Raw genomic sequence first — 288,358 nt, 5'->3', positions numbered from 1 at the left:
TTTTTCTCCACAGTTTCCTCATCCCACTATGGGATAGATATCAGTGGAAGATATATAAAATGGTAGTATGTACTTTAAAGGGAACTTGTCAGGTCCAATATGCACCCAGAACCACGAGCAGTTCTGCATATTTCTAATCACTGCCTAACTGTCCCTGTATTTCTAAAGATCTTTTATCGTATGCTAATGAGCAAAGGGACTAGTCCCCTGGGCACTACTTCCCCTGGCTAGTTGGCCCTATTAGCATGTTAGTACACCCCTGTGGGCATGGTATCTGTCGCGGGCGGGGAAGAGGGTGTCAGCACCACGCTCACCCCTCTGCTCGGGTCCGGCTGCTGCTGCTCAGTGGTGGCTCGAGCGGTGGGCCGGATCCCGGGGGTTCTCGAGCGGCACTCCTCGCCCGTGAGTGAAAGGGGATTTTGGGTGTAGGGATTGGTTATTGTCCGTGACGCCACCCACGGTTGTGGTGATTTGTTAGCACCACCGCTGCTCGGTGTGGGGATCCTGGGAGTGATGGTGTGAAGCAGCAAGTTGTTGTGTTGCCCCTCCGTGGGTAGGGGTTGGTGATCCCGGGGCCCAGTCGTGAGGTGGGAGATGCAGGGCTTGGTGGGCACAGGGACGCGGGGGCAGCGCTGTGCCTTGCGGCACTGTGGTACTCACTCAGCCTGAGACGTTGACACAGTTCTCGGTAAAACACACGGCTGGAAAGACGGTTCCCACGGACGGCTGCACTTGCTTTCCCCAGTAGGTGACGGTGATGTCCCTTTTCCTGCACCTGATGTTGTTTATGGTCTCGATGGGTTCCCACCAGTAACCCGCTCCCCGGCTTCAAGCTGGACCGGAGGAGCTCTACTCTTTGCCCGCAGGCGCTGGCCCTTAGAAACTGGTGCCCTGGCGGTGGCGGTGTCTCTACTGTAATGGTTGGGCTGTTGCCTTCAATCGGGACTTGGTTGTTGGGGGATCTACGTCCCCTTCACTGACGGATTTGGCAAATTATGGCGACTCCTAGCCTTGCCGGGGTCCGAGAGGCCCCTGCCCTGGTGCTGACTGTCCTTTGTACACTGCTCCAGACCGCCGGGCCACTACCCGTCTGCGGTCCTTCCAGGAACTTCCAAACGGTCACCCCTCTGGACAATCACCGCCGTTGCTGACCTTGCTGACTCTGTCCTGCACACAGCTGGACCACTTCAGGCTTTCTTACTGTCACCGCTCTCACTTTCCTCCTTTTCTCCAGTTTTCTTTCTTTTCTCCTCTACCACTTCCCTTCCTTCTACTTCCACTTGTCTACTTGTTTACTCCTCACTCAAGCCCTGCCTGGGCTAAACTTTCCCTCCTTCCACTTCCTCCTTGAAACTCTATCTTTGCTGTTTACTCAAGCTCTCCCTGAGCTAATCTGCCTGGTTCTTCCCGCCTCCAGAGCTGTGAACTCCTCGGTGGGCGGAGCCAACCACCTGGCCCACCCCCTGGTGTGAACATCAGCCTCTGGAGGAAGGCAACAAGGATTTTGGGTTAGCTTTGGTGTTCCTAACTGGGGTGTAGGGTGTGGTGGTGTGATGTTCTGTGACCCCTGGCTTGCCCAGGGCGTCACATATCATGCAAATGAATGTGCAGCATCACAGGATGATAGTGTGCATGACCGAAACTCCGGGGTCATGCGCACTGAGCCAAAATCCAGCTTCGGACGCAATGGAAGCGGAGAGGTGAGTGAGATCATTTTGTGACACTGCACATTCCGATCGCTCAGTGTGTGTTGTTTTCTACAGACAGTTTGTACAAACAGGCTATTAAATGACTACAAATCAGTGAAAGTCTTATTGTGCCACCAGTCGGTCCATATAAACAGACCAGAATATTAACAAATCAAACAAGAGGAACTTACAATTTATAAGCAAGTGTAGCATATTTCAGTTGTCGCCTTGACAACTCCTTTCTACATATTTTTCAAGACTAGTAGGCAACTGACGGTCAAGAACTTGTAGACACTTTATTAGATCTTTACATTATATGCTACTTTTGGAATAAAAAAGTAGCATTAGACCTTATTTCTGTGAATCTGCTGCTCTTAAAGTGAACCTGTCAGGTGCAACATGCACCCAGAATCACCAGCAGTTCTGGGTCCATATTACTAATCCCTGCCTAGCAGTCCCAGCCTATAGTAGCATAGCTAAAGAGATCTTTAGAGTATTTCTAAAGATCTTTTATGAAATGCTAATGAGCGCAGGGATTCGTTGCAAGGGCGTTCGTTCCTGCGCTCATTCCGCCCTCTTAGCATGTTATCACAACCACAGGGGCGTGCCAACATATTGTTTAATTCAGCATCACCAGTGGTGACCGCGTACCTGTGTCCGGTGTCAGCGCTGATCAGATGTCCTGACACTTACGGTCATGCGCAGTATGAAGTGTATGCGTATCGGCTTCAGAGAGGTCTAGTGCACATGACTGGAAGTACCAGGACTTCTGATTAGTGCTGACAGCGGACAGAGGTACGCATGTCACAGCTGGTGATGCTGAATTGAATAGCATGTTAGCACGCCCCTGTGGGAGTGCTAATATGCTAAGAGGGCGGAATGTAGAACTAAAAAGACACAAAGAGCGCAAAATAGGGTTTTACCAGATAGACGGTGAGTAGGATAAATGAAACGTACTCACCTGGTAAGGTTGTGGAAGGCACAATTCCTCTTAGCAGCGTATAATAAAGAAAGAGGTGGTTGCTGCAGCTCCACAGATTAGATCAATCAATCGCTGGAGGGAAAATGGAATTATAGCCACGCTACCACCAATGCAGAATAATGTTGATTAATTTTTGTACTTTATTTTAACAGGTCTATTCGTTTCTGGGAACAAAGACCTCCTCAGGACCAAATAAATCAACAAGAGGGCAGAATGAGCGCAGGAACTAACGCCATTGCGACTAGTCCCTAAGCTCATTAGCATATCATAAAAATACTTTTTCTAAAGATCTCATTATGTATGATACTAGATACAGGGACAGTTAGGCAAGAATCACTAATATGCACCCAGAACTGCTCGTGGTTCTGGGTGCATATTGCACCTGATAGGTGGCCTTTAAGGCCGCTTTCCTGGATCCGTCAGACTCCAGTACAGTGCAATACACAACAATAGTATCGCAGCAAGCTCCGGTCACATGCTTTGGTCACATAACAGCATGTATAAGGTAAAGATGGTTGACCTCGGGGAGATCAACATCAAACACCGCGGAGACACCATCACGTGTTTCTCAACGCAGTGACACTAGAACAAGGCCCCCTGGGAAAATATGCAAAACAAGAATGCCGCGGAGACAACATCACATGTTTCTCAACGGTAATTAAAGAATGTACGTCTGGAACACCATGGTGTGAACAAGGTGCAAGACTCAAAAATATTCAACTAAACAATAGGATAAAGAGTTGCACACCAGTCACAAATGTATAAGGGAATAATGAAAAGCAGAACTGCTATGGGAATACTAGACTGAAAAATACAATGGACTATCTGAAAAAAGTGAAAAACATGAAAATGGTATGTGCATAACTGCTATGAATAATAGTAATGAGAGATGTTTAGCCATTGTATTGATCAATGCAAAGGAGCCCCAAAACAAAACGCCAAGGTAATCTCTATTTTTGAGGTCCCTAACTTATGTGTAACCTCACCTGCACTTAAAAAACTTGCTCTGTATGGGAAGCAAAGGACCAAGCTATATATGTGAAATAAGACACATGGCTATGGGTGGGGCAGGGTTCTCAGACAGCATATGCACACTAATTAAAAAATGTACATCTGGAACACCAAGGTGCAAGACTCAAAAATATACAACTAAACAATAGGTATCCATCCACAGACAGCTGTTTCAGGGGTTGTTCCACAGGGGGCCTTGTTCTAGTGTCACTGTGTTGAGAAACACATGATGGTGTCTCCGCGGTGTTGGATGTTGATCTCCCCGAGGTCAACCCTCTTTACCTACATAGTCTTCTACTAGGCATTGCTCCCATTAGCCAGTTTCCTACTCCACACTGATGAGGGGCAAATACCCCAAAACAGCTGTCTGTGGATGGATACCATGTTTTTGTATAAGCGGTTTCCTTGACCGGAGACTGCCCTTCCTGTGGTTGTTCCTTCTCAGTGAAAGACCTGGCTAGTTTTCCTGCCAGCGTTGAGAAACATGTGATGGTGTATCCGCGGCATTCTTGTTTTACATAACAGCATGTGACCGGAGCTTACCACAATGCCTTTGTAATGTATTGCACTGTACTGGAGCGTGACGGATCCGGCAAAGCGGTGAAATGCTGGATGTGTGAAACCGGCCTAAATTGGCAATAGGAAAGTAAATGAAAATTCTTATAAAGAAAAAAAATATTCCCCCATAGCATTGCACCTCCCAAACACTGGCTGTCAGTCAGGTCCCAATTATTTTTCTGTATTATTCTTACAGATGACTGCGGTTCTCTGACCAAAATCTTGACTATGAGCAAACCGCTCCTGAATGTTCCCAGACATTCCAGACAACTGCACAACAAAGAGAGAGGCAGCCTTGGTACTCATGAGGGTGCAGACATAATACACAACCCTTATAAACAGGAGAGCCCTGCTTAGATGCAATGTAGCCTGCGTATCACATTATGGCTTCTGAATGTGATAGGAGATACAGTTTAGCAATCCAGGAATGCAGATAACAGATTAAGGAAGTATAACTTAAATCCTATTTATAACAGTTGTTGTCGCTTTGGTTAAACATCTGGACATAGTTTATCCTGAAATGAAAACATAGACTTTAGGTGAATCTGCAATAAATGCTGTTATTAGCTTTCCGCACGCAAGGCAAGCTCCAGAATGTAGAAAACATTAGTAACCTAACACACAAGGCCTTGAACAGAAAATCAAGTGCAATTTTTTTTTCCCGAGGAAACCTGAGGCCATGTGGCACTCTCCGGCACAATGGCTGCAACTTTATGTTTATAAGGGAAATATGTATTGAACACCTCGCCAATTTTATAAGCAAATATATTTCTAAAGGTGCTATAGACATAAATTATCCACCACATATAGGTAACAACCCATCCACTCCACAAAGGCAAAGTAATCAAACCATGAATGTCCTAAAGTTAAATTATGTGTAGTAATGGGAAATAACACATGGAAAAAAGTATTAAACACACTTTCTAAAATGTAAGTACCGTATTTTTCGGACTATAAGACGCACCTGACCATAAGACGCACCCTGGTTTTAGAGGAGGAAAATAGGAAAATAAAATTTTAACCAAAAAATATGGTCATGACACACTGTTATGGGGCGAGGATCTGCTGCTGACACTGTTATGGGGGTAATGTCCCCAAATTCTCTACTAAGGTACCCCATTCTGATAAGGATCCTCCTGCCTTGTATATGATCCTGCTCATATACCCCCCATCCTGCTAATAATATACCCCCCATCCATCCTGCTAATAATATACCTTCCATCCATGCTGCTCATGATATGCCCCCATCCATCCTGCTCATGATATGCCCCCATCCATCCTGCTCATGATATGCCCCCATCCATCCTGCTCAAGATATGCCCCCATCCATCCTGCTCATGAAATGCCCCCATCCATCCTGCTCATGAAATGCCCCCATCCATCCTGCTCATGAAATGCCCCCATCCATCCTGCTCATGAAATGCCCCATCCATCCTGCTCATGATATGCCCCCATCCATCCTGCTCATGAAATGCCCCATCCATCCTGCTCATGAAATGCCCCATCCATCCTGCTCATGATATGCCCCCATCCATCCTGCTCATGATATGCCCCCATCCATCCTGCTCATGAAATGCCCCCATCCATCCTGCTCATGAAATGCCCCCATCCATCCTGCTCATGAAATGCCCCCATCCATCCTGCTCATGAAATGCCCCCATCCATCCTGCTCATGAAATGCCCCCATCCATCCTGCTCATGAAATTCCCCATCCATCCTGCTCATGATATGCCCCCATCCATCCTGCTCATGAAATGCCCCCATCCATCCTGCTCATGAAATGCCCCATCCATCCTACTCATGATATGCCCCCATCCATCCTGCTCATGATATGCCCCCATCCATCCTGCTCATGATATGCCCCCATCCATCCTGCTCATGAAATGCCCCCATCCATCCTGCTCATGATATGCCCCCATCCATCCTGCTCATGAAATGCCCCCATCCATCCTGCTCATGATATGCCCCCATCCTGGTAAATGGCGTGTATCCTGTGGCACAGGAAAAAAAAAATAAACGTTTATACTTACCCTTCCTCACTCCCTGAAGTACCGATCTCTGTCTCAGCTGCAGTGCCGCTGTATGGAGCCGTCACCGTTGTCTGCAGCATCGCGTCTTCTTGTCTGTGCTGGCGGTAAGCTGATCGATTCTGGTGGATACTAGCGGCGCGCATAGTGATGACGTTATCGCGGTGCGCGCCGCTAGTCTCCAGATCAGCTGACCGCCGGCACAGACAGGAAGACGCGATGCTGCAGGGGGGCGGCTGCACACACGGTGACGGGTGAGTACACTGATTCACTGCACCCCACGCTGATAATGATGCACGGGGGGCAGTGAATACAGCCGCACATGATCACTCCAGGCTGTAGTTGCCAGGGGTGATCACGGCCGGCTGCTAATTATACACGCACCCCCGCCCATCACCCCGCCCACCTGTCAGCGCCGGTTTCGCTGAGAGATGATGGGCGGGAGGATGGGCGTGCATATGTAATGAGCGGGCCCAAGTGGTCATGGCAGGCTGTTACAGCCTGCTCGTGCCGCCGATGACCCGCTGCACCGCGGCACCCTCATTCCCCGCACCCGCAACCTTATAGTCAGACCATAAGACGCACCCCCCACTTTCCCCCAACATTTGGGGGGAAAAAAGTGCGTCTTATGGTCCAAAAAATACGGTAATACTTTCTAGAAAAGCTTTTGTTGGTGATGACCGCTTCAGGACGCCTTCTGTATGGAGAAACTAGTCGCATGCATTGCTCAGGTATGATTTTGTACCATTCATTCTCACAAACACTCTTCACTCATCTACCATATAAACGCTCAGCTTTAATTCCTTCCATAAATTTCCTATTGGATTCAGGTCAGGTAATTGGTTGGGCCATTGTAGCGGTTTTATTTTCTTTCTTTAAAACCAGTTGAGAGTTTCCTGGCTGTGTGTTTGGGATCATTGTCCTGCTGAAATGTACACCCTCGTTTCAACTTCACCATCCTGGTAGATGGCAGCAGATTTCTATTAAGAATGTTGTGCTACATTTGTCCATTCAACTTAGCCTCAATTATATGAAGTTTGCCAGAGCCGTATGCTGAACAACAATCGAACACCATGATGTTCCCACCTACAAACTTTACTTTTGGTATGGTGTTAAAGGCCTGCAAACATGTTGCGTATTATGGCACCTAAAGCGTTCAATGTTGGTCTCATCTGACCAGACTATATGCTCCCAGTATTTCAGGATTGCCTAAATTTGGTGGAGCAAACTTTAAACTCACTTGCTCATGCACACACACCCATTGTGTTAGATGGAAAGTACTGTACGTTCCAGCCACTCTAACCTTAGTGGATGGACAGAGCTTGCACTGTTCAGAGCTTTTGGTTCTGAAATCCCCTTCATTACCAGTGATGCCCACAGAGTCATTCTGGCAATGCCTGATGACAGAAGCGGATTCTGATGGAGATGTGACAGAAATCTTGCGAGGATCACCTGATAATGGCCGGTTTATGGTGAAATTATATTCTTTCCATTTCCGGTATATGGCCCCAATAATTCGCCATAGTTTAGAAATTCTGTAACCAATGCAATCATTATGTTTTGAAACAATTTGGTTGTGAAGGTCTTGAGACAGCTCACTAGTTTTACCCATCATAACATATTTCTTGTGTGACACCTTGGTAATGAGTTACCTTTTTACAGGCGATCAGTTAAACCAGCTGATATTTTTCTGTGATTGCTTTCTAATTGCTGATAGATTTCACCTGGTGTCATGACTTTCCATGGCTTTTTGCACCTTTTTTTCATGTGTTCAATACTTTTTCCCTGTGTCATTTCTCATTATCATACATTACTAAATTTATCGACATATATGGTTTGATTTCTTTCCCTATGTGGATTGGATGAGTTGCTACTGAAATCAGGTGAGAAATTCATGTCGATAGCACTTTTAGAAATATTTTACTCATCTGTTTTTTTCACACTGAAGTAGGTAGACTGTCTAACCATTTAATATCCATTGACTCCTAATCCTTTCACAACATCAGCCATAGATGTGCATTCTACAAAACGGTGGCGGTATGATCGCGTTGGCTCACATGCAGTGCCGGCGAAATCATAAGCGGGTGTCAGCTATGGTATGGTATGTGTTATAGCTGACACCTTGCTGTAATGCCCACGATCTGTTCTGATCTGTACCGATTGTGGGTGTTTGACCTTTGTGATGCTGTAGTCAATAGCGACCGTGGCATCGATCTGCTTGTAAAGGGAGGGGGCTCCCTCTCCGCTCCAATCAGCACAACATGATTGCGATGCATTGTACCGATGGTCTCTATGATGAACCATGCCGAATAATGGCCGCGGAGTCACCCGGGACCTGCCATGCCTCCTGCCCGTGTATCAAACATAGATCTATTGCCTTGCAATGTAAAGGCATTGCAGAGCAATAGCTCAGTGATCAGACCAGGGAAAGTTGATGTCCACTCCTTGTACTACAGTATGTAAAAAAGTAAACAAAAAAGTAAAAAAAAAAAAATCACAAAATAAAGAACAAAAAAAAAGGAAAAAAATATACCAATAAATACATATATTTATTTAAAAACAAAAATAAACAAAACAACAAAAAAGTGAAAAAATATGCAATCAAATGTTGCATGTAAATAAAAATGGTATACGAATTCTAAGCCCCCAGAGCTCCATCCACAGAAAAATAAAAAAGCTATAGCTCCTACAATATAGCGATAAAAAAAAACAATTTATTTTTTTCTAAGATTGTTTTTATTGTGTAAAAGCAAAACAACAACATAAATGTGGTATTGCTGGAATCGTACTGACCCAAAAAATAAAGCTGTCTTATTAATTTTACCATACAGTGAGCTGCATAAACAATAAAACAACGAAACAAAACACAACATTTGCTGAATTGCTGTTTTATGTTTATTCTGCCTCCCAAAAACCCATAACAGAAAGCAATTAAAATACATTATGTGCCCAAAAATGAGACCAATAAAAAAGTCAGCATTCACACAATAAATAAACCTTCACATGACTACAGGCAGAAATAAAGAATAATTATAGCTCTCAAAATATAGCAATGCAAAAACTTTATTATTGCAATCGCACCGGCTTGAAGAAGAAATCTGCCAAATCACTTATACAGCACAGTGAATGTCACACAAAATAAATAACAACAATTCTTGACCTGCTGTCCATTTGTTCATTCTGCCTCCCAAAGATTGCAGTAAGGCTCGGCTAAAGGGTGCTTTACACGCTGCGACATCGCTAGCGACAGCTAGCGATGTCGTGCGCGATAGCACCCGCCCCCGTCGTTCGTGCCTCATTTGGTGATTGCTGCCGTAGCGAACATTATCGCTAAGGCAGCGTCACACGCACATACTTCTTCAGCGACGTTGCTGTGACCGCCGAACAATCCCTCCTTCAAGGGGGAGGTGCGTTCGGCGTCATAGCGACGTCACTGCGGCGTCACTAAGCAGCAGCCCAATAGCAGAGGAGGGGCGGAGATGAGCGGTCGGAATATCCCACCCACCCCCTTCCTTCCGCATTGCTAGTGGACGCAGGTAAGGAGATGTTCGTCGTTCCTGCGGCGTCACACATAGCGATGTGTGACGCCGCAGGAACGACGAGCAACCAGCGGCATGCACCACCAACGATATTATGAAAAGGAGCGACGTGTCAGCTATCAACGATTTTTGATGTTTTTGCGATCGTTGATCGTCGCTCCTTGGTGTCACACGCTGTGATGTCGCTAACGGCGCCGGATGTGCGTCACTAACGACGTGACCCAGATGATATATCGTTAGCTATGTCGCAGCGTGTAAAGCACCCTTAAGATTTTTCTGCGCTCTACACTGAGTGCTTATATTTGGCTTTGTGTAAATCTGGGAAATTCGCTATACTGAAGCAAATGGAGTCCCCTTGGTCTGTGCGTGTGTCCGTCTTTTCAGTAGTGTATAAAAGTGCAGTCGATCACAGTTTTGTCCACTTCTGAAAAGGACAATGCTGAACAGAGGCCAGACGGAGTCCAGAGTGACTCTGGTGCCTCATTATTGTGAACATATCCCTCGGGGCTGTTATATGAAGGCCATCATTCGGAAATTTAGGTAAAAATGTAAGTGCTCAGCATAGAGCACGGGATAAATGTGATCTAAAATGTTATGTAAAATGTGCCCAGTAAAAGTTTCAACTCAAGCCACAAAAAAAAAACAAGTGTACACTCTGGTCTGGCATCTGTAAATGGAAGTATAGGAGGCACGCACGTTACTGGTATCACAAAGGCTTTGACTTCCTCCCCAAAAAGAAATCCAGATGAATCTGTGCTCCTGAATCCAAATGCCCCTCTCCCTTCTTAGCCCTAAAGTGTACCTAAAGCACATATAGTGTCTACATTTTTGGCATTTCTGAAGAGAGGGAGCCCGCTTAATTTACAGAGGGCATGTCTCTAGAATCAAGAGCAAGACACTACAACGTACTGGGCTCTAGAACATACTGAGCACTACAATGGCAAATTTGCGATTTTTACTTAGCAACATCCATTGCTGCTTGTTTCTGGAAAACCCCCATGGAGATAAAATTGTTGCTACACCTGTAGATAAATTCCTAGAAAAGTGTAATTTCCAAAATAGAGTAATTTGATGGGGAATTCTGCTCTTCTGGCAGTTAGGGGATCTGTATATGGAGTTAGCAAACTATTGTACAAAAATTTGTACTCCAAGAGTCAAATAGTTTACCTTCCTCTGAGTTTCACTAAGCCATGTATGGGGTATTGCCATGTTCAACATAAATCATGTGACAGATTTTTTGTGCAATTGTTATTCATTTTCTGGTGTGAAAATGTAAAATCTGGGGCTAAAACAACATTTTTTGTGTTAAAGGGAACCTGTCAGGTGCAATGTGCACCCAGAACCACGAGCAGTTCTGGGTGCATATTGCTAATCCCTGCCTAACCGTCCCTGTATACACTAGCATAGATAAAGAGATATTTAGAAAATGTATTTCTAAAGATCCTTTTATGATATGCTAATTGAGGCCAGGGACTAGTTACAAGGGCATTAGTTCCCTTGACTAATCGGCCCCCTTAGCATGTAAGCATCCCCTGTGGGCATGCTAATGAATGTGTAGCGTCAGAGGCATGGTTGATCTCACCTCCACTGGTTTTCGGCTCAGTGCACAAGATCAGAACGTCCCCGGCACATCCGGTCATGCACACTACACCAGTTTGAAGCAGGGACGCGTACACCCGGCTTCATAGTGCGCATGACTGGAATTCCGGGACTTGTAATCATGCACACTGAGCCAAAAACCACCTCTCTTTATGTATGCTACTAGATACAGGGCCGGTTAGGCAGGGATTAACAATATGCACCCAGAACTGCTCGTGGTTCTGGGTGCATATTGCCCCTGACAGGTTCACTTTAAAAATATAATTATTTTTTCTTCATTGCCCAATGGAATAAAATTCTGTGACTCACCTGTGATGTCAATATAATCACTGTACCCCTAGATTAATTAATTGAGGCATGTAGTTTGTAAGATAGGGACTCTTATGGGGTGGGTCTGCTGTTCTGGTACCTCAGGACTTTGTCAATGTGACATGGCACTCACAAACCATTCCAGCAAATTCTGAAGTCCAACATGGAGCTTTGTATTGTGCCCCAAAAGTAGTTTTCAACCACATATGGGGTATTGGCGTACTCAGGAAAAATTGCACAACAAATTGTAATATTCATTTTCTCCCATTACCACTTTTGAAAGTTAAAAACTTGCAGCCAAAACAATATTTTAGTGGAAAAATTAGTGTTAATTTTCATTTACTCAGCTCAATGTTATTCAATTCTGTGAATCGTCTAAGGGTTAAAAATGCTCACTTCACCCCTAAGCGAATTCCTCAATAGGTGTAGTTTACAAAATGGGTTCACTTTTGGGGAGGTTTATGCTCCTTTGGCATGTTAGGGGGCTCTTCAAATGTGACATGTAGTTCGCAATTGATTCCTGCCAAAATGGCACCTTCAGTACCAAGCCGTGCACCCAAACAGTAGTTTTCCAATGCATATGGGGTATCACTGTACTTGGGAGAAATTGCACAACACATATTTATGGTGCATTTTTTCCTGTTACCTTGTGAAAATAAAATAAAAATGGGGGTAAAGAAACCTTTTTGTAGGAAAAATATTTTTTTTCTTTACAGGGCTCAATGTTAGAAAATTCTGTGAAGAATCTGGGGGTTTAAGGTGCTTACCACCCTTCTAGATAAATTCCTTCTTTGAAAATGGGGTCAATTTTTGTCAAATTTCCAATAATGTCACAAATAAATGCAAAAAATATCGTCTTAAGTTTAGCCCTAACATGAAGTACAATATCTCCTGTAAAAATAGTCTTAGAATCACTCGGATGCATTAAAGCGTTCCAGCGTTTTTACTGCATGAAGTCACACTGGTCAGAATTGGAAAAAATGGCCTGGTCAGGAAGGTGAAAACAGAATTTGGGGCGAAGGTGTTAACAATGTATCAGTTAAAAATGGATAAAACTGGAATGGAGCTCTGAAATATACAGTATGCTGCTAGGTTTCATCTGTGTCTCACAGATTCCCATAGAGTTTAATGGCCAGGTCTTATTCGCACTATTAGAGTATGTGTAACGCCTGCCTGGATCCGCAGACTCACACGGGCTGTAATGGACAGGCTAGAGGGAAGCCACTCACCAAGCAGGACCCCTAGAACCCTGAAACCCTTTAACCTCTATACAGGGATTTCGTATTACAAAGGGCCCAAGGTGATCACTACCTGTGGAGGGCTGCAGTCCGGAGAGCAGTCGTCAGGCAGGGTCAAACTAGGAATTGCAGAACAGGGACAGAATCGGCAGGCAAGGACGTAATCAGAAAACAAAGCAGAGGTCAAATCCGGATTGGGCAGCGAGGTACATAAACGACAGGCAGAAGGGTAGTCAGAACACAAGCAAGGTCAGCGCACAGGAATCAAAATACAAACAGCACAAGAACCAGGAATACAAACTATTTCTGGCAGTGGTCACATGACAGGAGGGGGAATAAGAAGGGTGTGGTGTCTTCCCATTGGCTTCAGGTGAATGATGGCAACTTCAGCTGGAAGACACACGCCACCTACAGTCAGCCAGTGGTACTGCAGGTTCAAGGTAAACCCAGCCTAGCGGATGAGCGGAGCCTGTGCTCAGCAGAGCCACGGGCACCGGCTCCTCTCCCATCACCAGCACTAGACATGGCGGGAACACGGCGTCGCCTGGCGATAAGAGCAGAAGTCGCAGGAGCGGACTCAGGTGGGGACATGACAGTATGTCTACACAGGTCGATTACATAGTGGATTATAGGTGTCTTTTTATAAAGCCTCATTCAAGTACTGTGGAAAAAAGGCAGCATAAAAAGAGCATACATTAGGCCATAACTTGGTTTTGATATGTCAATTTCCCTTCATACAAAGGGTTTAATCTTCAATAAATTGGCAGAATTTCCACAGCAAAATCTACACGTTTTTAATTGGGTTTTGCTGTTGTGAATTAGCTGCTGATTTCTCTGGCAGAAATGTCCATGCAGACTTAACCCCAACCTTTGGTTTTAGGCAGAAAAGACACTCTGAACGCATGAATAAAAAACCCCCCAAGGATGTAATCTGCAGGACCTAAGACTAAATGGGGCTTTACACGCAACGACGTATCTAACGATATGTCGCCGGGGTCATGGAATTCGTGACGCACATCCGGCCTCGTTAGCGATGTCGTTGCGTGTAACACCTACGAGCGAGTGTTAACAATCAGAATTACTCACCTAATCGTTGATCGTTGACACGTCGTTCATTTTCAAAAGATCGTTGCTCGTTCAGGACGCAGGTTGTTTGTCTTTCCTGAGTCAGCACATATCGCTACGTGTGACACCCCAGGAACAACGAACAACACCGTACCTGCGTCCTCCGGCAACGAGGTGAGCGTGACTTCCATGCGGCTGCTCTCCGCCCCTCCGCTTCTATTGGACGCCTGCCGTGTGACGTCGCTGTGATGTCGCACGAACCGCCCCCTTAGAAAAGAGACTGTTCGCCGCCCACAGCGACATCGCTAGGAAGGTTCGTGTGATGGGGCCTAGCGATATTGTGCGCCACGGGCAGCGATTTGCCCGTGACACACAAACGACGGGGGCGGGTGCTTTCACGAGCGACATCTCTAGCGATATCACTGCGTGTAAAGCAGCCTTTAGTTAGAACACACAAACATCCTGACAGGTTTCCATTATATTTATAAATATTTAAATTTAAGTAAAATGGTCACTGTTATTTCAACAAACTTTGCATAAATGAATGGTACAAGCAAATATAAGGACTTTTTTTAAATATATGTTTTCAGAGAAAATGTTTTTTCTCCACTTATGAGACATTTCTTTTCTCCCACCTTTCCTGAACTCCTGTGTTGCTACTTTATAGCATGTTTATCTCTCCCTACTGCAAGAATCATAGCTACAGTGCTCAGTACTGCTGTATAACTTCCTTCATGATGCTGCTGCTTCTGAACATGTGCTACACATAGACAGGAGACCAGAAATTCCTCCTGTGTCATTGTTCTGTGGATAGACAAAGTCAGATACGAAAAAAAATACATTAATAACGTTTTTTGCAAAGTTTACTAACTTCCCATGCTGGACAAAACTATTAGGCTGAGACCGCACTTTGCATTCTGTTCTGCAGCGTGTAAGTCACTGCGCGTGCGTCTCAGAACGCAGCTGAAAAAGCTGCGTTCTGAGACGCATTCAGTAGAACGCAAAGTGCGGACATTCCTGGTGAGAATTCATGCGTTCTGGATGCTTTCTCTGCCACAGACAGAATGGGAAAAGCATCCAAAACGCACATTTTTCACAGAACGCACCCACTCGGCTCTGCAGCATCCCCATAGACTTGCAGCAGACCCGAGTGGGATCGCACTGTCACTGTCATGGCTGGCTGCGGACAGTGCCGCGCGATCAGAATGAACTCGTTTGAACTTCACCCGACTTCATTGTGATTGCGCGGCTCTGTGCGTGTGCCGCGGCTTGATTTGCGGTCACACGTGAAGGACTCACCTGTGGTCGCAAATCCCCTGAGTGACTGCAGTGAGCCGCGCGATAAGCTGTGCTTTCACTCAGGTTACTCGCGGCCACAGCTACAGTCCTCCACTGGAGAGCGGTGGCCGCGAGTAACCTCAGTGAAAGCACAGCTGATCGCACGACTCACCTCAGTTGCTGCATGGAGCTCACAGGAGCGGCGGTGTTCTACTGCCGCTCCTGTTAGCTTCCGATGTAGCAGAGCTCGAAGTGTCGGGGGACCTTGTGTGGATTACGTCGGACCTGGAGGTGTTTTTGAGGGGTTAATAAAGTGGTGAAAGAGGGTGTTTTTTTGTATTTCATTACAAATAAATGATTTTTTGGATGTGTGTGTTTATTTACTTAAACTTACAGGTTCATCATGGAAGGTATCTCGGGGAGACGCCTGCCATGATTAACCTAGGACTTAGTAGCAGCTATGGGCTACTGCCATGAACTCCTTATTACCCCATTTGTCACCGCACCAGGGCAATTCAGGATGAGCCGGTAAAGTCCCGGGACTGTCGCATCTAATGCATGCGGCAATTCCGGGCGGCTGCTGGCTGATATTGTTAGGCTGGGGAGCTCCCCATAACGTGAAGCTTCCCATCCTGAGAATACCAGCCTTCAGCCGTGTGGCTTTACCCTGGCTGGTATCCAAATGGGGGAGGACTGCACGTCGTTTTTTTTCATTTATTTATTTTTTTTACTGCTCGATATAGAAACGCCCACCGGAGGCTGTGATTGGTTGCAGTGAGACAGCTGTCACTCAGCGTGGGGGCGTGTCTGACTGCAACCAATCATAGGCGCCGGTGGGCGGGGAAAGCAGGGAATACGTGATGGATTAATGAGCGGCCAGCATTTTCAAAAGAGAAGAAGCCGCCACAGTGAGAACGCCGTGCAGCGCCGCGCCGGAGATCGTGAGTATGAGAGAGGGGGTGGGAGGGAGAGACAGACATGGACAGAGAGAGAGATGGAGACATAGAGAGAGAGAGACCGACCGATAGACCGACTGACAGAGAGAGAAAGACAAAAGAAGTGCCTTTGTTATGTTAAAAAAAACATGTGGATCGCAATAATAATGCAATGCAAGCGCACTGCTTCATATTTTGGCAGCGATTTTCTACAACTCATTGATTTCAATGGGTGTAGAACGCAGCCAAAATGGCAAAAACAATTGACATGCTGCTATATACACTAGCATATACAAAGAGATCTTTAGAAAAAGTATTTATAAAGAACTTATATCCTATGCTAATGAGCGAGGGCACTCGTCCCCTGGGCGTTAGTTCCCCTGGCCAGTCGCCCCCATTAGCAAGTTAGTATGTCCCTGTGGGTGTGCTAACATGCTAATGAATGCGCAACGTCAGAGGACGATCTCTCTCACCTCTCCCCCGACGCTGGGATGTCGGCTCAATGCGCATGACCCCGGAATTTCGGTCATGCTCACTATGAAGCCAGGTATACACGTCATAGCTTCAAACTTATGTAGCGCGCATAACCGGAAGTCCGGGATCATGCGCAATGAGCTGAAATCCAGGAGTCAGACTCGATGACAGCGGAGAGGTGAGTGAGATCATCCTCTGAAGTTGCGCATTCATTAGCATGTTAGCACACCCACAGGGGCCAACAGGGGCGTACTAACATGCTAATGGAGCAGACTAGTCAGGGGAATTAATGCCCAGGGGACTAGTCACTTCACCCATTAGCATAAGATAAAATATCTTTAGAAATACTTTTTCTATTGATCTCTTTATCTATGCTAGGGTATACAGGGACTGTGAGGCAGGAATTAGCAATATACACCCAGAACTGCTTGTGGTTCTGGGTGCATATTGGACCTGACAGGTTCCCTTTAATAATAATAAATACACAGAGTAAAGGTTCTAGGTTGTTTCTTAATACATTGTGATTGGCAGCACTAAATTTAGGTTGGGTTCAGTTGGCCGTATTGGAAATCAGGCCGGTTGTGACTTGCTCCATGTGACGCTACATGTGCTTATCTGCATTGCGGACAGGTGCCGGAGCTGCCTTTATATTATGAGTATTATCTGATTCAAAAAGCAAACCAAATAGTTATTGCTGTGATTATTTTTTTCATGCAGACCATTGGTGCGCATGGAAAATTGGCCAGATGCTATAATGGGTGTTGTGCTCTTTGTGTGAGGTCCATGGAACACGCGGATAGAACTCAGACTGATTATACGCTCGTCTGAACAAGCACTTACCGTCACACAAGAACCTGCAGGAACAATGTACTGTTCAGTCATAGTGGTGACCATGAATATACAGCAGATAAAGGGCCAGCACTCAAAGGATAATTAAACTTTACCAGGGAGTCTTGTGCAGTATAACTATTCTTTATGACGATGGTGTTTTATAACATAATGTAACTAAATCGCATTCTTCGTTTTATGGGGTCCCAACTTGGTTTCTTAGATTTCTATTGAATCTTTAAATAAAAGTCATTCCTTGAAGAAAACTAATCATTCAGGTAGAGCAACCAGTAATGGAGATATCAGGAACGCATCTGACTTCATTACTGTATTTCCTGTGTTTAGGGATGGCAAACACAAAAGTTGCACGCCAAACACATAACCTATGAGATTTTTTTTTTCCGAATGTCCACGTAAAAACAATAAATTGCATTAGATTGCAGAATAAACGTTGTTATGATGTAAATCCAATGACCATGATAACAGGCAACTATTGTAAGTCATTTTTATTTGATTTAGCTATAGTGATTATGGAATCACAATTTATATGAGTTAGATCAACAGTAAGAGCAACAGACCCCAAGTTACTTGTAATACTAGTGACTGCCAAAGACCCTCAATAAGAGTAATAGCGGCCTTTAACCCCCTGTAGTGATAGCAGGAGCCACATCACCCTTTCATCCAGTAGTACGGACAACAGTGTCTCCCCTCCCACCTTACTGCCTAGTAAAAGTAGCAGTAGAGACTTTTCCTGCTTTCCCCTGTATTAGGCTGCAGTCACACTTGTGAGAGACTCGCGCGAGTCTCGCATCGCATCACCCGGCACGGCCTGATGCTCTCCGGACAGGAGCTTCTCAGCTGCATAGAAATACATGCTGCCATCCCGCTCCTGTCTGGGAGTGTGCGGCCATGCCGGGTGATGCGATGCGAGACTAGCGCGAGTCTCTCACAAGTGTGATTCTGGCCTTAGCTGCAGTATCTCTATGGTCCATCAATGCTTAAAGAGAACATGTCATCAGGTCAAAAGTGAGCAGTTTTGACTTCTATTTTATTCCCACTTCTTTCATGAATAGTCCATTTATTCTCTCTTAAATCCACCATACGGTTCCAGAGATATGAGTGTTTTTATTTAGTGAGCTTAGGAGGTTAATTTCTGTGGGCTTCTCCAAGAGGACTTTTTTTATTCTGCTTTGAATGTTTACTCTGTAAGCAACGCCTCCATAGAAAGAGCCATAGAAATTAGTGGATCAGTGAATTTTCTAGGAAGCAATCAAAATAAAATAAGAGTTAAAAGATGGCCACTTGGAACCTGGTGACTGGTCCTCTCTTTAACCCCTTCACCCCCAAGCGATTTTCCTTTTTGTTTTTATTTTTTGCTCCCCTTCTCTGAGAGCCGTAACTTTTTTTTATTTTTCCATCAATATTGCCATATGAGGGCTTTTTTTTTGCGGTACGATTTGTACTTTTAAACGAAACCATAAGTTTTACCATATAGTGTACTGGAAAACAGAAAAAAAAAATTCAAGTATGGAAAAACTGCAAAAAAAGTGCGATTGCACAATAGTTTTTGGGATATTTTATTCACCGTGTTCACTATATGCTAAACTGATGTGTCGGTGTGATACCTCCACTAAGTACGAGTTCGTAGACACCAAACATGTATAGCTTTACGTTTATCTAAGGGGTTAAAAAAAAATCACAAGTTTGTCCACACAAAGTTTGTCCAAGTTTGTCCAAGTTTGGCACACTTTTTGCACCATTTTCCGAAACCCGTAGCGTTCTCATTTTTCGGGACTTATGGCTCAATGATGGCTTAGTTTTTGTATCTCATGCTGATGATTTTAACGGTACCGTTTTTGAGCAGATGCTACATTTTGATCAACTGTTATTGCATTTTGCGCATAATTTTCAGCGACCAAAAAACGTAATTGTGGCATTTGGAATTTTTTTACCACTACGCCGTTTACCAATCAGATTAATTGATTTTACATTTTGATAGATTGGGCGTTTCTGAACGCTTTGATACCGAATGTGTGTATATTTTTTATTTTTTTTAACCCTTGGGGCAAATGGGAGGTGATTTGAACTTTTAGGTTTTTTTTATTTTTTAAAACTTTTTTTTATTTTACTACGTCGCCTAGGGGACTATAACGATCAGGAGTTGCTTGTTCCTTTCTGTAGATCAGAGAAGCATTGTTCTGATCTGCACAAAAGCTGCTCTCCTCTCACACACGGCCCTCTGCCAGCAGTGAGAGAAAATTACTCATGATAGCTACAGGAGTCACTACATGATCCTGTGCTACCATGGCAACCATCGGAAGTCACGTGATCATGTCATGTGACGTCCGCTGGTGCCAGGTAAGGGAATACTTATCACGGCGCACTGTTATATCTTGCTGTCAGATTTTGAAAGCAAGATGTAAGGGATTAATAGGCGCGGGTGGAACGCGCATCCACTCGTGCCTGGTAGGCACACATGTCAGCTTTTCAAATCAGGGCAGTGACACGATCCATGATGTACACAATACGTCATGTGTCATGAAGAGGTTAAAGAGGTTGTTACCTTTCAGATAATGATCAGGCCCGGCTTCAGTATGCTAAAAAAAATAACATCGTGCTATAGTCACCTTTTCCAGGACCACCGGCGAGTCTCCAATGCTGCTTCCGGTGTCTGGCGCTGATGTCACGTCGACAGCAAGGCAGCAAATTAGTGAACTCACTGGCTTTAAAGGGCGCGTTCCGCCTACACAGACAAAGACACTGAGCGCACTGATTAGCTGCCGCACTGTTAATGTGACGTCAGCCAATGCCAGGCATCGTGAGCAGTGGCAGAATCTCACCGGTGGTCGTGGGAAAGGTAAGTACAACACAGCATGTCATTTTGTTTTAACTAACTATGGCAAAAGTCGAACATTATCTGAAAAGGAACAGCCACTCTATGGACATGTGTCATGATCCATGTCTGTATCTGCCACTGTGGTTTGATTATTTCACCAGCTCCGGCCTGGTCATGTCAGGGGTTAACTCCTTCCTGCCTCACTCCGGTTTCTGGGACACTATATCCTGGTGTTGCACCTTTGGTTCAGTGCCAGTATTAGTTTATGCTCTGTACATTGTATTACTGGCTCTGGTGAGCTATCTGATCTGTCCTGCCTCTCAGCTACCTTGTTCTGACCCATACTCTCCTCTGTTCGTCCGTCTGTCGTGGTCCCTGACTACCCACTCCTGTCTATTGTGTACCCTTCCCTGTCTGTCTTATCCCGGTCCCGACCGGTTTGTCCTCCTCCCTTGTTTATACTTGGACTCCCGGCATCTGACCTGTATTCTTGTTCCTAACTTCGGCTCCGTCACTCCCCTCTGTTGCATACCTGACTTCCCAGCTTCTGACCCTCGGCTATCACCTGACCACAATTTGATTATGCCTGTGCTTTTGACGAGACCTTTGACTGCCGACCCGTTTTACTGACTACTCTACTGCCCTCTTTTGGTTTGCCTGTTAACTGCACTCTGAAGCTACTGTCTTGTACAGTCATATGAAAACGTTTGGGCACCCCTATTAATGTTAACCTTTTTTCTTTATAACAATTTGGGTTTTTGCAACAGCTATTTCAGTTTCATATATCTAGTAACTGATGGACTCAGTAATATTTCTGGATTGAAATGAGGTTTATTGTATTAACAGAAAATGTGCAATCCACATTTAAACAAAATTTGACCGGTGCAAAAGTATGGGCACCTCAACATAAAAGTGACATTAATATTTTGTAGATCCTCCTTTTGCAAAAATAACAGCCTCTAATCGCTTCCTGTAGCTTTTAATGAGTTCCTGGATTCTGGATGAAGGTATATTTGACCATTCCTGTTTACAAAACAATTCCAGTTCAGTTAAGTTTGATGGTCACCGAGCATGGACAGCACGCTTCAAATCATGCCACAGATTTTCAATGATATTCAGGTCTGGGGACTCGGATGGCCATTCCAGAACATTGTAATTGTTCCTTTGCATGAATGCCTGAGTAGATTTGGAGCAGTGTTTTGGATCATTGTCTTGCTGAAATATCCATCCCCTGCGTAACTTCAACTTCGTCACTGATTCTTGCACATTATTGTCAAGAATCTGCTGATAATGAGTTGAATCCATGCGACCCTCAACTTTAACAAGATTCCCAGTGCCGGCATTGGCCACACAGCCCCAAAGCATGATGGAACCTCGACCACATTTTACTGTGGGTAGCAAGTGCTTTTCTTGGAATGCCGTGTTTTTTTGCCTCCATGCATAACGCCTTTTTGTATGACCAAACAACTCAATCTTTGTTTCATCAGTCCACAGGACCTTCTTTCAAAATGTAATTGGCTTGTCCAAATGTGCTTTTGCATACCTCAGGCGACTCTGTTTGTGGCGTGCTTGCAGAAACGGCTTCTTTCACATCACTCTCCCATACAGCTTCTCCTTGTGCAAAGTGTGCTGTATTGTTGACCGATGCACATTGACACCATCTGCAGCAAGATGATGCTGCAGGTCTTTGGAGGTGGTCTGTGGATTGTCCTTGACTGTTCTCACCATTCTTCTTCTCTGCCTTTCTGATATTTTTCTTGGCCTGCCACTTCTGGTCTTAACAATAACTGTACCTGTGTTCTTCCATTTCCTTACTATGTTCCTCACAGTGGAAACTGACAGTTTAAATCTCTGAGACAATGTTTTGTATCCTTCCCCTGAACAACTATGTTGAATAATCTTTGTTTTCAGATCATTTGAGAGTTGTTTTGAGGAGCCCATGATGCCACTCTTCATAGGAGATTCAAATAGGAGAACAACTTGCAAGTGGCCACCTTAAATACCTTTTCTCATGATTGGATACACCTGCCTATGAAGTTCAAAGCTCAATGAGGTTACAAAACCAATTTAGTGCTTCAGTAAGTCAGTAAAAAGTAGTTAGGAGTGTTCAAATCAAGAAATTGATAAGGGTGCCCATACTTTTGCACCGGTCAAATTTTGTTTAAATGCGGATTGCACATTTTCTGTTAGTACAATAAACCTCATTTCAATCCAGAAATATTACTCAGTCCATCAGTTATTAGATATATGAAACTGAAATAGCTGTTGCAAAAACCCAAATTGTTATAAAGAAAAAAGGTTAACATTAATAGGGGTGCCCAAAATTTTTCATATGACTGTAGCTTCACCGTCTCCCTTAGTGCAGCGTAACATTATGTTAAAAACCACCTGTTGCTTTTCATAAGCCATAACGTATTACAAATGTATAATTTTTATCCCCTGAAACTAATATGATTCTAGTATATTTGTTGCAGAACAGATCCGCAGCACAAAGTCAATGTTGTATATGAAAAATGCACCGCTATCCGTGTCTGGCACTGGCGTGTAGTAGACGCTCAGTGAATAACTACTGTGTACTATTCTGTAAATTATCCCTTATGTCTGCATTCAGAAAACTTTTTCCACTTCTCTAAATATCGTTCCCAAGCAGCATTTTTCTTTCATTTAGCTACTGGAATCCATTATCTTTGAAAGCTAATTTCCCACAGTTCTGAGAGAAATAAAAACATTAGCGATAGATTCTTCTAGATTAAGAGGAACACTGGATGGACTTAATGGACTTAGTTAATTACAAAATTAAGTAGTTTCCTGATTTCTCTTGACATAAATGAATATTAGCTAAACCTAAAATAAACATATTTGAAAATTGTAGTCATTTTCTTTTTCAGCAATATATCGTGGACTTTTGCACAAGCACTGGGAGATGATCCATATCATGTTTGTCCTGATGTAAGATGCACTTCAGGTTTTTAGTAATTTTAAAGGAGTTGTCTTGTCAGAATCTATTGATGACCTTTTTATTAGATCGTCAATACCAGATTTTTGGGGTCAGATACCAACACATAAACACATGGAATGGAGCTGCTCTTTATCTGACATTTTTTCTTCCTCGGGCTTGAGCATTCTAAAGTTTGACTGCTTTACCTTTCTTTTTCGGTCTAGATGCCTAAAACCTTTTTATTTTTCCCCCATATAAGACTAACCACACAAATACTTATACACTGGAGATCAAAATTAGAAAACAATGTATGATCACTTGCTTTTTTCAGAAATAATGTAATCTACATTGATGAACATTTGAAGGTTTTTTGTAAGGGGTGAACCATGCCACTAGAAGTGTTTTACAAAAGATCTAAAGTTTATTAACCTAAAACCTTTATTTTGGCCAAAACGTGATGATAATTGGAGAACAACAATGACTGTCACACAGAGAAAGATTATAACTAAATTTTCTGAAAGTAACAACAGTCAACAATTATTTGGAAGTGTACAGGCCCTTTCTTTGGATCACTTTAGCACATCTGAAGCCACAGGGCCTCATTAGTCTGTCACACTGCTCTGGTGTGATTTTCGCCCACTCTTCTTCCAGTCTCTTTTACAGTTCTTTGACTGTTGTGTGTTTCTGTTATGCTTGCCGGGCAAGGGGATATAGTGGACCCACTGGGCCGCACCACACAGAAAACCCAGAGGGGCTTGACTAGAGACCCGAACCTTGTTTCCACCAGAGCTCCTGATGGTGGAGGTGTTATGCTGCAGGACTGGTCCGGGTGCCACTCGAGAAGACTGATGTTGCATCAGCTGGCCCCAGGGGTATGGGAACGACAGTCTCTGGTATAGGATAGGATTGTGGCAGCAGCTACTAAAGAGGTTCCGTCCGGCATGAGTGGATGGATGGCAGCAGCTGGTGTAATGGTTCCGTCCTTAATGGATGGATGAACGGATGGCTGGATGGCAGCAGCTGGTTGAGTGGTTCCGTCCGGGATGGATGAATGGATGGACAGATGGCTCGCAGCAGCAGATAGTGTGAATAGCAGCGAAACTCTGCAATACAGACAGATATGAGCAATATGACTGGCAACAGAGAACAGCAGCAGAAGCAGCAGCAGCTCAGTGCTATAGGACCTGACAACTAGCAATGATTAAACTCATTTCCCAGGCACCAAGCATACGGCTAGGGTGCCTTAAATACCTACAGCCTCCCAGCTGACCTGGGAAGCATTTCCGGTTAACAGGGTACTGGCTCTTAAAGAAAGGGGGCTTGGCCGAGGGTGCCCCCAAAGGACAGAAACTGGAACTCTGAATGGTGTACAGACAGTCCGGGAGGCAGAAGCATGAGACAGAGATGGAACCCCTGCAGCAGGACGCCCAGACAGGTGAGAACGCTGGTGTCCACGCCAGGGGAGGGAAGCAGGAGACTGAGAGGATGCAGGCCTGGGCCTTACAGTTTCTTAGCCATAACTTTGTCATCAAAGATTTTCCAGAGTTTTTCTATTGGGTTTAGATCAGGACTCTGGGCTGGCCATTTAATTGTTTCAATGTTTTCTGTTTCAAGGAACTGCTTTACCTGTTTTGATGTGTGATGGGGGCATTGTCCTGCATGAAAATTGCTGGCTGATTGAGTGATGAACACAAGTAAGAAACCATGTGTTGTTTAAGAAGGTTATGATATACACTTATACTCACTCTGCCATGTAGCTGTGTAAGATGTCCAACTCCTGCTGCAGAAAACAGTCCCCAAACCATAACACTTCCTCCATCACCTTACACTTCTCAACACACTTTGAGATCAGTCTTTCCCCAGTTTGTCAACAAAGATAATGTTTCCCATCAAACCCAAATAAATTAAACTTGCTTTTATTACTGAAATGAACTGTGGACCAATTCTCCTCTGTCCACACAACATGCTCCTCACGAAAGGTGAGTCTAGCCTTTTGATTCTTTTTGCTAATGAGAGCTTTCAGTTCAAATGCTCTTAAACACCGTGACACTGTATCTCGAGACATATCATTACCCTGTTCAGTGATGAATTGGCGAGCAATTCCAGCTGCAGTGTTGAAACAATTACTCATGGAGATTCTTCTCATTATCCTGTCCCCTCTTGCATTTGTCTTTCGAGGGTGACCAGCCTTCTTGGGAGACTTGAAAGAGTTTGTAATGTTGTAAAGATGCAATATTCTCGAAATCACAGACTTGGAACGACCAACCTCTCCTGTTATAACTGATAGGGTCACCCTTTTGGCCTTCATCTGGACAACCTGCTGCCAGAGGGTTTCAGTCCCTTTGGAACAGCACACAATTTTTGCAAAGTCAGTGGAAACTGGAAAGTTAGGCTGCCAGTTACATAGGATTGGACAGATAATTAAGGAAATTAGCACCAGGTGCCAGATTAACACCAATAACTTGCAGGTATTTGAAAGTGTTCTCTAATTTTGATCAGTGTTCGTTTTCATTTATCTCATTGACATTTTTATTATGTGCTTTACAATAAATTCAAATATGAAATAAGCTTAAAATACTGCTAGTTTAGTCATGTTAGGATATAATCACATAGGACTACACCATGACCTTAACATTTAGGATATTGTGTGTTGTGCGCTAATTTTGATCTCCAGTGTACATGATAATAAGATAACATTTTCCAAGCAGAACAAGTATTATTTTTCCAACCTCTCTGTTATGGAAAATGTAATTGAATTGTAAGGAATAGTGTCCATTGGTAAAGATTTCTGTTTGGACAAGTTATTTTTCATATTTGGTCTAGGGAGTGCATTAATTTAAAGTAATACATTACAAGTCAGAGTTGGGGGAGAACATCAACAACAGTCATAAAATGCAATTTCCCTGACGCAAGCCTTGAAATGACATCATAGGATGAGGAGATGAGCATCAAAGTCTTAAAGATATGTGTAAGATTTTAGATGTGGATATTTCTAGGGGGTGAATCAAATTGAAGAATTGTCCTGATATCTGCTTCTTCCCGTTATTGGATGCTAAACATAATTGTGAGCATTAGCTTTCTGGTTTATTTCCTTTTATTTAAAAAAAACATGTTTGACTGTATATCATTTGTTATTTTCTGTATTTTATTCATTAAGCATAGTGACTGTCATAATAAACTACATTTAATAAGATCTATCTTGTATTCTTAAATAAATCCATATGTTAAGTTTCATTGTGTATCAAGTTAAGAACTGAGAGAGAATGTGAAGGTTTCTTGACGAGTGCTAGCTCTTAAACCAAGAGTGACAGTTTGGGGTGATTTTTTTGTGAGTGGGAGATGAATACTGTGGCGTTGTAATCATTTAGACAGACTAGATGGTCTTGTATTAGTGATCAAAGTCACACCCAAATCTCAAACCAACTCCAAAGAAGTTGCACATGATACTGCCAATGTAAGTTGAACCTTCTGTCCCATTTAATAGTTTAATTACTTATAGACAAACTTGGCTATCTCCTACATAAATTTGACTTGCAACTATTTAGCATATGATTAGTTATACAGATTCTTGTCATGTCTTTGCATTGCTCTTTGTCTTTGCTCCTAAAAATCTACATTTTCATTTTTATTATTTTATAAATCCACTGTTGTTTTTCTACACTGCCTGAATCCTTATGTTATACTATCATTATTATTCTTGGTACCCTCAAATTAGACACTGTCTTTAAAAGGCTTGGCCTATCTTAATGTCCGGGGCAGCACGGTGGCTCAGTGGTTAGCACTACAGTCTTGCAGCGCTGGGGTCCTAGGTTCAAATCCCACCAAGGGCACCATCTGCAAGGAGTTTGTATGTTCTCCCGGTGTTTGCATGGGTTTCCTCCGGGTACTCCGGTTTCCTCCCACACTCCAAAGACATACAGATAGGGACTCTAGATTGTGAGCCCCAATGGGGACAGTGTTGCCAATGTATGTAAAGCGCTGTGGAATTAACAGCACTATATAAATGAATAAATATTATTATTATATTATCCTATTCTTTCCAAAATATTACCGGAAAGACCCTTAATTTCAGTCCGTAGATCAAAAAATCTACGTAATTTGTTGGTATCTAGCCACTATGATGTGGGTGATAGGATACCTTCATTTCTTAATGATAGTACTCCGAGGATGGGATCCAGACCTTGTGGTCAATTGATAAGGCCGTAATTTAGGTTGATGCAATCTAATCATGCATCCCTCTTAAACTGTCTGCAGTCCAAATTATGAGTCACTCGTGGTAGCATGCATAACCACTATCTTTCACACACATCAGAGACGTGCTCAGATATGAATAGAAAGTAAGACTGATTTATTTCCGGAAGTTGTACAAATATATATAACCTTATTGGCTAGGTGCCAAGAATACGTAACACGTCTCCTATTGGATAAAGTAGAACAGCTTATTCTGTGATATACAATTTACTGTAATGTGCTTGGTTCCTCATTTATATTAAGCAATGTCAGCATGATTCACTGGCCACAAGAATAGCCCAGACTGTCTGTCTGAGTCTTATGCCAAGATATATGTGTGGTACAGTTCAAACACCATCTTAAATCCTGTTCTTTATGGATATCTCCATGTAACTCTTATATACTCATAATAATTCATAATCTTGTCCATAACAGTCCCCCCTTTGGAGATAGCCAAAAAGTCTTTCCTTACTTTTCCAGGTCTATTGATCTGTCCTAATGCTGATGGTTACCTCACTCACATACGAGATACCCCATCCCTTGTGGATGAATCTCCCCACCCAACAGACTATGCATAGGAAGCCAGATCCTGATCGTATTCTCTAGACTGTCCTCATGGCTATGTTCCGCTGGCCCACGTTATTCAGGAAGGGGGAACGTGGCAGTAGTCCTTTAATTGGCTAATATTTATCAGGGTTGGGTTCACTCAGAGTCTCATGCTCCTCAGTCCTCAGGCGGTAATGGTGGGACATCAAAGGTGGGATGTAGAGTCGTCTTCCAGTCCACATGCTTAGATATCATCATCCTGGCACAAAGTATCGGGTAGAAGAGGGAAGACAGCCATCTCCTGGTCTCAGGCAGGTCCGACATCTCTTTGTAGTGGAATGCATGGATCTTCGTCCGAAAGAAAAAGAGTGAGAGAAGAGAGAGAGAAAGAGAGAGAGAAAGATTGAGAAGAGAGGGAGAGAGAGAAAAAGAGAGAGAAAAAGAGGAGTGAGAGAAAGAGAAAAGAAAAGAAATCTAGCTCTGGCTGGATCTGGAGGAGAAAACTCAAAAACGTATATTAGGCAAATGTTTAAACAAACAACAGGCTTAGTTGAAGTATCTGGGGGTACTTCTAAACAGGATTTCATAGGGTCTCAACCTAGTGATCCCTGCTGGGGTGTGTCTGACACTGAACAATGCAAGCGAAGACTCTCATGCCCTTGCCTTCTACACTGCCCCATCTTCCCAACCTTCCCTCTATTCTGTGGCTGGTATGGGGTGTGTAGAGTCAGTTCTGTGTCTAAGGCCTGCCATATCTCTTTGGCTGGCAGTGAAAACAGGTCACTAGCCACTTTCTATGGTCTCCGGGAGCCCACAGCTGCACCCTATCTCAGTCCTCTTCTTCTTCTTCTTCTGGGACTTGCTCTTGTAGGGTCAGGACAACGTTTTCTCAAGCTCAGATTGACTGACTGTTTCTTTGGTAAGTGGTCTTGGGGCTTCTTTGGATGTTCTGTCAGTGAGGGCACTTCTTACTGCTTCCCTTGACTCCTCCAATGTAGGCCTCAACCCTGCTCACCGCGACTCTGTCTGGCAATAGCAAAGCTTCCATCCGTTCTTCTATGGCCTCATGGCGGCGTACAGTTCCATTGGCAGTGATCAAGTCTCTTGTCTTCCATACAGAGTAGATGCTGGCTGCCATCTTGCAGGCTTCAGCGAGAGCACATACATCTGCTTCTTTACAGACAGGCATGCGGGTAGCGACTGCTCTATCAGCACAGCATCTTCTGCTACCAGCACCATACCCATGTGGAACCGTCTTCTTGATGCACATCTTGATCCATCCGCAAAGGTGTTAAGTCAGGGTATCGAATCCAGAGTTTCTTCAGCTATGCCAGAGTCGACTACCTCTTCCACCAAGGTGTCAGAGGTGGGACACTCCCCCCTTGGAAGAGGGAGAAGTTCAGCAGGATTAAGGACCCCACACCGAGAGATGGTGACTTTGTCAGGGAGCAGTGATGTCATACGGGCACTGATCTTCCACTGGTGCTTTAGGTAGGTGTTCAATCTGGCTGAGTAGTGTTCAAAGGGCTGCTGTCTTCCTTCATGGCAAACGGGTAGAATTACTTCTGGGCTGGAGATGACGTGATGATACTCTTCAGGTGACTGTAACTGTAACTCAGATGACTGTGACTGTAGCTCATCTGTATGTGGGGTGATCTTGTAAGCTGCTAGATTCATCTCCATACGTCTTGCCATTTGAAGGAGGGTGTCTTGGTCTTTACCAGCTGTAGTTTACATGTGGGCTCTCGGAGACCTGATACAAAGGACCATACCCAGGTTTGTAAGAAAGAGCAATGAGTGTAACTTTGGGTTTAGGAGAACACTGAAATTCTAAAAAAACTAAGATCCCCTAAAACCCCGGAGAAAGAAAAGAAAGCACAAGAGGGTTTGGAAACTACCAAGCAGCACCCCCTGACTACATATACACAACTAGGAAAAAGCAGTGGAGCGTATCTACTCTACCTCTCCTGTGCTGACCCTGTAACTGGGGGCCCTGCACTCTCCCTCATCCCGACGGTAGACCTGATGGTGGTCAGGGTCGGGCCTCCAGCGTATCCCTATCTCCTGTCAGACCTGCAAACTAAGACACAAAGGATTACTGGGTGCTGCCAACGAAAACCCTAATATATACCAACTCCTGAAGATCAATGTCCCCTTGGGACCACATGAACCTCCACCCTCTCTATCAGGGAACTCTTGTGCAAGCTACCGGCAGGATAACATACAAGTGAAAATATCTCAAAACCAGGCTAAGCAGCAACTGCCATAGGCAGAAAAATATTCACTGTCCATCAGGACTAATAGTGAGCAGTCTATATGGTCTAGACTGTATACTAGACCATATACTGGAGAAAAAAACTGCATATATGACCAAAAACGGAGTGTGTGTGTTTCAGGTCCCTATATGCCCCCTCTGCAGTCCCTGCTTCATCAGCAATAAACAGAGCAGTGGCTGTAGCTGCTAAAACAAAAATAGGGAACTGGGTGTCGGCTGGACTAAAATGGCGTCTAAAGATGAACTATGTAGTGTCTGAGTTAAAACGTCCACTAAAGATAATTACCGATAAGAAACAGCCGCTAAAAGAGGAAGTAGGTGTTGGCCAAAAATGGCATCTGAAGAGTCCTGGGAGGGAGTGACATGTATTGTGACATCTACATTCAGGAGATATTCAATCTGTCACCGGGAATATGGATTATATAGGGACCCCTGGGCTGACCCTGTAACTAGGGACCCTGTACTCGCCCTCATCTCGACGGTAGACCTGATGGTGGTCAGGGCCGAGCCTCCAGCGTATCCCTATCTCCTGTCAGCCCCTGACAACTATCCCCATACCATACCCCACCCAGGGCTGAGTAAAACACTGAGTGACAGAAAGAAATCTACATTCAGAACAGAAAATAATGGGGTGGGCTTACGTGGACACAGTGCTCCACAGACAGGTAAAATACACATAGTGTATTCAGTGTCATCTAACCTCCCCCCCTTTTTGGGAGAATTCTCCATTTCAACATACGTACATTCACAGGACACTGAAATAGAAACTAACACTTCCCTTTTTTTTTTTTTTTTTTCCTTCTTTTCAACTCTCCTACGGTGTTTCACACCAAAAACTGCGTACATTATACATAAAACATCTTCCAGTGTCACTTGGGTGATAAGGTACACGCACCCTCACTGTAAACCTGGCTCCATTACTGGCCAGAAAGAATCCCCAGCTTTAATCTGGGTGAAAACATCTTTCAGGGAAAACTATATATGAGATATTATGTCAGAGAGAGAATTCACGATATACATACACCTCCATGAGAACGGTCTATCGAATACTCAATAATTCCGATTAAGACCAAAGTTTAGGGGTCTTCCCCAATGTATTCAATTCTAGGTAAGAATACATTGACATCCACTAAAACAAGACCAGTGAGTACACATACAACGTTCAACTCACTGCTTAGCAGGAAAACCGTACCAGGTAACAGTCTAACAGTCAGGGCTCTTTCACCCACTTTTTCCTTAACACTGCACCTGTACATAGACAACCCCCCCCTTTCAAATCTTCTATCCCCGAAGATCAGGTCCAAGGTATCAAACATCAATTATTGATGACACGTCACTCATAGGTGTATATATCTCAGTGTTCCTTCACAAGGACTGCAGCCTCTTGAGGCTTCCATGTCACATATTTAGGGCGTTCTTGTCTGGGACTATCGGAATAATGGTGCGATGCCATGTGTGGCCTGACGTCCTCAAATAAGGACAGCACCTGTGGTTTACCTCTACTAGGGACAGTGTTGGTGGTGGGGTGGATCATTGTTAAATCATTGTCATCTTCCTGCCCCCCCTCGGTGTCTTCTGTTGCTCCAGCAACAAATAGGCCAGTGGCCTTGGGACTGAAGATGGCTGGAAAAGGGAACTAGGTGCGGCCCAACCTGAAATGACGTCTGGGCAGGCTAGGGAGGGCGTTTGGTGGGCAGGGGGACAAACTACACAAGTCCAACCCTCTGAGGATGACATATAGGGTGGTGGGCATTGCTTTCTAATGGGCTTGGCCACTTCCTGAGGAGCCATTTTCTGAGCTGGTGCAATATAGAAATATCTTTTAACGTCCTTTGACGTTCTATACCATGCTTCAGCATCCATAAGGAGATCTTTATCTTTCAAGATCCCTCGCTTGTTTAACAAAACATCTTTCCATTCCTTCTCGTTCGCTTACTAATTCTTCTGCCGTTAACTTGACAGGTGTGGACTGATTAGACCCCATGCTTCAAGGGTATACGACCCAAAACTAACACGTCAATCTGGATGTCTGCTATGCCGTAATCCACTTCCTCTTCTGGACCATAGACTATACACATCCACAGAATACACAGAATTTCTACCTCAGTCCACAAACCATAAACACAAACGGGCTGTCCTACCAGGAAGTGTCACGTGGGTGATAGATACTAAATTCACCCTCACTATCTCTTACTTCATGTACCAGTAACCTCTGTTCACACTATTTACACCTTATTCTAACGGTCCGTCCAGAACATCAATAATACTGTTTAAAACCAAAGTCACGGGATTCTGCCAATGTTCCTCCTACCTAGGATCGTAGAGAACATCAAATTCCACCGGATACAGTCAGGGTCTCACCATGACGCTGTACCGGCCAAAACCAATCCCCCTATCGTCTCCTCTCTGTGGAAGACGCACCAGGATTCTGCCAATGTTCCTCCTACCTAGGATCGCGGAGAGAACATCAAATTCCACCAAATACAGTCAGGATCTCACCATGACGCTGTATTAGACAAAACCAATCCCCCTATCGTCTCCTCTTTGTGGAAGACCACCAGGATACAGTCAGGACTCTTACCATGACACCTGTACCTGCCCTTTAGATTTATCAATTACTGACTATCAACCGTGTATACACTATATACTCAGACAGCATACTTCAAAGTACATCTTCAGAGTTTTTTGTTTTTTTTCTTCACTCAAAGACAGCTCTCACTACATTACGTGACACTTCCTCTTTTTCCCGTAAACCAGCAAGTACTCCACCTGCTGCAAATAGACAGACATTTCAACAGGTAGACACAGGTCAACACAATGACATAAAAATAAGGACACTATATACACCATCCAGGTGGCTGATCTCACCTGCAGATATAACCATATATATTCATATATGCAGCGTATATAACAACTTCCTCATTTTCCCTTGCAGTTAAGTCAGAGAAAAATAAAACACAGAACTTCTGCTTTTCTCCTAGAGCAGACAAAAACCACATTACATTTCATGTGATTTACAATTTATACAGACAGCTTAAGGTGAACCTGACCACCTTGGTGTGGGATCTCTTAGGACGGCTTATCTCATGCGAGATGGCGGTCATTAGGTGTCTAGACTGGGACAGCCCAACCCCCCTTTCGAAATGCAAGTACACGCATGAGGTTTGCAAGGTGAGATTATACAAATTTTCTCACCTGCGTTTGGAGTGTGCACCTCCACCTCTCGCGTAGTTGCCTTTCGACTGAAGGTGTCAGCACGGCTGTCCGCCATCCAGAGCTCCGTCCTAAGGTTCGTTGGGCGCCAAATGATAAGGCCGTAATTTAGGTTGATGCAATCTAATCATGCATCCCTCTTAAACTGTCTGCAGTCCAAATTATGAGTCACTCGTGGTAGCATGCATAACCACTATCTTTCACACACATCAGAGACGTGCTCAGATATGAATAGAAAGTAAGACTGATTTATTTCCGGAAGTTGTACAAATATATATAACCTTATTGGCTAGGTGCCAAGAATACGTAACACGTCTCCTATTGGATAAAGTAGAACAGCTTATTCTGTGATATACAATTTACTGTAATGTGCTTGGTTCCTCATTTATATTAAGCAATGTCAGCATGATTCACTGGCCACAAGAATAGCCCAGACTGTCTGTCTGAGTCTTATGCCAAGATATATGTGTGGTACAGTTCAAACACCATCTTAAATCCTGTTCTTTATGGATATCTCCATGTAACTCTTATATACTCATAATAATTCATAATCTTGTCCATAACACAATGTGTTGCATGTCCGAACATGGAACGCATTGATTGGTTTTCCAATTCATGTGGGACAAAAACATTTCAATTAAAAAAATCTATAACATGCACAACTTGTGCAGTCATTTATTACGCAGTATGCCCCTGCGCCAAAATTTATGTAGGGCTGACGACTCGCCCACTGAAAGTTCGGGTCAGGGAACATATTAATGGTATTAATGCGGCCTCAGAGAAAACAGATATCTTGTCTCTAAAAACATTACCAAAGCACTTTAATTTATTCCACAAATCGAATGGGGCTTTATTGAAGATCCGTGGTATTGATACTATTGAGGCTAATATTTGTGGGAATAGGCTTAGTGTAAATTTAGCACATCTAGAGCCTAGGTGGATTTCGACTCTTAGGCTATGTGCCCACGCTGCGGAAAATTCGCGGAATTTGCCACGATTTTTTTCTTGGAAATTCCGCAGATTTTTCAAAAATCCACAGTACAGCGAGTCCCCAGCCATTTCTATGGCATTTGGGGAGTGCTGTGCCCATGCTGCATTTTTTTCCGCAGCGGAAATAATGCGAATTTCCCTGCGGAAAAATCTGCAGCATGTCAATTATTCCTGCGGATTTCTCCGCAGGGTCCCATACTTACCTGCCTTGATAGCAGCCACCGGTGCAGAGGACGGCAGTGGAGCCCGGAGCAGGAAGGAGGAGGTGGGCGGGGCCTGCATGAGCTGCGGTCATGTGACAGCCAAAGCTTGTTCAGGCCCGCCTACCTTTTCCGGCAATGTGCAGACAGACACGGCCGGAGAGTGAAGTGCTGCGTGATGGAGGTAAGTATGAACTCACCGATCACTCCAGCACTTGTTCTGCATTGAGGATGCAGTGCCGAAGCCATGGTACTGTATCCTCAATACAGAATGCCCGCACCATATCCACAGGGCATTCCACAGCAATTCCGCAACATGTAAACAGACAAAAGTTGTGCTGTGGTTTTCTGGGAGCTCCTGCGGAATGTCCTGTGGATATAACCGCAGGACACTTTCCCTTTGGTTCATAGCCTTAAAACAACTCAGCCGTGGGGACTGAATGATAACATCAGCTTTGCTCCATTTTTATTGTAAAATTTGTAATTTTAGTATTTTTATATATTTTATAGTTTTCCTCAACCCCGCTGCAACCAATACCATTGAACAATGTGTTGATGTTATCTTCTATCAATCTTCTGCACCTATTGAACCATTATACGTATCCATGATTTGCGCGCAAAAATGTGAATCTGATTTTAGCTATTTGAGTATTATTGGAATATATAATGAGATGTGTTCTTGAATACATAGGAAACCTCTATGGCTTATTGTTATATAAATAGGTGTAAATACATGTATTATACTATAATATCTGTATAATTATATACTAAATTTGTGTACACATTGTGGATAATTGTCATACCATGTAAACATCTCTATGGAATTGTTTTTTATTATATATACTCATTGTAGTGGCGATCTATATATGTATAGAAATTAAGGGAATTGACCTATGAGAATATATTTACTTTATCGTAACTATAGGGCTAACCATGGATTAGCGTATTGGAACAACTAAATTCTGTTTCATATTGGTGCAAGTACGCATGCGCATCTGCAGCGTCATATCCCTCTATCTGTCCGCTATATTTTTAGGCGCTGTGTCATCTGCGATGATGTGACTGTCACATGATATGCTGGGGATGACGTGGCGTTTGACGCGGCGACCGACGGGCGGATCTGTCTCCATGGACGCTCATGCATCACACATTGCAACCATCAATACTTGGCTCCGGGGCGTTTTTAAACCACCTACTTCCTCTGCATGACGCAACCCCTGACGCAGGCGGTAGCCGAAACGAACGTCCGTCGAGTGGGCGCCATTCCCCGGTGTGTGCGGTGTGCCTGCCATCGGTAAGTTATAATCATTATGGACAGAATTATGCATGTGCAGGAAGATTTAATTGCAGTATAGGAGGTGGCTATTATAGTATACAAGTGGATTGAGGGATGACAGTCTTTTTTCCAGCAAGTATAGTATCACCATTGATGGGATATTATAATCTATAGGATGGTAAGCTTGGTGGAACTAATAGTAGATTTATGATATAGTAAGATGACTGTATATCCCTTCTTTAATACTACCTCCTGAATTGTGATTTCACCGGGGTCTTGTGCACCCTTTTGTATGTTTCTCCTTCTCTACCTTACACTTGTTTAAAAATTTAAATAAATATGCAGTATATAAGCAAGATATCTGATCGCGGTTCTTCTTTGTTGGTTGTTACCTATCAGAGCCTAGTCTATTGACTTTTATCTCATAGCTTTAAATCACCCGTTTCCACTTTTCTTACTGTTTTGAAAACTCAAGTCAACACTTCTTATGACAATATTGAAATCGAGGCTTCTTCACCTTTTTTCGGGCCACCATTCCAGATTTGTATAGTGTGCATTGCAGGGTGCCTGTATGCAGGGCCGTATTTACCATTAGGCACCCGTGGTCCGGTGCCTAGGGCGGCAGATTGTGAGGGGCGGCACCTTCTGGCAGCAAAAAAAAAAAAAAAATTTTTTTTTTTTTTTTTACATTTTTTTTGTGGCCGCCGAGCACAGGGAGCTGATTGACCCCGGAACTGCCGGCGCCTGCACTTCCGGGGTCACAGGCGCGCGCCAATCAGCTCCTTCCTCTGTGCTGCGTCCACTGCTGTGTGGACGTCACATGCAGAGCTCACAGCAGGACGCCGCGGAGGACGCCGTGATGGAATCCGGTGTCAGAAGAGGATACTCACGTGAGCCAGGAAGATGGCGGCGGGCACTGGAGCAGGTAAGTGGATTCATAAGGAGCGTGGGAGTGTCTCTAATGCAGACCGGAGATCTGCGCATGCGGGGGGGGAGGCGGCAAAGGCAGATACTGGAGGGAGGCAGAGGCTGAGACTGGGGGGAGGCTGGAGGGAGGCAGAAGCTGAGACTGGGGGGAGGCTGGAGGGAGGCAGAGGCTGAGACTGGGGGGAGGCTGGAGGGAGGCAGAGGCTGAGACTGGAGGGAGGCAGAGGCTGAGACTGGAGGGAGGCTGGAGGGAGGCAGAGGCTGAGACTGGAGAGAGGCAGAGGCTGAGACTGGGGGGAGGCTGGAGGGAGGCAGAGGCTGAGACTGGAGGGAGGCAGAGGCTGAGACTGTGGGGAGGCTGGAGGGAGGCAGAGGCTGAGACTGGGGGAGGCTGGAGGGAGGCAGAGGCAGAGACTGGGGGGAGGCTGGAGGGAGGCAGAGGCAGAGACTGGGGGGAGGCTGGAGGGAGGCAGAGGCTGAGACTGGGGGGAGGCTGGAGAGAGGCAGAGGCTGAGACTGGGGGGAGGCTGGAGGGAGGCAGAGGCTGAGACTGGGGGGAGGCTGGAGGGAGGCAGAGGCTGAGACTGTGGGGAGGCTGGAGGGAGGCAGAGACTGTGGGGAGGCTGGAGGGAGGCAGAGGCAGAGACTGGGGGGAGGCTGGAGGGAGGCAGAGGCAGAGACTGGGGGGAGGCTGGAGGGAGGCAGAGGCTGAGACTGGGGGGAGGCTGGAGGGAGACAGAGGCAGAGACTGGGGGAGGCTGGAGGGTGGCAGAGGCAGAGACTGGGGAGAGGCTGGAGGGAGGCAGAGGCAGAGACTGGGGGGAGGCTGGAAGGAGGCAGAGGCAGAGACTGGGGGGAGGCTGGAGAGAGGCAGAGGCTGAGACTGGGGGGAGGCTGGAGGGAGGCAGAGGCAGAGACTGGGGGGTGGCTGGAGGGAGGCAGAGGCAGAGACTGGGGGGAGGCTGGAGGGAGGCAGAGGCTGAGACTGGGGGGAGGCTGGAGGGAGGCAGAGGCTGAGACTGTGGGGAGGCTGGAGGGAGGCAGAGACTGTGGGGAGGCTGGAGGGAGGCAGAGGCTGAGACTGGGGGGAGGCTGGAGGGAGGCAGAGGCAGAGACTGGGGGGAGGCTTGAGGGAGGCAGAGGCTGAGACTGGGGGGAGGCTGGAGGGAGACAGAGGCAGAGACTGGGGGAGGCTGGAGGGTGGCAGAGGCAGAGACTGGGGAGAGGCTGGAGGGAGGCAGAGGCAGAGACTGGGGGGAGGCTGGAGGGAGGCAGAGGCAGAGACTGGGGGGAGGCTGGAGAGAGGCAGAGGCTGAGACTGGGGGGAGGCTGGAGGGAGGCAGAGGCAGAGACTGGGGGGTGGCTGGAGGGAGGCAGAGGCAGAGACTGTGGGGAGGCTGGAGGGAGGCAGAGGCAGAGACTGGGGGGAGGCTGGAGGGAGGCAGAGGCAGAGACTGGGGGGAGGCTGGAGAGAGGCAGAGGCTGAGACTGGGGGGAGGCTGGAGGGAGGCAGAGGCAGAGACTGGGGGGAGGCTGGAGGGAGGCAGAGGCAGAGACTGGGGGGAGGCTGGAGGGAGGCAGAGGCAGAGACTGGGGGGAGGCTGGAGTGAGGCAGAGACTGGGGGGAGGCTGGAGGGAGGCAGAGGCAGAGACTGGGGGGAGGCTGGAGGGAGGCAGAGGCAGAGACTGGGGGGAGGCTGGAGGGAGGCAGAGGCAGAGACTGGGGGGAGTCTGGAGGGAGGCAGAGGCTGAGACTTGGGGGAGGCTGGAGGGAGGCAGAGGCTGGGACTGGGGGGAGGCTGGAAGGAGGCTGAGACTGGGGTGAGGCTGGAGGGAGGCTGAGACTGGGGTGAGGCTGGAGGGAGGCTGAGACTGGGGTGAGGCTGGAGGGAGGCTGAGACTGGAGGGAGGCTGGAGGGAGGCTGAGACTGGGGGGAGGCTGGAGGGAGGCTGAGACTGGGGGGAGGCTGGAGGGAGGCTGAGACTGGGGGGAGGCTGGAGGGAGGCAGAAGCTGAGACTGGAGGGAGGCTGAGACTGGGGGGAGGTTGGAGGGAGACTGAGGCTGAGACTGGGGGGAGGCTGGAGGGAGGCTGAGGCTGAGACTGGAGGGAGGCTGAGGCTGAGACTGGGGGGAGGCTGGAGGGAGGCTGAGGCTGAGACTGGAGGGAGGCTGAGACTTGAGGGAGGCTGAGGCTGAGACTGGAGGGAGGTTGGAGGGAGGCTGAGGCGGAGACTGGGGCAGGCTGAGGCTGGAGGGAGGCAAAGGCTGAGACTGGGGGAGAGAGGCTGATGCTGAGGGAAGATAGAGGCTGATGCTGGGGGAGAGAGGCTGATGCTGGGGGAGTGGGAGAGAGGGGCTAATGCTAGAGACAGAGGACAAGGGATGAGGGATAGGGCAATGACAAAATCGATTGGGTGGGGGGAGTGTAAGGACTCAGAATAAGAGGGGGCAGCATTGGGAGCTCATTGTGAAGAAGGGGCAGCATGTGTGGGATCAGTATGGAGTGGAGCAATGTAGGGGAGTCAATATCAAGAGTGGGGTAGTGTGTGTGTGTGGGGGTCTCAGCATAAGCGTTAGTGTGGTGGTCTTAGCATGAGTGGGGCAACATGAAGGTCTCATTATGGAAAAGAGGAAGGCAGCATTAGGAGCTCATGGAGAGGGACAGCATGCATGGGACATTGTGAGAAGGGGGCAGCATGCATGGGACACTGAGGAGGGGGCAGCATGCATGAGACATTGTGAGGAGGGGGCAGCATGCATGGGACATTGTGAGAAGGGGGCAGCATGCATGGGACACTGAGGAGGGGGCAGCATGCATGAGACATTGTGAGGAGGGGGCAGCATGCATGGGACATTGTGAGGAGGGAGCAGCATGCATGGGACACTGTGAGGAGGGAGCATCAAGCATGAGACATTGTGCTGAGGGAGCAGCATGCATGGGACATTGTGAGGCGGGAGCAGCATACATGAGACATTGTGAGGAGGGAGCAGCATGCATGGGATATTGTGAGGAGGGAGCAGCATGCATGGGACATTGTGAGGAGGGGCAGCATGCATGGGACATTGTGAAGAGGGGGCAGCATGCATGGGACATTGTGAGAAGAGAGCAGCATGCATGGGACATTGTGAGGAGGGGGCAGCATGCATGGGACATTGTGAGGAGGGGGCAGCATGCATGGGACATTGTGAGGAGGGAGCAGCATGCATGGGACATTGTGAAGAGGGCGCAGCATGCATGGGACATTGTGAGAAGGGAGCAGCATGCATGGGACATTGTGAGAAGAGAGCAGCATGCATGGGACACTGAGGAGGGAGCATCAAGCATGAGACATTGTGCTGAGGGAGCAGCATGCATGGGACATTGTGAGGCGGGAGCAGCATACATGAGACATTGTGAGGAGGGAGCAGCATGCATGAGACATTGTGAGGAGGGAGCAGCATTCATGGGATATTGTGAGGAGGGAGCAGCATGCATGGGACATTGTGAGGAGGGGCAGCATGCATGGGACATTGTGAGGAGGGAGCAGCATGCATGGGACATTGTGAAGAGGGGGCAGCATGCATGGGACATTGTGAGGAGGGGGCAGCATGCATGGGACATTGTGAGGAGGGGGCAGCATGCATGGGACACTGTGAGGAGGGGCAGCATGCATGGGACATTGTGAGGAGGGGGCAGCATGCATGGGACATTGTGAGGAGGGGGCAGCATGCATGGGACATTGTGAGGAGGGAGCAGCATGCATGGGACATTGTGAAGAGGGCGCAGCATGCATGGGACATTGTGAAGAGAGAGCAGCATGCATGGGACATTGTGAGGAGGGGGCAGCATGCATGGGACATTGTGAGGAGGGAGCAGCATGCATGGGACATTGTGAAGAGGGCGCAGCATGCATGGGACATTGTGAAGAGAGAGCAGCATGCATGGGACATTGTGAGGAGGGGGCAGCATGCATGGGACATTGTGAGGAGGGGGCAGCATGCATGGGACATTGTCCTCACATCATGCTGCTCCCTCCTCACAGTGTACAGATCATATTTCATAATCGAGGAAGGTGTGGTGCATATACAGTAGTTTATAAGGGAGGGCAGTGTGGTGTTTTAGTTTATTAGGGGCAGTGTCACAGTCACAGTATATAAGTGAGGACGGTGTGGTGGGAATATTTTATACTCATGCTATGTTTTGATGTGCCTGTGGTGATCCCCATTGGGGGGGGGTTCGTTTCTCATTGATACTTTTTAAAGTGTGCTACAGAGTAGATCTGCCTTAAACAGATGTCGTGTGCGAAAACTCAGTTTTACGTTGTCACTAAGGGGCGCGACCACTTAAAGTGCCTAGGGCAGCACGAAGGCAAAATACAGCCCTGCCTGTATGGGTGTCTGATATCACTATTTTGAAGCATATGAGCCACCTCCACTGCAGTGATTGTCACGCCAGAACTGATAGAGCCTATGATGAGCCGAATTGTTGATTCCAATATTTTGCCTGGACGTCCACCTCTTGGGTTTTCAGTGGATGGATAGACTTAATTTCGTATTCTTCCATCTGTCATGGCACTCACATGATGCAGTGCGGCAATTTTCTTGGCAGAGAGACGGCTATCGATGAGCTGGATGATGCCATTTCTCTTTTCTTGGGAAATTTTCTTCATGGCTGCTCCTTGATTAAAATCAGTGACCTTTTGCTTAGGAATCAACCTAATAACACAAGGAGCTATGAGGGAATGTGAAAACAGGTTGAAATTTGTAGTATACAGGAAGATAAAGATATTTCCACCACCAGGAGCAAAACAGTAACAACGCAGTGACATTACAAGAATCTGCATAACTAATCATATGCTAAATAGTTGCAAGTCAAATTTATATATGAGATAGCCAAGATGATGGTCTATAAAATGAAGGTAGTCTCACATTTGAAGCTCTAGTTGATAGTAAGATATGGAGCCTGAAACTAAAAAGTTCAAACAATTTTTACTCTTTGGTCGTCGGTGTATATGGGATCTGTGGGTCAACAAAATCAGATCAGCCAATGTGTTTCCAGTCTTTTATAGTTAGGAATATACAGTAATTGTTTTATACAAATTATGATGTATTGTGGTTTATAGGTCTCCTTAACCTCTCCTTAGCTCATTCATTAATTATGCTTTTTACAACTAAACGTGAACTGTATAACAAAAAAGTTTTGCCATCTAAAAGTGAAATGAATACATTTTGGTGCCTACTATTGTGATAGATATACAGTGTGTCCACCCATATCCTGTCCAACACCATTAACCTGAGAACGGCGGCAGCTATAGGCATAGAAGTGGTGTCTAGGTATAGTAAAGTAGCCATGCGCTACGCAATGAAACCACCTATAGCGCCACCTGGTGGAAAACAATGGAGTTAGCATTTTTATCTCGAAAACGGAATGAGATAGAGAAAAAAAAGTGAATTACAAAGCTGTAGGGCATCATCAATTCAATACGAATCGACACCTTGAATACAGAAATGGAAATTTGTGTACATGCTCCAAAAAACACCAAAATTCCAATAAAATATATTTGTTAGTCGCAGGAATTTCCACAATGAGTCTGCAGCATGTGAATTTACCCTTAACTAACCCAGCTCTATCCATTCTTCACACATTATATATCTACACAAGAGCAAATTACTCCATGAGCTACTGAGTGGCTTCTATTTACACAGAAAAACAGTATTCCTAATAAAGTGGAAAGTGAGTATGTATTACCCAGATGATACTGACGTTATCCAAGATTACATTCATGCAGAGTTATTGCAGAGGATTACCGCTTGATTTATGTCAGTATATTTAAATATTTACGTATAAACTCTAGGTGCAATATTTAAGTGACATTTCGTCTTTAACAAGTCTCGTACCGCATCATAAGCGTCTTGACTTAAGTTTCATAAAGAGCTGGGATGTACAATCAATTGTGAATAAATCACGATGGCTTACTTTGGCTTCTTGCTTGTTTTCTTAGCAAGATAAATTTGAGAACTGAGCACATTTTTCGGCTCGGTTCAGTCAAGTCCCTTCTCACTCCGCTTATAAATATTTGTGAAACATTTGAGTTGTGACTACAATTAAAGCAGAGGCTGTTATATGAGGGAGAGTTCTGTAAATGAGAAGCTTAGGGTTGTAAGAACGGTACTCTGCTCATCATCACACGACCATCCAGAATAACATATCATCAACAATTCACCAAGACACTACTTTTATCTTAAGGAGGCTATCCACATCTAAACGTCTTATTAAAGGTAATTAGCAGGTTTTACTAAATGATCTAAGATGTAGGCAAAGAGATCCTGAATCCAATGATGTATCACTTAGATTACTGGCTATAGCCGATCTGACTCAATCAGAACTTTTAGATTTAGCCATGTAGCAGAGCTGGGAGATCTGTTCTGCCGACACCAGGCTCTCAATAAAGATTGTACATTGAGAGTGAGGTGTCACTCAGGGGAGGGGTGTGCCGGACTGCCATGTGCATGCCTTTGTAGTCTAAGCAATGATAAGGGTGCTGTTGTTAAAACAAACATAACAAATAAACAACAGATTGGACCTTGACAAGACAGGCATCCCTGAATTCTCTGTGTTAACCCTTGCAGCATGCTGGCTTCAGCTTAGATAGCAAAAACCTGCTGACAGATTCCCTTTAACGAACCCAAGGAGGTGGCAAAAAAAAAACCCCATACTGTCTGGTCTGGCGCCACTGTCCTATTCTCAGTGCTGCATCAAACTTAGGGCCGTGACATCCACATCAAGTGGAGACATCATGTCAGCGCTGCAGCCAAAGTCCACTGGTCAGCTGCAGCATTCAAATTTTGTCAGAACCAAAAGGAACAGTGTGTTGGTGTGTTGTCCAGTAAGATCAGGTCTTCTTCCAGCCACCAGAATCCAGTATGGATCATCACAGTGATGTCACTTTCCTTGGCTCTGTGAAGGGCTCTTATAAAGGGCTGTAATCTACTAAATCTGCATGATGCACACAGTCCCCGACTGGAATAAGATTTGTGGCGAGGAGCATGTTATTCGGCAGAAACAAGGCCAATATTTCTACTGCGCGCATGCTTATTATAAGCCAACTAATGTATCTCTACATAGATATCCAATTAGGAGTATAAAGATGTGTTATTAGACTGACAGGGTCGAAAATAGGTAGCAAAACCTAACCCACATATTAGCTATTCAGCAGCTGCTGCCAATCAAAAAAACGCTACATTTCTGTAAATATACTTGCCTGTATTTCAAAAACTATACATCCAATCTGACAAATAAAGGTATATATAGAATCAGCATAATAGTGCAAGTATAGCACTGGCTCTAGTTTATATAGGAAAATCCTGGTTGGTTCACCTAAATGAGACTCACCAGCTGCACATGCTGAACCCATTTCCCGATTCTTTAGCAAAACACTGCAGGTGCCCTCCTAATAAAGATCTGCAGAGCTGGTACTAATATATATCTAATATATAAAGCTGAATGTGTGTATGTGTGTGGGTCCGGGATTGGCATCCATACCGTCGCAGCTACAGCCACAAAATTTTGCACACTCACACTTCTGGACCCCGAGAGCGTCATAGGCTATGTTTTGAAGGGAAATTTTAACCCCGCTCTTTACAATTATTCAACAAAAAACCTGCCTCCATTAAAGCAAATGGAGCTTGGAGCCACAGTGCAGCCAGAACTTCAGAAGAATGCGCGGCCACGCCCTTATGTGGAATGTTGGCGTGTCACAATGCAGCTAGGGAAAGAGACAGACAGAGCCACGCCCTTATATGGAATGTTGGCGTGTCACAATGCAGCCAGGGAAAGAGACAGACACAGACAGGGAAAGAGGCAGACACAGACAGGGAAAGAGTCAGACACAGACAGGGAAAGAAACAGACATAGACAGGGTAAGAGACAGACACAAAGAGACAGACACAGACAAAGAAACAGACTGACAGGGAAAGAGACAGACCGGGAAAGAGAAGGAAAGAGTCAGACAGGGAAAGAGACAGACAGGGAAAGTGACAGAGATAGATAGACAGACAGGGAAAGAGAAAGATAGACAGACAGGGAAAGAGATTGAGACAGACGGAGAAAGAGACAGACGGAGAAAGAGACAGAGACAGTCAGGGAAAGAGACAGACAAAGAGAGAGAGAGAGACACAGAGAGATATATACAGAGGGGGAGACAGAGAATGGGAGAGAAACAGAGAGACTGTTACTGTCCCGGGCAGTGCCGGGTGCTATGTTGTGAGGCGAAATTTTAACCCCGCGCGTTCCAATTTACCAATCAATTTTGCCCCTATCTACATAATGGGGAAAAAGTGAAACGAAAAGTGTTGGGGACAAATTGACAGCTGCCAGATGTGAACAAGGGGGACTTAAATAATGAGAGCGATGGCGCCAAAGAGTATATACCGTACAGTTGCTGAGGTGGGGCCCCGACATGGGATACTCACCACACTCGGGGATATGAACACACACACAAAATGCACCACACACTACCACGCACTTGAACACATATACCACCCTCAGCACACATCTCACCACACACACACCAACCTCGCCACATAATCGCCCTAAAACACACACAAGTCTGGTATTATCTTTCAAAAATAAAAAATCTGATTAATAAGCAGCCAAACTACAAGAACAACAAATGTACCACATAGGAAATGCGGCAGCTGTCAGTCACATGACCTGTCTATATGTGTATGTGTGAGCTAATATATACTGTCAGGGGGAGGGCTTTCTGTTGCCTGGAGATTTATCAGGCTGCCAATAGCAACCAATCACAGCTTAGCTTCTATTTTGCTACAGTCAATTAATCTGAGCTCTGATTGGTTAATATAGGCAACAATTTAATAATTACATTTCTATCTATTTCGTTTGTGGTGTTTGTGTGCAGAATACATTTTTGTTAATACATTCTATTTTGTTAACAGCAGTTATTAACCCGGGCGAAGCCGGGTAGTAGAGTACAGTAGAGTACAGACCAAAAGTTTGGACACACCTTCTCATTCAAAGAATTTTCTTTATTTTCATGACTCTGAAAATTGTAGATTCACATTGAAGGCATCAAAACTATGAATTAACACATGTGGAATGCAATACTTAACAAAACAGTGTGAAACTGAAAATATGTCTTATATTCTAGGTTCTTCAAAGTAGCTACCTTTTGCTTTGATTACTGCTTTGCACACTCTTGTGTGTTTGGGGTAATTGTCCTGTTGAAAAAGAAATGATGGTCCATCTTAACGCAAATAGGATGGAATAGCATGCCGCTGTAAGATGCTGTGGTAGCCATGCTGGTTCAGTATGCCTTCAATTTTGAATAAATCCCCAACACTGTCACCAGCAAAGCACCCCCACACCATCACACCTCTTCCTCTATGCTTCACGGTGGGAACAAGGCATGTAGAGTCCATCCGTTCACCTTTTCTGCGTCGCACAAAGACATGGTGGTTGGATTTAAAGATCTCAAATTTGGACTCATCAGACCAAAGCACAGATTTCTACTGATCTAATGTCCATTCCTTGTGTTCTTTAGCCCAAACAAGTCTCTTCTGCTTGTTGCCTGTCCATAGCAGTGGTTTCCTAGCAGCTATTTTACCATGAAGGCCTGCTGCACAAAGTCTCCTCTTAACAGTTGTTCTAGAGAGGAGTCTGCTGCTAGAACTTTGTGTGGCATTGACCTGGTCTCTATTCTGAGCTGCTGTTAACCTGTGATTTCTGAGGCTGGTGACTCGGATAAACTTATCCTCTGCAGCAGAGGTGATTCTTGGTCTTCCTTTCCTGGGGTGGTCCTCATGTGAGCCAGTTTCTTGTAGTGTTTGATGGTTTTTGCCATAGCACTTGTGGACACTTTCAAAGTTTTCCCAATTTTTTGGACTGACTGACCTTCATTTCTTAAAGTAATGATGGCCACTCATTTTTCTTTACTTAGAATTTGTATTATGGCAAGATAAAAGCAACTAACAGTCTATTCAGTAGGACTATCAGCTGTGTATCCACCAGACTGCTGCACAACACAACTGATGGTCCCAACCCCATTTATAAGGCAAGAAATTCCACTTATTAAACCTGACAGGGCACACTTGTGAAGTGAAAACCATTTCCGGTGACTACCTCTTGAGGCTCATCAATAGAATACCAAGAGTGTGCAAAGCAGTAATTAAAGCAAAAGGTGGCTACTTTGAAGAACCTAGAATATAAGTCATATTTTCAGTTGTTTCACACTTTTTTGTTAAGTATTTCATTCCACATGTGTTAATTCATATTTTTGATGCCTTCAATGTGAATCTACAATTTTCAGTTATGAAAATAAAGAAAACTCTTTGAATGAGAAGGTGTGTCCAAACTTTTTGGTCTGTACTGTATATTCACACTGTAAATATATGCTACAAAACTACACATTTTGATGCAATTTGCTGCTTGGGAGGCCACAAATAATATTTTGTATAACTTAATAATTTTATTCTATTACAAGCAAAATGCTGTTTGCTATGGTCTTTGGAGCAGACTCAGACTTGGAGATTGCATGTATTGTGATGATGTCCTTAGATATGAATTGAGAAGCATACAGTAAATGTGTATTTATCATTTTAATTGTTGCTTTGTATATTAGAAAATTAAATTAGAAATTTCCTGTTCCTTTGCTGATTAGGTAGGGTGCTGATTGTTAAGAATAAACAACTGTAGTAAAAAGTAGAGGAATAAAAAAAATGTACAGAGTTCACCCAGAACTGGACATATGGTAGTTCAGATGAAAGACAACATCACAAGACATATCCATGTCTGTCCATCTAGTGTTCATCCTGTGCTATCCGGCACAGTGCCTGAGCGTGCCATCACTGTACTGCATTCTTCAAAAAGTTCAGTGAACCCTATATTCCTTGCTACTTGACCTGCATTTACCTCTGCTGAGCTTCCGAGGCTCTTGGTCTCAGCTCTTCTAAAACTCTAATTTTATGTTACAAAATTTGACATCAATGACATTTTTCTTTACAAACTCTCTGATTTGTCAGTTTTATACTATATTATACTGAGAGACACGTTAAAGTTCCTGGAGCGACAACCTGTACAATAGACATCAGACAGCTATAACAGCTTCCTTTAGACTTATGATGGAACCGTAATCCATTGTCATGAAATATAATATTCCCCACTTGCCTGCAAGCTTTTTACTGGAAAACATATGCTATTCAAGTCATAAGACTGTAAAAGGAATGATATTTTCCTGTTATTTTTACATACACTATATCACTCAAGTGAGCACACTTCTCACATTTTTGTAACTATATTTTTATGTCTTGTTATGGGACAACACTGAAGAAAAGACATTTTGATACAATGTAAAGTAGTCAATGTGCAGCTTGTATAATTGTGTAATTTTGGTGTCCTCTAAATAACATGAAACAAAGCCCTTATTGTCAAAACCGCTGGCAAAAAAGGGAGTACACCCCTAAGAGAAAATGGTCAAATCGTGTTCAAAGTGTCAATTTCAATTTCTGTGGCCACCATTATTTTCAAGCACTGCCTTAAAGGGGTGGTTCACCCATATTTTTTATTGTCTAGTTCGATATTATATTGAGAAACAATGTTTCTCTCAAATACCTTGTGTTGGCAATAGTGCCTGTGAGAGGCGCTATTACAGACCGCTGTTCCCGCTCCAGTGACGTCACTGTCAAGTGCTGCACACGTCACATCCGTGCAGCCGGCTGCATTCTTCCAGACTCACTGAGCTGTGGGCGGTGTTTCACCGTTGTCACAGCCCATCTGCTCCCCCCTCCCTCACAGCAGAACGCTGAAAGCAAGAGACGCGACGCTCTGTGCTGTGAGACTGTGGACAAAAAGAGCAAATAGAGTCTTAGGCTATGTGCGCACTAGAAAAGTGATTTTTCTCAAGAAAATTTCTTGAGAAACTTCTGGGAGTTGAAGATTACCGCACCTACGGTAAAAAAACGCACCAAAACTGCGGGAAAAACGCATGCATTTTTGCCACGGTTTTTCCGCAGGTTGGTCCCTGCGGTTTTTTTATGCTGAACTGTAATAAATAATATAGATAATAGATAGATAATAATCGATAGACAGATAATGGATAGAGGGAAAGATGGATAGATGAATAGATAGATGAGAAAGACCTATATAATGTCCCACCCCCCTGCATATTCTAAGCTGGCACCCTTTAGTGGCTTTCATGTGGCACTAAAGGGTGCCTAGCCTTGTAATTAGCCAAAAAATAAATAAATAATTAAAAAAAAATGACGTGAGGTCCCCCCTTCTTTTGTAGCCAGCTAGGGTAAAGCAGATGGCTGCAGCCTGCAGACCACAGCTGGCAGCTTCACCTTGGCTGGTAATCCAAAACAGAGGGCACCCCACGCTGTTATCTTACATTAAATAAATAATTTAAAACAAAAAACGTGGGGTCCCCCCAAATTGGATCACCAGCCAAGGTAAAGCGGACAGCTGGGGTCTGATATTCTCAGACTAGGGAGGTCCACTGTTATTGGACACTCCCCAGCCTAAAAATAGCAGGCTGCAGCCGCCCCAGAAGTGGCACATCCATTAGATGTGCCAATCCTGGCGCTTCGCCCCAACTCATCCCGTTGCCCTGGTGCGGTGGCAAACGGGGTAATATATGGGGTTGATGCCAGATATGTAATGTCACCTGGCATCAAGCCCTGGGGTTAGTGATGTCACGGCATCTATCAGATACCCGACATCACCAACCCAGTCAGTAAGAAATAAAAAATAGACAACAAAAAAAGTTTTATTTGAAAAAACACTCCCCAAAACATTCCCTCTTTCACCAATTTATTGACAAGAACAATCAAATCCGGGTCCGGTTTAATCCAATAAGGGGGTCCCACGGCGATCCATACCATAGTCACTGTCCCAGTCAATGAAGAACAGAATGTTCCCCATTGGCTGGGAGAGCAATGCAGTGACCTGAGCTAACATCAATAGGTCAGCCCAGGTCACTGCAGGGGATGCCGAGTGCTGCCATCGGGAGGTTAGCAGAGATCATTACCTGCTGTGATGATCTCCTGCAGTCCTGCCATCAGCGCTGTCACTGCCTTCTATGCCCGCCGCGTTCTCAGCAATATCGCGAGAGCCCGTGACGTCACCGCTAGTGACAGTCTCGGGCCGCGGGCATAGACGGCAGTGACAGCGGTGACATCAGGAGGCAGGAGATCGTCACAGCAGGTAGTGATCTCATCTCACCTCCTGATAGCAGCGCTCGGCATCCCCGCGGCTGTACGCATTGCAGGGTGACAAGCTGCTAATACTGCGGGCAGACACTGACACTGCAGTGCAGGCAGCCGCGGGGCCGGAGTGGGACACAGACTGCACGGGCACCTGGAGGTCACACGGAAGCGCTTCTGTGCGGCGTCCAGGAAGTGTGACGTGTGTTTACTCTGCTTCGCTTCCTCTTCTGTCATAATGACATCACTTCCTGCAAAACTGCAGGCAGAGATGAACATTACCGCAGGTAAATCGCGGCTATACCGAGGGTATACCGCACATTTGCTACCTGCGGTATACCCCCGGTATTTCGCGATTAAATTACAGTGAATGGAGTGAAATACCGGGGGTATACCGCAGGTACCTGCGGAAAAGAAGTGACATGCACATTTTCTCAAGAAATTTTCTCAAGAAAATCTTCAGAAAGAATTTTCTTGAGAAAAAAACGCAGTGTACGCACAGCTATTTTTTTCCCATAGGTTTTGCTGGGAAATGTCTGCAGAAAGATCACAAGCATTTCTCAAGAAATGTCCGCAGCACAACCGCGGGTAAAAACGCCTAGTGCGCACAGGGCCTTAACTGGTAAACAGCATAAGAGGGGTTAATGGAAAAACTCACCTATAGGGGTTGTGCCAGTCACAACTAACACAGAGCTGGTGGATGTTAGAGATCTTGTGCTCCTCCACCTTCCATTTGAGAATACCCCAAAGACACCCAACAGGGTTTAGGTCTAGCACCTTTACCCACAGTTTCTTTAGCAAGGCAGTGAATGCCTTGAGGTGTTTTTGGGGTCTTTATCAAGTTGGAACACTGTCCTGTGGCCCAATTTTCAAAGAGAGGGGATCATGCTCTGCTTCAGTATGTCACAGTACATGTTGGCATTCATGGTTCACTTAATGAACTGTAGCTCCCCTACAGCCGGAAGCACTCATGCAGCCTCAAACCATGACACTCCCACCACCATGCTTGGCTGTAGGTAAGACACTTGTCTTTGAAGTCCTAACTTGGTTGCTGCCACACATGCTTGACACCATCTGAACCATATACATTTTTCTTGGTTTTGTCAGACCACAATACATGGTTCCAGTAATCCATGTCCTTAGTCTGTTTGCCTTCAGCAAACTGTTTGCGTGCTTTCTTGTACATCATCTTTAGAAGAGGCTTCCTTCTGGGACAACAGCTATGCAGACCAATTTGATGCAGTGTGCAGCGTATGATCTGAGCACTAACAGGCTGACACCCCGCCCCTGTAACCGAAGCAGCAATACTGGCAGCACTGATATGTCTATTGTGAAAAGACAACCCTTTTATATGATGCTGCACTCAACTCCTCTGGTTAACCATGGCGAAGCCTGTTTTGAGTGGTACCTGTTTTGTTAAACTGCTGTATGGTTTTGGCCACCATGATACAGCTCAGTTTCAGGGTGTTGGCAATCTTCTTATAGCCTAGGGCGACCATCTTTATGTACAGCAACAATTCTTTTTTCAGATCCTCAGAGAATTCTTTGCCATGAGGTGCTTTCCAGTTGAACTTCCAGTGACTTGCATGAGTGTGTGAGTGATAACACCAAATTTACCACATCTGCTCCCCATTCACACCTGAGACCTTGTAACACTAATGAGTGACATGACATTGGGGAGGAAGCATGGTTAATTGGGCACAATTTGGTGATTTTCACTTAGGGGTGTACTCACTTTTTTTGCCAGCAATTTAGACATTAATAGCTGGGTGTAGAGTTATTTATAGGGCACCAAATTTATAGTTATACAAGCTGTACACTGACTTCTTTATACTGTAAAGTGTCATATCTTCAGTGTTGTCCCATGAAAAGATATAATAAAATATTTACAAAAATGTGAGGGGGTGTACTCACGTTTGTGAGGGGAGCACTCAGTTTTGTGGGGGGTGTACTCACTTTTGTGCTATACTGTATATTCATTAAGAGAGAACACACGCTTTAACACACGCACAGTACAAGGCGTCACTGTGTCACCTTCTGCTGCGCTGCATGCCGCAGTTATCCGGAATGTTTGCACTAGTAGACACAATTTTTTACATGAACTGAAAAGAGTCAAATACATGAGAAGTATTAGATTACACTGAGGATAAATAGCATTTGTAAATACACATTAAGCTGTGAAGAGAATTACATCTCCAGTACATTTTTAATATATTATTTATTAGTTTTTGGAATATGTAGGTTAACGGAAGAATCTACCTTGTTAAGATTATTAAGTTTCAAAAAGAATTCCAATGAAAGGTTTGAGGGAAGCCTAAGGCCACCCCAGCTCTTTTACAGCCATCAACCATTCTGACAACCTTCATAAACCTCACTGCATGGCATCAGATTTACATTAGACGACTGCAGTGTCCTCTGTATGAGCAGCTTTCCATATCTACAGTAAATATCTTCACATATTTACAGTATATTAAGCAGAAATATTAGGTTAGTGTAAAACATTAATTCTCAAGGCAAATCAACTAAGCTTTGTTTTCTGCAACTGTGATTTTTTTCAAGACATTCCGTTATCTCCCTTCTATCTAACAGAGTGAAAGCTGGAGCCAGCAGAGACGAGGTTAACGGAGATTAAAATATAAGTCTGCTTTCCTTCACAGCTTTGGCACAAAGTGCTTTAGTGCCCTACAAAACAGCAAGCAGACAAAAATAGCAAAGTTAAATAAAACCTAATGTTGTTCTTCAGCCTTGATAACTGCCAGAAGGCAGAATTAATTTTGGAGGACAGTAAGGAGTTAATAGCAATGCTAGAACCATATGGCTGCAGTCAGCACCATGGAGAGATCCTGCAGTAACTGAGACACTAGATACTTGTATTATAGGTTATGTATTCAATATAATATATGTAGAAGGTTTATATTACTAGATCAAAATACTTTTATGTTATTTACATACATAGCTGAAACACTAAAGGCATCTATCTATCTATCTACACTTCACAAAAGAAGGCATTATTCCAGGCAGCAAGTCCAAGGAAGCAAAAAATTTATATTTATTTAACCAAAAAAGCAAGTATGATTTCTATTAACCAAAATACCTCTCTAAACCAAAGCCACTTCTCTTATTTCCCATTTTTTCCCCTCCCTGTATAATATTTTGCCCATATATATATATATATATATATATATATATCAATTATTTCATCAAAAGAATTTGTCTTAGACACAACATATCGATGACTTATTCATAGGATAGATATAGCAAATCGGTGAAGGGGGGGGGGGCGACACCAGCACCCTAATAGTTAGCTGTTTAGGCCACTGGATGAACACACATTGGAGCTGCTTAGCCCCTTTCAGTGTATTGGAGACAGTCAGGTACTGCACAACGGCACCGTTGAAAAGAATGGGAGCAGTTATGAACTACCTGTCAGCTACTTCTATGCATTGAATGAAAAAAACATTGGTTTGCACTTGGACCAATGTTATGCTATGGGGCTGTATCTGATTTTTTCCTCTGCCCCAGTACAATGCAGTCACATGACAAGACTTTGCATGTAATGCCCATACTGGCGTCCCAGCGCTGTCCTGCCCCCCTCTCCTGGAGGGGACACCGGCACTCTCAGCTTTCCGGCCATCCAGCAGTGTCTGCTCCATCTCCGATCTATGTTGCTGTCCCCCAGGGCCTGTGCACACTGCATGGGGCTGGGTTCTATAAAAATATCCCAATCTATGATAATCCCCCAAAGTACCATCAAATACATTATCAGCAAATGGAAAGAACATGGCCCCACAACAAACCTGCCAAGAGATGGGCTCCAACCAAAACTCTCAGCTCCGGCAAGGAGGACATTATTCAGAGAGACAGCACAGAGACCAAAGGTAACCCTGAAGGAGCTGCAGAGTTCCCAGAGACTGGAGTATCTGTCCATACAACTACTTTAAAGCCAGCTTTACACACTGCAATGTATCTTACAATGTGTCGGCGGGGTCACGCCGTAAGTGACGCACATCCGGCATCGTAAGGTACATTGCAGTGTGTGACAGGTACGTGCGATTGCGATTGAACGTTAAAACGTTCATCGCATGCACGTCGTTCATTCCTCATGGATTGAACGTCAGATTGTTCATCGTACCCGGGGTAGCACACATCGCAGTGTGTGACACCCCGGGAACGTTGAACAGATCTTACCTGCGTCCTGCGGCTCCCGGCCCACAATGCGGAAGGAAGGAGGTGGGCGGGGAGTTTACGTCCCGCTCAGCTCCGCCCCTCCGCATCTATTGGCCGGCTGCCGCGTGACGTCGATTTGACTCCGAACGTCCCTCCCACTCCAGGAAGTGGACGTTCGCCGCCCACATCGAGGTCGTATGGACGGGTAAGTACGTGTGACGGGGGTTAATCGTTTGTGCGGCACGTTCAACAAATTGAACATGTCGCACATACGATGGGGGCGTTGCAAATTGCATACGATATCGTATGCGAAATTGCAACGTGTAAAGCAGGCTTTAGTCGTACACTCCATAGACCTCGCCTTTATGGAAGAGTGGCCAGAAAAAAGTTTTTACTTACAGCCAAATAAAGGTTCATTTGGAGGTTCTACAAAGTACTGACTTTAGGGGGGTTATGCACACTGAAGTTTTCAGTTATGTTGTACTATTTGTTGCTTGCTTCACAATAAAAAGAAAAAATTTTTCACAGTTGTAGGCATGTTCTTTACATGAACTGATGCAAACCCTCAAAAATAACCAATGAAATTCCAGGTTGTGAAGTAGCAAAACATCAAAAATGCCATTCTGGTATATATGTCCCCCATTTGGAACCCTTCCTGATTATGTCCCCTATCATGTGCCCCTGCCTGGTATATATGTTTCCCATCCTGGACCCCTTCCAGATGTACAGTATATACCAGATATCCTAAGTCCCTTCCTGGTATATACTGTATGCCCCAACTTTGGGTCCATCCTGGTATATGTGTAACCTCCTGGTATATATATCTCCCCCATCCTGGGCTCGTTCCTGTATATGTTTGTCATCCTGCCTCTAAAACATTAAACAAAAAAAAAAAAAAAAGCAAAAATAAAACATTCTTTTCACCTTCCTCCGCTAACATGACATATGGCATCCTCTTTCGTAGCCGGCACAGAGGCTTGCAGCTGACATCGGCGTGCCTGCTATGGCATCGCATGACATCACTGCCAATGCTAGCTGCTGGTCTCTGAATGGCTGTTAGCATGTATTGCAGTGCTGGGAACCCATGAGTTATGTGCTGCAATACACTTCAGCTGAATGTGCATCCTTGGACACTCATCCAGCTGCAGTAGGTGCTAGGGTTGACAGGCCCCCTTTACCCCATTACACTCTATGCAACTTCAATCATTATGTCCCCTGCTTTTACAGATGCAGCAATACCAAATCTGCCTGTTTTTACAATATCTTTATTTGGGAAAGGGGCGTATAAAGGATTAACAGCAGCGATTGGAGCTAGCTCTGGTCATTGTTGATAAAGGCAGGTGCTGGCTGTATAACATGTCTAGTACATGTCAACTCAATGCACCCGCTCCAAGATATAATAAATTTGAATAACTGAAAGACCATAAATGTTAAAGGCCCTCCTAACTAGAACAAAAACCTACAAAATTTCAGGAATAACAGCCAAGATAAATAAAAGAAGTCTTTATTCAACAAATGTTTTTAAAAATATTGATTAAAAGGAGAATGTCAGACAAGGTGAAAAGCACACGGGAAGTATTCAAAGAAATACATAGATAAAAATAGCTGCAGCGATTGGTTGTAATAGAGAGTAACAAGCATAGCAAATAGACTGCAAAAATACCAAAAACAAAGAAATCAGTAGTTGATGTAGGTAAAAAAATGGATCAGATCACCATAAATACCAGTGACAAAATTCATACTGGGATCAGAGAGATGTATTTTTGTAGTCTATTAATTTGTGATAAGGCAAGAAGGGGCCAATATTTCAAGATCTTGATAATACTGATCATATTATGCAAAACTTTGCATTTGTTCCCATTAAACCTTTTGACTTCAGCAACTGTAGTGTAAGGCTGAGGCCACACGGGGTTATGTGCGAGTCCTCGCATGACACTCGGCTCACGCTCGCAGTGGGAGCCGAGTGTCATGCGACTGTGGTCCGACCGTACGATCAGACCACAGCTGCAGAGGGGAGGGCCGGCGCTGCGGAGGGGAGGGAAAGATTTATCTCCCTCTCTCCTCCATTGCCGGCTATTGCGATTCTCGCACTGCACTCGCATTACACCGGTGTAACGCAAGTGCAATGTCATGTTTCTTTCGCCCCATAGACTTGAATGGGTGCGAGTGAAACAGGATCACATTACACTCGCAGCATGCTGTGACTATTTTCTCGGTCCGATTAGGGCTGAGAAAATATCGCTCTTGGGTGCTGCCCCATAAAGTAATATTGGTTCGAGTGGAATGCGATTTTTCTCGCCGTGTGTCCTAGGCCTTAGGGAGCAACTTGTGCACAGCCAACACATTCCTACAAATGTCCAGTCTGTACAAGCTAATGAATTGTTTCACATATGTTTGCTGCATTTATTCCATTAGTTTTTGTGTGTGAAAGAAAATGCAGCGTTTAAGGTAGTAGATAAACAAATTAGATTTCTAAAATCTCATTCACACAGTGGGTATTTTTTCTTGCATTTTTTTAGCTGCTGTTATTGTTGTTTTTTTTTAAATGCAGAATGTCAATTTTATCAACAATGAGAGCAGAGAAAACTGCATAATGTACACAGCATCTTAAGTGTATTCAGTGCAGCAAAAAAACACTGCAAAAAAGCACATACAAATTTACCCTAAGTTTTATAAACAGATAGAACTTTAAGTGGATTTCCAGGATTTTACAAAAAGTTGTGAAAGAATACAGAATGCTATAAAATAAACAAATAACCAATACATACCTGCTGATTTGCACAATGCTCCAGTGGTCCACACTGAATCGGCAGTGATAACCAGCCATTCACCGATATCAGTGGTGACATTTCTATGAATGGTTCATGGCTCTAGGGTCTCTCATGAATAATGATGGAGACGTCATTACAACAAAACCAATGCAAACAACCAGAGTGACAACTGCAGGTGCGATTTAAACCAAGGACCCCAGCACTGTTTTCTCTCTGCATTTGGGGAGTTGTTCTAAGGACCAGTGTGGGTAATTTTCCTTAGGGGTACTTTGCATGCTGCGACATCGCGAGCCGATGATAGCGATGCCGAGCGTGATAGTACCCGCCCCCGTCGCACATGCGATATCTTGTGATAGCTGCCGTAGCGAACACACAGCGATGTGTGCTGCCGCAGGAACGAGGAACATCGTATCTCCTATTGGTGCGACATTATGGAAATGAACGACGTGACACAGATCAGCAAATTTTCACGCTTCTGTGCTCGTTCATCATCGCACCTAGGATTTACACGTTGCGATGTCGCTACCGGCGCCGGATATGCGTCACTTCAGATTTGACTCTGACGATATCGCAGTAGTGATGTCGCAACGTGCAAAGTACCCCTTAGTATTGTTCTACTGGGTGGAGTCTTCGGATTTTTTTTTCTTGATGCTGCGTTAAATACTCTGGGGAATTATGTCAATATTCTGTGGTATATTCTTCAAGAGACTCAGTAAAGTTTGGTTCTTCACTGGTCCGCCATCCCTGCATGCTCTCCATCATACATGCGGTCACATGCACTATGCGTAATCTACAAGAGGGAATATGGAATATTTGACTCATAATTTCCATGTCAATATACCTGTGATTTTACAATTCTAGCCTGGGCAGATCCTTGGTGAGATCTAAATTATACAAATTGGGGTCTTTTTTGCATGGCATAAACATATAAAAAAGGGCAGTAACCGGAATAGGGAAGAGTCATACAATATTTTATTGGTAAATGTCTATGTGGCATAAGGTGTAACTATAGGGCTGTGGTCAGATGGCTGTAGATTCTCTTATGCGAGAGTTGGGCCGGTTACGCTAATGACACTCTGATCACAGTATCAGCTTAGTGTGATCTGATTCTCTCGGATAACAGAATCAGAGCACTGTCTGGAGAAGAACAAAAGTTCTCCATCTTTTCCATTCTATGAGTCTGCGGAAATAAGACTTCACTTGGATGCCATCTGAGCGCAGTCCAATGATTTCCATGCACCCATACACTTGAATGGGTGTGCGATGTCTGATTTGCGCTGCCACTCACAGCATGCTGCACTTCTTTTCTAATGCTAAGTCGGCACTAGAAAAACGTACAGATCTGCACTGCCCAATAGGGACATAGGTCCTGACAGATAAAACATCGAATAGTACTTGGCTGAGTTATACACTTGTGTCAGCGCAGCCTTAAGGCCCCGTTACATGCAACGACGTATCTAACAATATATCGCCAGGGTCATGGATTCCGTGATGCACATCCGGCGTCGTTAGCGACGTCGTTGTGTGTAACAGCTCCGAGCGAGTGTTAGTGATCAAAAATACTCACCTTATCGCTGATCGTTGACACGTCGTTCATTTTCATAAAATTGTTGATGTTGCTGGACGCTGGTTGTTCGTCGTTCCTGCGGCAGCACACATCGCTACGTGTGACACCGCAGGAACGAGGAACAACTTCGTACCTGCGGCCACCCGCAATGACGAAGGAAGGAGGTGGGTGGGATGTTACACTCGCTCATCTCCACCCCTCAGTTTCTATTGGGCGGCCGCTTAGTGATGCCGCTGTGACGCCAAACAAATCGCCCCCTTAGAAAGGGGGCGCTTCACCAGCCACAGCAACGTCGCTAGGCAGGTAAGTCCCGTGTGATGGCTCCAAACGATATTGTGCACCACGGGCAGCAATGTCCCCGTGACGCATAAATGATGGGGGCGGGTGCTTTCACCAGCGATATTCCTAGCGATGTCGCTGTGTGTAAAGCCCCCATTAAACTTTTACATTACGTCTATAAGGGAAATCATGTTCTGTACGGGCACTTGTTCTACTTTCTTCCACGCAGTGAAACGTCTGGCCTAACACCTGCATTCTTACAATTCAACGCTATTATAATGTGGCCTGAACAATCTGGGTCACTGCATATTTTTTGTGTGAAAAACATTACAATTTAGACAAAGCAATCCACTGTTTCAGCACTAGGTGCAAGGTTAGCCCCAGATTTCTCCAGACAAAAAAACTGATATCTTCTTTGCAGTCTTTCCCCATGTAACACAAGTAGGGCTTCTATAATCTCTTCTCATTGTGAGAAGAGACTTTGGCTAGAACTTTAAAAAGTGTAGTTTACAATCGGCCAATCAACGTATGACCTGTCTCAGAAAAGGGAAGCTCAAGTGAACAAAAGGTCTGGAACATAGCAGATCATTATACACTGGAAGAGGCTCATTCAGATGCCGCAGTGCTTGCTATACATAATGATGAACGCACTATATAGCTTCTCTCAAGGACTCTGCATTTGACTCGCTTCAATAATGGCAGATAAATAGTGGCCATTTCACAAAGAAACCTTGTTACATTTAAGAGGAGCTGCATAACAATCTCAGTGTTTCTCAAGATATCTGCATTAACGTTCAGTGACAGATTCAATATTACCCCTAAAGGGTATTGTCAGACACTGCGGGCTTATGTGCTAATGATCAGAACCAACTGATGTGTATAATTGTTGCTGATGGCAATAAATGTACAGGGGCCTTTTGAAATCAATGGGTTACACCAAAGTTCTGAAAACCTGAGAATACCATACATAACAGTGATATATTCAAGAATTTACTATTGTAATTACTTGTTAGGAAATCTTTTACACCTCCTTGAAAAATGTATTCTACATGTGCTGTGCTTAATGCTCATTGCCCACATGTGTTGGGAGGTTACACTGAAATAAGTAGTAGTGAATGAAGACCAGGAAAGTTAATAGCCAATATGTGGAAGCACTGGTGGTAAGGTCCCCAGCTTAAATCACTTACCTCTTATCTAATATATGTTAAATTACAGTTTCTCCGAAAATAAGACACTGTCTTATAATATTTTTTGCCCCAAAAAAATGTGCTGGGGCATATTTTCGGCGTAGGGCTTATTCTTTGGGAAATACGGTTGTGGGAAAATTTACCCCCAAAAACCAGACTCCCCTTCCCAGGACAACCATACTTACCAGACCCCGGACGTCTGCGTGGCTCTCAGGTTCTCCTGCGACTTTCAGCGAGCGCTCCCAGCAGGTATGCTCCACACAATACTCCCCTGCTTCTGACCAACACAGTTACACACATCAGATCGCACACACACTCAGCAAATCCAGCGATACCAACTGCTTCCAGCAGAGGAAGATGGGATGCAATTCTGTTGAGCGTGAGGACCTGCGGTGGAATGAATAGAGGACCTGCGGTGGAGCGCACTGATGTGTTCCACTGCAGGTTCTCGCACTCCAATGCATTGCGTCCCATCTTCCCCTGCCGGCCAGAAGCAATCGGTATCGCCGAATATGGTGAGTGTGTGTGATTTCATGTGTGTGTGCGAACTGGTGTGTGTTTGGGTGTGCAGTCTGATGTGTGCGGGGGGGCGTTCCACTGCAGGTCCTCCCAATCGGCGTATGGGGAGTATGATTGCGGGGGTCTTCTTTCTTTTGGGGGTGTCTGCTTTCTATAATGAAGTGTGCTTCAGTATTCTTTAACTTTTTTAGCTGAATGGACACTTCATTATTGCACTGCAACTAGTACTTATTTTCCGGGTAGGGCTACGGTAATATTCAAGCCTTACGATGAAAATGCTGAAAATTCCAGCTAGGCCTTATTTTTGGCGTAGGGCTTATTTTTGGAAAAACACAGTACCTAGGAATCAAACTGACTGCTAGTACCTTATCCCCCCAAAATCTACAAAAAAAGCAAAAATCAATGTCAGCGTCAAAGACTAAAAACGAGCTACAACAAGAATTCTGGAAAATATCTAGGAAAAGGGGGTTATATTTAAATTTTATAAAATAAAAAAAAAATTGATGTCCCATGTCCAGCACAGGGTGAACATGTCCTGCCAATCATTGGTAGAACATACCACATAAACGCAAACTGTACTTATCTATAATGCAAACTGGGAAACAAGAATTTTGGTTTGATGTGTTGTGTTGTGTTGTGTGTGTAACATGTGTGTGTTGACTACTCTTAAGCTGTAATTAATTACTTATTAAGAACGTTCCTTTCATAATAATCTTCCAGTGCAAACAGGCTGCCGACCACTCGATGACCGATCCAAACTATTGTCCAACAGGTGAATTTATTTTTTCCGCAGTGCAAAAAAAAATCATTGTTTTGGCAGTATATCCACCCTATCTAAACAGGACTCGTACTGCCGAGAACCACGGCAGCCTATGTATGCTCAGCGATCTACAACAGATTACTCAGTGAGCATCATTTACTGCCTCCTGCCTGATTAGAAAGGCTATTAAACAACAAAGGTTTACTGATCTATCGTTGTTTAGTGCCGCCAGTTAGTCCGTGTAAATGGACCCGAATACCTTGATTTAGCGTTCACTGACATCTGTGTATCTGTATCTGTGTATACCTAATGAAATCCGATACAAAATAGGATTGCCCTTGCGCCAATGTTAATCAATGAGTCAGTGCTAATCTGCGAGTTTTCCAACCTGAGGAAGAAAATTGCAGCGTGCTACGTCTAGCCAAGTAAAACAGCCAAGACTCGCCAGCTCTTCTTTTAGCTGTAGATGACAAAGGAAAGCACCCACTTGCTGAAAATCCAGTTTACTTTTCGATTCCTGGCCTTTTTTATATTAAATATATGCTATGTAAATAAATATATTTCCAAAGTGTAATTGACATTAATTTCTCACCAGATGTTGGTAACGACCCATACAATCTACACCGGCAAAGAAATCAAATCACAAACATCCACAAATGTAGTGATGTGTAATAATGAGAAATGACACAGAAAAAGTATTGAATACACTTATTGGAATCTAAGTAATACTTCATTCACATTCACATTCACATACAGCCTTTGTTGGTTATGACAGCTTCTGTATGGAGAAGCTAGTCATATGTCAATTTATGCTTGTGGCAATGCGAGTTTTCTCTGAGGAGAACAAAGTGTAAATCCGCTGCGCCCAGAATCCTGATCGTGGGAACAGACACTGCGCTCTCCTGCGGACAACACTAGCATCCCTGCAGAAAGAATGACACTGCATCTAGAATGTAGAGTCTTCTGACTTGTGGGCACATACCTTAAAATGTTCTGAATTTGGTTCCCACAAAATCAAATCGTGGATACAACACTTATCACAGTATATATAGAACATCATGATGATTTTCTGAGATTTGCAATGTGTGAAGCAAAATCTCCCCTTTTAGAGACAAAGCCGTTACCGCACATCTTAGTGTTGTCTCGAGCTTTATCACATCCTGCTATTTAGGGCTGTTTATGTCTGCTGTGTTAAGTGGCACCTCTAACATTTGAATAGTTTACATGTCCTTCATTTCATTTATAATGATTTCTGAAACATACGTAATTACCACTCAGTCTAAAAATTAGGACTTTAAACAACCATTAGAAATGGGAAACATACTGTATGAATCCAATAGAACTTGCCCAGAAACATGCCAGCTGTAGGGCTATTTCAGGCGATGTTTGCTGTGAATAGATCAGTGTCCCTGCAAACAATCTGTAATTATGGAAAATGCTACTTTTAGCTGTGGATGACAATGGAAAGTACCCACTTGCTGAAATCCAGTTTATTTTTTTTTATTTTTCGATTTCTTGCTTTATTTATATTATATATACACTCTGTATAATATACAGGGGTTAAAAATAAGTATTGAAAACGTCACCAATTTTCTAAGTAAATATATTGTCAAATTTGCTATTGACATGAATTTATCCCCAGATGTTGATAACGACCCATCCAATACACACACGCAAAGAAATCAAACCACAAATGTCATTAAACTTAGTCATGCGTAATAATGAGAAATGACACATGGAAAAAGTATTGAACACACTTGCTGGAATTTAAGTAATACTGCTAAAGCCTTTGTGGTGATGGCAGCTTCTATATGGAGAAACTAGTCGCATGCATTGCTCAGGTGGGATTTTGGTCCATTCTTCCACACTAACACTGTGTAATCCTGAAGGTTCCGTGGACTCCTATAAACTCTGAGTTTTAGTTTCTTTCATACTTTCTTTATTGGATTCAGGTAAGGTGATTGGCTGGGCCATTCCAGTAACTATAGTTTCCTTGGCAGTGTGTTTGGGATCATTATCGTGCTGAAATGGCCACCCTCATTTCATCTGCATCATCCTGGTAGATGGCAACAGATTTTTATCACGAATGTCTCAGTACATTTGTTTATTCATTATTACTTCAATTAAATGTTTACCAGTACTGTTTGCTGAAAAACAGCCACACACTATTATGTTCCCAACTCAAACCTTCACTTTTGGTATGGTGTTTTGGGGCTGATATGTAGTGGATTTTGGCCTTAGTCTCATCTGACCAGACTATATTCTCCCAGTATTTCACATGCTTGTCTAAATGTTTTTGAGCAAATTTTAAATGTGCTTGAACATGCTTTTAGTTCTGCAATGGAGTCTTGCGTGCAGACAGGTGTCATAGGTGTGTCACAGGTGACCTACAGTCATGTGATTTCTGGCAATAGAAGGTCACAGCATTTGGTTGGGAAAAATGCTCCCTGACTTTCTATTGTTCATGCTGTTAGTATTCATTGTACTAGGTAGCTTTCCTGTTGGATTTTCTTCTATTCCCCTTTATTACCTAGGGGAGCGCTCCTTCCATCCAGCTGATGGTTATCAGTATTCCTCTTGTGCTTAAATACTCCTGTAATTTTGTGCTTAAATACTCCTATCTTCCCTGGACTTGTGCTGGTGAAACTATTCAGTTTATTCAGCTCTGGTTGCAATCAGGACTCCGTTGTGGTATCGTCGCTGTAATTTTGTTGAACTTCTACCTTTGTCATCTGTGGATAAGTACTTCATGCACTTTGTGTCCTCCTTGTGTCTTCGAGTGTTTAGTAGGGTTGACAAAGAGCTCATTTCATCTGCTTCTTATTTAGGGCCCAGCACTAGGGATACCTAGGGTCAGGTATCCGGCTTGGCGCATAGGTGAGTAACTTATCTAGAGTGGTGAGGGACTCCAGGTAGGTTTGGTCAGGAGTCACCATCTTCCTCTTTCCTAGACACAGGGTTTCCCTTCGCTTCCTTTTCACTGTTTGCTTGGTACTTCCCCATACCTAGCGTGACAACAAGCCATGGAGGTTGAGTGCATTTCTTATGATTTTCCTTGAAACAATTGTACTTGATTCCAAGTCTTTCTGTACCTTTCCATGGATGATTCGTTGCTCTTGGACAACTCTTCCAATTCTTTTACTCCTCTGTCTGAAATCTTTGTGAAAGCACCTGGTGCCGGTTTAGTAGTTTAGAAATTCTTCTGTAACCAAAGCCATCAGTATATTTTGCAACAATAAGGTTGTGAAGGTCTTGAGACAGCATTCTGGTTTTAGCCATCATGAGATGTTTCTTGTGTGGCACTTTAGTAATGGGATACCTTTTATAGGCCATCAGTTGAACAAACTGATTATATCTCACTAAGTGGCAGAACACCAAATCAAGATTTACTCATTATCATGGGAGAGGTTAATGCCAAGCTAGGCCATGGCAAACATGTATCCGCTGTTGGAAACTTTGGACTTGGTGAACGAAATGAGGCTAGAAGAAGATTCATTGACTTTTGTATGACAAACCAACTGTCCATAAAGAACACCTTCTTCCAAAATCATAATGGGGCCTATAACAAAAAGCCTTTAACTGTGTTGATCATCAGAGACTTTGGAATACCATGCTGAATATGGGTGTGCCAAAGCATCTGAACAGCCTCATTAGAAACCTTTACATCAACCAAGAAGCAACAGTCCGAACAGAACACGGTGACACAGCATAGTTCAAAGTAGAGCGAGGCATCAGACAAGGCTACATCCTGTCACCAATTCTCTTCACTTTCCATGGCGAAGCTATTTTCAGGAAGAATGGACTGCATGGGACACCTACTCAATAGAAAGAAGACTAAGAAAGATATTGACTACCGTCAAGTATAACCAGGACACATTTGAGATGGACGGCAACGAACTGGAAGTTAAAAAAGACATCAACCTACTTTAGATCAATGGTCACTCAAGATGCAGGATCGACATCAGACGTCAATAGGAGAAAAGCTAAAGGCAATCAACAATAAAGTCATTGGACAAGGTCCTCAAATTGAGGACCAGTTCAATGGTGATGAAAACACAGCTCTACATAGTCTGGCCTATTCTGTGGTAATATATGGATGCGAAACCTGGATGATAAAAGGTACACGACAGAAGAAAAATCAACACCTTCAAAATGTGGTGTTGGAAAAGGATTGTCATTTCAGATATGGGAAAGTACAGCTACAGGGAATTCAAAACTTGTGTCTAGGGAAGGAGGAGATGGTGAGCCCTAACCAAACCGTCCGCTGGCCCCTCGCTCCCCTGACCACCCTAGATTCCGAACCTATGTGCAGAGTAGGATACCTGGCCCTGGCTAACCCTAAACTGTGCCCTAGGTAAGGAAAGATTGGGATGAGCACTTAGGGGTACTTTGCACGCTGCGTCATCGTTAGCCAATGCTAGTGATGCCAAGCGCGATAGTACCCGCCCCCGTCGCACATGCGATATCTTGTGATAGCTGCCGTAGCAAACATTATTGCTACGGCAGATTCACACACACTTACCTGCCCTGCGACGTCGCTCTGGCCGGCGACCCGCTTCCTTCCTAAGGGGGTGGGTTGTGCAGCATCACAGCGACGTCACACGGCAGGCGGCCAATAGAAGCGGAGGGGCGGAGATGAGCGGGACGTAAACATCCCACCCACCTCCTTCCTTCCGCATAGCCGGTGGAGGCAGGTAAGGAGATGTTCCTCGCTCCTGCGGCTTTACACACACAGCGATGTGTGCTGCCGCAGGAACGAGGAACAACATCGTATTTCCTATTGGTGCGACATTATGAAAATGACCGACGCTACATAGATTACCAATTAGTGACGCTTTTGCGATCGTTTATCGGCGCATCTAGGCTTTACACGTTGCGATGTTGTTACCGGCGCCGGATGTGTGTCACTTTTGATTTGACCCCGACGATATCACAGTAGCGATGTCACAGCGTGCAAAGTACCCTTTAGTCAAACCCACTAAGCTCTAAAGAATCTACAGGGAGCATAAATAGGGGGAAGTCAAAAAATAAGTTATCTCCAAAACAGACACAGAGAGAGGAATAGCAACAACGTTTATTCAGCTGAATACTAGCCGACTGCTTGCATCTAAGGTCAGTATAGGAATATAATGCCTATGTGCTCACGTTGCGTCGTGTCCATGCTGAAAAATCTGCAGTGACTTGGCAGTACATGTGCACTTCAAATCGCTGCAGAAACACTGCATAATAGATGCAGTGTGTCTGCAGAATAGATGCTGATTTCATGCGCTCTGAATGCTGCCTCTCCCATAGACAGAGTGGGAGCAGCATCCAAAGCGCACGACATAAGGGACATGTTACTTTTTTAAGCTCAGCGATTTGGATCAAAATTTCAGCATGCAAATCGCTGCGCTCTCAAATGCAAAGTGCAGATGGATTATGCCCAATCTTCATAGATTGTGCTGGGGACGCAGGACGCATGCGTTTACGTTGCAGTGCAATATTCAGCATAAACGCATAAATTACGCAACGTGCGCACACAGCCTAACTCTTTCACCAGCAAACACTAAGGGGAAATATGGGCATTTAAAGGACACAAGGGGATGTTATGATGATTAGCAGCTGAAAGGCAAGGATATCCACAGGGTTATAAAAGGAAAGGGATTAACCCCAAGTAGAGAAGATACAGTGGAAAAGGCCAGTGCGAGCAAGGCAACGTACAAACATGGCTCAGTTACACCAGTTCTGTCAGGAGGAATGGGTCCAAATTATTATGAACTATTGTGAGAAGCTTGTGGAAGAATATACAAAACGTTTGACCCAAGTCATACAGTTTAAGGGCAATGGTACCAAATACTAGTGAAATGTATGTAAACTTTTCACTTTGCAGAAAGTAAAACAAAAATGCATTGAAACATTCTCTCTCTTTCATTATTCTGGCATTTGGCAAATATAAATAATTTTGGTTTCTAACTGACCTAAAACGCGAAAGGTTTATTCTTATTTCATGTCAGATAGTGAGAAAAACATGTATAGGTGTCTTTGTTGTGGTAGTGTATGTAAACCACTGGTTTCAACTGTACATAGGATACCATTTACACCACAGCAGGACGAATAGAATGTCACGAAGAAGTTTGTGTAGCAAAACACTGCGACCTTCTACAGCCGGACACCACAGGACTGTCTGTCAACCGTGACACACCCGTAACAAGGATGTTATTAATACCATAGATGGCAAGAAGAACAAACAAATAAATTTTGGAACAAATCAAAACAGACATGTCACTCGAAGCAAGGATCACCAAGCTATGACATGTCTACTGTGAACACATCATACGAACAGAGCAATCACTGGTGAAGGATACCATGGTCAGAAGCATAGAAGGAACAAGGCGAAGAGGAAAACCAGCAACCCAATGGCTTGATATTACCAAGAAAACTTCAGAGAAGGCCCTGGTAGACCTATCTAGGCTGCACAAGATCAATGTTCCTACAAAGTGTTCATTCATCAAGTCGCCATGGCTCGAGATCAAGCTAAAGGCCGTTAAATTACAAGTGGCAGAATTGCTTTCTAATTACTGACAGATTTCAGCTGGTGTTATGACTTTCCATGGCTTTCTGCACCTCTCTTCATGTGCACAATACTTTTTTCCTGTGTCGTTTCCCATTATTATACATCACTAAATTTATAGGTTTGGTTTGGCTTCTTTTTTGTGTGGATTAAATGGGTTGTCACTGAAATCTGTTGAAAAATTTATGTCAATAGGACCTTTAGAAACATATTTACCTAGAAAATTGATGGTTGAATATACAGGTGCATCTCAATAAATTAGAATATCATCAAAAAGTTACTTTATTTCAGTAATTCAATACAAAAAGGGAAATGCAGTCATTACACACAGAGGGATCTATTCCTATATATTATATAGAGTCATTACACACAGAGGGATCTATTCCTATATATTATATAGAGTCATTACACACAGAGGGATCTATTCCTATATATTATATAGAGTCATTACACACAGAGGGATCTATTCCTATATATTTTATAGTCATTACATACAGATGGATCTATTTCAAGTGTGTATTTCTGTTAATGTTGATGATTATGGCTTACAGCCAATGAAAACCCAAAAGTCATCTCAGAAAATTAGAATAAGACCGACTGAAAAAATGATTTTAAACTCAGAAATGTTGGCGCCTAGTGAAAAGTCTGTACAGTAAATGCCTCAATACTTGGTCGGGGCTCCTTTTGCATGAATTACTGCATCAATGCGGCGTGGCATGGAGGTGATCAGCCTGTGGCACTGCTGAGGTGTTATGGAAGTCCAGGTTACTTTGATAGTATCCTTCAGCTCGTCTGCATTGTTGGGTCTGGTGTCTTTCATCTTCCTGTTGACAATACCCCATAGATTCTCTACGGGGTTTAGGTCAGACAAGTTTGCTAGCCAAGCAAGCACAGTGATACTGTGGTTATTAACCCAGGTATTGGTACTTTTGGTAGTGTGGACAGGTGCCAAGTCCTACTGGAAAATTAAATTTCCCTCTCCAAAAAGCTTTTCAGCAGAGGGAAGCATTGTAGAGTCATTACAAACAGAATGATCTATTTCACGTGTTTATTTCTGTTAATGTTGATGATTATGGCTTACAGCCATTGAAAACCCAAAAGTCATTATCTCAGCAAATTAGAATAATTACCACAAAACACCTGCAAAGTCTCCCTAAGAGTTTAAAATGGTCTCTTAGTCTGATTCAACAGGCTACACAATCATGGGGAAGACTTCTAACTTGACAGATGTCCAGAAGGCAGTCATTGACACAATCCACAAGGAGGGTAAACCACAAAAGGTCATTGCTAAAGAAGCTGGCTGTTCACAGAGTGCTGTATCCAAGCATATTAATGAAAAGTTGAGTGGAAGGAAAAAGTGTGGTAGACAAAGGTGCACAAGCAACTGTGATAACTGCATCCTTGATAAGATTAAGGCCATTCAAAAATTTCAGGGAGATTCACAAGGAGTGGACTGCTGCTGGAGTCAGTGCTTCAAGAGCCACCACACACACAGACGTATCCAGTACATCGGCTACAAGTGTCACATTCCTTGCGTCAAGCCACTCATGACCAATAGACAACGCCAGAAGCGTCTTACTTGGGCCAAGGAGAAAAAGACCTGGACTGTTGCTCATTGATCCAAGGTGTTGTTTTCAGATGAAAGTACATTTTGCATTTCATTTGGAAATCAAGGTCCCAGAGTTTGGAGGAAGAGTGGAGAGGCCACAATCCAAGCTGCTTGAGGTGTAGTGTGAAGTTTCCACAATCAGTGATGGTTTGGGGAGCCATGTCATCTGCTGTCGTAGGTTCACTGTGTTTTATTAAGACCAACATCAGCGCAGACATCTACCAGGAAATTTTAGAGCACTTGCCTTTGTTGACAAGCTTTTTGGAGATGGAAAATTAATTTTCCAGCAGGACTTTGCACCTGTCCACACTGCCAAAAGTATCAATACCTGAATTAATAACCACAGTATCACTGTGCTTGATTGGCCAGCAAACTCGCCTGACCTAAACCCCATAGAGAATCTATGAGGTATTGTCAAGCTGAAGATGAGAGACACCAGACCCAACAATGCAGACGAGCTGAAGGCTGCTATCAAAGCAACCTGGGCTTCCATAACACCTCAGCAGTGCCACAGGCTGATTGCCTCCATGCCACGCCGCAATGATGCAGTAATTCATGCAAAAGGAGTCCCGACCAAGTATTGAGGCATTTACTGTACAGACTTTTCCGTAGACGCCAACATATCTGAGTTTAAAATCATTTTTTCAGTCGGTCTTATATAATATTCTAATTTTCTGAGATAATGACTTCTGGGTCTTCATTGGCTGTAAGCTATAATCATCAGCATTAACAGAAATAAACACTTGAAATAGATCACTCTGTGTGTAATGACTCTATATAATATATGCGTTTCCTTTTTGTATTGAATTACTGAAATAAATTAACTTTTTGATGATATTCTAATTTATGGAGATGCACCTGTATATATATATTATATATATATATATTATATATAATATATATATATATATACACACATATACATACATACACATACACACACACACACATATACAGTACAGACCAAAAATTTGGACACACCTTCTCATTCAAAGAGTTTTCTTTATTTTCAGGACTCTGAAAATTGTAGATTCACATTGCAGGCATCAAAACTATGAATTAAAACATGTGGAATGAAATACTTAAAAAAGTGTGAAACAACTGAAAATATGTCTTTTATTCTAGGTTCTTCAAAGTAGCCACCTTTTGCTTTGATTACTGCTTTGCACACTCTTGGCATTCTCTTGATGAGCTTCAAGAGGTAGTCACCGGAAATGGTTTTCCAACAGTCTTGAAGGGGCTCCCAGAGATGCTTAGCACTTGTTGGCCCTTTTGCCTTCACTCTGCGGTCCATCCGTTCACCTTTTCAACAAAGACACGGTGGTTGGATTCAAAGATCTATAATTTGGACTCATCAGACCTAAGCACAGATTTCCACTGGTCTAATGTCCATTCCTTGTGTTCTTTAGCCCAACCAAGTCTCTTCTGCTTGTTGTCTGTCCTTAGCAGTGGTTTCCAGCAGCTATTTTACCATGAAGGCCTGCTGCACAAAGTCTCCTCTTAACAGTTGTTCTAGAGATGAGGAGTGTCCAAACTTTTGGTCTGTACTGTACACCCACATATTATATATATATATATATATATATATATATATATATATATATATATATATATATATATATATATATATATATATATATATATATATATGCCAACCTTTACAATTCATAAACACCAAAGATGAAAATAATATGAATATATACCCTGCTGTACCTAAATAAAAGCATATAAACATAGGGTACTTAGTAAACACTATTTTTGATCAAAAAAGCGTAAAGCCATCCCACACTGACAAGGTGTATCCAATCGGGACAGTGCCTACACTCTCTAATATTAAAACCTCACCATGTGTCAATAAGGGCAGGGAGTGGCTGGGTCACAACTTGACAGGCAGCCATGGGAAGCAATATAGATGAAATGCCCAGCTCACTAAGCAGGAGGCCACACCCTATTGGTACTGAGTACAAGAGAATACAAAAGAAAAGAAAAAAGTGAGCCGGAGTAGGAGTTGGTGTAAATACAACTTGTAAGCTCATGTTCACACTGTCCATAAGACCCGCAACACACATCCGTTTTTTTTGTACGTGTGCGGTACGTATTTGCGCGTACTGGAGACACGGAGACCCATGTTATTCAATAGTAGATGGCACACACACGTAAAATCACACGGAACGTGTGTCCGTGTGGTAAGTACGTGTGTGCGCTTTTCCACACGGACGACATGTCCGTTTTTGGCCGGCAGCACGCAGGCACGGACCCGCTTCAGTCTATGCCTGCACGGACCGCACACGGAGTATGTCCGTTTTTCATCACAAAATCTGCAACACTTGTTTCCAATCTATCAGGTCAATTGAAAGCAAACAACAACACCAGGATCTCATGATGAATGATTAAAATCGTTAATTGGGCACACGGACAGCACACGTACGTATTTTATGTCAATACGGACATTCCACACGCACACACGGCTCGCATACGCCATCACACGGATGCCATACGTAACGGAGAAACGCCCCTAAAAAACGGAACACGGACACGAAAAACGGACCGTGAGACACGTACGTTTTTTTTGTAGAAGTGTGTTTTAGGCCTAAGACAGAGAGCAGCTGGATCCCAAGCTGGACACAGCCTTGGGAAGCATTTAGACAGCTTATGGCTATGTGCCCACGTAGCGTATTTTCATGCAGTTACGCTGCGTTCTGCACCGCAGCGTAACTGCATGCGTCCTGCGTCCTCAGCACAATCTATGAAGATTGTGCCTAATCCATGCCCACGTGGCGTATTACAACGCAGTGCTTCGGCTGCTGCCAAAGCGCTGCGTTCTAAAAAGCAACATGTCACTTCTTTCATGCGTTTTGGATGCAGGCCCCGCTCTGTCTATGTGAGAGGCTGCATCCAGAGAGCATGAAATCGGCTTTTCGTTACGGACTGTTTCTACAGCGATTTGAAGCGCATGTGTGCTGTTCAAATCGCTGCAGAAAATTCTGCAGGGACAGAACGCAACGTGGGCCCATAGCCTACAAAAGTAATAATTGACAAAAAGGCTGATCCTGCAGTTCTGCTGATAATTCATCAGATATCCAAGTTTCAATCTCAGATTTTTGTTGCCTGTTCTCTGAAAAATCCCCACTGTTACAACTTAGCATACTGAACCGAGATTGCTGGATATATACACTACTATAACTAAATTTACCAGCCAGGATGATGAAGGCTGGGGGCATTTCAAACTAGAAATTTACTTACTTGAAGTGTTAAGGGTGCTTTACACGCTGCAATATCGCTAACGATTTATCGTCGGGGTCACGGTGTTTGTGACGCACATCCGGCGTCGTTAGCGACATCGCAGCGTGTAACACGTATGAGCGGCCTACGACGATCGCAAAGGTGGTAAAAATCGTTGGTGTTGGAGAGGTCGTCCAAACACCAAATATCGTTGTCAGGTGAGTAACGAGGGTGTTCGTCGTTCCTGCTGCAGCACACATCGCTATATGTGACACCGCAGAACCGACAAACATGTCCTTACCTACCTCCACCGCCAATGCGGAAGGAAGGAGGTGGGCGGGATCTTGCGTCCCGCTCATCTCCGCCCCTCTGCTTCTATTGGACGGCTGCCGTGTGACGTCGCTGTGACGCCGCACGACCCGCCCCCTTAGAAAGGAGGCGGTTCGCTGGTCATAGCGACGTCGCTAGGCAGGTATGTGTGACGGGTCCGAGCGATGTTGTGCGGCACGGGCAGCGATTTGCCCGTGACACACAACTGATGGGGGCGGGTACGCACGCTAGCGATATCGGTAACGATATCACAGCGTGTAAAGCGGCCTTAAGTCTTGTTAAAGGCCTGCAGTCCACAGTGATTGCTAAGAGAGAATAACTAGTCACTCTAAAGTATGCGATGAATTAGTGAAAGTTTAATGTGGTAACTCAACTACAAATAATTAACGTTTCAGTCCCACATTCCGGACCTTTGTCATGTAATGGATTGCTTTGGAAGGAGAGGTTTCTGGAGACAAGCAAAGCGGTAATGCGACCATAGTCACCTGTGTAGGGGGCTTTTTTACCCCCTTTTCCTTTCATACATCGTCACACATTCAACACTAGTGCATCCCTTCTTTCTAAGTATTATACTTTCCCCTATATTTCCTACTTCTTCATTCCATACTACCTTGGACCGAATTATTGTTTCAGTCCGGAATGTTGGACCGAAAAGTTAAACATTTGTATTTGGATTACCCCATTAAACTTTCATTCATCGCATAATTTTGAGTGTCCAGTTCTTCTCGCTTAGTAATCACTGACTAAATCCTTACTCAGGCAGCATCTCTCTCACAGTGACATATATTTCTATATATTATACGAAGGGCTGCTGATAAGTCTTTGGCTTTACCCAGAAAGAAACGAGATAGGATGATGAAACTTTACATTTATTCCACATATTCTCCACTGATATCAACACACTTCTTACATCGGTATTCCAAGTTCCATAAGCCTAGCAAAAAGAGGGATTTCGATTGTGCCTCAAACCAGGCATCCGTAGCAGCCATGGCATCAGAAATGGTGTGAAATTTCGTACCCTTGTGGTGTTTCTTCAGGTTTAGAAGCAGATGATAGTTGGAGGCACCTAGATCTGGTGAATAAGGTGGGTGGTCATCCAGCTGGAAGCCCAGCTCTGCCAGTTTTGCTGTGGTTGCTAGTGCAGTTGTCTTGCAGGAACAAGATTCCTTTGGACAGCTTGCCGCGCCTTTTGGCTTTTAGATCTGCCTTCAATTGGTCCAAATGTTCAATGTAGCAATACCTTGTATTGATGGTAGAACCCTTTTGAAAGTAGTCCACTAGCAGCACGCCCTCCTTATCCCAGAGCAGAAATGTCATCACCTTAGTGGCTGATTTTGTTTTGCACCCTGAACTTTGGAAGAGGAGAAACACTGTGCTCCCCTTTTTTGATTGCTCCTTGTTTGCAGGGTCATATAAATAAATCGAGGTCTCATCCATAGTGACCAGTCGATCCAGGAAGTTATTATCAATACGGAAACGTTGACAAATGGACCGGGAAGTTTTCACTCGCATGCTTCTCTGATCTGTTGTCAAAGATTTGGGGACCCCCTTTGAAGATAGCTTCCTCATGTCCAAATGTTCATGGATAATGACACCAACACATTCACAGTAAATCCCCATGATGTCTGCTATTGCTTTAGCTGAAATTCATCAATTCTCCAGTATGAGGTTGTGCACAGCATCGACGAACTCCGGAACAACAACTACTCTTGGTCATCCAGGACGTTCCTCATCATTCGTGCTGAAGTAGTTGCCTGTTTTAAATTTGGCAAACCCATTCTTAAATGTGGAATGTGAAGGCATTGATCCCCCAATGTCTGCGACATATCACCATGAATATCCTTTGCAGAGTTTCCTTGCAGAAACAATTTTATCACTCCTCAGTTGCTGTGAATATCGCATTAGACTCTGCCATTTTGTTTTCCTGCGTGCGTAGAATAATGTTGCCATAAGCAACAAACACAAAATTTTGAAAACATATATTAGACACATAAGGCTTTCATGTGATGCAACTTTCGGTACAATAGAAACAAAAAAAGATCACAAAGCCAAAGACTTATCAGTAGCTCCTCCTCATATACAATCCACAGGCATACATGTTAAATACGAGGAATACAGAGGGGTCAAGTTGGAAAATTTGCTTTTATGAGGTTCTGAGGGATAGTCATGGCTATAGCCTCTATTGTAGTTCCATCAATGGATACCCTATAAGTGCACTCACCATACACAAACATTTTTACACGAGAGGATCAGGAGCAGTCTATAAAGTTTTTTCTTTTCTTCATTTTAAACTTTTAGTTTTCTTTTTTCCATTTCTGTAGTTGCAGATCTTGCTGTGAATCTGCAGATATTCTGCACAAAAATCTTCAATGATGGAGTTTTTGTTGCAGATTTTTACTTTTCTATAGAACTTGAAAAGGATAGTATGCAACTGTAGCACCACACGGGGCAGGTGTTTTAACCTACTCGTTACCGGTCTGGGGTTGCAGATCTTCTACCCAGTCACGGGGTGGCCTGGCTCGGTTCCGTTGCCCCCAGGCTTACAGGAGGGAGGGAAGGTGGTGTACGGGAGGCAGGATGGAGGTGGTAGTGATGGTTAGGAAAGTCTATTAGATGATTGTGACGCTACCTGTGGTACGCGGACAGGGATGGGCCACCGCTGCGGGTGCTGTTGTCTGGGGCTGATGGTGAGGTTTGCAGCTGGGATGGTGTCGCTCCCCACAGGTGGCATGGGATTACCCTGGGGAGAATTACGGAGTAAGGACGAGGGTGGTGGTAGTCCCCGTTGGCGCCGCAGAGCTGGGCGACGGTAAAGAAGAGGCAGGGGCTGCGGTTCCATGTCTTTTACTCACAAGTAGTTCAGGCGTTGCCCCAGAGTACCGATCTGTGCCACGATGGGCTCCAGACGATCCCGGATAGTTGGCGGTCATCGCCGGTGCCCGTGAAAGTCTTTTAGTGAAGTGTCCCTCTGTTGCTATCCGGAACCCGGGCCGAGCCTCCTGCTCCAAGCCACGGGTCCCACGAAGAGAGCGAAACACTAATTCCTGTTGTCAGTGCTAGATGTTATCCCAAGCTGTACTCGGGAAGGTCCTGCTCTAAGTGTGATGGTTGCACCTACTTCTACCCCCTATCCCATGTGGTGCCTGCCGCTGGTGGTTGTACTAGCGACTGGGAAAGTCCCATGATTCATGATTGCTAACTATCCTGTCTGCCCTAGTCCAACCCCCTGTAATTGTTTGTGTGTGTTTTGTGAAGGCACCGGCAGTTAACCCCCTCCTAACCCGGGATAGATATTACCCCTGAAATGAGGTGTACTACCCTGTGGCGCATGAAGCCCAGGGGCGCCACACAACAATTTGGCAACATAAATTAACGTGCTGCAGATGGAAAAGTTGGTACAATCTCAACACCTTTTCTTGTTTTCTATTTGCTGGTTTGTTTTTTTATTCACAAAAACACAGACAATTTGCAGTTCTTTTATGTGTCAACACAGCGTAATAATCCTAGGAAACGTTCGCTGTGAGACGGTCTTTTCTATGTGGAGGTGGGTGATGTCACTGTTGTAGTATGTGGAGATATTTTCACAAACAATGCTATTAAAATGCTATTCTCATAGTCTTGTAGAGCGAACTCTCTCCAGATTCCCGGATTCCTGCTTTATGGGGGGAGGGTTGAGGCCATTTGTTTCTGGTTGGCTGACAGCTCGGATAAGTGGCTTGGTCAGGCTGCTGGCCCAAACTGTGCACTCTCCAAAGCTGGAAAGGCAGATTTGGCTCTGGAGCATCTAAGGTACATAATGACGATGAATATGGCCGGACCCATAGATCAGAGCAGCGCTTACAAGCTGTACATCAAAGAGCTAGCAATCATGACCTTTCTTGCCTCAAAGTCCAATGATCAGTAAACTATGAATTTAAAGGGGTTGTCCAGTGAAAATTAGTTCTCATCTACCAACCAGATAAAGACCCGCAATATGAGCCCTGCAGGCTGCGGACAGATGATGCTACATGGTGGGTTTGGTTCAGCACCCTGGACCTCAGGATAATTCGCAGCCTCTGGGCCCAGAATATGGTGCTGTGCTCAGGCAGCAGCTGTAGCGCCCCCTGTGGCTGCACCATTAGGCACAGCTGAATATAGGGGAGACCTCTACTAACCATTACCAGAAAGCACAGCTCAGTGGTGACTGCAGCCTATGGTTACCCTGCAGCCAGCCCCAGCACACCGCTCCTCACCTCTGGGAACCTCACATAAACGCTTCTAGCTTTGCTCCTGTGTAGGATAAAGGCAATACAAATAGAATTAACTAGAGCTCGTAAAGACCGAGGAGACAGGAGACAGCCTCTCCTCCTGCGAGCAGAAGATAAATCCCCCGACGCCGATAGTATGGGCTGAAACTTGCCACAGGGCGACAGCTGCTGCGGATGCTCCTCTCTCCCCCTCATGACACTGCCCGTTACCAACATGTCACCTTCTAGGCTTCAGACGTGACGCACGCTGCGTGTGGGCGGAGCTACCGTACGCGCGCGCCCTCTGCACGTAAACTATTGTGACTACTGCGGGGACGCGCAGTGGGCGTGGACATGGACGAAGGGAGCTGCTTCCTGATTGGTCGTCGTTGCGCGCGCCTTGTTGGCGGGAGGAGAATAGCGGAGCGCTGCGTGTGAACTGTGAGAGAGTGCGCAGCACCGGGCAGAGCAGCTCCGAGCTCCGGCTGACTGGGAAGGAGCACCTGACTGACAGCAGTGCCTGACTGACAGCAGCGCTGAGGACACTGGACACGGCCCTCCGCCTTGTCACACAGAGCACTGTGCAACGGAAAGCGCTGCCGAGAGCACCGAGGAGCCCCGCCGGCCGGCCTGTCAGAGCGTGAAGGTGAGAGCCGGCGAGTACCGCTCCTCAGTGAGGGGGTGGGCTGCCGCGCCGTGTGCTGCTATGTGCCTGCTGCCGCTGCTACAGGGCTGCACCGGGAGCCATTCATTGTGCGGGGGGCGCGGGGCTGTGTGCAGCAGTCAGGTGAGGCTGGACTGGGTGGGCGCTGTGCAGCCCTATTGTGGGGGGCTCTCTGCCCGTAGATCTGCGCGGTGATGTGCTCTGTATGTGCCCGGTCTGCCCAGTGATCTGCCCCGTGATGTGACCAGTGATCTCCCCATTGATCTGCCCCGTGATGTGACCAGTGATCTGCCCAGTGATGTCCCCATTGATCTGGCCGTTGATGTGCCCTGTGTGTGCACGGTCTCTGCCCGGTGAGCTGCCCTGTCTGTGCCCAGTGATGTGCACAGTGATCTTCCCTGTCTGTGCCCTGTGATCTGCTGCGGATCCATATACAGCAGAGGCTTCTCCCTGATGGAGACGATTTCTATCTACCATAGGCTAAAAACGATAAAACCTCCCGATCGTCGTTGATCGTCCCCACACTATGTACAGGCCCCTGGCAGTCTCCTGTGATGACTGATCGTTCAGTTCTGGTGCATTACTGTACTGGATGACAGGACAGGGGTCACCTGTGAAGCCCCCTGACCCGATCTTGGTGGATATAGGATCTGGGCATATTAATCAGATCAGGGGGGGATGGGGGGTAAATCAAAGAGTAATCCGATCTGTTATCTGTAGGGAGCAGTGTCGCTCAGCACAGACACTGGTCCTCTGGCTGTTCCCCAGGTCTTATGAACCCCTGTAGGCACAAGTACACTATGTACATGAGTTGCTCCTTATCTCAGTTCTCTGCTGTGTAGTTATTTTGTTGTATCCTATGTGACTTCACAATTATAGATGGGCCGGTGACTTGTGCAGGTCCATAGGCGACTCCGCAGGGAGCCAGTTCTGCCATCACCTGGTCATGTTTGTTTGGCTGCTGCCTGTAACCCGGCAGATCACTAAAAAAAAAAAAAGTGCCAGCCGGGGTCTGATTTATACATTTTAGGTCACTACTCACATTTCACAAGTTTTTTTCCTTTATGTTGTCCTGAGCAGACCTCTGGGAGGGGATCTCCACTTGAAAACTTCTAAGGTTAGGGTCACAGTAAGGCTATGTGCGCACTAGGCGTTTTTGCCGCGTTTTTAGCGGCGTTTTTTACCGCGTTTTTGTGCTGAAAACGCAGTGACATTGCTTCCCCAGCAATGTCAATGGGTTTTCAGAAGTGCTGTCCTCACACAGCGTTTTTTTTTAGCTGCGTTTTTGTGGTGACCACAAAAACGCAGCATGTCAATTATTTCTGCGTTTTCCACTGCGTTTTTCACTCATTGAATTCAATGAGATGTTAAAAACGCAATGAATAACGCATATAGCCGCGTTTCTATGACTAAAAACGCAGCTATAAACGCAAGGGGTGGGCACTACAGTGACGTGTACAGGAAGAGGATTCCTTCTGTTGGTAAACACAGAAGCATGAATCCTCCCGGTACCGTCACCGCTGCGTCCACCTCCCGTCCTGTGCATGTCAGCTCCGTGCGGCGCCATGTCTGGGCGGGAGGTGGAGGCAGCGGCGAAAACCAAAGTGAACAGTAGAAAAAAAAAAATGTCATATACTCACCTGTCCGCAGGGTCCCGGTGCCATGCCCGCTCCCAGCTCCTCCCGGTCCCGCCGCTCTGTGTGCAGTCTCCCCGGCCGGCAGGACCTTGCTTGCAGGACCTGGCGCTGATCACCTGATGCAGTCACCTGACGCATCAGCTGATCGCGGTGTCGCCGGCTTTTTCGTGTCCGGCCGGCTATCAGCTGATCCTGCCGTCAGGGGACTTCATCAGCTGATCACCGGCAGCTCCGGCAGCGATCGTATAGGATCAGACTCCTGTCCAATCGATCGCTCCAGGAGCTGCCGGTAATCACCACAGCACATAAGTGAGTATTATTTTTTTTTTTTTTTTTTCTACTGATGCATCAGCTGACGGTATAATCTGCTTTTATACAATCAGCTGATGTGTGATGTGATTCAGGCACTTGATCCTGACACATCATCTGATCGCTCTGCCTTCCAGCAAACCGATCAGATGATATTGGATCCGGATTGGACGGCGCGGGACCCTGACCCAGGATTACTGCGGAGGGGGGTTTATTTCAATAAAGATGGAGTCACTAATTGTGTTGTGTTTTATTTCTAATAAAAATATTTTTCTCTGTGTTGTGTTTTTTTTTTATCATTACTAGAAATTCATGGTGGCCATGTCTAATATTGGCGTGACACCATGAATTTCGGGCTTAGGGCCAGCTATACAGCTAGCCCTAACCCCATTATTACCTAGCTCGCCACCCGGCTTCAGGGCAGCTGGAAGAGTTGGATACAGCGCCAGAAGATGGCGCTTCTATGAAAGCGCCATTTTCTGGGGTGGCTGCGGACTGCAATTCGCAGTGGGGGTGCCCAGAAAGCATGGGCACCCTTCACTGTGGATTCCAATCCCCAGCTGCCTAGTTGTACCCGGCTGGACACCAAAATTAGGCGAAGCCCACGTCATTTTTTTTTTTAATTATTTCATGAAATAATTAAAAAAAAAGGGCTTCTCTATATTTTTGGTTCCCAGCCGGGTACAAATAGGCAGCTGGGGGTTGGGGGCAGCCCGTACCTGCCTGCTGTACCCGGCTAGCATACAAAAATATGGCGAAGCCCACGTCATTTTTTTTTTCTTTTTGGGCAAAAAACTGCATACAGTCCTGGATGGAGGATGCTGAGACTTGTAGTTCTGCAGCTGCTGTCTGCTCTCCTGCATACACTAGTGGATGGAGGATGCTGAGACTTGTAGTTCTGCAGCTACTGTCTGCTCTCCTGCATACACTAGTGAATGGAGGATGCTGAGACTTGTAGTTCTGCAGCTGCTGTCTGCTCTCCTGCATACACTAGTGAATGGAGGATGCTGAGACTTGTAGTTCTGCAGCTGCTGTCTGCTCTCCTGCATACACTAGTGAATGAAGGATGCTGAGACTTGTAGTTCTGCAGCTGCTGTCTGCTCTCCTGCATACACTAGTGAATGGAGGATGCTGAGACTTGTAGTTCTGCAGCTGCTGTCTGCTCTCCTGCATACACTAGTGAATGGAGGATGCTGAGACTTGTAGTTCTGCAGCTGCTGTCTGCTCTCCTGCATACACTAGTGAATGGAGGATGCTGAGACTTGTAGTTCTGCAGCTGCTGTCTGCTCTCCTGCATACACTAGTGAATGGAGGATGCTGAGACTTGTAGTTCTGCAGCTGCTGTCTGCTCTCCTGCATACACTAGTGAATGAAGGATGCTGAGACTTGTAGTTCTGCAGCTGCTGTCTGCTCTCCTGCATACACTAGTGAATGGAGGATGCTGAGACTTGTAGTTCTGCAGCTGCTGTCTGCTCTCCTGCATACACTAGTGAATGGAGGATGCTGAGACTTGTAGTTCTGCAGCTGCTGTCTGCTCTCCTGCATACACTAGTGAATGGAGGATGCTGAGACTTGTAGTTCTGCAGCTGCTGTCTGCTCTCCTGCATACACTAGTGAATGGAGGATGCTGAGACTTGTAGTTCTGCAGCTGCTGTCTGCTCTCCTGCATACACTAGTTCTGCAGCTGTCTGCTCTCCTGCATACAATGAACATTTTGAAGAAGGAAATGACATCAGACCTTTTTTTTTTTTTTTTTTTCATCAACAATCTTTAATGGCATTGTGCACTGATTAAAAACGCAGTGAGCAAAAACGCAGCAAAAAACGCACCAAATCGCGGCAAAAACGCATGCGTTTTTGCCGCGTTTTTTTAGCCGCGGGTGCGTTTTTTAGACAAAAACGCACATAAAAACGCAGCGTGAAAAAAACGCCTAGTGCGCACATAGCCTAAGGCTACATGTGAACGCTGCATCTTTTTGTGTTCACAAACTGCAGCCAAAACTGTGCGTTGTCAGAGAGAGCCTGGAAATGTCACAAAAAATGCTTGTAATTGTAGGTGCGTTTTCGGTGCGGTTTTTCACAACATGCGTTTTTGTGACAAATGTTGACAAATACGCAGGAAGAATGAACATGCTGCATTTTTTTGTCACAAACATTTGACAAAACGCTGACAAACTGCAATGTGCACATAGCAAATCTGACTTCTCATAGACTTTGCTGGGAAGTCAAATGTCAGAAAGTTCTGACAACAAAACTGCACCAAAAAACGCAGCGTGCGCATGTAGCCTAATACAGTTCTCTCTGCCAAGCTGCTCATTTGTCAGAATCCCCAAAAAACTATTTGTACAGTAGCAATTCCCTTGATTACAGTGGCAGGGTCACTTTGGCCTCTGTCCGTCCTACCTTCTCGCTGTATTTGTTTTATCAAACATGCATAAAAATGTATTTACTTTAATCTTTTCATTGATTGCTCTTCTAATTACTCTTCCTTTCCCCATAAATGGGGGACCTCTGGTGTCTTACAATAAGCTGAAGCTTTTTATTTTTATTTTGATAGAAAAGCGGAAGAGATTTATTTACAGTAAATGCAAAATATTCAGGTTTCATGAACAAATGTGAAGCTTGCACCCTTGTTCTCAGTGCAGTTTTGATGACTTTTGTGGTTTTATTTTTTTTTTTTTTTACCCTTAATGATAACATGCAGAAGTGGCGTATTTTCTTTAGAGTATATGTGTGTGTGTGTGTGTGTGTGTGTGTATGTGCGTATAATATATAATTTTTATTTTTTTTTAAAACAAAATGCACCCAAGTGTGGTGTGGTGCTATCGGCATGTAGCTGGACACGTCCTTCACCAGGTCCCTCATTGTTTATCGCAGTGCTTTGTAAGCAGTGATTTAATTAGGTTGAGCCTAGTTTATAGGCCTGCTTGACCATCTGCTTCTTTTTGTTTTATCGTCGGTATTAGGTGGTGACTGTCTGATCTGGAGATCCCTATTGACTCTTGGTTAAGTGAGATTTAAAAAAAATAAATGAAAAAAAAAACAACCTAATTGTGACTTAAAGAAGCCTGTGGTATTCTGTATTTCCTGTGCATAGTCCTAGGTTATACCTGAGTTTAGATTGGGATGTTTGGAGTTGATGCTTGCAGGCCGACCCTTTCTTATGTATGAGCTTTGTAGTATTTCTGCTTGATTAATACATGTGTGATGTCACCTTTTAAAATATATTCTGTATCTTAAGGCCCCTGAGTATAAAGCTATTTGCTTGTGTGAATTCATACAACTTAATAAGGTTTCTCTGCATAACGGATGCTGTAACGTAAGTGCCACAATCGGGAATTGATGAATAACCAGCATTAGATTGACATCTGGATTGCTCTGCATACAGACGCCTGCTGCAGCACTCCTGCCCTTCCCCCACACGTAGATCCTGTCATTAGGAAGCTGATCACAGCATCCCTTAGCACCACGCTAACATGTACAGCCGTACCTCGCATTGTAATGCGCACCAGTTTTTTAGTGTCCAACTGAGATAATAAAATGGGCCTCTCACAAGGCTCAATTGTGGCGTTTTCTTCATTCTGTTTTGTACAAAATGATTTTTTTTTCCCCCTTTCTTCAAGATCTTGTGCGTTTCTGTTTGTAATGCTTTGCACATCCCTCAGGTTAAGGATGACTTGTGCATCCTTTCTGTTAACTTCTCTATAACAGGGCTGCTCACTCGGCGTTCTCAGGAGCCCTGGTAAAGCATGGTCACCTTTTTTAAAGGTATTTTTCCATTATAAATGTAAATGGCTGGCATATATACGGATCACTAGTACCCTATAATGCACAGAAATAAAGGTAGGTGAGTAGATGAAGGGAAAAGTGTAGCAGCTTTGGAATGGAATAGGAAATATGGAAATCTGCTTTATGGCTGTGTTCACACCATCAAGGTCAGTACTTTTGAACTGCTTGGCTTTTTTTTTTCTCTTCCTTTTGACTAATGTAGGTAGAAATTGCATCCAGACCGTGGAGTGGATGCCACTGGAAATTGAGTCCAGACCATGATGTGCGTGGAGTGGATGCCACTGGAAATTGAGTCCAGACCATGATGTGCGTGGAGTGGATGCCACTGGAAATTGCATCCAGACTGGAGTGGATGCCACTGGAAATTGCATCCAGACTGTGGTGTGTGTGGAGTGGATGCCACTGGAAATTGCATCCAGACTGTGGAGTGGATGCCACTGGAAATTGCATCCAGACTGTGGTGTGTGTGTGTGGAGTGGATGCCACTGGAAATTGCATCCAGACTGTGGTGTGTGTGGAGTGGATGCCACTGGAAATTGCATCCAGACTGTGGTGTGTGTGGAGTGGATGCCACTGGAAATTGCATCCAGACTGTGGAGTGGATGTCACTGTAAATTGCATCCAGACTGTGGTGTGTGTGGAGTGGATGCCACTGGAAATTGCATCCAGACCGTGGTGTGTGTGGAGTGGATGCCACTGGAAATTGCATCCAGACTGTTGTGTGCGTGGAGTGGATGCCACTGGAAATTGCATCCAGACTGTGGTGTGCGTGGAGTGGATGCCACTGGAAATTGCATCCAGACTGTGGTGTGCGTGGAGTGGATGCCACTGGAAATTGCATCCAGACTGTGGTGTGCGTGGAGTGGATGCCACTGGAAATTGCATCCAGACTGTGGAGTGGATGCCACTGGAAATTGCATCCAGACTGTGGTGTGCGTGGAGTGGATGCCACTGGAAATTGCATCCAGACTGTGGTGTGCGTGGAGTGGATGCCACTGGAAATTGCATCCAGACTGTGGTGTGCATGGGAGTGGATGCCACTGGAAATTGCATCCAGACTGTGGTGTGCATGGGAGTGGATGCCACTGGAAATTGCATCCAGACTGTGGTGTGCATGGGAGTGGATGCCACTGGAAATTGCATCCAGACTGTGGTGTGCATGGGAGTGGATGCCACTGGAAATTGCATCCAGACTGTGGTGTGCATGGGAGTGGATGCCACTGGAGGTGTACTGTTCCCACATACCGGCCTGTAGGATGTCAGGGGGCTCTGTCCTTGATTGCTCAAGAAGCGACACCACCTGGCGTCGCATACATTAACCCTGCATGTTATCAGACATGCCTATAGCCTGGGTCTCTCTACACAGATATCCTTGCTAAATTCCTCAAGGTGGTCAAAATGTTGGATTTTTTTCTGTGGTGCCGAATCGGAATAAATCTTCTCGTTTTGCAGCATTATAGTACTTATTTTGTCTTATTCGGTGCTGAGGTTCGATCTTCTTCATACTGAATTTGCCATAAATGGAATACCATTGGCAATATGTCCCAGTATGTGGCTGTTTTGGGGCTTAAATCCTGCTGATAGGTTCCCTTAAATGATTGTGAAAGAAGGAGTGGAATTCTGTTCTCGGTGTTGTCATCACAGGTTGTTTCTGTTTGTAGAAGGGAACAGGACTCTATGTTATTTATGAAAATAAAAACAAAACTAAATGAGGATGTACTTTGTTTTCTCCATGGCTAGGAATGCTAGAAGGCTATCCTGCTTAACCCCTTCCTCAATTCTGCAGTAAGCTTGTTACGGATGTGGGATACACGTGAGTGAGTTAAGGAGCTGCGCTTGTTCCTCACCTTCTTGGTGCCAGCTGTATTGTACAGTCAGCATTTGCCTTCTAAGGGCAGTGATCAGAGCCAAGTGTGACTCGTTCATGTTGGTTATAAAGCCCTACAGTGATTTGCCGGTTTAGTCCCTTATAAGATATGAGCTATAAAATAAAAATGTGTTAACTTGCATCTTTAAAAGCTCAAATCGCTTCCCTCTTTTTTTTTTTTTAAATACCAAAGTGTATTTGGTATCGTTACATCTACAAGCCAGAACTGTCTATATATTATATAAATTTTAATCCATACTGTAGATAGTCAAGGAAAAGAGGAAGGTGTTAAATCCATGGCTGCAATCAACTGATACCTGGTCACTTATGGTTTCTCAAACAATTGTTGGTCGGCTTTTATAACTCTGGAAACCTCATCTGGCAAGATTTCCTTTGCAAGGACAGGCAGTGTAGAAGAAGGATTGGGTCTGCTATTCAGAGTCGGATTGTCAGTGATGTCCATACTCACCATACGTTGTATTATAAGGACACGCCACCTTGTTTTGTTTAAATAATTTTTCCATTGAATTATATTTTTCTATTTGAGAGCTGTTATATTTATTTATTTTTTTTAAACTAGTTTTTAGTTAGGAGAAAAATTAAAGCTGTCGATACAGAGTGTATAAATGTCCCCTGCCTGCAAGTCTGGGAACACAAGGATGGGCATGTCAAAGGTTTGTATTTTTTCCCCAACTAAATAAACTTCATAGCTGGCCGACTTAATGGGAGAATGTTGCAACATCTAAGTGAAAGATGTTACACTACGAAAATTGTAATCGATTGGACCCCCAGCAACCAAAAAAGTGTCATATCCCAGTGATAAGCTGTCACTTTCTATAATTGGTAAACCCCACTACTTCAAGCCTCGCCTAAGCAAGTTTTTATACAAAGAAGGTAAACCATGTACTACAGAATACATTTATCTTTCTAAGGGTAATTTCACACTAGGTTTTATTAACATGCTTTTGACGGACGTCAAAAAAAACGCAAACTGCATATGACTGGATCCTGTTGAACGCATGCATGTGATCGGGAGTCAGTGGAACCTGACCTGACAGTCTGCAAATGCACACACCGCTGTGGAGGGGAGAGAGAGTGACTCTGTGATCACGGCAGACTGGCTTCTGGGCATGCTCAGTAGAGCAAACAGGATCCTTTCTATCAGCATACCACCGTTCACATGCGGTTGCGAGTGATACAGTCAGGATCCGGTGACATGCAGTATTTGGATGCAGGTCAAAAACGCTACAAGTAGCAATTTTGCAAAAAGTTAAAATACTGCAAGTCACTGGATCCTGACTGTACTGCATGTGAACGCATGCTGACGCTAGTCCATTGGAAATGCATTGAAATGAAAAAGCATTTGTACTGGATCCGTTTTTGTGGTTAAAAAAAACATTCAGGACGCATGTTATACGTATTGAGAAAGTACCCTAATGTGTGTGTATGTGTATGTATTTAGATATAATATACCGTATTTTTCGCTTTATAAGACGCACTTTTGTTCCCAAATTTTGGGGGAAAGTAGGGGATGCGTCTTATAATCTGAATATACGGGGGATGGATATATATATATATATATATATATATATATATATATATATATATATATATATATATATATATATATATATATATATATATATATATATATATATATATATATATATATATTATACTGCAGGGTCCATGGGAGGTGGGGGCAGCTTTGGAGCGGTAAAAGCTGCCGGAGGTAGCCTTTGATCTCCTGCTCCCGCTCATATAATATGCACTGCCGCTGTCCATCACCATGGTGCTGAAACCGCACTGCGTCGATGGGCTGAGGCAGCGGCGCATATTATAACTGCCTGCGCTCCCATTTGATCGCACATGATTTCCCACCCCCCCCCCGTGTTAGATATACTGCTGCCCATAGTAAAATAAAAAAAGCTTTACTTACCTCCAGCGCTGATCTCCCGATGTCTCTGCTGCCGCTGTCATCAGGCACGCAGAGATGATATCACTCTGCTGTGCCGGTCACATAACTGGCATTAAGAACCAGGAAGTGGAGGAGGCCGGAGCTCAACCCCACTGAGGGAGACACGAGGAGGGACAGCGCTGAGAAGGTAAGAAAAGAGTTTATTTTACTAAAAGCAGCAGCATGGAGGCGATATCTAACACAGGGAGCCCGTGTGCCAGCCACAGGGGGCCCGTGTGCCAGCCACAGGGGGCCCGTGTGCCAGCCACAGGGGGCCCGTGTGCCAGCCACAGGGGGCCCGTGTGCCAGCCACAGGGGGCCATATCCAGATTAAGAGGTCTAATTTTAGGATGGGGGGGCTATGAGGGACATATATCCTATATGATTTGTTAGACTGACACTGGCATTATAAGACAGACCCCATTTATTAAAAAATTCTCTATTTCTTCACCAAATTTGGGGGTGCGTCTTATAATCAGGTGCGTCTTATAAAACACTTCAAAAGTTGAGGGTCACTCATATTTCCTTATTTTGTAAAGAAAAGCACATTTTTTTTTTTTCAATGAACCTAACAGTAAATTAAACAGAAATACACTCTATACATTGTTAATGTGGTAAATGACTATTCTAGCTGCAAATGTCTGGTTTTTAACCCCTTCACGACCGGCCGATTTTTTTTTTTTTTTTTTTTTCTTCTTTTTCTTTTTTCTTCCCCCCCGTCCGTGATCATGTCACGTGACTTCCGGTATCAGGCGGTAAGTAAAACTTTACCGCGATCGCGTTTATAATGGCACTGTCACATATGACAGCGCCATTACAGGGGTTAACTGGCACGAGCAGATAACGATTCTGCTCTTGCCTAGCAGGCACACATCTCAGCTATAAAAATCAGCTGAGATGTGCGCCGATCGCGGCATGCTGCTGCCAGCAGACCGCGGGCAGTAACGTTATGACCGCTAGGACGTAATTTTACTGCCCGCTGTCGTTAAGGGGTTAATGCAATATCTACATAGGTGTATAGTGGCCCATTTCCAACAACCACCACTCCAGTGTCCTAATGTTATATTGTGTTTGCTGATTAGAGAAGCTATAAAACTGACCTTCCTTTTGAGCTAGTTGAGAATCTGGAACATTTACATTTGTTGGTTCCATTAACTTCTTCACGACCGCGGGCAGTAAAATTACGTCCTGTTTTAACGTGACTTAACGACCAGGGACGTAATTTTACGGCCTAAACTTCATTTGATTGCCGGGGCCATAGCAACGGCTTTCAAATGATGTCCCCTGCTGTTTCTTACAGCAGGGGACCTTTGCTTGACCCCCTGGGGGGTGTTATCGCAACCCCCCATCGACGATCGTTGTGATTGACTGTTCAAATCTGAACCGCCAACCACAACATTCGCACTGATTTTGGCAAAAATAATGCCCGAATTAGTGCGATACTATGAGATCCTGCTATGAGATGCCGTAGCAGCTACAGCAGATCATAGGTGGATCTCAAACATGCCGCCCCCAGCCCCTGCAGCACTGATTGGAGCGATCGTGCTATGACGCGCAATCGCTCCAATCAGTATGCAGTGGGGCAGTCTGATCTGCAGGTGGCCGCCCTCCCCAGGCCTGTGCTGGTCTGGGGAGCCTGCCCCAACATGTCTGCAGCGTGGAGTGGCTGGTACTTGTGGTACCACGCCACCGCTGCCGCCGCTTTTGTCACCGCTTCTGCGCCTGCTCCACGTGAGTATTCCACTCCCGTTATGGCCCCTGCGCGTGCCCCCCGCGGTCTGCCCCCCGACATCCCGATCTGCTCCCCCTGCGATCTGCCTGCCTCCTCTGTCATCTCTATTCTGCTTCCTTCCTTCTTTCTTTGCTTCTCCGGTATCCCCCTCTGCTCTCCCGCGCCCCCCTCTGCTCTCCCCCTCCCCTTGACATCCACTTACCTGCCTTCACCGGGTCGTCCGATTTCTTCACTGGCCCGATCACATCTGCCTCCATCTCTGGGTCCTTCTTCCTGGGTCTTCTGCTGATCTGTCCAACGTCCTGCCTGCTGCTCCTGTACAGATGTCTCTCGCTTTCCTTCTGTTCCTCCTGCTACTCCTCTAGGTACTGTGAGTATAACTTTTTTTTTTTTCCCCTGTATCCTGTCCATTTTTACACCTCATCTGTCCGTGCGTCCCGCCGAGCACTGATCACGGATGCAGATAACGGATCTGCATCCGGGGTCAATTTTTGGCGTGACTTTTTTTTCCGTATTCCCAACGCGTTTTGTATCGCGTCTGTCCGTGCGTCCCGCCAATCGCTGATCAGGGATGCAGATAACGGATCTACATCCCTGCTCAATTTTTGGCGTGACTTTTTTCCGTATCCCCGACGCTTTTTGTACCGCATCCATCCGTGCGTCTCGCCAAGCGCTGATCAGGGATGCACATAACGGATCGGCATCCCTGCTCAATTTTTGGTGTGACTTTTTCTTTTTTTCCGTATCACCGACTCATCCGAACGTGCGTCCTGCAGCGGTCGATCAGTGCACCGCGTCTGTGCGTTTGAAAAGTCAAATGGCGTTCCTTCTCTTCTCAGCCCCACCATACGCTCAAACAATTACTTTCCACCACATATGAGGTATCTACGTACTCAGGAAAAATTGCACAATACGTTTTATGGTGCAGTTTTTCCTGATACCGAAAAAAAAACAAAACTACCTGGTTGATGCAAAAATTTTGTGGTAAAAAAAAATAAAAATTTCACGGTTCAACGTTATCAACTTCTGTGGAGCCCCTGGGGGTGCAAGGGGCTCACCAAACATCTAGATAATTTCCTTGAGGGGATGGGGTCACTTGTGAGGGAGCTCCACTGTTTAGGCACCATAGGGGGTCTCCAAACATGACATGGCGTCCGCTAATGACTCCAATTTTGCTGTCAAATGGTGCGCTTTCTCTTCTGAGCCCTGCCATGTGCCCAAACAATTACTTTCCATCACATATGAGGTATCTTCGTACTCAGGAGAAATTGCACAATACGTTTTATGGTACATTTTTTCCTGATACCCTTGTGAAAAAAAAAGCTACGTGGTTCAAGTAACAGTTTTGTGGTGAAAAAAAAAATTGTATTTATGGCTCAACATTATCAACTTGTGTGGAGCCCCTTGGGGCTCACTAAACATCTAGATAAATTCCTTGAGGGGTCTAGTTTCCAAAATGGGATCACTTGTGGAGGAGCTCCATTGTTTAGGCACCTCAGGGGGGTTTCCAAATGCAACATTACGTCAGCTAATGATTCCAACCAATTTTTCTGTCAAATGGTTCTCTTTCTCTTCTGAGCCCCGCCATGCGCCCAAACAATTACTTTCCACCACATATGAAGTATCTGCGTACTCAGGAGAAAATGCACAATACATTTTATGGTGCATTTTTTCCTGATACCCTTTTGAAAAAAGCTACCTAGTTGAAGCAACAGTTTTGTGGTAAAAAAAAGGTTTTTTTTTCTTTTCACGGCTCAACGTTATAAACTTCTGTGAAGCCCCCAGAGGTTCAAAGTGCTCACCAAACATCTAGAAAAATTATTTGAGGGCTCTAGTTTCCAAAATGTGGTCACTTTTGGGGGAGCTCCATTGTTTAGGTACCTCATGGGGTCTTCAAACCCGTCATGGCATCCGCTAATGAGTGCAGCTTATTTTGCACTCAAAAATTCAAATAGCGCTCTTTGCCTTCTGAGTCCTCCCGTGTGCCCAAACATTTGATTTCCACCACATATGAAGTATCTGCGTACTCAGGAGAAAATGCACAATACATTTTATGGTGCATTTTTTTCCTGATACCCTTGTGAAAAAAAAGCTACCTAGTTGAAGCAACAGTTTTGTGGTAAAAAAAAGTTTTTTTTTTTTCTTTCCACGGCTCAACGTTATAAACCTCTGTGAAGCCCCCAGAGGTTCAAAGTGCTCAACAAACATCTAGAAAAATTATTTGAGGGCTCTAGTTTCCAAAATGGGGTCACTTGTGGGGTAGCTCAATTGTTTAGGCACCTCAGGGGGTCTTCAAACCCGACATGGCGTCTGCTAATGAGTGCAGCTAATTTTGTGTTCAAAAATTCAAATGGCGCTCCTTCCCTTTCGAACTCTGCTGTGCGCCCAAACAATTGATTTTTACCACATATGGGGTATCAGCGTACTCAGGAGAAAATGCACAATAAATTGTAGGGTGCACTTTCTCTTTTCTCCCTTGTGAAAATTTAAAATTTTATGGCTAAAGTAACATTTTTGTGTTTTAAAAAGTAAAATTTTCATTTTTTCCTTCCACATTGCTTTGGTTGCTGTGAAGCACCTAAAGGGTTAATAAACTTCTTGGATGTGGTTTTGAGCAGAGTGAGGGGTGCAGATTTTAGAATGGGGTGACTTTTGGGTATTTTCTGTCACCTCGGCCTCTCAAAGTCACCTCAAATGTGATGTGGTCCCTAAAAAAAAATTCGTTTGTAAATTTTGTTGGAAAAATGAGAAATTGCTGATTAACTTTGACCCCTTCTAACTTTATAACGAAAAAAAATTTTGTTTCGAAAATTGCACTGATGAAAAGTAGACATGTGGGAAATGTTATTTAGTAACTATTTTGTGACCTATTTCTCAGATTTATAGGCATAAATGTTCAAAATTTGAAAATTGCGAAATTTTTACAATTTCCTAAATTTTCACAAATAAACGCAAAAAATATCAGCCTAAATTTACCACTGACATGAAGTACAATATGTTACGAAAAAACAATCTCAGAATCGCCAGGATCCGTTGAAGCGTTCCAGAGTTATAACCTGTCAAAGTGACACTGGTCAGAATTGCAAAAAATGGCGCGGTCATTAGGGTGTTTTAGTGGCCGGGGGTGAAGGGGTTAAACTCTCAAAATGGCCGGAAAAAGAGAATGTTCATGTGAAACTCGACAGTCTATTCTTGTACTTAGTAATGAAGGAAATTCCATGCGAGAAATTGCCAAGAAACTGAAGATTTCTTACGATGGTTTGTTCTACTCCCTTCAGAGGAGAGCATAAACAAGCTCTAACCAGAGTAGAAAGAATTGGGAGGCCCTGCTGCATAACTGAGTAACAAGACAATTAGATTAGAGTCTCTAGTTTGAGAAATCGACGCCTCACAGGTCCTCAACTGGCAGCTTCATTAAATAGCACCCGCAAAACGCCAGTGTCAACGTCTACAGTGAAGAGGCGACTCCGGGATGCTGGCCTTCAGGGCACAGTGGCAAAGAAAAAGCCATATCTGAGTCTGGCTAATAAAAGGAAAAGATTAATATGGGCAAAAGAACACAAAAATTAAACAGAGGGAGATTGGAAAAAAGTGTTATGGACAGACGAATCGAAGTTTGAGGTGTTTGGATCACACAGAAGAACATTTGTGAGACACAGAACAACTTAAAAGATGCTGGAAGAGTGCCTGACGCCATCTGTCAAGCATGGTGGAGGTGGAGGTAATGTGATGGTCTGGGGTTGCTTTGGTGCTGGTAAAGTGAGAGATTTGTACAAGGTAAAAGGGATTTTGATTAAGAAAGGCTATCACTCCATTTTGCAACGCCATTCCATACCTTGTGGACAGCGATTGATTGGAGCCAATTTCATCCTACAACAGGACAGTGACCCAAAGCACACCTCCAAATTATGCATGAACTATTTAGGGAAGAAGCAGGGAGCTGGTATTCCATGTGTAATGGAGTGGCCAGCCCAGTCACCAGATCTCAACCCTATTGAGCTGTTGTGGGAGCAGCTTGACCATATGGTACGCAAAAAGTGCCCATCAAGCCAATCCAACTTGTGGGAGGGGGGGGAGCATGAAGGGAAATATCTCCAGATTACCTCTGCAAATTACCAGCTAGAATGCCAAAGGTCTGCAAAGCTGGAATTGCTGCAAAGGAGCATTCTGTGATGAAAGCAAAGTGTGAAGGAGAAGATTATTATGTCTAACCTCGTCAATGTCTGGACTATTTTTTTCTATTCATTAAGCAACTCATTTCATAAATAAAAGTATAATTTTTCATGGAAAAGACAAAATTGTCTGTGACCCCAAACTTTTGAACTGTAGTGTGTGTATGTATGTATGTATGTATGTGTGTATGTATATATGTATGTATATATATATATATATATATATATATATATATATATATATATATATATATATATATATATATATATAAATATAAAAAAATTATAAATTACAGTACAGACCAAAGGTTTGGACACACCTCATTAAATGAGTTTTCTTTGTTTTCATAACTGAAAATTGTAGATTCACATTGAAGGCATCAAAACTAACACATGTGGAATGAAATACTTTACAGTTGTTTCACACTTTTTTGTTAAGATGTTTTATATTCTAGGGTCTTCAAAGTAGCCACCTTTTGCTTTGATTACTGCTTTGTACACTCTTGGCATTCTCTTGATGAGCTTCAAGAGGTAGTCACCGGAAATGATTTTCCAACAGTCTTGAAGGAGTTCCCAGAGATTCTTAGCACTTGTTGGCCCTTTTGCCTTCACTTTGCGGTCCAGCTCACCCCAAACCATCTCGATTGGGTTCAGGTCTGGTGACTGTGGAGATCAGGTCATCTGGCGTAGCACCCCATCACTCTCCTTCTTAGTCAAATAGCCCTTACACAGCCTGGAGGTGTGTTTGGGGTCATTGTCCTGTTGAAAAATAAATGATAGTGCAACTAAACGCAAACCGGATGGAATAGCATGCAGCTGCAAGATGTTGTGGTAGCCATGCTGGTTCGGTATGCCTTCAATTTTGAATAAATCCCCAACAGTGTCACCAGCAAAGCACCCCCACACCTCCACACCTCCTCCTCCATGCTTCACGGTAGAACCAGCCTATGTAGAGTCCATCCATTCACCTTTTCTGCGTCGCACAAAGACATGATGGTTGCATCCAAAGATTTCAAACTTAGACTCATCAGACCAAAGCACAGATTTCCACTGGTCTAATGTCCATTCCTTGTGTTCTTTAGCCCAAACAAGTCTCTTCTGTTTGTTGCCTGTCCTTAGCAGTGGTTTCCAGCAGCTATTTTACCATGCAGGCCTGCTGCACAAAGTCTCCTCTTAACAGTTGTTCTAGAGAGGAGTCTACTGCTAGAACTCTGTGTGGCATTGACCTGGTCTCTAATCTGAGCTGCTGTTAACCTGCGATTTCTGAGGCTAGTGACTCGGATAAACTTATCCTCCGCAGCAGAGTTGACTTTTGGTCTTCATTTCCTGGGGCGGTCCTCATGTGAGCCAGTTTCTTTGTAGCGTTTGATAGTTTTTTTTCCCACTGCACTTGGGGACACTTTCAAAGTTTTCCCAATTTTTCGGACTGACTGACCTTCATTTCTTAAAGTAATGATGGCCACTGGTTTTTCTTTACTTAGCTGCTTTTTTTTCTTGTCATAATACAAATTCTAATAGTCTATTCAAGAGGACTATCAGCTGTGTATCCACTAGACTTCTGCACAACACAACTGATGGTCCCAACCCCATTTATAAGGCAAGAAATCCCACTTATTAAACCTGACAGGGCACACCTGTGAAGTGAAAACCATTTCCGGTGACGTCCTCTTGAAGTTCATCAATAGAATGCCAAGAGTGTGCAAAGCCGTAATCAAAGCAAAAGGGGTCTACTTTGAAGAACCTAGAATATAAGACATATATTTTCAGTTGTTTCACACTTTTTTAAGTATTTCATTCCACATGTGTAAATTCATAGTTTTGATGCCTTCAATGTGAATCTACAATTTTCAGTCATGAAAATAAAGAAAACTCTTTGAATGAGAAGGTGTGTCCAAACTTTTGGTCTGTAATATAAATAGCTATAATATATTTTAGTATGAACTTGCCTTACTGTGGCATTTGATTTGGCTCTGCAACTGGTAGGTACCCTTCTTTATTGAGTAATAGTGGTGGGTCGGCTAAGGGTAGGTGCCCACATTGCAGATATGGTGTGAGAAATTCCTTCATCATTTCCTTACCTCTTGGCAGGAGAAACTCAGCTGCAAAGATGCTCATATTTCGATGCAGTTGTTTTGTGTTTTTTCCACGTCTTATTTATTTATTTTTTTTCCATTGGTTTTACTGGTGGAAAACGCTGAAAGAATTGACATGCATGGAAAAAAGGAGAACCAGAGCAGAAAAGCTGAATCAAAAATTACAAAGTTTTTTATTTTTATATTCAAAGTGCACAGTGCAATACATGAGACATTAGTATTCAATAAAAAGAGGAGGTGGGGAAAATGGGTACAAAACAGATAAACATTAGCCGGGTGTGGACTAACAGGCAATAAAATGTTCAAATATAAGAAAACCCCTGATTGCCTACATTGAAAAAATCAATATACTGAATAACGGCATCTAAGTGTAGTTAGCCTGAAGAAGTGAGCACACAAAGGACTCAAACTGTTGGTGGTCAAAAGTGATTAAACAGAGAAGATGGTTTAGCAGTCAGGAGATAACCCAATATAGGGGAGATCAGGTCATATATGCATAGCACAAATTCCCAGGTGGGAAGAAAAATGCTCCTGACTAAACCATCAAGGTACTGAGCCAAAGGATTGCCACAATAGAAAATGAGGTGTAATCACACAGTTGGACGAACCCCCTGGATTTGTTAATACAAGGGGGAGTCAGATGAGAACCCAGGGATCTAGGGCAGAAATTAATGTTTACAAAAGAGTCATTAGTAGGGAGTACGACTTGCAAACAGAAAAAATTTCAAGAATGCAAAGTAGGTGCAATAGTAATCGATTACATAGAGTAAATACAGATCCCTACAGAGCACAAGTACTCCCGACTAAATGGCCAGGGGTAGGCCAGTAACTACCTAGAGTTGATAAATGGTGTAAGAAATGTAAGTATTGTCCGTAGGACACAGGAACCCGCCAGGGAGGTCAGTAACCCCAAGGCAGGGTGGTAAGTGAAAAGTCTGCCAGACACAAAGCTTTTGGGTGGAACATAAAACAATAGCAAGTTAACTGTAACGGCAGAAAGGGGGTTTAAGGATAAGGGCAAGTGCCCGGTATAGTGAACATATGTTACCTGAGACCGGTGGCAGGGGGCCCGACGCACGTTTCGCGGCTATCAGCGCATCGCTTGCCGCTTCCCCCATGAAGAAGCGTCAAGCGATGCGCTGATAGCCGCGAAACGTGCGTCGGGCCCCCTGCCACCGGTCTCAGGTAACATATGTTCACTATACCGGGCACTTGCCCTTATCCTTAACTGTAACGGCAGAAAGGGGGTTTAAGGATAAGGGCAAGTGCCCGGTATAGTGAACATATGTTACCTGAGACCGGTGGCAGGGGGCCCGACGCACGTTTCGCGGCTATCAGCGCATCGCTTGCCGCTTCCCCCATGAAGAAGCGTCAAGCGATGCGCTGATAGCCGCGAAACGTGCGTCGGGCCCCCTGCCACCGGTCTCAGGTAACATATGTTCACTATACCGGGCACTTGCCCTTATCCTTAAACCCCCTTTCTGCCGTTACAGTTAACTTGCTATTGTTTTATGTTCCACCCAAAAGCTTTGTGTCTGGCAGACTTTTCACTTACCACCCTGCCTTGGGGTTACTGACCTCCCTGGCGGGTTCCTGTGTCCTACGGACAATACTTACATTTCTTACACCATTTATCAACTCTAGGTAGTTACTGGCCTACCCCTGGCCATTTAGTCGGGAGTACTTGTGCTCTGTAGGGATCTGTATTTACTCTATGTAATCGATTACTATTGCACCTACTTTGCATTCTTGAAATTTTTTCTGTTTGCAAGTCGTACTCCCTACTAATGACTCTTTTGTAAACATTAATTTCTGCCCTAGATCCCTGGGTTCTCATCTGACTCCCCCCTTGTATTAACAAATCCAGGGGGTTCGTCCAACTGTGTGATTACACCTCATTTTCTATTGTGGCAATCCTTTGGCTCAGTACCTTGATGGTTTAGTCAGGAGCATTTTTCTTCCCACCTGGGAATTTGTGCTATGCATATATGACCTGATCTCCCCTATATTGGGTTATCTCCTGACTGCTAAACCATCTTCTCTGTTTAATCACTTTTGACCACCAACAGTTTGAGTCCTTTGTGTGCTCACTTCTTCAGGCTAACTACACTTAGATGCCGTTATTCAGTATATTGATTTTTTCAATGTAGGCAATCAGGGGTTTTCTTATATTTGAACATTTTATTGCCTGTTAGTCCACACCCGGCTAATGTTTATCTGTTTTGTACCCATTTTCCCCACCTCCTCTTTTTATTGAATACTAATGTCTCATGTATTGCACTGTGCACTTTGAATATAAAAATAAAAAACTTTGTAATTTTTGATTCAGCTTTTCTGCTCTGGTTCTCCTTTTTTCCATGTATTTTGAGCTGCTGAAAACCTGAGTTGGCCTGTCCACCAGGTTTATTTATCTGTATTTTCCCTATGGAATGTATATTTCTAAGAATTGACATGCAGTAGATTATTCTCTGCATGAAATCTGCAAGGAGAAAATCCTGATCGTGTGCACTACACTCCAGGATTCTCAGTGACTTTAGTGGCATCAGGATTTGCTTGCGGTTATGTGATAAATCTGAAGTAAAAAAAAACAAAACAAAACACAACGTGTTCACACACCCTAATATCTAAATTCCCCTTTTTGGTTTAACCCCTTAGTGACGGAGCTAATTTTCACCTTAATGACCAGACCAAATTTTGCAATTCTGACCAGTGTCACTTCATGAGGTTATAACTCTGGAACACTTCAACGGATCCCGGTGATTCTGAGATTGTTTTTTCGTCACATATTGGACTTCATGTTAGTACCAAATTTAGGACAATATTTTTTGCGTTTATTGAAGAAAAAAATTGAATATTGGCAAAAATTTTGAAAATTTAGCAATTTTCAACTTTTGAATTTTTATACCGTTAAACCAGAGATTTCTGTGACACAAAATAGTTAATAAATAACATTTCCCACATGTCTACTTTACATCAGCACAATTTTGGAAACAAAATTTTTTTTTGTTAGGAAGTTAGAGGGGTTCAAAGTTTATCAGCGATTTCTCATTTTTACATCAAAATTTACAAAACCATTTTTTTAGGGACCACATCACATTTGAAGTGACTTCAATAGGCCTAGATGACAGAAAATACCCAAAAGTGACACCATTATAAAAACTGCACCCCCCAAAGTACCAAACCACATTCAAGAAGTTTATTAACCCTTCAGGTGCTTCACATGAACAAAAGCAATGTGGAATGAAAAAAAGCAAAAATTAAATTTTACCTAAAAATGTTGCTCTAACCCAAATTTATTCACTTTTAGAAGAACTAACACAACCAAATGGACCCCAAAACTTGTTCCCCACTTTCTTATGAGTGCGCCGATACCCCACATGTGGTCAGAAACCTCTGTTTGGACAAATGGGAGGGCTCGGAACAGAAGGAGCAATATTTGAATTTTGGAAAGCAAATTTGGCTGAAATAGATTGCGAGCACCATGTTGCATTTACAGGTCCGCTAAGGTACCTAAACAGAAGAAACCCCTCACAAGTGACACCATTTTGGAAACTAGACCCCTCAAGGCTTCTATCTAGGGGTATAGTGAGCATTTTAGATCCACAGGTACTTCACAGATTTTGTTAACGTTACGTTGTCATATTGAAAATTTTAATAATTTTCTCAAAAATGTTGCTTTAGCATCAATTTTCTCACTTTTTCAAGAGGTAATTCCAAAAATTTGACCTCAAGGTTTGTTAACCACTTTTTTATGAGCGCGGTGATACCTCACATGTGGTCTGAAACCTTTGTTTGGACAAATGGGAGGGCTTGGAACGAAAGGAGCAATATTTTAATTTTGGAAAGGAAATTTGGCTGAAAAAGATTGCGGGCACCATGTCACATTTGGAGGACCCCTAAGGGTACTTTCACACATCCGGATTTTTGCTCTGCGGCACAATACGGCGTTCTGCAGAAAAACCGCAACCGGCTTTTGTAACGCCGATTGCGGTTTTTTTTTGCATTGACTTACATTAGTGCCGCATTGTGCCGTAGGGGCTTGCGTTCGGTCCGGTTTTGGCCGCATGCGGCAGATTTAGCCGATGCGGCGGCCGGATCGAACGTACCCTGCAACGTTTTTTGCTCCGGCAAAAAACACCGCATCGCGCCGCATCCGGCCGCTGCGGCGCATTTTTCAATGCATCCCTATGGAGGCCGGATGCGGCGCGATGCGGAAAAAAACGCATCCGGTCGCCGCATGCGGTATTTTCCACTGCGCATGCTCAGTAGCATGCCGCAACCGGAAAAAACCGGACCGGCCGCATGTAAAAACTTATGCAAAGGATGCGGTGTTTTCACCGCATCCGTTGCATAGTTTTCACAGCCGGATTGAGCCGCAGGGCTCAAACCGGATGTGTGAAAGTAGCCTTAGGTACCTAAACAGCAGAAACCCCACACAAGTGACCCCATTTTGGAAACTAGGCCCCTCAAGGAATTTATCTAGATGTTTGGTGAGTACCCTGAACCCCCAGGTGCTTCACAGAATTTTATAACGTTGAGCCATGAAAAAAAAAAAAAAAATTTACCACAAAATTGTTATTTCAACCAGGTAGCTTTTTTTTTTTACAAGAGTAAAAGGAAAAAATTCAGCATAACATTTATTGTGCAATTTCTCCTGAGTTTGGCGATACCTTATATGTGGTGGAAATCAACTGTTTGGGCGCATGGCAGGGCTCGGAAGGGAAGGAGTGCCATTTGACTGCAAAATTGGCTGGAATCAATAGCGGACGCCAGGTTGCATTTGGAGAGCCCCTGAGGTGCCTAAACAGTGGAGGTCCCCCACAAGTGACTCCATTCTGGAAACAAGACACCTCAAGGCTTTTATCTAGGTGTATAGTGAGCAGTATGAATCCACGAATACTTCACAGAATTTGATAAGCTTAGGTTGCCATATTGAAAATTTTCATTTTTTTCACAAAAATGTTGCTTCAGCATCAAATTTCTCACTTTTTCAAGAGACCACAACAAACCGTGGACCCAACAGGTTGTTATCCAATGTCTTATGAGCACAGGGATACCCCACATGTGGCCAAAAACCTCTGTTTGGATAAATGGGAGGGCTTGGAATGGAAGCAGCACCATTTGAATTCTGGAAAAGTTGAAATAAATTGCGGGCACCATGTCACATTTGCAGGGCCCCTTGGGTACCTATACATTAGAAACCCCCACAAGTGACCCCATTTTGGAAACTGGATTTTATTCAGGAGTATAATAAGCATTTTGAATCCACAGGTACTTCACAAAAATGTTGCTGTAGCAACCAATGTCTCACTTTTAGGCTATGTGGCCATGAGCCAGCGACACGGCGTCTAGTACACAGTGTCAGCCTCCTGCAGAGATGTGAGTGTTGTCCACGGGAGAACGCAGCTGCCCATGCCCACGATTTGGGTTCAGGCCGCTGTGGAGCTCTATGCTACCTGCAGAGAACACTCATCTCCGCAGCATAAATTGACATGCTGAGGCTCGGGAAGCTGCGCCACAGGTCAGTTTATGTGGCGGAGAAAAGAAGCACATTGGGCAAGCACATTGGGCATGGGATTTCTAAAAATCCTTCCACTGTGCTTCTACTGCACAATGCAGCGTTATGGACGCAGGGAAAACACTCTGCGCCCAAAACGCTGCAAATCCTGATTGTGGGCGCACAGCCTAAAATGCTACAATGGATGAATGGATACATGTCAAACATATATAACGTCCCACCCCCTGCATATTCTAAGCTGGCGCCCTTTAGTGCCTTTCATGTGGCACTAAAGGGTGCCTAGCCTTGTATTTAGCCCCCCAAAAAAATAATAATTAAAATAAACGACGTGGGGTCCCCCCCCATTTTTGATAGCCAGCTAGGGTAAAGCAGACAGCTGTAGCCTGCAAACCACAGCTGATAGCTTCACCTTGTCTGGTGATCAATTTGGAGGGCTCCCCAGGCGTTTTTTTAAAAAAAAAAAAAAAAAACGTGGGGTCCCCCCCAAATTAGATCACCAGCCAAGGTGAAGCGGACAGCTGGGGTCTGGTATTCTCAGGGTGGGAAGAGCCATGGTTATTGGACTCTTCCCAGCCTAAAAATAGCAGGCCGCAGCCGCCCCAGAAGTGGCGCATCCATTAGATGCGCCAATCCTGGCGCTTCGCCCCAGCTCATCCCGCGCCCTGGTGCGGTGGCAGACGGGGTAATATATGGGGTTGATACCAGCTGTAATGTCACCTGGCATCAAGCCCTGGGGTTAGTGATGTCACGGCATCTAAACAGATACCCGACATCACTAACCCAGTCAAGTAATAGACAAAAAAAAAAAAGACAAAAAAAAATTTATTTGAAAAAAAAAACTCCCCGAAACATTCCTCTTTCCCCAATTTATTGAAAATAAAGAAATTACGGTCGCTGTAATCCGCTGTAATCCGTGAGGTCCCACGCCGACTCTGGATCTTCTAGAATATGGGGGGCACGTTCAGGGAACGTATCCCCCATTTTCTGGAAGAGCAAGCTCTCCATGAGCAGTGTGGGTGCAGTAATCTGAGAATACTGCACTCACACTGCCCCGGTCCAACTTAGGGCAGAGTGACCTGCAGTAACCTCATTCCAGAATATGAGGGGCACGCTCACAGAACGTACCCCCCATTTTCTGGAACAGCAGTCTCTCCATGTGAGGACCACACTCCTCACATGGAGAGACTGCTGATTACTGCACTCACTCTCCCCCGGTCCACAGTGGAGCAGCCTGTGCATCAGCGACGTCAGCGTCCCTGCAAGACTGACGTCGCTGATGCACAGGCTGCTCCACTGTGGACCGGGGGAGGAATCCAGCTGACAGCCGCTGTCTGCGCATGCGCCGTCAGCATTCAAGAAGGAGGCGGCGTGATCGCGGGACGGATCACCAGACAGGTAACGTATGACCGGGGGGCTCGGGGGCTGGGGGGCTGGGGGGGGTGATGGGGGGTGACCTAGTGGGACCTGGGGACACCTTTCTGCCGCATGTGACGTGTCACATGCGGCAGAAAGAGCAGAATGAATGCGGGGGAGGGGGGGTGGCTCTGGAGACCCGGAGGGGGCTCCGGTGACCAGAGGGCTCCGGTGGACCGGAGGAGGGGTCAGGGGGAGGACATTTCCCTCCGATCTGAAATGTTTGATCATTTCAGATCGGAGGGAAATGAATGCAGAGCCGGCGGCGGCAGTTTTCAGCGCGCGTCGGCGCCATCTTGCACGCTCCGGAGGGGGGCTCTGAAGAACTGGAGGGGGCTCCAGGGACCAAAGAGCTCCGGTGTACCGGAGGAGAGGTCAGGAGGGGGACATTTCCCTCCGATCTGAAATGTTTGATCATTTCAGATCGGAGGGAAATGAATGCAGAGGCGGCGGCGGGAGTTTTCAGCGCGCGTCGGCGCCATCTTGGATTTTCCGGAGGGGGGGGGGGGGGTTGGATGGATTTCTCCGGTACCGGGGGCTTTGGGGGCACTAAGGGCTCACATTTATTTCTCATCTGACATGTTTGATCACGTCAGATGAGAAATAAATAAATTTTACCAGCCATTTTTTTTTTTTTTTATGTTGTCGCCGGTATACGGTGTATACCGGCGATCGCATTAACGGGGTGCATACAAAACACCCCGATTCATAATCTGGGGCGTCTCAGCTACCCCCGGTAGCTGAAACCCCCGAGATTTTTCGTCACTGGGGGGCGCTACAGGGTTTTTCCGGCCTGACGTCTCAAGACGTCGGAACAGAATAAGTACCCTGTTTTTCCGACGTCTTGAGACGTTAGGCCGTCGCTATGGGGTTAAACTTTTCATGTTGTCATTTTCACTGTTTCAGGATCTTTTGACATTACGTAATGTGTTCAAGGCTAGGACCATACAATGATATAAAAAAGAATCAATCTGATTTTTCATCCACAAAAATGGCACTTTTTTTTTTGTTTTTATAATTTATTTTTAATTGCACCGCTGAAGTGGTTCTTTAAGTCGAAGTCCCCAGCCCCCTGTCTTATACTTACCTTCTGGGGGGGCATCATCTTCTCTTGCTGCCGTTCCTGTCGGTCTCTGGCGATTTGTGACCTGAAGGCAGCTCCTGTGTTTCATGGAGCGCTGCAGGTCGCAACTCAATACATCTCTGAGCTTTGGTCTGGCGCTCATAGAGATGCATTGGGAGCTTGTGACGTAATTATTTCCAGTCAGAAGTTAGTCACAAGATGGCGCTGCGGGACCAGAGCTGCACCAAAAAATGATGGTTGAGAATAATGCTAGGAGCAGGGGACAGCAGCACCACTCCAGCAGTGAAAACCCCCCAAAACTCTGCAGTGGTGCTTTACTCATTGTACAGGAGTATTTACAGTCCCCTATTCTACAGAATTATAATGTATCTGTAAAAATCGGCTGCTGTACTGTGGTTTCCTATATAAGAAATGAATGCAGGTTGTGTATAAATGTGTGACAACAGCTCTCTCCCATATGATATTGGTAAGATGAAGATATAAGCAGCTTCAAGACAACCGTGGTGCCACTTCTCTTTGGATGAAATTGTAGCCTACTGGTTTGGAGCCTGATTTTGGTTTCAGATTTTTGTCTTGGGAGAGTATGGCTATGTGCGCATGTTGAGTATTTTGATGCAGAATTTTTTTTTTTTTTTTTTTACCACGTGTCAGCTTCCATTAGCCGAAGGTTTTTTTTTGTTTGTGTGCATACTGAGTATTTTGGCAGGAAAAAGCGCCGTTTCAAATGGGCTCATTTTGATATATTTTTTTTTTTTTTTACTTGCCTTTCCCCCCCCCACATTTACTTAGGTAGAAAATGCTGAAAGAAATGGCATGCTGCACAATTAAAAAAGAAAAAAAACATGTGCCACAGCTTGAATACGCAAGAAAAAAGTTTTTAGAAATCTCACTGGTTTTGCTGATACTCAGCATTTTTTTTTTTCTTCTGAAGTTAAAATTCACTTCAAAAATGCTGTGTGCACAAGCGCAAATGAATGTTTTCTAGATTGGTCAGTCACGCCAAAAAATACTTAGAGCTATTGATTGCTGCACCTCGCTGTGGAACATGTAGAGTTTTGTTTTTGTGCTGCAGTCATGACAAAAATAATTTTGTTACTATTTACACAATTTTTCAACAGTGATAGAAGCATAATATTGCTGCAATATGACTGTGGCCTATCTCTGAGAGAGGGGTGGGCTAGAGGTCTGCAACTCCTGTGACTGAATAGGACCATTTCTGCAAAGCATGCGGCTGGATACAGGGCTAGCAGCAAAATAGCATAACATTTTTAATGAGGACTATTAAGCTTACACTTTCAAAGTACATTAAAGGAAAGGTGTCGCAAAAAAAAAAATATTTTTTTTTCAATAACTTAAAAATCTAAAGTATTTAATCTTTTAATGCTTTGTTTAAATAGTATTTGTTTTTAATTGAGAAAAATATTCAAAAAAATTAAAGTTTGATATTTTCCACTGTTAAACACTAGGGGTAGGATCTGCTGAAATACTACTGTAGAACTAGCTCACATTACAACAGCAGTAAAAGTGGGCAGAATCTGCTCTCCTGTATGTAATTTCATCCCCCCCCCCTTTCCTTCTGCTCTGGGTGTTTCCAAAAGGGTAAGAGAGAATGAAGTTTAGGATCACAGTGCAGAGCCATTTTGTTGGTGATCGCAAAGTGATCGTAATCTCTAAAGTGTGACTAAAGACAGCTGGCATAGTGCCCCACTGCATCCCACGCTGCCCTGTATCCCGCGCCCCCATATACTCCGCTGCTGACCAGGATCGCCGGTCCGAGGTGATATGCGGTGAGGAGGGGTGATCTGCAGCCTGAGCGGCACTGCACTACAGTTGTCTTGCCGTGATCACCGCTTCCAGCCGCATTAACTCACCTCAGACCTCTGCCCCCAGCAGCCTGTCCTGTCAGCCTGGTGTCTGTTCCTCCCATCAGCGATCACAGCACAGAGGAGCGGAGGCCCGAGGTGAGCACATGCGGGGGGGGGGGGGGGAGAGCAGCACCACCAGGATCAGCTACAGTGCAATCATTGCTGCCCGGCACTAGTACTCGCCCCATCCCGGCGGGACACAGGGGGAAAGTGCAGCACACATCATACGCTGTGAGCTGCACAAAGTTGGTGGCGATCTCCCTCCGCTGTGATCTGAACAGCCCAGAGGGCGTGTCCAATTCACAATAGGGAGCTCTCTGTGTTAGAAAATTGAAAATTGTTTTCAATTGTTTTTGCCATTTGGGTTTTGCCCTGCAAAGCTGAGTTTTTGACCAAAGTTCTGCAACAAAAAGGCTGCAGTTTGAACTGCATAGTGCGGTTTAGAAACCCAAATTCCCATAGACTTTGCTTGAAAAGCAGAACACATCCATTTTGGCATTAAACGCTGCAGGTAAAAAGCAAAGTGCTTTCTTACCCTTAGTGTTCTTAGAGTTCTGTATTAGGGAAAAACACTTTGTTCACTAACAAACAAGTAAAGTATGTAGAGATTTTTGCCCTATTAAAAAAAAAAAAAGCTTTAAAAATCTATGGAATGGCTTCATTTTGTATGTGGTTTCTTCCCCCTTTTGATATGTTTTTATTTTTTTTATTTTTAATTTCTTTTCCTCCCAGATAGGCTTCTCTGTATTATTTGAATGACTCCATAAAATAACATTCATGACTGTTTTTTGTTTTTTTGCAAACCAAAGAAGGCTATAGATAGATAGAGATAGATAGATATATATATATATATATATATATATATATATATATATATATATATATATATATATATATATATATATATATATATATATATATATATATAAAATATATATATATTTTATTTTTTTTTTTTTTTTAAAGCTCTTTGACTGGAAACTCCATGTATAGTACCATATGTGCGCTGTGATTATATCTCCGGTCCAGAGATGACTGCCTCCCGGCCTCCTGGTGGGAGAGTGCGTGCATTATTGACAGTTCAGAGTTGTGACATTGTCGCACTGCTGCTGCAGACTACGTTTTTCGGGGCTGCAGGAGGCAGCTCTGCTTCTGCACCATCACAGGTGCTCAGTGCTACTAACATTGGCTGGTCTCAGTGATGCCATAGTCATGTCAGAGCAATGCTTACATAGCTGTTGGATGGTGCATGTTACACTGTGCTCCTGCATAGGAGACCTGCCACTGCTGATGTACTGCAGAGGTGGCTGGTCACCTAGGTAATGTTCGTAAGTAATAAAATTAAACATTCCTCTCCCTTCTCTCTTGAGAATGGAAACATTTTCTTTAATAAAGGATAGATTGCAAAGTTGCAGCTTTTTACAAGCACGTTGCAGTTGTAACCATTGGAGAAGTTGAAATTAACCCTTTTAAAGAGGTTGTCCAATATCAGAAAACCATAGGCTATAAGCTGCGATAGGTATAATATCAAAACAGAGTATTACTTAATCTCCCCAAGTCCAGTGCTCTGTCTCCAGCACTTTCTGGGTCTCTGTAGCACTGATGTAACGTTAACAGCGCTGCAGCCGATCACTGAGCTCAGATGCTGTCCCTGTGTAGATGTTACAAGCCTCTGAGATCACTGATTGGCTGCAGTGCTATCGACGTGATGTCCATGCTGCAGATTGGGGCTTCATCAGAGACATGAGAGTGCAATACCCGGGAAGGGTGATGATTCCCTGTTTCTTTTAGAACCATTGCAGATTATGGCCCTTAGATGTATGAAAGAACAATGGTATTTACAATTGAAGGCCATTGCATCATTGAGCAGATGGGAATAATAAGTTGAATTGTTTTGAATAGAGTTACAGGAAATTAGTTATGTATCTTGCACATTTTACATATTTATGGTTCTATAATTAATGTTAATGTTGCAATACAAAAGTCTCGCAGTTCAAACAATGAACCTGCTGAAATATTCATGCCCATTTCAGGATGTTTGCTGGACGTGAAGTGAAAATGTATTGCTTTGCTCAGTTTTTTTCCCTTGTGTTTTAAATACCATGTAGATAATTTTCTGGCTTGGGTAATTTGTACACTTGTCAGTCTAAATCAGTTTCCAATTTTGGTGCTGTATTTGCTTTTCTTTAACATCCCACATTACCCAGTTTGACTGCGATCCAAACCCTCAGGTGCTCCTTCTACAGGCTAATGCCAACATATGTGTATTGAAGTGCGTGTTGCAATGTTTCACAAGTTCAGTTTTTTCCCTGTTTTCTGAGTGGGAGAATATATTCTTTCAGATTTGTGGAAATACAAAGGCTAAAACTGGTGTGCGGAAAGAGTGACAGCTTGCATGCTTAGTTCTTTGTTTAGTCATAATGTGATATTTTCCTGCAGTATAACCATCTGCCACCTTTTTAACCAGTTTACTTTTTTTTTTTTTTTTCCCCTCTGCATTTTTTGTCTTGCATATTTTTTTTTGTTAAATCTATAATACTGGGATTAGACTGACTATGACAGTAAGGCCTAAGGCTATGTGCCCACGCTGCGGAATTTGCCGCGGATTTTTCAAAAATCTGCAGCACAGCTACTCCAGCCATTTCTAAGGTATTTGGGAACTGCTGTGCCCATGCTGCGGATTTTTCCACAGCGTAAATAATGCGGATTTCCCTGTGGAAAAATCAGCAGCATGTCAATTATTCTTGCGGATTTCTCCGCAGGGTTCCATATACTTACCTGCCTCACCGGAGTCACTTTCTCCGTCCGGTGTACAGGAGCGCGGTGGATCCAGGTACAGGAAGGAAGAAGTGGGCGGGGCCTGCACGAGCTCCGGTCGTGACAGTTGGAGCTAGTTCAGGCCCGCCCACCTTCTCCTGCAGACGCTGACAGAGTGACACGGCCGCCGGAAAGCGAGGTGCTGCATGATGGAGGTAAGTATGAACACCCGATCACTGCAGCACTTGTTCTGAATTGAGGATGCAGTGCTGAAGCCATGGTACTGTATCCTCAATGCAGAATGCCCGCACCATATCCGCAGGACATTCCGCAGCATGGAAACAGACAAAAGTTGTGGTGCGGTTTCCTGGGAGCTCCTGCGGAATGTCCTGCGGATATATCCGCAGGACACTGTCCCCGTGGGCACATAGCCTTAGGGTATGTGCGCACGTTGCTTTTTACCTGCTTTTTACCTGCTTTTTTGCTGCTTTTTCTTCTGCGCTGTTTAATGCCAAAATGGATGTGTTCTTCTATTCAAGCAAAGTCTATGGGAATTTGGGTTTCTTGTTCACACTATGTTGTTCAAAATGCTGCCTTTTTGTGGCAGAACTTTGGTCAAAAACTCAGCTTTTCAAAGAAGCAACATGTCAATTGTTTTTGCCATTTGGGTTTTGCACTGCAAAGCTGAGTTTTTGACCAAAGTTCTGCCACAAAAAGGCAGCATTTTGAACAACATAGTGTGAACAAGAAACCCAAATTCCCATAGACTTTGCTTGAATAGAAGAACACATCCATTTTGGCATTAAACAGCGCAGAAGAAAAAGCAGCAAAAAAGCAGGTAAAAAGCAACGTGCGCACATACCCTAAGACACACGGCATGAAAATTGGAGCTAGTGGAATGCGTTAAAACATTGCATTCCACTCGGACCAATATTACTCTGTGCCAGCACCCATGAGCTATTATTTTTTCAGCCCTAATCGGACCGAGAAAACAATCGCAGCATGCTGCGACTATAATGTGATCCTGTTTTCTCTCGCAGCCATTCAAGTCTATGGGGTGAGAAAAATTGCACGGCGAGAATGGCAATAGCTAGCTACTGAGGAGAGAGGGAGATAAACTCCGTCCTCGTCCTCCTCGCAATTTGGCATTGTAGTAACATGCAGAGCACGGCACAACCCCATTCACTAACATTATGCAGCACTCTGCACAGTCTTTGGCATTGCGATGTCTTGTACCCTTTGGCTATGTGCACACTGAGGTTTTGGTGTGTGTTTTTGTTTTTTACCTCCGTATTTGTAAGTCAATATCAGGGGTGGAACAATCGGAGGAAAACTATTTTAGAAATGCGTGCACACTTCTACATTTTTACCCACTCCTCCTTTTGGCTGTGAAATACTAAGATGAAAAAACTGAACAAATACTCAGTGTGCACATGGCCTTAGGGATTCTGGAACCCACCTGAAAAAGAGCTGTAAAACCACTGCAAGAACATCTCTCTGCACAGAGACAGGGCTGTGCACATGTTCAGTCTTCTGTTGCTTCTTGTAATCGCCCCAGGGTTCAGACACTGAAGTGATTAAAAGTAAGGACAGAGTCACACTGGTGTATGACTTGCTCGAATGCAATGCGAGAAAATGTTGGACTCTGCCCCATTTAGGACAATACAGCAGCTCACATCTGTGAGTTGTTGTGTTTTGTTTTTTTTTTTTTTTTCCTCAGCCCTAATCAGACTGAGGAAAAAGTTGCAGACAATTGCAGCATGCTGTGAATCTCGGATCACTCGCACCCATAAGTCTATGGGTGCGAGAGAAACATCAGACTGCACTTGGATGTCATACGAGTGCAGTAAAATATACACACAGGCTGACAATGGAAGAGATGGAGAGATAACGCTCGCCCTCACCTCTGCAGCTCTGATCCGATCGCATGATTGGATCACAGTTGAATGGCACTCGGCTCACTCTTGCAGCAAAGCAGGAGCCGAGGGTCTGCGATATGCTAGTGTGACTGTGCCCTTACTTGTACATTCTTCATGTCTCTTCATTGGGTGGCTTCATTTGAAGGACACCTGTGCTTTAGGCTATGTTCACACAGGGCTTTTTGGTAAGTTTTGTTTTTTTGTTTTTTTTTTTTCCTGACCAAATCCAGATTGTGGCAGGAATTCCCCTTTGAATCATCGAATCATCTGCGTTTTTGGTGTATTTTTCTTGTGTTTTTTTTCATGGCGTTTTTGCTGCAGATTTGGTGTGGATTTGCTGCTTTTTTTTTTCTTCAACAAAATGGGTTGTATCAATGAAAAAACGCAGCAAATCTGCAACAAAGAAATTACATGCTCATTCTTTAAAAACCTGACCAAAAATGCTGGTATTTGACAAGTCAGGGAAAAAAAACCTGGTGTGTGTGTGTTTATTTCATAAATCTTATAGACTTTGCTGGGACTGTAAAAAGCAGCTTTTTATTAGCATGGATTTGCATAAAACCAAGACAGATCTGCAGCTAAAAAGTGCAGCAAAACTTACCAAAAACTCCCTGTGTGAACATAGCCTTAGGGTAAGAACAGACGTTGCTTTTTACCTGCTTTTTCAACTGCAGTGTTTAATGCCAAAATGGATGTGTTCTGCTTTTCAAGCAAAGTCTATGGGAATTTGGGTTTCTTGTCCGCACTATGCAGTTCACACTTTTTGTGGCAGAAATTTGGGCAAAAACTCAGCTTTGCAGTTCAAAACTCAAATGGCAAAAACAATTGACATGTCAATTGTTTTTGCCATTTGAGTTTTGAACTGCAAAGCTGAGTTTTTGACCGAATTTCTGCCACAAAAAGGCTGCAGTTTGAACTGCATAGTGGGGTTTAGAAACCCAAATTCCCATAGACTTTGCTTGAAAAGCAGAACACATCCATTTTGGCATTAAACGCTGCAGTTGAAAAAGCAGCAAAGCAAAGTGCGTTCTTACCCTTGTGGCATCTGCTCCCTGTATTTTATACTACAAGAAAAACCAGAACTGCCAGCAAGACCACTTCAGGAAAAAGACTGAGTTTTTACTAAAGTGGCTTCGCCTAGGGAAACCTCAGCGGATTTGCTGGCATCTTAAAGGCATCATGTCCACATAATAATAATATTTATTCATTTATATAGTGCTGTTAATTCCACAGCACTTTACATACATTACATACGTTGGCAACACTGTCCCCATTGGGGCTCACAATCTAGGTTCCCTATGAGTATGTTTTTGGAGTCTGGGAGGAAACCCACGCAAACACGGGGAGAAAATACAAACTCCTTGCAGATGGTGTCCTTGGTGGGATTTGAACACAAGACTGCAGTGCTAACCACTGAGCCACCGTGCCGCCCATACCCTAAGGAGTTGGGGGACTGGAGTTTGGGAACACTGCCCTAAGGGTTGCAGCAGGTTTCTGTGAGGATGGCCTAGATGTGCTTCTAAATGCTCTTGCAAATTTGTTTCTTTCTATTCAAACTTGTATTTCTGATGGGGCCATTTTAGTAACTTTTTCTTATCAGACAACGTTGCTGTGAGTTGTAATTTTTGCGCAGCCATTCATTGCTCTCTTACCTCATGCACTGTTCTTGGGCCTTTGGTAATAACTGTTTCTGCACCTCCTCTAAACAGAGGGCAATCGGCTGCTGTTTTCCCTTTCAGCGGTACTGCATTATGCACTTATGTGAAGGTTGCTTTTCTGCACATCTGGAAATTTATAGGATTATAAACAGATGAGTTCTGACATCATAATCTCTCCGCTGTAAATCCTCAGTAATTCTAATCACAATGGATATTAACAGATGATTTAGTATAAACCCAGAGTAAAAGAACTACACACAGGCTAGAATTTAGTAAACAGTATATCACAAAACTGAATACACTCCTCACACTTTTGTAATATTTTATGATATCTTTTCATAGGACAACACTCACGCTATGACACTTTAATACAACATAATGTATTCAGTGGGGCAGCTTGTAAAACGGTAAATTTGGTGCCCTCTAAATATCTATGCACACAGTCATTAATGTCTAAAGGGCTGGCAACAAAAGTGAGTACACCCGTATGCCACCATTATTTTAAGCACTGCCTTAACTCTCTTAAGCACGAAGTTCACTAGAGCTTCACAGAAGCCACTGGACTCTCTTCCACTACTCCATAACAGCATCATGGAGCTAGTGGATGATAAAGGCCTTGCACTCCTCCATCTTCTGTTTGAGGATGCCGCACAGATGCTCAATTGGGTTTAGGTTTGAAGACATGCCTGGCCAGTAGAACACCTTTACCCTCAGTTTCTTTAGTGAGGCAATGGTGGTCTTGGAGTTGTTTGCGGTCATTATCATGCTGTAATACGAAGGAAGGCGATCATACTCTGCTTCAGTATGTCACAGTACATAATTTGTGGTTCCCTCAATGGAGTGTAGCTCCCACAGCCAGCAGCACTCATACAGTCCCAAACCATGACACTCCCACCACTATGCTTGATTGTAGGCAAGACACATCTGTGTTCGTACTCTTCACCTGTTCGTTGCCACATATGCTTGACACTGTCTAAACCAAATAAGTTTATCTTGGTCTCATCAGACCACAGGACATGGTTCCAGTAATCCATGTCCTTAGTTTGCTTGTCTTCAGTAAACTGCGGGCGTTATTGTGCATTATCATTAGAAGAGGCTTCCTTCTGGGATGAAAGCCATGCAGACCAATTTGATGCAGTGTGTGGCATATCGTCTGAGCACTCACAGGATGCCCCCCCCACCACCCGGCAGCACTCATACATCTATTTTGAAAAGATAACCTCTGGAATTGACATGGAGTATGTGCACTCAGCTTTTTTGGTTGATCATGGGGAGGCCTGTTCTGAGTGAAGCCTGTGTTGTTAAACCACTGTATGGTCCTGGCCACTCATTTTTATGCTGTTGGCAGTCTTCTTATTGCCTAGGCTATCTTTATGTAAAGCAACAATTCACCCCCCCCTGATCCTTAGGGAGTTCTTTGTCATTAGGTGCCTTCCAGTTGAGCGACCAGTATGAGAGTGTGTGTGAGAATACCACATGTAACTCACCCGCTCCATATTCACACCTGAGATCTTGTAACACTTAGTCACATGACACCAGGGAGGGAACATGGTTAATTGGGCACAATTTGACCATTCTCCTTTAGGGGTGTATTTACTTTTCTAACCAGCGGTTTAGATATTAATGGCTGTGTGTTGAGTTTAGAGGGCACCAAATTTACACGGTTCTACAAGCTGTACACTGACTACTGTATATTGTTTCAAAGTATCTTCAGTTTTGTCCTATGAAAGATATAATAAAATATTTACAAAAAAACGTGAATGGTGTACTCACTTTTGTGATATTGTACACTACAGTTCAAAAGTTTTTGGGGTCACCCAAATAATGTTGTCTTTTCCATAAAAAAAAATCATACTTTTATTTATCAAATGAGTTGCATAATGAATAGACAATATTGTCCAGACATTGACGAGGTTAGAAATAATGATCTTTACCTGAAATAATAATTTTCTCCTTCAAACTTTGCTTTCATGACAGAATGCTCCTTTGCAACAATTCCAGCTTTGCATGCCTTGTGCATTCTAGCTGTTAATTTGCAGAGGTAATCTGGAGATATTTCCCCCCATGCTTCCCCCCCCCCCCCCTCCCACAAGTTGGATTGGCTTGATGGGTACTTTTTGCATATCATACGGTCAAGCAGCTCCCACAACAGCTCAGTAGGGTTGAGATCTGGTGACTGGGCTGGCCACTCCATTACAGATAGCATACCAACTGCCTGCTTCTTCCCCAAATAGTTCATGCATAATTTGGAGGTGTGCTTTGGGTCATTGTCCTGTTGTGAGTGATAGCCTTCCTTATTCAAAATCCCTTTTACATTCTACAAATCTCCCACTTTACTTGCACCAAAGCAACTCCAGACCATCACATTACCTCCACCATGCTTTCCAGATGGCATCAGGCACACTTCCAGCATCTTTTCAGTTGTTCTGCATCTCACAAATGTTCTTTTGTGTGATCCAAACACCTCAAACTTCGATTCGTCTGTCCATAACACTTGTTTTCCAATCTTCCTCTGTCCAATGTATGTGTTCTTTTGCCCATATTATTCTTTTTCTTTTATTAGCCAGTCTCAGATATGGCTTTTTCTTTGCCACTCTGCCCTGAAGGCCAGCAATCCGAAGTCGCCTTTTCACTGTAGACGTTGACACTGGCGTTTTGCGGATACTATTTAATGACTCTGCCAGTTGACGACCTGTGAGGCATCGATTTCTCAAACTAGAGACTCTCATGTACTTGTCTTGTTACTCAGTTGTGCACCGGGGCCTCCCACTTTTCTTTCTACTCTGGTTAGAGCCTGTTTGTGTTTTCCTGAAGGGAGTAGTACACACCGTTGTAGGAAATCTTCAGTTTCTTGGCAATTTCTCACATGGAATATCTTTCATTTCTAAGAACAGGAATAGACTGTAGAGTTTCTCATGAAAGTTCTCTTTTTCTGGCCATTTTGGGAGTTTAATGGACCCAACAAATGTAATGCTCCAGATTCTCAACCAACTAGCTCAAAGGAAGGTCAGTTTTATAACTTCTCTAATCAGCAAACCTGTTTTCAGCTGTGCTAACATACTTGCACAAGGGTTTTCAGGAGATTTCTAAACCTCCATTAGTCTTCTAACGCAGCAAACACAATGTACCATTAGGACACTGGAGTGGTGGTTGTTGGAAATGGGCCGCTATACACCTATGTAGATATTGCATTCAAAACCAGACATTTGCAGCTAGAATAGTCATTTACCACATTAACAATGTATAGAATGTATTTCTGCTTAATGTAATGTTAGCTTCATTGCAACAAAAATGTGCTTTTCTTTAAAAGATAAGGAAATATCTAAGTGACCCTAAACTTTTGAACTGTAGTGTATGTATTTTTAATCAACACACCAGGGGAGCACCCTTTCGGGTACAGTGCTTCATCTTCTTAGTGGAGGAATATTGGAGCATAGGGTTTGAGAGCATCAGTTCTAATCACACCTCAGGATTGATTGGCCGCCGGCTAAGGACTGATGCGTTACAACGAATATAGGAGACAAACCATTCAATATTTTTTAAAATCAAACATACGGTAGTTAAAACTTTTTTTTTTTTAAATGTATGTATTATTGGATTTTAAAAAAAAAAAAAAAAAAAAAAAAAAAAAGCGTGGTTTGCCCCCTTTAAAGGGAACCTCTCAGGTGCAACCCAGAACCACGAGCGGTTCTGGGTGCATATTTCTAATCCCTGCCTAACAGTCCCTGTATCTAGTAGCAAACCTAAAGAGATCTTTTAGAAAAAGTATTATTGAAATTTTAAATAGCGAAGGGACTAGTCACAAGGGCGTTAGTTCCTGCGCTCATTGCACCCTCTTATCATGGAAGCAGTTCTCAGGTGTGCTAACATGATATTCAATGCAGCATCTCCAGCAGTGAAACGCGTACCAGTGTCCGCTGATCAGAAGTCCCGGCACTTTCGGTCATTCTTACGAGACCTCTCTGAAGCCGGGGCGCATACACCCGGCTTCATACTCTGCAATACCAGAAGTGTTGGGCATTCAGATCAGCGGTCACAGTGGACATAGGTATGCGCGTCACAGTTGGTGATGCTGCATTGAATAGCTTGTTAGCGTGCCCCTGTGGGCGTACACAAACATGCTAAAAGGGCGGAATCAGTGCAGGAACTTATGCCCTTGATGAAACTAGTCTCTGGCCTCATTAGCATATCATAAAAGATCTTTAGAAATACTTTTACTCCAAGATCTCTTTATCTATGCTACTAGATACAGGGACAGTGAAGGTACCGTCACACTAAGCAACTTACCAGCGATCCCAACAACGATAGGGATCGCTGGTAAGTTGCTAGGAGGTTGCTGGTGAGATGTCACACTGCAACGCTCCAGCGATCCCACCAGCAACCTGACCTGGCAGGGATCGCTGGAGCGTCGCTACACGAGTTGCTGGTGAGCTCACCAGCAACCAGTGACCAGCCCCCAGCGCCGCGTGGAAGATGCTGCGCTTGGTAACTAAGGTAAATATCGGGTAACCAACCCGATATTTACCTTGGTTACCACTGCACGGAGCTACACGTGCAGAGAGCAGGGAGCAGCGCACACTGAGCGCTGGCTCCCTGCTCTCCTAGTACAGCACACATCGGGTTAATTACCCGATGTATGCTGCAGCTAAATGTGCACAGAGCAGGGAGCAGTGCACAATGCTTAGCGCTGTCTCCCTGCTCTCCTAGTTACAGCACACATCGGGTTAATTACCTGATGTGTGCTGCAGCTACATGTGCACAGAGCAGGGAGCAGCGCACAATGCTTAGCGCTGGCTCCCTGCTCTCCTAGTACAGCACACATCGGGTTAATTACCTGATGTGTGCTGCAGCTACATGTGCACAGAGCAGGGAGCAGCGCACAATGCTTAGCGCTGGCTCCTTGCTCTCCTAGCTGCGGGACACATCAGGTTAATTAACCCGATGTGTGCTGCAGCTAAATGTGCACAGAGCAGGAGTCGGCAGCACAGGCAGTGAGAGAGGCTGGTATCGAAGGTAAATATCGGGTAACCAAGGACAGGGCTTCTTGGTTACCCGATGTTTACATTGGTTACCAGCCTCTGCAGAAGCCGGCTCCTGCTGCCTGCACATTCAGTTGTTGCTCTGTCGCTGTCACACACAGCGATCTGTGCTTCACAGCAGGACAGCAACAACTAAAAAATGGCCCAGGACATTCAGCAACAACCAGCGACCTCACAGCAGGGGCCAGGTTGTTGCTGGATGTCACACACAGCAACATCGCTAGCAACGTCACAAAAGTTGTTCGTTAGCAGCGATGTTGCTAGCGATGTTGCTTAGTGTGACGGGGCCTTTAGGCAGGGATTAGCAATATACACCCAGAACTGCTCATGGTTCTGAATGCATATTGCACCTGACAGGTTCCCTTTAACATTTTACTCCGATTTCTCCTTAACTTCTCCTTCTCCAGATATCCTTAACTTTTTTTCTGAGTAGTGTATATTTGGCTTTTGGGTGAAACCTATGGTAAACGTTAAAAGGTCATGCTGCAGTGATGTTTTATCGTGAAGATAGGGCATTTAAGTAGAACCACACAATGGTGATTTCCTCATCTCAAACAATTTATTGGAACAAAAGCCAACAACAGTTGATTATACCCCCACCTCAAATAAAAAAGTCAATATTTTATATATAATATATATATATATACAGTCATATGAAAAAGTTTGGGCACCCCTATTAATGTTAACCTTTTTTCTTTATAACAATTTGGGTTTTTGCAACAGCTATTTCTGTTTCATATATCGAATAACTGATGGACTGAGTAATATTTCTGGATTGAAATGAGGTTTTTTGTACTAACAGAAAATGTGCAATCCACATTTAAACAAAATTTGACCGGTGCAAAAGTATGGGCTGCCTTATCAATTTCTTGATTTGAACACTCCTAACTACTTTTTACTGACTTACTGAAGCACTAAATTGGTTTTGTAACCTCATTGAGCTTTGAACTTCATAGGCAGGTGTATCCAATCAGGAGGGAAGGTATTTAAGGTGGCCACTTTCAAGTTGTTCTCCTATTTGAATCTCCTATGAAGAGTGGCATCATGGGCTCCTCAAAACAACTCTAAAATGATCTGAAAACAATGATTATTCAACATAGTTGTTCAGGAGAAGGATACAAAAAGTTGTCTCGGAGATTTAAACTGTCAGTTTCCACTGTGAGGAACATAGTAAGGAAATGGAAGAACACAGGTACAGTTCTTGTAAAAGCCCAGAAGTGGCAGGCCAAGAAAAATATCAGAATGGCAGAGAAGAATGGCGAGAACAGTCAAGGACAATCCACAGACCACCTCCAAAGACCTGCAGCATCATCTTGCTGCAGATGGTGTCAATGTGCATCGGTCAACAATACAGCGCACTTTGCACAAGGAGAAGCTGTATGGGAGAGTGATGCAAAAGAAGCCCTTTCTGCAAGCACGCCACAAACAGTCGCCTGAGGTATGCAAAAGCACATTTGGACAAGCCAGTTACATTTTGGAAGAAGGTCCTGTGGACTGATGAAGCAAAGATTGAGTTGTTTGGCCATACAAAAAGGCATTATGCATGGAGGCAAAAAAACACGGCATTCCAAGAAAAGCACTTGCTACCCACAGTAAAATTTGGTGGAGGTTCCATAATGCTTTGGGGCTGTGTGGCCAATGCCGGCACCGGGAATCTTGTTAAAGTTGAGGGTCGCATGGATTCAACTCAGTATCAGCAGATTCTTGACAATAATGTGCAAGAATCAGTGACGAAGTTGAAGTTACGCAGGGATGGATATTTCAGCAAGACAATGATCCAAAACACCGCTCCAAATCTACTCAGGCATTCATGCAGAGGAACAATTACAATGTTCTGGAATGGCCATCCCAGTCCCCAGACCTGAATATCATTGAACATCTCTGGGATGATTTGGAGCGTGCTGTCCATGCTAGGCGACCATCAAACAACTGAACTGGAATTGTTTTGTAAACAGGAATGGTCAAATATACCTTCATCCAGGATCCAGGAACTCATTAAAAGCTACAGGAAGCGACTAGAGGCTGTTATTTTTGCAAAAGGAGGATCTACAAAATATTAATGTCACTTTTATGTTGAGGTGTCCATACTTTTGCACCGGTCAAATTTTGATTAAATGCGGATTGCACATTTTCTGTTAGTACAATAAACATCATTGCAATCCAGAAATATTACTGAGTCCATCAGTTATTAGATATATGAAACTGAAATAGCTGTTGCAAAACCCCAAATTGTTATGAAGAAAAAAGGTTAACATTAATAGGGGTGCCCAAACCTTTTTGTGTGTGTGTGTGTGTGTGTGTGTGTGTGTGTGTATAATATATATATATATATTATATAATTTTTTTATGATATTGATGGCTCATTCTTTTCAGAAGTGGAGTTATTGTCTGCTGAGGCATCCCATTCTTCTTGAAGGGCGGCCCTCAGGTCATTGAGGTTTTGGGGTACAGAGTTACAGCCTCTACACGGCAGCTCAGCCCATCCCATATATTTTCCATGGAATTCAGTTCAGGCCGCTCCATTTGAGGTTCTCTCTCCAGTCTCCAGCAGCCATTTCCTAATGACGTGACCTCGATGAGCTGGAGCACGGTCGTCTACAAAGTTGAAATTATCTCTCATAATCGTGAGCAACACGCTCATGCAGAGACACAATGATTGGATTAATTATGTTATTCCAGTAGTAGGGGCTTGTCACTGTACTATTCACAAAGTGTAGGGCAGTTCTGTATTGACTAGGCACACCTGCCTACACTAAGGCGGGCTTTGCACGCTGCGACATCGGTAACAATGTGTTACCGATGCTGCAGCGATAGTCCTGCCCCCGTCGCACGTGCGATATCTAGTGAAAGCTGCCGTAGCGATTTATTATCGCTATGGCAGCTTCACACGCACATACCTGCCGTGCGACGTCCCTCTGGCCGGCGACCCGCCTCCTTCCTAAGGGGGCGGGTCGTGTGGCGTCACAGCGACGTCACACGGCAGGCGGCCAATTGAAGCGGAGGGACGGAGATGAGCAGGATGTAAACATCCCGCCCACCTCCGTCCTTCTCATTGCAGCCAGGAGGCAGGTAGGTGATGATCCTCGCTCCAGCGGCTTCACACACAGCGATGTGTGCTGCCGCAGGAGCGAGGAACAACATCGCACCTGTCGCTGCACCGGCATTATGGCATTATGGAAATGTCGGAGGCTGCAGCGATGATACGATAACGACGCTTTTGCGGTCGTTCATCGTATCAAAAAGGTTTTACACGTTGCGATATCGACTGCGACACCAGATGTGCGTCACTTTCGATTTGACCCCATCGACATCGCACGTGCGATGTCGCAACGTGCAAAGCCGCCCTTACACTACTACCACCACCAATGGTTCGTCTGGTGACAACAGTGGATGATGCATAGTGCTCTCCTTGATGTCTCCAACATCTTTGGCGGCCATCATTTCTGCTCAGTGTGAATTGACTTTTTTATCAGTAAACAGCACTGAGGCCCACTGGTCCCTCATCCAGTGTAGATGATGCCTGTGCCTGGTGATGTGGTCAGGTACTTTTGCAGGTCATCTAGCATACAGACCACGTTGATATAAATGGTTTTCAGTGGACTGATGTGACACTTTGGTGCCTCTCGCCTCCCTTTAAATGTGCTTGGAGTTGTGTGGCATTCATCATGTTTCCGAAGGGCATTGTTCACAATGAAGCAGTCATCGGTGTGGGATGTGGCCAAAGGACGTTCACTTATATGCCTTACTGTGACTCTTCCAGTCTCTCTGAATCTTTTGTTGCAACCTGCTGATGACACTCTGTGATGCTCTAAACTCAGTGGCCACTTCTGTCTGAGAACATCCTGCTTGAAGCCTCGCAACAGCAAGGTACTGCTGATCAATTGTTTGGTGTCTTGGTCTCATGATGTCAAAATGTGAACAGCATGATGAGGACGACTGTTTAAATACTTATTCTAATTGAACCTGGAAATTAAATTTTGGCAATTAATGGATAAAACAGCTGTTGTGAATTTTGCCATTAAGCTCTGTATTCGAGAACAGCAAGTTGTACAAAAAGTACTGAAACATTGAACAGTTAGATACTGTATGTGCATTCAAAAGTATAGAGAAGGTCACATTTAAGTTTACCTGTTTTTAATGCTACTGCTTGAACGCTGTATTGATATCATTATTAGTACGTACAACACTCGGATCTCGTTTGCGAATCCGTTGTTTTATATGGTTTTTTTTATATTGCTGTATTTTTAGACCTTACCTGTTCTGTAAAACAAAACCTGTAGAAAAGCATTATTTTGCATCTGTGATCTCAAAAAATTAACCTCTTTATAGAGCTGAGCGGACTCGTCAAAAAAACCTGGACCGGCGAGTGCCCTGCTCATTTTCCTAAAAAATCTGGATCTGGTCCGGAATCTGGTACCCATAAACGTCTATGGGAACCAGAATCTGGGGATTAAAAATGTTGGTGGAAGGGATAGGGGGATAGGAGCGCGTGTGGTGTACTCATCCATGCTCCATGTCATGGCAGCAAGCTGCTTCCGGGTCACGCATTCATTTCCAGAGCTGCATGGGTCTAGATCAGGGGTGGGCAATTAATTTTCCCATGCGGCCGCATGAGAAATTGGGATGGTTTTAGAGGGCCGGACTATTATAATTAACTTGGATATATATATATACACACACACACACAAACACGCATATATATACTGTGTGTGTGTATATAATATACTAGCTGTACTATCCGGCTTCGCCCGGGTTAATAACTGCTGTTAACAAAATAGAATGTATTAACAAAAATGTATTCTGCACACAAAAACCACAAAACAAATAGATAGAAATGTATTTATTAAATTGTTGCCTATATTGACCAATCAGAGCTCAGATTAATTAACTGTAGCAAAATAGAAGCTAAGCTGTGATTGGTTGCTATTGGCAGCCTGATAAATCTCCCAGGCAACAGAAAGCCCTCCCCCCTGACAGTATATATTAGGTCACACATACACGTAATAGACAGGTCATGTGGCTAACAGCTGCCGTATTTCCTATATGGTATATTTATTGTTCTTGTAGTTTGGCTGCTTATTAATCAGATTTTTATTTTTGAAGGATATCAGACTTGTGTGTGTTTTAGGGCAATTATGTGGCGAGGTTGGTGTATGTGTGGTGAGATGTGTGGTGAGAGTGGTATATGTGTTCAAGTACGTGGTAGTGTGTGGCGCATTTTGTGTGTGTGTTTATATCTGAGTGTGGTGAGTATCCCATGTCGGGGCCCCACCTTAGCAACTGTACGGTATATACTCTTTGGCGCCATCGCTCTCATTCTTTAAGTCCCCCTTGTTCACATCTGGCAGCTGTCAATTTGACCCAACACTTTTCGTTTCACTTTTTCCCCATTATGTAGATAGGGGCAAAATTGATTGTTAAATTGGAACACGCGGGGTTAAAATTTCGCCTCACAACATAGCACCCGGCGCTGCCCGGTATAGTAACTGTATATGTCTCTGTCTCTCTCTCTCTCTTTGTCTGTCTCTGTCTCTTTCTCCGTCTGTCTCAATCTCTTTCCCTGTCTGTCTCTTTCCCTGTCTGTCTCTTTCCCTGTCTGTCTCTTTCCCTGTCTTTCCCCCCCTCCCCCGCCCGCCCCCCATTGTCCCCGCAGGTTACTAGTAACCACTCACCTCTCTTCTTATTGTCCCCTCCTCAGGCACCTCCGTACGAGCCCCCCGCTGAGCGGCTTCTCTTTTACATGCCCATGCTGCGCCAATGCTGTATTGCTAGCAGCCACCGCAGCTGCTTCTCTTTGTACGGGTCCCGCCGCTGCAGCTTCTTCTCCTGCCGGGCGGGAAATTTTCAAATGACACACGTGCGCCGCACTGACGACATCAGGGCGCGCGTGTGTCACAGAGAAAAGATGAGGGCAATCTGACCATTGGCCTCCCGGAGCCTGGAGCTCCGGACAACAGGTGAGATTGCCCTCATCCGTGACCGGCCAGTAAGGACGCCCTGAACCAGGCGGGCCGGTCAGAGAGTAGGCGGGCTGGATGTGGCCCGCAGGCCGCCCCTTGCCCAGGTCTGGTCTAGATCGTTCAAGATGCTAGAATGTATGGGCTTCTTCCAGGTATGACGTAATTTGTCACGTGATAGGGGGCGTGTTCAAAATGCAACCCGCGATGTGTCCTGCTCCGCTCAGCCTGAGCGCCCTGCTTAATGATTCAGGCAACCCAGAATGAGCCGCGTCAACTGTTTCCTCCTCTGCTCAGCCTGGGCTTCCCGGTGCATGAATCATGCACCGCGCTCTAAAAATGTGACAGTGCGGTGTACATCTCAGCCACGGTAAGCACTCACTCACCTGGCTCCATCGAAAGTCACGTGACGTGATCACAGGGATCTGATTGTTGCCATGGTAGCACAGAGTCATGTGATAACTCCTGTATCTATCATTTGTCAGTTCTTCTTACAGCTGGCAGTGGGCCGTGTGAGAGGAGAGCAGCTTTTCTGCATATCAGAGCGATGCTGCTCTAATCTACAGAAATTAATGAGCGATCAGACTTCTGATCCTTCTAGTCCCCTAGGGGGACTAATAAAATAAAAATTAAATAAAAGTTTTAGAAAATTTAAAAAACCTAAACGTTAAAATCACCCCCCATTCGCCCCATTGAAAATTAAAGGGTTAAAAAAAATATGCACATTTGGTATCGCTGCGTTCAGAAATGCCCGATCTATCAAAATATTAAATCAATTAATCTGATCAGTAAACGGCGTAGCGTCAAAAACTCCAAATGCCAAAATTGTTGTTTTTTTTTTGACGCTGCTGCAAATTATACGCAAAATGCAGTAAAAGGTGATCAATGCGTATTATCTGTGCAAAAATGCTAATGTTAAAAACTTCAGCTTGTGACTCAAAAAATAAGCCATCACTAAGCCCCAGATCCTGAAAAATTAGAACAATACAGTTTTTTGGAAAATGGCGCAAAAACCGCCATTTTTTGGACAAACATCTGAATTTTCATAACCCCTTAGATAACAGTAAACTTATACATGTTTGGTGTCTGCGAACTCGTACCGACCCTAAGCATCACACCCACACATCAGTTTTACCATATAGTGAACACTGAATAAATTATCCCAAAAACTGTCGTGCAATCGCACTGTTTTTGCAATTTCTCCATACTTGGAATTTTTTTGCCATTTTCCAGTACACTATATGGTAAAACTTACGGTATCATTTAAAGGAACAACTCCTCCGCCAAAAAACAAGCCCTAATATGGCAAGATTGACGGAAAAATAAAAAAGTTACGGCTCTCGGAAGAAGGGAAGAAAAAACAAAAACAGAAAATCGCCCAGGGGTAAAGGGGTTAAACCTTTGTTTGGTACCATCAAAGTGTGAAAGATTTGTGACATGTCATGGACACGCTGCTTATTTCTTCCATTTAAATTTGAATAATCAAAGCATTTTTTTTTTCTTTTCAAATCTGCAGCATGTCAATTCTGTCAATGTTTCTGCAGCCCTTTTATTTCACCCAGTCAAATGGAATGAAAACGCGTGTGTTTTACCGTGCTCTTACTGCCAGCACTCTGGTTTTTGGTACTGAAATGTCTGCTGCAATTACTCCATGTGTGCACATACAGTAAGGGCTCTATTCATCTAAGTTTATACGATAGTATTTTACGCTTAAAAACCTTTGAAAAGTCGCATAATTTTGGTGCAACTCAACGCTGTGGATTCTGTTCTTCTCACTCAGTTTGGGCGACAGTGGGCCTAGCTGGCGCAGTGGTGACGTTCGCTACGTCTGAAAGTTTAACTACAAAAGGGTCTGAAGTGGGATTTTTAATGAGGCGCACACAGGTGCACACAGCTAGTCTGATGCTTCTAATTCATGAATCCAAAGTGTCTGGCTCCATCTCCTAAGTGTCTGCTAGAGACAGGTTGTACATGAAAACTGGTAGTGTGCAGCAAATTAAACAGACTGTGTAAGTGATAATTGCAAATTATTTACAAAATTATCTATTAAAGGGCTTGTCCAGTAGTCTAACAGCCCCTTCTCATGACCCTATTAAAATCTCACTCATACTCCACTCTGGTGCCGGCCTGGTTCCAGCAGTGTTGGCATTTGCTCTCCCGGGGCTCACATGGCGTTGTTACATTATGCGAGCTGTGCTCACAATCAGCGCAGTGTTCCCTCTCCCCGTCTTCAGACGAACCACATCAAGCGTAAGGCCACAGTCACACTTGCGCAAGTCTCGCATCGGGATCCCCTGACACAGCAGCACACTCGGACAGGAGCATGTCCGCTGTATAGAAATATATGCAGCTGAGAAGCTCCTGTCCATGGAGTGTGCAGCCGCCCCAGGTGATCCTGATGAGAGACTCGCCGGGTCATACGCAAGTGTGGCTCTGGCCTTAGTACCAGTTGCGGGTGGTCAATCACTTCCTCTTGATTACTTATTTGTTTGCAGTCGGGGAGAGGAAAGCCTGTGCTGATTGTGTGAAGGGCTCACATGATGAAACCACATCACGTGAGTCCCAGGAGAGCGCGTTCAGACACCACTGCATCGGCAGTGGAATGGAGTATATGTTATTATTTTAATGGGGGCAAACATGGGGCGTGAGATGGTGTTGTCCGAGTAGTGCAAAACCTCTTCAAATGATTTCAAGCTTTCTGAAAGTATAGTGACCATTCAGGGTCTGTCCTTGTATTTGGAGGCATACAGTAGTTTGTGTTGTTTTTATCCTGCATTCATTCCAACAAAAGTAAATGTTAATTTAAAACCCTCATTTATCAGGTTTCTCATGTGAGAAGTATTTAGACTTTGTTTCTGATGAATGTTCGGTTTTGTCTGGATGGATATTTTAGATAAAGCCTTATATGGCTGTACATTGAAAGAAGGAAATTATGGTGCATACTGTTAAATGCCTAGCATTTTTTAGTAAAAATGTATTTTTACTTTTTCATTGTATTGAAACACCCCCTATGTGAACAACTTCCCTGCTTAGAAAGGATGAGCTTTCTGATTACCTTATATAGCTATTATTTTGACATTTGTTGCCCTTTTCTTACCCTCCAGCTGAGTGCCCTGTAACCAAGTGCAGCAGATCAATGATATAAACTTAAAGCTATATTAATGTATATGGAAGAAGGTAAAACTTGTTGTCAGAGTTGTGTACAGGAGCATGGAGTGTATTGTATACATAGATTAGCTAATGTGCCAAATGTCCATTCAGCATGTGACACTGGATTGCAATGGGGCAGATAGAGATGAAAAAAAGACATCAGGTCAAGAACCTTTTGTTGGGCTTGGTATGTATATTAAAGGGGCAGCTATGATTTCCTCTTTCTGATGAAGAGGACAGTGAAGTGTCTGATTATTAATGCACTGATCGCATGATGATATGTCACGCCAGACCTGGGAGAGCCAGTGCCGACACCAGAAGTGAGTATAGTTTGTTGTTGTTTTACTTTGGGGGGAGGGAATGGAAGGAAACATACTGACTGAGCAGGAGGTTGTACGTGGATTACTCCTTTAATAATCGTTATGCAATCACTTTGCTTTGTAAAAAAAAAAAAATAATAATAAAATAAATAACCCTTTTAAATGGTTATTCCAATTTCCATGATCTTATCCCAATATGTAGTAGGCGTAATAATAATATAAGCAAATACCTCCAATTAGAAATTTTCTGATTTTAGTTAGTTTCTTACCTCATGTGCAGGGCATTGCAGCTTAGGTATCCATGGCTAATTCCATTCATATAGCAACAGTCAGTTGCTCGTGGTCATAATCATGGATATCTAAGCTGCACATGAGGTAAGAAACAGTGCTATATCAGGAGAACTATACTACATTTCTAAGTGGAGGTATTTTCTATTATTATAGCATAATAATAATAATAATAATAATAATATAATATTCCGCTTACTACATATTGGAATAGGATCATGGAGATGGAATCCTTTAACTTTATTGATCTGGATGGAATAAGTTGGCGATGATGTGTATGAAATGCAGGGCGTATCATTTCAGTTCTGTCATCGCCTTCTTTCTTCATAAACGTGTACTATGCAGAAATTAATAAAATTAATGATTTGACTAATTTGTAAGATGCTCCATAGTTTTACATGTTCTATTTGTGCTCTTTTAAATGGGGTTTCATAGTGAATAGAAAATATACATAAATAGTAACTTACCAATATCCTCTTCCAGCTCCATGGCCTGCAAAATGAAAACGTTTTGAGTCATGGAAAAACACAAAACAAGCAAAGTATATATTTTTTTATAGTTGGTGTTAAGGGGTGTGAGTGTGTGCGTGTTGTGTTTTTTTTAAAACAAAAAAAAAACCTGGATGAGTTTGTCCATGGCAGTTTGATTACAATTATATCAATCATGATGGGAGAATGTCAGAATTTTGGGTGTGCCCCCCATAATGTTACCACACTCAGATTTTTTTTTTTTTTACCCCATTTTCCACCATGTTATGTGATAAATGACTGGAGTCGTTAAAAATTAGAACTTGTTCCACTAAAATTAACAACCCGTACATATATGTTGACAGAAAAATAAAGTTCTGCTTCTTATAAAATGATGAAAAAACTAATTGATCTTGTTGGGTAGGGGTTAATGACCGCAATCAAGCACAGTACGGTAAATTTGACGCCTGGTGATTTGAGGTGACGGGTAACCTATCCATTTTCCTGAATGTCCCCCAATGGCTAGTATAGCAATGTGGGTACAGATGTCTCTATTCTGCTCTACTATTGCTGCTGGGTTTGATGGATCACGTTTGACCCTGCAGCATTGCATATCCTAACCCAGCAGAGTGTATTCCCCGGACTAGTCCTGTCTCCGATCTGCTATTCACAACTCCTGTGGGTATCAGTGACAGCCTGCATAGTTGTCCTTCCATAAGTAGTATTGTATTTCTATTCTTCAACCACTGCAACGTTATTATGTAACTCAACGCCTTAGTGGGATAAAGAAATCTGCACCCATACCTCAACAGTTGATGATATCGGGAAACCCAGTAGATTCCATATACAGTGCCTTGCGAAAGTATTCGGCTCCCTTGAATTTTTCAACCTTTTCCCACATTTCAGGCTTCAAACATAAAGATAAAAATGTTAATGTTCTGGTGAAGAATCAACAACAAGTGTGAAATTGAACTAAATTTATTGCTTATTTTTAAATTTTTTTTTTTTTAAAAAAAAAAGAAATAACTGAAAATTGGGACGTGCAATATTATGCATCCGCTTTACTTTCAATGCAGCAAACTCACTCTAGAAGTTCATTGAGGTTCTCTGAATGATCCAATGTTGTCCTAAATGACTGATGATGATAAATATAAGCCCCCTGTGTGTAATAAAGTCTCCGTATAAATGCACCTGCTCTGTGATAGTCTCAGTGTTCTGTTTAAAGCACAGAGAGCATCAGGAAGACCAAGGAACACAACAGGCAGGTCCGTGATACTGTTGTGGAGAAGTTTAAAGGCGGATTTGGTTACAAAAAGATTTCAAAAACTTTAAACATTTCAAGAAGCACTGTGCAAGTGATCATACTGAAATGGAAGGAGTATCATACCACTGCAAATCTAGCAAGACCCGGCCGTCCATCCAAACTTTCATCTAAAACAAGGAGACGACTGATCAGAGATGCAGCCAAGAGGCCCATGATCACTTTGGATGAACTGCAGAGATCTACAGCTGAGGTGGGAGAGTCTGTCCATAGGAAAACAATCAGTCGTACACTGCACAAATCTGGCCTTTATGGAAGAGTGGCAAGGAGAAAGCCATTTCTCAAAGATATACATAAAAAGTGTAATTTAAAGTTTGCCACAAGCCACCTGGGAGCCACACCAATCATGTGGAAGAAGGTGCTCCGGTCAGATGAAACCAAAATCAAACTGTTTGGGCACAATGCCAAAGGATATGTTTGGCGTAAAAGCAACACAGCTCATCACCCTGAACACACCATCCCCACTGTCAAACATGGCGGTGGAAGCATCATGGTTTGGGCCTGCTTTTTTTTCAGCAGGGACAGGGAAGATGGTTAAAATTGATGGGAAGATGGATGGAGCCAAATACAGGACCATTCTTGAAGAAAACCTGTTGGAGTCTGCAAAAGACATGAGACTGGGACAGAGATTTGTCTTTCAACAAGACAATGATCCCAAACATAAAGCAAAATCTACAATGAAATGGTTCACAAATAAACGTATCCAGGTGCTAGAATGGCCAAGTCACAGTCCAGACCTGAATCTAATCGAGGATCTGTGGAAAGAGCTGAAAACTGCTGTTCACAATCGCTCTCCATCCAACCTCACTCAGCTCCAGCTGTTTGCAAAGGAAGAATGGACAAGAATTTCAGTCTCTCGATGTGCAAAACCGATAGAGACATATCACAAGCGACTTACAGCTGTAATCACAGCAAAAGGTGGCGCTACAAAGTATTAAAACTTAAATGGGACGAATAATATCGCACGCCCCAATTTTCAGTTATTTATTTTTTAATAAAGTTTAAAATAAGCAATAAATATCGTTCAACTTCACAATTGTGTCCCACTTGTTGTTGATTCTTCACCATAACATTAAAATTTTTATCTTTATGTTTGAAGCCTGAAATGTGGGAAAAGGTTGAAAAATTCAAGGGGCTGAATACTTTCACAAGGCAGTGTAATGATGGTTCCCATTAAAGTATGATGGCAGGGACAGGCTGACCAAGTGAATCTTTGGGCAAAATTTTGCACAGATGTCTTCTTCCCAAAACAATTTTCCAATTCTACTTAAAGAACAAACTGTACAGTGCGTGTAAATGTTTTCTTGTGACTCTTATTGATAGCCCATATATTGGATCTCAATTGAAAGGTGCATTCTGGTCTCTGTAAACAAGTGTTAGATTTAACTGCCTTATTTGTGTATGCCAATATATTTTCAGCATTAATTCCAGGGGGTTTTCCAGATCTCTGCTTGCTGTCATTCAGTAAGAGCTTTGATTGTGTACTCGGTGGATACTAAAAGTCTTTACCATTCATGTGATGGGTACAGGACTGGTTCCAGGACGGTTATGAGAGTTGCATCTTGTAAATGGCCAAGCGCCTGTGCCCATCACATGACTGGACAGAGTTATACACTTAGATTATTTTTAAATTAAACATTTAATCTCTGTCACCAGATTTTTACTTCCCCATCTGAGTACCATGATGTAGGGAATGAGACTCTGATACTATTGATGAATCACTTACTGAGGTGCTTAATCCCTGTTTTATCTGCTGCAGATTAACCAGTTCCCTGAATGCTGAGCTCTGTATAACCCCACCCACACCACTGATTGGCAGCTTTCTGCCTATGCACAGAGTACACAGTGATGTCAATCAGTGTGGGGGGGTCATATTATATGGGGGCCTACATACCATCAGATTTACTAGACCTGTAGTGATTATCTCATGCTGATAAAACAGTGATTTTTTTTTTTTTTCACAACTACAGCAAGTAGCCCAGTAAGTGATAAATCACTGGAATCCAGGTCTCTGCCCCTACGTAATGATGCTCTCAGATTAGGTGGCAAAAATTTGGTGACCGATTCTCTTTAATTGGCTGCAGAGAACATAAAAACTGCAAGGGATGTATACAGAGTGATGGAACATATTATACCACCCCGGAGTCTACAAAGACAAACTTACATTTGTTGAAACTTAGAAACTCTTTTCCACGGTTTCACTGCCAATGTTATATGTCGTGACTAAATGATTACCATAGCTAGATTATCACGGCTGCAGCTTAGATCTTGATATGATTTAATAGAGCAGGTAATTAGCTAGGATCAAAGCTCTAGCTGCAATATTTAGGGAGCGCACAGCCCGTTACTGTCATCTTCACCCTTCCTGTGAATCCAGGGGTGTAATACACAGTTTGCTTCATATTATCGTCACCATTGTGACAGAAATGTGCCTATTTTCAGGACTTGCGCATATCAGGTTCTGTTTGGGTCAGGCTTCTAGCTTTACATATACAGTGCCTTGCGAAAGTATTCAGCCCCTTTGATTTTTTTTTTTTTCCACCTTTTTCCCACATTTCAGGCTTCAAACATAAAGATAAAAATTTAAATTTTATGGTAACGAATCAACAAGTGGGACACAATTGTGAAGTTGAACAAAATTGATTGCTTATTTTAAACTTTTTTTAAGAAAATAAATAATTGAAAATTGGGGTGTGCAATATTATTCATCCCCTTTTAAGTTAATACTTTGTAGCGCCACCTTTTGCTGCGATTTACAGTTGCAAGTCGCTTGGGGTATGTCTCTATCAGTTTTGCACATCAAGAGACTGAAATTCTTGCCTATTCTTCCTTTGCAAACAGCTGGAGCTGAGTGAGGTTGGATGGAGAGCGTTTGTGAACAGCAGTTTTCAGCTCTTTCCAAAGATTCTCGATTGGATTCAGGTCTGGACTTAGACTTCGCCATTCTAACACCTGGATATGTTTAGTTTTGAACCATTCCATTGTAGATTTTGCTTTGTTTGGGATCCTTGTCTTGTTGGAAGACAAATCTCCGTCCCAGTCTCAGGTCTTTTGCAGACTCCAATGGGTTTTCTTCAAGAATGGTCCTATATTTGGCTCCATCCATCTTCCCATTAATTTTAACCATCTTCCCTGTCCCTGCTGAAGAAAAGCAGGCCCAAACCATGATGCTGCCACCACCATGTTTGACAGTGGGGATGGTGTGTTCAGGGTGATGAGCTGTGTTGCTTTTACGCCAAACATATCGTTTGGCTTTGTGCCCAAAACGTTCGATTTTGGTTTCATCTGACCAGAGCACCTTCTTCCACATGTTTGGTGTCTCCCAGGTGGCTTGTGGCAAATGTTAAACAACACTTTTTATGGATATCTTTGAGAAATGGCTTTCCCCTTGCCACTCTTCCATAAAGGCCAGATTTGTGCAGTGTACGACTGATTGTTGTTCTATGGACAGACTCTCCCACCTCAGCTGTAGATCGCTGCAGTTCATCCAGAGTGATCATGGGCCTCTTGGCTGCATCTCTGATGAGTCTTCTCCTTGTTTGAGATGAAATTTTTGAGGGACGGCTGGGTCTTGGTAGATTTGCAGTGGTATGATACTCCTTTTCAATATCCTTTTCAATACTCCATTTCAATATGATCGCTTGCACAGTGCTTCTTGGGATGTTTAAATTATGGGAAATCTTTTTGTAACCAAATCCGGCTTTAAACTTCTCCACAACAGTATCACGGACCTGCCTGTTGTGTTCCTTGGTCTTCATGATGCTCTCTGTGCTTTAAACAGAACACTGAGACTATCACAGAGCAGGTGCATTTATACGGAGACTTCATTACACACAGGGGGCTTATATTTATCATCATTAGTCATTTAGGACAACATTGGATCATTCAGAGATTCTCAATGAACTTCTGGAGTGAGTTTGCTGCACTGAAAGTAAAAGGGGACACATAATATTGCACACCCCAATATTCAGTTTATTCTCTTTTAAAAAAGTTTTAAAATAAGCAATAAATTTCGTTCAATTTCACAATTGTGTCCCACTTGTTGATTCTTCAACAAAAATTTAAAATGTTTTATATTTCTGTTTGAAGCCTGAAATGTGGGAAAAGGTTGAAAAATTCAAGGGGTGCCGAATACTTTTGCAAGGCTCTGTAGTTATGCATTTTTTTTTTCTTTTTATAAATTCTTTTAATGCCAAATTTCATTTCATAACAAAGTGAAGCTCTGTGGGGCATTCCTTCTCCTATGGGTATGGGGTATGACGGTTTCTTGACTCCTCGGATGTGAATACCTTGAGCTCCGGACTTGCTTAGTAAACACAAACAGGCCTACGCTCCCTTCTTTCTGTTTTTTTTTTTTCCCTGCCCTTAGTTAATGAATAGATGAATTTTGAATGACTAGTGTAATTGGTAATACATTTCACCCATTGTTTATTATTGATATATTAGCTTACATGAAACAACATGCAGTGTTTGCACAGTCACTGGTGTTCAGCATGGCTGGAGCTGAATTGCTGGCATAAGATTATTCATTACGTATGTAAAATGGCAGAGACGCAGCCAACTCTTCCGCCGTATTGAGGAGGATTTTCTAGAGCCATCTGTTATCAAGCACTAAAAATAGATTTCATTTTTTTTCTAGGCTACATAACAGCAAGGCATCTTCCTGGTCATCCCAAGTTACAGAAGTCTACAAAATCCACCTCCTACCTGAAGCCTGTGAAGGTACGTCTCATAGTGCGGCACTTGCTTTCCTTCAGTAGAAGCTGCAGAAATCTCCTGTCTGTGATGTGAATTGCTGACCCATCAAGACGCTTACACGTTTCAGACTTCACTAAAAGAATTGTTACATATCTGTAAAGTTAAATTCTATGGTTAGAGTAATAAACGTCAGTCTCCTCTGTAGAAGCCACTGCTTCTGGAGATTCATAGAACTGATGTTACTTTCAAGAAATATGTAAGAGGAATAAATGAGGACCAGTGGATATGGTACAGAATTGATATTTTAAGGGATATTTACTAAAACCAATTTGTTGTATGAGAGCTGGACAGTTTTCTTTTAACATAGTGTTTTGAAATACTATGTCCCAAGACTGACAAAAGTATTTTTGGAGTGATACCTTTTTATAGGCTAATCAGAAAATGATATTATCAAGCATTCAGAGCATCAAGGCTCCTTCTTCAGGTAAGTGAGATCATCCTGTAAGGCTATGTGCGCACGTTGCGTACTAGCCCTGCAGAAATTTCTGCAGCGATCTGAAGAGCACACGTGCGCTTCAAATCGCTGCAGAAAATGTCCGTAGAGAAAAAAAAAAGCCGATTCCATGCGCTCTGCCTGCAGCTCCTGCCATAGACAGAGCAGGGGCTGCCGGCAAAGCGCACGGAAGAAGTGACATGTCACTTCTTAGAACGCAGCGCTTCGGGCAGCAGCTGCACTCTAAGACGCCACGTGCGCACGGCCCCTGCACAATCTCCATAGACTTTGCAGGGGACGCAGGACGCATGCAGTTAGCGCAGCGTAACTGCATGTATTTACGTAACATGCGCACATAGCCTCACACTGTATATTCAATAGGATCTTAACACGCCTACAGGGACCTGCTAACATGCTAATGCGGGCGACTAACCAGGGGAACTAATGCCCTCAGGACTAGTCTCCTCGCTTATTAGCATACCATAAAAGATCTTTAGAAATACTTTTTGTAAACATCTCTTTATGTATGCTAGTGTATACAGGGACGATTAGGCAGGGATTAGCAATATGCACCCAGAACTGCTCGTGGTCCTGGATGCATATTGCCCCTGACAGGTTCACTTTAATGAAGTAAACCATTTTCTGTCCTTCCTGTTGGAAACAAAATGATACACAGCTACCGCAGGTTTTAATGGCTACTTAAATAAAACAATAATATTCCCCTATGTAGTAATTACACAAGTGTTACGGCTCTTGCACACGAGCGTATAAATCGGCCGAGTAGAATGCGATAAGATAATCACAATCCACTCTGGCCAATATTATTCCATGGGGCAGTTCTAAACTGAGATTTTTTTTTTTTTTCTCAGGCGAATTTGGATTGAGGAAAAAGTTGCAGCATGCTGCAGTTGTCAGCAAGTCTTGCATCACTGGCCCCTATACAAGTCTATGGGTGCATGTGAAACATCGGACTGCACTTTAACCCCTTCATGACCTTGGACGGATCTATCCGTCATAGAGCCTGTCCCGTTAAGCCCCACCCCCTTTTTTAAAAAAACATCAAAAAACCTAAAAGTTCAAATCACCCCCTTTCACCCCATTGAAATTTAAATGGTTAAAAAATAAATAAATATACACATATTTGGTATCGCTGCGTTCAGAAATGCCCGATCTATCAAAGTATAAAATCAATTAATCTGATTGGTAAACTGTGTAGTGGCAAAAAAATTCCAAACGCCAAAATTACGTTTTTTGGTCGCCGCATGTCTTACGCAAAATGCAATAACAGGCGATCAAAACATAGCATCTGCGCAAAAATGGTACAATTAAAAATGTTAGCTCGAGACGCAAAAAATAAGCAGTCACTGAGCCATAGATCCCGAAAAATGAGAACGCTACGTGTTTCGGAAAATGACGCAAAACGTACACCACTGTTATTGGACAAACTTGTGAATCTTTTTTAACCCCTTAGATACAAGTAAACCTATACAGGTTTGGTGCCTACAAACTCGCACCGACCTGAGGCATCACATAGATACATCAGTTTTACCATATAGTGAACACTGTGAATAAAACATCCCAAAAACTATTGTGCGATCACACTTTTTTTGCAGTTTTTCCACATTTGGAATTTTTTTTGCTGTTTTCCAGTACACTATATGGTAAAACCTATGGTTTGATTTAAAAATACAACTCGTCCCGCAAAAAACAAGCCCTCATATGGCAAGATTGACGGAAAAATAAGAGTTACGGCTCTCGGAAGAAAAGGAGCAAAAAAAACAAAAACGGAAAGTGCCCCGGGGGCTGAAGGGGTTAAAGACTTCCGAGTGCAGTGCGATATACACAGAGACAGGCAATGGAGAAGATGGAGATTAATCTCTCCCTCTTCTCCAGACCTGTGCTCCGATCCACAGGACCGGATCTCGGTGAAATGACACTCGGCAAATGCTCACAGCAGAGCCTGGGCTGAGGTTCATTAGCATATCAGATCCGATTCTTGTCTGATCCCGGCATTAAAGTCAGTCTTTCATATTTTTAATTGGTTTTGTTTAAAAGCCGTTGTAGTAGATATTGATGTGATGGGGCCTTTGTGCACTCTTGGCCAACTGCTCAGTGCATTAATCCAATTGGTAAACAAAGAAACTACCCAAAAATCAAAACGCTAGAATTGTTTTTTTCTTTTTTGCCCGCTGCAACAGAAAAAGTAATGAGCTGATAATAACATTGTATCCACTCAAAGATGTAACCAAGAAACACATTGGCTCAGGGTGCAAAAATAATCATTAACACAGCTCTGTATCCCCAAAATGTAAACCATTACGGTGCTTGGAAAATGATTACAAAAGCAAACTTATTGTTTTTTTAAAAAAAGAAATTTCAGAATTTTCTTTATTAAACTACTTAAATAAAGCAAAATCTATGCATGTTTGGTATCTGCGTAATCGTTCTGACCTGAAGCATTGTATTGCCAGTTCTTATTACTGTAAAATAAACACTGGAAAAAAAATAATTTGTGGACTTGCATCACATGATGATAAAATGGGTGGTACCACTCAAAAGTCAAACTCATCCTGCAAAGAACAGGCCCTCACAAGGCTGTGTCAACAGGAAAAATAAAGTTATGGCTCTTGTAATAAGGGGTGGAAAAAACGAAAGAGCAAAAACAGAAATCGCTTGGTTGTGAAGGGGATAAAGATCTCATTCTTGGGATGATTGGACCTTTAGTGGTCATAAAGTTATCTGCTAATAATTTTTTTTTTTTATGTGAGAATTTTGATGTTTTGGTAATTCCTTTTACAATGGACTTACAAGTACATCCTATTTTGTGGTACGTTCTCGCAAATGGACATACTGGTACATCCTGGCAGTCATGCAGGCACAGAAACTGTGCTCTTGTGATCGCTGCCACCTGAAGTACTAGCCGAGAAACGTCTGTCACAGCCAGGGACGTTGCCCGCACTGCCTCTGGCTGTTTAACCACATAAATACCACAATGAATATCCCACTTCCATCTGATCAGAATCTCCGTAATGGGGTCCTGATCATTGCCATGGCATATCAAGATCAAATGATGACCTCTGGACTATCTGGCTACAGTGGCCTGTTAGACCATGCCAGGAGCATGGCCCAAGAGGCAATCTGTCAGTGTCTCACTGACATGTGTAAATGCAGTGCTGTCCTGTCCCGAGGATTAAAGCCGTGTAATCACTTTTACCAAACTGGGAACAACCCTATAACCACCCCAAAAAATAATTTCTGAATTGCTGGTTTTTATTCATTCTGCCTCGTAAAAATTAGAATAAGAAGCGATCAAAAAATGTTGTGCCCGAAAATAGTACCAATAAAAAAAGTTAACGCATCCCGCACAAAACAAGCCCTTCACATGCCTGTCAGCAGAAAAATGAAAAAAAAAGTTTTTGCATCACCATATTTTGAAAGTTAAAATTTTTTTCAAGCATTATTTTAGTGTGATAGTTGCCAAACATAAAAACCCAATATAAACTTGGTGTTGCTGTAATCGCACAAACTCGAAGAAGAAAAAAGTCTTCTTGCTTATACTAATTGGTGAATGGCTTAGAAAATAAATACTATAAATAAACATGCTGCTGTTGTGTGGTTTTTTTTTTTGTTTTTTTTTTTTTTTTATTATTCTGCATCCCAAAGATCACAGGCTCGGCTCACATTTATCCTGCGTTCTATGCTGAGCGCTAACACCGGGGTTTACATGTAAATCTCTGAAATACGTGATTCAGGCAGAGCCCCCAACAGCTGACGATTTCGTAAAATGAGGCAGATGGAGACACTGGATTGTCTCTGGTATATAATCTAGCGGCGTTCAGCTTTTTAAGTATTCATAAACGCACAGTCGGACAGTTTTGTGTACTTCTGATAGTGACACAGCTGAACACAGGCCAGAGTAACTCTGATGCCTCACTATAATGAACGGATTCCTCGGGGGGGGGGGGGTTCATCTGAATCTGGTCATTCAGAAATTTAGATGTAAACCCCAAAATAAGTGCACAGGATAAATGTGATCTAACAAATAATGTAAAATGTTCCCAATAAAAGTTCATGACACAAAAAAAAACAAGCCTCCACTCAGGTCTGTCACCTATCAATGGAAATATAGGGGGCTTTCACATTACTGAAAATACACAGGCTCTAGAAAAGCATCATGGCTTCCCCACAAAAAAAAATATCCTACAAAATCTGCACACCCAAATCCAAATGCAACCCTCTCTTCTGAGCTAGACAATGTGCCTAAACCACACATAGGTCCACATGTTTCACATTTCTGCAGTGAGGAGAGCCTGCTTAATTTACCAGGTGCATGTCTCCTGAAGCTCGAGCTGGCCACTACAACATACTTGACACTACAACGGCAGATATGCATTTTTCACTCGGCAACATTCACTTCTGTCTGTGGAAACCACCCATGGAGTCAAAATAGTCACTATACCTGTGGCTAAATTTAGACTGTGCCATTTCCAAAATGGGAACACTTGAGGGGATTCTGCTCTTCTGGCACTTAGGGGCTTTGTGTATGGAGTATGCAAACTATTCTAGGAAAATCTGTGCTCCAAGGGTCAAATAGCGCTAGTCTCGTCATGTGGTTAAGCAATACTGTACAGCCACATATGAGGTATTGCCAACCTCAGCAGAAATTGTGTGACACGTTTTGGTGACATTGTTACCCATTTTCTCCAGGTGAAAATGTAAAATCTGGGGCTAAAACAAAATTTTTGTGCTAACAATTTAATTTTTTCTTCATCACCCAATGGTACAAAATTTTGTGACACACCTATGGTATCAAAATGGTCATTGCACCCCTAGATGAATTCATTGAGAGCTATGGTTTGTAAAATAGGGTCACTTATGGGGGGGGGTTCTATTGTTATGGAACCTGCAAACCATAACTGCAAAATCTGCATTCTGATATGGTGCTCCTTCCCTTCTGAGCTTTGCACTATGCCTTAAAATTGGTTCCCGATTACATGGAGGGTATTGGCACACTCAGGAAAAAATGGACCACACGGCTTGTTGTCCAATTTCTCCCCTTTGCCACTATAAAAAAAAAATTAAAAACTTAGGGTTGAAAACATTTTAGTGGGAAAATTAATTCTTTTTCACTACTGAATAATGTAAAATTCTGTGAGGCGCATGTAGTGTCAACATACTCACTGTACCCCTTGATGATTAAATTGAGGGGTGTAAAGTTGGGTCATAGGGGGATTGCTTTTCTAGAAGGGACTATGGCAATAAGATATGGAACCCCAAACCATTCCAGCAAAATCTGCATTGCAATATGGTGCTCCTTCCCTTCTGAGCTTTGCACTGTGCCTTAAAAGTAGTGTTCAACCATATTTGGGGTATTAGTGAACTCAGAAGTTATTGTCTAATAAATTTTACTGTTTGTGTTCAGCTATTACCCCTTTTGAAAATTAAAAACTTGGAACCAAAGCAACATTGTTTTGGAAATACTAAAAAAATGTTCATCTACTCAGCCCAATGGTTTACAATTCTGTGAATCACTGGAGGGTGAAAAATGCTCACTACACCCCTAAATAAATTCCTTAAGAGGTGTAATTTCCACAATGGGTTCACTTCTGTTTTGTTTGTTTGTTTTTTTTGCTGTTTAAGCACTTCATGGGCTCTTCAAATGTGACATAACTCCTACAATCTATTCAAGACAAAATGGCGCTCTAAAATTCAAATAGCGCTCCTTCCCTTCTGAACCCAGCTGTACGCCCAAACAGTAGATTTACACCACAAAAGAGGTATCCGCATACTCAGGAGAAATTGCACAACAAATTGTACTGTGCATTTTCTCCTGTTTACTTTGTGAAAATGAAAGATTTGGGACAGAAGCAACATTTTTGTGGTAAAAATGTATTAATTTTCACAGCTCAATGTTCTAAAATTCTGTATAGCAGCTGGGGGTTCAAGGTGCTCACTAAACATTTAGATTCTTTGAGGGGTCTAGTTTCCAAAATGGGGTCACTTATGGGGGAGCTCCACTGTTTAGGCACTCCAGAGAATATTGAGTTCTAGAATTCACATAGCGCTCCTTCCTTTCCAAGCCCTGTCATGCGCCCAAACAGTAGTTTTCCACTACATATCGGATATTGCTGTACTCAGGAGAAATTGCATGACAAAGTTTATGGTTAATTTTCTCATGTTACTTTTTGTGAAAATGCTAAATTTGGGGCTAAAGTGACATTTTTGTCTGCAAAAGTATTTTTTTTTTCTTTTTTTTTTTTTCCTTCCATATTGCATTTCCTGTGAAGCACCTAAAGGGTTAATATACTTCTTGAATGTGATCTTGAGCAGTGTGAGGTGTGCAGCTTTTAGAATGGCGTCCCTTTTGGATATTTTCTGTCACATAGGCCTTTCAGTTACTTCACATGAGATGTGGTCTCTGAAAAAAAAAAAAAAAAAGTTTGTCGGAAAAATTTAAAAATTGTTGATAAACTTTGAACCCTTCTAACTTTATAAAAAGATAAATGTTTCAAAAATTGGGCTGATGTAAATAATTTGTGGGAAATGTTATTTATTCATTTTTTGTCATGTAACTCTAGTATTTAACTCCTTAACAACCATGGGCAGTAAAATTACATACCAGCGGTCATAGTGTTAATCCCACCCGGCTGCTGTGGGCAGCCGGGTGGGGGGGGGAGATCCGTGCACATACCAGCTGATTTGTACAGGTGACATGTACCTATTAACCCCTTAAATGGCGCTCTCAAAATGTCACAGCGCCATTACAATCGCGGTTGCAGTTAAAGTTTACTCACCGCCCGACACCGGAAGACCCATGACGTGATCACGTGGATCCAATGATTGTCATGGTAGCACAGGGTCACGTGGTGATTTAAAAAGATAAGAAACATACCCACATTTGGTATCGCCGTGCTCAGAAATGCCCGATCTATCAAAATATAAAATCAATTAATCTGGGCGGTGTAGCGTGAAAAAAATGTCAAACTCCAAAATTGTTTTTTGGTCGCAGCAAATTTTCCACAAAATGCAATAACAGGCGGTCAAAAGGTAGCATCTACGCAAAAATGGTACCAATAAAACCGTCAGCTCGAGATGCAAAAAATAAGCAGTCACTGAGACATAGATCCCGAAAATTGAAAATATGGGTTGTGGAAAATGGCGCAAAACGTGTGCTACTTTTTTGGACAAACTTCTGATTTTTTTTTTTTACCCCCCCCCCCCCCCCAGATAAAAGTAAACCTATACCTATTTGGTGTCTATGAACTCGCACTGACCTGAGGCATCACACCGACACATCAGTTTTACCATATAGTGAACACAGTGAAGAAAATCTCAAAAACAATCGTGCAAGTGCACTCTTTTTGCAATTTTTCCGCATTTGTAATTTATTTTGCCATTTTCCAGTACACTATATGGTAAAACCAATAGTTTTCATCTAAAAGTACAACTCGTTCCGCAAAAAACAAGCCCTCACAGGACCATATTGACAGAAAAATTAAAAAAACACCGCTCTTGGATGAATGGCGAAAAAAAAAACGGAATGCGCAAAATTGACCGGTCGTGAAGGTGTTAAGGGCATTAAAATTCAAAGTGTGAAAATAGTGAAATATTCAAATTTTTCTCTTAATTTACAATATTTTCACAATTACACACAACCTATATCATCCATCATGAAGTACAATATGTAAAAAAAAAAGTCAATTACTGGGATTGCTTGAAGCGTTCCAGAGTTATTACATAATGAAGTGACACTGGTCAGAATTGCAAAAAAAAAAAAAAAAGGCCTGGTCATGAACGTGAAAACAGGCTCGGGGGTGAAGGGGCTACATTTTTTTTTTTTTATATATAATTGAGCCTTTAAAAAAAATAAAATCCAACTTGTCCTGAAGAAACAAACCTTCATACGAGAGTTAATTTTTTTTTTTTATCACTACTGCAATAGAATTCTATTTAATGTTCATTTCCAGGTCACAACAATACCCTTTTCTGCTAATGTGCAGTGATCAGAAATACAGCAGAAGAACATTTTCTCTTTTTTCAGATTTGGTCTGTGTAAAAATATCCATAATTAGGACGTCTTGTTTGTATTGTCAATGAATTAATCCTGCAATAACCTTTTCAGAGAAGTGATTAGTGGGAGACTTCAAACTGCTGAAGAGACCTCCTGCAATGAATGCGCCACCTGCAGACCCTGCACAAATCATTCTTTTTCATGTGAGGTGCTTGCTGACCTTTTTTAGCTTTCAATATAAAGCAGAATAAGTAATTGCTAATTAGGCGCTTATTAAAATAAACAACCTCTTGTTGGTTCTCTAGTGTGATCAGAAGACATGATGGAACGGTCACATCAAGGAAAACAATCCTACAAGTGCCACTTTTTTTGCAATTTTTGCCTTTACTTTTGCCATAGGTGAAGCAAGTTAAATAAGCGCATTTCACCTGTGGAAGGCATTTTGGCAAAATTGCGACAATTTGTAAAGCTTTTTTTTTTTACCACCAGTTAGTATTGGACGATATGATGCATTTTCCATAAGTGTGTGAATATAGACCTGCATTACTGCTAAGGGAAATCTAAGAAAAATGAGATATTTAGCATATATAAACGGCCATTCGTATATCTGCCCAGTCGCCACGTCATGACATATCTCGTAACTGGGTACCTACTCTATGCTGAAGCATCTTTCTGGGTTAAAAAAAAACCTCCTGTGTATGGGCAAGTAGGAACCTGCTATATAGGATAAAATTACCTGTGGCAAGTGGGGGAGGGGTGCACGGTCAGAAGGTATGACCCTCTTGAATATCGACAAAAAAGACTAACGGCACTCACCAAACTGAAATGTGAACAGGTGCATAACTGAACATAACATAAAGTACAAAATAAGACTCTGAAATGCTAAATTATGAAAAGCCATGAATGTGTGAATATAGACCAGTTACGAGATATGCCATGACGTGGCAACTGGGCAGATATACAAATGGCTGTTTATATATGCTAAATATCTCATTTTTCTTAATTTCCCTTAGCAGTAATGCAGGTCTATATTCACACATTCATGGTTTTCATACTTTGGCATTTCAGAGTGCAACTATCTTTTTTTGTATGTTATGTCATGTTCAGTTATGCACCTGTTCACATTTCAGTTTGGTGAGTGTCGTCAGTCTTTTTTGTCTACATTTTCCATAAGGTTAATATAATGTTACATATTTTTATTTTCTAGAACTTTTAATCAAATGTGTGTTTTGGTTTTTTTCCTTTTGGTTTTTACATTCCCCTGGTAAATGTTTCCCCTTTTAAGATACAAGTAAAATATATCTTTGTACCGTGTTAGCCAGTAGAGATAAAAAAATTGTTTAAAAGAACAGAGAGTCCTCAGTGGTTGATACCTTTTAATGGCTAACTGAAAAGATGGTAATAATTGCAAGCTTTCGAGACTACTCAGGTCTCTTCATCAGGCATGGTATAACACAAAATCTGAAGAGTCACGTATTTATACACAACAGGACTTAGAATAGTGCAGTAAAAAAAAAAAAGAACAAGTTATAAGAAAAATATGTCGCTGTCCAGTTGTGCGCGTTTCTTCAGAAGTGTCTTTAGTTCCATAAAGATGCGGTACATTCTGGTATCCTCCATTTTGATACAAGTAAAATATATCTTTGTACCGTGTTAGCCAGTAGAGATAACAACAGGACTTAGAATAGTGCAGTTTTTTTTTTTTTTTTTTTTTTTTTTTTTTTGTTTTTTTTTTTTTACTGCACTATTCTAAGCCCTGTTGTGTATAAATACGTGACTCTTCAGATTTTGTGTTATACCATGCCTGATGAAGAGACCTGAGTAGTCTCGAAAGCTTGCAATTATTACCATCTTTTCAGTTAGCCATTAAAAGGTATCAACCACTGAGGACTCTCTGTTCTTTTAAACAATTTTTTTATCCCCTTTTAAGGGAATGAGAAAAAGATACAAAGTTGCAAAAAAAAGTATTGTGTTTAGCTGCTGACATCTAGTGGAAAATATAAAACACTACAGGATTCTGAAACTTTTTTTTTTTTTTTTTTTTGCATTGAACTATAAAAAAAATTGTGTATAAATAATTATAAAAACACAGGACACTTTGATTTTAGAATTTTGTTTTTGTGTCTTTTTGTTTTTATAGGTATTATGTTTTGGGATATAATTTTGGGCTCCTTTCCCAAACCCCTGCCAGCTCTCCGATCATTAAAGGTTCTGGTTGTTATATTTGTCATACAGTCATCAAATCCACTCCGACCCGCCTTGGCAAAGGGTCATCCCTGCCATCCTGGGTTGCCTCTCTGGTTTATAGTCTGCTCCTCTCTAAGAAATCGGCATTCTCTGAAAAGGTTTCTTGTGTATTTTTGAATACATGTGTATTATTGTATTTTTTTTTTTAGCCTATTAGGAATTGCCGTACAAGATCACAATATTGTTTTTGGAACGCGATTCTTATCCTTCAGTAGACTCTAATATAGGGTTATTCTCATCTGCATAGATATATATTTTTGGAAAGTATTTCTGCAATTAATTGCTAATTTAATATTTGCAGCCCTTCTTGAGATATTAAAACTTGCTTACAACTTGTTGCCTAGAGACCGACCACCACCATTGTCTAGCTCACTCGCTGTGCTGAAGCAGCTTGTTGCCTAGAGACCGACCACCGCCATTGTCTAGCTCACTCGCTGTGCTAAAGCTGGCTGAGTTCTTTAATAAAATTAAAATTTCTGGTATAATTTTAAAGTTTTAATTTGTGGTGATCAAAAAAACTCCTTGCTTCGTTTATTTTTTTTTTTAAATTCGGTGTTCAATATGTGGGATTTATATATTTTATTCAGGCAATTCTGCAACTGTCTTTACTAGTTGTGTGTTTTTATTTTGAAATTTTGTGATTAACAATTAAAGGGACTCTGTCAGGTAAAATAAAATGCTATTAACCTGCAGATAAGGGTTTATTTGCAGGTTAATAGCGTTCTGAGGCTGCTCGGTGCCAGCTCTGAGGGCCCCATTGCCAGGAAAATAACTTTATTCCTCCTGCTATGTTCCTGTTCAGCTTCAGAACAGTGTTTACAAGCTCAATAGCCAAGAGCGTGCAGGTACTTCAGATGTTCTGCTGTCAGCGGGGGTCGTTCTTCTAGAAAACCAGCTGCAAACTTAATGCTGAGCAAGCACTACATGCTCAATAGTCTTATAAGAGCAGTTTGATGCTCGGATGGGCATAACTTGAGCACCGGAGTATAATGGAAGTCCATGGGGGACTTCAGGATTTTTACGGGAAATCTTCCCAAAAAATGTGCGAGTCCCCCACTGACTTCCCTTATACTTGGTACTCGAGTCGCACCCATCCGGGCTTCCAAGTGATCTTAAAGGCTTGGCTCACCCATTTTCATTACTGGCCACATCAATATTATGTTGAAAAACAAGGTTTCTCTCAAATAACTTGTGTAGCCAATAGAACCTGTGGGCGGAGCTATTGCAGTCCTCACTTCCTTCGCGTGACCTCTGGTATCCGGTGATGTCGCGTCAGCTGAGGCGGGCCACCGTCTTCCTGAGTGACTGGGATGTGGGCGGCGTTTCACCGCTGATCACAGCTCACTCATCACTGTTTGATATCTCAAGAACTGCCTAAAATTTTAATAACGGCGCTCCCTCAAAACTCAAAACAAATCTGTATCATTGTTTTGTGTGAGAAAACTGTACATTTTAGAGTGGCCTTTTATTGTGGCCAGCCTAACACACCTGTGCAATAATGATGCTGTCTAATCCGCATCTTGATATGACACACCTGTGAGGTGGATGGATTATCTCGGCAAATGAGACGTGTTCACTAACACCAAGACAAACTAGTGAACAATATTTGAGAGTAAAAGGCCTTTCGTGTACATATAAGAAGTCTTCGATCTTTGAATTTGGATCATGAAAAATGGGAGCAAAAATAAGAGTTGTGTTTTTATATTTTTGTTCAGTATATTTTACCCTATCACATATTAAAAAATGTGAGGAGGGGGGGGAATTCCCAAGTAGGGTAATATATCATAAAAAAGATTAAATTTATCCTAGGGTAAAAACAAGTGCCCTTCTTTATGTAAACGGCATAAGGCACTTTGACACTATTTTGATAAAAAAGGGGGGCGGTAACAGCCATCCCATCATGGCAAGATGTACCCAAACAGGATGGACCCTAACTCTTCGTGCCAGGAGTCTTCAAAATAGGTGGGGCAAAGTGGGGCGCAGGCCTGTTGAAATAATTTGAAGACTTGTGTTTTTTGTTGCTGTTGTTGTTGTTTTTTTCTTTTTGCAGGAAATGTTGGAATTTTTCAAGATGTGAAATGGTAAAATTCAAAACTACACGTAGAGTGCTCAGGGCACGGGCAATCACTGTGTACTGAGTAGTGACTGTAGTCGCTCCGAGCACACCAGTGCCTAAAAGTTGTCAGCTCTTGGGAGGAGTAAAATTAGTTTTCTACCAGTAGCTGTGTTTTCAGTAAGGCGACCAGATAGCTTTGTAACACTAGTAAACAGCAAATTAACACCATAACAGGAGGCTAATGGAATCTGTCGTTATTTCCCCAAATGCTATTTATAAAAAGAGAAAAACGGACTTCCTGTTCCTGTCCTGGCTGAGGTGGAAGCTTAGAGGAGAATCTCCTGCCACCCCTCACAGAAACCGACTAAAAACAGACCCCCCGGACGAGCCACCAAACAGAGAGCAGCACAGGAGGTTACCTAAAGCAGACAGCTATGGAACGGTACCTCCTGAGAAGCTCTGGGAGCAGTGAGTCAGCCTGGAGAAGCTTTGATATGGACAGAGGAGAAGATAAGATAATGGCGCCGAGCCTGATGGGGGAGGAGCCTGAACGCATGGTGAGAGACACAGAAAAGCAAACACAGAGCTGGAAGGGGAGGGATAAGGGAGATATGAGCGAGGAGACAGGAGATAAGGAAGATATGAGCGAGGAGGAGGACACAGCAGGAGAGAGGTGGATGCAGGGGACTGATGATGGTGGATCGCAATGGGAGGATGAAGGAGATATGGAGGCAGAGGGGAGAGAAGATGCAGACAAAGCAGGGCAGCTCAGAGACACAGCAGTGTTGGAGGATGAAACTGACAAACAGCACAGGGAGATTAATCCCACTCAGACTCACAGGAAGTCAAATGCAAGAATTCATAGTACCCCTTCCAAAGGAAACAAAAAGCAGCTTACTACACCAACATCACAAGCCTGCAAGCTATTGGGGGATGGAGGTGGTGGCCCAGTCCAGACAAAGAGAACTAAGAAAACAGCACCACCTGCAGGCCAAGACAAGTACACACAAAAGCTTAATGTGGACTATAAAAAACTGGCTGAAGAAGTGACATCACACTTGTCAAAAGAGGTTAAAGTGGCTATTGAGGCAGCCATACAAACATCATTAGCTAATATGCAAAAACAGATAAATGCCCATGCCTCTAGACTGGCAGAATCAGAGCAGAGAATATCTGACTCCGAGGAGACAATACTGGCTATGCAAGCACAAATAGCAGCTCTAGCAAAATCTAATGAATACTTGAAGGATAAAGCGGACGATTTGGAAAACAGATCGAGACGAAACAACCTACGTATAGTCGGGTTGCCAGAGTCTGTATCGATTGGACAGTTGGATAATATATGCGAGTTGGAGCTACCGCAGGCCCTGGGCATAAAGGCGAAATTCAGAGTTGAAAGAGCCCACAGAGTGGGTCCACTGAGACACCAGGAGGCGAATAAGGGAGAGGGCCAAAACTCAAACAAGAATACCCCGATAAGAGCCAGGCAGGTGATTGTCAAGTACCTTGATTATAAGCATAAGGAGGAAATATTGAGGGCCTTTAGAGAACGAAAGCGTCCACTACAATATCAAGGCAACAGACTGCTAATTTTTGGGGATTATTCAGCGGAAGTATCCAGAAGGAGAAAAGAATTTACCAAAATTTGCTCATTTCTGTACAACAAAAAAGTAAAGTGCCAGCTATTATACCCTGCTACACTGAAAGTTAGAAACCCCAATGGCTCGTTTGTATACTACAAGGACTACAAAGAAGCAGAAAACATTCTCATGGCAGAGCTCAACAAGACTAGGTCAGAAAGGCAAGAAAAAGGAGCTAGTGGAGAAGGGAATAATAGAAGAGGATCCCCCACAAGCTCAGGAAGAGATGTGGGACGTCTTGGGGGACAAAAGCAAGTCGAGACCAGGGAGGAAAGGAGGCCAAGCCCGGGTCGACAGCATAATTCTCGCCTGGAACACAGGAACCAACCCTTGGAGAGAAACCATGATACCTGAACTGGAACTCGCTCATTGTTTTTCCTTTTTTTGCCTGTTTTTTTTTTTTTTTTTTTTCTCTCTTCCCAAACAGGGAGAGGCGTTGAGGAGGATGCATTACGGAGAGAGGGTTGGGGAGGTGAGAGGAGGAGGGGGAAGGGAGAAAAGAGAGGAAAACATCCCAAAGTCTGGGTCCTCTTCCCCCCCCCCCCCCCTCTCTTTTTTTTTTTTTTTTTTTTTTTTTTTTGTTCTTCTCCTTTCTTTCTCCATCTTCTCTCCCCTTGGTCTTTTTTTTTTTTTTTTTTCTATTTTTCTTTTTCTCCTTTGTCCAGGAACATCATCCAAATTCAAATGAAGTGGGCCTGTTCTGGGCGGACTGATGGCTACCTGGAGTCAGAGATAAGTAGGACTGGAGAATCTTGCTGAGGTTTTGACATACTGTGCTAATTTTTGCATAATTTTCAAAGGCTTATTCAAGTTAGTCCGGGGATAGAACATATATTTTTTGGGGGGTGATTAGGGAGCTACATATTTTGGCTAGGAATAGGGGAGCTCACCAACGTGGCGGGAAACGCCGTGGATTTCTCGGAAGGGAAAATATGTTTTACAGTTACATGCTTTTTGTTGTATTTGTTATATTTGCAAGGTGGGGAAAGGGAGTGTCGATTTTGTGGTACCAACTGTGATTCTAGTGTCGAACATCTCGTCTTCCTTGATGCAGGGGCCCATAGGGGAGGGAGTAGTAAAAGCAGAATACACAGGTTAACATGATACAGATAACTACGTGGAATGTTAAAGGGCTGAGATCACCTAACAAACGAGCAATGATATTGAGACATCTGAAAAGACTAAAGACAGACATTGCCTTATTACAGGAAACCCACTTGGGGGGGGAGGACTTTTTCCGCATGAAGAAACATTGGGTGGGCACCGTTTACGGGGCAGCGGCACAAGGTAGAAAAGCGGGCACTATGATTCTAATAAATAAACAACTCAGTCATGAGGTAGTGGCACATGAGGCAGACGACCATGGAAGGTGGCAGCACTTAACAATCGTTAGTCCAGCGGGTAAACTCAGTATTTATAATGTCTATGGCCCAAATTCACAACAAATCACATTTCATGATGACATAAAGGCCACCATATTAGCAGATGGGGAGGCTAACATTATAGTGGGAGGCGATTTTAACACTGTCCCAGACTCAGCTGAAGATAGGAGGAGGGGCGAGGAGGGGACAGCTAATGTGGGCAGGAGTTTAGACAATAGGGATGTAACATTAGAAGACGTAGGACTGAAAGACATCTGGAGACTAACTCACCCACATGACAGAGAGTATACACACTTCTCTCACCCTCATGATAGCTGGTCACGTATTGATCAGTTCTGGATCTCGCAGGATTTACTGAGTGGAACGCAAGATTGTGTGATAGAGAATATGGTGATCTCTGATCATAGTCCGGTGAGATTGGGCATTAGAGAGAAATTCAGGAGAGGTACCGATATCATATGGAGATTCCCATCGTTCCTTCTCAGGCAAGATAATTTCCATAAGGTGCTACAGGAGTGGTGGGGAGAATTCGCAGAGGACAATAAGGAACATAGAGAGTCCCCAGTGATATTTTGGGAAACGGCAAAAGCGGTCCTAAGGGGCCATCTGGTGGGGTACGCAGCCATGATCAAACGGAAAACCAATGAGAATTATAATTTCCATAGTGAAGCAGTACGGGTAGCATATACAAATTATGTGACAAATAGATCTCCCATGACAAAAGGCAGATGGTTGGAGGCAAAAGAGGGATTTGACGAATGGGCCAAAAAAAAGGAACAACTATTCTGGTCGCACAAGGAGGTTGACTTACATAGGTTTGGCAACAAGGCGGGAAGGATGTTGGCCAATCTGGCAAGGGGCAGCAGAAAGATGACAGTGATCTCTAAACTGAAAACAAAGGGGGGAGAGGTGACTACGGATCCTAAGGACATTAATAAACTGTTGGGAGATTACTATAGAAAACTATATGGGTCAGGGAATAACGACATGACTGATGAGGCAGAGTGGCTAAGACAAGCCCAAATGCCTAGCTTGACGGAGGAAGATTTGAGTGCCTTAAACGCAGATATCACAGTAGAGGAGGTGACGAGAACAATTGGGGAGCTTAACACCAACAAGGCACCGGGACCTGACGGTTTCAATAGTGAATTCTATAAGGCTCTGAAGGATCTGATCTCGCCGGATCTAACCTCAGTCTTTAATGCTTTCCTGGGAGGGGCGGAAATACCCAAAAATTCCAACATAGCATATATTAAATTACTCCCCAAGGGAACCAAGGACCTGGATGATCCCTCTAGTTATAGACCTATATCGCTCATAAATCAGGATTTAAAAATTATGTCCAAGATCATGGCTAATAGACTGGCCGAGATCTTACCTAGGATCATTACGAATCACCAGGTGGGGTTTATTAAGGGGAGAAATGCCGTTACCAATATCCGAAAGACAATTCTAGTGGTAGACGCGGTTAGACTGGGTCTCACTGAGGGAGGGGCTAGACCTGCCCTAGTTACACTTGATGCAGAAAAAGCGTTTGATAATGTAAATTGGGGGTGGTTAGACAGGGTAATGGAGGCCATAGGGATTGTAGGCAAGATGAGACTTTACATTAGAAACCTTTATGCCAACTCGGGAGCTAGGGTACACACTCCGGGCTTTCTATCAGACGTGTTCCCTTTGATGAAGGGAACAAGACAGGGCTGCCCATTATCTCCTCTTTTGTTCAACCTGGCAATCGAGCCGTTGTCAAGAATACTACAGGGACAAAATAGCTTTAAAGGAATCAAGATAAGGGGTTCAGAAGTAAAGACAGCGCTTTTTGCTGATGACATCATACTTTATATGGGGGACCCCGGTGCGGATTTGCCACAGACTCTTGCCTTGATTGAAAAATTTGGCTCATTCTCCGGTTTCAAACTGAACAAAAAAAATGCGAGATCATGTTCCTAAAGGGGCATCATGGGACAATGGGGGGACAAATAAGGGATGGCTGTCTATGTGGAATTCCTATAGCACAATCTTCAATTAAATACCTGGGAGTGCATATAGGAAGATCGGTGGAAACAATCTATAACTTGAATTATGGACCGCTAATCAGGAAAATTATAGTTCAATTAAAGGGATGGAAAGTTCTGCCACTTCCATTACTGGCAAGATGCCACCTGATAAAAATGATGAGCTTTCCTAGGCTGCTGTATCCCTTCCAGACAATCCCGCTATTGCTAAAACTAAAGGATGTGAATAAGCTCAACTCCGCGTATACAGAATTTCTGTGGAGGGGAAGGAAACCCAGAATAAAGCTGCGTACGCTGATGAAGTCAGCAGAGGAGGGAGGTCTAAACTTTCCAGATGTCCAAGGGTATAATCTTGTATGTATCATGAGGCATGTAATTGATTGGGTGAGAGGAACGAGTAGGCACTCAGATCATGCGATGGAAACTAAATATGCGTCACCGTGGGATCTGACGTCCATTCTGCACTCCCCACTATCCAGGGTTGAAGGGCACATAAGGAACTCAATTATATTCCGAGACACCATGCTAACATGGAAGTCGGTAAGGAAAAAACTGGGGCTCTCATGGAAAGTGTCCAAGTACTTGAACCCCTGGGCATTCCCAAATTTTCCCCTGGGACGAGAAAACAAGCTATTTACTAGATGGAAAGAGAGGGGAGTCAGGAGAATGATAGATGTTATGAATGTGGAGGACAGGAGGTGGATGACAGGTCGGGAAGTGTTGGATAAGTACAACCTTAATAGCTCACATGTCATCCAGTATGAACAATTGAAACATGGAATAATAGGAGACCTGGGTGTGGTTGGAAGAGAGCTGAACAGAAGTTCGATTGATGAGTTACTGGAATGTGATGTAACAAGTATAAATGTCTCTAAAATTTATCGATCGCTAAGGGGGGTGCTTATCTCACGGGAGGATAGTCGGACTTTAAAAGCGTGGGGGAAACAATTGGGAAGGGAAGAAGTGGTGGATGATATACTGAAAGGATGGGTACAAGTGCGGAAACATATTACCAATGAGAGATGGAGAGACACTCAATTCAGAATTCTACATAGGGCCATTATAGGTTTCAACATACCAGGTAGGGATAGGTGGTGTCCTAAGTGTCAAAAAGAAAAAACGGATATGCTGCATGGGCTATGGGAATGTGAGACAATCGCTAGGTTCTGGAACCAAGTCAGACTATTTGCCCAGTCAACATGGGGAATTTTCAGCAAACTAGACTTAATGGTGTGGATTTTCCACTCCTTTGAGGGAGGAGTAGGAGGAGGACCGAGCACGCAGGAAAAGAGGAAATACGCAATAATGCATGACATAGCCATGATAGCTAAGCGTTGCATCTTAAAACACTGGATTCAAAGGGAGGGCCCATCCATAAAGGAGGTTGTGGGCGAACTACACAACCTTCTGAAGTGGGAAAAACTAGAAGCGGAGAGGGATAAAGATGGGTTGACAGCCAAGTTTTTTGTGAGATGGAGACATTTTATTGAAAGCCAATTCACACAGGGAGAAATAATTAACCTGATGGCACCTTTTGTTCACTCGGAGTGGTATATCCTGAGCGATATTCAGGACAGCCTGGGTAAACTGAGAATCACCTAGGAGGGGGCTCTGGCGGGAGGGGGAGACGAGACGGTTGGGAATACCAAGACACGCTAGCAAAATTGAAATCATTCAGGGACGACACAGAGATTTAACGAATTGTATTGCATATGTTATATTATATTTCATTACCTATGTTTTGGTTTAATGTTACTGTATACTATCTTAAATCGAACAGCAACATGGAACTCCAAATTGGGGTATCACCCACCTCTATGTCACATTTTGTCAGACGAATGTTCTTCTTTTGCAATGATACTTGTCATGTTTTTACAAATTTGAAAAATCAATAAAAAACGTTTTGGAAAAAAAAAAAAAGAGAAAAACGTTTTGTTTCAAAAACCGTTTGTCATCCTATTATTCTTGAACATGCATTCAATACTTCAGTATTGCGGTATATAGTAAAAAATAATCTCCCATTAAATCTTTATTTTTTTAAATCTTTATTTTTATATAGCGCTAACATATTCCACAGCGCTTTACATACATCAGGAACACTGTCCCCATTGGGGCTCACAATCCAAATTCCCTATCTGTATGTCTTTGGAGTGTGGGAGGAAACCGGAGTACCCGGAGGAAACCCACGCAAGCACGGGGAGAACATACAAACTCCTTGCAGATGGTGTCCTTGGTGGGATTCGAACCCAGGACCCCAGCGCTGCAAGGCTGCAGTGCTAACCACTGAGCCACCATACTGCCCTAAATCACTGCCCTAGATTCCATTAAAGGGAATCGGTTAGCAGGTTTTTGCTATGTAATCTGAGAGCAGCTTGATGTCAGGGCAGAGACACTGACGTCAGTGATATCGCTTACAAGGCTGTGTTTTTCAATAAAATCATTGTTTATCAGATGATTACTACAGGATTGTGTGTATTGTGCTCTGTGTAACCCCGCACCCACCACTGATTAGCAGCTTCCTGTCAATGCACAGTGGACACAGAAATGTGCCGATCAGTGGTGTGTGTGTGTGTTTTATACATCTGCAGCAGAGAAAGCAGCAATTGTATCAAAATGACAGCAAACAGCTCAGCAAGTGATATTGCTGGAATTGGGGTCTCGGACCCTACAAAATTCTGCTGACAAATTCCGTTTAAGCCTTGCATCTAGGCATATTACAGCCACTTAGATACCGCTGTCAGAGCCTGAGGCTGGTTTCAGATGTCCGTGTTTTAGGTACGTGTGACATCCGTTTTTAACACGGATGTCACACGTACCCACGTTACCCTATTGTGTACTCACACGGCCGTGTTTTCACATGGACCGTTTGGCCCCACTATTTCACACGGAGACGTGTCCGTTTTTTCTCCGGCAGCACGGGTGTCACACGGATCGCACACTGATGTGATCCGTGTGACATCAGTGTGACACGGAATGGAGAAAACACGTATCCAGTGATGCTGCCTCCCGCTCCTGACCCCCGCTCATTATTTTCATTGATTATTTACTGCAGTGAGCAGCTGGGAGCAGGAGCATCGCGCTGACAGCGCAGGAGACAGCACCTCCGAGGACAGCATCGCTGGGGACATCGCTAGTGACAGGTGAGTATCCTGCCAGCAGGTTGTGTGCAGGGACTTCCAGGAGGTCATCGGCTTTCCCAATGACCTCCTGATGACACCCCTGCGACAGCTGCGCTACAGCAAGTGTCACGATGGTGACTTCCAGGGGTTCATGATAGTTCATTGGGAACTCCGATGACCCCCTGGATGTCACTGCACAAACTGCTGTATACTCACCTGTCCCCAGCGATGTCTCCGGCTGTGCTGTCCGGCGCTGTCCCCGCGATGCTCCGGCTTCCAAATCCTCGGGCAGTGAATAATCCATGAAAATAATGAGCGGGGATCAGGAGCAGGAGGCAGCAGAGCAGAGGAAATCACTGCTGGATACAGGTAAATATAGAACATCTTTTCATTGCAGAGACACGTGTTTTACCCGGTACATGTAACACGTATGCAAACACGGATGTCACACGTGTGACCATAACCATGCGTGTGACTTGTACCTGATTTAAACACGGACGTCTGAAACCGGCATGACAGGCATTGAAAAGTTGAACATCGCTGGTGTTTAGACTCCTATGCTGCTGTATAACTCCGCTCCTGAGCCTGCTTCCTATATCCTGACATGGGATGTATGGGTAAGAGCATATATCAGAAAGGTGTTGCTGAGCTGCCATCAACTTTCTATATCTTAATTCGGCGCTCTAGAAGGGCAGTTTCCTAAGGTGCAGGGGTAACAAGCTGGTTTATTTTTTCCTTTTCATATTCCTCTATTTTTGTGTCTGGAGAAATGCTTTGAGCAGCTGTATTAAATCAGTAACAATTTCCTAAGATAGAAAACAATTGTAATGAAGTCCAAATGTTCTCTTCGCTTATATTCTTCCTCCTTGCCATAGTTTAATCTCTATAATGACAGCAGATGGTTTAATGTTTAAGGAAAATTAGGTGTAGTTGCGCAGTCGCTTTGTCATGGCTAAAGATGGGCCCAGTGCGCCGACATTGCTCACCGCCCCCCATTTCACTTCCAGCCTGATTTTAATATGACTTCTACACCAAATTTCTTAATATATAACATTACGTGCATGTGTAAAACATGCTGGCGAGTTCTCTTTAGAGATTAAGACACAATACTGACCTTCATGATACCCCACTAGTATTAATGACTCAAACTGTGTCCAAAGCATTAAAGGGGACCAAACATCAGGATTTTGGTATATAAGATAAAGCCAGTGCAGTACTGGCACAATCAGGCACAGGCTGTACATACCATTAGTGGGCAGCTCGGATGTTTAGGCTGTGAAATCCAAGTTTATGAAGTTTGAAAATTCATCCACTTTATGACTGACATTTGCACTTCTCCAGAAAATATCCGGGCGGGTGCCCCCCCATCCTGTTCCTCCCTCTCTCTGGCTGTATGCAAATTTCTCTATTCAGTAACACGGTGTCGGAGTTGGCGCCTGCACATAGCACTTATCTCCGGCGCCATGTTTCTGAAACCCGCATCACCAAGTTTTGTGCCTGAGAGGGCGGCGCATGCGCCCTCGCTTCTTCAGATCTCGTTGTGACCGCGGGAGCGCGCGCATTCACAACAGGACTGGAAAACAGCTGATCTTACCCCGATTAGCTGCAGCTACGATATCGTCTGCAGCTAATCGGTAAGATCAGCTGTTCTCTAGGGAGTAAGATGGAAATTTAGTTTTTTGGACCACCCCTTTTAATACTGACCCTCTGTTTTCAATCAGAGGGACCGTAGTCCCCTGTTTGACCTTTTTGTTCTCTGAAAGATAATTGCACCCATAGCCTTACTAAAAAGTTAGCTTTATTTCACATACAATTGAGGCTTAAAGAGAAACTGCCACCATGAAAATGCCATCCAATCTATAGGAATCCTGCTATAGAGCAGGGGAACAGAACAGATTGATATATTGAATCTTTTCTCACAAAATTATATAACTTGTGTTTTTATCCTTTCTGTCTCAGCTTGTTCTGGAATTTTCAGTTCAGTGGGCAGTCTTATCAATGACTGACAGCTGCTTTTTACAAGTGTACATACAAAGATAGCGGTCAGTCACCGATAGGACCGCCCACTGGACAAAAAAATCCCCGAAAGAGCATAGGATTAAATGATTAAAACCAGGGCTGTGGAGTCGGTAAGCCAAACCTTCGACTCCGACTCCGACTCCTCAAATTCTCTTGCACCGACTCCGACTCCGACTCCGGCTCCGACTCCGACTCCGACTCCGGCTCCGACTCCGACTCCTACATATATTGCTTATAGTTAGGTGAAAAATTTATTGTAGTACATGAATATGTGTATGTGAACATCAGACATTTAATAATTTTTATGATACAATAATCAAGATATTTGGATAGAACATAAAATATATTTATTGGAATACAACTTTAGAACACAAAAAACTGTAATAAATTGTAAATATGTAATACACTATGTAATATACAGTAGATTACATATATATCTTGTGTGTGTATATACACTGTATATATATATATATATATATATATATATATATATATATATATATATATATTTTACATATTTACAATTTATTAGTTTTTTGTGTTCTAAAGTTGTATTCCAATAAATATTTTATGTTCTATCCAAATATCTTGATTATTGTATCATAAAAACAATTAAATGTCTGATGTTCACATTGTACTACAATAAATTTTTCACTTAAATATAAGCATTATACTAAATGTTATTATTTAGTAAAATATTCAGCACATTCTGCATTGCACTCCTGTCCCCAATTTATTATATATTTTAGGAGTCGGAGTCGGTGCATTTTATACCGACTCCGACTCCGACTCCACCAAAATGAGCTCCGACTCCGACTCCACGACTCCGACTCCGACTCCACAGCCCTGATTAAAACCAGAGCTGTGGAGATGAATGAGAATAATGAAGGTGAACAGCAGCTACAAGAAACCTTCAGATTTAGTATGTTTGAGATTGAGCCACAGTCTTGTTCCTGTAACAGAGCAACAAACTGATATTGCTACAGAAGAACATGCAAAGGTATTCTTTAGAATGAGATGATCTTGCTGAAGCTGCTTTAAATCCATCTGCAATTCATCACACTCCATGTTGTGCACACACTGCAGCTGGCAATAAGAGCTAGTCTGCATGAGGGACATGCTGGAACTCTGATTGGGAAGATGAGGAAATTGGTTATTGCTGTCAGAACCCCTAAAATTCAGTCCATCTTGACGAAACGTGCTGGAAAAGGGGCAATTGTCGATCAAGCCACTTGGTGAGGAGGCACTTATTTAATGATTGAGCGATTGCTTGAGTTGAAACCCTTTCTTGTAGACTTGGCCAACCCTCAGGCAACACTAAATGAAGGTCAGTTGACACAGGTGGCTGAATTGAAGGAATTGCTTAATCACTGGAGATGGGCGGACTCGCAGACAACCAGGACGGTGGGTCTAACTGGGTTAGAAAAAAAACAAAACACCGGTCCCAGTTATCGGGCCAGATGCTGGTCCTGGGAACCAGAATACGGTGATTAAAAATGGTGGTAGATGGTATAGGGGGATAGGAGCAAGCGCTTCATATTTACTGAGGCTCTGGTGAAGCTGTAAGTGCTTACAGCGCTGCTCATTTTTGCTAATTCATATGTACTGCTTTTCCCATCCACCGGCCATCCTAGCGTCTGTGATTGGTTGCAGTCAGACATGCCTCAGCCTGTGTGATGGCGTCTGACTGCAACTAATCACAGACCCTGTCTACGGGTCACTATCATTGTATGAAAATAAATAAAACATTTGGTATAGGGTTCCCCCTGTATTGATACCCAGCACAATAAAGCCCATGGCTACAGGATGCTGTCCCCAGCCGTGCACTTATCTAGGCTCTCTATCAAAATAGGAGAAACCGCAAGCGGTTTTTTTTTTAATTTATTTAAATAATTTAAAAAAAACAGCATGCGGTTGCCGCCCCTCCCAATTTTTATATCCAGCCAAGATCAAGTCCGGCAGCAGGGGGCTGGTATTCTCAAGGTGGGGAGACCCATGCTTATTTGGCATCCCCACCTTAAAAATAGTCTGCAGCTGGCCAGGATTGTCACATCCATTAGATGTGACAATGTCGGCGCTTTACCCAGCCCTTCTCGATTTGCCCTGGTGCAGTGGCAATCAAGGTAATAAGGGTTAATGTCAGCTCATAGCTGCCACTAAGCCCTAGATTAGTGATGGGAGGAGTCTATCAGATCTCCCCATCGCTAATCTGTAAGTGTAAAGAAATAAACATCCAAAAATCAAACATTTGAAATGAAAGACAAAAAAAGCACCCTTTTTCACCACTTTATTAACCCCAAAACACCCCTGTAGGTTTGACGTAATCCACACAAGGTCCTGCGACGATTCCAGCACTGCTACATATCTGAATTCACACCGAGCAGCCATAAAACATGACCACCCGCTGTGAGGTTCAGGGAGAGACTGAGCCACGCAATGAGCAGTGACGTCACCCAGATGATTTGAGGTCGTAGCTGGAGATTCCCATGGTCTTCCACCTGTTACCGCAAATAGCCTGAGTGACTTCACCACTCATCCCTGTGACGCACAAGACACAAAAAAAAAAAGCCATCGGTGAGCCCCAGATCCCGAAAAATGAGATCGGTACGGGTCTCGGAAAGTGGGGACAAAAGCACAACATGTACAGACCTTGGGAATCTTACTACCAGGTCAGTTTTACCCATCTAGTGAGCATGGTAAATAAAATAATAATAAAAAATAAACCACAAACAAAACAGATTTAGGTCTTGTGCGCACGTTAAACTGCATGCATGACCTTCCCCAACAAAGTCTATGAGAAATCCGAAAGACTGCGCATGTTGCTTTTTTTTTCCTGCAGTTTTGGTTGCAGGAAAAAGGAGAAGCATATCACTTCTATTCTGCGTTTTCCCCTGCGTTTTGCCATTGACAATGTTTAAAAAAAACCACTGGAAATGCAGCAAAAACGAATGCGTTTTGTGATGCGTTTTTCAGCCAGAGGTATATCAACAGCGCTGCAGCCTATCATAAGCTTAATTTGTTGATAGCATGAGCCACTCTGACACTAGGCTTGCTGGTTGGCTGCAGCGATGTCAGCATGATGTCAGCGCTGCAGATATGTGCTGCCCCTAAGCAGTCGTACTTCTCTGATCCGGGACTGCTGTGGCTCGAGGGTCCCCGAACCTGGGGCTTAGCGGCCACTCGATGAAGGGGGCTATTTACAGGGGAATAGTTTGTGACGCCACCTGCGGGTTGCGGTAAGAAGAGTACCGCCGCTGCCGAGGAGAGTACCGGGGCAGATGATGTGGGGGCAGCTAGGTGACAGTTTCCTCCGCAGGGTTGGTGGATGGTGCTGTGCAGGCTTGCTGGGCAGGCAGGATGCAGGGAGAGGGCAGTGTACTCACTCAGGTTGTTGTGATGTTAGAGGCAGCCAATAAAGCAGACTAACACACTGTATTAAACCAAAGTCTCTGGGTACTATTGCAACTGCGGGGAGCCCGTCCGGGTGTCCGCTCCCACCGGTATCACTTTAATGGTCCGGAGCCTGCCTCCGTGCACAATTTTTAGTTGTTCTTGTGACCCTTTGGCCTCCAGCTGTCAGGGTCCCGGTCCCTATGTGTAGGGGGCTATGCTCTCGATGGCTGGCACTTGGGATATCAGTGGGTCGTATAAGCTGGAAAACCCTATCCCCCTTGTTGTGCTGATGCCTTTGATCACTGAGCTCTTGGGGAAGTTCATAAAGAGACTATCCTCCACAGGTTAATTATCAAGGCGCTTGAAGCTTTTCCCTGATCTAGGGTCCTGTACCCCGCCGTGCTCGGTACTGGTCCGGTTACTGTACTTTCCGGTGTTGACCTTACTCCAAAACTAAGTTCGGGCACTCCATTCCAAAATCCTGCAACCGGGTTTCCGACTTCTCTGGTCCCGGATCACTGTCTGCGACCCAACCTAGGTCACTCCAGGGAGCTTTCAGCGCCCAGCTCCTCACTCTTTGAGCGCTACTACTGTTCTGACTAAGTCCCTCCCACCAGTCTGCCTGACCCCCCCTAGGCGGGTGGCCCTTTTCCAGCTAGACCACCCACTGGTGTGTCTGACAGGTCATGATGTAAGGTGTGGTTGGGATTTGTGGTGCTGATGAGAGTGATACCGGTTTTCAGGAACCTGGAACCATGGGGGGGTAGGTTCTGCATCATAGAAAGAGAGGATGCAGTCCCCTGTGGCACCCTGATATAGTCAGGGGCGTCACACATACACTAGGAACAGTGGAAAAAGTTCAGTGTTGGACCTAGGGAGGGTGAGTAAACCATAGGGTGTTCAAAAAACAAAACTAGTTGGGAGAGCAGTTTTCTGAACGCAGAAAACTTCAACACTTCAGCATATTATGGGCTATTTGCTTCCAGCTTTGTGGGGACCGTTCCAGGATGGCTCATTTCTGTTCCAGCATAACTGTGCCTCAGGGCACAAAGCAAGGTCCAAAAAGGTATGATACTTTTTTGGGGAGTTTGGTGTAGGAGAGAGTGACTGACTGCACAGAGCTCTGACTGCAAGCAACCAGAGCAGAGACTGTGAGCCCGGCCAGCTCCTCACACATCAGTGTCTGGCCTAATAATATATGCTCTTTTTGAGAAATGGGCCAAAACTCATAAACTCCAAAATCTTGTAGAAAGCATGTGTAGAGGAGTAGACGCGGTCATAGGTGTGAAGGGAAAACCAAGTGCCCATTAATGCCTATGGGATGTTATAAAAGCTCCTACAGGTGTTATGGAGGGGGCATGATACGTTTTATACATATTGTGTGTAAAGTGCTGCAGAATGAATGGTGCTAACTAAGCAAGTAAAATAATAATATATAATATAATAATATAAGATATACATTATCTTATATTATATTATATTATATCTGTATTAGATGATCATTAAGAAATAGCGCCACTATGTGGTATAATGTTTATTGCAGTCAACATTGTAATCCTGTTTGCTAATATGCCTAAAATGTGTATGCTGCTGACAGTCCCCTATGTAGGATGTGGCAGGAGCCTCACACTCCACTAACAAGTACCAAAACCTAACTGTGCAACTGCGGGAGCATGGAGGAGGTGTTCAGCTCTGACACTGGCCGTTTAATGGGATCCTCCTGGATGTCATCTGTTTCTAAATCAAGATGGCTGCGTGTCAGTATTGGTTAGGGACCCTTCCCTCTCCAGCCGCCTTGGATACATAATGTTGCTGCCTCCTGTACATGCTGACAGCAGATTGCGCGGTCATGTGACCTTACATGCACTGCTGAGCAAAAATAATGCGATTGCTCAAAGCCTTCTCCGAGCAAACCCAGTGCTGCTTCTATTCTCTACATTCCTGTACTGGAATTAATGTAATTGTTTTATATCCCAAAACCTTTATAAACATAGAATCTAAAATCAGTGAAAGATATTGTCGAGTTCATCCAAATTAAGCACTAAATTTGTTGTTGTTTTACTGTATGGTAAGGTTACATCATAAGTTGATGAATAGTCTGACAATTCACCAGTAGATGGCGCCAGCGTCTCATCTTTCTCTTTATTCTGCATCACCTCTTAGGTGGCCATATAAACCCTTTATGATTGTAGTGCCCAATACTATCCGATTTATAGGGCGTAAAACCAAGAAAATGGTTTCCAACCACCTGCAAAGAGTCCATTTCAATTCCTTTCTTTTTTTTTTTTTCCCTTTTTCCAGTATATAAAATTTTGATCACGAAAGGGTACAATTCTGTAAATAGAGTACCAATCATGTCAATATTAATGACATTTCCCAGTCTGATCACTCCCAGTGATGAGCTTACATTGGGCTGCTCGGTTTGGGCCATCTCCTGACATTACAAGGGGCTTCTGATTTATAAATGGAGTGAAGGAGTTTGTATATTCTCCCCGTGTTTGCGTGGGTTTCCTCCCACACTCCAAAAACATACTGATAGGGAATTTAGATTGTGAGCCCCAATGGGGACAGTGTTGCCAATGTATGTAAAGCGCTGTGGAATTAATAGTGTTATATAAGTAAATAAATATTATTATTATTATATTATAATATGTTCATCCCATAAACAATCCTCAAAGTGAATATCTCTATCTACAGCTACATCTTAGTGAGTTTATCATGGTCTGCCTTCGCTTGTGATGTTCCCTGGTCACAGATCATTTACTGTAGGTGCAATGGTCCTAGTTTGTTAAATTCAAAGTATATATATATTTTTTGTTTTTTTTTTAAGGTTATCTGCATTTAGAAGTGTATTGTAGCTTGTGGCAGGTCCTTAAAGGAGATTTCTCATTAAGACAACCTCCTGTCAGATTTGTTTGTTATACAGGGGAGCTCCCTACATGTAAAAGTCAGTATCATTTAACCTTTTCTGTGTGTTCGAATGGAGAAATGTGCAACAGATTTTATAAGACAGCCCTGCTTTTTATTGACGATGTGAAATGTTAATCCCATCAGTGATTTCCCCAGTGCTGCTCCAGACGTTTATATCAAGTCGTCTTTCTGAGGCTGCTTAGGATATGAATGATGCACATGAGGGTTCGCTGTCACATGGGCCTCTGGTGGCTAATAGAAATACATTTCTGCTTCCAGAGCATTATGCATTTAGGTATCTGGAATAGGAGGAGAAACCTCATGGCGAGGAGGGCATGTGTGCTGCTAGGCATGCCCACACAGGGTTAACTCTCTGCTCCGCTCTGATACTTGCTATAAAGACACTCTGGCACCCTGTTATCCAAGCTGTCAGTTTTAGCGCTCTGACCTTCCACTTGCCATGGCATCCCTTTTGGTCAATACCTGTAACATGGGGAACCTTTTTAGCCTGGTCAGACGGCGCTTTAAAAGAAGACGCAAGAAGCGATCTGAGAGAAAAGGTAAGAGCTCTGCAATTACTATAGACATGGGGCGGATGGTGGATTCACATGTGGACAGTTCGCATCCTTGTGTCTGGCTTTATTCACTGCTGGGAACGTCTGTCTTTACATTTCCAATAAGCTGATCCGGAGATATCTGCAGCCTCTTCCCTTTCTTTAGCTGCAGGTTTAAAATGATAGCACAATTAGTATAGACAATGGTTTTCATCTGGTGCATGGGGCTGTAATCAATTCTCCATTTAGGATGAGTATGTTAGTCCAGCAATGCCTGCCAGCTCAGTTTACAGTTCAATCTGCTTATGACATGTGCTTATTAGTATGTGTATAGTTTTCTATTTATTTGTTTTACTCCTGATCCTTAATGTATTTATTCATCAGATATATATTTTATATATAATTATATAGTGTATATATAATTTTATATATAATATATATGCAATTATATAATATATAGATATAATTATATTATATATATTATATATGTGTGTGTATAAAATAAATATATATGGTTTATTGTATAATGTGTAGAAGTCACCCCAAAATAGTTTGTTGATTTAGTATTCTTAAATCTGTTGCTAAGCTTCCTGTTTACTTTAGGTCATAAACTTTTAGTCTCGGGTTCACTTTTACATTCTGTTTACTTTCATTATGACAACTACATAAAAGTTTTCCTGCTTTCTGATACTTGTCATCTTTGTGAAATGCCATCTGAAGTACTATACGTCTTGTTACTTTGTTTAATAGTATCGATGAGTCCTCAGTCAATGAATGAATGGCTTTACTTCTGTAACCTGACTGTATAGTCTGCGTCCTGACTCCGTTCTGCACAGAGGGCACTAGATGGGGGCTTCATGCTTTTCCTTAGTCTTATAAATAAAGGCCACATTTTCTATTAAATTTCAGTCACAGTAATGAAGTTAAGGTTATTAAAGAAATAGGAATAATCACCGCTCTCTGTGGACAAGTTAATCTAAAAATTCAAGGCTCCATTAGCATGATGGATTCAGTGTGATAGACCAAAGGGTTCATTTAATACTTGCAAGATTATGAGTGATAAGTCTGGTGAATAGCCTTTTCCCCATTATTACGGTAGTTATTGGACGCCCTGTTGGAGATCCAGAGTCACTGGTGACTATAAAGCAATGTGCTCTTCCACATACCAGTCCTGGTAAAATCTTTACAGAACTAATATTACACTTGTTCCATTCATTACAGCCTTGAAATATCTCTGGGACCTGAGTCGGCGCTTTATCATGTGTATTAGCCACTGGGCTGCTTTTACATGGCTGACATTTATGGGCTAAGTACGGACTGCGACCGTAGGACCGGCTGCGGATCTTTTGATCCGAGCTCAACAGCCTGGTTGGTGTATATGAGATTGCCGCGTTCAGGTTGGTACTCGCTGTCCTTATTACATTCAAGAACGTCGAATACATGAAACCAGCCGAATGCTGAGCTCAGTGCATCTGTTTCAGTCCCCATTCATTGTAATGGAAGAGTTGATGTGCAGAGACTGCTGTGACCTATGAACGTTAGATCTTTGGGTGCACACGTACCTTTTTTCTTCTTTTTTTTTTTTTTTTTTTTTTTTTTAATTGGACTTGTTTCAAATTTTTTCTGATTAATGTTTTTACAGATGAAACCAATGAAATCTTTACTAATAAGAAATGTATCAATCGCCTTTAACAAACAATTGCTAGCCATAATCGTTGGTGTTGGCATCCTAGTACATTTTAGTGGGACGGCGGACAATCTCGTGTCATTAGGGAGGGCCAGGAGCATACAAGTTAGGCTGCTTTCACACTACGTTTTTTTAACATGCGTCATGAACGTTTTTTTGCTGTAAAAGCGGATCCTGCTTTTACAGCAAAAAACGCATGCTAACGCATGTGTTATTTTGCAGGATCCTGTCACTGGATGTTTAGGGGCGGGCATTGGAGTCATGTGATCGGGAGTGAGGGGAACTAAACGTGCCAGACTGGGAGCCGACATCTGACAACTGCGGAGGTTCGTAACCAAGGTAAACATCGCATAACTTGCTTGGATACCCGATATTTATCTTGGTTACGAGCGTCTGTACACGTAACCAACGTAAACATCGGGTAGTGGTTACGTGGTAGAGAAGTGGTTACCCGATATTTACCTTGGTTACGAGTGTCCGCAGCTCTCAGGTGGGAGAGAGAGACCGGAGAGGGAGGGGGAGAGACAGAGAGAGGGGGAGGGAGGTGGAGAGAGGGAGGAGAGAGAGGAATTGATCAGCCGAGGCTGGTTTCTGGGCATGCTCAGTAGAGCAAGCAGGATCCTGTCTATCAGCATGCCAGCGTTTGCATGCTGTTTAGTCAGGATCCAGCAATTTGCAGTATTTGGACGCAGCTCAAAAACGCTAAAAGTAGCGTTTTTGAAAAATGTTAACTGCAAGTCGCTGGATCCTCACTATAACGCACGCAAACGCAGGTCAACGCATGTTAATGCGAGTCCATTGCAAATGCATTGAAATGAAAACGCATTTGCACTGGATCCGCTTTTGCGTTAAAAAAAGTTCATGACGGATGTTAAAAAAACGTAGTGTGAAAGCAGCCTTATAGCTGCAATTCATTGCAAGGTTGATGGGCTGAGCTAGAAATGTTTTGAGCAGAGCTTTTGCAAAAATAGATGGCAGGGCAAAATTTTGGTATTCCTTCTAAAGTTGGAGTCACACATACTAGTGTCTCACATGAAGATCTCATCACTCGGCACGGTCCCGGTGATGCGAGCGGATCCTCGTACGAGTCACATGCCAATGTAACGCCAGCCTAATACTTTTACAATTTACCATTATTTACATGCTTAGTTTTCTGATTTGAAAAATGTATTCAGACCCAAATGTGATGGAGTTCAGTTGTTGCACACCTTACCATGGAGAATATTGGTACCATCTGCCACTTTTTGGATTGGAGCCGATCGGTGGTAGGTGGACACCAGCTGCTGTTTGTTCAAATTGTTCCTTACCCTATGTGGTGAGCCAATGAAAAAGTCTAGCTGTACTGTATATTAATATAGCAAATGCACGTGGCAGATATTATACACTTTTACTGCCATCACGTATGTAAATGACTTTGAGCCATCTTCCTCCATAGTATTTTTATTATTCCTGGCGACTTAATAAACTTTTGTCAATATTGAATTGTTTACAGGCTTCCTTTATGCCTTAACTTTTCTTATGCATACAGAAAAATCACTTAACATACCAGCTACATGTAACGCTCTGACCTATGCAAATGTGTGCCATGTAGTTGTATGACATCGTATGTGTGCCCAAAGGATGCCAGGACACTAGGCACATGTCAGAGGCAAAGTGATTTGTTTAACCTTTTGTGGCATATAAAACGCAGAGTAATTATTGCTTTATTTTATAGGTGTTCTCTAGAAATAGCAGCTGGGATCTGGTTGCTGGGGTAAAAGCTTTACAGTTCTTTTGCTCCAGTCTTGATTTTGTCGCCATTGTGGGATTTGTGGCCGCTCCGTGGAAAAATGTGTAAACTAGATTCTCTCTAGTGGCGGCTACTGTTCACTGATCTGGGAGTTTGTGTCGGCTCCTGATACGTCTGTATAGTGGATATAGTCAGTAATACAGAAATGACCATCCTGGAACATGTTTTTCTAGAATTCTGCACTCTTCCCTCAGTTATTTATGAATAAATAACTAATCTTGTCAAACACTGTTGACATTATATCAGATCCCCATATTCTAGTATCCAATTGTCTATTTATACAGTTGTAGTAGGAATGACCAGAACCAGACATCAAAGAAGAAATTCTCCAAAATTATTTAACAGATTTCGGTACAATCAGTTACTAAATCGGACAAGTCAGGAGAGCTGACCTCTCTGTAGAGAGCTTTGGTTTTGCTGAAGTCCAAGTGTATAGACAGCCCTGTGTTAGTCTTTGCTCCTCCTCAGTACAAAGTACAGTGGAACCTCAGTTTACGAGTAACCCATTTTGCAAGTATTTCGCTATACGAGCAAAGCTTGCTGTAAATTTGTAACTCTGTTTATGAGCAATCTTTGCTGTACGAGCAAATACTCACCGCACACACTTCCAGTTCCGTACGTTGACCACGCTCTGACCCGCTCTTGCAGTCCACACAAACACACGCAAACACACACATATTATGCTCACCTCACCTTACCTTCCGTTCCATCGCCGGCCTCATGGTTCCTGTAGTTCGCCGGTACAGGATGTGTATCGGGTAACCATCGCAACGATGCCGGAACTTCCGCTGTCAGCCGCTACTCCAAAATCAGCGCCCTGGGCAATCAGAGACAAACTGCTCATGCCTTTGACATCAGTGCTCTGGCAGTGGAAGCTCCAACATCGGTTGCGATGGTTACCCAATACACATCCTGTACCGGCGGACTACAAGAACCAGGAGTCCGGTGATGGAACGGAAGGTAAGATGAGCATAATATATATGTGTGTGTGTGTGTGTGTGTGTGTGTGTGTGTGTGTGTGTGTGTGTGTGTGTGTGTGTGTGTGTGTGTGTGTGTGTGTGTGTGTGTGCGCGTGTGTGGAATGGCACAATAGGGGACCAGGATGGGACATTAAACAAGTTGTGGATGGAATTGTCTGAGCTTGCATTATTTCCTATGGAAAATCTTGCTTTGCTAGACGAGTAACTTGGTTTACATGCACACTCCCAGAACGGATTGTTCTCATAAACCAAGGGTCCACTGTATTTTGTCTGTTTGGCTGTGAAATTCTTATGAAGCAGCACTTGGGAGATAGTAAAAGTACAGATGTGCCCCAATGTTGCTAAAATAATCAGCCATGTACCAAGTTAGGGAGTTGGACACTGACTTAAGGCTACTTTACACACTGCGATATCGGTCCCGATATTGCTAGTGTGGGTACCCGCCCCCATCTGTTGCGCGACACGGGCATATCGCTGCCCGTGCCGCACAACATCGCCCACAGCCGTCACACATACTTACCTGTCCGGCGACGTCGCTGTGACCGGCGAACCGCCTCCTTTCTAAGGGGGCGGTCCGTGCGGCGTCACAGCGACGTCACTGAAACGCCGCCCAATAGCAGCGGAGGGGCGGAGATGAGCGGGACGTAACATCCCGCCCACTCCTTCCTTCCGCATAGCGGCCGGGAGGCCGGTAGGGAGAGCTTCCTCGCTCCTGCGGCGTCACACGCAGCGATGTGTGCTGCCGCAGGAACAATCTCGTTACTGCTGCAGTAACGAGATTTGAGAATGGACCCCCGTGTCGCCGATTAGCGATTTTGCACGTTTTTGCAACGATGCAAAATCGCTTATCGATGTCACACGCAACGGCATCGCTAATGCGGCCGGATGTGCGTCACGAATTCCGTGACCCCAACGACTCCGCATTAGCGATGTCGTAGCGTGTAAAGCCCGCTTTAGTGTAGGTACCTATACATGGCACTATAGAGAATCAAACGTTCTTCGCTCTGGATAACAGCAGTGTTACACACCGTATATATTTTTTCTTCCCCTTTTATTCTAAAGACTTTTAATAGTTAGATCTCTGCAAGAGCTACGGTGCCTTTATTACGGTTACCCTTATAGTCGTTATAAAGAGAAAATGTATGTTTCCACTATCAGGACATGCTGTGTCTTGGATGCAACATGTCCTCTCCTCTGGGGCCGCCAGTGTTCTTCGCAGGAGAACGCAGCTCCCATGCCCACAATTGGGGTTCGGGAAGATGCAGACTTTCTCTCTGTTCTCCCTGAGGCGAACACTTGCGGCTCCGCAGCAATAAATTGACATTCTGCAGCTCGGAAACATGTCAGTTTACGATGTGGGAAAAACAAGCACCGTGGACATGGGGTTTTTAGAAATCCCATCCACTGTGCTTGTACTGTACAACGCAGCATTTTGGATGCAGCGATTAAAACGCTGCATCCAAAACACTGTGAACCCTGATCGTGGGCACGCACCATAAGGCAACTGAGTGTATTTTCTCCATAATGTATAAACCATATCAGACGTTTAAAGATGGCTGGATAAAAACCAAGAAAGACGAGATATGCTCCAACCATGTACAAGTTTTTTAGGACTATAATATATGACTAATTTGCGTTCTTATAGAACTAGCTCCACAGCAACACTAACTCATACACCAAATACATCTGAGCATAGCAGGTGATCGGTCTGATCTGTGACATCTGACAGTCACTCAATTGTTAGCTGGTTCTGTATGTGCTGGATTATGAACAATGCAAGCCCCTAGTCTCAAGAATGAAGGCCCCCTTACACATTAGACTATGGTCGACTGAACCCCCAGAATTAGATTAGCAGTATCAGCCGATGGTCTGTGTGTGCCCTCTGATGGGGGGAGAGAAGTATCTGGCCCAATGGTTTCCAATTGACCACCCTTTTGTTCTCTATAAAGATAAAGAGCACGGGAGCGCTCAGCTGAGCCTTTTTGTGTATGGCGGAGGGAGATGGCTGTTAGCCAAACCATTATTTGTTCAACAGCTATCACCTTTAAGTCGTCCATATACCTTTTATATAACAGTGAGCCCAAATTGCTCTTCTCTTCCCATACACAGGAATGTTTGGTTGAGCATGCATGTGTTCTCTATGGGGAGAGCTGAGTAAGCCACTGCCAGTCAGTCACTTATTGAAATCTCCTTATCTCCCCCCAACACCATCTGTCGTGGTCGTCGGGAGGATTGGCAAATCCCACTAAAATCGATAATTTTATATATGTGGGCCTCTACTATGGCTATCTACCAGATCTATAAACGGAACGGGTTCATGTCTTGTTATATGTGCAGCATCAGAAGTCTTTACTGCTCTATAGCCTTTTAGTATCTACGACACTTCTGCCTGTGACTGGCAGCAGGGATCCACATATTCATACTCTTGTCATAAATGGGAAAATCTCACCGCTCGCTGATGGTGTACTTTACATTTTATAACATTTTATAGAAGTTTCTGAGATAAGTCAAAAGGGTTTAGGCATTTTATCGAGTCCTTTTTATTTGGGAAATCTTTGCTGATTCAAGATCACCGATATTTTTCTCATTTATCTAATCGCATATCAAATACATCAATATCTTATCTTTTTAAAATGCAGTGAAGATGTGATGTCATTGTATGGATGGAGCTTGTTACTGTCCGGATCTGCAGGTATTACTGTGATATATTCTTTATACTAATCCTTGTACCTCAGTGGATAGAGATCGGCTTTTTCATGCTGCCATTATGAACAATAATGGACTTGCTAAACGTTGCAGAATGATGTGAGTTTTACCCGCTATAAGAAAAGTCCTATAAGTAAAGGAAATGTGTGAAGTGCTGAGCTGTGTATTCAGCGTCGCCCTTATGCTACAGCTCTCGTCACCACAGTTTATGATTGATTGTCCAATCTCCGCTCCAGTCCATTATATATAGAAAAACTGTACTAGACGAAGCGTGAGCTGAACTTACAATCTGCCCCACATCATAGCTATTTTGTTTTTACAGAAAAACCTCCAATTTCTTGTTGGCAATAAAAATGTTATTTTACATTAGAAAATTAAGGGCAAAAGACAAAGTAACATTTCTCTCAATTTACAACCGTACTAACTTTCACATTTATGCACCATGCTGCTGTGTGTACAGTCTGCATTGCTACCGGAGAACCTTATACCATCACTGCTGGGAACACAAGGGTTAAAAGACCCACTTGCTGTCTTGTAAGAAGCCATCAGGTTGGGCAGTATTTCCCTTTAACTTTCTCTCTACTTCTGTCCCCAGTTAGGGAGTGAAATTGGAATAATGTGGTACATAGTTAGAAAGACACTTGGGGACCGTGGCACAAATTAGAACTGTCACAAACATTTACCGCAGCCGTGGAGAATGAGGCCGAGCACACGAACCAAATGTCCTTGACTATCTGCAGAAATGAGTTTTAATATCCGAACCGCTCAGTAAATAATCACCCAATTTACTTGGAGTGTAAACCAACTTATTTCAAGATAAAACTATACAAATTAAATGTAGTGTATATTTTCCTATAGAAAACAATTGTATTTCATTCCTCTTCCCCCATTGTCACTTTTTTCACGCCTTTTCATTGTCGCCCTTTTTTTTTTTTTTTTTTTTTTTTTTTTATTATCCCACAGTCTTTCTTTTAAACTTTTATTTCCTTTTCCCTGCATTTCTTGTGAACTGAAAACTTTATAGGTTCACCTTTTAGTAGCATTCATACCTTTACATCTAGATAGGCTGCACATTGTAGCTCCAGAAATTCTTGTAGATGTTTGCAGTATTTCACCAGGCAGGGAAATGTTTTAACTTACAAAAAGAATTCGCTATGATCCTGCGCTGTAATGTCTCTTTTGCGCTCATCCTGCCCAGGAGATGTGGTATGATCAGACCATGTCCCTGTATGGTCAGACACAGCCATTACACAGTACATAGCCGGGACACATATATAAGATTATCTCAGCACAGGAACATTTTATTTAAACACATCCAATTGTATAAATTATTATTATTCCAAGATCTATTAATTAAAATCAACTTTGTTACTTTGTTCATAAGAAACCCACTTTTAAACCTCCCTGAATGCATTGTACTCATTTGTTCTTTTAAACAGGAAATAAACACAAAGCGCTTAGCTTACCGTGTAACTTACTGACAGTGTCATTTTCAGAAACCTTAAGGTCCTGTGCGCACACTGCGTTTTTTGCCGTGGTTTTGCTGCATGTTTTGCTGCAGAAAATGTTCATAACCTTGCTGCAGTCCTTCCCCAGCAAAACCTATGGTAAAAAAAAAAAAATGCTGTGCGCACAGTGCGTTTTTTTTCACCAACAGGTTTTGCTGCAGAATTTCCTCTGCGGAATTATTGTGCATGTCACTTCTTTTCCGCAGGTACCTGCAGTATTTTACACCATTGACTGTAATGTAAACCTGAAATACCGCAGGGAATACCGCAGGTTGCAAAATATGTGCGTTTCATTGCGTTATTCCCACGGTATTTCACGTTTTTCGGGACATAGTGATAATCACTACCCTGCGTTTTGCAAGGAAGTGATTTCATTAGCACAAGAGGAAATTGAGCAGAGAGTAATTACACACACCACACTAACATACAGACACATACATCTATAATGCACATAGAAATCAGAAACGTACATATTAAAAATAAAAAACGAAAAAAAACCCGTGGGCTCCGCCATATTTTTACCGTCCAGCCAAGGTAGGTACGCAGCAGGGGCCTGGTATTCTCAGGCTGGGGAGGGCGAGGGCCATGGTTATTGCCCCCCCCCCTTCCTCCCGCAGCCAAGAATATCAGCCCGCCGCTGCCTCGAGAATGTCGCATCCATTATGCAAAATTCCTGGCGTTTTACAGCCTTTTCCCGATTGCCGTGATGCGGTGACAGTCTGGGTAATTAAGAGTTAATGGCAGCCCATAGCTACCACTAAGTCCAAGATTAGTAATGTCAGTGTCTGACACGCCATGACTAATCTGTACGTGAAATTAAATAAAGAATTTTTCGGTGTATGTGTTTGTTTGAAATAAAACACAAAAAATCCCCCTCTTTCACCACTTTATTAAAATCCCCCAAATACTCCTCCAGGTCCGGCGTAATCCACACAAGGTCCCATGACGCTTGCATAGTGATCCAGTGGCGTCTGAGACCTAGTACTCCATGCAGCCTCGTTCTGTAAACTAGATTGCAGGGGTAACTCCAGGACATTTCTCATGGTCGGTGTTGTCAACACATTACCGCATGCGAGAACTTCAGGGCGTCACAAGCGGTAATAGGCTATGTGCGCACGCTGCGTTTTTTTGACGCTGCGTTTTTTTGACGCTGCGCTTTTGTGTGTTTTTGGCCGGCAAAAACGCACCTGCGTTGAAAAAACGCATAAAAAAAGCATGCGTTTTTACCGCGATTTGGTGCGTTTTTGGCTGCGTTTTGCTGCGTTTTTGATCTCTGCGTTTTGCTGCGTTTTTCCAATGCATTGCATGGGCGGAAAACGCAGAAAAACGCAGGAAAGAATTGACATGTCCATTTTTTTTTTTTCAAGCTCAAAAACGCAGCTTAAAAAAACAGTTGTGTGCGGACAGCAAAAATGAAAACTCATAGACTTTGCTGGGGAAGCAAAGTCATGCAGTTTTGAGGCCAAAAACGCACCCGAAAAACGCGCAAAAACACCGCGAAAAACGCACTGTGCGCACATAGCCATAGAGTGACATGACCGACCAGCAGTGACTCTGCGAGAATTCAGATCCAAGGTCCCGCAGGGTCACTGCTCTATCATAAATACTGTTTCGGGGGGGGGGGGGGGGGGGGAAGAACACATACATTAGAATTAAAAGCTGTAATGTCTAACTATCTATATCCATCGTCTATCTATCAACCTATCTATCATCCAGCTATCCATTATCTATCCGTCCATTATATATCTATCTCAGAAGAAGGAAATGATAACACATACTGTATATATGTGTGTGTGTCTGTCTGTCTGTCTGTCTATATATAGATAATAGAGTACAACAGTGGAGACAGGTAGGCCCAACTCCTTGGAAAGGGTTTTGTACCCCTTGCCAGCCTTGTGACCCTCCACGATCTTGTCTCTGATGGCCTTGGAATGCTCCTTTTGTCTTTCCCATGTTGAACATGTATGAGTGCTGTTCACAAGTTTGGGGAGGGTCTTAATTAGTCAGAAAAGTCTGGAAAAAGAGATAATTAATCCAAACATGTGAAGCTCATTGTTCTTTGTGCCTGAAATACTTCTTAATACTTTAGGGGAACCAAACAGAATTCTTGTGGTTTGAGGGGTTGAATAAAAAATGACCCTCTGAATAAACTTCACCATTTAAAAAAATAAATAAAAAAAGAAATAACATTCTTTTTTGCTGCAGTGCATTTCACACTTCCAGGCTGATCTACAGTCCAAATGTCACAAAGCCAAGTTAATTCCGAATGTGTAAACCAGCTAAATCTGCAGGGGGTTGAATACTACTTGTAGGCACTGTATATATATATATATATATATATATATATTATTATATTAGTGCGGTAATCTTTCAGAGGTGCAGAATTTTAAGAAAATTCCATTTTCTAGTGCGCACAGGGTCTTACACAGAAAAGGGCCCCTGTGTGAGAAGCGTATATATGGTAGGCTCTCTCGAGTCCAAGGGTATGTGCACACAATCAGAGTTTGTAGCGTTTTGGACACAGTGTGTTTTCCCTGCGTCCAAAATGCTGCTTTGTACAATACAAGCACAGTGGATGGAATTTAAAGACATCCCATGCCTACTGTGCTTCTTTTCTCAGTGTAAACTGACATGCGGCGTGGCCTTCCAAGCTGCAGCATGTCAATTTATACTGCGGAGACGTGAGTGTTCTCCGCAGGGAAAACAGACTAAATCCACAGTGGCCTGAAACATGAGTGTGGGTCTCCTGCAGAGAGTACTCAGAGCAACCCTGTGAAAACACTGTGTTGTAGGCTGCAGCATCTCTGGATCGTGGGCACGTCGTACCCCAATAGTCCTGCTAGGACAGAAGTTTCTTGCTGCCTAAGAAGTGGAAATGGGCCCCTGTGCGGCTACACCAATGAGAGGTCCTCCCCGACCTGTGTGATCTATGTTACAACTGCCACAAGGAGTGAACTCAAAAGCAACACCGTGTGCACGGAGCTCCCATACACCATCTAGTGGCAGCTGCAGATAAGCAGAAAATATATACATGTTTTTTACTTTTTAGCAATGTATCATTTGAATCTTTTTACACATGGGAATGTGTGTGTGTGTGTGTGTGTGTGTGTGTGTGTGTGTGTGTGTGTGTGTTTGTTTACTTGACTGGTTGCTGTTCAAATGTACTTTCCATGCCAGAGAGAACATGAGTGGTGGAACTAGGACAGATAAATACTAAGGATGCACAATATGGCCATCACTGTGTTCCTCCATATATCTGCTGGAGAAGAGGGGAGGGGGGTCTCCTGACCCCTGAGCGGCATTTGCAGTAAGGAGTAGATGAAGAGGACGTTTGGCATTGCATGTGTGCCACTATCTTCATAGATGTGTGTCACAGACCACCGGGGGGGTCACTCAGAAATCCCCCGCGCTGGCTACCAGTACGTCACAATCGGGGGGTAACAAGTGGGGGTCACCCCTCCTTTATACCTCCCGACCGACAGACAGAGCACGTGACGCGCTCTCTAGCGCCCCTCTTATAGTCAGGCCAATTATGGAATTGCCCGACCATAAGCAAGGAGGCCGCTATACTACTTATGCCGATTATTGAAGGGTCCCCGGTGAGAGTAAGGTATATATTCCCCCGACCTCCGCGGGCGGAATATATAAAATCTCCCCGAATCTCACTGGCCTCCCCACAATAATCCTTGGCACAATTCGCTGCCACCAACCGATTTACGGTAACTATTAGCCGAACACACAGACGTGGGATTCAAGATCGAGATAACAGAACAGCCCAAGATTAATTATATAATTTAATCAGCCTAAAGCACACTAGAAACTACAATATATACAATAGGGAATCTACAGAATATACATATGTCAGAGTACAGTTACAGTCAAAGCATGGGTTACAAACAGGCATACACAGTTCCAGCAGTTACCTTGTTGCGTCTGGCCACAGGGGGGCGCTGTACCCAGGTTTCTAGGATCCTTCCCACAGATGTTTCCTACACGTGCCCCCAGCGAAAAGAACACTGGAAAATGGCCGAAGTAGGGTTATCAACCTGGGCAGATCCAGGTCCCCTCCTACCTTCGTGACCTCACAGGGAACACTGCTCCACCCCTGGCTTGAGTTATGGACAATATCCCAACATGGAATATGGGCCATAACTTTGCCTGGGAGCGTCGTAGGCGGACGCCAATGCTCTCATTGTGACAGTTATGAATTTAGCTACAGAATGAGAGGTTTCATGACTTGTCTACTAGTTCCACATTGGCTGATATCACGCCTGGGGCATTTCCCAATGTCCTGCTCCCATAAAAAGGGTGTGCCGGCATCGTCCGCATGCGGAGACACCATTTTTATGGTTGCCGTATTTATCGGAAATATGGCTTGCGAGATATGAACCATTTTTTACTGGAGTCGTTCTGTCTAGCTAGTTCCATAGCCTTGCTAATGAGATACAACTCTTGTTACAGGGTGACGGCAGGGAGTCATCCTGTGTCCATTGTTCCCACACCACCTCATCTCCATTTCACAGGAGATGGCCATGGGATTTGTTGCTAAACCAGTTGTGTGAAGGAAAGGGGGGGTGACACCAGGAGAGGGCTTCCTGACATACTTGAATATCATGATTTATCGTCATATCTCCGGATTTACCTCACACCTCCCCCCTTTTGAGGGCGCTAGGGGGCAGCACACTCCGGTGTTCCCCCGTGCGCCCGTCCGCGACCTCTCCTTGTCGGGACAGCCCGTCTGCGTTACCGTGGTCACGGCCCCTTTTGTGGCGAATGGTGAAGTTGTATTGCTGGAGCGCAAGGCTCCATCGCAACAATCGCCCATTCGTCCCAGAGACGGTGTGCAACCAGCTGAGGGGATTGTGGTCCGTCTCCACGATGAAGTGGCGCCCGTATAGATAGGGTTGCAGACGCTGCAGGGCCCACACTATGGCCAGGCACTCCTTCTCCATCGTGGAATAGGCAACTTCCCTTGGTAACAGCTTCCTGCTCAGGTACAAGACTGGGTGCTCTTGGCTCGCAGAGTCCACCTGGCTGAGCACCGCACCGAGGCCGAAGTCACTGGCGTCGGTCTGTACTACAAACGGCCGCGTGAAGTCGGCTGCCTGTAGCACGGGCGGGCTGGACAGGGCGTCCTTTAGGGCCCGGAAGGCTGTCTCGCAGTCCATTGTCCAATCGACTGCAGAGGGCAGCTTCTTCTTGGTGAGGTCCGTCAAGGGCTTTGCCAGGCTACTATAGCATGGAACAAACCTCCTATAGTACCCAGCGGTCCCCAAGAAGGACATCACCTGCTTCTTGGTCCTGGGGGTGGGCCAGGATGCGATGGCTTCCACTTTCTCAGGCTCGGGCTTCAGTGTTCTCCCACCTACCCGGTGACCGAGGTACTAGACCTCGCTCATGGCCAGCTGACACTTTCCCGGCTTGATGGTCAAACCTGCCCGGTGGATCCGCCTGAGCACCTGTGCTAGATGCTCTAGGTGGTCCTCCCAGGTGGGACTGAAGACGGCAATGTCATCCAGGTACGCGGCCGCGTACCCTTCAAGTCCCTTGAGCAGGGTGTTGACCATCCGCTGGAAAGTGGCAGGGGCATTCCTCATCCCGAATGGCATCACCGTGGACTCGTACAGTCCAAATGGGGTAATAAAGGCAGAGCGTTCCCTGGCCTTGCGAGTCAGGGGGATCTGCCAATATCCCCGGCTCAGATCCATGATGGTCAGGTACTGAGCCCCGGCCAACTGATCGAGCAGGTCATCGATGCGTGGCATTGGGTACGCATCGGCGACCGTGACCGCATTGAGCCCCCTGTAGTCCACGCAGAACCGAGTGGTTCGGTCCTTCTTAGGGACGAGGACTACAGGCGAGGCCCAAGCGCTGTTGGATGCCTGGATCACCCCCAGCTTCAGCATCTCGTCAATCTCCTGGCGCCTGTGTTGCTGCACCTCCAGGGAGACCCGATATGCTGAACGCCGGATCGGGGGATGATCCCCAGTGTCCACGTGATGGACAGCCAAGTCAGTCCTTCCGGGCTGGTTGGTAAACAACCCCCGGAAGGGGTGTAGGGTGGCCCACAGCTGGGACCGTTGGTCCTCCAAGAGCTGGTGCCCAACCTCCACATCCTCAATGGATCCGCCTGCCCTAACCTGGGCTAGCATATCCAAGAGGGTTTCCACTTCTCCCTCCTCGGGCAGGTTGCACACGGGGAGCGCACATGCCTCCCGCTCATGATGTGCCTTCATCATGTTCACATGGAAGGGCTTCCGCCTTCCACGGGCAGGGTCCAGGGTGACCAGGTACGTTACAGGGTTGAGCTGCTGGTACACGAGGTATGGGCCTTCCCAGGCTGCCTGAAGCTTGTCCTGTGGTACGGGGACCAGTACCCACACCTTTTGACCCACTTGGTAGGTCCTCTCACAAGCGTTCTGGTCGTACCAACGCTTCTGATCGGCCTGGGCTTGAGCCATATTGTCGTGTACCAGTTGCGTCAAGGCCTGCATTTTGTCCCGGAAGCGCATGACATACTCGATAACCGACACTCCAGGGGTGGCCAAATCCCCTTCCCAAGCCTCTTTCACCAGAGCCAGGGGGCCCCGCACACGTCGCCCGTACAGGAGCTCAAACGGTGAGAATCCTGTTGAGGCCTGTGGAACCTCCCGGTAAGCAAATAACAGGTGTGGGAGATACCGCTCCCAGTCACGCCCATGGGAGTCGACCAACATCTTAAGCATCTGCTTTAAGGTGCCATTGAACCGCTCGCACAGGCCATTAGTCTGTGGATGGTACGGGCTGGCCACCAGATGTCGCACCTGGACTTGCTTACAGAGGGCCTCCATCAGCTGGGACATGAATTGGGTCCCCCGGTCAGTGAGCATTTCCTGGGGAAAACCCACTCGGGAGAAAATCTCCAGCAATGCGGTGGCCACCTTGTCAGCCCGAATGGACGACAAGGCCACTGCTTCTGGGTACCGGGTGGCATAGTCCACTACCGTCAGTATGAAGCGTTTCCCGGAGCTGCTGGGGATGGCCAGCGGGCCGACCAGATCCACAGCCACCCTCCTGAAAGGCTCATCGATGATTGGCAGAGATACTAGTGGGGCTTTGGGGTGTGGCCCCGCCTTCCCCACTCTCTGACAGGTTTCACACGAACGGCAGTAGGCAGCCACATCGGCCCCCATTTTTGGCCAGTAGAAATGCTGGTTTAACCTGGCCTTGGTCTTAGCGATCCCTAGGTGTCCGGCCATCGGAATCTCATGTGCGATCCGCAACAACTCCGCCCGGAACGGATAGGGTACCACCAACTGTCGGTCCCTGGGCCACGCCTCCGGTGAACCCTGCTGGACCGTGGCCCGGTACAGCCGTCCTTGGTCCCAGACCACTCGCTCCGGGTCCGAGTCCGAGGGAGGCTGTGCCGCCTGCTCCTTAAGAGCTTTCAGGCTGTCGTCAGCTTCTAACGCTGCCTGAAACCCCTGACTAGATGTGGCCAGAATCGACGAGACTGTCACATCTTCAGTCAGTACCCCGGGACCTGTGTCCTGGCCTCCACCTGACTCGGCTGCCACTTGGTCAGAAGGGGAAGAGCTATCGGACCTCCGGGAGGCCCCTTGGCTTCCAGCACTCCCACTGCGGGTGACAGCGGCCACAGCCGCTGCGACCGTGGGTCGTGCCTGCTCCTCCTCCGTTTCTGACCAAGTCGCCGGTTCAGGCAGACCTACCTGGCTTCCTGACACCCCGGTTGTGGGGGAACCATGCACCGAGATCTTACCTGGGAGCACTTCCGCTCCTGGACCGGCCCCAATCTCACCTGCCTGTTCCCCTCCTGCAGCAACAGAACCCCGCTGTGAAATCTCTGGGGACCCCACATTTGCTGTGGTAGCCCCCACCCCACACACTGGTCCTCCCCCTGCAGCACCCTGCTCTCTGCTTATCCCTGCAGAGGGCAACAGATCCCAGCTCACAGGCTGATTACTTGTAGAGGCATTGTCACACCTTTCTCTGACCCCCTCCCCTGTCACAGCTGCAGCTGTGTGTGTGTCTATGGTGTCTGTGCAAGCAGAAATATCAGAGTTCACTCCCTCCTCCCTTACATCATTCATAGATAACACATTAACATTGTCCGGAGGCATGTCAGTACGGGCTGAAGGTTCAGCCCTTGGTTGGGGCCCAAACTGGGAGGTTATCTGCCCCAAATCTGTCCCAAGTAGCACGTTTGCGGGGATCCGATCAGTTACCCCCACCTCCCTCACCCCTCGCCCTGCGCCCCAGTCCACATAAATGTCAGCAACAGGCAGCGCCGGGTCAGTGCCTCCAATCCCGGAGACAGCGAGGGTTTTTCCAGGGATCAAGTCTTGGGGGGACACCATCTCAGGCCGCACCAGAGTCACCTCCGAGGCGCTGTCTCGCAGTCCTATGGTCACAGACCGGCCGACGGTGACAGGTTGGAAGCTGTCCAGGGACCTACCACCACCCCCACCCACACAATACACCTTGGGCGGCCCTTGGGACGGGGACGGAGCCGGGGCCTTGGGACGCTGAGGGCACATGGCCTTGAAGTGTCCAGGTAGGTTGCACTGGTGGCACCGTCTTGGTTCCGCCACGGGCCTGGAGAGGGGAGTTGAGGGGGACACCCCCTGCAGTCTAGGGGCAGGTGGGGCAGTCGCAGAATTCATCTTACCCCCTCTCCAGGTGCTGCTGGTGGCCGCTCTCCTGGCCTCAGGGGCCCGGTTGTTGGTGTAGTCATCGGCAAGGGCAGCTGTAGCCGTGGACCCCTTTGGCTTCTGGTCTCGGATGAACTGGCGGAGATCCTCAGGGCAGTTCCACAAGAGTTGCTCCGTGATGAACAAGTCCAGGATCTCCGGTCCGGTGGAAAGCTGCAGGCCTTGGGTCCAGTGGTCGGCAGCTCGGGCAAGTGCCCGCCTGTGGTCAGCCCAGGAGTCCTTTGGTCCCTTCTGTAGGCTCCGGAACTTCTTGCGGTAGGACTCCGGGGTGAGGTTGTACTGTTGGATCAGGGCCCGCTTGATGGTGTCGTAGCCCTGATCTGCCTCAGCAGGCAAGTCCCCAAGGACATCCAGGGCCTTACCCCTTAAACGGGGGGTCAGGTATTTGGCCCACTGGTCCTTGTTCAGATGGTGCTGCAAGCAAGTCCGTTCAAAAGCAGTCAGGAAAGAGTCCAAGTCTCCATCCTTCTCCAGCACTGGGAAGTCCTCAACACGGACCTTTGGAAGTTTGGTGTTTTGAAGGTCACATGTGGCTGATGAGGGCCGGAGCTGAGCTAGCTGCAGCTGGTAGTCACGGTCTGCCTGTCGCTCTCGCTCTCGCTCTTCACGCGCTGCCTGCCGCTCTCGCTCCGCAGCCTCACGCTCTGCGTGCCGCTCCGCAGCCTCAGCGTCACGCGCTGCCTGCCGCTCTGCCCTGCGCTCTGCCAGGAGTTCCTTGTAGCCCTTCTGGTCTCCAGCCTGGAGAAGGGCCATAGCCATTTGAAGAAGGCTATCCGAGCCTCCCAGGCTCGGTGGAATGGCACGTGGTGATCTGCGGCACGCTGCAGAGCTAGGCGATTCACTGTCCCTTTCAGAGCGGAGGGCTGGCATCTGGCTCGTTGAGGAACCTTGGGTGAGCTCCTCCTCATCTTGTCCAGCAGTGCCAGGTTGCGCAATGTCCTCGGCAGAACGGTTTTCTGGCGTCGAGCTCCTGGAGGACTCGTGGGCAACCTCCTCATTGCTGTCCACAGCACCGTCCTCCCTCTCTTCGGCTCCTGCCTTAGCATTGGCCAGTTGCATAGCTCTGCTCCTGGTGCCATCAGCCATTCTTGCAGACTTTTGGTCACTGACACAGAACTGACACCTGATGCCTCCACACACCTTACAGTATCTGCACTCTGACACTCTAGTGTTGAGCTAGTCTGAAGACCCCAGCAGCCACAGCTGCTGCAGGCAGTCTTTAGTGTCTGGGAGTATGGGTCTCACACTCACACACACTATTATCTCGATCCCACCGCTATGCCACCAATATGTCACAGACCCCCGGGGGGGTCACTCAGAAATCCCCCGCGCTGGCTACCAGTACGTCACAATCGGGGGGTAACAAGTGGGGGTCACCCCTCCTTTATACCTCCCGACCGACAGACAGAGCACGTGACGCGCTCTCTAGCGCCCCTCTTATAGTCAGGCCAATTATGGAATTGCCCGACCATAAGCAAGGAGGCCGCTATACTACTTATGCCGATTATTGAAGGGTCCCCGGTGAGAGTAAGGTATATATTCCCCCGACCTCCGCGGGCGGAATATATAAAATCTCCCCGAATCTCACTGGCCTCCCCACAATAATCCTTGGCACAATTCGCTGCCACCAACCGATTTACGGTAACTATTAGCCGAACACACAGGCGTGGGATTCAAGATCGAGATAACAGAACAGCCCAAGATTAATTATATAATTTAATCAGCCTAAAGCACACTAGAAACTACAATATATACAATAGGGAATCTACAGAATATACATATGTCAGAGTACAGTTACAGTCAAAGCATGGGTTACAAACAGGCATACACAGTTCCAGCAGTTACCTTGTTGCGTCTGGCCACAGGGGGGCGCTGTACCCAGGTTTCTAGGATCCTTCCCACAGATGTTTCCTACACGTGCCCCCAGCGAAAAGAACACTGGAAAATGGCCGAAGTAGGGTTATCAACCTGGGCAGATCCAGGTCCCCTCCTACCTTCGTGACCTCACAGGGAACACTGCTCCACCCCTGGCTTGAGTTATGGACAATATCCCAACATGGAATATGGGCCATAACTTTGCCTGGGAGCGTCGTAGGCGGACGCCAATGCTCTCATTGTGACAGTTATGAATTTAGCTACAGAATGAGAGGTTTCATGACTTGTCTACTAGTTCCACATTGGCTGATATCACGCCTGGGGCATTTCCCAATGTCCTGCTCCCATAAAAAGGGTGTGCCGGCATCGTCCGCATGCGGAGACACCATTTTTATGGTTGCCGTATTTATCGGAAATATGGCTTGCGAGATATGAACCATTTTTTACTGGAGTCGTTCTGTCTAGCTAGTTCCATAGCCTTGCTAATGAGATACAACTCTTGTTACAGGGTGACGGCAGGGAGTCATCCTGTGTCCATTGTTCCCACACCACCTCATCTCCATTTCACAGGAGATGGCCATGGGATTTGTTGCTAAACCAGTTGTGTGAAGGAAAGGGGGGGTGACACCAGGAGAGGGCTTCCTGACATATTTGAATATCATGATTTATCGTCATATCTCCGGATTTACCTCACAATGTGTTTTTGTTTTTTTTGTTTTTTTTATTTATAGTAATAGTAATGAAATGATTTTGCTATATTCCCCTAAACTGAAGAGGCGTGTGCATGTAGTGTGCATGTCCTTCTTTCTAGAATATAAACAAGGGAGAAGGGGTTGTTCATTATCCCAAGTTATTTTTATACTAATATGTTTTAACGCCACTCTCAGGATTCTTGCCTATCATTAATGGGATCAACTTTCACAATGGCTGTACCAGGTTTCTGCTAACCATCTAAGAGCAGCATATTGTAGGAAAAGAGACCCTGATTCCAGCAATGTCACTCAATGGACTGTGTAGTGTATTTTTTACTGAATCACTGTTTTATCTGCAGCAGATATAGCAGTTCTCTGAATGCTGAGCTCTGTATAACCCCATCCACACCACTGATTGGCAGCAGTGTGTGTACACTGTGCACAGGCAAAAGTTGCCAATCAGTTGTGGTGGCGGGGTTATACAGCGCCCATGAATGAGGAGAACAGCAAGGCAGTAGGTTAACTAGTCCTCTAATGATCTGCTAATGTTTTTGTTGTTTTTTTTTTTTCTTTCTTTCTTTTGAATGAATCTGCAGCTAGCAGCCCAGTAGTCGGGGTGTCTGCCTCTATATTGTGCTGCCCTTAGGTTAGCTGGCAGTGACCTGATGACAGTTTTTCCGTTTGTTCTGTTGCTGTCCTTGAAAATGGTTCAGTCTGTTCATGGAAGCGGTTGAGCCTCCCTGCTCTGGAGCTTCAGTAGCGGGCATGAGACTTGTGATATGGCTGCTCTGGATTGTTATTCAAGGGGTTATCTGGCTTATTTTGCTTTTTTTTTTTTTGTCACTTCACTATTGGGCTCCACAGGGGCAGGTAAGTAGATAGCAGCTACCTACCTGCCCTGCTATCAGCCCCTCTCCCCCGGCTCTGAGCGGTCATGTGACCTCTCATACTGTGATTTTGCTGCTTCTTGTGACATCACATCGGCAGGGGCAGGTCCTTGTTGACTGGCAACACAGCAGACTTCATGTTGCCGTGCTGATGGGCGGTTACAGTGTGGAGTCCCCGCCACCCTCCCACATATCCCATAGTGCAGTGGTCTCAAAGACTCTGTCCATAGGCCACATGCGGCCCCTGATGCTGCTTGCTGCGTGCAGGCCCGCAGACCTCTTGCTGATTGCTGCCTGTGCTAGGGCCACACAGTCGCTGCTTTATATCAGATGACCGATTCCTGGGCGCTGCGCAGATGTGAACTCTGTATACAGGTACTGCAGTGATCAAGCTGCTGGCCATAGCAGCTGATCACTGGAGAAGCTGTACGCTCGTCCCTGTTCAGTGCCTGGAAATCTGTCCTGTGATATAAAGCACTGTCAGCGGCGGCCCCTGATGCTGCTTGTGGCGCAGGCCCACAGACCCCTTGCTGATCGCTGCCTGTGCAGGAGCAGCCGCTGACAGCTTTATATCAGAGGACAGATTTCCTTGCGCTGCGCAGGGACCAGCTCTGTATACAGCTTCTGCAATGATCAGCCGCCAGCCAGTCAGAGGCCGCAGCTGTTCACTGGAGAAGCTGTGCGGAGAACTCGTCCCTGCGCAGTGCCCGGGAATCTGTCCTCTGATATAAGGTGTTGTCAGTGGCGGCCCCTGCACCGGCAGCGTTTAAGAAGCAGGAAACAGGCCACCGAGGGAACGAGGACAGGTGAGAAAAATGTGTCTGTTTTTTTCTTTTGCGTGTGTGTGAAGAATGGTAAAATAGGGGACACTACTAAATGGAGCATTGCTTCAAGAAGAGGACCAGGAAAAGGGACATTACTATAGGATGGGCACAAGGATGGGGCACATTACTATATTGTGGGGACAAGGCTGGGCACATTACTAAATTATATGTGCGGTGGATGTGATGTGCTGTCACAGATGAGCGGTAGTATCACTGCTCTGTATTTCCAATGCTGGAGCCATCTGTTCTGAGCAGAATACTGACAGCCAATGAGTGTGCAGGGGGCGGGGCTGGACAGTGAGGCCAGGCGTTGTCAGCTCTGACTGTGAGGTTTGGCAAACAAGGAAAGGAAAAAGTCATGTTTGGTTGAGCTGCAGGTAAATACGGTAAAGTGTCTGCAGAGAAAAAAGTGAAAATTCAAGAGGAACAGAAAAAAAAAAAATAATGTAGCAATGTTTTAGATGACAATACAGCACAGATTAGCTTAAAAAAAATTTTTGGGAGTTTTTCGGACAACTTCTTTAATTAGTTTAAAGGACACTTGACAGCGGATACCTGATCTGTGGGCAGCAAGTATCAGATGATCTCATCCGGGTTTGTTTGACTCTGAAGTCCTGCAGTACTTGAGAGAAAAACATACTATGAAAACCACAAAGCGTAGTGCCGAAGACTAGTCAGTCAGGCGGGTCCACGCACCTTGTCCCTGCCCGCTGTCCGGGTTCACAGCTCTCTCCATGCATACTTTTAATAGTGACAGACCCGTTACTCCAAGGGAAGAGGCGAAGCCGCCATTGCCCTGCCTGTCACAACTATTTTCCAGCTCAGCTCGATCCCGGCCTGCTTTTAAGGTATGTTTTTCCCCCGGAAATACCGCAGTGTTTCAGAGTGAAACATGTGGCTGCGGTCATACAGCCAATGTCTCACTAATTCTGTCTGTGGGTCGGGCAGCATGTGTCAGCTGTCAGTGAAATACTGCGGTGGAGCCATTTTTTCTATGAAATCTGCTTCATCTACTGAAATTAAGTTTCTCAACAGTTAACCTAAAACTGTGCGACGTGTTAACTTTAACCATGTTCAAATTGTCTCTCCAGTAAAGGAGACAAACTCTAGCACAGCGCCACCTATTGGAAGTAGCGATCCTAAAAGTCACAAGTGGATTTTCGACAATCCTTTGCAATATGACTCAGGATATATAAGCCAGATCAGAATCCCAATTTGCAGACACGGTGTTTCGGGGTGCTTGCCCCTCGTCAGTGCAAAGTATGGGGGTGTCTGATCTGGCTCATGAGAAAGCTTTAACCATGGACTTTTATAGTCTTCTGTTCCAGATTGTAATTCTTCACCCCCCCCCCTTACATTTCCATGACCATTTGAGCCCATAAAACTTCCAGCCTGTCCCTGAAACAACTGTGGTCATAGATCTTGCAAGATTCGTACAATGAATCATTCACATTTTGCAGGGTAAGGCCTTGACGATGATGCCATTTTATTCCACATTGGAATCTGAGTCTTGAAAAATGTATTCATTACAGAGAAGTTTAGCCAGGCGTGATATCGAGCACTGCTATTATTCTCATCTGCATTTTAACATGATGGCAACTGGCTGGTAATCAAGCCTGTCACTTTACAGAATGTGCTCCTACTTTGAATATTGCTTGCGGTCGTTCCTAAGCGATCTTCTTTCTCCATTGTATTCCTGCAATTCCCCTCTTTGGATTGTATTTTAATTCTATTACTGTTATTAAAAGACTTGGGATCTGTAAAAAAAAAAAAAAATGTATGTGTGTGTATATATATAATATACAGTACTGTGCAAAAGTTTTAGACATGTGAGTGAAAAAAAATGCTGCAAAGTGAGGAGGCTAAAAAAATAAGTGTTAATAATTTCTTTTTTTTTTTATCAACTAACAAAATGCAGAATGAATGAGAGAAATGTCAATCAATATTTTAAGCAAAAAAGGTCCGTGGAGCCTCTGTTAGGAGTCTCAACATGGAAAATAGCCAGATATTCCTCCGGGAAGAACCTAGCCAAGGTTAGGTCCTTCCCGGAGGGATATCTGGCTACTTTCCGTGTCAAGACTCCTAATAGAGGCTCCATGGACCTTTTTTTTTTTTTTTTTTTTTTGCATTGCATACTTCCCAGGGGGCAATGCACCTAGGATTTCTCGGTGTTGAGTGCCTTTGCTGGCTGCCAGCAGTGTTTTCTCAGGCTGGTATCCCTGAGATCAGTGATTATTTTGTCTTGCCAATCAATATTTTGTGTGACTGCCTTTTACCTTCCGATCAGCAGCCATTCTTCTAGGTGCACTGTTTTTGAAGGCGCTTGGCAGTAAAGTTGTTCCAAACATCTTGGAGACCTAACCGCAGATGTGTGCAATGCATGTAAACTTGTGAACTTCTGGCTCTTCATGTAATCCCACACAGACTTGATGCTGATATCAGGGCTCTGTGGGGGGCCAATCTTCACTTACAGGACTTTTTGTTTTTTCTTTACCATGAACATTTTTCTTAATGATATTGACTGTTTGTTTGGGGTCATTGTTCTGCTACAATATAAATTTGGAGCCAGTCTGACACCTCCCTGATGTTATTGCATTGTTGGATAAGCATCTGCCAAAATTGACCATATGCGACCAAAACGGTCATGTCACTATAACTAATTGCTGCAAAATTGTTTCAAAATCATGTAGCAACTGGGCCACACTGTCCGGCATCTACTTTTAAGTAGTAGAAGCTCCTCTGTCGTTCCCAGTGACAGACTTTTAAACCAAATCAAGGAACCATTGGGCATCGCAGTGAGCAGAGTTTCGTGTACAAGCAGACCGATGCATTGTGTGATCTCACTTTTAAATTATAAGCACAATTATTCACATAATAAAACCCCCAACTAATTGACAGTTGGGAGATGCTTGTCAAATAGTGCTACAGCCTCATCCCCTACAGCAACCATTAATTATAAAGGAACTCGATGAATTGTGTAATGTAATAACTAACTTTTTTTTTTTTTTTCTTTTCTTTTTCTAGGCATCATCACAAAAGCAATGACTGAAGGTATGAGCATGTGAATATATTGGGGCAATCAAAAACAGTGTATTAAGCCAGAGTTCATAATCTATATTTTTTTGGTTGTGGGGGGGTTGGTCTTGAGTTTATCGTTGACATTTGTTTTTGCACCAAATTTTTCTTCAGAATGGCCCAAGCGGTTCAAAATGTTCTTCATCAAAATAAATGGGTTTTTTTTATTATTATTATTATTATTATTATTATTATCATCCAACCTGTTTTGCAGCTTTTTAAGGGGAAGCGGTCACCAGATTTTGGCCTTCTAAACTAAAACTAGCTCCTTAAGCAGCGCCTGTGCTGCATTCTATAAAGGTGTGCACATTACCGCCTGACCACCCCTGTAGCCCCCAAAAATACCTTCATAAAATCTCCCGCCCTGTATGTAATGTTTCTGGTGCGGGACCGATGGGCATCTTAATCTGCGCCTCCTGTCACTTTTTCGCCCTCCTCATGTGCTGATGGACTAGGGTGACATCTCGGAAACAATCCATGTAGGTGGGAAAAATCTCCATGTTCCCGGCTGGCGCAGGTGCACTTCCCTCTGCCCTGTTGCACAAGAAAGCTGTGGACAAACAAGCGCCAATAGGGTCTTACCCGACAAAATGTAGGGAGGGGAGGGGGGAGCAATACTACTCACCAGATGTGGTTGTGAGAGTCACAACCACTATATCAGCAAGATTAAACGATCCACGGCTGCAGCCACCCAATGGCAGATAACAGAAGACAATAGAAGTTGGTGTTTGATGCCGCGCCAAAGGATCACCAGTTCAGATAGTCAGACCAATGTCACTTTATTATCATCCAGGTCTACGCGTTTCAGGAGCACCTGCTCCCTTCCTCAGGACCGTCAGTATACAAATAACATCAAATCTCAATTCCCAACTTCTATTGTCTTCTGTTCTCTGCCCTGTTGCAGGCAGCACTGAAAACATAGATGTGGCTGCACAGACCGGCGAGGTCTCTGCACTGGCGTGAGATTTTGCCAGACGATGTGGATGAAGCGGGTGACGTCATCCACATCGCCAGGCAAAATATCTCTCCTGCTCAGAGAGCTTGCCGGTTCGTGCAGGAGCACCTATGTTTTCTTCAGCTCTACCCGCAATAGGGCATAGCGAAGTGCGCCTGCGCGAGCTGGGAATATGTCTGCACAGGCGCTGCTTAAGGTGCTAGTTTTAGTTTAGAAGTAGAGATCAGCGAACCTTAAGCTCGAGAATCTAGGTTCGGGTTCGGAAAATGGTGTAAAAATCACCCTGGTGTGTATTGCTCTGTGCTTGTGTCTAAGTGATGTGCAGCATTGTGTGCGCTACGGGAAGTGTGTGGCTTACATTCAGCATTCTAAAGCGGGCTTTACACGCTACGACATCGCTAATGCGGAGTCGTTGGGGTCACGGAATTCGTGACGCACATCCGGCCGCATTAGCGATGCCGTTGGGTGTGACACCGATAAGCGATTTTGCATCGTTGCAAAAACGTGCAAAATCGCTAATCGGCGACACGGGGGTCCATTCTCAAATCTCGTTACTGCAGCAGTAACGAGGTTGTTCCTCGTTCCGCGGCAGCACACATCGCTGCGTGTGACGCCGCAGGAACGAGGAAGCTCCCCTTACCTGCCTCCCGGCCGCTATGCGGAAGGAAGGAGGTGGGCGGGATGTTACGTCCCGCTCATCTCCGCCCCTCCGCTGCTATTGGGCGGCGGTTCAGTGACGTTTCAGGGACGTCGCTGTGACGCCACACGGACCACCCCCTTAGAAAGGAGGCGGTTCGCCGGTCACAGCGACGTCGCCGGACAGGTAAGTATGTGTGACGGCTGTGGGCGATGTTGTGCGGCACGGGCAGCGATATGCCCGTGTCGCGCAACAGATGGGGGCGGGTACCCACACTAGCGATATCGGGACCGATATCGCAGTGTGTAAAGTAGCCTTAAGATGTTCACTTCACGGAAGAGAAAAAAAAAAAACATCGCCCATCCACCTCTGAAAGTGTTTTGCTATGGTCCAAAAGCAAAACAATTCCAGAGGTGGGCGGGCGGTGGTTTAATATGTGTGTGTGTGTGTGTGTGTGTGTGTGTGTGTATATATGTATGTGTATATATATATATATATATATATATATATATATATATATATATATATATATATATATATATATATATATATATATATATATATATATATATATATATATATATATATATATATATATATATATATATATATATATATATATAAAACTATATCTGTGTTGCCGGTTTCCCATGCTGGTACTGACCTGACTTCAAACTGGACTGGCAGCACCAACCAATGTGAGCAGGTGCGTATCTCTACGTGATGTTAAATATATGAGAAAAAAAAAAAAGGAACAGTCGCACACTGCAAAACCACAATAAATTGTACATAAAAAAATTTTTTGGAGGTATTTAGAATATTAATATGGCCATTGTAATACTTGCCCAGCGCCCCTTCACGGCACCCTCCTTTGCTGAGTCCTACGCTAAACTACATCTTTTCTGGGTTTTAAAAACCTACAAGATCAGCTAGTGAACACAAAAAAGGCTAATGAAACTGCCAGGGGCAATTTTTGTTAGGTAGAATTTATTGTGGCTTTGCAGTGTGCAACTGTTCCTTTCCCCCCCCCTCATATATGTCACATCACGTACAGATACGCAACTGTTCACATTTGTAAAGGTGCTGCCAGTCCAGTTTGAAGTCAGGTTAGTACCAGCGTGGGAAACCGGCAAGGGAACCCCTGTTTTCAGTCTGTTTTCATTGTATATTGCATGTAACAGGGAGGGGTGCTCTGTTTGCTGGATTTGCACTTTAGCTCCTGGCAGCTTCATTAGCCTTTGTGGTCACCTGCTGATCTTGTAGGTTTTTAAAACCTCGAAAAGATGCAGTTTAGCGTAGGACCCAGCAAAGGAGGGTGCCGTGAAGGGGCACTGGGCTAGTATTACAATGGCCATTTTAATATTTTATTACCTCCAAAAAATTTTATTAGGTAGAATTTAATGTGGTTTTGCAGTGTGCGACTGTTCTTCTTTTTTCTTTTTTTTTTCTTTTCCCCTCATAGATATATATATATATATATATATATATATATATATCTATGTGTGTGTGTGTGTGTGTATATATATATATATTTCTACGTGAACAAAACATCTGAGAATGCTTAATGTAAGCCACATTACTGCTGATCATACACTTCTCCTTATACGCACAATGCTGAGCATCACTCGGACACCAGCACAGCATGATACTCACCAGGGTGGTTTTCACATCGTTTTCCGAGCTCGAGCCTAAGGTTGCTCATCTGTCTTAGGCCCCCTTCACACGCACGTGTCTCCGGTATGTGCTAGGTCCGTGCCCGCATGTACCGGAGACACGGGCACACGTAAACCCATTAAAATCAATGGGTTTATGTGCACGTACGTGTGCAGCCATTGGCCCGTGCCTCCGTGTGAGCACACGTGAGCCCGTGTAGTCCACACTGATGCATGTCCGTGTTTCTCCGGCAGCACGGGTGTCACGCGCAGGGCTGTGGAGTCTGAGTCGGAGCTCATTTTGGTGGGTATAAAATGCACCGACTCAGACTCCTAAAATATATAATAAATTGGAGACAGTAGTGCAATGCAGAATGTGCTGAATATTTTACTAAATAATATTTAGTATAATGCTTATATTTAAGTGAATAATGTATTGTAGTACAATGTGAACATCAGACATTTAATTATTTTTATGATACAATAATCAAGATATTTAGAACATAAAATATATTTATTGGAATACAACTTTAGAACACAAACTAATAAATTGTAAATATGTAATACACCATGTAATATATATATATATATATACTAGAAGGTGGCCCGATTCTAACGCATCGGGTATTCTAGAATTTACGTATTGTGTAGTTAATGTGTAGTTAATGTATGATTTTTGTTAGATAGATATATATATATAAATATGTTGTGTGTAGTTGCCAAGTGTTTGTGTAGGGCACTGTAAATGTTCTGGGTGTTGTCTGGGTGGGAGGGGGTGTGAGAGCGGTGTTGTTTGTGTGTTGGTTTGTGTGTGTTGCATTGTTTGTGGAGCGCTGTGTGTCTGCAGCACTGTGTGTATGTGGTGCTGTGTGTGTTGCGCGGTTTGTGTGGGTGTGGCTGTGGGGTGCGTGTGTGTGTTTTGGGGGAGGTATGTTTTGTGCAGTGTGTGCATGTTGCGCGGTATGTGCGTATATTTGTGTATGCCGCGGTGTTTGGGTGTTGTTGTGTGTGTGCGACGTTGTCTGTGTGTGTGTGGGTGTCTGTGTAGGGCGGTGTTTGTGGTTCCCAGTGTGTGTGTGGTGTGTTGTGCGGTGCGCGTGTGGCGGTGTGTGTGTGTGTGTGTGTGTGTGTGTTTTGGGGGAGGTGTGCACCCCCATCGTGCTCCATCCCACATGCTGCGCACCCCCCATCATGCTCCATCCCACATGCTGCGCATCCCCATCGTGCGCCATCCCCCATGCTGCACACCCCCCCATCGTGCTCCATCTCCCATACTGCGCACCCCCCATCGTGCTCCATCTCCCATGCTGCGCACCCCCCATCGTGCTCCATCTCCCATGCTGCGCACCCCCTATCGTGCACATCCCCCATCGTGCTCCATCCTCCATGCTATAATAGTCCTCCTATTATACTCAGAGAGGAGTATAATAGGAGGACTATAATGGGAGGAGTGGTCCTGAGGAAACAGGAGTATAATGGGAGGAGTAGTTCTTGGGGGGAGGTGTATAGGTACCCAACGTGTGCCAGGGCGGGGCCGAGCGGACTAACGTGTGCTGGGGGCGGGGCCGAGCGGGTTGCCGGGAGCGGGGCCGAGCGGGACGTGTACTGGGGGCGGGACCAAGCGGGCCAACGTGTGCCTGGGGCGGGGCCAAGCAAGCCGCCGGAGGCGGGGCCGAGCGTGCCAACGTGTGCCGGGGGTGGGGCCGAGCTGGCGAGGCATCAGCGTATGCCGGCTCCCAGCACATGTGTATCGGGAGCCAGTGTACGCTGGTAACCATGATACACATCAGGTAACTAAGGGAAGCGCTTCCTATAGTTACCCGATGTGTATCATGGTTACCAGCGTACACCGGCTCCCTCACGATCCCAGCATCGCAAGGTTATGTCTGGGCTGGGTTGCGGTTGCCGGTGTGGACTCCTGGGAGTGCACTGCAACAGTCACCTGGGAGTCGGGGCTTTGTTTGAATCCGGGGGAAGGGGCGTGGCCGAGCGGTTGATGCGTGCGGAGGTCCGGGGCGAGTGGTCAATCCATGCGGGGGGCGGGGCCAGGCCGAGCCCAGCGGCCAATCCGACAATTGTCACTGTAACGACACAATTTTGGGGACAGACAGAATAAGGTGTGTGTGTGTATATGTATATGTATGTATATGTATGTGTGTGTATATGTGTATGTGTATGTGTATATATATATATATATATATATATATATATATATATATATATATATATATATATATATATATATATATATATATATATATATATATAATATATTATTGCCTTATTCTGTCTGTCTGTCTGTCTGTCTTGCTCCAAAATTGTGTCCTTACGGTGACACAAAGCTGATTGGCCGCTGGGCTCGCCATGGCCCTGCCCCCCCGCACGGATTGGCCGCTCGCCCAGGCTGCACCCCCACACGGATTGGCCGGCCGCTCGCCCAGGCTCCGCCCCCCCCACAGATTGGCCTCTCGCCCCGGCACCCTGCAGGCATTGGCAACTCGGTCACGCCCCGCCCCCCTCACGCAATGCACGCTAGCTTTGGCCCCGCCTCCCCACGCATTCCCCGAACCGACACGGTCACGGAGCCACGACTACCAGGTGAGTACTGTACCCCTGGGAGCCCACATCAGCGTACGCCGCCAAACCAACCGACACATACCCTCGCATTGCTGGGGTTGGCCGGCGTATGCTGGTGTGGGCTCCCGTGCGAGCGGGGGACGAGATACGCTGGTAACCATGGTAGCATAGTTACCAGAGCATCAAGGTCCTGCAGCGGCGGAACATACACACACGCACACACATAACAGCGCGCACACACACACACACATCAGATCACACTCACTCTCACACACACATCACACACACCTCACATCGCATCCACATACTCACAACATCCTGGGATATCGCTTGCTTCTCGGCGGCGATACTGTGCTGTGAGCCTCCAGGACCTGCCGGAGGATCACATGGCGAGAAGCATGTGGTATCTCCGGATGTAGTGAGTATAAGCGCGTATGTGCAATATCGTCAATGTGTGTGTGTGAGTGTATGCGATCGGGTGTGTGTGTGTATGCGATCGGATCTGTGAGTGTCGGCAGAGGAGCACGGCGTGCTGGAGGAGGCTGGGAGGAGAGAGGCTGATCCTGGGGAAGGCTGGGATGGGGAGGCTGAGAGAAGAGAGGCTGATGCTGGGGGAGGCTGAGGCTGGGGTAGGCTGGGAGGAGAGAGGCTGATGCTGGGGACCGAAAAGGCTGATGCTGGGAGGAGAGAGGCTGATGCTGGGGGAGGCTGAGGCTGGGGTAGGCTGGGAGGAGAGAGGCTGATGCTGGGAGGAGAGAGGCTGATGCTGGGAGGAGAGAGGCTGATGCTGGGAGGAGAGAGGCTGATGCTGGGAGGAGAGAGGCTGATGCTGGGAGGAGAGAGGCTGATGCTGGGGGAGGCTGAGGCTGGGGTAGGCTGGGAGGAGAGAGGCTGATGCTGGGAGGAGAGAGGCTGATTCTAGGGACAGAAAAGGCTGATGCTGGGAGGAGAGAGGCTGATGCTGGGAGGAGAGAGGCTGATGCTGGGGACAGAAAAGGCTGATGCTGGGGGAGGCTGATGCTGGGGGAGGCTGAGGCTGGGGTAGGCTGGGAGGAGAGAGGCTGATGCTGGGGACAGAAAAGGCTGATGCTGGGAGGAGAGAGGCTGATGCTGGGGGAGGCTGAGGCTGGGGTAGGCTGGGAGGAGAGAGGCTGATGCTGGGGACAGAGAGGCTGATGCTGGGGACAGAGAGGCTGATGCTGGGGACAGAGAGGCTGATGCTGGGGACAGAGAGGCTGATGCTGGGAGGAGAGAGGCTGATGCTGGGAGGAGAGAGGCTGATGCTGGGAGGAGAGAGGCTGATGCTGGGAGGAGAGAGGCTGATGCTGGGAGGAGAGAGGCTGATGCTGGGAGGAGAGAGGCTGATGCTGGGAGGAGAGAGGCTGATGCTGGGAGGAGAGAGGCTGATGCTGCGGGTAGAGAGGCTGATGCTGGTGCAGCATGGGGGATGGAGCACGATGGGGGGTGCGCAGCATGGGGGATGGAGCACGTTTGGGAGTGCGCAGCATGGCGGATGGAGCACGTTTGGGAGTGCGCAGCATGGCGGATGGAGCACGTTTGGGAGTGCGCAGCATGGCGGATGGAGCACGTTTGGGAGTGCGCAGCATGGCGGATGGAGCACGTTTGGGAGTGCGCAACATGGCGGATGGAGCACGTTTGGGAGTGCGCAACATGGCGGATGGAGCACGTTTGGGAGTGCGCAGCATGGCGGATGGAGCACGTTTGGGAGTGCGCAGCATGGCGGATGGAGCACGTTTGGGAGTGCGCAGCATGGCGGATGGAGCACGTTTGGGAGTGCACAGCATGGGAGATGGAGCACGATGGGGGGTGCGCAGCATAGGGGATGGAGCACGATGGGGAGTGCGCTGCATGGGGGATGGAGCACGATGGGACGTGCACACCTCCTCCCAACACGCACGCACGCACGCACGCGCGCGCGCGCACTGCACAACACACCACACACACACACTGGGAACCACAAACAACTGCCCTACACAGACACCCACACACACAGACAACGCTGCACACACACAACACCCAACACAAACACTGCGGCACACACAAATATACGCACATACCGCACAACACACACATTGCACAAAACATACCTCCCCCCAAAACACACCACACAAACCGCGCAACACACACACACACACACAACGCTACAGACACACAGCGCTCCACAAACAACGCAACACACATACAACACCGCTCTCACCCCCCGTCACACCCAGACAACACCCAGAACATGTACAGCGCCCTACACAAACACTTGGTAACTACACACAACAACACATATATATATATATATATATATATATATATATATAACAAAAATCATACATGAACTACACAGTACGTAAATTCTAGAATACCCGATGCGTAGAATCGGGCCATCTTCTAGTATATATATATATTATATTATATATTATATTATACGTATGTATGTGTGTGTGTATATGTATGTATGTATGTATGTATGTGTGTGTATATATATATATATATATATATATATATATATATATATATATATATATATATATATATATATATATATATATATATATATATATATATATATATATATATATATATATATATATATATATATATATATATATATATATATATATATATACACATACATACATACATACATATATATATATATATATATATATATATATATATATATATATATATATACACATACATACATACATACATAAACATATATTTATATACACACACGATGTCATCTACTGTATATTACATAGTGTATTACATATTTACAATTTATTACAGTTTGTGTTCTAAAGTTGTATTCCAATAAATAGATTTATGTTCTATCCAAATATCTTGATTATTGTATCATAAAAATTATTAAATGTCTGATGTTCACATACACATGTTCATGTATTACAATAAATTTTTCATCTAACTATAAGCAATATATGTCGGAGTCGGTGCAAGAGAAATTGAGGAGTCGGAGTCTGAGTCGAAGGTTTGGTTTACCGACTCCACAGCCCTGGTCACGCGGCCCGCACACGTACCACACGGATATAGTGTGGATGCGGGCCCACGTGACACTCGCCGGAGAAACACACATGTCATGTTAAACATTAAAACACAAACTCACCTCCACGAGTCCTGCAGTCTCTGCCGCGGCTGTCACCTGCATCTGTCCCCCAGTGAATTTGAACAACGCATCTTCTTCACTGGGGGCCGGAAGAAGCGTCAGCGGGGCGTGGCCTGTGTCGGACACTGTCATTCAGCACCACGGGCAGCTCCGGAAGAATCAGGTAAGGCGGGGCTTTCCGTTCTCCGTGTGTTATTACGTATAACACACGGAGAACACATGTAGTGCCATAAACACGGCCCACTGAAGGGAAAACGCACCTTTGATACGTCCGTGAAACACGTGCGTGATTTTCACGGACGTGTGAAAGGGCCCTCAGAGGGCCAAAATCTGGTGACACATTCCCTGTAATCCAAAAAATGTTGCACATTTGACAAAGTGGTGCAAGGTTTGCACCCAAAATTCTGTTGCGCATAAAATCACTTTAGGGGGTGACTGACGTTCATACATGTGCTAAAAAAAAAGTGCAGTTTTTAAAAAAGTTAAACATAAAAAAAATGAAAAATAGACTTAAAAGGTAAAACTTAAAAGTGAAATAATTTGTAGATGAAAATCAAGAACACTTGACAAAAATGGCTGATTTAAGGCTAGTTTCACATTTGCGTTCAGCGGAGTCCGTCACTATGGAGAATAGCGCAGTCCATTAACAGACTGCGCTATTTTTCATAGACTTGTATGGATGACGCACTGTAACGCAAGTGTCAGCGTTGCATCCGCCGGACGACGCAGCGTCGTTATTTCGATGCTGCGTCGGGCGGAAGGAACGCAGCATGTAACGTTTTTTTTGAGCAGCGGAATCCTTTGGATTTCACTGCGCATGCTCTCTCTGGCTCCCTCCACCCGTAACCAGGGTACACATTGGGTAACCAAGGAACCCTGGTTACGTGTGCTGGGAGCCCGACACTTCCCTGCTCGGCTCCGCCCCCTCCCCGCACTCCGTATGTATACACACACAAAATCGCACACACACACTCTCACACTCACTCACCTGTCCCCCAGCGATGCAGTCCCCGCGGCACTGACGTCCTCAGCCATGGCCCTGTTCGGCTCCACCCACCGCACTCCGCCACCCGCTCCCGCCCCCCGCACACATTGTCGGCGACCGAATGATCAGCTGATCACCCGGCGGCCGGCTACTGTGAGTGATCGGCTGATCACCCGGCAGCCGGCTACTGTGAGTGATCGGCTGATCACCCGGCGGCCGGCTACTGTGAGTGATCGGCTGATCACTCGGCGGCCGGCTACTGTGAGTGAGCGGCTGATCACCCGGCGGCGGACTACTGTTAGCGATCAGCTGATCGTTCACAATAGTCTGCCGACGGTAAAATTGTAAAAAAAAAAACGAATTGCGTTGTTTTGCAGCATCCGTTGCATCCGTTGTGCCACTATATGCAACACATCCGTTGCATCCGTCACACAACGCAATGCAACGGATGCCGTTCAACGCAAGTGTGAAACCAGCCTAACTCAGATGAAATAATGAATTGGGCCCATGGCAAACATGGATTCATCACTTTAGACTTCTATTGAAGGAGCTTAATCCAGATGCATCTGTTTCTTGTTTGAGTTGTTTTTTTTTTGTCCCCACCCCGTTGTGTTTCTTCATGGGTTTTAGAGGGAATGCCACATGTTAAATGCAGTTGATCTCATTCGAGAAGATTTTTTTGTTTGTGTGTGTGTATGTGCGTGAATATATATATATATATATATATATATATATATATATATATATATATATATATATATATATATATATATATATATATATATATATATATATATATATATTTTATTTATTTAGAGAGAGAGATATAGATATAGATATGTATATATATATCTATATATATATATAATATAGAGATAGATAGATAATAGAGCACAACAGTGGAGACAGGTAGGCCCAACTCCTTGGAAAGGGTTTTGTACCCCTTGCCAGCCTTGTGACCCTCCACGATCTTGTCTCTGATGGCCTTGGAATGCTCCTTTTGTCTTTCCCATGTTGACCAAGTATGAGTGCTGTTCACAAGTTTGGGGAGGGTCTTAATTAGTCAGAAAAGGCTGGAAAAAGAGATAATTAATTCAAACATGTGAAGCTCATTGTTCTTTGTGCCTGAAATACTTCTTAATACTTTAGGGGAACCAAACAGAATTCTGGTGGTTTGAGGGGTTGAATAATAAATGACCCTCTGAATAAACTTTTTACCATTTAAAAAAAAAAAAAAAAAGAAATAACATTCTTTTTTGCTGTAGTGCATTTCACACTTCCAGGCTGATCTACAGTCCAAATGTCACAAAGCCAAGTTAATTCCGAATGTGAAAACCTGCTAAATCTGCAGGGGGCTGAAGACTACTTGTAGGCACTGTATGTGTGTTTGTGTGAGACTGATAATGATGATATATATTAATCAATAACCCCTTGGCTATAAAGGGAAATACATTTTTGAAAACTCTGTGATACGTGTCTTTATTTCTTATAAAAAAAAAATAGAGTGTTGCTTTTTGAAGTACTTCTGAATTTGAAATGTACATACAGTATACCATGAATTTTATATATTGTTAATATTCTCACATTGTATTACATGGGCAGCCATTCATCTGAATTAACGCAGCTACATTTCTCTGGCAGCTGCAGAAGTTCTTGACTGGTCATGGTTCCCCCATCATAATCGGGTTTTCTGCTGCCAGCTGCCACACTTTACAAGGGGTTGTTTTTAAGACCATCTCTTTAACGTGCTAGAGATGTGCACATTCTTCTTCAGAAGAAAAAGGGCTGAACACCGAAGTGTAGCACAGTATAAATGTGCAGTCTTATTACTTATCCATAAGGAACAGAGATACACACTTCATAACGTGTAACAAAGGTTCTATAGTAATCATACCAGGACATATTTCTGAGCACCCTCCTTAATTTCAAGTATGTACTATAATCTCAGTCACTTAAGAGATAAATGCTTATAACAGATCAAGTAAATCCAAATATACAGTATACCACTAGCAGAGTACTAAACGTTTTGCCACATCTACTGTGTTTTCCATTAATAACACTGTTTTATTTATATATATATATATATATATATATATATATATATATATATATATATATATATATAATATATTTTTTTTTGCCCCCAAAAAAGCACTAGGGCTTATTTTCGTGTAGGTCTTATTCTTTTGGGAGTACGGTTGGGGGTAAGCTCACCCCACCCTCCCCAAAAAAAAAGCAGACCCCCCCCCCCCTTCCCAGGGGAATCATACTTACCAGACTCCGGATGTCTGCGTGGCTCCCAGGTCCTCCTGCGATCTTCGATGGGCGCTTCCAGCAGATCTGCTCCACGTGGTCTCCCCCTGCTTCTGGCCGACACTCGCATACATCAGTTCGCGCGCACAAACTCACCAGATCTGGCGATATCTATTTGCTTCCGGCCAGCAGTGGAGCGTGAGGACTCCACCACACTGCATCCGGGGTTCTCCTGCCAGCCAGAAGCAATCGGTTTCGCCAGATGTGGTGAGTGTGTTTGCGCATCTGATTGTGTGTGCGATCTGATGTGGGTGGGTGTGCATTGCATTCCAGGTCCTTTTGTTCGGTGTCTGGTGGAGTATGATTGCGGGGTTTTCTTTCTTCCCTGTTTTGGGGGGTGTCTGCTTTCTACAATGAAGTTTCCTGCAGGATTCTTTAACATTTTTATCTGCATGGACACCTCATTATTGAACTACGACGAGGGCTTACTTTTTGGGGTAGGGCTTATATTTAATCCTTACACCTAAAATGCTGAAAATGCTTACTAGGGCTTATCTACGGGGGAGGGCTTATTTATGGAAGACGGTAGTTGTAGAGTGTATTTAGTGCCTTATACCTCCAAGCATAGGCAGATGGCAGAAGACAAATATGTGTCCTCTCCTGCTGAACTGCCGCTCATTCCCAACCGGCCCTTCTGCAGGGTGAAGGGCTTTTTTGTATCTTGAACTATAGTTTGTGTTATTTAGCCCTCATTACATTGCAATAGGGTGCCACAATGTAAGATTTCCACGGCTGTATCAGAGAACACGCTTTGCTGGTGATTAAATTGGTTTTGATGCTTGAGGACTGTAATAGATGTACTTTCTGGTTGAACAGTTAGAATACTAGTAGACTCACACACAGCCATCCCAGGAAAAATTGAGGGTTTTTTTGGGGGGGGGGGGTTTGGCAACATGTTTTAAGCCAAAGACACTGTGACCAGGTGGAAGAGTTGATAAGCGAATACAAGCTGTGTGTGTTCCCCCAAGGCTTTTCAATATGACTTAATTCCAGTATTCCAGTGCCGCTTCTACAATAGGATGATAGGATGAGTAGTGCTGGGGGCTTTATAATCCCCTGCATACTTGCCAAGATGTGTCCATGGTCAGCAGGTATCACAATAATATTTATTTATATAGCGCCAACATATTCCGCAGCGCTTTACAATTTAGAGGTTCATATACAAACATTCATAAGTAACAATTAAAGAAAATACAATAATTAAAGCAAAAATAAAGACAACCCTGCTCTTAAGAGCTTAAAATCTACAATGGGGTGAGGTGGGGGTCACCAGGTACAGCCATGACAAAGAAATGGGGGATAGACGAAAGCTGCATGAGCCAACCACCAGCCAATCTTTGTGATTCGTTTGGGTGTAGCTACGTCTGACGGAGAAATTTGTTCTGAGAAATAGTGGAGGGGCTCCATATGAATTGACTTTGATTAAGGAGAGTGATAGGCCACCCTACAAAGATGTGTGTTTTTATTGAACATCTGAAGCTGTGTAAGTTGTGGTTCATTCTGGTTTCTTGGGGTAGAGCATTCCAGAGTATTGGTGCAGCTTGGGAGAAGTCTTGGAGCCAGGAGTGGGAGGTTCAGATTAGTGTGGATGTTAGTCGAAGGTCTTTGTGGAGCATAGATAACGGGTAGGGCGATAGACAGAGATGAGGGTGGAGAGGTAGGGGGTGCTGCACAGTGGTGAGCTTTGTGAGTGAGAACAGGCAATTTGAATTGGATCCTGTGATATATGGGCAGCCAATGTCATTGGACTGGCACAGAGCAGAGGCATCCGAGTAATGATTACCCAGATAGGTGATCCTTGCTGCTGCGTTAAAGATGGACCAAAGAGGGGAACGTGTAATGAGGGGGAGGCCAATTAATAGAGAATTACAGTAGTCTAGGTGGGATTGTGTCCTATTAATGAACTGCACATGTGCACGCCTCCTGCTGATCGAGTTCACATGTCGGCAGGTGTGTGGGATTGTAATGTCTTCAGCACTAATTGCCGCCTATGTAGAAATGAGCAACGCTGGAACTGCCTCTTATAAAACACATGTAAAAAGTTAATGGATAAGAAACCTGCTACTGAAAACACTTATAAACGCCAGGAATTTTATGTGCTTCTAGAAGCCAAAAAAGAGCAAAAACGATGACCTGATGGCCTCAAGTTTATTTCATTTACAGCATGTACATAAGACACTGTATTCTGGCATATGAAGCTTTAAAAAGTCACAACATTTTGGCACAACTCGAGGCTTAACTAAAATGTGGTAGCTCTTGGGGTTCCCACGGTATTTTTAACCAGTTACTAAAAAAAGTGAGTGACGCTGCAGGATGAGGGCATAGCGACTGCTGCTCACCAAATTCATGACGAGCGGCACTATTCACGACACCACAGATCTTACTCTAACAGGGACTGGAGTAGGATTTGGCACCCCCACATAAAGACCAGAGTGAACACTGTCAGTCTTGATGTATTGGGCCCTTAGCCAGCCCTGTGTAATCACTTGTATTGAGTGAAGTTGTGCGCCTCTAGTCGGATTGTGGCCGGAAGTTTGCAAATTTCATACTTATCACATGATTCAACACCCTCTGCCTCAACACCGGAGAATCCTGACAGTGTGCGCTGTGAGGAATCAGAAGTCTGCAGTCATAAGGATTGCAACTTTCCCTCACAAGACCACACAACCCCTTTAACTTTACACAAGTGGTTTACGGATATCAAATTAGATGTTGAAATACACTTTTTGTGCTGTAATATGCCAGCACTTCTGCAAGTCAAGTTAACCTATGCCCAGTTCTATAAATTGATGTATGTACCTCGGCTATATTAAAATTTTATTTTTTATTTTTATTTTTCTTCTTTTTAATAGCCCATATTATGCTGGTAGTATTTGCATGGTTTTCACAACATATACCACATTAAATCAGTTTTCATGTATTAAATGATCATCTTTTTAAATCTACTGCCTCTGTAAAATTGTAGTGCTTAGCTGCTTAAAATCTGCATTTATCAACCTGTTGAGAAATCGCTGAGATAATGAAAAAAGAAACTCATGCCTCAGCAGTTAAAAAGAAGCATGGCATCATTTTCTCAGCCTCACTAGTCAGAATGGAAGATGAGAAGGCGCAACAAGCCATTTAGAACCGTGCCTGGAGGAATGATGTACCGAGGTCCCCTTGTGTGACTGCAAACCCATTCTGAATCCAGTAGAAGTGCAAATTGTCTGATTATCTTGGAATGTGGTTGTGGGGTAACATTTTATGATTTATGTATAGAGCAGGCAGTAATTGCCAACCATAAGTGCCTCCAATACAAATGCTGACGATGTAGACGAGAAAAATCTGTGCTAGGTCAGTTATAGGCAACAGCAGGTGGATAAATCCAGATGTAAACTGTAGGAATAAATTGATGAAAGGTCTGCTCACATGTCCAGGTATCATCAGTTACCTACAAAAGAAGCAAACACAGATAAACACTTTGGTCCCTTCTCACATCAGTGTTTCCAGTACATGCGGTTTCCATTTCAACACGTACTGGAGACACATTCACACACAAAATCTCTGTTGATCTTCACACCTCTGTTTTTTCACATGTCCGTTTTTTACTGTAACAGCGACACTGTGGAAAGGAAGCGCACATAGGGTTTTATCCGATATACATTGAGTGCAGGGAATAGGTCAATGTACTCACCTGCTGGAGTTGTGACAGGCACAACTCCTTATAGGCATGAAATCAATGAATGCAGAGGTGGCCAGCCGCAGCCCCGATGGTTTAGTGAAGATAAAAATAGTTTAAAGAAATCGGGTTAAATGCTGCGCTAAAAACCACAAATCCAAGGTGTATAATGAATTCCTTTTCTTTATTTTCACTTGAATGAAAGTTGAAAATAAAGAAAAGGAATTCATTATACACCTTGGATTTGTGGTTTTTAGCGCAGCATTTAACCCGATTTCTTTAAACTATTTTTATCTTCATTTTTTACCGTAAGTACGGATGAAAAAGGTCAAAAGTCTATGGGTCCGTGAAAAGCATGTACATCTCACATTATGGGGGAGAAAGCGCAATAGATAACACATGGCTAGAGAAATTTAGGTAGATGGGTAATAGATTGTACAGCTTCTTAGCCAAATAAATCTTTACATAAAAAAAATGTGGGGTAAAGCAGACAGCTGGGGATCGATATCAGACTGGGAAGGTTCATGGTATTTGGGCTTTTCCCATCCTAAAAATACCAGCCCACAGCCCCCCTAGAAGTGGGTCATCACATTAGATGCACCAATTTGCGTCACCTCTTCCCGATTTGCTCTGGTGCGTTGGCAATAGGGGTAATGGTAGTTGGTGTTGATGTCGGCTGTGTAGTTTCAGCTGGCATCAAACCATGGTGTTACTAATGGAGATGCGTCTTTCACACCCCCTATTACTGACCCAGTAAGTATAAAGAAAAAAACACAAATACTTTTATTAAATAAAAAAAAACCTCCCCACCGCTCTTTCTGATTCACCAATTTAATAAGGAAAAAACCCATGGAGACAGGTCAGATATTGTCCAGGTAATCCGACGTAGTCCACAAATGGAACCCTGAAGTGCATAGAGAGAAAAGCAACACTGCCCCTCGTTCACCAATTTATTAGAAAGTAAGGTTCACATGTCAGATGTGATTGAGCGCTTCCTATGACATGGGAACAGGGTTCAGTTGTTCCAAAAGACTGAATGGAATTTATTTATTTTTTAAAAAGTGTGGTTATATTATAAAAGAAAATGTATGTATGTTTATATTTGTTTATTCACGGCACCTGTCACATTATTTCTGCAGTCCTACCTGTGGACAGCATGTTCTAGAGCAGAAGTCCCTACATACATAGGTTACGGTCAATCACGGTAGCCCCGCCCCCTTGAGGGGCATTTAAAGGGAACCAGTCAGGTGAAATATGCACCCAGAACCACGAGCAGTTTTGGGTGCATATTGCTAATCCCTGCCTAACCTCCCTGTATACACTAGCATAGATAGAGATCTTTAGAAAAAGTATTTCTAAAGATCTTTTACCGTATACTAATGAGTAAGGGCACTAGTCCCCTGTGCATTGCCTCCCTTGCTTGTCGCCGGCATTAGCATGTTATTACTTCCCTGTAAGCGTGCTATCATGCTAATGAATGTGCAGTGTCAGAGGATGATCTCACCTCTCCACTGCCGTTGCGTCTGACAGGGGATTTTGGCTCAGTGCGTATGACCCCGGATCTTCGGTCGTACACACTACTGCAGTGTGAAGCCACTGGACACGTACACCCGGCTTCATAGTGTGCATGACCCAAACTCCGGGGTCCTGCTTACTGAGCCGAAATCCCCTGTCGGACGCGATGGCAGTGGAGAGGTGAGTGAAATCATCCTGTAATGCTGTGCATTCATTAGCATGATAGTACGCCCCGGTGGGTGTGCTAACATGCTAATGGGGGTGACTCGCAAGGGCAACTAACGTCCAGGGGGCTAGTGCCCTCGCTCATTACGGTAAAAGATCTTTAGAAATAAAATTGTTGTTGTAATCCACTTTGTTTCAATCATGCGATACACATTAAAATTCACCTGTGTCAAGTAACAGGTGTGGGCAATATGAAAATCCCACCTGAAACCAAATAAAAAGGCAGGAGTTGACTAAATCTTTGCATTTTGTGACAGTGTGTGCCGCACTAAGCATGGAGAACAAAAAAAAGAGAACTGTTTGAGGACTTGAGAACCAAAATTGTTGAAAAATATCAATCTCAAGGTTTCAAATCCATCTTCAGAGATCATGATGTATTCATGATCCTTTGTCCATGTTGCACAACATAATGAAAAAATTTACAACCCATGGCACTATAGCTAATGTTGCTGGAAGTGGATGGTAGAGAAAAATTTCTGAAAAGTTGCAACGCAGGATAGTCCGGATGGTGAATAAGCAGCGCCAATCAAGTTCCAAAGAAAATCTAGCTGTCCTGCAGGCTCAGGGGGAATCAGTGTCAGTGAAAACTATCCATCCACATTTGAATGAAATGAAACGCTATGGCAGGAGACCCAGGAGGACCCCACTGCTAACAGTGACCTAAAAAACCCAGACTGCAGTTTGCCAATATGTACATGAGTAAGCCAAAATCCTTGTGAAAAAGCGTCTTGAGCACAGATGAAACCAAGATAGAGTTTTTTGGTAAAGCACAGCATTCTACTGTTTACCGAAAATGTAATGTGGCCTACAAAGAAAACAAGAGTTGTTTTGCTGCCTCTAGCACTGGGGGCCTTGACTGTGTTCAAGGCATCATAGAACATGAAAATTACCAAAGGATTTTGGATTGCAATGTAGTGCCCAGTGTCAGAAAGCTGGGTTTGCGTCCTAGGTTATGGGTCTTCCAGTAGAACAAGAACCCCAAATAAGCTTAAAGAAGCCCCCAGAAATGGATGGAAACAAAGCACTGGAGAGTTCTGAAGTGACAGCAATGAGTCCGGATCTAAATCCCATTGACACCTGTGGAGAGATCTTAAAGTTGCTGTTGGGAGAAGACGCCTTCACCTACCAGAGACCAGGAGCAGTTTGTAAAAGAAGAGTCCAAAATTCCAGTTCATAGGTGTAAGAAGCTTGATGATGGTTATAGGAAGCGATTGATTGTAGTTATTTATTCTAAAGGGAGTGCAACCAAATATTAAGTTGGGGATGCCAACTATTTTGTCCGGATTATTTTTGAAATTTTTTGTGTGACATTATGTCCAATTTACCTTTTTTATCTGTTTTTTGTGCTGTTCCAATACACAAAAAGGAAATATGTTTATAGCAAAACATTTGTAATTCCAATAATTTTCAGGGAGAAATACTTTATTTTCTGGAACAATTTCAAGTATGCCAACAATTGAATTGAATTATTAAGCTTTAACAGCAATTCAATGAGTAAGAAAGTGAAAGGCAAGGATATAAACCTTTTCACATCATCATTATTTTTTTTTTTAACCTCTGTCTTTTTGTAACTAACAACCACTGGTGTTTAAAATATTTATTTGGGCATTCCTGTACACGATGTTCCATAATATAAAAAAAATGTTCAATAATCAAAAAATTACAAAACAAGAAAAAATGCCGGCTCATATTTAGCTGAAAATGACTGCACTGAGTCAAGATCATGATTGCTATGGGAGATTTTCTGTTCTGCATTAAGCCTGTGACCCATGTCCAAATAACCTATTATTTTCAAGTTCCATATTGGACGGCTGACAGTTTAGCTGACAGGTCAGTGATTAACTAAAGTGGAAAATACTGATCAGCTCATACTTTTCATGTCGTGAGCAGATGGAAGCAGAATTCCAGTGGCAATAGCTTTTGTAGTCAAGGACAAGAATGTAGAGCGGACTGGACCGATTCCTTCTCACATCTGCTGCCATATAGCATTGATGCACCCTACTTTTCAGTGTTATGTTTTAACCTCTGCAACGGTGTTAATATGCACCCAGAACAGTGAACAATATGCACCCAGAACAGTGAACAGTTCTGGGTTCATAATGCTAATCTCTGCCTAACTGTTCCTGCATCTAGTAGCATAGATAAAGAGATCTTTAGAAAAAGTATTTCTAAAGATCCTTTATCATATGCTAATGAGTGTATGGACTAGTCACATGGGCGTTTGTTCCTGTGCTCATTCCGGCCTCTTAGCATGTTAGTACGCCCACAGGGGTGTGCTAACGTTATTCAATGCAGCATCACCAGTGGTGACGCCCGTACCTGAGTCCTCTCTGACTGCTGATATGAATGCCCGCCACTTCCAGTCATGTGCAGTATGAAGCTGGGTGCACGCGTCCCGGCTTCAGAGAGGTCTAGTGACTGTAGTGCTCCACTAAGGCCGGGGCCACATGGGGACTACTGCAATCCTCGCATGACACTCTGCTCACGCTGGCAGCACAGCAGGAGCTGAGTGTCATTGCAACTGAGGACCGATCGTGCGATCGGACCACAGCTGTGGGGTACAGGCCGACTCTGAGGAGGGGCGAGCTGGTGCTGAGGAGGGGAGGGATTTATCTCCCTCTCTCCTCCGTTGTCGGCTATTGCCATTCTCGCTCTGCACTCACAGTACACCGGTGTACTGCGAGTGCAGTGCGATGTTTCTCTCGCCCCATAGAGTTGAATGGGTACGAGAGAAACAGGATCGCATTGCACCCGCAGCATGCTGCCACTGTTTTCTCAGTCCGATTAGGGCTGAGAAAACAAATTGCTCATGGGTGCTGGCACCTAGGCTAATATTGGTCCGAGTGGAATGCGATGTTTTATCTCATTCCACTTGCTCCGATTTTCATTCCTTGTGTCTTAGGCCTAATGGAGAGGACAAAAATAAATAGAAAACAGCAGATTAAACAAAAATGGAGAAACTAAATAAGGAAAAAATAGCATAAGTGAGCTGAACTCAGTAGTGACTATGGCAAATTGTTTTGGGCCATATTGTACTTTATATTTTAATAAGCTTTTAGTCGCTGCTGCTTTTCTACTGTTAACCGCCTCCATTTACCTGAGTTCATTTGCTTTGAAGAGGACAAGGCACAAATACTTCTCAGTGACTAGAATACACAACATCAGTGCTGACCTTCTCCTGCTCTATAAACACATTTTAATTTTTATACTTTATAACGAAAAAAAAATTGATAGGCATAATGAAAAAAACGGGTAGCCACTGCCTGGCAGATTTTCCTTACTTGACGCCAGAGGGAGAGGGGTAAATCATAGTGGAGACCTACACCTTTTTAAAGCGGACGTACAAAGCCATTTCGTCAACCCTACACAATCTACGATGCACCTCCTTATAAATATAGAACAGCTGATTCCAGCGAGCTTCTGGGTAGGACTCAGTCTTGGGGAGTTCAAGCCATTAGGTTTCATTAGTTTAGATTACTGAGACAAAACTCACACTGCAAATCTGGTGATTTCAATAAATTATTTTGGTTTTATTATGCAGTTTTTCTTAACTAGCGGAAAATTACTTGTCTGTATGAGTACGCCTTTTGTCCTGGCAGGAGACCTCCAACTTTTCTCTTCCACTCCCCATGTGCACAAAGAAGCGATTCAGCGAGCGTCCAGTTCTACCCCTGCTCCCAGATCTGAACAGTCCGGGCTGTGCACGCCTCCTGCATGACAGGCTACTATCTTAGGCTAGTTTCACACTTGCGTTGAACGGCATCCGTTGCATTGCGTTGTCTGACGGATGCAATGGATGCGTTGCATATAATGGCACAACGGATGCAACGGATCGTACAAAACAACTGAAAGCTTTTTTTTTTTTTTATTTATTTTTTTTTCTTCTTTACAGTTTTACCGGCAGCAGACTATTGTGAACGATCAGCTGATCACCCGGCTGCCGGGCGCTCGGCTGAGCACTCTCACATGCCGGCGGCCGGGCGTTCAGCTGAGCACTCTCACATGCAGGGGGCCGGGCGCTCAGCTGAGCACTCTCACATGCCGGCGGCCGGGCGCTCAGCTGAGCGCTCTCACATGCAGGGGGCCGGGCGCTCAGCTGAACGTTCGGCCACTGAGAAACAAAATAAAGTTTCTGTGATTTTTTAAAAAAAAAAAAAGCAAGCGCAGTTAAAAATAAAGGTTTCCGCCACTCAAAAAAAGGTACATGCTGCGTTCCCTCCGCCCGACGCAGCGTCAAAATAACGACGCTGCGTCGTCCAGTGGATGCAACGCTGACACTTGCGTTACAGTGCGTCTTCCATACAAGTCTATGGAGAATAGTGCAGTGCGTTAACGGACTGCGCTATTCTCCATAGTGACGGACTGCGCTGAATCCAAGTGTGAAAGTACCCTTATAGAGTCAAACAAGTGAATTAGGCGAGGACTTGCACGTGGATAGAAGATGCAAATGACCTACTTTCGGTCACATGGCCGCCCAGTCTCGCTGCTGGCACCAATGACTGTGCGCACTGTGAGGATTCACAAGTCTGCAGTCACATAGAGCGACACATAGAGGGACTGCAGACTTTTGTGCCAATCCTGGATAAACCTTTCAAGACCTAAATCGTTCTGGTTTATGACCGTATGGCTCAGTTTTTTATTTGATTAGAGGTTTACCCTTGAGGATTCCCACTAGTCTGCCCAATAAAGAGTCCGTGTTCCTCCGAGCACCGTGTCCATTTCAGTGCGAACGTAGTCGGAGGCTGGCACATACCTGCCTCTACCTGGTACTGCCGCTTGCCTTTATGAACGGGTTTATAGGAACTTGATAACTTCACACTGAAAACGTTCATAGAGTAAAACTGCAAAATTGTATTAATCATCTTTACAAAACCAGGACTTTCTTATCGCACCTGCCTTCTTTAGTAATTATGGATAAAAATTGCATGCATTACAAACAAACTTGCCAAATTTATTCTGACATAAATTTATACTGTCGCTAATATGAAATGACTTTTTTTGTGATTTGGTCTTAATTTATTAAATAATGCCTTATCTGTAAAACACAGGACTTGGACTACCTACATTAAGTCAATTCATCATGTTATTTTAAATGTTAATTTATTAGATTTACTTCAGTCATATAAATGAGAATAAAGGCACTAGACAACATTGCGAGGTCGTACGAAGACTGCCCAGAGAGATTACGTTAGGAGCTTTATTTTTGCATGTTGTAATATGTACTTAAATGAAACATTGCGTTTCCTATGGGAGTCGCCGTCTGAACACAACATATAGTCATTATGGTCATATACTGTGTGCTCATAGATATGGACTGATATTGTGTCGGTAATTAATATATATTTTTTTTTTTTTAAGTATGTATTTAAATTGACTTTTTAATTTTCTTTGCAGAGCGAAGTGGTCCTCAACAGTCCAGGAAGCAGCCAAAGTATTTCACAATGGATGTAGATGATGAAGAAAATATGAGTAAGCTGTATTAGATAATGAGTTTTAGAGAAGAGCTTCATGTTGGTAACTGAAGCCTTCTACTGCCTCCCACGAGCGTACATATAAAGCTTCCCCTTAGCGAACATCCATAAAGGGCAATTTACTCAGTGCCTCCCCTAGTGTTTATATTCATACCAATGTATTGTATAGTACAAGATATTTACTTATAAAAATATTCACCTTCTTTGAGTAGTTTTCTTGTCCCTCACTGTAGTATTAGAGACTTACAGTGCTGCTCACCATTATTGGCACCCCTAATTTTTTTTCATAGACTGTACAACATCTTCAGAAATAAATGGAAATGTACCAAAAATATATCCTTAGGGTACGTGCCCACGATCCGTGTTTGCTGCATTTTGGGCGCAGCATGCTTCAGCTGTGTCCAAAACGCAGCGTTGTACAGTACAAGCATAGTGGACAGGATTTCTTGAAATCCCATGCCCACTGTGCTTGTTTTTTACGCAGCAAATACTGACCTGTGGTGCGTCTTTCCAGACCGCATCATGACAATTGTTTGCTGCGGGATCGCATGAGTCCTCCGTAGGGAGAACACAAGCGAGAGACTGCAGCACACTGAACCCTGATCGTGGGTACAAGCAGCTATGTTCTCCGGTGGAGGAAACGCGGGGCCTCGCAGGTCAGGATTCGCTGCGTCCTGAACGCAGTGAGTCCTGATTGTGGGCACGTACCCTTAGGATTTTTTTAATTAGTGGCCTAAAATAATACAACAATAGAACATTGTTGTTGTGGCAATTTCAAGGAAGAAACAGAATAAAGAGCATGTGCAGCAATAAAAGCCCTCCCCTAATTAATACTTGGATGCACACCCTTTGGCATTGATGACAGCCAACAAACGTTTCTTGTAGCCATCTATAAGCTTCTTGCTCTTCTCAGCTGGTATTTTCTCACACTCTCCCTTTGCAGTTTGTTTAAGCTCTTGAATGTTTGCAGGGTTCTTTTTCCCAATGGCAGGTTTCACCTCACCCCAAAGATTTTCAATGGGATTGAGGTCAGAACTCATTGCTGGACATTTTAAAATAGTCCATTTTTACCTTTTTGAACCATTCCTATATACTTTTGGATGTGTGCTTTGGGTTATTGTCTTGCTGGAGGACCCATGATCTTCCACTTACTCCAAGATTTCTTAGGGGTGCTTCACACACAGCGAGCTCGCTGCCGAGATCGCTGCTGAGTCACGCTTTTTGTGACGCAGCAGTGACCTCATTAGCGATCTCGCTGTGTGTGACAATGAGCAGCGATCTGGCCCCTGCTGCGAGATCGCTGCTCATTACACACAGCCCTGGTTCGTTTTCTTCAAAGGCGCTCTCCCGCTGTGACACACAGATCGCTGTGTGTGACAGCGAGAGAGCGACAAATGAAGCGAGCAGGGAGCAGGAGCCGGCGTCTGGCAGCTGCGGAGGCTGGTAACTAATATAAACATCGGGTAACCAAGGTGGTTACCCGATATTTACCTTAGTTACCAGCCTCCGCAGCTCTCACGCTGCCTGTGCTGCCGGCTCCGGCTCTCTGCACATGTAGCTGCTGTACACATCAGGTTAATTAACCGGATGTGTACTGTAGCTAGGAGAGCAAGGAGCCAGCGCTCAGTGTGCGCGGCTCCCTGCTCCCTGCACACACAGCTAAGCGGTGTGCGCTGGTAACTAATGTAAACATCGGGTAACCATACCCGATGTTTACCTTAGTTACCAGTGTCCGCAGCTTCCAGACGCCGGCTCCGTGCAAGCGCAGCGTCGCTTGCACGTCGCTGCTGGCTGGGGGCTGTTCACTGGTCGCTGGTGAGATCTGCCTGTTTGACAGCTCACCAGCGACCATGTAGCGATGCAGCAGCGATCCTGACCAGGTCAGATCGCTGGTCGGATCGCTGCTGCATCGCTAAAGTGTGAAGGTACCCTTACACTGGGAAGGAGATTTCATTCTAAAATCTCTTGATAATTCTCTGATTTCATGATTCCAGTGATATGGTCAAGGCCTCCAGTACCAGAGGTAATAAAGCAACCCCACAGCATTGTGGATCCTCCACCATGCTTAACTGTTGGTATGATGTTCTTTTAAACAAACTTTCTTTGCATTGCCAAAAAGGTCTAGTTTTTGTTTTATCTGTCCACAGAACATATTTGCAAAAGGATTGGGGTTTGTCAAGGTGGCTGAGATCAGTCGTTCCTTTTGATGTATTTTCTTCAGCAAGGGTTTCTTTCTTGGCCTTTGCCCATAAACTTCTGCTTAGTTTAGTGTACAGTGTAAGGTACTTGCTGAAACCATGGCCTCAGACTCTTCCAGGCCGGCCTTGAGGTCTTTGGATGTTTGATATGGTGTTTTTTCCACCATTCGCACCAACCTTCAAAGACATCTCTTGTCAAGTTTCCTTTTTCCCTCACGTCTAGGGAGGTTGTTGACTGTTCCAGGCTTGGCAAACTTCTTTTTAACATTGTGCACTCTTAAAACTGGGATAGAAAGATCTTTGGAGATGGCCTTATACCCTTTGGAAGTGTTGTTTGCTGCTAATATTCGCAGTTTTGATGTTCTCAAACAGCTCCTTTTTGTCTTCATGATTATAACAAAGGGACAGGGCCTACCATGTGGCTTTTTAAAACACTGAAGTCATCATTCATTGGCTAATTTATGTCACATGGGCACCGACAATTTCACAGGTGATTCCCATTTGTGATTTACCCCAGGCAAGTCAAAATGTGTTTCCATACTTATTTAATGTAAAGGGCCAATACCAGCATCACAACAAGCTTTAGGTTTTTCTATTTTTCCCTCCCATTGGTTTTTTGTTTTAAATAGTTGTTTATCATTTGCGCTTTTGTATTTAACAAGAGTGCTCTATACAGAAAGGCTGTTTCACTTGATTCATTTTTGTCCAGGAGATATTTCACAGTATGTATTAAAGGGAACCTGTCAGGTATAATATGCACCCACAACCACGAGCAGTTCTGGGTGCATATTGCTAATCCCTGCCTAACTGTCTCAGGCTACAGTAGCATAGATAAAGAGATCTTTAGAAAAAGTATTTCTAAAGATCCTCTGATATGCTAATGAGTGCAGGGGCTAGTCGCAAGGGTGTTAGTTCCTGCGCTAATTCTGCCCTTAGCATGCCCACAGGGGCGTGCTAACATGTTATTCAATGAGCATTATCCAGCATCAACAGTGGTGATGCGCGTACCTGTGTCCACGGTCATTGCTTCAGATGCTGGGCAGTGTACATGATCAGAAGTCCCAGCACTTCCAGTTATGCGCACTAGACCTATCTGAAACCAGGACTCGTACACCTGGCTTCATAGTGAGCATGACCGGAAGTGCCTGGACGTTTGACCATGCGCACTGCCCAGCTTCTGAAGCGATGACAGCGGACACAGGTATGCGCAGTCACCGCTAATGACGCTGCATTGAATAGCATGTTATTTCACCCCTGTGGGCTGCTTACATGAGAAGAGGCCGGAATGAGCGCAGGAAGTAACACCCTAGGCACTAGTGCCCTCGCTCATTAGCATATCATAAAGGATCTTTAGAAATACTTTTTCTAAAGATCTCTTTATGTATGCTACTAGATACAGAGACGGTTAGGCAGGGATTAGCAATAGACACCCAGAACTGCTCGTGGTTCCGGGTGCATGTTGCCCCTGACAGGTTCACTTTTTAAACTTCATGGGTGCCAATAACGATGAGCAGGACTGTAGTATAAATTTCTTATAAAAGGTAGTTGACACAAAGTGATATACTAATGGTCTAGCTGATGTGCGGTACAGAACAGGCAGCTTTGCTGGATCGCTTTCTAGTAGGTAACTAGCATTTCAGTTAATTTAATAATTTGAATTAATCGTCACTGATTTTATGGTAACGATTTAGTTATCACTTAGGTCTCGCACTTTTTTTTTTTTTTCTTCTTTTCTATAGCCTTCCGCACCTTTTAACATCTTCTATCATATGTAAATATGGTCACTTGTGCAAATCTGATTCTATCAGCAAACAAGGATTGCATACTTTTTACTGTTAATTTCAAAATCTTCTTTCCCCCTTGGTCTGTTGAGCGCCGAAAGGAGTAACCTATCGAGCTTTTGCTGGAGGATGTTATAAATGAAAATTTAGCAACCATTCCATCAGCTTTGTTAGCTGGGTAAAGTGGTGTGTGTTTGCTTAGCAGTTTTGTTCCAAGATTCAGTACATCTTGGGCCTTTGAATACTTAAGAACGCGACTTAATCCGTAAAGATAATATCTAATGGAAATAATGTGAACTTGGTTTAAGAATTGAGAACGAACAATAAATTGTGTAAAAAGTGAAATCGTTTTTCGATCATTTGAGACCTCTTTAAAATCAGTTTGTTTTTCTCTATCAAGAATCAGTTTCTTTTGCTAATTATTCCAATTTTCTGGCACCCACATTTGTATGGAAGCCGCCTGTATTAGGGGAACACCCCTATATTATCAGTTTTAAATCAGGATATTTTTGTCCTGTTTTTCTTGCTTTTCATTTATTAAGAATATTCAGTCTTCAGATGATTTGGCAAGAAAAAAAAAAAATAAGATTTTAAAAGGATGTTACTACATTTTTTTCTTCCATGTTAATGAAAAGCAAATGGTTAATAGCATTTGCCATTACAACTTATCATATATTCTGTGACCACACATCACTGAACCAGTGACAAAGATAGATAAAGGAATCTATAAATTTTGCATTTACAAGATCCTGCAACGAAGGCGTTGTAAGTTACTCTTTCTGGGCACCACAGGTTCAAGCAGCACTGACGTTAAAGAAAATCGTCACATGGATGGACTATCAAGAAAGGAAGGGAATGGCCAAGGTACCGGGGAGGGGGCTCAGCTATCCAATGGGGGTGAGGGAAGCAACAGGAAACGACCATTGGAGGAAGGTAATAATGGCCATTCCAAGTTTCGTCCAAAGAAGAGGAAGAAAACGCCAGGGCCTGTGCTGCCAAAGAACGCGCTCATGCAGCTGAACGAGATAAAACCAGGTTTGCAGTATAAGCTTCTATCTCAGTCTGGACCAGTTCATGCACCAGTATTCATTATGACTGTTGAGGTTAATGGGCAAGCTTTTGAGGGATCAGGGCCAACAAAAAAGAAGGCCAAGCTACATGCCGCTGAAAAAGCATTACGGTCTTTTGTGCAGTTTCCCAATGCATCAGAAGCTCATATAGCAATGGGGAGAACTCAGTCTATGAACACGGACTTCACTTCTGACCAGGCCGACTTCCCAGACACACTCTTCAATGGATTTGAAAAACCCGAGCAGTCAGATCATGCATTTTTCTTAGGCTCCAATGGGAATGAACCCTTTAATTCAACAAGTGACTATAGCATGGCGCTCGCTGGATCTTGCAACCTAATCCAGTCCCCACTTCCAACACCTTCATTTTTTCCACCTTCAAGTGGGAAAAATCCTGTAATGATCTTAAATGAGCTGCGACCTGGACTGAAATATGACTTTGTGTCCGAGAGTGGAGAAAGCCATGCTAAAAACTTTATCATGTCAGTCACAGTGGATAACCAGACATTTGAGGGATCTGGTAGGAACAAGAAACTTGCTAAAGCACGAGCGGCTCAGTCAGCTTTGGCATCATTATTTAACATGCAATTGGACCAGACTCCTTCACGACAGCCTGTTCCAAGTGAAGGTCTACAGTTGCACTTGCCTCAGGTAAGAGAATTGAACAAACTATTTTGTTTTTGTGTCATCTCATATAGCAAATTTATGAAAAACTTATGTCATCCATGTGTTCTAAAATTATTTACCCTACCTCTTATCACAAATCTCTGGGTATGACCATAAGGTAAGTTATTGATTGTAAGTGAGGCTATCCTTGCATATATGATCCCCCCCTATCCTGGCATATATGATCCCCCCCTATCCTGGCATATATGATCCCCTATCCTGGTATATATTATCCCCTATCCTTGTATATATGATTCCCCACCTATCTTGTTATATATGATTTCCCCCCCCCCTATCCTGGGTATATATGATACCCCCCCCTATACTGGTATATATGATACCCCCCCTATACTGGTATATATGATACCCCCCCTATACTGGTATATATGATACCCCCCCTATACTGGTATATATGATACCCCCCCATCCTGGTATATATGATACCCCCCCATCCTGGTATATATGATAACCCCCCCCCATCCTGGTATATATGATACCCCCCCCATCCTGGTATATATGATACCCCCCCCATCCTGGTATATATGATACCCCCCCCCCATCCTGGTATATATGATACCCCCCCATCCTGGTATATATGATACCCCTCCATCCTGGTATATATGATACCCCCCCATCCTGGTATATATGATACCCCCCCATCCTGGTATATATGATACCCCCCATCCTGGTATATATGATACCCCCCCCATCCTGGTATATATGATACCGCCCCATACTGGTATATATGATACCCCCCCCATCCTGGTATATATGATACCCCCCCCATCCTGGTATATATGATACCCCCCCCCATCCTGGTATATATGATACCCCCCCCCCATCCTGGTATATATGATACCCCCCCATCCTGGTATATATGATACCCCCCCCCCCATCCTGGTATATATGATACCCCCCCATCCTGGTATATATGATACCCCCCCCCATCCTGGTATATATGATACCCCCCCCCCCATCCTGGTATATATGATCACCCCCCCACCCCATCCTGGTATATATGATCTCCCCCATCCTGGTACATATGCCCTCCCCCATCCTGGTACATATGCCCCCCTCCATCCTGGTACACATGCCCCCCCCCCATCCTGGTACACATGCCCCCCCCCCCCGCCCATCCTGGTACATATGACACCCCTCCCCGCCCATCCTGGTACACATGACCCCCCATTACGCCGCACGCTTACTTAAAAACGATTGTACTCAGCCTCTCTCCCGTCCCCCACGGCCACTGTGGGGGGGATCAGAGGGAGGGTGAGTATAAGCTGCTCGTTCCTCACATTTCTGCTTGCATTATGAAGCAAAAAAAATAGAGCGACGGCTCTTATCTTGAATAGTTTGTAAGTTGGTGCACTTTTAAGTCAAGGTATTATTGTATCTCCAAGACTGCTGAAAGGTAATCGTTTACCGGGTTTTTTGCTGCTTGTGAGGAATATAATGTATGGGCAGATGCCCTGATTCCAGCAATGTGTCACTTACTGGGCTGCTTGCTGTAGCTTTAATAAAATCACTGCTTCCCCAGCATTGATTGGCCGCTTTCTGCTTATGCACAGTGTACATAGAACTTTGTGATGTGGAGGGGATATACAGGGTCAGCATTCAGAGGATGTTAGATCTGCAGGAGAGAAAAACTGCAGTTTTAGCAAAATGCCTAGTAAGTTACACATCACTGGAATCAAGCTCTCTGCTCCCATATCATGCTGCTCTCAGGGTAGCAAAAACCTGGTGACAGATTCACTTTTCTAAAGAAATGAAACCTGCAGTTTTAGTGCCAGTGCTTACCAACTCTGTTGGCCTGTGCTTCACCTTTCTGTCCTTTGCACCAGAAATAGTTGGAGAAGCCCACTCAGACAATGTACATGGAAAAACTAGTCTAGGAGGGACTGCTAATTATTGCGGCATCTATTCCTGGTATGTCATTTGCAGAAATGTCTGTGGCAACAGAGCATAAAAATATCTAAAAAATTGTGCACCAATTTTATTATAAATCCAGTGTTAGAAACCCTATAATATGTCTGACTAAAGAAAAATTACTTTCCCAACTTATCAAACCCTTGTACTCTGAATTCACTGCTCAGCTAGGGGACCAGAGAGCAGTTGCTGCCTATAAATGTCTATGGAAAGACAAAAATAGTGATATTTCTCATGTGATGTCACCAGACTGGTACAGCATAATATAACTGGATAAGTCTATCAAGATGGTAACAAAACTTTGGGTCCCGCCGGCATGAGGCCACTTTATGAATCTGCAACTCGATAAGATCAGGGAAGAAGCAAGGAAATGTGCAGCCGTAGCCGAGAGATTAACCGTGTCATGTCTTGTGTTATGTGTGAAGGTTCTGGCTGACGCAGTTGCTCGTTTGGTGGTAGATAAGTTCAGCGAGCTGACTGATAATTTCACCTCCCCACATGCAAGGAGAAAAGTCCTCGCTGGCGTCGTCATGACAACAGGTACTTTAATGTTTTCTGTGCCGCTTTTATTTACCATTAGCCAATATTTTTGGACCCCTCCCCATCTCTCCCCCTCACTCCCTCATGCCGCCCTTTTGAAATACATCTGCTCAATACAGATTTTTATACTTAGGAATAGATGTGAAGGATGCCCAGGTTATTAGTGTTTCCACTGGAACCAAATGCATCAATGGAGAGTATATGAGTGATCGTGGTCTGGCGCTAAATGACTGTCACGCTGAAATTATAGCTCGCAGGTCACTGCTAAGGTTTCTCTACACACAGCTGGAGTTATTTTTAAGGTAAGGCTATAAAAACCACAGTATTTATCATTGGTATTGCCAATTGGTGTAGAAAAAATGTGCATCGCTCTATTATGAACCAGTTCTTTGAATGTTCCTAAGACTTGACATTACCGAGTCCTCTGAATATTTTCTCACATTACCTGCTTGTATTACCTCCTGCCTCTGACACTTAAGGGGGCTTTACACGCTAGGATATCGTTAATGTTTTATCATCGGGGTAACGTTGTTTGTGACGCACATCCGGCGTCATTAACGAGATCGCAGCGTGTGACACTTATGTGCGACCTAAAACGATCGCAAAAGCGGCCAAATTTGTTTGCAGCGGAGAGGTCGTCCTAAAACAAAAAATCGTTTACCTCTCATTAGCGATGTTGTTCCTCGTTCCTGCTGCAGCACACATCGCTGTGTGTGACACCGCAGGAGCGACGAACATCTCCTTACCTGCCTCCACCCGCTATGCAGAAGGAAGGAGGTGGGCGGGATGTTACGTCCCGCTTATCTCCGTCCCTCCGCTTCTATTGGCCGCTTGCCGTGTGACGTCGCTGTGACACCGCACGACCCGCCCCCTTAGAAAGGAGGCGGATCACCTGCCAGAGCGACGTCGCAGGGCAGGTAAGTCCGTGTGACGGGGGTGCGCGATTATGTGCGCGACGGGCAGCGATTTGCCCGTGTTGCACAAATGATGGGGGCACCGATATTGCAGTGTAAAGCCTGCTTTACTATGATATAAGAGGAGAAAAGAAGAACGAAAACCAAAAATTTGTAATAAAATATATATATATGATTTTATTAATTAATATGTATATATTTTATTTAAATATGCAAAAAGTGAAGAATTACAAAAACATGTAGCTCAGGTACAAAGACAATGACAGCCAAGTTGCATAATAACCTGCACAGATTTAAATAGGAAAAAAGGAATAGAGCCCCCTCCCAGGCAGCGTGACGTGACCACACACAGGATTATATGGATACAATCCTATATATTGCAAATGTGATCTGATTCTATATAAAGTATCCGAGGTGTTCACAGAAAGGAGTGCAAAGACTCCTATGGCAAATGAAAAGAAGGGCCAAAGTGACTTATGAGGCATACAGAGTCAAAAAGGGGGAGCTATCAAAATGGTTACCATTATACCATTATAACACCAGCTCAAGTGCATGATAAGGCTGCTTTCACACTACGTTTTTTTAACATCCGTCATGAACGTTTTTTGTTTGTTTTGTTTTTTTAAACATATTTTATTTGATGTCAGCAAGCACATATCCTCAACAAGAGAACATGTTGTTACATTCCATAAAATGTCTCCGGATCGTACAATGCTTCTGTTACATCATTTTCTTTTTCATTGTCACAACAATTTCATCTCCATAGAATTATCTTAACAATAATTTACTTTAACTTAACAACCTAACCTATTTGTTCCCTTCAGTTGGTCCTTTGGATGCTCCCCATCTTCAGTGTCCCTAGTGTCCCTGCAATGTCTTCCACACAATACCAAGACGTGTGTTCAAATGCTTTAATTAACTGGGTGATTTCCGTCTGTGTGAAGCTTTGCTCAATAAATGTTCTCCACTTTTTGAAGAATCTTTTAGTGGACTTCTCCTTATGTTTCTCCGAATCCAGTTTGTCGTACATCATTATTGTTTTTAGGGTATCAACTATTTCTGTATTTCTCGGTGTCTGTCTTATCAGCCAATTCCTAAGTAGGCATTTCTTAACTACAAGCAATACTACGTGTATTACACCTGGAATGTGAGCACTTGCTCTGTCAGTTTCTGTAGGGCCTTCTATACAGTGAAACAAACAGGCCTGAGGGGTGACGGGTATAACTACTTTCCAAATCCTCAATATGTACGCCACCACTTCCTCCCATACCCCCCTCACTCGTGGGCATTCCCATATGCAGTGAAACAGTTTTGCTTTATGGAGTCCACATTTAGGGCAATGGTCCAAGAAATGTACTGGTGAGCTGCTATGATGAATGTTTTTTTTTAACGCAAAAACGGATCCAGTGCAATTGCGTTTTCATTTCAATGCATTTGCAATGGACTCGCGTTAACATGCGTTCACATGCGTTTGCGTGCATTATAGTGAGGATCCAGCGACTTACAGTTTTTTAACTTTTTTCCAAAACGCTACTTGTAGCGTTTTTGAGCTGCGTCCAAATACTGCAAATTGCTGGATCCTGACTAAACAGCACGCAAACGCATGTGAACTCTGGCATGCTGATAGACAGGATCCTGTTTGCTCTACTGAGCATGCCCAGAAACCAGCCTGGCGTGATCAGTCCCTCTCTCCCCTCCCTCTCCCCCCCCGAGAGCTGCAGACACTCGTAACCAAGATAAATATTGGGTAACCAAGGAAAGTGCTTCTCTTAGTTACCCGATGTTTACGTTGGTTACGTGTGCAGGGAGCCCGGCTCCTAGCAGCTGCAGACGCTCGTAACAAAGATAAATATCGGGTATCCAAGCAAGTTACCCGATGTTTACCTTGGTTACGAGCCGGCTCCCAGTCTATCAAGTTCAGTTCCACTGACTCCCGATCACATGACTCCAATGCCCGCCCATAAACTTAAAGTGACAGGATCCTGCAAAATAACACCTGCGTTTGCATGCGTTTTTTTGCTGTAAAAGCAGGATCCTCTTTTACAGCAAAAAACGTTCATGACGCATGTTAAAAAAACGTAGTGTGAAAGCAGCCTTAAGCATATAAATGAAGTGGATATGCAGCAATTTGAAGGGGCTGACTGTATGCCTGTAACATGGCTGAATATCCTATATAGTGTGTAATCATGTAAAAGAGCGGTAGCTGATGGCCAATATGAGCTGAGGATATATTGGATAAGAAATAGATCTTAATGATAGATGGCTCATATATAAAGGAAAATAGAGGGCAACAATGAGGAAGAATCTTGATAAGAGATTAAATAATTACCTGTAGAGATGTGTGGTCACGGTGAGTGGGAGGGAGGATCCCCCAACGATCGTTTCGCTAAGGCGCTTTTTCCAGGGGCAGTAAGAACATACCCACCCAGGGGCCACTAGTGGTACCCCGGTGTCTCACTCTTATTTGTTATGGCCCCTGTTGCATTGTGTTCTCTGAGACTTACGGTCTGATCTTAGGAGGAGATAATGACTGTAACAAGTTGCTTAAAGGGGTTTTCCACTTTAAGGAAAGTGAACCCCAAAATCTCTAAAATAACAGCAGGATGTTGTCCTCTCCGCTGACGCTCAAGGCTCAGTGTTTGGCTGCAGCGGTGACATTATCGTGCATCGTAGCTGTAAACAATCACTGAGTTCAGTGGCTTTTGCCATCTACCTTGGCACATGCGCCGAGCTGAGTGATTGGCTACAGCCGGCCGGTACTATCCAATCAAGCTACAGAATGCTGATAAACATAATTCAGGATTCACAGCAATATATGAAATAATATGCAAAAGTGACATGGCTAACCTCATGTCTTACTCATTTCTCAGCACTAAAGAGGATCAGCAGAAATCCATATTTATGAAGTCTGAAATTGGAGGCTACAGACTGAAGGACAGTGTTCAGTTCCATCTGTACATCAGCACATCGCCTTGTGGAGATGCCCGTATTTTCTCACCACATGAAGCCGGACAGGAAGGTACTAAAATCATCATTGACTTAAACTGTGTCACCACACTCGCGTTGTACACTAGCAGGTTGTCTACCTTCCATTTCACATAGACTAGTTACCAACGTAGTGTTGTTAAATGCCGCACATGGACAAATTATGTCATAGCTGTGGTGTTCTGACCCAGGTATGTTGTAATGGCATGTCCGGTGGACAGCACGGGCGTCATGCTTCCTGTGCCCATCCCATTACCAGGGGTGACCGCAGTATGCAGGATTTATACTCCGATTTCTATTGTGGTGTTTTAAATCCGTCCAGCATTATATTGTGTAATATACAGACGACATCTAAGAGTATGTGCACATGATCAGTGTTTGCATCTTTTTAGATGCAGTGTGTTTTTGCTGCGTTGTACAGTAAAGGCTCAATGGATGGGATTTATAGAAATCCCATGACCACTGTACTGTTTTTCTCCAGTGTAAACTGACATGTGGCGCAGCATGTCAATTTATGCTGCAGAGATGCAAGTGTTGTCAGTGGGGAGAGCACAGCAAAAATCTGCGGCACCCCAAACCCTGATCTTGGGCACGGACTGCTGCTTTCTCCCGCGGACAACACTCACGTCTCCGCAGGAGGGCTGCCCCTGCATCTAGTATGCATGGTCTACGGATCGTATGCAAATACCTTTAGGCATTTAGGGTCAGGTCTGCTAAAACGTTTACCTGCAGCCATGGCCTGTTATATTGTTGGCAGGCCATCACATGCAGCCACTTATGTTGTGTAGTGCAAAGTATCCCTCAGGAGTATACAAGCTGTATAAATATAGTAGCCTCATGGCTGCTAGTGGGACAGAAGAATAAAATTAAAATCCATTATATAATAAAAACTAAAATAGCAGCCTAGCCCATCCCCAAAAAGTATATTAATATGTTTTTTAATTATAAGGACTCAGTTATTTTATTTCTAGAATTAGGAAATCTTACACAGGATACTCTTGTGTAACTCCTATGTTTTTACTCATGTCAAGGCGTCTCCTTTTCCCCTGAAAAATAAGACCTACCCCAAATAGTAGGATTTTAGGGGCTTTTTTTTAGTGTGCCTAAAATATAAGCCCTACTCCAAAAATAAGCCCTGATTGCGGTTCCATAAGTAAGTGTCCAAGCAGCTAAAAAAGTTAACAGATACAGCAGGATTCTATATCAAAGAAAGCAGACACTCCCTCCCCTCCCTTAAAAAAGAAAGCACTCTCCACACCCCAAACAATTGCAATTGGCAAGTGCAAATGGTGGATGGGCTCTCACACAGAGATCTGCTCTGCTGGCAGGTGCCTCGCCAATCCAGCTGCATTGCACTGCAGCTCTCTCAAACAGATCGAGTACCAGTGTCACTCCTTTCCAGTGATACTGCTTCAAGTCACCAGGGGGAGCCAATCACTGTAGATCAAAGGGGACTTGAGAGCGACACAGATTTGGTAAGTGAATGGGCTCTCACATATAACTCTAATTGTTTGTGGTCTGGTAAGTGCGATTTTTTTTTTTTTTTTTTTTTTTTTTTTTTTTTTTTTAAGGGGTGTCTGCTTTCTATTAGGGGTTAAACTTAGCAGTACATGGAGAATAATAAATTTAATTTTATACCTTTTGTAAATATGGTATGTACACACTAGGACTGGTTCTGCACCATGAGAATAGCAGATCAGATAAAATAATGTGCATCTGACCCAGTAATAGGATTAAAACAAAATGTTGATGTTCAAGAATATGATGATATGATTAAATTTGAAAAATGTTGATTTTTTTTTTTTTTTGCTCAAGAATAAATGTAGATTGTTGTTCATGGGAAAATATGAGACATTCCCTGAAATTGTGCCCTAGTGAGTCTTTTGGAGCAAAGAATAATATCAGGCCCTGTCTTATTTTCGGGAAAACACAGGAGATTGTAAACTATTTTTCTTATTTGGAAATACACCAGGGATCCCCCGAGAGGGCGTAGCTGACTGTAACCACTTATTAAATAATGTACGAGCTCGTGTAAAGTAGTTACTGCATCTTTTTAAGTTCCCTGAAATGTGGAGATGTCTGATAAATAAATGGTTTGTGGGAATTGAGTAAAACTAGTTGATGTAAATTCTTAGATGTGGATCTGTGATTCCAGTGATATATGGCCATTATATCCATCTGTCTATTGCTGAATGGAAATGTTTTCTAAATCACCTTCATCTATCGTCCCAAGTATTACTGAGCCAACCCAGTACATTACTAAGCCCATTTGGGTTTCTATAGTAATTGTGCGCTTTGTAATATTGATACATTACTTCTGTCACAAGATGTAAGGTTTTGTATCATACATTATAATTATTTATCTTTTTTTTTTTTTTTTTTTTTATGTACCGTTGCAGATCAGGGTGATCGCCATCCTAACAGAAAGGCGCGAGGACAGCTGCGTACCAAGATCGAGTCTGGAGAAGGGACTATTCCTGTGCGCACAAGCAGTACTATTCAGACATGGGATGGTGTTTTGCAAGGAGAGAGGTTGCTCACCATGTCCTGCAGCGATAAGATTGCAAGGCGAGTCTGAGAAATAATGCAATGAAAGCCTCCACCTGGCCTATTCTGCACGCACTTGTACTAAAGGCTCCCTACTTCTGTCAGGAGAATTTTAATGGACTCAACCTTGTTAATTATGCTTGTATTAAGGAGATTATAAAATAAAATGCCTGATGAAACACAGATTGGTACTTCTTAATGTAGTGCATGCATTAAGAAGGCTTTGCCAAGATTAATCTGTTTATGCGTCTATCATTTAGTTTATATTTTCCGGAATACTTAGGGCAGGTTTTTCTCTGAGGCCTAGGCCACACGGCATGAAAATTGGACAGAGTGCAATTCGATAAAACATCGCATTCCACTCGGACCAATATTGCTTTATGTCCCAGCACCCATGAGCGATTATTTTCTCTGCCCCAATCGGACCGAGAAAACAATTGCAGCATGCTGCGATTGTAATGTGAGACTCTTTCTCTCACACCCATTCAAGTGTATGGGGCGAGAGAAAGATCGCACTGCACTCGCATACACCGGTGTAACGCGAGTGCAGTGCAAGAATGGCAATAGCCGGCTACGGAGGAGAGAGGGAGAGAAATCCCTCCCTCCCCTCCGCAGCGCTGACCCGCCCCTCCTGAGAGCCGGCCCGCCCCTCCTCAGTGCTGGTCCACCCCCCTGCAGCTGAGGTCCGATCGCATGATCGGACCTCAGTCGCAGGGACGCTCGCTTGACATTCGGCTCTGCTGTGCTGCCAGCGTGAGCCGAGTGTCATGTGAGGATCGCACTAGTGCCTCATGTGGCCCCGGCCTTAGCGGTATAGAATATGTTTAATTCTTCTATGGCTTTTTAGGGGAGATTGTGCTGCCTACCTGTATATCTACTATACAGAATTTACTGACCTCTAAGGGAAAAAAAATAAAGACCAGACAAAGTTTTATGACTTGAGAATTGTTGTTTGATTGCATGTTCTGTGCTGTCAAAAATAATGCAATTAGTGGATAACCAGAAGTGGAACCAGCTTCACTATTGTAGCTTCGTTTACAAATAGATGCACAATTTTTTGCATTTATGACAAGCTTCATTATTAAATGATTTGTCCATTACTGTTTATATTGATTACCTACCCATGGGATCATTGTCCAATATCAGACCTATGGGGGGGGGTCCGACATATTCACCAATGCGCTGTTATCCTCTGACAGAGGTCAGATATAAACCATATGCACAGAGGAAAATGACAGCTCCGTACACTGGTGGCTGCTGCTAGATACTGTAGATCTACAGCCTCTGAGCTATGACCAGAGCTGCGGTTTTCCCTTGTTGACAGTGTACATCTAATCACCACCAGATGTGACGGCAGCTGATCGGTGAGGATGCTGGCCTGAAATAATATAATATTGATCTATCTTAAAGATAGGTCACAAAAATAAAAGCTGCTGGAGCAGCGGGAATAGAAGATGAAGCAGCAGCAGGGTGGAGTATAAGACTGGGGACTTAAACTTAGGCTGCTTTCACACATCAGTTTTATTTGCATCAGGCACAATCCGGCTCAAAAACCTATGCAACGGATGCGTCGAAAAAAACTGATCCGTGGCATAAGTTTTTCCATGTGGACCGTCCGTTTTTGGACGGATGCGGCTTGATACTGAGCATGTGCAGTTTAAAAAACCGCATCCGGCGGCCGGATGCGTTTTTTGCCGCAGGTCATCGCATCCGGCGTCCATAGGCTTGCATTGTAAATCGTCTCGATGCGGTTTTTTCGCCGCACAAAAAAACGTGCCAAGCAATGTTCCATCTGGCCACCACATAGGCTAAATATGCCGCATCCGGAAAAAAACGGACGCAACGCAAGGCCATGCGGCACAATACGGCGCTAATGCAAGTCTATGCGGAAAAAACGCAACTGGCGGCAAAAAAAGACTGTTGCGTTTTTTCTGCAAAGCGCCGTATTGTGTTGCTCAGCAAAAAACGGATGTGTGAAAGCAGCCTTAAAGCACTACCCCAGCGGTGCAGTAAAAAAACACTGGCGTAATACTTTACTTTAAGCTAACAGCTTTTGAAAGAAAGTTTTATGCATGCAACCCCTTCTAAAGCCTGCTCTAGTTTCGTGCATATAATGCCTGGAAGAAGTTTTCATACCCTGTGAACTTTTCCACATGTAACACTCACAAACTTGAATGTATTTTATTGGGATTTTATGAGCTATACCAACACAAAGTAGCAAGTATTTAAATGTATTGGATATTATACATTGTTTTCTAAATTATATAATTTCAAAATTGTGACGTGCATTTGTATTCAGCCCCCTTGAGTCAATACTTTGTAGGATCACCTTTCGCTGCAATTACGGCTACAAGTCTTTTGGGGTGTGTCTAAACAAGCCGAATACAAATGCATAATACATAAGGATAAGGCTGCACATCAAAGTTAGATAATAGTATAATGCTATAAGCATATCGAAAAATATGGAAGCATACAATGAAAAATGCCACTTGCTAACTTGAAAGTGTGAATAATGAATTGCATACCTGCCATGAATATTAGGAAAAAGGAGATATTTAGCAATCACATTGATCAGTGTAACTGAGCCCCAAAACCTCGTCAAGGTATATCTCTATATTGGGGTCCCTAGCTCTATGACCCTAACTGTGTGTCATCGCATTGCAATTAAAAACTGCTGTGTGTGGAGAGGGGTAACCAAGGACTTGCTTATATAGGAGATGGAAAAAAACATTGCCGAAAACAAGCTGAATACAAATGCATGTCACAATTTTCAGATTTATAATTTTTAAATCTTTAAAAAACCATGTATTATTTCTTTAACACTTCACAAATACTTGCTACTTTTGTGCTGGTATATCAAAAATCCCTATAAAATACATTTTTAGGTGTAACATAAATGAGTAAAAGTTTACAGGGTATGAATACTTTTTCAAGGTATTGGTGGTATTACCTTTTAATCAGTGAGTTAATTGTTCTCTCTGCTAACTTCTTGTACAGGTGGAACGTTGCGGGAATCCAGGGATCTCTCTTCAGTCTCTTTGTGGAACCAATCTATTTCTCCAGTATTATTTTGGGCAGCCTCTATCATGGTGACCATCTCTCCAGGGCTGTGTACCAGAGAATATCTGATATAGAAGATTTGCCCCCACTATACTCACTAAACAAACCTTTACTGAGTGGTAGGTTATTTTTACAGTATTATATTAAGCCTAATATTCTGTAAAATGTTGTCTTGTGTTCCTTCAAAATAGAGCTAAAGGACACAACACTGTATAATAGGTCTTTCTTGCCTGTAAATCTTCTCATTTATGGACCATATACTTTTTTGGTTGGGCAAAATAGAAATAAGGAATTCTTAGGATTTGGTTTTACAACTAATACGGGCTTGTATGGGAGATCTCTTTTTCTGCATGTCCTTTTAGATCAAGAAGGGAGGATAAGACCGTGGAACAATAGAGGAGAAATAATATCTAAAGTAAAAGCTAATTCCCAACCAGGCACGTACATAACTTTTAACAGCCACAGTACGGGCTGCCGATCGACGTGGGGAATGACCTGCTCTCTGCCAGCACAGGTTAAATCCTGCTGTCAGAGATTGACATTGGGATTGAACTGGTTAACAGCACTGGGTGGCTCTCTGATCCATCCGCAGCTGTCAGAGGCACAGGTCAGCTGATCAGATCAGCTGTTATGTGTCGGGAAAGTGCAGGCTCAGCTTGAAAAGGCAAACATGACGATAAACCATATTTATTTTCTCTGTAAGGAGTCTGGCTGTGTCTGGCAGCCAGCTCATCGTGCCACAGCTGCACAATCTAATACGAGCTGCTTACTGTATACAATGATGTTTTAGAACATCAATACAGAGTAAAGTATGGCCCGCCTGGAAGATTATAGTCTATGGGTGGCCTAGAAGTAGTTAATGTTTCTCCTTTCCCTTGTTTCATTTGGTAATCTAAAAAAAAACCAACTTGATATCAAAAAGGTCCTGCCTGCCACACTGTTAGTCTGCAGCAGGCTATGCCACACAAATGTGAATGTTAATATCCACGAGTTTTTACTAACTTAAATTTTAGTGTTTTAATCTACACTGATTATTCTCCCATAAATGTACCTGTATTTTCCACCAGCCTCATAGAAAACATGTCAACTAGTGTTCACCTCATATCTTGACCTTTCTGTTGTGCATTTTTTGCTTCCTCATCACTGTAGCCATTCTAAAACTGACTTTTTCTTTTTTTTTTTTTTTTTTTTTTTTATTAATATGTGCAAGGTATTAGTAATGCTGAAGCACGCCAGCCAGGCAAGGCTCCTAGTTTCAGCGTTAACTGGACAATAGGTGATGCCAGCCTTGAAATCATTAATGCTACAACAGGCAAGGATGAAATGGGTCGGGCATCGCGGCTTTGTAAGCATGCGCTCTTCAGTCGGTGGATGCGTATTCATGCAAAGGTGAGTTTTAAAGTGTTTAGCAATGTAATGAATGCATATAGTACTGCTACACACATGGCGAGATAGATTATATATATATATAGATACATAGATAGATAGAGATATATCTCTATCTATATATGTAGATTTTATATAATATATAAAATATGCGTACACACACACATTAATGCATACATACACACACACACATATACACACACACACACACACACTTGGTACGGAAAGTGTTCAGACCCCTTTTAAATTTTTCACTTTGTTTCATTGCAGCCATTTGGTAAATTCAAAAAGTTCATTCTTTTCTCATTAATATACGTACACTCTGCACCCCGTCTTGACTGAAATAAACAAATGTAGAAATTTTTGCATATTTTTTAAACAAGAAAAACTGAAATATCACATGGTCCGAAGTATTTAGACCCTTTGTTCAGACACTTATATATAAGTCACATGCTATCCATTTCCTTGTGATCCTGCTTGAGATGATTCTACTCCTTCATTGGAGTCAAACTGTGCTTAATTAAACTGATAGAACTTGATTTGGAAAGGCACACACCTGTCGATATAAGACCTCACACCTCACAGTGTATGTCAGACCAAAGGAGAATCATGAGGTCAAAGGAACTGCCCAAGGAGCTCAGACAGAATTGTGGCAAGGCACAGATCTGGCCAAGGTTACAAAAGAATTTCTGCAATACTCAAGATTTCTAAGAGCACAGTGGTCTCCATAATCCTTAAATGGAAGAAGTGTGGGACCAGCAGAACTCTTCCTAGACATGGCCGTCCACCCAAACTGAGCAATCGTGGGAGAAGAGCCTTGGTGAATGAGGTAAATAAGAACCCCAAGATCACTGTGGCTGAGCTCCAGAGATGCAGTAGGGAGATGGGAGAAAGTTCCACAAAATCAACTATGACAGAAGCCTCTCCTCAGTGCAAGACATATGAAAGCCCGCATAATTTGAAAAAAAAAACACATGAAGGTCTCCCAGACTATGAGAAATAAGATTCTCTGGTCTGATGAGACGAAGATAGAACTTTTTGATGATAATTCTAAGCGGTATGTGTGGAGAAAACCAAGCACTGCTCATCACCTGCCCAATACAATCCCAACAGTGAAACATGGTGGTGGCAGCATCATGCTATGGGGCTGTTTTTTAGCTGCAGGGACAGGGCAACTGGTTGCAATTGAAGAAAGATGAATGCAGCCAAATACATAGATATCCTGGAAGAAAACCTTTTCCAGAGTGCTCTGGACCTCAGACTTGGCCAAAGGTTCACCTTCCAGCAAGACAATGACCCTAAGCACACAGCTAAAATAACAAAGGAGTGGCTTCAGAACAACTGTGACCATTCTTGACTGACCCAGCCAGAGCCCTGACCTAAACCCAATTGAGCATCTCTGGAGAGACCTGAAAATGGCTGTCCACCAACGTTCACTATCCAACCTGACGGATCTGGAGTGGATCTGCTAGGAACAGTGGCGGAGGATCCCCAAATCCAGGAGTGAACAACTTGTTGCATCATTCCCAAGAAGGCTCATGGCTGTACTAGCTCAAAAAAGGGTGCTTCTACTCAATACTGAATACTTATGACCATGTGATATTTCAGTTTTTCTTTTTAAAAAAAAGTTTGCAAACCTTTTTGGGGTTTTTGTCTGTCAAAATGGGGTGCAGTGTGTACATTAATGAGAAAAAAATGAACTTTTTTGAATTTACCAAATGGCTGCAATGAAACAGAGTAAAAAATTTAAAGGGGTCTGAATACTTTCCGTACCCACTGTATATGCATGAGGGGCTGCTGTTAAGTCTTTGGCTTTACCTAGAAAGAAATGATAGGATGATTAAATTTTACATTTATTCCACATACTTTCCACTGATGTCATCACACTTCTTACATCGGTATTCTAAGTTCTGTAAGCCTAGCAAAAAGAAGGATTTCGATTGTGCCTCAAACCAGGCATCTGTAGCAGGCATGGCATCTGAATTGGTGTGAAATTTGGTACCCTTAAGGTGTTTCTTCAGGTTTGGAAACACATGATAGTCTGAGGGAGCTAGATCTGGTGAATAAGCTGGGGTGGTCAACCAGCTGGAAGCCCAGCTCTGCCAGTTTTGCCATGGTTACTTGTGCAATGTGAGCAGAGGCGTTGTCTTGCAGGAACAAGATTCCTTTGGACAGCTTGTCATGCCTTTTGGCCTTCAGAGCTGCCTTCTATTGGTCCAAAAGTTCAATGTAATACCTTGCTTTGATGGTGGAATCCTTTTGAAGGTAGTCCACTAGCAGCACCCCCTCCTTATCCTAGAACACAGATGCCACAATCTTAGTGGCTGATTTTTTGCACCCTGAACTTGTTTGGACGATAAGAACCGCTGTGCCTCCACTCTTTTGACTGCTCCTTGTTTTCAGGGTCATACAAATATATCCAGGTTTCATCCATAGGGACCAGTCGATCCAGGAAGTTATCAGTCTGGAAACGCTGACAAATGGACTGAGACGTTTTCACTCGCATGCTTCTCTGATGTGTTGTCAAACACTTCGGGACCCACTTTGCAGATCGCTTCCTCATGTCCAAATGATCATGGATAATGACACAAACATGTTCAAAGGTAATCCCCATGATGTCTGCTATTGCTTTAGCTGAAATGCATCGATTCTCCAGTATGAGGTTGCGCACAGCATCGGCGATCTCCGGAACAACAACCACTCTGGATCGTCCAGGACGTTCCTAATCATTGGTGCTGAAGTGGCCTGTTTTTTAAATTTGACAACCCAGTTCTTAACTGTGGAATATGAAGGACATTGATCCCCCAATGTCTGCGACATATCACCATCAATATCCTTCGTGGACTCTCCTTGAAGAAATAAGAATTTTATCCTTCCTCTGCTCTCAGTTGCTGTGAATATCGCATTAGACTCTGCCATTTTATTTTCCCGCGTGCGTACAACACTGTTGCCATAAGCAACAAACACAAAATTTTGAAAACATATATTAGACACACAAGGCTTTCATGTGATGTTATATTCATTACCATAGAAACAAAAAAAGATCAAGCCAAAGACTTATCAGCAGCCTCTCGTGTGCGTGTGTGTGTGTGTATGTATATGTGTGTGTGTGTATATATATATGTATATATATATATATATATATATATATATATATATATATATATATATGTACGTATATGTATGTATGTGTGTGTGTGTATATATATATATATATATATATATATATATATATATATATATATATATATATATATATATATTATACACGTTTGATATCTTAATCTGATGTATTTTTAGATTTTTCACAATGAGCTGTCATGTATGTATGAACAGCTTTATGTCTGGTCTTTGAGACATGTACCCTTGATTTCTACCAGTTTTCCCACATGTAGTCACTAGAAGCTGCAGAAGGTTCTTGTGTACTCTCTCCAGTTTCTCCCCTTTCCCCCTCCCTATACTTCTAGAGGCAGCAGGTGTAATTTGTTCTCTGTGAAGACAGATCTGTAGACAGATTTTGAGCAGTTTTTGAAAGTGAATGATCAGGGAGGGAGAGAAAAGGACATAAGTGGGGAAAAGTGGCATGTTCTCTAATAGTTATTACATGGATTTTTGTATCCATCTCTACTATTTATTCATAGGAAAAAAAAGTTATTTTTCTTTTTTATTATTATTTATAATCCCTTTTTGTGTTTTTATTTTGCAGCTTTATTCCAACTTGAGATGTAAAATTGGGAAACCTAATCTATACTATGATACCAAGCAGTCAGCCCTGGAATACCAAGCCGCAAAGGAGTGCGTCTTTAAAGCCTTTCAAAAGGCAGGACTTGGAGCCTGGGTTAAAAAACCTATAGAGCAAGACCAATTTCCCATAACGGCTTAAAGTCATGAACCCATGTTAGCTTAGTCTTTCCTTGTCAGGCAGGAGTATATGGACACTGTAACCTGGTTATGATTTCTCAGTTCTGACGTGCCAATCATCCTCATCTGCCTTTTTTATCTCCCTATCTTTAAACCTGTAATTTTGAAATCATCCATTGTTTTATAGGATCTGGAAAAATACTAATTTTATTTATTCCGTAGTGACCAAAGGCAGTCTATTTTTTGTAAGCACCTGCCTCAGTTTTTATTTTAAGTCTAGTGTATTCTTATCTGTAGCTGGATCTCTCACCTCTGTAAATTGTAGATACTTATGACAGCACCAGTGTGCTATACAATGGGCAGCTGATCTGAACTTGGAAAGTGAATCTTATTTCACTGCAGATATGTTATTGTTCATGGTTTTACACTGTATTACTTCTTGGCGTATTTCATGAGCTTTGTTTTGTGAAATCGAGCCTGTTCTTGACTAATGTAACAAGCAATATGTCCGCTTCGGATTGGCAATTGTTCATTTTTACCATTCCTTGCTAACATGTTGTCAATTGAAAAATCTAAAATTGCCACCCTTTGTGCTCTAGTACAAGGGTTCACAACCAGCTGCTACACATTTGTGTTATTGGTATCCGTGTGGCTAAGATTTTATTACGCAGTTTCTGTTCTGTATTTGTGTCTCATTTACCCATGTTGTGAATTCAGAATTTTAATGTTGGTAACTGGATTGAAATACATTTGTATTTTTCTTGATCTTTAGGATGTAATTGTGAACCACAACTCAAGAAGTAAATGGTTTGCTGAAAATGCAGTACATTCATAAAACATTTTTTTCTCTCTCTGCTAAGAACTTCACATTTAGTAACCGATTCTAAATCTGTTCCTATATGACCTATAGACGTCACAGGAGATGATCATATGAGAATGTAACCTTCTGATTTATGAGCAATGTCATTATACCGAGATGCTAAATGACACCAGGACTAGTTTTTGATTTCTCTATAATAGCTAGAATTTATTAAACCTTTTATTTTTCCAGTGAAAATCAGCTGCTGCTTCAGCCAAATAGGGCAGTGAGACTGCTAGTGTATGCCGACCATACGGGATGTAATCCTAGTACATACAACCTACAGGACAATCTGTGACTTTGTATATGTCTCTGCAGCGTCATCAACCTTCATCACCTGGAATCTGTTCTTGGTCACATACACACAATGGTATCACAACTTCATATAACCCCCTGAGACTATATAGTGTCACTTAGAGGAGGAGACCTTTCACAAGATCATATAGGCTGTGCGCAGAAACGTAATATAAAGTAGCATCATCTCACCTCTTACAACATGGTGATACGTTTGCAATTTATCCGTCGAGTCCTGAGATAGAGATGAAGAGAGAGAGAGAATTTATATTATTTGTGTATATAAAATCTTATACATTATATCACAAATGAGTACAACCCTCACATTTTTGTGAATATTTTATTATATCTTTCATGGGACAACGCTAAAGATAGGACATTTCGATAAAATGTTAAGTAGTCAGTATAAATTTTGTGCCCTCTAAATAACTCAACATATAGACATTAATGTCCAAGCCGCTGGCAACAAAAGTGAGTACAACCCTAAGTGAAAATTGCTAAATTGTGCCCAATTAGCCATTTTCACTCCGCTGTGTCATGTGACTCATTAGTGTTAGAATTTGGCGTTATCGCTTACACACATTCTCAAACTGGTCACTGGAAGCTCAACATGGCTACTATAGCAAATAATTCTCTGAGGATCTGAAAAAAAAGAATTGTTGTTCAACATAAAGATAGCCTAGGCTATAAGAAGTTTGCTAACACCCTGAAACGGAGCTGCGGCACAGTGGCCAAGACAACAGTGGTTTAACAAGACAGGTTCCACTCAGAACAGGCCTCGCCATGGTCGACCAAAGACGTTGAGTACACATGTTCAGCATCATATCCAGAGGTTATCTTTTTAAATTAGACATATGAGTGCTGCCAGCATTGCTGCAGAGGTTAAAGGGGTAAAGAGGACCGCCTATAAGTGCTCACTGTCGTCTCCGAAGGAAGCTTCTTTTAAAGTTGTTACACAAGAAAGTCCACCAAGTTTGCTGAAGACAAGCAGACTAAAAACATGGATTATTGAAACCATGTACTGTGGTCTGATGAGACCACGATAAACGTATTTGGTTTAGATGGTGTCAAGCTTGTGTGGTGGCAACAAGGTGCGGACTACAAGGACAAGTGTGTGTCTTGCCTACAGTCAAGCATAGTGGTGGGGAGTGTCATTGTTTGGGCTGCACAAGTGCTGCCGGCTGTAGGGAGCTACAGTTCATTGAGGCAAGCTTGAATACCAACATGTACTGTGACATACTGAAACAGGGCATGGTCCCCTCCCTTTCTATTCAAGCATAACGACCTCAAACACTCCCCCAAGACTGCCATTGCTGAAGGTAAAACTGCTTGACTGGCCAAGCATGTCTCCAGACCTAAACTCTATTGAGCATCTGTGGGGCCTCCTTAAACGAAAGTTGGAGGAGCGCAAGGTGTCTAACATCCACCAGCTCCGTGATGTCCTAGAGGATGGAAGAGAATTCCAGTGGCTCCTGTGAAGCTCTAGTGAACTCCATGCCCGAGATATAAGGCAGGGCTTGAAAAAAACGGTGGCCACACAAAATATTGACACTTTGGGCACAATTTGGCCCATGTCACTTAGGGGTGTACTCTCTTTTGGTGCCAGCGGTTTAGACAGTAATGGCTGTGTTCTAAGTTATTTAGCGTGCATATCAAATATACACTGTTATACAAGCTGTACACTGACCACTTTGCATTGTATCAAGTGTCATATCTTCAGTGTTGTCCCATGACAAGTTATATTAAAATATTTACAAAACTCTGAGGGATGTACTCAATTTTGTAATATACTGTAGATATTTATATATATATATATATTCTATATATATTCACATCAATTTCTGTCTTTCTCCACCAGTTATGTATTTGTCACTTACCTATTACCCACAATGCCATTTTTGCTGAGGAAGGCATCCAGCCCTTTTTTAAAAGCTGTTATAGTGTCTATCATTTCAGGTCATTTCACCGTCTGACTGCTCTAACCCGAAAGAACCCTTTCCTATTTAGCTGCTGGAATCGCTTTTCTTCCACCTGCAGTGAATGCCCCCTGGTCCTTTGTATTGTCTTTGGAAAGAATAAGTCTGGTGCCAATCCTTTTTTGTATTGACCACACATGTATACATATGAGATCTGAGATGGTTTTTTTTTCTAAGCTAAACAAGCTCAACTTATCATCACAGGAGCTACCTTCCATCCCATGTAATTATCTATTTGCTGCCTTTGAACTGACTGTAACTTCCAAATATAATTTTTAAAATGTGGAGCTCAAAACGCGATTTCATATTCTAGATACGGCCTTACAATAGACTTATACAGGGGCCAACAATATGTTGGGATCACGGGATTTTTTTTTTTTTTTTTTTAAAAACAGCCCAAAATCTTGATTGCTTTTGCAGCTGCTCCTTGACATTGAGTGCTGCTGCTCAGTTGGTACTAGAATACCGAAGTCTTCCTGCTCTGTAGTCCCAAGTTGACTTCCATTTTATCAATATGTAGCAATAGGATTACTCCATCCTAGGTGCATTACTCTACATTTATCAACATTAAACCTCAATAGCCAAGTGTCTCCCCATTCAGACACCTTTATCTAGATCATTTTGTAATATTGTACTGTTAAGGTCAGTTTTTAATGTCCTACATAGTTTGGTGTCGTCATCTAAGCATACATATATACATACTTACGTGTGTGTGTGTGTGTGTGTGTGTGTGTATATAAATATATATATATGTATGTATATATATATGTATGTGTATATATATATAATATATACATTGTATGTATATATGGATATGTATATAATTTGTGTATATATAATTTAGTACACCTATGCCACAATCCATATATGGGGGGCTGTATTTCATGAATAATACCAATCACAACACCACCAAGAAAATACAGACCCATCAACCACAATTTTTATTGAATTGTATATGCTAATGTAAAAATGTATAGAATGAGAGACTAGAACAACTGAGCATAATAAAAACTGGGAGGCACCTGATGTAATGCTCCTAAAGATGATAATGCTACACAGTGTAGACCACATTAAATATAAACAGAAGGAAATACAATTATTATATACATAGAGTACGCACTAGGTAGTTAACATGAGGAAAAATAAGACACAAGTGTGTCTAAGTAAAAGTCTACAGCATGAGTCTGAAGGACCTAATACCTACATAATACGAATGATATCAAACTCCATACATGAGGCAGAGTCCATCTGCGCCCGACGCTCGTTTCGCATTTGAAATGCTTTGTCCTGGTTTCGTTCATGATATTCTTATGTTTTTCTTTTGGAGACTTGTCAGCAGACAGAGTGCAATGTTCTTTTTTTTAACTTTATAAAAGTAGGGAACATAGAAATTGTAACTTAACTTAGCACTTTTATAAAACTGTGAAGGAGGGAGTGTCACTTAGTGAGAATCTCTAGGACCAGCCCTCCTCATGAATTTTTCCCCCTAACCTTGATAAGTACTAACCGTCTCACTGCCCTATTAGTTTTGGCTGATGTTGCCTTTCACTGAACGACTGGCATGACCTAGCTGATTAGTGCAATGTAGCAAGTAATTAGACCTCACACTTCCCCTTTTGATAAAAAGCCGGCTCCGGTAACCTCTAATTGCTGAAAGACCTGAATTTGGCTATTCATTTTTATGCACCACATCCATTTCCTGCTAGATAAAGTGCTGGACCAGGCTGTTCCCGCCAGAGCGGCTTACAGTGCTGTATGGAGTGGGGCTCTCCTCTGATGAGAAAATATCCTTGTCCATAACGCTTCTTTCCTCTGATGATGTTTTAACAAAATACCTTAATTTATTGTGATTCAATGTTGTTAAAGGTGAAATAAGAAGATATCTGGTTAAGAAGCAATAATTTTCTAAGCAGACACATTTTCCTGGTTTTCAAGAATATATTAATATTTGCGTTTGGAAGCCTTGCTGAGTAAGAGATAAAGGTCCTGATCGGGAAAGCAAAAATCCTTTCTCTCAACTGATATAACATCACTTTGCTGCACCCTGAAGAAAATGTCTAGATCTAGAATTTTAGATCTGTGCGTCATTTGAGAACAAGGACTGCACTGCAATTGATCCCCATTAACTGGCTTTCAAAGACTATCTTAAAATTTAGCAGACTGTTGTCTGGGCACAGGATAGCTGGAAATCGGTGAATAAGCTTCTTGCTTTAACCAGGACAATAGAACTCAAGTTCCCTTCTTTTTTAAGGTTGGACATTAGACAACGTGGAGCTAAACATTGGGTCGTGTGCACACGGGGTGTAATTTCTTCCTGAATGCGAGGCATATAGGCTGCAAATCTTGCACGTATAGCAGGCAGATTTTGTTGCAGATGTCACACCTGACTATTGAAGTTGGTGAAATCTGCAGACAGAATAGACATGCTGTGAATTGAGAAGTCTTTAGCTCATGTAAAAATTGGTAAAACAAAACACAAAAACTGGCGGAGCATTGATATAAATCTTACCTAGTTTATCACTATTCCACACTCGCATGGAAAATATAACAGATATTTCTCCCAATCTGCATGTACCCTAAAAGCTAGTTCAGTTTAGTGAACACTACACTGAGGTTGGTGAAATGCTTATGGGTCCCAATTTGTAGTTATGAAGTGTCCATTAATTAGTAGTCTAGCGGCCATGTGAGCAAGTGCATCTGCAGCTATCTGCACATAAACAAGTACACAGCAAGTTTTGGATTTGGGAAAGAATCATTGGTGGACAGAAAAGAGCCCCTGTACATGAACAATATAGGAGCCTTTTGCAGCCCAAGAGCTCATCAAAGCACAATTCCACTTGCTCTGGAGGTAGAAAGGGGCCCCCTTACCGCTTGGGTCCCTGTGCGATTACACCAATGATATGTCCGCCCCTGGAAAGAATGCTTCCAAAACAGAGACACGTGGTGGGTTTGTGGAGACTGGACAGTGCAGCTGTAGAGGAGCAATATATTGTATAAAACTACCTTGCCCTGTGATACCCAACAGGTACATGAGAGCAGCTGCACCTTTACAGTATACTAGTTCTGCTGGTCTAGTGACTACCCCACTGTAGTCAATTTATCATGTACCAGTAGGTGAATGCAGTTATTCTGCTGCTCATGAAGGTCATACAACAGTCCATATTCTGCGTCATGTTTTATGGAAAAATAAACCAGGTTTTTCAGCACTGATGGTTGTGTTTCAGCAATAGAAGTCTTAGAGCGATTAGTAACTATTCGTGTTTGGATTATTTGTAACAAATCCCAAAATAGTATTCATCACGAATAACGAACCTAATGCAAGTCATTGGGGAACCCGTGCATTTTTCGTGTTGTGAAGAATGCTGGAATAGTACTCTGTATTTGGTAAGCATTATCCGAACATGAATAGTTACTATTTGCCCATCACTAGTAACCACACAATCCATGAAATCTGTGACCGATTCCTCTCCAGACCTGTTTTACACCTGGGCACTTCACAGTGCAATCCTGTCATTTTCAGATTGCAGCGGTCTTAAGTATTATTTGCAGCCCCCTTCATCTTCCACCTTTCATGCAGTTCAGTCTATGCTGTTTGTTTAGGATGTTCTCCAGTCTGTGTGCTCATCTATTGCACTTTGTCTTTGGAACATACATGATAAATATAGAGGGTTGTATGCAATAAAGCAGGGATTGTGTGTGTATATAAAATAATATATCTCCACTTTAGTTGTCTGTCATTATTTTATCTGGATGTCTTTATTTCTGGGGAATAATGTCTCTACTAAATGTCATGTTATTTTAAAGACTATTGTAAATGGTAAGACTTCGCATAGATATAACTATGAATAGAGGCCATTGTAAGAAATTTTGTAATAAATATTAAGGTGATCATAAGTCATTGAAATTTGATTTGTCCATGGAGAAAATAGTCCTGGCCTGTCTAAAGATGTCATGTTGTATTTGTCAGTGACCGATATCGTAAGATGAGCCTCTTTTGTTCGGACTCGCCATCGTGGAGATGCTTGATTAGTTTTAGAACTGGGAAATTTAGAGATCACTTCAACCTCATGGGTTCTTTTGTCAAGGTCTTCAAGCAGTTCCAGAACCATTCTGGGCAGTGTGGCCAATACTGACAGACCACTGCCTTTAGTGAATACTATTGCCATGAAGCGTTGTACTTTATCTACCACAATATTTAGTTAGGTGTTGTGTTCACACCCATATGAATGCCCGGCTACAAGTTATTTACCACATCTCCGTGACAAGTGCCTCCTGGTCACTTGTCTTACTCCTATAGTTGATCCCAGCTCCATCTCTTCCAGAGGTAAGTGATCTGGCCACTCTACCTTCTTCCATTCCTCCATGGTCCACATCTGATGCTCAAATACCAAGTGTAGTTGCTTTTGCTTATGGGCAGGAGTCAGCATTGGCAGAAAATGAGGATTCAGCTGAACTTTATTGTATGTCTTATTTATAATATAGTTGCATGTATGTAGCCTAACATTGAATATATTCGTGTTACAGTTTGTAAGAAAAGAGGGATTTATGTTTCATGCATAGTCAGATACAGAAATATGTGGACAGTGACAGACGTTTTTCCATTTTAGCTTTTAACCAAAACATAATTACGATAGTTTATATAATCAATTGGGGCTTAAAGTGCAGACTCTCAGCTTTAATTTGAGAATATTTGCATCCTAATTGAAGTAAAGGTTTAGGAATTACAGCTATTTTAATATGTAGCTGCTTTTTCAAGGGACTAAAAGTAATTGGACAATTATCTCAAAAGCTCTTAATTGGGCTGCATGGGCTTATTCCTTCATTATGCCATCATCAATTAAGCAGGTAAAAGGTCTGGAGCTGATTCCAGGTGTGGCATTTACATTTAGAAGCTGTTGCTGAGAACCCACAAGCATTTAGATGTTGTTGCTGTGAAGCCACAACTTGTGGTCAAAAGGGCTCGCCCTGGAAGAGAAACTGACCATTAGGCTGAAAAAAAAATGCATCACAGAGATGGCAGATGTGTTAGCAGTGATGAAATAAACAGTCTGGTTCATTCTGCAAAAAAAAAAAAAAAAAAAAAAAAAAAAAGCGCACTGGTGAGCTTGGGAACTTAAAAAGGCCTAAAGTGTTTGCAGAAGAATAAGTTTATGGATGATCGCAGAATACCTTCCATGGTGAAGAAAAACACCATCACAAAATCCACCCAAAGTGAATAAAACTCTCCAGGAATTAGCTGTTTCACTATCTTAAATATCATAAAGAGAGGATTTAATGAGAGCAAATACAGAAGGTTCACCACAAGGTGCAAAACATTGATCATGCATAAAAAAAAAAGAAAAGCCAGATTAGACTCTTGGGTTTTTTTTTTTTTGTTTTTTTTTTATAAATAAAACTTAAAAGAAGCCACCCAATTCTGGAAAAGCATTCTTGGGACAAGAGAATTGAAGATCAACCTATACCAGAATGATGGGAAGGAGAAAGTATGGGAATGGCTTGGAACGGCTCATGATCCAAAGCAAAGCACATCCTCTGTAACACATGGTGGAGGTAATGTGATGGCATGGGGATTCATGGCTTTCAATGACCTCTGGGTCACTAGTGTTTATTTATGATGTGACTGAAGGCAGAAGCATCTGGATGAATTCTGAAGTGTACAGGGTGATGCTTTCTGCTCAGATGCAACCAAATGTAGCAATGTTGATTGGATGGCGCTTTACAATACAGATGGTCAATGACCCAAAACATGCTGTGTAAGCAATCCAGGAGTTTTTTAAGGCAAAGAATTGGAATATTTTGCAATGGTCAAGTCAATCACCAGATATCAACCCTATCCAGCTGCATTTCACAAGCTTATGACAAATGCTTAAGGTAGAAAGGCCAACAACCAACTAAAGTCAGCTGCAGTAAAGGCCTGGCAAAGCATCACAAAGGCGGAAACTCAGAGTTTGGTGACGTCCATGGCTTCCAGACTTCAGGCAGTTATTTCCTTGACAAGGATTCTCTGCAAAGTATTAAAACATTTTATTTGTGTTATTTTGTCCAATTATGTTTGAGCCTCTGAAATAAGGAGATTTTGTAGAAAAATGGTTGCAATTCCTAAATGTTTCACAGGATATTTTGATTTAATCTCTTAAATTAAACTTGAAAGTCTTCACTTCAATTGCATCTCAGCTGTTTCATTTTAAATCATAAATAATGGCCTGCAGAGCTGAAATCACGAAGATTCGGTCACTGTCCCAATATTTCTGGGCCTAACTGTTGAATATATTCTATAAAATACTAGACAATGCTCTTCTCTTCTGTGGAAACTTACATATTACTGTACATCACATCTTAGAGAGGATCCCAGCCTTTCCATGCTCTTTTGGTGTGGAAACAAGATATTTGGGTTTCTGCAGAGATAGATATCTTTGTAATTTAATTGCAACGTACTCTCTTTGAAAAGCAATTTTCATATTTTGCATCAGAATCCTTTCTAACACACTCCTTAAATTAGCCCAAATCTGTATAAGAATAACTTTCCTATACGTCAGTATTAGATCTTTAAAACTATTTTACATTTCTATAGATTGCAATTATTCTAGGATTTTTTTTCTTTTTTTGAATAAAATTGATCACATTACATAAATAGCTGTCAGATTCCCATGAGGGCAAGCAAAGAGTAAAAACATCTACATAGGCCATATACAGAGACACACAATATAAACTTGCACTTCTATTGGGATTTTTTCGTAAATTATTGAGCAGGATTAAAACCGCCTAAAGAATGCCTGGGTCACTTTTAGCCTCTTAACAGCTTTCAAAGCTTGAAGTCCTTAAAATATGTTGAAAAAGATAAAAAATGCATAGCAAGTCATTTAAAATGGCAGCTCATATCTTAGAGAATGTGGCACCATATGTTTGTTTCCCCATCTGAGAGCAGCATGATGTAAAGACAGAGACTTGGATTCCAATGCTGTATCATTTTCTGGCCTGCTTGCTCGGTTTTGGTAAAATCACCATTTTTATCTGCTGCAGATCTACCAGTTTTCTAAATGGTAAGATTTGTATAACCCTGCCCACACCACTGATTGGTAACTTTCTGTGTGCACTGTGCATAGGTAGAAAGCTGCCAATCAGTGGTGATGGGAGTAGGGTTATATAGAGCTCATAAATATTGAGAAACATGGCAGGCGATTTACGAGTCCTCTAGTGTTCTGCTGCTAAAATAACAGTTTTATCAAAACTACAGCAATCGGCTCAGTAAGTGACACATTGCTGGAATCAGGGTCTCTACATTATGCTTTGTCTATATTATAGTAGGTGACAAAAAACTGCTGACAGACTCCCTTTAAAAAAATTTTTTAGCATTTGTTAAGCACTTTTTTAATTTGGAAGCTGCCTTAAAAAGACACCGTGTGCTCATACGATTTAAAGATTTTCCATCCATAAATTGGCTAACCTAATTAATTGGCTGTCGTTAGAGAATAAAATCAATTGTTCTCTCTCTCTTCTAAAGTGCCAGGTATCCACTACTTTTCCCTGTGATTGGCTGCAGTGGTCAACAATGTTGTATTCCATTACTTTAGCAGCATATAAGCAATCACTGGGCTCAGCAGGAGGACTAGGTAAATTAACATGAAAAGCGAAATGAAAAGGACTATGTAGATATGTCAGTGTTTTTTGTTTTTTTTTAAATGCTTTTTGTTCCAAACTGAGCTATGACAATGTAACCTAAATGATGACAGATGAGAAACCTCATTCACGATCTTCATGCATTGCAATTAAAATATAACCTAAGAAAACGTAAGTAGCTAATAAGGATGGGTACGAATTGGATACTTGGGTTGTTTCAAACATTTGGTAAACTTGATTACAAAAGGTCATCAATATCACTATTATGGTAGCTGTCAGTGACAGCAGCTGCAGAATGTAAGTAGTGAACTCTGATTCATCTAGGTCAGGGGTCCCAAACCTGTGGCTCGTGGGCCCGTGATTTGTGGCAGCTAGGTGCATAAGCACCAGGTCTGCAAAAAGCTATAAAGAGCGGGTCTTCAGATGGTGACATTTGTGAGTAGCCCCACACAGAAGTGCAGATCTAAATGGCAGTAGGAACCCCTTGAATCTTGATATACTGCCTCAGTGTGGTGAAGTCTGTTGAAAAGCTTTGTCTGTCATTATACCAGTAATGGGGGCTCTGGGTGTCGGTGAGGGGCGTAAGCTACATGTGGCTCGTGACCCTCTGAACTGGATGTGGTTTGCTACCCTCTCTCAGAGCAGAATATGGCTTTCAAGATCAGAAAGATTGGCAACCACTGATCTAGATGAAACTACAGGCACTTGGCCACTTTTACCAGTGATGGCCATGCATAAAATGATCACTTTTAAATATATTGTAAAGTAAGCATATACAATTTTACCTAATTCAGACATCTATATAATACTCCTGTTCAATAGTCTGTATTTTAGATGTATTACCCAGACCCCAAAATTTCACAGAAGCTTCAATACAGGAAGGTAAAAGTACAATACGCCTGTCTGACTTGATCTATAGCGACTGTTCATTACAAACAAAAGAGCGTGCTTTGTTGGGCAATATTTGATACAACAGATAAAAACTATGTAGAGAATGTGCTCACCTGGTAAAGTTCTAAAGGCATAACCGTCAAAAAAAAACTTGTGGAGGATAGGTGATGGGCAGTTGTTACCAAATTTCCTTTTTCTACATACCTGCTGGGATTCAGTAGAAGACTGCCAAGTAGGCAAAAAAGCATAAAAAAAATTAAGGATATTGGTTGTCTTGTAGCCTTGGCGCCAGGCAAGAAGCAGTAGTTCTTTCCATACGTCTATCCGTGAATAAGGTGTGCTTCAAAATGTTTCATCAATGGACCATCCTCATCATCAGGTTTAAACAACACCAAAGTATAAAACCACACGCACAGATGCTTATTTGCACAGATACTGAACGAAAATATAAACGGAACACTTTTTTTGCTCCCATTTTTCATGAGCTGAACTGAAAGATCTAAGACTTTTACTATGTGCACGAAAGGCCTTTTTCTCTAATATTGTTCACAAATTTGTCTAAATCTGTGTTAGTAAAATTATTTTACTATCGTGTTTTGGCTCAATATCCTGTTGGAGGACCCATGACCTGGGTTTCAGACTGAGCTTTCTGACACTGGGCAGCACATTTCACTCCAAAATGCTTTGATAGTTATGAGATTTCACTGTACATTGCAAAGACTCAAGAGAGCCTGTCCCAGATGAAGCAAATGAGCCCAATAAAAACAGAATCCTCTGCTTCACAGTAGGTACAATGTTTTTTGTTTTTTTTTGTAAACTTAATTTTGCGTCTGTGAACATAGAGCTGATGTGACTTTCCAAAAAACTCCAGTTTTGTCTTCAAAGGGTATTCTCCCAGAAACTTTGTGGGTTGTCAATATGCATTTAGGTGAATTACAGTCTCCTTTTCTTGTAATTTGCTTTCAACAGTGGTTTCCTCCTTGGTAATCTTTTATGAAGTCTACTTTAGCTAAGAGTATAGGATGGCGCAATCTGACACTGATGAACCTTGACCTTAAAGTTCACCTCTAATTTCTTTGGATGTTGCTTTGGGCTCTTTGGTTGCCATTTGTATTATCAATTTGTCCTCAATTTTCCTCTTGCAGCCACATGCAGGGAGGTTGGCCACAGCTCCATAGAACTTAAGATTCTGAATAGTATGTGCAACTGTAGAAACAGGACCATCAAGCCTATTGGGTATGGTCTTGTAGCCTTTACCTTTAACATGTTTGTCTATAATTTTTCTTTTTAATCTTGTCTGACAACTCTCCTTAGCTTTCTTTGGTCCATGTTCAGTGTGGTACATGCTATGATACAAAACAGCACAGTGACTACTTTTCACCATTTAAATAGGCGTCAGAATGACATATTACAAGCTTTTAGACACCTTTTTCTAATTACAAGACATACCTTAGTTTAATAGATTTCTATGGTCAAATTATTTTCAATCTTTTCCAGGGTAACATCATTTTTGTCCAGGCCATTTTCATAGTTTTTTTTTCTGTTAAACCACATTTTAAGAGCAATATCTGAGTTTTCTTTAGTTGGAAATTCAGTAAATATAAATTGAAAATGTCTCCGGTGACAGCGCCAGGAACACTCGTCACGTGACCACAAGTATGTGATATAGACACTTCTGGCCAGAATCAGATTAGACGGTTTCCCCTTTAACAGATGGGTACCTTTTATCCTTGTGTATAAAACCTACCAACAGGATAGGTGATAAGTGTCTGATCAGTAATGTCCTTGTTTGGGACCCTCACAAATCACCGGGACAATACCTCTCTTTAATAAGAGCAGTGGTTGAGCATACATTCTGCTACTCCATTCAATGTTCAAGAGACTGATGAAGAATGCTAAGTGCACAGCTGGGTAATTCTGTCAGTCCTGTGGACTATATGTAGAGTGGTAATATACTGTTTGCACATTACTCACAAAAAGTGATATTTGGCTTTCAGGTTAAATTTATGTAAAACATTAAAGGTTCATGCTACAGTGATATTTTATCATTAAAGTAACGAAGCATGGAATGGTGATTTCCTCATTTCTAACAATGTGGCGGGTATACCCCCTCCCCCCCCCCCCCAAAAAAAAAAAAAAAGTCAATGTCTCAATAACATGTCGTGGGCTTGAGCAATAGTTACTGCTTGACAACGACATCTAATAATGTTCACAAGTGGAGTTATTGTCTGCTGAGGCATCTCACTCTTCTTCAAGGGTGGCCCTCAGGTGATTGAGGTTCTGGAGTACAGAGTTACAAGCGTCTACCTGGTGGCTCAGTTGATCCCATAGGCTTTCTAAGGGATTCAAGTCTGAAGAATGTGCAGGCTACTCCATTTGAGGTACCCCAGTCTCCAGCAACCATTCCCTAATGATATGACCTCGATGAGCTTGAGTATTGTTGTCCATGAAGATGAAATTAGCGCAACTCTCTACTGATTAGACACACCTGCCCACGCTAACACCACCACCACTAAAGGCTCATCTACTGACAACAGTGTTTGATGCACAGCACTCTCCGTTAACGTCTCCAACATCGTTGGTATCCATAGTGTCTGCTCTGTGTGAATCAACTTTCATCAGTGAACAGCACTGAGGCCCACTGGTCCCTCGTCCAGCTTAGATGACTTCTGTGCCTGGTGGTGTGGTCACAATAGAGAGGAAGCCCTGCGTCACCGGTAGGTAGGTGCACGGGAGTAAAAAATCGACAACCAAAGAGAGATAACCCCGGCACTCTACTACTCCCAAAAAAAGAGACGTGTGTCAATATAATGCTGAATTTTATTTTTGATTCAAATAGTTGAAAATGTGTACACGTGATTCGTCCACAATAAGTCGACGTTTCGGCAGTATGCCTTCGTCAGACTGGACTTTTTTATCTATGTACAATGAAAAATAACAATAATCAATATCATATACATACAATTTTGACAAAAGAAAACAAACTATCCAACATAGAAATGGTAGACGAGGACAAAATACCTTATAGAAGATTAATTAGTCATATGGTTAAAAGATAATAGATATTCCGCAAGGACATTTGAGTCCAAACAAGGGTATATATAAATCATGTAAGGGTATAGAGATAGGACTGGGGTATCAAACTATGGTGGTTACGTGATATGGTAAAGCTAATAATGGAGCCGATCCTGCAGTAGGAAAAAAAAGGTATGAATTTAGGGAAAAAGGAAGGAAGGAAAGAAGCAAAAGAAAAGAAAGAAGGAAAATGGAGAAAGAATGTCCGGTTAGGGCAAGGAGATGTGTGACCATGTGATCATACAATCAAAGTATAAAGAATGTGGATATTGGAAGGAGATTAGTAACCTACGAAACTCACCAAAATTAGTATGTTGGAGAAAAAGATCTGTAATAGGTAGATCCTATCGCCTAAGTGGCTTGAAAGAACTTTTTAGACTGAAATAGAAAGCACATATACCAAAATCATGTGAAACATGTTATCCTATAAGCCTAGTGTCGCTATGATATATATACGAGGTATATTATTTATGTGAAATCAAAAAGGATGTGCCACACGGATGGTGGTATATACTTGACCTTACAATGGGTGCCTCTCAGCGTGAGTATATAGGATATACTAAATTGAAGAGGGGTATATGTATAACCGCCATAGGTGCAGTGTCGCCATGTTGTCAATACGGTCATTTACCTTCCCGGTCCTACCGGCGATATTGCACATACAGACCGCTATCTATTGGTAAAGTAAACTGCACTATTGCTTACCCTTGATCATTGATACATGATTACTTACTAGATGTAGGAATGGCTCCATTATTAGCTTTACCATATCACGTAACCACCATAGTTTGATACCCCAGTCCTATCTCTATACCCTTACATGATTTATATATACCCTTGTTTGGACTCAAATGTCCTTGCGGAATATCTACTATCTTGTAACCATATGACTAATTAATCTTCTATAAGGTATTTTGTCCTCGTCTACCATTTCTATGTTGGATAGTTTGTTTTCTTTTGTCAAAATTGTATGTATATGATATTGATTATTGTTATTTTTCATTGTACATAGATAAAAAAGTCCAGTCTGACGAAGGCATACTGCCGAAATGTTGACTTATTGTGGACGAATCACGTGTACACATTTTCAACTATTTGAATCAAAAATAAAATTCAGCATTATATCGACACACGTCTTTTTTTGGGAGTAGTAGAGTGCCGGGGTTATCTCTCTTTGGTGGTGTGGTCAGGTACCCTTGCAGATTGTCTAGCAACACAACAAATAAGATTGAGCGCAAACAACCATGCATATCACTAACCATCCAATTTTAATACAATATAATGTAATAGATGTATGAAGATTGAATGAGATATTAGTGCATGGGTTGTGGATACATAAAGGACCCCATGGACCAATCTAGGATACAAAGCACCAAAAACAGAAAAAAAATCGAATAGGGTCAAATGCAAATAATAAATACAATTTTTGCATTTGACCTTATTCAGCTTTTTTTCTGTTTTTGAGGTTGTCTAAAGCGGGCTTTACACGCTGCGACATCGCTAATGCGGAGTCGTTGGGGTCACGGAATTTGTGACGCACATCCGGCCGCATTAGCGATGCCGTTGCGTGTGACACCGATAAGCGATTTTGCATCGTTGCAAAAACGTGCAAAATCGCTAATCGGCGACATGGGGGTCCATTCTTAAAAATCGTTACTGCAGCAGTAACGAAGTTGTTCCTCGTTCCTGCGGCAGCACACATCGCTGCGTGTGACACCGCAGGAACGAGGAAGCTCCCCTTACCTGCCTCCCGGCCGCTATGCGGAAGGAAGGAGGTGGGCGGGATGTTACGTCCTGCTCATCTCCGCCCCTCCGCTGCTATTGGGCGGCGGTTCAGTGACGTCGCTGTGACGCCGCACGGACCGCCCCCTTAGAAAGGAGGCGGTTCGCCGGTCACAGCGACGTCGCCGGACAGGTAAGTATGTGTGACGGCTCTGGGCGATGTTGTGCGGCACGGGCAGCGATATGCCCGTGTCGCGCAACAGATGGGGGCGGGTACCCACACTAGCGATATCGGGACCGATATCGCAGCGTGTAAAGTAGCCTTAAGAAACAGACCACACTGATGTAAACTGTTTTGAATAGTCTGACATGAGACTTGGGTGCCTCTCACCTGCCTAGAGTTGTGTGGCAGTCATCATCCAGTTACACAGGGCATTGGTCACAATTGAGCAGTCGTTAGTGTGGGATGTGGCCAAAAGACGTCCACTTATCTGCCTTTCTGTGACTCTTCCAGTCTCTCTGTATCTCTGTTGCATCCTGCTGGTGACACTCTATTACACTCTAAGCTCAGTGGCCACTTCTGTCTGTGAACATCCTGCTAGAAGCCTCGCAATGGTAAAGGTCCTGCTGATCAATTGTTAGGTGTCTTGGTCTTCTGATGTCAAAATGTGAACAGCATGATGAGGACGACTGTTTAAATACCAATTCTAATTGAACCCTAAAATATATTGGGCGATTTATTGATCTGTGGTGAATTTTGCCATGAAGCTCCTTGTTGGAGAACAGCAAGTTGTGCAAAACGAACTGAAACATTGAACAGTTGGACATGTGCCTCCAAAAGTTTAGAGGAGGTCACATTAAGATCACCTGAAAAGCTTACAGTGCTTTTTAGGATCATCCTGAAATTTCACCCAAAAGCCAAATATCCCTAACTTTTTGTTAGAAGTTTACCTTGCCAAATGGAGGACTTGGAGTTGATGGGGGTCGATGATCAAGTGTAGATAAGTGATTAAACCAAAAACAAACTATAAGTACGCCAACGTAAAACAAATCGGGTTTATTTATTAAATAATATAGTTCACATTATGGATAAAAAAAGGGGAGACAAAAGACACAAAATATCCAAGCGCAGGTCAGAGTACAAAACCAATTTAAATGCTAGATATAAATTACAACAGGGTGTTAAATGAACCCTTTGACAATTAAACCATACTATCAAAGAAATATACACAGCTAAGTCAGACCTAAAATTACATCAATGTTCGATAGCAAAGTATGAATATGGCAGTAATTTAACCATGAAATATGTTTAAAGTCAGTAGGAACATATAACTAGCAATAAGTAACAATTATATATAGAACTTTTATTATAATACAATTTGGTCACGTAGTTGAGGTATATCTTTATAAACAAAAAAATGGCCACGTGGTTGAGGTACACTACAGTTCAAAAGTTTAGGGTCACTTAGATATTTCCTTATTTTTGAAAGAAAAGCACATTTTTTTCAGTGAAGCTAACATTAAATTAAACAGAAGTACTCTCTATACATTGTTAATGTGTTAATGACTATTCTAGCTGCAAACGTCTGTTTTTTAATGCAATATCTACAGAGGTGTATAGTGGCCCATTTCCAACAACCATCACTCCAGTGTTTTAATGGTACATTGTGTTTGCTAACTGTGTTAGGTTAATGGATGTTTAGAAATCCCTTGAGCAAGTATATTAGCACAGCTGAAAACAGTTTTGCTGATTAGAGAAGCTATAAAACTGACCTTCTAGTTGAAATCTGGAGCATTACATTTGTTGGTTCCATTAAACTCTGAAAATGGCCAGAAAAAGAGAACGTTCATGTGAAACTTGACAGTCTATTCTTGTTCTTAGCAATGAAGGATATTTCACAAGAGAAATTGCCAAGAAACTGAAGATTTCCTACAATAGTGTGTACTACTCCCTTCAGAGAAAAGCACAAACAGGCTCTAACCAGAGTAGAAAGAAGTGGGAGGCCGCGCTGCACAACTGAGCAACAAGACAAGTACATTAGAGTCTCTAGTTTGAGAAATCGACACCTCACAGGTCCTCAACTGGCAGCATCATTAAATAGTACCCATAAAATGCCAGTGTCAACGTCTACAGTGAAGAGGCGACTCTGGGATGCTGGCCTTCAGAGCAGAGTGGCAAAGAAAAAGCCATATCTAAAACCGGCTAATAAAAGGAAAAGATTAATATGAGCAAAACATCACAGACATTGGACAGAGGAAGATTGGAAAAATGTGTTATGGACAGACAAATCGAAGTTTGAGGTGTTTGGATCACACAGAAGAACATTTGTGAGATGCAGAACTACTGAAAAGATGCTGGAAGTGTGCCTGATGCCATCTGGAGGTAATGTGATGGTCTGGGGTTGCTTTGGTGCTGGTGAAGTGGGAGATTTGCACATGGTAAAAGGGATTTTGGATAAGGAAGGCTATCACTCCATTTTGCAACGCCATGCCATACCCTGTGGACAGCGCTTGATTGGAGCCAATTTCATCCCACAGCAGGACAATAGCCCAAAACACACCTCCAAATTATGCATGAACTATTTAGGGAAGAAGCAGGCAGCTGGTATTCTATCTGTAATGGAGTGGCCAGCCCAGTCACCAGATCTCAACCCTATTGAGCTGTTGTGGGAGCAGCTTGACCATATGGTACGCAAAAAGTGCCCATCAAGCCAATCCAACTTGTGTGAGGGGCTTCTGGAAGCATGGGGTGAAATATCTCCGGATTACCTCTGCAAATTAACAGCTAGAATGCCAAAAGTCTGCAAAGCTGGAATTGTTGCAAATGAGCATTCTGTGACGAAAGTAAAGTTTGAAGGAGAAAATTATTATTTCAAGTAAAAATCATTATTTCTAACCTCGTCAGTCAATTTTCTATTCATTATGCAACACATTTGATAAATAAAAGTATGATTTTTCATGGAAAAGACAAAATCATCTGGGTGACCCCAAACTTTTGAACTGTAGTGTATATCTTTGGCAAAAAATAGTTTCCCAAGAAGAAATGAAGACAAAAGACTTAGAGCATAAAAAGTAAGTACCCTGACACTGCCTGGAGGAACTCTGATGTGCGTTTCGCTTTAGCTTCTTCATGGGGGAAGTGTCCTTTATGATTTACAGCCCTATATTTTGGTATTTGTAGATAGGTGTTTGTTGGTTCCATTGGTCTAAGCACTTATTGGTAGAGATGAGTGAACCTGAGATTCAGTTTTTGAACTGAACACCAATTTTAAAAATTAAGGTTCGGGTTCGTAGATCATATGCTGTATGTGCGAACAAAACTTGTGTGAGCAGCGCTGTGCTCAGCTATGCTTTGTGCTTAGCCCAGTGCAAGTCGCTTAGTGTTTGAACGGCTTGCTCTGGGGGTAACAACAGTGTGATCAGATGTAGGGTGCAACAAAAAAAAAAACGTTTGAAAACAAAAGCCTACCCTCCAGCAGAAGTATTTTGCTTATGGCTGGCTGTATGTCGGCGGAGACTTAAACTGCCAGTCAGTGACTTGGGGTTCGGGTCAAGCTCGAGCCTGTAGAGCTAGGCTCATGTGCTGCTGGTGAACTGAGCCTCAATGGAGTCGCTCATCGCTACTTATCTGGAGATAGTCCCTACCTGCCTGTAGTGCTATGCAGTGGTCTTCTGGCTTTGAGCAGTCACAGACCACTCCTGACAATGATTACCTTACTTCCTGAGATGTTATGTTAACAGAGCAGTTCCTTCTTTTTTGCTTCACAATGTCAAGGGGGTTGTCACTGCTGAAATTATGTTGATTGACAGCCGACTCGGCCTCTAACGGAGTGGGGAGCCAGCTGGCGATCAACATGAATTTCTCAGTGAAGACCATCAGCAGAGTGGAATAGGAGGAACTGCTGTCGACCTGACATCATGGGAAGTAGTAGCATGGCAGTACAAGCAGCTAGTTAGCGACTACCTGTCAATAATTTATTTTTCTCTATGTCGATAAGAGGTTAAGTCCCAGGAAACTCCTTTAAGTTCAATACGCTGATGCACAAGATGCAGTTCATAACCAGCTTATTTTAGTCTGCCTGGTCTTGAAAGAGTTAAGTATATTGTTTTCCTGACGACCTTCTCTCAGTATTGACATTTGCTGATATTTTATAGCTAAGCGGCTTAACTCCCTGTCTGGTTTTAAAAACAGATATTGGTTCTTTGAACTCTTTATGCATACTGAACAGATAACGAACATGAGACCTGAAGATGAATACTCCGTTTTGCACTTTTTTTTTATACCATCATGGTTCCAGCTTAAAAAAATAAATAACCTACCGTACATCATTGAAATAATTTAGTAGACCCTGCCAACCCTACCTCAAGGCCTGACACAGACAACAGGTGGCACCCACCGAGAGTGATATATTGGCCCTTTACATGCAAATATCTCATTACAGAGCAATCACCCTAGAGAACTTGGTCAATTCATAGCAAAACTTGAATGTGTTTTTTGCAGAGGAATCCCTGCTGGGAATCTGCAGCACTTCCACACAGTTGTGGATTTTAACACCCATGTCACATGTATTGTACTGTAATTTTCTGTGGATTTGTGATACAGAATTTTTACTGCACATCCATAATAAAAATCCATAGTTCACCCCTTTTAAAGGGAACCGGTCAGCTCCCATATGAGTTCTGACCTACAATCAGGGTGATGTGTGGCCTAGTAACCCCTTCCTACCCATCCCTGTTTTGTAATATTGTGGAATATGAATGTATAAAAAAAAAGTTTTAGAACTTACGTCTTCCCTATGTAAATAAGCAGATGGTCTAGTCACGTGGGCGTCGCTTCGCCCCATGGGCGTCTGCATGCTTTCCGTGGTATCACACCCCCATGGGCGTGTTACCATGGATTTACATGTGCTACGTCACAGTCAGTTCCTGGAGATCCCGTGCGTGCGCACTTTTCATTCGCATGACCTTCTTATCCGGGTGTTTACTTGCCGGCTTTAGACACGCTCTGCGCATGGTCGGAACCGCAGGAGTCTTCTGATCATGCACAGTGCGCTTGTGAAACAGACAAGCAATCACCCGGATAACAAGGCTGTGCGAATGGCAAGTGCGCACGTGCGGGATCTCCAGGAGCTGACGGTGACGTCACTCATGAAAAATCCATGGTATCACGTCCACAGGGGCGTGATACCATGGAAAGCATGCATACGCCCATGGGGCGAAGCAGCGCCCTGGGGTATAGAGCCTCTGCTTATTTACATAGGGAAGACGTAAGTTATAAAACTTTTTTTTTATAAATTCATATTACATAATATTACAACACAGGGATGAGTAGGAAGGGGTTTCCAGGCCACACCTCACCATGCTTGTAGGTTACAACTGATATGGGCCCTGACAGGTTCCCGCTAAGGGCTGTATAATTTTTTGTTTTCCTCACCTTCTTCGAGTATCCATAGCTTATGTTTTCTGATGACTTAGCCTTATGAGGGCTTCTTTTTTATGGGATGTCTTGTTCATTTCAAATATATCAGAAAACTGACCTATACACTGTGTGCAGACTTATTAGGCAAATGAGTATTTTAATCACATGATAATTTTTATACGTGTTGTCCTACTCCAAGCTGTATAGGCTTGAGAGCCAACTACCAATTAAGTAAATCAGGTGATGTGCATCTCTGTAATTAGGAAGGGTGTGGTGTAATGACATCAACACCCTATATAAGGTGTGCTTAATTATTAGGCAACTTCCTTTCCTTTGGCAAAATAGGTCAGAAAAGAGATTTGATGGGCTCTGAAAAGTCCAAAATTGTGAGATGTCTTGCAGAGGGATACAGCAGTCTTGAAATTGCCAAACTTTTGAAGCGTGATCACCGAACAATCAAGCATTTCTTGGCAAATAGCCAACAGGGTCGCAATAAGCGTGTTGGTCAAAAAAGGCGCAAAATAACTGCCCATGAATTGAGGAAAATCAAATCTGCCAAGTTGCCATTTGCCACCAGTTTGGCCATATTTCAGAGCTGCAATTTTACTGGAGTATCAAAAACACAAGGCGTGCCATACTCAGGGACATGGCCAAGGTAAGGCTATGTGTCCACGTTGCTTTTTACCTGCTTTTTACCTGCTTTTTTGCTGCTTTTTCAACTGCAGCGTTTAATGCCAAAATAGATGTGTTCTGCTTTTCAAGCAAAGTCTATGGGAATTTGGGTTTCTTGTGCCCACTATGCAGTTCAAACTGCAGCCTTCTTCTGGCAGAAATTTGGTCAAAAACTCTGCTTTGCAGTTCAAAACGCAAATGGCAAAAACAATTGACATGTCGTCAATTGTTTTTGCCATTTGGGTTTTGCACTGCAAAGCTGAGTTTTTGTCCAAAGTTCTGCAACAAAAAGGCTGCAGTTTGAACTGCATAGTGGGCACAAGAAACCCAAATTCCCATAGACTTTGCTTGAAAAGCAGAACACATCTATTTTGGCATTAAACGCTGCAGTTGAAAAAGCAGCAAAAAAGCAGGTAAAAAGCAGGTAAAAAGCAACGTGAACACATAGCCTAAGGAAGGCTGAAAAACCACCACCTTTGTACAAGAAACATAAGATAAAACGTCAAGACTGGGCCAAGAAATATCTTAAGACTGATTTTTCAAAGGTTTTATGGACTGATGAAACGAGAGTGACTCTTAATGGGCCAGATGGATGGGCCAGAGGCTGGATCAGTAAAGGGCAGAGAGCTCCACTCCGACTCAGACGCCAGCAAGGTGGAGGTGGGGTACTGGTATGGGCTGGTATCATCAAAGATGAACTTGTGGGACCTTTTTGGGTTGAGGATGGAGTGAAGCTCAACTCCCAGACCTACTGCCAGTTTCTGAAAGACAACTTCTTCAAGCAGTGGTGCAGGAAGAAGTCGGTATCGTTAAAAAAAACCATGATTTTCATGCAGGACAATGCTCCATCACATGCATCCAACTACTCCACAGCGTGGCTGGCCAGTAAAGGTCTAAAAGATAAAAAAAATAATGACATGGCCCCCGCGTTCACCTGATCTGAACCCCATAGAGAGCCTGTCGTCCCTCGTAAAATGTAAGATCTACAGGTAGGGAAAACAGTACACCTCTCGGAATAGTGTCTGGGAGGCTGTGGTGGCTGCTGCACGCAATGTTGATCGTAAATTGATAAATCAACTGACAGAATCTATGGATGATAGGCTGTTGAGTGTCATCATAAAGAAAGGGGCTATATTGGTCACTAATTTTTTTGGGTTTTGTTTTTGCATGTCAGAAATGTTTATTTCTAAATTTTGTGCAGTTATATTGGTTTACCTGGTGAAAATAAACAAGTGAGCTGTGAATATATTTGGTTTTTATTACGTTGCCTAATAATTCTGCACAGTAATAGTTACCTGCACAAACCGATATCCTCCTAAGATAGCCAAATCTAAAAAAAAAAAACACTCCAACTTCCAAAAATATTAAGCTTTGATATTTATGAGTCTTTTGGGTAGATTGAGAACATAGTTGTTGATCAATAATAAAAAAAAATCTGTTAAAATACAACTTGGCTAATAAGTCTGCCAAGGTGTAGCTATGGTGTGTCCAGAATCTTATTTAGCTAGGAACCTATCTGCCCAGACATGCAGATTTTTTAATCGCACATAGAGGCATTTACAGTTCGGTTCTTGATATACTAAGATCACCGTGCCTCTGGTTATCGGGCTCACTTGGATTGGCCAATACAGAAACTAAGAATTTCTTTCTGTCAATATTTCCAAAGCAGTAATGCAATGCCTATGTCTTTTTACTCATTTTTCACTTTGGCTATGTATTTTTCTCATTTCTGATTTCTCGAATATTATTATAGCAGTAATGCAATGCCAATGTAGCCTTATATTATTGACTGCCACTGAATATGCTTTTGTAGTTGTTCACTTCAAAGACACCATCTATTTTACCATGTAAAATGGGGAAAAAAATGTGATGAAATTTAAAGAAAAAAAAATGCATTCATTGTGAGGTAAAAATGACCTGGTTATATGGTTCTCCAGATGAGTACAGTCACCATTTTGCCACATCCGTAACATTTACATTTTTTGGTCTATGAGGCTGTATGCAAGCTTATTTTTAGTGCCCTTAGTTGATTTTTTTTTAATACAATTTTTGGGGCTACACAATGTTATAACAGCTTCTTACTGCATTTTTTGAGGCATTGCAACAACTGGAAAAAAAAACATTTACCTATTTATCTACCATTTTGAGTTCTGATCGGGTTATTAGTTTTATATTTCAATCTGACATTTATGGATGAAACAATATTTTTTTATATCTATTTTAATGTAGGGGAAAATGGGAATATTTAATTTTTTTTTTTAGACATTATTATTTGTCATTTTAGAGAAATTGAACCTGTGCTTGTCTGATGACATATACAATTATATTGCAGTATATAATATAAACAATCACTGTCTCCTAGGAAGCCCAATAGCAAGCACAAGGGGCTTCAACACCCCCAGCTGCCATGTCAATCCATAGGCATCACGCGATCCCATCGCATGTTAGGAAATGTTCACATTCTTATTTTCTGTCCGAATGCTGTCCATGACAAAATTACAGAATACGGACACTGCCCAAACTAAAATTATGCAATAGGGCAGTGCAGATGAGGGTTTTTATTTCATAGACAAATTTTCAAATAAAAAAATTGCAGCATTCAGTAGTTTCTTATGTCGAATGAGACTTGCCCATTCTAATCTAGGGGTATGTAAAAAAAATAAATCATATCTCATATGGCCGCACCTTACAGCATCTGACATTTATGGGTATATTGTAATTCCAGAACATAAGAAACTATCTAGACTTGTCAGTTTTTAATAACTGCTGATTAGAGATGAGAGAAACCTTAGACGTTTGGGATCGGCAGGTCCGGCCCCGAACTTAAAAAAAAAAAAAAAAAGTCCGGTTCGGAACCAGACCTGAACCCGAACATGAGTCTAGACGCCAAACCCCATATACATCTATAGGAACCTGAACATAAGTGTTATAAAATGGATCTAGTAAAGGCAAGGGGGCTGCAAAGCAGGAGAATTCTACTTACCAAGTCTCTCGCACCGCTTTCACACTACTTCTGGGTTCGCTCATTAACTCTCATGCAATTCACTGCTTCCTCTGACAACCCTCTTTGACAGCATCTGTGACTGGCGCTTTACCCAGCTAATCCCGATTGCCCTTGTGCGATGTCAATTGGAGTAATAGAAGGGCTTAATGACAGCTGTGATTTGTAAAAAATTCACAGCTGCCATCAATTCCTAGATTAGTAATGGGTAGGGGGTCTATGAGACACCCCCAATTACTAATCGTGTAAGTAAAAAAAAGAAACACAAAACATACAAAAATCCTGTATTTTTAAATAAAAAAACACAATCTTTCTCCAATTTATTAATCCCAAAAATACCTTGCAGGTCTGACGTAAGCCACAGGCACAAGATCCCACGATGATCCCAGCTCTGCTATATCTGAGGTTGCAGTGCGCAGCCACATTAAAAAACGTCCAAAAAGATTAAACCACGGTCTGGAGGAGCGCTAAGGAAGCCAGGTTAATTGGTGAGTTTAAAAAATATTTTTCTTTTATTTGATAACCTGCCACAACGCGTTTCGATATGTAAAATATCTTCATCAGGTAGATCATTCATCAACATTAGAAAACGTAAGTGATCACTGAGGTGTCAGGGACGCACTGATGATGCTGCAGCTGTGAGCGGTGACATTACTGAGTTCACCTGAGGACCCAGCTGGAGATTCCCATGGTATCCCAGCTGTGACTACAGGTGAACTGATTGATGTCAGTGACCTCACCTCAGGTGAAGTCATTGAACTCAATGCCGAATTACCAGATTAGGCAATGTGTGCACATTGAGTGTTTGGGTGCATACATTTCTGCACCAAACCTGCATCTCCTGCCAAACAAAACGCACCAAAACCATATGCATTTTGATGTGGTGTGGTGGAATCACCCCAGTAAGTGATATATTGCTGGAATCAAGGTCTCTGCTTCTATATCATGCTGTTCTCACAAACCTGGTACAAGTTCCCTTTAATAATATAATGTATTTTGAATCACTCCAAGTATATATACTTTTTATATATATATATATATATATATATATATATACATATATACAGTTAGGTCCAGAAATATTTGGACAGTGACACAATTTTCGCGAGTTGGGCTCTGCATGTCACCACATTGGATTTGAAATGAAACCTCTACAACAGAATTCAAGTGCAGATTGTAACGTTTAATTTGAAAGTTTGAACAAAAATATCTGATAGAAATTGTAGGAATTGTACACATTTCTTTACAAACACTCCACATTTTAGGAGGTCAAAAGTAATTGGACAAATAAACCAAACCCAAAAAAAATATTTTTATTTTCAATATTTTGTTGCGAATCCTTTGGAGGCAATCACTGCCTTAAGTCTGGAACCCATGGACATCACCAAACGCTGGGTTTCCTCCTTCTTAATGCTTTGCCAGGCCTTTACAGCTGCAGCCTTCAGGTCTTGCTTGTTTGTGGGTCTTTCCGTCTTAAGTCTGGATTTGAGCAAGTGAAATGCATGCTCAATTGGGTTAAGATCTGGTTATTGACTTGGCCATTGCAGAATGTTCCACTTTTTTGCACTCATGAACTCCTGGGTAGCTTTGGCTGTATGCTTGGGGTCATTGTCCATCTGTACTATGAAGCGCCGTCCGATCAACTTTGCGGCATTTGGCTGAATCTGGGCTGAAAGTATATCCCAGTATACTTCAGAATTCATCCGGCTACTCTTGTCTGCTGTTATGTCATCAATAAACACAAGTGACCCAGTGCCATTGAAAGCCATGCATGCCCATGCCATCACGTTGCCTCCACCATGTTTTACAGAGGATGTGGTGTGCCTTGGATCATGTGCCGTTCCCTTTCTTCTCCAAACTTTTTTCTTCCCATCATTCTAGTACAGGTTGATCTTTGTCTCATCTGTCCATAGAATACTTTTCCAGAACTGAGCTGGCTTCATGAGGTGTTTTCCAGCAAATTTAACTCTGGCCTGTCTATTTTTGGAATTGATGAATGGTTTGCATCTAGATGTGAACCCTTTGTATTTACTTTTACTTACTTACTTATTTATTTATTATTATTTATTACTTATTTATTTATTTATTACTTATTATTTACTTACTTTACTGTTGACTTAGAGAGAGATACATCTACTTCACTGAGAGTGTTCTGGACTTCAGTTGATGTTGTGAACGGGTTCTTCTTCACCAAAGAAAGTATGCGGTGATCATCCACCACTGTTGTCATCCGTGGACGCCCAGGCCTTTTTGAGTTCCCAAGCTCACCAGTCAATTCCTTTTTTCTCAGAATGTACCCGACTGTTGATTTTGCTACTCCAAGCATGTCTGCTATCTCTCTGATGGATTTTTTCTTTTTTTTCAGCCTCAGGATGTTCTGCTTCACCTCAATTGAGAGTTCCTTAGACCGCATGTTGTCTGGTCACAGCAACAGCTTCCAAATGCAAAACCACACACCTGTAATCAACCCCAGACCTTTTAACTATTTCATTGATTACAAGTTAACGAGGGAGACTCCTTCAGAGTTAATTGCAGCCCTTGGAGTCCCTTGTCCAATTACTTTTGGTCCCTTGAAAAAGAGGAGGCTATGCATTACAGAGCTATGATTCCTAAACCCTTTCTCCGATTTGGATGTGAAAACTCTCATATTGCAGCTGGGAGTGTGCACTTTCAGCCCATATTATATATATAATTGTATTTCTGAACATGTTTTTGTAAACAGCTAAAATAACAAAACTTGTGTCACTGTCCAAATATTTCTGGACCTAACTGTATATATATGTATATATATACATTACTCCAAGTATATATATTGATATACTCCATAGATATATAAGAATACATGCATTATCAATCAGGTGAAATGGATGAGCTGCTTTTATTTTTTTTTTTTTACTTTTTAGACCCTGAAGAAATGTATGCTATGCGCCATTTTAATTGAGAAAAGGCATCCTATCAACCTGTGAAGAAAATGTTCGTGAAACCACCTGCGACAGATCTCATCCTACCTTTACAGCAGTGTTTTCCTTTGCAATATTTAGAACCATGTATTAGAAAATCTTAATTTAATGCAGTGACTCATCCACGGTAATCGCAAAGGAAAGACGATCATTTTATCATATTTCGTATGTGATCCATTACTCTAAAAATGCGTGACTGTCATTGACTCACAAGATGCTGCAAAGAGTCTGGAATATTGGGGTTAAGTTTGCAGGTGACGACAGAAACATTTCTGGGAGAACATTGCGGTTTTGAAGCTCGGTCTGTGAAGTGTTGTGCATTTGGACACGCTATTAATTCTTATCTGTTCTATCCATGTGCAGCTCTGCACTTGGCATATGAGGAACAGTGACGCTGTCATATCAGCTCTCAGCACCTGGGCTGCATGAAGCAGACAGAAAAATAATCTCTCCAGGATTACCTGTCTGTGCAGCACATTTGAGACCTGCAGAAAAAAAAGTGTTCGCCAAGAAGGCTGATTTTTCTGTGACAAAAAGTCATTTTCATTCTGTTTGCTATAGTACTTTGAATTAAAGTTGTGCGGCTGCAGGATGCTGTAACTCTTTCACTGTCAAACGTCTCTTTTAAATCTGTCAACACTTTTCTGCTAAGTTTTTGCAGCTTTTTAAATAGAAATTGACTCATTCACCGAACGTCGAGAGGAGTCTCAAAAGAATTGCAAGAAATGTTTACCAGCGAGAATTTAGCCAACTACACAGTTTAATATAAATGGAAATACCGTATTGAGCACAGGAGAATGCAAGTACATTAGGTGGTACAAAGGTATTTAATTCACCAGCATCTGCTGACTGTACGTTAACGAAGAGGGCACAACGTTGCGATGTTTCTGCAGCATAGAGGATATTTTGTCTTTTCTTCCAAAGTCTATCATCTGTTTTTAGGTTGGGAAGATGAGACCCTTAGGTACACAGACATATATGTACTTTTCCTCCATGGTGCTTATATATACAAATGCATAAACTCTTACTGAACGTGCTTTTTTCCCCCAGAATATGTGGCTGTTAAGAGATATAGCAAATGGACTGAAGAAGCACATTGCTTTCTCATTGCATTAACCACTGTACTCTAGTGTCAGTTTGGGTGACGACTAGTGATGGGCGGACGCGGATTGTAAAAGTCCAAATCCATGTGGGTTCAAAAGTACACGTGAACCGACCCCGGGTCCAGAGTTCTCAGTGAACTCCGGGTAACGATCCGTGTCCGGCCACCTGGGTAAAAAAAAAAAATAAAAAAAAAAATCAAAGAAAAAAGAAGCAAAATAAGAATAAAGCATACTTACCGGTCTCCATGGGACTGTACACTGCTTCTGGGGCACAATCACTCTACTTCTGGGGCTGCTCATTACTTTTATGCATATGCACTATTTCCCCCATCTCACCGGCAGTCCGCGCGTCTCTGATTGGTTGCAGTCAGATAGCCCCCACCCTGTTTGACAGTGTGTCTGACTGCTTTCAATTAGAGGCACTGTCTGCATCTAGATTAGTATAAAAATAAATAAATAAATTGGCTTACAGTCCCCCCATATTATAATACCCAGCCATGATAAAGCATATGGCTACAGGCCATAGTTCCCTGCCGGGTGCTTTATCTTTGCTATGTATCAAAATAAGAAGAACCGCATGCGGGGTATTTAAAAAAAAAAAAAAAATTCAGCTCCCTCTTTCACCACGTTATTAACTCCAAAAACATCCCTCCAGGTCCGATGTAATCCACACAAGGTCCCACGATGCTACCAGCACTGATACATTTGATAATCAAAGTGAGCAGCCATAGAGCAAGACTGCCTGCTGTGAGGTTCAGGCCACGACTGAAGTGAACCACGCATTCAGCAGTGACGTCACTCAGGTCATTTGTAGTCACAGGTGGAAGACTCCAACTGTGGCAGCGGCTAACCTGAGTGACGTCCCTGCTGATCACGTGGCTCACTTCACTCACAGCCTAAACCTGACAGTGGGCAGTTATGCCCTATGGCTGTTCGCTGTGATTGTCAGATGTAGCAGATAGGTTGTGGCAAATCCCAGTGGCTAGAAGGACCTTGGGCGTGACCGCTTTGGTTAGTGGGTGTGACCGGCTTCATTGGTGGGCATGGTGGTTTCCTCCCATCTACTATAATCACCCCCCCCTGCACCACCCCCATCTGAGAGTCTTATCCCCAGATCCCCACTTCTATTATAATCAAATCCATTTCCACATGGACTTAGACAAATAATGTTGCGTCCTCGTATCAGCTATCTTGGTGGAGGCCCTACCCCTTCTGGTCACATGGGCATGACATCCGCAAAGGTCCTTCTAACCACTGGGATTTAGACGTTACCATAGTAGATGTAGTAGTCGCGGACCCGGAAGCAACAGCAACGCCAGGGACAGCATCGCCGGAGACAGATGAGTATCCAGCAGTGTGTGTTCAGTGAAGTCAGGAGGTCATCGGAGTATCTAATGAACTTGGATGACCTCCTGATAACACCAGCGCTACCGGGTTTTGCAGGGGTGTCATCAGGAGGTTATCCGATTTAAAGGTATAAAGGCTTGGATAAATATTTGGGTTTGGCTCGTTAAAGGCTCACGAGTGCACCCCTTGCTCGCAGAGCCGCAGGGGTGTTCGGTCATCTTTATCGGTGGTATGTGCAGTTTGCCAGCCCCAGGTAGTAGCCGGAGCTTGTAAAATCTTATTGTTCCAAGATATATTTCCCTTACTGCTTTTACCATCATTCTGTGTCCTGACTGTAAATAAAGCAAACCCTTGTTTTCTGCGCCCTTATCATGTGTTTCGTAGTCGTATTCTTCACCGTGGTGGTCTGACAGGCATCACTACACTGTCATAACTACATATTTATAGGAAATAAAATAAAAGGAGAGAAATAAAAAGGAAAAAGGATTTTCACTTAATTTTACAGTGCTCTTTCAGCATTTAAAGGGAATCCATTACCAAGATGTCATATCTCAAACTATTTATATGGAGAACTTTCAAAGACAAGTTCAGCAATATCTTTACATTGTCAGCCCATTCTTTTGTTACTCAGAAATCAGCACTTGAACTGATATGCAAATGAGGCTGAAGAGCTTTTGGTAGATCTGAAGCCTCTGTCACTCCAGCTCTACTCACCGACCATCACAACATCTTCCTACTTGACTGATGGCTCCAATTCCTGAAGTTACACAGTTTAGATGCAGGAAAATATTGACTGAAGAAAACAAAGGCTCAGATGAGTTCTGAGAGGGTTGTTAATAGTCATAACTGCTATGAAGGCATGTAACCCCTTCTTTCTTCCTCTCTCTGTGGCTACAGTATAGAAGCAGTCAGTCAAGCAAGAAGCAGCACTGGGCGAGGAATAGAGCTGGAGTGACAGAAGCTTCAGATCTACCATAGCTCTTCAGCCTCTTTCTTGCCTATCAATTGAAATGCTGATTTCTCAGTAACAGAAGAACAGACTGGCCATGTAATTGTATTGCTGTATTTGTCTTTGAAAGAGCTACATGTGCATAAAAAGAGTTTGGGGTGTGAGACCCTGTTGACAGAATGCCTCCACATGCTGAAATGACACTGTACACGGCTATTTCTGGTAGTCCCATGGACATTGAGTAGAATGGAGGTTGAAAATGCACACACCTCCACTCCATTCATAACGAGTCTCCAGGGCCCTCCACTCAGTGGCCATTGCTGGACCTAGTGGTCAGAACACTGGCAATTATCAAGTTATAGACTTACCCATGGATGGGGGATAATTTGTTTTTCAGGAATAATCCTTTGATGTGAAAGCCCCTTCCGGATGGTACATGGTGTAACTTATATCGGTATTAATACAAGAAGACAAATTCTTGGAAATTCTAGCAAACTTTTTACTGTTTGCTTGAGGCGAGAAAATACATAATAAGGCTCTGTGCGCACTAGAGCTTTTTACCCGCAGATTTGCCACGGAAATTTCTTGAGAAATGTCTGCAATCTTTGTGCAGACATTTCCCAGCAATTTCTATGAAAAAAAAAAAATAGCTGTGCGCACTTGTGCGGATTTTTCTCAAGAAATTTCCTTGAGAAGAATTTCTCGAGAAACTTTCTTGATAAAATGAACATGTCCATTATTTCCGCAGGTACCCTGCGGATTTCGGCAGTACAGCCTGCAAAAATCCGCAGGGAACCACCCGCGGGAAAATCGCGGCAATTTCGCGGCTATTCCGCGGCAAATCCGCATGCGGATTTGGTGCGGATTTTTTCCGGAGGTCCGGAAATCTTTCACTCCCAGAAGTTTCTCAAGAAATTTTCTTGAGAAACTTCTCATTTCTAGTGCGCACATAGCCTTAGTCATTTTGTAGGGACTATGGTATATAAAATAAGGTATTTTGCAGTACATTAAAAATGAAATCAGTATTATTTTGTAACTGACACATTAAAAGGCTCATGCTGTACTTCATCTTTGCCAGTATCCCAGAAAGCATGTATATGTTTTATTACAAAAAAAAAGCAATCAGTGCTTGCAGAGTAGACACAGGAGAATCAGAGGGAGAGATTGATAAATTATTTTCCTGTAGCAATACAATGTAAAAGTGTCCCTGGAGAGCCAGAACATACACAGCGAGCAACCACATCAAATCCCAACAATAACCGCTCAGGGTTTTGCGTTCTGCAAAGAACTGGACTGTGTCAGTGTGTTTTTTAGGCCAGCACTCAGGGGTGTAGATCTAGATACAGCTCATCGGTGTGACAGCTGGCTACAGAGAGGGATGATGGGCGCTCGGGGAAGTTTGCTCATTTCTATCGCGCTGTGAGGTGACGACTACAAGTGTTAAACTTGTTCTTCAGGGAGTCATTGTATCCTACAGTATGCCAACTAATTCATTTCAGCAAAATTGGGTCAATGGTGGGTGAATGCTTCTTACCGCCATAACCACTGCTGATTAGAAGGGAGACTTTATCCCACCTTCTATGTACACGGCATATCAAGGAAAGTTTAGATGAAGGAAGACAGTCCAAGAAAAAGATATAGAGTGAGATTATCAAGACCAACATTTTCTAAGCTGTTCATAATAATAATAATAATAATAATATCATTATTATTATGCAAATCCTTAATAAAAACCACGCCTCTTAATAAATTTGCAGTATCATTGGCTACCACAGGTTTCAAACTAATATCTACACCAGTTATGAAATATTGCAGTGATCTATGTCCGTCAGCATCGATCCTATGAAGACTGGCCTCTGTTGCTAAATCAACTCATCTACACAACAAGGTTGTACCACTGGGATGGGGAAAATATATGACCACATGAGTGACTACTTATGTGACCACATCACATAAAGGGTTAAACACCTCAATCAGAGTTATCAGCTGTATTTCATCTATATATTATTCCTAATACCTGCTGCTGATAGTGTGGAAAAATAAAAAATGAACCAGAGCATAAGTTGGTATACGTGCAATAGGCACATATCCACTCTTTAGCCATTTCACAGACAAAACCCAAGAGGAAAAGCACAAAATGAGCATATACCCTCTAATAAAGAAAATAAGCAAATAGTATTAGTACAGTTAAATACCATAGAGCACTTGGTTAACACTGTTTGATCAAAAATCGTAAAAGCCATCCACTGTCATGCAGTGACTACCGGGCTTCCGCCAGGTACACGGGAAGCCCTGGAGAGCACCGCAACACACAGGATACAAGTTACAAGGAAGGGCCCTGGTGCTAGGGAAAGGGCAGCAGGGTCACCTCCTAAACTCACCTGAGACTGATCCCTGCACTCCTTAACATTCCTATACAGGTTCTTTCACTCCGTAGATGATCACATGCCTATCCCTGTCTTTCCCTGGACTCAGCCCTGTATAGTGCACAGGGCAGCGGAAACACTAGTCCTGCTCAAGGTTAAAGACACACAAAGGATAAAACAGACAGGGGTCAAATAAACAGCAATCATACGAAGCACTCCAAACATCAATAGGTAATAATGAGGAACGGACTAGAGGGGAAAAACCAAAGAGGAATAAGGAAGGGAAACAACACAGCTTTCACACAGCAAATGTGTTCTTAATGTCTTCCTGGTTCACAGCTCACATGTTCCCTCTAGATGCAAGTATAGCAGAAAGTATCACCAGCAGTTTACCTGGACTAGGAGGGAAGTCTTTATATAAAAGCTAATTAGCAATAGAGAACAGCTGACTATTGTTTATACTCCGAGTTTCAGGAGACCAGAAGATCTACTTAACCCTAGCAGCACTGGATAAAGAAGAATCTGCACAGCTAGCAGTATTAACCTGAGCAAGTGTGTACAAAGCCCTGCACTGTGATCTCCTGACACCAGAAATAGGAGGGACCATTCTTTGTCGTGGTACCCTCGTGACAACCACTGCGACAAGCTGTGCCCAATCAGGATGGTCCTACTCTAATATTAACTGATTCCCAACATATGAAGTATATTTACGTCATATGTCGTCTCTCTGCCTTTGATACGGGCTCACACGCCAAGCCTACATCTTTCTCTAAACACGACTGATGTGCCTCTAACAGCCACCGGTGGACCAGTTAAATCCCACTGTCAATCTCAGAAGGCGGGATTTAACACGTGCTGCCGGGGAGCGTGTCATTCCCCGCCCCTATCAGCACTCCCATGACATGATCACTTAGCACCGATGGGTTGTCATGACAGCCAGTGGTCAGATGATGACCCCCGTATCTGCCATGATGATCTTCCTGTGAATGTCGGCTACGAGCTGGCATTCATATGAGATCGTGATTTGGGCTATACATAATAGTGCCGTTCCTGATGCTGATCTATTACTCTGTACAGCACAAGTCATCGGATGATCATACTTTCAAGTCCACTAAGGAGACTAGTAAAAAAAAAGAATGTGGTGCGATCCAGGAACCACTACTCCCTGCAGGCCCAGATCAGGGCTATCGCCTCTTTTCTCCTGGCAATTAGCCATTACCAACGACGAGGCTTTATCTCCTTCCTGATCCCATTACAGGATACTCATATTTTGAGCATCCATATACATCATCTGGCCACCAGCCTCTTAGCACATGTATTTCACATAGGTTCTCTAATCAGCTTCCCTTTTGGCAACTTGCCTCCACGAGCAGCGACGCTTATCCCCCTGACCCTGTGACATGGTATCCATATATCAAGCTTCCACATAAATCCTGTGGTTAGCGGTCTCCAGACAAACATACACCATTTAAAAGGTACAAAAAAATGGAGGTCCATTTCTACATAGCATCAACGATAGCTACAGTGATCATCAGCATACTAGGCTGGCCCTATGGATCTGAACAATTAACTCCTGCACATCCATCACAGTACATGCTGACGTGGACATCCTATCACACCTACTGTACGGCACCTAAGCCATTACATAGGCAGACCCATATGTACCACTTTATTTCTGTTTTCCTTCTCATAAGCTCAGAAGAAGGCACTTACCTATTACGATCACACCCTCACCTACGGGTGATCCCCTTCAAGACTACTCCTCTCGACATGTTCTCCTTGAAAAAGGCTGAGGAACATTAGCAGAAACGTTGGATATATGTTTTTCCTGTTTTGCCTATGAGCACACAATAATAAAAAAAAAGCATTTCAAAAAGAAGTATTTTCTTCAGCGCTCTATTGGGAGACCCAGACGATTGGGGTATAGCTACTGCCCTCCGGAGGCCACACAAAGCACTACACTAAAAAGTGCAAGGCCCCTCCCCTTCTGGCTATACCCCCCCGTGGTATCACGGGTTCTCCAGTTTTCAAGCTTTGTGCGAAGGAGGTCAGACATCCACGCATGGCTCCACAGATTTTAGTCAGCAGTAGCTGCTGACTATTTCGGATGGAAGAAAAGAGGGCCCATATAGGGCCCCCAGCATGCTCCCTTCTCACCCGTGGATGGTGTTGTAAGGTTGAGGTACCTATTGCTGGTACAGGGGCTGGAGCCCCACATGCTGTTTTCCTTCCACATCCCCTTGTAGGGCTCTGTGGAAGTGGGATCCTGCCGGCCTCTAAGCTCTGACGCCGGGCTCCATCCACAGACCCATAGAACCTGATGGATTCGGAGCATGAGTACAATCAGGGACATGGCCCTGCATCATACAGGTACTCTGTGTCCCCGGCAGGCACAGACGCACTCCGGGCTGGCTGGGTGTTGTAGTGCGCCGGGGACCGTAACGTGGGAGTTAGTGTCCCTACAGTTTACTGGGGGACTTTGTAGTGTGGGAACGCAGCGCCGACCCCCACTGGACCGGGCGGCGCTGCTGTGACTTGTGGTGCGCCGGGGACACGCCGACCGCGCTTTTACGGCGGCGGCGTTTATAAATCCAGTCCCCGGCTTTTGCGGCCTAGCTCCGCTTCGTTCCCGCCCCCACCCTGTCAATCAGGGTAGGGGAGAGACGCTGTTTCACCGCAGCGACGAGGGCTGGAGCCTGATTTACATGCTCCAGCCCTCTCACTAGGCACAGAGGGAAGCAGGCTTCCCGCTCTTAGTCAGGAACGCCCAGGGCCCGCCCCTCCTCCTCTCTCAGGACGCCGGCAGCCATTACATGCAGTCTGGCTGGAGGAAGGACGCAAGGCTCTGGGAGACCTGGACTAGGGGGCTTTTGGATACCACACACCCGCTCTTAAGCGGACGGTAAGCGGCATTTCAGCTGGCCCCTCTAGTGCCTCACTGTGTATTGGTGTACTGTGTCACCAGATATATATATTTAGTGATTTCTTGCACTGTGAGGTCGCTTCCTGGCTGGATACCCCAGATCGCTCTGAGGAGGCAGCAACATGTCATCCACAAAACGCAAGGCTGCCAAGGCTAGGGCTGTGTACACTGCGTGTGCTGCATGTGGGGCTGCTCTACCAGCAGGTTCCAAAGACCCACATTGTGTGCAATGCTCAGATCCGGTGCTGCTTCGCCAGCCGGAGTCCGGAGGGGTAGTGACCCAGGCTGAGACGCTTGTAAGTCCTGCCCCGGTGTCAGGGACAGACTTTGCAGCTTTTGCTGATGGAATGTCTGTGACTATGGCAAAAATCCTTGAAACTTTGCAATCCATGACTGGGGCTCAGTCTATGGACACGGCGAGGTCTCTGTCCTCTAATCCCCCTCAGTTGGAATTAGTCCAGACTGCAAGGGGGTCCCCGGCTTCCCAGGCTGAGTATTATGACTCAGATGATAGCCCCAGCCACCCTAAGCGAGCTCGCTGGGAAAGACCCTCAACGTCATCACACTGCTCAGGGTCTCAGCGCAATCAGTCGCCCTGTGATGCGTCTGAAGAGAGTGATCAGGAGTCTTATCCTGGAACCCCTCTCAATCTGGATACCCCGGATGGGGACGCCATGGTAAACGATCTTATCTCAGCCATCAATAGGCTGTTGGATATTTCTCCCCCAGCCCCTTCTGCAGAGGAGGCAGCTGCAGAGCAGGAGAAGTTTCGTTTCCTCTATCCCAAGCGTAAATTGAGTGCTTTCTTGGATCACTCTGACTTCAGAGAATCAATCCAGAAACACGACGCTCATCCAGAAAGGCGTTTCTCTAAACGTTCTAAGGATACACGTTTTCCTTTCCCCCCTGATGTGGTCAAGCGCTGGACCCAGTGTCCAAAAGTAGACCCCCCGATTTCCAAACTTGCAGCTAGATCCATAGTTGCAGTGGAGGATGGCGCTTCACTTAAGGATGCCAATGACAGACAGATGGACCTTTGGTTAAAATCTGTCTATGAAGCTATCGGCGCGTCGTTTGCTCCAGCATTCGCAGCCGTATGGGCACTCCAAGCTATTTCAGCTGGTTTAGCAAAAGTGGATGCTATCATACATCCAGCGGCGCCGCAAGTGGCGTCCCTTACCTCGCAGATGTCTGCGTTTGCGTCTTACGCTATCAATGCGGTCCTAGAATCTACCAGCCGCACCTCAATGGCGTCCGCCAATTCGGTAGTTTTGCGCAGAGCCTTGTGGTTAAAGGACTGGAAAGCAGATGCTGGTTCCAAAAAATGTTTAACCAGCTTGCCTTTATCTAGAGATAGACTGTTTGGCGAGCCTTTGGCTGACATCATTAAACAGTCCAAGGGTAAAGACTCTTCCTTACCCCAGCCCAGATCAAACAAACCTCAGCAGAAAAAATGGCAGCAGAGGTTTCAGTCCTTTCGAGGTTCGGGCAAGACACAATTCTCCTCGTCCAAAGGGACTCAGAGGACGCAAAGAGTCTCAGATTCCTGGCGGGCTCACGCACGCCCCAAGAAAGCAAATGGTGGAACCGCTTCCAAAGCGGCTACCTCATGACTTCCAGCCCCCCCCCTCCGCATCTCCGGTTGGGGGCAGGCTCTCCCGCTTTTCCGACATTTGGATGTCACAGGTCAAAGACCGGTGGGTGACAAACATTTTGTCTCGCGGGTACAGAATCGAGTTCAGTTCTCGTCCTCCAGCTCGGTTCTTCAGAACCTCCCCACATCCAGACCGAGCAGATGCCCTGCTGCAGGCGGTGGACTCCCTAAGAGCGGAAGGAGTAGTGGTTCCTGTACCGCCTCAGGAACAAGGGCGAGGGTTTTACTCCAATCTCTTTGTGGTTCCAAAAAAGGACGGCTCGTTCCGTCCTGTTCTGGATCTAAAGCTGCTCAACAAACATGTGCACGCCAGACGGTTCCGGATGGAAACCCTCCGCTCTCTCGTTGCCTCAATGTCTCAAGGAGACTTCCTTGCCTCAATAGACATCAAAGATGCTTATCTCCACGTGCCAATTGCTACAGAACATCAACGTTTTCTACGTTTTGTGATAGGAAACGACCATCTTCAGTTTGTAGCTCTGCCATTCGGTCTGGCGACAGCCCCCCGGGTCTTCACCAAGGTCATGGCGGCGGTGGTAGCAGTCTTGCACTCTCAGGGACACTCGGTGATCCCTTACCTGGACGATCTACTTGTCAAGGCACCCTCTCAAGAGGCATGCCAACTCAGTCTACATGCTACGCTGGAGACTCTACAGACGTTCGGATGGATCATCAACTTTCCAAAGTCGAATCTGTCACCGTCACAGTCGCTAACGTATCTTGGCATGGAGTTTCATACTCGAGCAGCGAGAGTGAAGCTTCCGCTGAGCAAGCAGCGGTCCCTACAGACAGGGGTGCAATCCCTCCTTCAAGGCCAGTCGCACCCCTTACGGCGCCTCATGCACTTCCTCGGGAAGATGGTGGCAGCCATGGAAGCAGTTCCCTTTGCGCAGTTTCATCTGCGTCCACTTCAATGGGACATTCTCCGCCAATGGCACGGGAAGTCAACGTCCCTGGACAGGAAAGTCTCTCTTTCCCAGACGGCCAAGGACTCTCTACAATGGTGGCTCCTTCCCACCTCATTGTCTCAGGGAAGATCCTTCCTGCCCCCATCCTGGGCAGTGGTCACGACAGATGCGAGTCTGTCAGGGTGGGGAGCAGTGTTTCTCCACCACAGGGCCCAGGGGACGTGGACTCCGCAGGAGTCCACCCTTCAGATCAATGTTCTGGAAATCAGGGCAGTGTATCTTGCCCTACTGGCCTTCCAACAGTGGCTGGAAGGAAAGCAGATCCGAATCCAGTCGGACAACTCCACAGCGGTGGCATACATCAACCACCAAGGAGGGACGCGCAGTCGGCAAGCATTCCAAGAAGTCCGGCGCATTCTAATGTGGGTGGAGGACACAGCCTCCACCATATCCGCGGTTCACATCCCAGGCGTAGAAAATTGGGAAGCAGACTTCCTCAGTCGCCAGGGCATGGACGCAGGGGAGTGGTCCCTCCACCCGGACGTGTTTCAGGAAATCTGTCGCCGATGGGGAGTGCCGGACGTCGACCTAATGGCGTCCCGGCACAACAACAAGGTCCCGGCATTCATGGCGAGGTCGCGCGATCAAAGAGCTCTGGCGGCAGACGCATTAGTTCAAGATTGGTCGCAGTTCCGGCTCCCATACGTCTTCCCACCTCTGGCACTCTTGCCCAGAGTGTTACGCAAGATCAGATCCGATTGCAGCCGCGTCATACTCGTCGCCCCAGACTGGCCGAGGAGGTCGTGGTATCCGGATCTGTGGCATCTCACGGTCGGTCGACCGTGGTCACTGCCAGACCGACCAGACTTACTGTCCCAAGGGCCGTTTTTCCATCAGAATTCTGCGGCCCTGAACCTGACTGTGTGGCCATTGAGTCCTGGATCCTAGCGTCCGCAGGATTATCTCAAGGAGTCGTAGCCACAATGAGACAAGCTAGGAAGTCAATGTCTGCTAAGATCTACCACAGAACGTGGAAGATTTTCTTATCCTGGTGCTCTGCACAGAGAGTATCCCCTTGGCCATTTGCATTGCCCAAATTTCTTTCCTTCCTGCAATCGGGGTTGGAAAAGGGCTTGTCGCTCAGCTCCCTTAAAGGGCAAGTCTCGGCACTATCCGTGTTTTTTCAGAAGCGTCTAGCACGTCTTCCTAAGGTGCGCACGTTCCTGCAGGGGGTCTGTCATATTGTGCCCCCGTACAGGCGGCCGTTAGATCCATGGGATCTGAACAGGGTACTAGTTGCTCTCCAGAAGCCGCCTTTCGAGCCTCTGAAGGAAGTTTCCTTTTCTCGCCTGTCACAGAAAGTGGCGTTTCTTGTTGCGATCACATCGCTTCGGCGAGTGTCGGAGCTGGCAGCTCTGTCATCCAAGGCTCCCTTCCTGGTGTTCCACCAGGACAAGGTAGTGCTGCGCCCCATTCCGGAGTTTCTCCCTAAGGTCGTATCCTCGTTTCATCTTAATCAGGATATATCCTTGCCTTCCTTTTGTCCTCATCCGGTTCACCGGTATGAAAAGGACTTACGTTTGCTAGATCTGGTGAGAGCACTCAGAATCTACATTTCCCGCACGGCGCCCATGCGCCGTTCCGATGCACTTTTTGTCCTTGTCGCTGGTCCGCGCAAGGGGTTGCAGGCTTCTAAAGCCACCCTGGCTCGATGGATCAAAGAACCAATTCTAGAGGCCTACCGTTCTGCGGGGCTTCCGGTTCCTTCAGGGCTAAAAGCCCACTCAACCAGAGCCGTGGGTGCGTCCTGGGCATTACGACACCAGGCTTCGGCTCAACAAGTGTGTCAGGCAGCTACCTGGTCGAGTCTGCACACTTTCACCAAGCATTATCAGGTGCATACCTATGCTTCGGCGGATGCCAGCTTAGGTAGAAGAGTCCTGCAGGCGGCAGTGACACCCCCGTAGGGGAGGGCTGTTTTGCAGCTCTAACATGAGGTATCTCTTTACCCACCCAGGGACAGCTTTTGGACGTCCCAATCGTCTGGGTCTCCCAATAGAGCGCTGAAGAAGAAGGGAATTTTGTTACTTACCGTAAATTCCTTTTCTTCTAGCTCTTATTGGGAGACCCAGCACCCGCCCTGTTGTCCTTCGGGATTTTTTTGTTGTTTGCGGGTACACATGTTGTTCATGTTGAACGGTTTTTCAGTTCTCCGACGTTATTCGGAGTTAATTTGTTTAAACCAGTTATTGGCTTCCTCCTTCTTGCTTTGGCACTAAAACTGGAGAACCCGTGATACCACGGGGGGGTATAGCCAGAAGGGGAGGGGCCTTGCACTTTTTAGTGTAGTGCTTTGTGTGGCCTCCGGAGGGCAGTAGCTATACCCCAATCGTCTGGGTCTCCCAATAAGAGCTAGAAGAAAAGGAATTTACGGTAAGTAACAAAATTCCCTTCTTTTCCATTCTCCATTTTCTAAGATAAATTGTTCTATAGAGTGACAAAGTGTTATCTCTCCCTATATAGTACTTTTTTTATTTACTTCAGAACACCCATCCTTGTAACCTGTGAGCCAGATTTACCTTACTATTACCACTGAAGATCTGACACTTTGATACAATGTAAAGTAGTCAGTGTACAGCTTGTATAACAGGGTAAATTTGGTGCCCTCTAAATAACTCAACACACAGCCATTAATGTAAAAACAGCTGGCAACAAAAGTGAGTACACCCTTAAAGTAAAATGGACAAATTGTGCCTAAACTGTCAATATTTGATGTGGCCTCCATTATTTTCAAGCAATCACTGCCTTAAGGCTATGTTCACGCAGGGCATCTTTTACTGTGTTTTTGGTGCATTTTTGAGGTCACAAAGATGTACATAAATGCATGCATTTCCTTCCCGCAGCAAAGTCTATGAGACTACTATTTTGCTGTCTACACAGAGTATCTTTTTTGGCTGCATCTTGGCTGCGTTTTGAAGATGCAGCACGTCAATTCTTTTTGCATTTTTTTCAGCGTTTTTGAGCTTTTCCAGTCAATAGATATGACTTAAAAAACGTATTGAGCAAAATGCGGTGAAAATACGGTAAAAACATATCAAAAACTCATGCATTTTGTGATGCGTTTTTGCCGCGGGTGCATTTTTTGCAAAACGCTGCATGTTTGTGGTTAAAAAAAGGCTATGTTCACACACCGCTTCTAACTCTCTTGGGCATGGAGTTCAATATAGCCTCACTGGAGCCACTGGAATCCTGTTCCATCCTCCATAATAACATCATGGAGCTGGTGAATGTTAGACCTTGCTCTCCTCCACCTTCTGTTTGAGGAGGCCCAGCAGATGTTCAATAGAGTTTAGGTCAAGAGACATGCTTGACCAGTCCAGCACCTTTTCCCTCAGTTTTGTAGCAAGGCAGTGGTCATCTTGGAGCTGTTTGGGGTTGTTATCATGTTGGAATACTGCCCTGCAGCCCAGTTTCTGAAGCTCTGCTTCAGTATGTCACAGTACATGTTGGCATTCATGGTTCCCCTAATGTACTGTAGCTCTCCACAGCTGGCAGCACTCATGTATCCCCAAACCATGACACTGCCACCACCATGCTTGACTGTAGGCAAGACACACTTGTCTTTGTTCTCCTCACCTGCTTCCCTCCACCCACGCTTGAGACCATCTGAACCAAATAAGTTTATCTTGGTCTCATCACACCACAGGACCTGGTTCCAGTAATCCATGTTCTTAGTCTGCATCTCTTCAGCAAACTGTGGACTTTTTTCTGTATCATCTTTAGAAGAGGCTTCCTTCTGGAACGACAACTATGCAGACCAGTTTGATTCAGTTTGCGGTATATGGTCTGAGCACTGGCAGGACTCTTCACCCCTTTAACCTTTGCAGCAATGCTGGAAGCACTCAAACATCTATTATGGATAGACAACCTCTGGATATGACGTTGAGCATGTGCTCTCAACTTTGTTCAACCATGGTGAGGCCTGTTCTGAGGGGAGCCTGTCTTGTTAAACCGCTGTATGGTCTTGGCCACTGTGCTGCAGCTCAAGTTTAGGGGGTTAGCAATCTTCTTATAGCCTAGGCCATCTTTATGTTGAGCAACAATTCTTTTTTTTCAGATCCTCAGAGAATTCTTTGCCATGAGGAGCCATGTTGAACTTCCAGTGACCAGTATGAGAGAGTGTGTGAGTCATAACACCAAATATAACACACCTGCTCCCCATTCACACCTGAGACCTTGTAATACTAATAAGTCACATGACAACGGAGAGGAAAAATGGATAATTGGACACAATTTGGCCATTTTCACTTAGGGGTGTACTTACTTTAGTTGCCAGTGGTTTAGACATTAATGGCTGTGTGTTGAGTTATTTAGTGGACACATCGAATTTACAATGTTACACATTGTATCAAAGTGTCATATCTTCAGTGTTGTCCCATGAAAAGATATAATAAATATTTTTTTAAAAAATGGTGAGGGGTGTACTCACTTTTGTGATATACTGTATGTTGTAGGTAAAAGATAAAACAAGAAAGGCCACACACCTCATTAGATAGAATGTTGCAACAATATTATTCTGCTCTGTAGAAAAAATGTCTAGTGGGAAGTAGCTCAGATATTTAGGTAACATGATGGTCTCAACAAACAATGTTTGCCTCCAATGTAAATGTTTGGCTACGTCTGGTTTTGTGAAAGGTCCTCTCCTCTGTAGTGTCCAGATCCCCCTCGGTGATGCTGAGAATTACACTGTAATAAGCAGGCCTGGCACTATCCAATAGTTTGGACTTCCATATACACAATCCAGATGTTTGGTCAATTAGGAAACTTTTTTTATTAGTCTCAGTAATTACTTGCAATTAGTGGGACCAATAAATACAGTTTAACAATTTCCCAAACATCTGGATTGTGTATATAGAATTCTTCTCTACTACCGTAGGTAACACCAAGCCTTCTACATTACATTTGTATACATGTATGTTGGGTTGGTGAAGTATTTCTTGGCAGTGCAGTATATACACAGCTGTTACATTAATTCTGAAGAACAAATCATGAGTGTCCTATATTGATATATTTCGCTGTGTTCAGAAATCAGAGACTAATCTCCAATGAAAATAATGCAACGTTCTAACATGCTTTCACCTCAATTTCTAAACATTTGGAATTTTCTGTTTTTCTCAGTGAATTAGAACACAAAAGAAAAAATATAGGACCCGCACACCTTTTGTATTGAATTAAGAGTGCTTTACACGATGCGACATCGCTAACGATATATCGTTGGGGTCACGGTGTTTGTGACGCACATCCGGCGCCGTTAGCAACATCGCAGCGTGTGACCGCTAGGAGCGACGATCAACGATCGCAAAAACATCAAAAATCGTTGATCGTTGATACATCGCTCCTTTTTATAATATCGTTGAAGGTGCATGCCACTGGTTGTTCATTGTTCCTGCGGCATCACATATCGCTATGTGTGACACCACAGGAACGACGAACATCTCCTTACCTGCGTCCACCGGCAATGAGGAAGGAAGGAGGTGGGCGGGATATTCCGCCCACTCATCTCCGCCCCTCCGCTTCTATTGGAGGGCTGCCATGTGACGTTGCTGTGACGCTGCACGAACCGCCCCCTTAGAAAGGAGGCGGTTCACCGACCACAGCGACGTCGCAGGGAAGGTAAGTCCGTGTGATGGGTGTAAGCGATGTTGTGCGCCACGGGCAGCGATTTGCCTGTGACGCACAACCAATGGGGTGAGTACGCACGCTAGCAATATCGATAGCGATATCACAGCGTGTAAAGTTCCCTTTAATGTACAGCGGCACAGATCCGGTATGTGGCCAATATACAGACCTGTACATACACGATGCATCCGGACACTGCAATTAATGAATACATGAACTCCAATATTGTTACAAACATTAAAAATGAAAGGAACTTGGTTATCAATTTTTGATCATAGAGCGCAAAAGCCTCCAGCTATGTCAAGGTGTACCTTTTATTAGGGTTGGTCCCTAAACACTATTGTCTTAAGTCTCGATGTGCCAAGAGCAGCCTCATCTGAAAGGAGGGGCTCCCTTCTCCAAATATGAGCCACCTTTCCATCCCAATGTCTCCAGAACTCACCATACACTCTTAAAAAAACAGCTTAATGCCATCTTGCTCAAGAGAGAAAGATTATCAGAGCTGTGAGATGTCAGGTTAGACCTACTATTATACATTATGTGAGAGTGAAGGAGAATTGAGCAGTGGAAGGACAGGACACGCAGAGGAAGACACAGAAAAGTCGTGCTGAACTTGTTGACCAGTATTTTCTCATCCCAGAGCTGGAATGACATCTACACAGTTCTGTACTGCTGTATAATTTTCTTCATACTGCTGTTGCTTCTCTCTGAGTACTAACAAAACTGAAGAGCAGGAATACCTCCCTGTGTGCTGTGCTGCGTAAAGGAGACCTCATAGCTGCTGGTCTGCTCCCACCAGCTTGGAATCAATTGCAAATTCAGGAATAGAGTTTGCATAGTGAAAAACTGGTAAAAATGTAAGATATACTGTGCTACTCCCCATGTGTATGCACAGGATTGTTTATTCTGAATATTTAATTGAAATTACAGCTACACTTTAGCACAGTCAGTATAAACAAATTAGAAGTATTTAGCTTTCTACCCCTGTGGTGGAGCGCATGGGGCAGGCAGTGGTCGTAGTTGTGGTAGAAGGGGTCAACAGGCTGCAGTGCAGCCGTTCATTAACCCCTTGCTTCCCTGCTGCGGCACCACACACAGGAGAACTCCACAACCATTCAGGCGACACCATTTTCTCTCCCTCAACAAATAAAGTTCATACAGCTTTTCTTCTCAACACATAAACTTCATTGTTCTTCCACGTCTTCATTACTTCGGCCCGCGTGCTGCCACATCCCATGGGGTTCCTTCTACTTTAACATGTCATATACAATTTAGCAGCTGTCCGTATTCCAGGCACCTGGGTTCTATCTGACACCTCTAGGCCTCTTATTCTTCCACTCCACTTCACACTGGCACAGACCGGTTCATTAAGTCTGTTGGGCCACTTCACCCCACCCACAGGGGACGCTAATGCATATGAAGGACTGCAACCGCCAGTGCTCTCCTGTCCGTGCCTAGGCCAGGTTTCAGCCATGCCCTACTTCTTAAGGGCACACTGACCTTGAGTAAGCAGAGGAAATCGTTGAGTATTGCGAGCCAGATAATACGGATGCCAGACCCCCTGACTGTCAGACTAAATCCCTCTTCTTGGGGACGCAGTTATCCAATCCGGAATGGATCCCATGCTTCACGGCCACAGGGGTGACCCTTAGGGTCAGAATCTTCAAATGGGATATTCTCACTGTTTCTCCCCTGGGACTCTCCTGTCCTCCTTTCCATCTCTGCCTTTTATATTCCCTACTCTCCTCCTCCTACTAATACTCTCTTCTGTCCATCCAGGTGCCAGGACAGCTATGCTATACTTCTGCCACCTGATGACGGTTTTACACAATACATTTACATTTTATCAATTATACATGGACCACTAGTGTTCCGGCTACTTCTGCAGGGATGGGCCTAACCATAACCCCCCCTACACCCCTATATGAACTTGATATGATGTAAAACATTTCCTACTCCAATACCATTATTGTGAATAGCTTAGTTCCTTTTTGGATTTATATTAAGGAAGGGCTGATAACTATGACCTTCAATAGGAATTTAAGGCTATGTTCACACAACATTTTTTTAGACACATTCCACCTGGAACCCAGCAGAGAAAATCTAAAAAATAACACTAAAAGCAATAAACATATACACATTGATGTCAAGACAACTTGTTGTGCATTCGTTCTGTCTTTTGTCTCTAAAGCCATAAAGCAACTAGAAGTGACCAGTCCTTTCTTCTGGTGGCTTCCACTCGGAAGATGCCACTCTGTTATATATGAAATTTAGAAAGAAAAATGTCAGTGTCAAAATTTGCAGATAAAGACTTACAAAAAGACGCACCAGGGAGAAGCAATGCAGGTACACCGGCATCTAAAAGATTCCATTTCCCCATACCCTTAGGTAGAAATTAATGTGTGAAGAAACAGATCCAATAAACTCCAATAAACAAAATAATGTTACACAGCTTCAGCTATGATTCATTCTGGAAATGTTGCTGTTGATATTTATTTGTGAATGTTATTACCATGCACTGTAGGCCTAATGGTCCATTAAGTTTACATTACTATAATTAAACACATTCAAACATCTATTTATTTAATGTATTGAAAATTACATTATAACTATAGTGAATCGCTGGCTGCTTTGAAAGTTAAACAACGAGATACAAACATAATAGAATTCGGAAGGTGTGTGCATTCTATTACTGTCCGGACTTCAGCAGGTTCATTACAGCCTTTAATCTTTATAAGGGTACGGTTCCACTTGCGTGTGAATCGTTCCATCAGAGGGGGGGGGGAGCCAGCACTACTTGAAAAATGGCGTGCGAAAAATTAAAAGTGTAAATTCAAAAATAATTCCAACTGTACTACAATGCAAAAAAATATGAGATTTTTAGCAAAAAATGTATCAACCTTTTGAGCCACCCCTGCCACGTCACGGCAAATCTCAATAGAGGGGTCCTACTCTATATTTAATAGTTCCATTGTGTACTTGCGGCCTCAAAAATTCATTAAAAGTAGAACCATATTAAAGCAACACATTTACCTGTAGCGTTTCAGAAAGCACTTCCATGTTTGCAAGGAGAAGCAACAGCGAATAATGGTAGCCCATGTCCCAGCATGTGCAGCGAATGACGTTTGCTGCACATGCTGGGACATGGGCTACCAATATTCGCGGTTGCCTTTCCTTGCAAACATGGAAGTGCTTTCTGAAACGTTACAGGTAAATGTGTTGCTTTAATATGGTTCTACTTTTAATGAATTTTTGAGGCCACATGGCACAATGGAGATATTAAATATAGAGTATGACCCCCCTATTGAAATTTGCCGTGACGTGGCAGGGGTGGCTCAAAAGGTGGATCAATTTTTTGCTAAAAATCTCATTTTGCATTGTAGTACAGTTGGAATTTATTGTGAATTTACACTTTTAATTTTTCGCATGCCATTTTTCAAGCAGTGCAGGCACCCCCCCTTCTGATATGACTACTTCCAGTCTACCATCAGTGTCACCCGAGACGGCGCACAATCTCCTGACAGGAGCGGGTTGGCTGCATGCGGCTGAGGTGCTCCTGTCAGGAGAGTGTGCACCGTACAGCGTGATAACGATGGGAGACTGGAACAAGTCATACGCAAGTGCAATCATATGCTAAAGGGAGGTCTATCCCAGGATTGCCTGGTGCTCAACGTGATGAACTGAATTTGAACAAGTATATCACTGATTTGTGAATTGATTGACAATTTACCTATTAGAAGAACTTTGAGCTTTAACCCCCTTCACTACCAGGAGATTTTCCATTTTCCATCTTCTCCCCTTCTTCCAAGAGCCATAACATTTTGATTTTTCCATCAATGTAGTCATATGGGCTTGTTTTTTGCAGGACGAGTTGTACTTTTGAATGACACCATTCATTCTACTCCATATTGTACTGGAAACAGGAAAAAGATTAAAAGTGCGGTGAAATTGAAAAAAAAAAACTACAAGTGCACAATTGATTTTGGGATTTTTATTTACCATCTTCACTACCGTGTTTTTCCTAATATAAGACACTGTCTTATTTTTTTTTTGCCCCCCAAAAAAGCACTAGGGCTTATTTTTGGAGGAGGTCTTATTCTTGGAGAAACACGGTTGGGGGCAAGTTTACCCCCCAAAAAAGCAGACCCCCCCCACTTCCCAGGAGACTCATACTCACCAGACCAGGACATCTGCGTGGTTCCCAGGTCCTCCTGTGATCTCCGGTGGTTGCTGCACGCCGTCCTCCCCTGCTGCTAGCTCACACACACAGCAGATCACACACACACACACACACACACAGACACACACACAGCAGATCACACACGCACAGCAGATCGCAGATATACACAGCAGATCACACACAGCAGATCGCAGGCACACACAGCCGATCACAGATACACACATCCGATCACAGGCACACACAGCCGATCACAGGCACACACATCTGATCACAGATACACATAGCCGAACGCAGACATACACAGCCGATCGCAGAAAAACACAGCCGAACGCAGACGTACACACAGCCGATCGCAGACACACACACAGCCGATTGCAGACACACACAGCAGATCAAACACACACACACACTTCACATCACATCACATCCAGCACTTACGGCAGCAGTGAATGAGAGCAAGTCACGTGTCCGGCCACAGGTCCTGTTTGTTGCGCTCCACTGCACTGCCTCTCAGGATTCTCCCGGCGAGAAGAGATCGGTGTCGCTGGATGAGGTGAGTGTGTATGCGATCCGATGTGTGTGTGATCCGATGTTTGTGTGTGGGATTTGATGTTTGTGTGTGCGATCTGATTATGTGTGCGATCTGACTGTGTGTGCGATCCGATGTTTGTGTGTGAGATCTGGTGTGTGTGTGTGTGTGAGCTGATGTGTGCGGGTGTGCGATCACTGCAGGTTCTGCCGCTCAGTGTCGGGTGAGTGTAATTGCCGGGTGCCGCTGTGTATAATGAAGTGTCCTGTAGTATCTGTAACTTTTTTAGCTGCTCAGACACTTCATTATTGATCTGTGACTAGGGCTTATTTTCGGGGGAGGGCTTATATTTAAGACTTTCTCCGAAAATGCTGAAAATCCCTGCTAGGGCTTATTTTTGGGGGAGGTCTTATTTTTGGAAAAACACGGTATATGGTAAAACTTACCTGGCATTATGATTCCCCAGGTCAGTTTGAGTTTGATTATACCAATCATGTATAGTATTGCTTTTATCTAAGTGGTGAAAAAAAATTCAGAAGTTTGTAAAAAACAAAAAGAATTGCTCGTTTGTTGCCATTTTACAAGATCCATATGGTTCTCATTTTTCAGGATCTGGGGCTCAGTATTTTTTGCATCTTGAGCTGACGTTTTTATTTTTAACAATTTGGGGTACATGTGATGTTTTGATCACCTGTTATTGCATTTTAATGCAATGTTATGTTGAACCAAAAAACGTAATTCTGCAGTTCTGAATTTTTTTTGCTACGCCATTTACCAATCAGATTAATTGACTTTATATTTTGATAGATTGGGAATTTTTGAACGTGGCGATACCAAATATGTGTACTTTTTTGTTTATTTATTACTGTTTTATTTTCAATGGGACAAAATGGGGGAGATTTGAACTTTTAGGTTTTTTGGGGTTTTTTCATATTTTTTATTTGATTTTACTAGTCAACCTAGGGGACTTTAATACTGCACACTCTGATCGCTTCTTCTGATCAGAGCGATGCTTAAACATTGCTCTTATCAGGAGAAATGCTGTTCTATGAATTCTGACACCTATTAACATTCACAGGAAACACGTCATGGCTGCGAAAGCGGTCATCACCTGACACCACACTGCCATGCCAACACATTGGCACCCTGTGATCGCATCACAGGGCCGCCAATGCAAGTGGGAAACAGCATGATCACCACTGGAGTGCTTTAGATTGCTCTGTCAGAATTTGACAGCACAACATGCTAAGGGGTTAATAGGTATGGGTGTATCTCCGATCCACCTGCGCCTGTTAGACACACATGTTTGCAGATCAGCAGACATGTGCGGGGAATAATGCAGGTTTGCCACACAAGCCCACATTAGAGGGCCATACACGACCAATGAAGTATAGGTACATCAGAGTTAATGCATTTAATGGGAATCTGTCAGCAGGTTTTTACAATGTAATCTGAGAGCAGCATGATGTAGGAACAGAGACCCTGATTCCAGTGATATCACTAGCTAGTCTCTATGCTGGAGAAGTTCTAGTATTCCTCTATTATTAATTATTTTTTTTTTTGGTGGGTGAATTTTTAAAGGCACCCAGTTTCTGAGCTCACATTATATACATGGATTCCACATCGGACGTACCAATACATCCCATGTGGAAAAGGAAATAATGTTTAGATTTTGTCCAATAAACCTCAGTTCAGATTATGTGTAATGAAAAAAATAAGCAATGACTTTACCTATGTCTATGCTGGGTGTTTGTTGCTCTATCAGAATAAATAAATAATTGATCTCTAGCCAGAAACATTGAGAAAGTTAGATTACAAAAAGAAAAAAGTGGGGAGGAAGATTACACGGGGTAAATAAAAGGAAAAAAATCTAATGCATTGATTTACTCTATCCATCATTGAATCATCAATAATATAATATAGCATGTAGTGCTGTGCAGCGTATTCCTGCCCACATTATAATCCGCCCAGCTCCATCCTATAAAACATTCAGTGTCTTTGCCTCAGTCGCTGTGTCCTCTGATAATTGTATCTCTGCATCTGTGAAGAAGCTTTCAAACTTTGTGAATGTAAGATAACAGATCTTTCTATAACAGGTCATTGAAATGTTCCTTTTTGAAAAACTTTATGGCATAAAAACAACTTTATTTTGTGGGCGTCTCAACTACAGAGATTCTTCTTAAGGGCAATCCAAAATCAAAACTACAGGAACATATACATATGGGATGTGAAGCATTACAGGATATTTCACTATTACATTTTTTTAAAGAAGACTATTCACCATTTTTTTTCATGTTCAACTGAACGAACAATGTAATAGCTGCCACAGAGCAATATAAAATGTTTGTGTTGTTTTTATTTTGCCTCTCTATTGTGTGACTTTGCATTGGGTGACGTCATGGTGTAACTATGGATAGCGGTATAAATCAATATTCCTACATGTTTCAGAAATACGTAATTACTTACCGGTAATGTGTTTTTTCTGAACCCATGACGGCACCACGAGAGAGGGGATCCGCCCTTCAAGGGCAGGAAACCTCCAGAAAAAAAAGGGGCGGCACCTCTCCCCGCATCAGTTGATTACCGAGCATGACAGGACCTCCGAAACAAGGAACATTGTTAAAACATATCCCGCCATCATAACCGCCCAGTGAAGAGGAGCGAAAAAGGAAGCAAACTAGCAACACCTAAGTGCAGGGAGGGAATGTAAGGGTGCCGTCATGGGTTCAGAAAAAACACATTACCGGTAAGTAATTACGTATTTTTCCAGCACCCATGACGGCACCACGAGAGAATTACAGAGATGAAGACCTAGGGAGGGACAACAGTTTGCAGAACCTGTCTCCCAAAGGTGACGTCGGTGAACGACAAATCAAGGCGATAGTGATTAAAAAAGGTGGACAGAGAAGACCAGGTTGCCGCCTTACATATTTGCTCGATGGAGACCTCTTATCTCTCCGCCCAGGAAGATGCCATCGCTCGCGTGGAGTGCACCTTCAGACCAGGAGGTACCTTCGGCACCTCAGGACCTTCTTGGATCCAGTGGATCCCTGGGGGCTCCTTGTTCAAGGACAGGAAACCAACTGATGCGGGGAGAGGTGCTGCCCCTTTTTATTCTGGAGGTTTCCTGTCCTTGAAGGGGCGGATCCCCTCTCTCGTGGTGCTGTCATGGGTGCTGGAAAAACAATGGCTTCCTTCTTCAGTGATGACCCTAACAAGTATGCCCTCTTTATATAGCGCACATCACTCTTTTGTAATAGATACCTCAGAAATGCAAATAATTCTCTCATTGTTTCAACCTTTTGGTGCCATAGTGTCAAGTTGAAATATCCATTGAATCTTAAATTGTGAGATCTGTCTAAGGCGGGCTTTGCACGTTGTGACATCACAAGCCGATGCTGCTGTGGCGCCCTGGACAAGCCAGGGGCCACAGGTAATTACACCACCACACCCTACACCCCGGTTAGGCACATCTAAGCCAGACACAAAACCCTTGTTGCCTTCCTTCAGGGGCTGATGTCCACACCAGGGGGTGGAGCCAGGCGGTTGGTCTCCACCCACCGAGGAGTTCACAGTCCTGGAGGAGGGAACGACAGACAGATTAGTTGTGGAGGAGCAAGTGTGAGGAGCAAAGTGGTAGTTGAGTGATCTGAAGTTAGTCCGGGTGTGTGGCCCGGACGGAGCAGCAAAGTTGGCAGACGGTGGTGACCGTCTGCAGGAGTGGCCTATCGGAGTTTACCGTAAGGACTGTGGACGGGCGGTGGCCCGGCGGTACCGGACCGGTACACAAGGAGAAGCCAGCACAATTGGCAGGGGTTTTTCGGACCCCGTCAAGGCTAGGAGTCGCCGTGAATTTGCCGAATCCGTTAGTGAAGGGGACCTCCTGGGTTTCCAAACAGTCAAGTCCCGACAGAAGGCAACAGTCCAACCCAGTGAGAGAGACACCGCCACCGTCAAGGCAACCGTTTCTCAGGGCCAGCGCCTGCGGGCAACAGGGGCTCCTCCGGCCCATATCCAAGCCGGGGAGCGGGTTACCGGTTGGAACCCATTGGAACCGTTTACCGTACTTAGGTGCAGGGAAAGGCAGTCACCGTCAACCTGCCGGGGAAAAGCAACAGCAGCCGTCCGTGGGACCCGTCTTTCCAGCCGTGTGTTTTACCGAGAACTGTGTCATCGTCTCAGGCTGAGTGAGTACCACCGTGCCGTGCGGCACAGCGCTGCCCCTGCGACCCTGCACCTCACCAGCAACCCGCCTGCCATCATCCATTCCTACCCCATCACCGGGCCCCGGGACCACCAACCCCCTACCCATGGAGGGGAGAACTAACAACAAAGCTGCTCCCAGTCACCGCTCCCGGGATCCCCTTTCAGAGCAGCGGTGGTGTCACCACAATCACCACAACCGTGGGTGGCGTCACGGACACTAAATCCCCACAATCAACTCCCTTTTCACTCACGGGCGAGGAGCGCCGCTCGAGTCCCCGGGATCCGGCCCACCGCTCGAGCCACCACCGAGCAGCGGCAGCCACAGCAGCAGCGGCCGGACCCGAGCAGTGGGAGAGCGCAGCGTCCC

At 43.8% G+C, this 288,358-nt stretch overlaps 1 protein-coding gene across 3 annotated transcripts; it reads left to right on the top strand.

Moving 5' to 3' along the window:
- The first annotated feature begins 77,764 nt into the window (after positions 1-77,764).
- Positions 77,765-234,481, top strand: ADARB1 (adenosine deaminase RNA specific B1). 3 transcript variants are annotated; one of them, XM_075317572.1, is made up of 12 exons: positions 77,765-77,997; positions 132,966-133,048; positions 187,547-187,573; positions 210,648-210,722; positions 215,496-216,424; positions 218,794-218,908; positions 219,042-219,210; positions 222,693-222,841; positions 225,207-225,375; positions 228,352-228,533; positions 229,625-229,803; positions 233,507-234,481. In XM_075317572.1, exons 3-12 carry the CDS (start codon positions 187,564-187,566, stop codon positions 233,681-233,683), a joined length of 2,154 nt encoding a protein of 717 aa, XP_075173687.1. In that variant the 5' UTR covers positions 77,765-77,997; positions 132,966-133,048; positions 187,547-187,563; the 3' UTR covers positions 233,684-234,481. The 3 variants fall into 3 exon arrangements, with proteins under 3 accessions (XP_075173687.1, XP_075173686.1, XP_075173688.1); XM_075317571.1 differs by lacking the exons at positions 77,765-77,997; positions 132,966-133,048 and adding an exon at positions 162,584-162,869; XM_075317573.1 differs by lacking the exons at positions 77,765-77,997; positions 132,966-133,048; positions 187,547-187,573 and having other exon boundaries at positions 210,663-210,722; positions 214,796-216,424.
- The last annotated feature ends 53,877 nt before the right edge of the window (positions 234,482-288,358 follow it).

Source organism: Anomaloglossus baeobatrachus, chromosome 7 (assembly GCF_048569485.1).
Source record: "Anomaloglossus baeobatrachus isolate aAnoBae1 chromosome 7, aAnoBae1.hap1, whole genome shotgun sequence".
Taxonomy (NCBI): domain Eukaryota; kingdom Metazoa; phylum Chordata; class Amphibia; order Anura; family Aromobatidae; genus Anomaloglossus; species Anomaloglossus baeobatrachus.
Note: the sequence above shows the minus strand (reverse complement) of the source record. Positions and strands in the feature narration are given on the sequence as shown.

Bases quoted from the DNA above. Each gene is read 5' to 3' on its own strand.
- ADARB1 (XM_075317571.1), top strand. From the start codon at position 162,770: ATGGCATCCCTTTTGGTCAATACCTGTAACATGGGGAACCTTTTTAGC. The intron at 187,574-210,647 runs GTATGAGCATGT...TTTTCTTTGCAG, and splicing joins CACAAAAGCAATGACTGAAG to AGCGAAGTGGTCCTCAACAG. The intron at 219,211-222,692 runs GTAAGGCTATAA...CTCATTTCTCAG, and splicing joins CAGCTGGAGTTATTTTTAAG to CACTAAAGAGGATCAGCAGA.